General features: G+C 41.6%; 1 protein-coding gene and 1 pseudogene across 20 annotated transcripts; one reads left to right on the forward strand and one right to left on the reverse strand.

Moving 5' to 3' along the window:
* The first annotated feature begins 12,621 nt into the window (after positions 1-12,621).
* On the forward strand, positions 12,622-242,653 carry MLLT10 (MLLT10 histone lysine methyltransferase DOT1L cofactor). 20 transcript variants are annotated; one of them, XM_062210551.1, is made up of 25 exons: positions 12,622-12,752; positions 13,015-13,174; positions 18,652-18,731; positions 77,619-77,673; positions 89,602-89,711; positions 104,602-104,705; positions 107,244-107,337; positions 109,559-109,654; positions 143,853-143,948; positions 169,722-169,977; positions 173,125-173,694; positions 181,199-181,243; positions 182,097-182,129; positions 189,188-189,235; positions 206,776-206,898; positions 209,854-210,032; positions 222,445-222,562; positions 223,845-223,917; positions 226,679-226,833; positions 228,805-228,993; positions 229,777-229,865; positions 230,009-230,370; positions 231,349-231,445; positions 239,014-239,220; positions 240,981-242,653. In XM_062210551.1, the coding sequence occupies exons 2-25, from the start codon at positions 13,015-13,017 to the stop codon at positions 241,023-241,025; spliced, it is 3,384 nt and encodes a 1,127-aa protein (XP_062066535.1). In that variant the 5' UTR covers positions 12,622-12,752; the 3' UTR covers positions 241,026-242,653. The 20 variants fall into 20 exon arrangements, with proteins under 20 accessions (XP_062066535.1, XP_062066533.1, XP_062066546.1 ...); XM_062210549.1 differs by lacking the exon at positions 12,622-12,752 and adding an exon at positions 12,777-12,868; XM_062210562.1 differs by lacking the exon at positions 12,622-12,752 and adding an exon at positions 12,777-12,868 and having other exon boundaries at positions 239,138-239,220.
* LOC133773775 (protein N-terminal asparagine amidohydrolase-like) lies at positions 116,185-117,319 on the reverse strand (annotated as a pseudogene).
* Positions 242,654-244,634: the final 1,981 nt, after the last annotated feature.

A 244,634-nucleotide genomic window follows, 5' to 3' on the forward strand; every position in this document is an offset into this window, starting at 1 on the left:
TCTTTGATAAATTTGTTGACCATGTCAGCTGCCTCTACAATCAAAGATGAACCAAATTCAGATGATGGACTATATTCAAATTCTTTTTTAAGAAAGGATATATCAGCTTCTGTGTTTCTTAAATACATGTGTATATGTGAATGGATACACCCAGATTAACATTTGTGCATATATCCATCTCTGGGGGGTCTAGAGAATTTAGGCATATATATGTTATGCACTCAGTTAATTAAACATGATTATTTACTCAGTGAAGAATAGATAATGTACATGCTATGGTAAAAGTATATTTTGCTTTGAAAATAAAGCTGCTGGCTAAAGGAAAATCCTCTGCAGCAAATACAGATTGAAATACATTCTTAATGTCCACTGCATTGTAAAAAACCAGCACTTTCAGTTTTTAAAGTGATGGGCTGTACAAATATGAACATATTTGTCTTTACTTATCCCATATGAATTGCTAAATTTACCTTCAGATGCTCTATTTTGATTTATTTTCACTGTATTTTATGTTTAAATACCATTGCAATTCAGTCTGACCTCTTTCCTCTGGAGCGAAGTAATGCACATGGCATTTACAGTCTTTTAAATGGTTAGCTGGGAAATGCAATAGCAATTTGCAGGAGTAGTTTACTAATGGGGAAAGTTCTTTTGAAAACCTGAAGGAAAACCGAAGAGTACTTTTGCATGTCTACACTACAACTGTCATATAATTAAAGTATTGAAGAGCATTAAAATAATCCTTTTCCTTCCAGGCTCTCACCCATACATACATAATTTAAATGAGGATCACACACCCCACCACCACAACCTAACTCTTCACCATATACATTTGGTTTAGTGATTGCTGGGCACATTTTGTTCAAAGTGAATTCAGAGAGAAAAGGGTAAGGAACATCACAAAGGACTCAACAATGTAAGTATACCGCAGAATAAAGCAGAATAAAGGGAGCCCCTTATACTATTCACCAAAAGTCACTATAATACTTACAATATAAAGTCTATAACAATAACTTAAAGTCTCATGTGGTTGAATCAGTTGAAGGTACAAGATAATAAAAACTCAACAACAGTTTCTTAGCTAAATTTATCTAATATCACACTTTCTCTGCTTTGTGGGAGGGGAAAATGAGAATGTAGGAGGGAGAAATGGCTAAATTGAAGAGCTAATTAAATTATAACTTAGTATATTTTCCTTAATTTTTTTTTTCTTTTAGTCTCATCCAAACAAATCAGGGCAAGTCTCCAAAAGGGACCATCCTTCTGTTCTCGGGCCTTTAAAAACCCTGTCTTTAACAGAAGTTTGGGACACAGAGTATATGCCATGTTGTCTACTGACCCATAATCAAAATGCAGTGACCTTCTACCCTTTTTTTGCCCCCTGACCCATCTTGAATTCAATGCAGCCTTTATAAATTTGCAAATCCTTGGAGGTAAAGGGGTTTTTGTGAGGCTTTGTTCTGAGAAAGCCCTAAGAGTGTGCTTTCTAAATTAGACAAAGGTAAAGCAAGAAACATTAGTGAATGAAATTTTATACAGGTGAGCAATGGGCAACTCTTCACTAACACATATTGCAAGCTAAAAAGCAGTTATAAACATAGGAGACAAGGAGGTTATGGGTTGCATCAAATTAGGTTGCCGTACAAATCACTTTTGTGATGTAAGAAATGGTTAGGCCACAATCTTCCTGTTCTTCTCATTTTAAGGGCTGTGGGGGACCCTAGTGACCAAGGGAGGAATGGGGGTGGGAGGGAGGGGGAAAGGAGAGGAGAGAGGAAGGGGAAGAAAGAAAAGAGTGAGACTGATGTGACTCTGCAGGCACATTCCCTTATCTTTCCTACTATCCACCAGTTTAAAGGACACTATAATTATGATGGTGATAAAACAATGCCTGCTCATGTGTGCTGAATAAATAAAGAATGTTTACTGCTCAAGAATCTTTTTATTCCAATTAAATGTTATTTAAAAAAAGGCCACTTTTCCTGCTGCAACCCCCTTTCCCCCTCAATTATCTTGTTTTGTTGCAATATTTTCCTATGCAAGGCAGGGCCTTTCACAATTGATAGTGGATGTAGAAAAAAAGTCAGAGAAAGTAGAGTTCGACCGTCATATATTAAATAATACATAAATATCAAGAACCGCCATTTGTGTAGGTTGCCCAAATTTTTGTTCATTTTATACCAGGGCCAAATGTGTTGAGAGAGAAGTGATGACACTAAATGTTGAGGCCTACCTATGGCTGCAGCCGCCATCCTGAAGCACCCAGGAGGGGAGAAGCCAAGATAGCACAGGAGGAGCCTGAGGGCCCCTGAAAAGGGAATCCTCTGGTTCTGTTCTCCTGGCTTAAGCCCAAATCCTTCCAGGAGCACTGGAGCCAATCATTGCCTCCCACTGCTGCAGCTACTGGGAGCACACAAAAAAGCGGGAGCTCAAAGAAAAAAAAAATTCACAAGTTCACATTTCTGGAAACACAAGTATCATTTTATATTCATGACATCAGCAAATCACATCATAATCAGATTCAAACAAGGTGTGGGCAGTAATGCCCATAAGGCTGGGCACTGAACACTGGCGGTATCACATCCTAACCAGAAAATTTGCTTTTATTAATCTTGGAATCCTGAGTGAAAATTAAGTCTTTTAACTTTGGAAAGCTCACTTTTCACTTAAGAGGCCAGTTTTTACATTAATAAATTTCAAATAAACATGTCATTTTGAGTTATCCCATAACATTTAAATGTAGACTTTGATTTCCTGACTTTCTCAGATGCAGTAGTGTTTTGTTTGTTTTTTAAAAATCAAGGACACAACAAACATGATAGAAAATGCACCTATTCCGTTAAATGCCATTACAAACCTGTCTTTTTACTCCTTCTAAGTAGCGTATTGTTAAGTATAACTTTTTTAAAAAACCACTTTCGTCAAAGAAGCATCTGATTTTTTTGGCACATAGCATTTGGTGATGTGGTGCAAAAACACAACAGTAAAAAATTTCAAGGTATTTGTAAGTTTTCTGGAGAGTCTTAGGCCCCTTTTCTATTGAAAGTTTAGAGCTCCAATACCCTCAATTCTACTGGCAGAATTAGGATGGACTTAGAGGGTCCTAAACGTGACCGATTCACTAAGGCGGGGGGCTACAGCTTGCAGCAACGTGCTCGGCAACTTAATCCTACGCTAAAAGAGGGCAGAGAGCGAAAAAGAATGGAATACAAACTCTCCTGACATCCGTAGTTACTCTCAAGGTGGATTGTGTATTTTAAGGCTGATGGGAACGTCTGGTTTTTGGAGCAAAAAGAAGAGAAGGTAAGTGTTTATCCTTGTAGCCACCAGTTCGTAGAGAAACAATGAAAGAACAAAGGGAACCACTTCTCCAGCTGAACATTTTCTGTGTCCCCCTCCATCTCAAGCTAAAAAGCTTGCGAGGGGATTCGCTTTACGTTAAGTAGTGGTGACTGGGCTTGCTGAACTAAGGAACGGGGGAGAAACGTTGAAAGGTAGTGTAAATATAGACCCACTAATAATAATAAAGGCTGAGGCGGCGAATCTCCATAGCGCCAGTCACAGCCAACTTGCAGCAGAAGTTGCTAACTGCTGCAAGGTAAAGCCCAAGAAATAACCTTTGCATACCAGATTTCGAACCCAGACATTGAAATAGCTTTTCTTGCCGTTTGGAGGGGTTTCTGAGCCCCAAAGGCGTAGGTGCTGTTCTCTGTGGGAAGACAGCAATGTACTATCTGGGTCGAAAAATGATCTCTATCGCTATCTGGAAGAGCAATTTTTTAAGGAGGAAAGGGGATTCAAGTATTGACGCTTCTGTTTGCTGGTATTAGACATGGCAGCGTTGGTTGGGAGGGGAGGGTTTCGCATTTACATGTCGTGGCTCTGGGGTACGCTGGTTACCGGCAAGTCTGCCTTTGTGGGTCCATGTGGCTGAGGAGGTGACCGAGTGCCGCGGGCATTATATAAATGGATCGGGGTGTGTGTGTGTGTGTGTGCGTGTGTGTGGTGGGGGGAGCCCCCGAAGCCGTCAAGCACACGAAACACGGCTTTTTACTGCCCCCCAAGCGGCGCCCGAGCCCCCACGCCCCACCTCAGAATCCGTATATTACCTGCCCTGTTACAGTGACACATGTTTATGTTTATAGTCCTGGTTTGTAGTAGTGTCAAGAGCCGCAGCGAGAGCAGGGGGAGGAGGCAGGAGAGGGAGGAGTAAAGGCAACCACCCCCACTTGTTGTTAAAGCAAATTTACTGCGTTATTGCAAGGCTGCACTGGGGGCTGGGATGAGAGTTGAGAGGAAGGGTAGAGTTGGGCTGTGTGTGGGTGATGGAAGGGGGTGGGGTGGGGTTAAGGGATCCGCGATGGAGCCCTTCTCTGCGGCAGCCCGAGAAGCAGCTCAGTCCACGGGGGAGCATTGCCAGCGCGGTCGAAAACAAAAAGGTTCCTCCAGCTCGCTGCGTTCACGTGGGGGGCTCCGCACCCGGGTCGCCAGGGCCCTGACCTCTGACCCCGGCTCCTCTCCGCGCTCTCCCGGTGCCGCGCGGCCACTTTTTACCCAGGATGCCTCGCGCGGGCCGCGCTCGTGCCGCGCTCGAGTCCTTCCTAATCCTCCATTCCCCGATTTCCATCCCCCGCCCCCCGCCCCCCCGCCGCCGCCAGCCCCGGGGGAGGATTCTCCAGCAGGGAACCCCCGCCCCACCCCCACTGCCAGCGCCTCGGCGGAGGCGGCCGGGCGGGGCGGGGAGTGCGGGCCCGGGCCCGGCGGGGGAGGGAGGGGAGGGAAGGGGAGCCGAGGGGAGGGGGCCGGCCCCGCGGCCCTGCCAGGGCCCGGACCTGTTGCCTGCGATTGGTCCGCCTCGTCCCGCGCCCTCACCCTGCCCGCTGCGGCCCCAGCCCCTCCGCGGAATCGTGGGGGAGGAAATGGGGATGGCTCTTCCCCTCGCCACCTCCCTCCAACTTTCTTTTTTTTTTTTTTCCGTGGTGGCGGCGGGGGGGGGGGTGAGAAAGCTGAGAGCGCGCGGCCGCTGCCCCATCCTTTCTCAGGAAGTACTGTCATGCGCGGGCCCGCCACCCTCCCGGCCTCGCTACTTAAACTCTGCTTCCCCGCCGCGGAGCAGCTCCCCGGCCCGCAGCCCCCGCGCGGTCGGCGGCGGCCCCAGCGGGCCGGGCTGCCTTCTGCCCTGGAAGCTCCCTCGTCCACCTTCCACTTTCCCCCCCGTCCCAGGAGGCGTAAGATAAAACCCCTTCTTTGCTGCTCGCTGCCGGACAGCCTTTCCCTTCCGTCAGAAGGCACTGGCTGGAGAGTTTAAAATAACACTATTTAAAGCAGGAAATAAAGAGAGAGGGGGATCGTTCTTTGGCCGGGTTTAGACGCCATTCATACATTTTTCAATGACTTTTTCTGATATACGAAATGTATCTCAGGTGAAAGGTTTTCTTGGATTTGCCTGATTCCCTTCTAGCTGTGGGGTTTCCTGAGGAACATTTTCCGGAGGGAAATGGCAAATCAACCTTGAGATGGAAGGGAGACTTCCCGACCGCCTTCTGAAAACGAAGGGGGAAACTGTGAAAACAGGCTCGGAAAGTAGCGGCGAGGCGGCCCACAGCGAAAGCTGGCGTCGCGGACGGACGCGCCTCCGGGTCGGAGATGGGAAAGCAGGCGCGCGGGCGGCGGGCGAGCGCGGGCCCGGCCCGGCGCTGGGGGGAAGGCGCGCCCGGCTCTGGGAGCGCGGAACCGCGGCCGGGCAGGGCTCGGCGGGCGGGGGCTCCACCACGCGGCCGGAGGCGCGGAGGAAGCGGGACCTGCTCCCGGCGCCCGGCCGCCCCCATTGTTCAGCCCTGTCTCCGCCGCTCGGCGGGCGCTTCCTTCCCGAGGGAGGGGTCCCGCAGCCCGGCCGGACCCCCGCCTGCGCCTCTCCGCACTCCAGAGCTCGGACCGGGCCGGGTCGGGCCGGGTCGGGTCGGGTCGGCGCGGCAAGTTTTACGACCTGACTCGGCCAGCGAGGGGTTCCCGACCGAAGCCCTCGTAGAAAGCAGGCTTTAACAACGTGCCGCTAGGTTGGGAAGCTGGGCGAGCCTGCAACTCGCACGGTTAAAGAAAAGGGAAAGGAGCATAGATAGCTTTATAAAGTGATAACCAGCCAAGACACTAAAATGGACATTTTTTTTTTCTGGATGCAGAGAGTTAGAGCAGATTATATGATATTTGAGATAACTTTAAGCGTATGGATTCGGAAAATGAATGTCAGGGCTCAGAGGAGTTCGGAAAAGCACGTTTCGATGTTCCTATTAGTTATTGCCTAGCTCTTTGTTGTAAGCAAGAAGTCTAATTTAAAAAGAAAGGGCTGAGGTGGCCCTAACAAAAACGAACTTGATTTCTTAACCTGAAATGTATTTTCAGAATAACGGTGAATTTCAAAAGGGAAAAACATTTAATTTGCTTTTAAAGCACGTTTTGGGAACAAATAATTGCAACCCACCTAGGAAACCCTGCTTATTTTCCTTTGTGCGGCATGTGGAAAAAATATTTCTGGCAAACGTCATAGTTTTTTAAAAATGAAGATTTCCAACAAGTGCTGGCGAGTTGGTAGACAAGACCAAAGTCAACGTGCTAGAACGCTTGTGAAGAAATAATTTCAATACTATGGGCCAAACCTTATTAGGGCAAATGAGTGATTTCAACTTACATTTATAATAGACTTTGAGGAAATTCCTTTCAAAATACTCATTACTGCTCTGTGTGTTATGTAGCAGTGTTTCCCAAGGTGGGTTTTTAAAAACCAATTATAATTGATCTCTAATGGAATATTATATTTACACGTCATCATGAAAACATCATTTGATAAGAGTTTTGAATTACAAGAAAGAAGTTAACAGATGATCTTCATAAATAGCATCTGTTTGAAAGGACCCTTTAAGAGTCTATTGAAGGTAGCTAAGGTTGTGATTTTGCATTTGAAATGGTATAGAAGTTGTCTGCATTTTAACACTTTCATTTTGTGGGTCTTTTTTCTGAACTTGCATTTCCTCGTAGAAATCTTTAAGTTATTTTGAGGTATAGGAAGAAATTCTTATGTAAGAAATCATTTGAGGAGTGATTATGGAAAGGTTTTGATAGAAAAAAAGAATCGTTGAAAAATAAATAATCTCAAGTCTGTTCATTCTGTTCCACACTCATCCTCCCTTGGTTCCCCCCACTCTTTGGATTCAATTTACATTTTTTATTTGTTAGTCTTTGAGATTTTTGAATAGCTTTAGAAGTTCACCTGTGCTGTTGTTGACAGCAGAAGGTGAATCTTTTTACATTTTTTATTGTTTCGGGTATTTTTTGTTTCATTTAAAGTAAAAAAAAATTTGTTGCAAGTCATCATAAACTTGTGAGAAAAACAACAAATGGGCGGAAAAGAGGGCATGAATGGGGGTGGGGGTGGAGAGGGACGTGCAGCATTCCTGACTAGTCTTTGTGATACCTTTCCTTACTTGTATGTCATATTTTCTTCTTCTGTTTTCACCAAAGAGCTTTGCTTTTTTAGTTAGGGTAAAATGCCACCATATAGAAATTACCTACATTCCAGTTCTTAAGGGCCACAGTAAAATAATACTGACAAAAACTGATCTGCAGCTTGTGTGTTTAATTCACCAGGAATGTTAAGCTTCATAAGATTCACCCTATGGGGTCATGTTGGTCCTTGGCACTGTTACTGTACAACTTCAAGAGGTAAATATACACATTACAGATTTTAAAAATCTAAGATGTACTAGACAAACAGTTAATTAATTGAAGGAATAAAAATGAATTTGTCAACCTCTTTCTTTCTGGGACACAATGCACTTAATTAACATATTCTTGGGCTTGTTTCTGGATTTGGTAAGCAGTGGCCCCAGAGAGGAAAACATTTAAATCTTAAAAAGTGACCTTCTTTGGTCTTAATAGTATTTAGCAATTCAGTTGAATTACCCCCCCACCCCCACCCTGCAGTCCTAGAGATGTTTCATTTTTCTCAAGATTCTCATTTCAAAAACTGATTTTCCTCTTTTCTATGTCCAGAATCTTTTCATTTAATCTTACTGTACCTTAAAAATAGATACCTAAATATGTCACTTTAATCACATTTTAATTATAACGGATGCAAATCTTCAGTGTCTGGGAAAAATGGACCTTACACTCCTATTCTTACATTGTACTGATGATGCCCTGAAAAGTCAAAGTCTAACATCTTTAAGTGTTATTGCATCAGGGAAAAAAAGTCCAACCCTTAAATGTTAACAAGTTTACTTAAACCTAGAAGATCTAAGGAAATATTGGAGATTCTATTTTCCTATTGGTAATTAGATGGTGTTTTGCCCCCCAAAAGGAAATACAGCCCATTAATACAAATTTTATTGCAAAAGGAATAGCTCTGATGCCATACACAAGATTAACCAAACCAAACCTTTTCAAGTACTAGACCTTCATCCTTAAAAGGATTTTAAACTTTAAATCCCATACAATATAAATTTCAGTTATTTAAACTTCCAAAAATTAAGTGTATCTAACAATATTAATTATTATTGGTTCCAAATTAGAGTTGGTTTTGTAATAAAATGATGACCTTTGCATGAAAAGGTGGTTAACATTTGAGGGCTATTTAAATGTAGACAATCTAAACTAATTTTCTAAACTACTAATTTCAGCTATTGAAAAATCTTTAAAGCCATGGACATCTGAGAATTTCTGTTAATCATTACTTAGAAATTTTAGTTCAATTACACATGCAAAATAAAATCTTGCTTTTCCCTGAAGCAGGCTGCAATTAGCTTTTAAACACCAGTATTGTAGATTATAAAAACATGTATCATGGGCCTACTATGTGCAAGATTTTGCTAGGCCTTGTGGTGAGTTAAAAAAAAAAGGATTAACAATGGAATTTTGTAAAAGCCATGAACAGAATCTCAACTCGAAACATAATTGAAATGAATACCTTTATATGAAAATTTGGCTACTACTCCATGATGTTGGTTGCCGTCTCTGTTTGCATCTACAATACACACAGAGATAAATAACAAAAGTAGTTCAGGAATACTTTTGTATTTAATCATACTTCTTATCATAAACTTCTCACACAAAAGGTTAAAAATTATCTGATACCAAATAAGACAGAATTTTATTCAAATGTTATATAAAACGCTATGTAAAGGAAGACGTATCTGTATAGATAATAAGAAATTGCCTTTTTGAGTTTTTCAACCAATTTATTTAGAAACAAGATTATACCTTTCAATCAGGTTTAGTACATACATGAATTCTAATTGGTATTTGTTTGTTTGTTTGTTTAAAAAACTTAGCATGCAGGCCAATATAGAAATTTAAACACTTTGTGGAAGTCAGATATCTAAGTGAGGGAAAGTGTACTTAATCTTAGCAATATAGAAATACACTTTAGGTATACAGAAATATACCTCAGTTCTATGCCTCATTATAGAAATATACTCAACAATGGATATGACACTAATATCAATTGTACATACTCAAGGCAAAGAAAACTGTAAGAGGTAAATATGAGCAATAATAACCTATGAACCAAATGAGGTTTTAATATTTGTCATAATATCTACTTAAATAAATGATTATAGAAAAGCAAATACAAAAATTTGGTGCCCAAGTTACGGCCTAAAGAAAATTACAAGAAGATATATTACCCGTAAAGCAAAAATACATTTTCCCATTATAGTAGGGTTAGAGGTTACATTATAAAATACTTTACTTGAGTTTTTTGTGGTTTGCCTCAGATGATTAGTTTCGAGAAATATATGAACCAATACTGAGTTGGCTGCTGCTATGTGAAGAGGGATATTAGAGACAACAGGCTTTTGTTTTATTCTACAGGTATTAGAGATACTTTCCTAAAGGATATTTTGAGAATATAGAATCAGATGTAAAGATGGATATTTTAAGACTGAAATTGTCCTTTTCCTATGGAGTTATTCTATAAATCTTATCATAATTTTTTTTTCTTAACATTACCATGTGTTGTTTAAAAGATTACTTGAAGTTTAACAATTCTGGCAATCCAATTATAAGTTTTATCCATTCTGGGTTATGAGAATTAGCATTTTCAGCCAATTGGCAAAGTGCTTTCTTTCTAGACCTGTATCTGTATATCTATATATACATCATAAAGGACAAGTACAACCTCCTCATTGCTATTTTCTCTATATCCAAAACAGTCCCTGGCACACAGTAAATGTTCAAAAAATATTTACTCAATGAATAAGTAATCAACTGTGTATTTGAACTGTTTTATTTTGCCTGCTATTTTTCCTTTTCCTTTAATATTTTATAGAAACAAACTAAATATTATACTTGATATAAAACAAAAATTCCATATTTTAAAATGAAATATATGCATTGTTTTTTCATATAATTTTCATAACTGAGCATACATATATTAAAAATCAGTTTTAAGCAATTTGAATTACAACTTGTCAACATTTATACATGTCTTTTAACAAAATTTCTGCTTCAGATACTATCATTTATATACAGACCTGTTATGTAATGTATATTTTCCTTTTTTTAAATTCTAAAATCTCTTACAAATATATATTTTGGTTTTATTTGGAAATAGCAAATGTTTTCATGCATTTTTTTATTAAGTGTTACAGAATAGGGTAAGGTATGCTTCCTCTTTTACATATAAATTAATTCCATCATAAGAGCTAAGCTTCAATGCATTCAAAATAAAATGAACAAATTTTTAAAATAATTTAGTACATTAAGGTTTGACTGCAGTGTTTGATAAGTTTCACACTGATTTTTAACTCAAAATTACTGTACATTAGACATTTGAGCAGGAATTGGACATTGAACTGGTATCCTTTGTATAAGGGTAAGGACAAAATAACACAGTTAAGATACATAAAACACTACAGTTTTATTTAAAGGGCGTTTTTAGTTGTATAAAATGCAGACATTTTAAGAACATTATATAGTCAGAAATGTATTGTTGTCATATCCCCTCCACACATTTGCATTTTTGTAAGTATGTAATCTTGCAGTTAATTTTCCTAAGTGAAGTGATATAGTTTAAAAAAAGAGCATTCCCATCTTTTTGGGTCTCTTTACTATACATTTCTCCCTGTTTTATGCTTTGGTAGATTTGCATTGCTGTGCTTAGCTTTTAAATATGTGAATGTATTTGCTAATATATGCTTATTAATTCTTAGATTTCTAGCAATAATTTGAAAGAAAACCCTGCCATGCTGCCAGTTGTTTTCCTTTATGAGGACATTTGGAGTGCTTTTTAAAGCTTATCCCGTTTCATTTTTTGGTAGTAGACTAGGACTTTTGGTTCCTGCATCCTTTAACATTGTGTAAGGACATTTTCCAGGTTATCACATTTATTGGTAACTCCTGATAAACAGCCATTTTGTACCTGCAAGGTATTAAGCAAAAGCCATGAATTTGCTTTGTAACTATGCTTATCATTTAAACCATCTACCCTTAATTCCTATTTCATGCTAAACTTTTATAATTAGACACATTTTGCTTAAAATCAATGCTGGACTTCTATGAATACATGAAGTCTCGGGCGACAGAAGATTTTACAGCTCAAAACTGTTCTGTATCCAGCTAATTAATCTATTCAGATAGGCCTAATCCATTTTCTATTTGTATGTAAGGAGGTAGTTCCCATTTTTCTGCCAGTTAAATAACGTCACATTTCGAAGAGCAAATTTGGAGGAAAGAGCCAGATCAGAAGAATCCTTAATCAAAACTGGATTCCACTGCCTCAAGGTGTTAATTGTCTCTTGGAGGCTGACTGGGAGAACCTGGGTTCCTTGCATTTTTGCAAATCATCACATCATAGCGCTAATTCCTGACAAACAACCATTTGTGCTCTTGCCCGTCCAGCTGAGGGTAGCCTTGGTGCTCCTAAAGTACAACCCTAACACCACAGGCTTTTGACCTTCAGTGTGTGATGCACTTTTCATTTGTCACTGGGACCAACGTGGTGCGTGATGAACGCCGATCTGGTAGCACTTCCACCGGGTGAACTTTGGGGAGAGTCCAGGATGGGAATTTAATGGGTGGAGAGGCTGCGGCAGCATGGTGAAGTTCGCGCGGGCGACTGCAGGAAGCCATGCTTCATTACACCCTTCAGGGAGCTGGCAAAGGCAGCTCGTCCGATTCTGGATACCCCGGGGCCAGTTCCTGAGAAAAAAAGCCGTCAGGTAGGTTTTTCAGCGCCGGGAGACGCCCACGAGGGGGTCCCCTCTCGACCCTCCGCCAAAACCCCCGCCCAGCCCTCGGCCGCCGCCACCACCCCCACCCGCCGCGGCCTCTCGCTGACGCGCACACTCAGCCCGCGCTGCGGAGGACGGCCCCAACGTCCCCGCCCCCGCGTGCGCGCCCCCGCGGCCTCCCGTTGGTTCCTCTGGCCTCCCCGGGTCGGCAGCCCCGTTCGCCCCCGCCCTCGGCATACCGCGGCGGCGGCGCGCGGCGCGGGGGAGGGGAAGGGGCCCCGGAGGCAGGCTGGGGCAGCCAGCCGGGCGCGGCGGCGCGCACGCAGGCCCCGCCGCTCCCAGGCCTCCTCCCTGACGCTGGCCGCAGGGCGGGCGCGCACGCCGAGTGACGCTCGGAGGAGGAAGCGCTGCCCCCGTCCCCTCCCTCGCCGCCCCTGGCCCAGCGGGAGCCCCCCCAGTGCGCCTGTGCGGAGGCCTACTTGATTATGTGTGCCCTCTCGGGGCGCCAGCGTTAGCGGCCGGGTGGAGGTGGGGAGGGACGACGCCGAGGAGGAGGAGGAGGCGGAGGGGAGGTGGGGGGAGTCAGCAAGGACATGGCTCCTGACTCCTGTGCGGAACGTGAGTGACTGAGCGGCAAAGCCTGAGTGAGCGAGCGGCCGAGCGGCGGGCGGGAGCCGGGGGCGCCAGGGAGGGCGAGGGGCGCGGGGGGCTGTGCGGGGGGGTGGGAAATCGCTGATGGGCTTGCATGTGTTTTTTAATGGTTCCCCCCCCCCCCCCAACTCCCTCTTAGATGGTCTCTAGCGACCGGCCCGTGTCACTGGAGGACGAGGTCTCCCATAGTATGAAGGAGATGATTGGAGGCTGTTGCGTTTGCTCAGACGAGAGAGGCTGGGCCGAGAACCCGCTGGTTTATTGCGACGGGCACGGCTGCAGCGTCGCGGTGCATCAAGGTAAACACCCAACCGCCCGCCGGGCCGGACCGGCCTGTCCCCAACCGTCACCGCCTCCCCCGCCCCGGCCGCAACCGCCAGCCCCCGCCCCTCCTCCGCCCCGTGCCGCGGCCGCGGCCGGCACTCGCGGGGTCGGTCGCGGGCCGGAGGGCGTGTGGGCCGTGCCTGTGGGAGAAAGTGCGTGTGGCCTGGCCTGTCATGTGATTTCGCTCTCACTCTCTCAAGTGTCATTGGGCCGCCGCCTGCGCCTGGGGCCGGTGGTCTGGCGGCTCCAGGCCCGGGGGTGGGGGTGGGGGTAGGGGTGGGGGTGGGGGCGAGAGCGTGCGCCCCGCGTGGCGCTCGCGGTGGCTGTGGGCTTGCGAGCGTGGAGACCCCTCCCCCTCTGCAGGGCCTGCTTCAGGCTGCCGCAGTGTGTCTGGAGACTTCCTGTGGTCCGGGGACGGGCTTGCGAGGCCGGGGCGGGCAGGCAGGCAGGCAGGCAGGCAGGCGTGTTACCTTGGCGCTGTGGTGGAGAGGAGACCAGGCTGCAGCTGAACGCTGGTCTGGGCGAAGCTGCCTGGGCTGGGTATTGGCAGAACTAGGCCACTCGCTCAGCGGAGAGGAGGTGGTGGGTGCTGCCAAGAGACTTGGGGAAGCCTCAGCTTATTACTGGATGTTTCCATCCGGTGTGTTGGGTCTACGAGCAGGCGGAAGACGCTAGTAAGGTTTTTTTTTTTTTCCTCTGACCATTGGGGTCTATTTTTTCCATTTCTTGAGGTGAAGGGGATGTGGCCCAAGCAGTCTAGGTACGTTTTTGGTGGCTCCCTGCTTCGCTGCTCTGTCCGCTTCTGATTCCTTGGGCTGGCGTTGAGTGATGCAGAAGTTGTTTAGTCGAGTACTGGACTCTGCCAAAGGAGAGAGTGAAAATGTCAGCGTACAAGGTTCAAGTGCATGGACTATCGCAGCTGCGAAGGGAGACTAAGCTGCACTGGTGATGGTCTGAGACCATGAGTTAACCTGAGAGTGGTTACAGTCCCGGTTGTTCCTGAGGAACAGTGCAGTTGCATACCCTCTCTTTTTAAAGAGTGAAAACATGCATTAAAATTACATGCTGATTTTAAGGTGTCAGGATTTGTATGTTGTGTTTATTGGCATTTGTGCAGGTATTTCTTATTAATTGGTTGATAAATTACCAAACATTGATAAGTAATGGCTGTCTTCCAGTATGGGAAATGTTAATTTAAAGTTTACTCTCTAGCAGTGCTCCCAAATAAAAATAAAAGTTTATGGATACCGATGCTGTGTTTCTTGGTTGATCAATATTTTATTCTGATGTTTACAAATGTTTAAAAGATATTAGAGGGGCTTGTGTGGTGGCACACTGGGTTATGCTATTACCTGTGCCTCTGGAACCCATATGGGTGCCAATTCTAGTCCCAGCTGTACCACTTCCAATCCAGCTCCTTGCTAATGCATCTGGGAAAGCAACAGAAAATGGTCCAAGTGCTTTGGACCCTGCCATCCACATGGGAAATGTGTGTGAAGTTTTAGGCTTCTGGCTTCAGCCTGGCCCAACTGTGGCGGCTGTGGCCATTTGGGCAGTTACCTAGCAGATGGAAGAACTCTGTCTTTCCCTCTTTCTCTGTCGCTCTGCCTTTCAAATACATAAAAAGTTAGTTTTTGAAGTATTAAAAAGTTGATTTTACATAATTAAAAAATTTTTTTGAGGCACAGAGTGAACTCTGATCTGATGGTTTGCTTCCCAAATGACCAGAATGGCTGGAGACTGTGACTGGTCTGGGGCCTGAAGCCCGGAGCTAAGAACACAATCCAGTTCTCCCAGGTTGGTCACTGGGATGAAATTACTGGAACTTGCTGACTCCTGTTGTCGACATTGGCAGGTAGCTAGAGTCAGGAGACAGCACCAGGAATTGAACCCAGGCACTCTGATTTGGATTGTGGGTTTGTTAACCACTAGGTTAAATACTTGTTCCTGATTTTACATTATTTAAGTGCTTCTGATATTTAAGATGTTAGCAAGATTCTACTGAACAAGCTCATTTGAGATTATCAGTTGGATATTGTTTTTAATATTCAACACCAATTTTTAAGCAGTGGATATGTAAACTAGATATGATATATATTTGAATTGATTGTTGGAGAATTCACGTGCTACATTTTTGAATAAACATGTGCTTAAAAATATTTTTGTCTTTGAAAGATAGAGTGACAGGGTGAGCAGGAGAAACGGAAAGATCTTTCATCTTCTGGTTTAACCCTAGATGCCCAAAATAGCCAGAGCTGGGCCAGACCAAAGTCAGAAGCTAAGGATTCCATTTTGATCTCCCATGTAGGTAGCAGGAACCCAATCCACTCTCTCCAGGCCTGTCAGCAGGAAGCTGGATCAGAAGAGGAGTAGTGGGTACCCAAATATGTGGGTGTCCCAAGTAGCAGCAGCTTAACCTTCTGTGCCACAACACACCTCCCATGTACTTTCTGTGTATTTGCATATTCTTGAAGAGCAGCAGAGAGAGAAACATTCTGTCTTCTGGTTCATTCCTCCTTGGTCTGCAACAGGTCTCCCTGAGAGTGGTAGGGGCCAGCACTTGAAACATCTTTTATTGCTTTTTTTTTTTTTTTGACAGGCAGAGTGGACAGTGAGAGAGAGAGAGAAAGGTCTTCCTTTTGCCATTGGTTCACCCTCCAATGGCCGCCGCGGTAGCACGCTGCGGCCGGCGCACTGCGCTGATCCGATGGCAGGAGCCAGGTGTTTATCCTGGTCTCCCATGGGGTGCAGGGCCCAAAGACTTGGGCCATCCTCCACTGCACTCCCTGGCCACAGCAGAGAGCTGGCCTGGAAGAGGGGCAACTGGGACAGGATCGGTGCCCCAACCGGGACTAGAACCCGGTGTTCCGGCGCCGCAAGGCGGAGGATTAGCCTAGTGAGCCGCGGCACCGGCCTACATCTTTTATTGCTTCTCACCATACATTAGCAGGAATCTGAATTAGAAGTGGAATAGTGGAACTGATAAGGGATGCAGGCACTGGGCACCACAGGTAGTGACTTATCCACTGTACCACAACGTCTACCCCCATGTAACATTTTCTAAAAAGGATTTATTTATTTGATTGGGGCCGGCGCTGTGGTGTAGCAGGTAAAGCCGCTGCCTACAGTGCTGGCATCTCATATGGGTGCCGGTTCGAGTCTCGGTGGCTCCACTTTGAATCCAGCTCTCTGCTATGGCCTGGGAAAGCAGTAGAAGATATTCCAAGTCCTTGGGCCCCTGCATCCATGTGGGAGACCTGGAAGAAGCTCCTGGCTCCTGGCTTCGGATCAGCACAGCTCCGGCCTTGGAGGCCAATTGGGAGTGAACCAGTGTACCAGCGAACAGAAAACCTCTCTCTGCCTCTCCTTCTTTGTGTAACTTCGACTTTCTTTTTACTTTAAAAGACAAAAAAAAAGATTTATTTATATGAAAGGCGTAGTTAACACACACAGAGACAGATCTTCCATCTTCCATCTGCTGCTTCACCTCTCTCTTTTTTTTTTTTTGACAGAGTTAGAGAGAAAGGTCTTCCTTCCGTTGGTTCACCCCCCAGTGGCAGCTACGGCCGGAGCTGCGCCGATCCGAAGTCAGGAGCCAGGTGCTTCCCCCTGGTCTCCTATGTGGGTACAGGGACCCTAGCACTTGGGCCATCCTCCACTGCCTTTCCGGGTCACAGCAGAGAGCTGGACTGGAAGAGGAGCAACTGGGACTAGAACCCGGTGCGCATATGGAATGCCGGCGCCACAGGCGGAGGATTAACCAAGTGAGCCACGGTGCTGGCCCCTGGCTCACCTCTCAAATAGCTACAATGGCTGAAGCTAGGAGCCAGGAGCTTTTTCTAAGTTTCCCATGTGGCATCAGGGACCCTGAAGCACTTGGGCCATCTGCTGCTGCTTTCCCAGGCCACTTGTAGGGAGGTGGATCGAAACTGGAGCAGCTGGATTTCCAACCAGCGTCCATATGGGACGCTGCTGCCCAGTGCCTTGTGTACATTTTTTAAGTAACGGCTTTACTGAGATGTCATTGTGAGAGAATACAATTTGTCCATTTAAAGTGTACAATTCAGTGGTTTTTAGTGTATTCAGAGTGTGCAGCCATTACCGCGATTAATTTTAGATCCTTTTCTGCACACTTATGAACCTTGGTCCCACCCCTCCTTTCTTTTTTGAAGATTTGTTTTTTTATTTGAAAGAGTTGCAGAGAGAAGGAGAATCAGAGAGAGATTTTCCATCTGCTGGTTCACTCCCCAAATGGCTGTAAAACCAGGGCTGAAACAAGAGGTTTACACTGGGTCTCCCACAAGGGTGGTAGGGACCCAAGCACTTGAGCCTTCTGCTGCTGCTTTTCCCAGGATGCCAGTGTTGCAAGCAGTGGCTTTACCCACTGCACTATAACATTGGTCCCAGTTTTTCCCTATTTCTAACTCCCCCAGCAATACCCTACCCCTAGTCTTTATATCTCTGAATTTGCCTGTTCTGGACATTTAATGTAAATAGAAGGATTTCACTTTTTTCTGTAATTCCTGTGTTCATTTTGAAAGATGATTTGGGAATGTTTTCATTAGACTTAACTAAAATGCTTGCTATTTAAACAGTAGTGTAAAAAAAAATAAACTGTAGTATGTACAAGTTAAAAATTTGAGTTACTCAAGCAAAAAAAAAACCTAATAATACTACACAATGTTCTTCCTATTAAAAGAAAAAATTACGAAATTTAGACTTATTTAGACAAAATAACAAGTTACATTTAAAAATTTTAGCTGAAGTACCATTTTTATTATTTTTAAAAGCTTTATTTGAAAGAGTGACGAATGGGGGGTAGGGGGAGAGAGACAGATCGAGAGATCTCCTGGTGATTCATCTCCAGATACCTGCATCAGGGTTTGACAAGGCCAAAACTAAGAGCCTAGAACTCCATTCTGGTTTCCCACATGGGTGGTAGTGACCTAAGCCATTATCTGCTGCCTTCCCAGGTGCATTGGCAGGAAACTGGATTGGAAGTGGAGGAGGCAGGACTCAAAGCAGCACTTCAGTCTGGGATTAAGGTGGCTCAAGTAACCCCTGCACGATGACACCTGTACCCCATATAATTTTAAATTGAAAGCAAGTTTTTTTTTTTTTTTTTTTTGAGAAGTAGAGACATGTTTTGCTCCAGTGTGCTGGTTTATTCCCCAAACACTTGAAAATACTGGAGTCAGGAACTGGTGCCAGGTATGAAACCCAGGTACTCTGATATGGGATGCAAATGCCTTAGCTGGTAGACTAAATGCACAGCCCAAAGTGTCATATATTTTTAATTAACTGTAATTGACTATATATGTGGTAAGTAGGGGATAAAGTGTTATTCTGTAAAGCAAATAATTGACTTGAGAACAGTTTGAGAGGTAAATAAGATTTTGAAAAAGGGCATTTGATTTTTCCATAATCTTCAAATCTTAACACTTTTTAACAGCTTGCTATGGCATTGTTCAAGTACCCACTGGACCATGGTTTTGCAGAAAATGTGAATCCCAGGAGAGAGCAGCGAGAGTGGTAAGGAATGTTTATCAAAAACATTAAAATACTTAAGATGTTACACTTATGTTGCTGTTTGAAGGGCTGTCAGTGTTTTGTTCCTAATATTATAACTGAGAGAATTTGCAGAATATTGACTTGGAGTTTTAAACAGACTTTGTAAAATTTAAGAAAGAAATCAAACCAAATAAGTAAGTGTTAATGGATACTTAAAAGACAAAAATATAAAGTCATATTTTGGGTTTTATTAATAGGTGCAGAATCAAGAAAGTTTAAGTAGTTTGAAGGTTTCTTTGGGGTAATCATAGAATATAATAGTAGTAGAAACATAAGGAAGTGGAATTGATAATTCTGCTAGGTTTTGTTAAATGAGGCAAAAGGAAAAAGACTTTCATTAACTCTCATTCTTTTCACCACATCTGCATGTATATGGTTTAACCTTGAACACATCATTTTCAGACATTTAGACCCTTTGGCAAAGCAACATAAAATTTTTCCTTTTTTATGTGCCTGGCTACCTTTGTTTTAAACACTTTTGTAAATCTTTTGTAAGAATGAGAGAAGTATATTTGTTCTTTGTAGCCAAAGACATTTTTCCAGTTGAACTTCTGGAAATATGGAGAGACATATTTAATCTTCATTAGTCATACAGAACTATTAGTATTTGCAACATAATAGTTTGCAATGTGGTGTTGACTAGGGAAAGTAGAAAACAGTTTAACTTGTCTTCGTAGGCATAAAGTGAAAGAAGCAGCTTTAATTATTGCCTGGGCAATTTATTTTTATTTTTATAAAGATTTATTTATTTATTTAAAAGGCAGAGTTACAGAGAGGCAGAGAGAGAAACAGAGAGAGGTCTTCCATCTGCTATCTCATGCCCCAGATGGCTGCAATGGCCAGAGCTGGACCAGTCCAAAGCCAGGAGCCAAGAGCTTCTTCTGAGTCTTCCACACAGGTGCAGGGGATCAAGGACTTGGGCCATCTTCTACTGCTTTCCCAGTCCATGGCAGAGAGCTGGATTCGAAGTAGAGCAGCCAGGACTGACACCCATAACCCTCTAGCCACAGCACCGGCCCCCTGGGCAGTTTTTTGATCAGAAATAATGTGTGTGAGAATGTGCTATAGCAGAATTACAGCTGTTGTCCTTATGTTGGAATAGTGGAACTTAGCAAAGGGAATATTGTGAAAATTTTAGGGCTTGATAAAGTTGTGTATAATTTTAAAAAATATTTATTTGAAAGAGTTACAGAGAGAGGAAGAGACATCTTCCATCAGCTGTTCACTCCCCAAGTGTCTGCAACGACCAGGGCTGGGCCAGACTGAAGCTAGGAGCCAGAAGCTTCTTGTGGGTCTTCCATGTGGGTGCAGGGGCCCAAGCAGTGAGCTGGATTGAAAATGGAGCAGCTTGGACTTGAATCTGTGCCCATGTGGGATGCCAGTGCTGCAGATGGCGGCCAAACCCACTAGAGCACAGCACTGGCCCCTGCTCCACTTTGATCCAGTTACCTGCTAATGCTTCTGGGAAAGTAGTTGAAGATGACCCCAGTGATTGTGCCCCTGCATCCACGTGGGAGACCCAGATAAAGCTCCTGGCTTCTGCCTGGCTCATCTTTGGCTGTTGCAGCTGTTTAGGGAGTGAACCAGTGACGGAAGATCTCTCTTTTTTCAAATAAATAATCCTTAAAAAAATAAAAGTACAGCTAGAGGACAGCAAATTAAGATTAAGGACAGATCTACTTCAGCCATGTTGATTTTTTTTTTTTTTTTAAGATTTATTTGTTTGAAAGGCAGAGTTATAGGGAAGGGAAAGGAGTGATAGAAATCTTCCATCAGCTGATTTACTCCCCAAATGACTGCAATAGCCAGGACTGGGACAGGCCGGAGCCATGAGCCACAAGCTTCATCTGTCACGGGGGTTCAGGGCCTCAACCGATTGAGCATCTTCTGCCTTCACAGGTGCATTAGCAGGGAGCTGCATGAGAAGTGGAGCAGCTGGATTTTGAACTTGTGCTCATATGGAATGCCAGTGTCACAGGTGGCAGCTTTACCTGCTGCGCCACAATACTGGCCCCAATTTTTTTTTTTTTAAGAGAATTTAATTTTTTTTAAGATTTATTTATTTGAAAGAGTTACAGAGAGAGGTAGAGGCAGAGAGAGAGTTCTTCTGTCCTCTGGTTCACTCCCTAGATGGCCGCAACGGCTGGAGCTGCGCCGATCCGAAGGCAGGAGCCAGGAGCTTCTTCTGGGTCTCCCATGTGGGTGCAGGGTCCCAAGGACTTGGGCCATCTTCTACTCTTTCCCCGGGGCTATAGCAGAGAGCTGGATCTAAAGAGGAGTAGCTGGGACTAGAATTGGCGTCCACATGGGATGCCAGTGCTGGTGGCGGAGGATTAATCTACTATGCCATGGCGCCGGCCCCCATTTTGAACTCCTTGATTAGAACAATCTATTTGTAAACCTGCCCTGTCTCAGCAGATTCATTGAAACCCTTACAGAGCATAATGTCACCCTGGTTCTGGACATAGTCCCAAAACAGTTTTATCTCAAGACGCAGGGGCCCAAACTCCTGCTGTACTGGCTGGGCTCCCTGAGGTGAGTAATGTTGGGCCTTGAGGGCTCAGCATGACTTCCTCCACTGAAGCCTTCAGTGATGGCATGATCCATTGTGTGCCCAATGGCAGAGCCACAGCCATGCCAGCTGCAGTAGCTGCCATTTGGACCATCAGGCATAGCAGGTGAGCCAACTGCAGTTGGTGGGACTGCTGCTGGTGGCTGAGCTGCTGGTCCTGGCTTTGGTGCAACTCTCATCTTGGTGCCTGGCGTGCTCTAGAAGGGCTGTGCAGGAGATGTGGCTTTGGCTTCCATGAGGCATGGTAACTACAACCACTCAGCACCGAGAAGTGTGAAACTGAAGAGCTCAGCCGCTTCTCTGGGCATTTGGGTTTTGATACCTCTTTTATTATTGGAAGTTTAGAATAAAGTCATGAAGTGAAGAGTTGGAGCTGCACAAAGGGAAGACTGGAGATCACAGGCCATTTTTTGTTTTAGAAAAGTGAAGATGGAACTATTAGGGTAAATATTCACATTTAGGAGAAGAAAATAATACATTTACAAGGATGAATAATGAACTGTCAGGAAAAGAGAACCTAAAGAGTACAGCAGCAGCACAGACAACTGAGTTTTCAGGAAAGGATACTTGATAGCAACAATAAATCTTTAAAATTTTTAACATTTATTTAAAAGGCCGAATGACAGAGACAGAGAGAAACCTACCATCTGCTGGTTTACTCCCCAAATGGCTGTAGTGGTCTTGGCTGGGCCAAGCTGAGGCCTGGAGCCAGGAACTCCTTCCGAGTCTCCCATGTGTGTGGCAGGGGTCCAGCTACCTGGACAGTTTTCCACTGCTATCCTAAGTGCATTAATAGGGAGCTCTGTCGGAAGCAGAGAAGCTGGGAACCGGAACCAGCGCTCCAATGTGGGATATTGGTGTTGTAGCTTGTGGCTTAACTTGCTGTGCCACAGTACCAGCCCTGAAAAGGTTTGTTTTTTTTTTTTTTTTTTTTAAATTAATTGAGGTTTTTTTTTGTATGTTTGTGTGTGTGTGTTTAAAAGATTTATTTGAGAGACAGAATTACAGAGAGAGGGAGAGACAGAGAAATATTTCTTCCATCAGCTATTTGACTTTCAAATGGCTGTGATGGCCAGAGCTGGGCTGATCCAAAGCCAAGAGCTTCTTCCAGGACTTCCATGTTGGTGCTGGGGCCTAAGCACTTGGGCCGTCTTCCACTGCTTTCTAAGGTCATTAGCAGCGAGATGGATCAGAAGTGGAACAACTGGGACTCAAAGGGGCACCCAAATGGGATGCTGGTGCCACAGATGGAGACTTAACTTACTACACCACAGCTCCGACTCTGTTTTTTTTTTTTCAAGAATAGACAGCAATCTTAGTTTCCTGAGTAGTTCCCCGTAGGATTAGTTCAAAATTCCAGGAAAATTAAAGTAGTTAGATTGGGTTGAGGGAAAGTTTACTGTGTTTTTGGAGGAAAGTCTTTGCAGATAGGCAGTTATTATTCAATAAAAGTAACTTGAAGGGGCTGGGCTGGCATTGTGGTGTAGCGGGTAAAGCCACAGCCTGCAGTGCTGGCATCCCATGTCGGCACTGGTTTGAGTTCTGGCTGCTCTACTTCTTATCCAGCTCTCTGCTGTGGCCTGGGAAAGCAGTAGAAGATGGTCCAAGTCTTTGGGCCCCTACACCCACATAGACCTGGAAGAAGCTCCTGGCTTCTGATCAGCCCAGCCACGGCCTTTGCAGCCATTTGAGGAGTGAAACAGTGGATGGAAGACTTCTCTCCCTCTCTCTGCCTCTGCTACTCTGTAACTCTGCCTTTCAAATAAATGAATAAATCTTAAAAAAAAAAAAAAAGTAACTTGAATTGTTTATTCAATTCCAGTGAATATTTTTCCTGCAGTTTTCAAATTAGACATACTAAATACTAACCACCATCATAGTGGTTAAGGATCCAAACATTTACTGATGACTCTTTTTGTGTTTATTTGCATTTGTTCTGTATTGCTACAGGCTGAAGTGAAATTTTACTAAGTTATATAATTTCAATGAGATTAAGAGGGGATTTTTTTTTTTTTTTTTTGACAGGCAGAATGGATAGTGAGAGAGAGAGAGAGAAAGGTCTTCCTTTTTGCCGTTGGTTCACCCTCCAATGGCCACTGCGGCCGGCACATCGTGCTGATCTGTAGCCAGGAGCCAGGTGCTTCTCCTGGTCTCCCATGCAGGTGCAGGGCCCAAGCACTTGGGCCATCCTCCACTGCCTTCCCAGGCAATAGCAGAGAGCTGGCCTGGAAGAGGGGCAACCGGGATAGAATCCTGCGCCCCAACCGGGACTAGAACCCAGGGTGCCGGCACCGCAAGGCGGAGGGGATATTTTACATTCTGAATATACTACGTTAGAAACCTGTTGATAAGTAGATTGTACATAAAATAAAATGGTTAAACATAAGAATTTGTGTTATTTATTTGAAAGACAGACAGAAAGAAGGGGAAGAAAGAGTTCCTATCTGCTGGTTCATTCCCCAAACGATTTCCTGGGCCACGCTGAAACCAGGAGTCTGGAACTCAATTTGAGTCTTTTATATGGATGGCAGGGACCCAAAGCTTAAGCTGTCTTGTGCTGCTTCTCTGGGTGCACATCAGCAGGAAGTTAGAATTGGAAGCATAGCTAAAACTCAAATGCAGGCCCTCTGATGTGGGACATGGGCATCCCCAGTGGCATCTTAACTGCTGTGCCAACCACTTGTCCTTAATTTATTCTTTTTATCTGATGTTAGGATTCTGTCACACAATGTGCCGTAGTATTTAGTTTTTATTTATTTATTTATTTGACAGGCGGAGTTAGAGCGAGAGAAAGGTTTTCCTCTTTTCGTTGGTTCACCCCCCAGGTAGTTGCTGCGGCTGGCGTACTACGCTGATCCGAAGCCAGGAGCCAGGTACTTCCTCCTGGTCTCCCATGTGGGTGCAGGGCCCAAGGACCTGGGCCATCCTCCACTGCACTCCCGGGCCACAACAGAGAGCTGGACTGGAAGAGGAGCAACTGGGACTAGAACCCAGGGTGCCAGTGCTGCAGGTGGAGGATTAGCCTAGTGAGCCGCGGCACCGGCCAGTATTTATTTTTTTAAGATTTACTTTATTTGAAAGGCAGAGGAGGTCAGTGTTGGTGTAACAGGTTAGACCATTGCCTGTGATGCCTACATCCCATATGGGCATGGGTTTGAGCCCCTGCTGCTCTGCTTCTGATCTGGCTCCCTGCTGATGACCTGGAAAAGGCAGTGGAGGATGGCCGAAGTATCTGGGCTTCTGCCACCTACATGGGAGACCCAGATGAAGTTTCTGGCTTCTGGCTCTGGCCTGGCTGTTGCTACCATCTTGGTAATGAACCAGTGGATGGAAGATTCTCTCTCTCTCTCTCTCTCCCTTCCTCCCTTCCTCCCTCCCTCTCCCTCTCCCTCTCCCTCTCCCTCTCCCTCTCCCTCTCATTCTGTAGCTCTTTCAAATACATTTTTAAAAAAAATACTATATTAGCCTTTTTGTGTCTTAAAAACGTCCATATTTTCCTAGGGAAAAATAGAACTATTTTCCTTTCCTCTGCTAGTTTGAGTGCTAGGATAATAACTATTATAATTAATGATTTTGTTAGGGTTATCCTCTGGCATCTGTGTTAATCATTTTGGTGGCAGTCTCTCTTTTTTTAAATTTGTTGATTTATTTATTTGAAAGAGTGACAGGGAGGGAGGGAAGGATTGAGATCTTTTTTGAATTTCTTTGATTTGTTAATTCTACTGGTAGATATCATATGGTTTGTAATTTTTAAAGCAGATTTATTTATTTATCTATTTATTTGAAGGGCAGAGTTGGAGAGAGAGTCAGAGAGAGATTGATCTTGCATTCATTGTTCACTCCTCAAATGGTCTCCGTGGCCAGGGCCAGGCCAGATTGAGCCTTCATCCACTGCTTTCTCAGATGTGTTATTTGGGAGCTAGATCTGAAGAGGAGCAGCCAGGACTTGAACCAGGACTCAGAAGGGATGCCAGCCTTGCAGGTGGCAGGTTAACCTGACTGAAAGCCAGTCTTCAGGAGGAGTTGTCCTTCTTGGAATTTTTGTTATTCTATTGTAGATTGTGAATGTGTTACTGTGGGGTAATCTTTACATTTGTTTTCTGTTAACAGTTGTTTGGGGAGGCCAGCATTGTGGCATAGCAGGTAAAGCTGCTGCCTGCAGTGCTGGCATCCCTTATGGGTGCCAGATCCTGTCTCAGCTGCTTCCCCCTTTTTTTTTTTTTTTTTGATAGGCAGAGTTACACAGAGAGAGACAGAGAAAGAGTTATAGACAGTAAGTTCACTCCCCTAATGGCCGCTACGGCTGGCGCTGTGCTGATCTGAAGCCAGGAGCCGGGCGCTTCCTCCCAGTCTCCCATGTGGGTGCAGGGACCCAAGCACTTGGGCCATCCTCCGCTGCCCCCCTGGGCCACAGCAGAGAGCTGGACTGGAAGAGGAGCAACCGGGACTAGCACCTGGCGCCCCAACCGGGACTAGAACCCGGGGTGCTGGTGCCGCAGGCAGAGAATTAGCCAAGTGAACCATGACGCTGGCCTTAGCTGCTTCACTTCTGATCCAGCTCTCTGCTGGTTGCCTGGGAACAGCAGTGGAAGATAGCCCAAGTGTTTGGGTCCCTGTTACCTAAATGGGAAACAGGGAAAAAGCTCCTGGCTCCTGGCTTTGGCCTGGCCCAGCCCTGGCCATTGTGGCCATCAGGGTATCAGGGGAGTGAATCAGTGGATGGAAGATCTCTCTCTGTCTCTCTCTTTCTCTCTGTAACTCTGACTTTCAAATAAATAAATAAATAATTCTTTTTAAAAAAGAATTGTTTGGCTATTAGTAACAAAGACTGATAGAGTTAGTGAGGGAGACAGAGAGAAAGGTCTTCCTTCCGTTGGTCCACCCCCCAAATAGCCGCTATGGCTGGAGCTACGCCAATCTGAAGCCAGGAGCCAGGTGCTTCTTCCTGGTCTCCCATGCGGCCGCAGGGGCCCAAGCACTTGGGCCATCCTCCACTGCCTTCCCGGGCCACAGCAGAGAGCTGGACTGGAAGAGGAGCAACTGTGACTAGAACTTGGTGCCCATATGGGATGCCGGCGCCGCAGGCAGAGGATTAGCCAAGTGAACCGCAGTGCTGGCCCTGATTATTCTTTTCTTTAAAAAAGTTCAGGGGGCTGGCATTGTGGCACAGAGGATTAAGCTGCTGCCTTTGATGCTGGCATAATATATCGATACTTGTGGCCATTTGGAGAGAGAACTAGTGACATTTCAAATAAATAAATAAATCTTACAAGGCTTTTAGGAAGGCTTTTTTTTTTTTCCCTTTTAAATTTTCATCTAGTTGAAAAGCAGAGTGACAGAGAATGAGAGAGGGAGAGCTATTTCTTCCATGGATTGTTGTATGTCTGCAACAACCAGGGCTGGGCCAGACCAAAACCAGGAGCCTGGAACTCCATGTGCATCTCTCAAAAGGGTGGTAGGGCCCCACATATTTGAACCATCATTTGCTGCCTTCAAGGATGTGTTAGCGGCCGGCACCGCGGCTCAATAGGCTAATCCTCCACCTGTGGCGCCGGCACCCCGGGTTCTGGTCCCGGTCGGGGTGCTGGATTCTGTCCCGGTTGCTCCTCTTCCAGTCCAGCTCTCTGCTGTGGCCCGGGAGTGCAGTGGAGGATGCATGAGAGACCAGGAGGAAGCACCTGGTTCCTGGCTTCGGATCAGCGCGGTGCTCCGGCCGCGGCGGCCATTGGGGGCTGAACCAACGGAAAAGGAAGACCTTTCTCTCTGTCTCTCTCTCTGTCACTGTCCACTCTGCCTGTCAAAAAAAAAAAAAAAAAAAAAAAAGAAAAAGGATGCGTTCTCAGGAAGCTAGATTGGAAATGGGGTAGCTGGAACTTGAACCACCACTCTAATATGGGATATTTACATAGACCCTGCCCCAGAAAGGCATTTTAAGCTTTTTGTGACAACTCTATGAAGTCATTACGGATTAGGCTTTTTCTGTCTTCCTATCATATTATACTTAGCATATTGTTTTTTGGAGATGTCCTGTGGTCACAGCATGGCAGATGGATCTGCAGCCATTGCAGGCAGAAAAAAGGGGGAGGCTAAGATGCAATGTGTAACTCTCTCTCTCTCTTTCTCTCTCTCTCTCTCTTTTTTTTTTTTTTTTTTTGGGTTAAGGAGTCATTTACTTCAAAGGCCAGATTATATACAGAGAGAGTGAGACAGATTCTCTATCTGCTGGTTCACCCCCAAAATGGCCGGCCGCAATGGCCAGGGCTGGACCAAGCTGAAGCCAGGAGCCAGGATCCTATTCCAGATCTCCTACGTGGGTGCAGGGGCCCAAGGACTTGGGCCACCTTCTGCTGCCTTCCCAGATACATTAGCAGGGAACTGGATTGGAAGTAGAGCATCTGGGACTTGAATTGGTGCCCACATGGGATGCCAGCATCATAGTTGGTAGATTTACCACCATGCCACGATGCCAGTCACGAGTTGAACTCTTAAGCAAGTTCCTCAGTGAAGAATTTAGGTTTAATTTTCTTAATACTGGTCTATATTGTAGGAACTCTGCAAAATGTGTTCTTAAGGTTGGACTGGTTGATGAACTGAATAATGAATATCAGAATTTATTTAGCATAGAAGAAGGGAGAAATGAGCTTGGGGTTGGATCCAGCAGACAGTTTCCTAATGGGATTTTTTTGCTCCTGAAGCATTTTTAGATTTGTTTCTTGGCTTGGATTCCTTGGATTATCTTTAGATAATGGGTTTTGAGCCTCTTCCCCTCTCTCAAGATAGGCTTGAATTTTCTACTTACAACAAGAGTAGGCTCCTGGCTTTGGCTTGGCCCAGCCCTGGCTGTTGCAGCCATTTGGGGAGTGAACCAGTGGATTGACAGTGTCTTTGTCTCTCTTTAACTCTGCCTTTTAAATAAATAAATCTTAAAAAAAATTGACTTATATAACTTTCTGCAACACCCAGGTCTGTACTCATGCAAGTCAAAGCTGGGAGCCTGGAACTGCACCCAGGTCTCCTAGTAGGTGGCAAGAACCCAAATACTTGAGCCATCCTTCTGCTTCCTTCCAGGGTACATGTTAGCAGGAAGCAGGAATTGGAAATGAAGCAGAGCCATGAACCCAGTAGCTCAGATACAGGATACAGGTGTCCAAAAGCTTATCCCTAGTTTTTTTTTTTTTTTTTTTAAGATTTATTTATTTAGGGACCCACCCTGTGGCACAGCGGGTTAAGCTGCTGACTGTAGTGCTGGTATCCCATATGGGCACTGGTTCAGGTCCCACTGCTCTACTTCTGATCCAGCTCCCTGCTAATGTGCCTAGGAAAGCAGTAGAAGATGGCTCAAGTGCTTGGGTCCCTGTGCCCACATAGGAGACCCAGATGAAGCTCCTGGCTCCTGGCTTCAGTCTGGCCCAGCCCTGGCCATTGGGGCCATTTGGGGTGTGAACCAGCCGATGGAAGATCTCTCTCTCTCTGCTTCTGCCTCACTCTTTCTCTGTAACTCTGCCTTTCAAATAAATAAATAAATCTTTTAAAAAGTAAAAAGATTTGTTTATTTTTTTGTAAGAGTTATAGTGAGAGAGGGAGAGACAAGAGAGAGATCTTCCTTCTACTGGTTTATTCCCCAAATGGCCAAGGCTGGGCTAGGCCAAGCCAGGAGCTTCATTGGGGGAGGGGGGGTCTCCATGTGGGTGCAGGGGCCCAAGTACTTAGGCTATCCTCAGTTGCTTTCCCCGGCACATTAGCAAGGAGCTGGATCAGAAGTGGTGTAGCTGGGACTTGAACTGGTACCCATATGGGAAGCTGGCACTGCAGGCTGAGGCTTAACCTCATAGCAGTGACCTCAAGATTTGTTTATCTTTTTGAGAAGAAGAGTGACAGGTCTTCTGTAAGTTTTATTCTAAATGACTGCCACAGTGAGATCTGGGCCAGGTTGAAGCCAGGAGTCAGGAAAATCCATCCTGGTCTCCTACGTGGGTGGCAGGGACATCTTCCTCCACCTTCCCAGGTGCATTAACAGGAAACTGGCTCTCTGATATGGAATGCCAGTGTTGCAAGCTGTGACTTAACCTACTGTGCCATGGTGCTTGCTCCCCACTCTTGCAATTTTTAATTTTACTAATATTTTTGATTTTTTTTTTTTTTTGACAGGCAGAGTGGACAGTGAGAGAGAGACAGAGAGAAAGGTCTTCCTTTTGCCGTTGGTTCACCCTCCAATGGCCGCCGCGGTTGGCGCGCTGCGGCCGGTGCACCGCGCTGATCCGATGGCAGGAGCCAGGGGCTTATCCTGGTCTCCCATGGGGTGCAGGACCCAAGGACTTGGGCCATCTTCCACTACACTCCCTGGCCACAGCAGAGAGCTGGCCTGGAAGAGGGGCAACCGGGATAGAATCCGGCGCCCTGACCGGGACTAGAACCTGGTGTGCCGGCGCCGCAAGGCGGAGGATTAGCCTAGTGAGCCGCGGCGCCGGCCTGATTTATTTTTTTAGAGGAGGATTTATTTATTTATTTGTAAGAGTTCCAGAGTTCCAGAGTTCCAGAGTCAGAGAGAGAGAGAGAGATCTTCCGTTTGCTGGTTTGCTCCCCAAATGGCTGCCATGGCTGGAGCTGGGCTGATCCAAAGCCAGGAGCCAGGAGCTGCTTCCAGGTCCCCCGTGTGGGTGCAGGGGCCCAAGGACTTGGGCCATTTTCTGTGGAACAGACGGGACTTGAACTGGCACCCATATGGGATGCTGGCACTGCAGGCGGTGACTTTACCTGCTCTACGCTATAGTGCCAGCCCCAACACTTTTGATTTCTAAGGGTTCTTTTGTGGTCACTGGGTGTTCCGTATCTTTATTTTTTATTTTCTGTTCTTGTTTCCTATATTTCTGATCATATCAATCAGATTTTTGTTTTGTTTCAATTTTCTGCTGCTTCTGGGACTTTTTTGTTGTTATTGTCCTTTTTTTTTTTATTATTATTATTTGAAAAGCAGAATTACAGGTGAGATCATCTTATCTACTGGTTCATTCCCCACGTGGTTGTAATGACTGAGCTTGAGCTGGGCAGACGCCAGGAGCTTCTTCCAGGTCTTTCACATGTTTGCAGGGACCCAAGCATTTGGGCCATCCTCTGCTGCTTTCCCAAGCATATCAGCAGGGAACTGGATGGAAATAGAGCTGCTGGAACTCAACCCACTATGCTTCAGCACTGGCCCCTTGGGACTCTTTGTTTATACTGTTTGTTTGTTCCTGTTTTTTTGAATGGAGAATTTGCTTAAATCTGGAGAGTTTTGGCCATAGATTTCAATTCAAGATAAGCTCCTAATGTTTATTGGAAGTTTTGTGTAGAGGGACAGGGATTGTTGCCTTATTGACTTCCTCATAGGTGATATAGCTTAGGTTCTCAGTTTATTCATAGAGAAATTCTCCAATCATATCTTTGAGGTTGACAGCCTCAGTTACCAGTATTCTTTGAACCAGGTTGGTGCTGAAATTGCATATAAAGTATATAGAATTAGATTAATTCTTCTGTTTCAGTATGATGCCCCTTTACTACACTGTTCTTGCTTTTTCTGTCTTGATTTCCTTGGAGTTATCTTTTCTAGAAAATTAACTTTTACAGTTTTCTTTTTTTTTTATTTTTTTATTTTTGACAGGCAGAGTGGACAGTGAGAGAGAGAGAGAAAGGTCTTCCTTTTGCCGTTGGTTCACCCTCCAATGGCCGCCGCGGCTGGTGCGCTGCGGCCGGCGCACTGCGCTGATCCGAAGGCAGGAGCCAGGTGCTTCTCCTGGTCTCCCATGGGGTGCAGGGCCCAAGCACTTGGGCCATCCTCCACTGCACTCCCGGGCCATAGCAGAGAGCTGGCCTAGAAGAGGGGCAACCGGGACAGAATCCGGTGCCCTGACCGGGACTAGAACCCGGTGTTCCGGCGCCGCAAGGCGGAGGATTAGCCTATTGAGCCACGGCGCTGGCTAAACTTTCACAGTTTTCTAGGACAGGGGAGAGACTGTCAACCTGGTAGTCATATGGTGGTAGAAATTTAAAAATTAAAAAAAAAATAGATTTATTTAGTTGAAAGGCAGAGTGAGAGGGAGAAATACCTACACATGCACAGACAGAGATCTTCCATCAGCTAATTCACTACCCTTCAAAATGGCAGCAGCAGTGGGAGCTGGGCTAGACCAAAGCCAGGAGCTGGGAATTTCATCCATGTCTTCCCCATGTGGGTAGCAGGGCAGGGATGCAAGTACTTGGGCCATCTTCTGCCTTTCTAGGTGCATTAGCTAGCAGCCTGGATCCTATGTGGGGCAACTGGAATTTGAACTGGCACTCTAGTGCAGGGATGCTGTTGTTGCAAGTGGTCGCTTAACCCACTGCGCCACATGCCAGCCTCTGAAGGTGATTGTTTTGAATGCTTTTCAGATTAGATCTGATCCTTTGTGGTTTTAGCTTCACCAAAAAACACCCTTCCTGGATACTACGGGTCATCACTGTGAATGTGTATCACCCTCCCACCTAATGCCTTGGATTTAACATTCCTGTAGTTTCCGGTACTATGTTGCATGAGATGCATTGCTTTTGGGCTTATTGCAGCAACTTTTCCTGGTGTGTTAAGTCATTTACTAATTAACTCCATTCTAACTACCAAAAATTTACAGCTGTTGTTGTCTTATGTTCTTTTTTGTATTTATGGCTTTATTCCCTTTTATCTCATTATTATCATTTGGTGTTTTAGGAAAGAGGAAATTTATAACACTTTTATTTGTATTACTTGAGAGACAGGGACAGAGAACTTCTATCCACTGGTTCATTCTCCAGTTACCCACAACAGCAGGGGCTGAGCTGCAGCTGAATTCAGGAGCTGGTAACAGAGTCTGGGTCTTCCATATGGTTACTTGAGCCATGGCTCTACCTCCCAGGGTCTGCATTAGTAGAAAGATGGAGTCAGGAATAGAACCCAGGCATTCTGATGTGAGACATGGATTTCTTTTTAAAGATTTATTTATTTAAAAAGGGGAGTTACAGAGAGGCAGAGGCAGAGATATCTTCCATCTGCTGTTTCACTTACCAAATGGCCACAACAGCCGGACCTGGGCCAATCTGAAGCCAGGAGCCTGGAGCTTCTTCTGGGTCTCCCACATTGTTGTAGGTCCCCAAGGATTTGAACCATCTTCTGCTGCTTTCCCAGGCATATTAGCAGGGAGCTGGATCAGCAGTTGAGCAGCCAGGACTTGAACTGGCGCCCATATGGGATGCCAGCGCTGCAGGCAGTAGCTTTACCCACTATGCCACAGTGCTGGCCCTGGGACATGGATTTCTTAACCATTTACGCTAAATACCTGCTAAATATAGTTTTTAAGTGGGATTAACTAACTGTGCTTCTGATGAGGTCTTTTCTTGTTTCTTCCTATTTCTTTTTCTTTTAAAGATTTATTTATTTATTTGAAAGGCAGTGACACAGAGATCTTCATCTGCTGTTTCACTCCTAAATTGGTCACAATAGCTGGGGCTTGGCCAGGAGTTCCATTCTAGTCTACCAGATGGGAAGCAGGGGCTCAAGCACTTGGACTATTATCTGTTGCCTCCCAGGCACATTAACAGGGAGCTGGATCAGAAGCAGAGTAGCCAGAAACTGGTACTGTGATATGAGGTCCAGACTTCCCAAGTAGTGTCTTAACCTGCTGCATTGCGGTGCCTGCCCATCTTCCAGGGTCTAATTTTGTCTATCACTAGTGATATCTTCTATCTTCCCATTCTGTTCACATTTTTGAATCTGTGGATTCTACTGTCCCTGTGTGTTTTCACCATTTTGTCTTTTCCCCTTCACTGGCAAACATCCTAGAAGAATACAACCATAGTTAATATCTCTACTTCTTCAATAGCCTTCTTATATTCTAGTCCCTCAGTTGTGTTTCATGATTGAGGTATAACTTATCATTATAACAACAGCATGTGAAATATATATTTGCTATAATACTTTCATCGTGGACATTGTCCATCATGTCTTTCAGTGAGCCTTAAATACATATCTATGTTCAAGAAGTTTGTAAAATGTTTTTGCATCAGGAAAACTACCTCCCTTGAAAATCCTGATGTATTTTCTCCTTTTTTATATAATTATGAAATACATTCTGGTTTTCTTTTTTCTTGGCTACCAGGTAGCCCAGAAATAAATCTAGTCTTAAGTAACATCACCTATATTAATCTTATAAATAGGGTATTTGTTTCCAGCTTCTTCCTTCTATTGGGTTAAGGACTTCACTTCTTATCTCTTGTTTCTCTGCGTGTTGATTTCATTCTCTCATACTACAGACTCTCTACTCCATGAGGCTGGAACCATGACTACGGGCAGCTCTTGGCTCTCATCTTCCCAGACCCTTCTACCAGAAGAAGGGGCTCTCTTGAAGAATCCTGGGAAGGAATCTATTGGCCTGTCTTGGATCATGTACCCATCATCCCTGTGGCTGGATTGGGGAGGGTGCTATGAATGGCAACCTTCACTAGAACTACATAGTTGGAGTCAGGGGTAAGAGCAGTTTCCCTAATGCAGGGGGGTGGGTGCTGTTCACAATGGAGGGGCCTGCTTATGAAGCAGGTGAACAATAAAAGTCTATCATACCAGATTTTAATGTTTATTTTCTATTTTTCATTTTTATAATACAGGTCCTTTATTATAAGTTGCCTCAAATCCTTTTAGAAAAATTTTAGGGGGGTGGGTATTGTGTGGTACAGTGGGTTAAGCTGCTGCTTGGAATGCCTGTGTCCCATATTGGAGTGCCTAGGTTTGAGTTTGCTTCCACTTCTGATTCAGCTTCCTGCTAATGTGCACCTGGACCCTGGGAGGCCACGGATGATGACCTAGGTGCTTAAGTCACTGCTACCTACACGGGAGCCCCGGATAGAGTTCCTGGCTGCCGGCTTCAGCATGGTCCTGACTGTTGGAGTTATTTGGGGATAGAACTAGCTGGTAGAACACCTCTTCCCTTTCTTCCTTTCCTCACATCCTCCCTCCCCCTTCTGCCATCTCTTCCCTATTTATTTATTGATTTGAATGGCAGAGTTGGAGAGAGAGAGAGAGAGAGAGAGAGAACAAGAGCGAGTGAGCACGTATGCCAGCTTCCATCTGCTAGTAGTATACTCCCCAAATGGCTGCAACAGCAAGGCTGAGCCAGGCTAAAGCCAGGAGCCTGAGACTTTATCCCTGGTTCCCATGAGCAGGGGCCCTAGCACTCGGGCCGTCTTCTGCTGCTTTTCCAGTCACCTTAGCAGGGAACTGGATCAGAAGTGGAGTGACCAGGACTTGAATTTTGCTCACCTGGGATGCCAGCATTGTAGGTGATAACTTAATCACAATGCTGGCTCCTGGAACATTTCTTTTTGTATGTCTCATGATCTTTCCCTGCCTTTTAAATAAAATGGAAATAAATCAATAAAAATTAATACATTTTAGGTATATATGGATAACATGTATTCCTATTTATTCATCCTTCAAACTGTTACATTTGCCTCTTAAGTCCACCATTCCATTAATTTTACTGTTACTTTCTGGTGGCCAAAATAAAAATTTTTTCCCCTGATTTTGGGTCTATTTGACCTATTGTCAGTATTTAAAACCATCTTGCTAAAGACATGCTCTCTATCTTGCAGCTTTCTGTTCTTATGACTTCTGAGAATTTGGTTTCTTTCAGGTCTTTATGTGTCACTTTTTTGATTCTTTTTTGGCATTACTTTCTTGTCTAAAAAAATTTTTTTTTTTAAAGATTTATTTATTTATCTTCTTTTTTTTTTTTGACAGGCAGAGTGGATAGTGAGAGAGAGAGAGACAGAGAGAAAGGTTTCCTTTTTGCCGTTGGTTCACCCTCCAATGGCCGCTGTGGCCGGCGCATCACGCTGATCCGAAGCCAGGAGCCAGGTACTTCTCCTGGTCTCCCATGGGGTGCAGGGCCCAAGCACTTGGGCCATCCTCCACTGCACTCCCGGGCCACAGCAGAGAGCTGGCCTGGAAGAGGGGCAACCGGGACAGAATCCGGCGCCCCAACCGGGACTAGAACCCAATGTGCCAGCGCTGCAAGGTGGAGGATTAGCCTGTTAAACCACGGCGCCAGCCTCTCTTGTCTAAAATTTAAATGATTGCTTTTCTGGGCTGTTTATGAATATCTCACCTAAGGTGAATTTTAGGCAAACTTAGGTCATCGGTATCACCTGATTAAAATTTCCCAGCCTTCAAATCAATATTTATTTATTTTTTTAAAGATTTATTTATTTATTTGAAAGGCAGAGTTAGAGTGCGTGAGCGCGTGTGCAGAAGAGAGCACACGAGATCTTCCGTCTGCTGGTTCACTCCCTAGATGTCTGCAATGGCTGGAGGTGCGCTGACCTGAAGCCAGGAGCCAGGAGCCCACACTGATGCAGGGATCCAAGAACTTAGGCCATCTTCCACTGCTTTCCCAGGCCCTAGCAGAGAGCTGGATCGGAAGTGGAGCAGCCGGGTCTCGAACCAGCACCCATATGGGAAGCCAGACCTGCAGGCAGTGGCTTTATCTGCTATGCCGTAGCACCGGCCCCCAGATCAATATTGTTAAAAATGTATAATATTTTTCATTTACTTGAGTCTGTCTCTCTTATTCTCTCTCTCTCTCTCTCTCACACACACACACACACACACACACAAGTCTGTCTGTCTGTCTCTCTCTCTCTCATACACAGACACCCAGAGATTGAGGAAGAGAGACATCAAGATCTTCCATCCTCTGGTTCACTTTTTTTTTTTGGTATCCCCCCCCTTTTTAAAAAATATTTTATTTATTTGAAAGATAGAGGTAGACAGAGTGAGGTCTTCCATCCGATGGTTCACTCCCCAGATGGCCGCAACAGCTGGAGCTGTGCCGATCCAAAGCCAGGAGCCAGGAGCTTCTTCCGGGTCTCCCACACGGGTGCAGGGGCCCAAGCACTTGGGCCATCTTCTACTGCTTTCCCAGGCCATAGCAGAGAGTTGGATCGGAAGAGGAGCAGCCGGGACTAGAACCAGCGCCCAAATGGGATGCCAGAGCTTTAGGCCAGGACTTTAACCCATTGGGCCACAACACTGGACCCCTCTGGTTCACTTTCCAAATGCTTACAATAGCCACGGCTGGGCCAGGCTGAAGCTGGAAGCCCAGAACTTCATCTGACACTCAATATGGAATGTGAGTGTCTCAAGTGGTGACAGCCCTCTGTACTAGATAGCCTGCCTGAGATCCATATTTTTAATTGCCTTCTGCATGTGTCTACTTAGGTATCCTGGCATCTTAAATTTTTTTTTAAAAGATTTTATTTATTTAGATGAGAGGTAGAGTTACAGACAGTGATAGGGAGAGACAGACAGAAAGGTCTTCCTTCTGTAGGTTCACTCCTCAAATGGCTGCAATGGCTGGAGCTGCACTGATCCAAAGCCAGTAGCTAGGTGCTTCTTCCTGGTCTCCCACGTGGGTGCAGGGGCCCAAGGACTTGGGCCATCTTCTGCTGCTTTCCCAGGCCATAGCAGAGAGCTGGATTGGAAGAGGAGCAGCCGGGACTCGAACTGGCACCCATATGGGCTGCAGGAGCCGTATGTGGAGGATTAACCTACTGTGCCAGGGCATCAGCCCTGCATCTTAAATTTAATTTCTCGGCCGGCGCCGCGGCTCACTAGGCTAATCCTCCGCCTTGCGGCGCCAGTACACCGGGTTCTAGTCCTGGTCAGGGCGCCGGATTCTGTCCCGGTTGCCCCTCTTCCAGGCCAGCTCTCTGCTGTGGCCAGGGAGTGCAGTGGAGGATGGCCCAAGTGCTTGGGCCCTGCACCCCATGGGAGACCAGGAGAAGCACCTGGCTCCTGCCTTCGGATCAGCGCGGTGCGGCAGCCATTGGAGGGTGAACCAACGGCAAAAAGGAAGACCTTTCTCTCTGTCTCTCTCTCTTACTTTCCACTCTGCCTGTCAAAAAAAAAAAAAAAAAATTAATTTCTCTACTTCTCTATTCACCATTACAAGCTAAGCTTTAAAGTTTTCTAGATTATTTCAGTACCTTATATTATTTGCTTAATAGTTTTTATGAGGTGATTTATTAATAATGATTAAAAAATGAAAAAGGATAACAGTGAAAATTCTCCCTCTTAAAAGTGTTTCTTGGAGCCGGTGCCGTGGCTCAACAGGCTAATCCTCAGCCTTGCGGCGCCGGCACACCGGGTTCTAGTCCCGGTCAGGGCACCGATCCTGTCCCGGTTGCCCCTCTTCCAGGCCAGCTCTCTGCTGTGGCCAGGGAGTGCAGTGGAGGATGGCCCAAGTGTTTGGGCTCTGCACCCCATGGGAGACCAGGATAAGCACCTGGCTCCTGCCATCGGAACAGCGCGGTGCGCCGGTCGCAGCGTGCTACCGCGGCGGCCATTGGAGGGTGAACCAACGGCAAAGGAAAACCTTTCTCTCTGTCTCTCTCTCACTGTCCACTCTGCCTGTCAAAAAAAAAAAAAAAAAAAGTGTTTCTTGGGGCTGGTGCTACAGTGGATAAACTGCCACTTGCAGTGCTTGAATACCATATGAGCGCTCATGAGTCTTGACTGCTCATCTGATTCAGCTCCCTGCCAATGTACCTGGGAAAGCAGGGGAAGATGGCCCACATCCTTGGGCCCCTGCCATCATTTGGGAAGTGCAGAAACTTCTGACTCCTGGTCCATAGCCCTGGCCCTTGAAGCCTTTGAGAAGTATACCAGTGGATGGAAGATTCCATTTGTTGATTCATTCCCCGTTATGCCTGCAGCAGCCAGGGCTTGGCTAGACTGAAGTTGGGAGCCCAGAACTCAATCTGGACTGCCCATGTAGATGGCAGAGACTCAAGTACCTGGGCCATCACCTGATGCCGTCTCATTGTGCATTAGTTGGAAGCTGATGCTGGACTAGGGGCTGGGATTGCACCCCAGGCACTGGTATGGGATGGGGACATCCTAAGTTATGCCTTAACCATTGAACCAAACCATTCACCACTCAACTTATTTTTCAGTTGTAACAAATGATATTAAAAGAAAAGTGAGTATACACATTGGAAGGACAATTAAAATAGTAATGTGTAGGGTAGGTATTTGGCCAGTGGTTAAGACACTGAGATGCTCTTGTCCCAGTTTGCAGTGCTTGGGTTTGGATCCCAGTTCCACTTTTTTTTTTTTTTTTTCTTCTTCTAAGATTTACTTATTTATTTGAAAGGCTTACAGAGAGGCAGAGGCAGAGAGAGAGAGAGGTCTTGCATCTTCTGTTTCACTCTCCAAATGGCTGCAACAGTTGAAGCTGAGCCAGTTTGAAGCCAGGAGCTTCTCCCAGGTCTCCCACACGTGTGCAAGGGCCCAAGCATTTGGGCCATTTTCTGCTGTCTTCCAAGGCCATAGCAGAGAGCTGTATCAGAAGTGGAGCAGCCGGTACTTGAATCGGCACCCATATGGGATGCTGGCAGTGCATGTGGTGGCTTTACCCACTGTGGTGCAGTGCTGGCCCCAGTTCCACTTCTTCTATCTATCTATCTATCTATCTATCTATTTATTTATTTATTTTCTGACAGGCAGAGTGGACAGTGAGAGAGAGACAGAGAGAAAGGTCTTCCTTTGCTGTTGGTTCACCCTCCAATGGCCACTGCGGCTGGTGCGCTGCGGCCGGCGCACTGCGCTGATCCGAAGGCAGGAGCCAGGTGCTTCTCCTGGTCTCCCATGGGGTGCAGGGCCCAAGGACTTGGGCCATCCTCCGCTGCACTCCCGGGCCACAGCAGAGAGCTGGCCTGGAAGAGGGGCAACCGGGATAGAATCCGGCGCCCTGACCGGGACTAGAACCCGGTGTGCCGGTGCCGCAAGGCGGAGGATTAGCCTAGTGAGCTGCGGTGCCGGCCCCAGTTCCACTTCTGATTGTAGTTTCTTGCTGATAAGCCCCCTAGGAGGCAGCAGGTGATGGTTTACGTAGTTGATTCCCTATCACCCATGGGGAATACCCAGATTGAGTTCCCATCTTCTATATTTATTTATTTGAAAGTCAGAATCACAGAGAGAGAGAGAGAGCTTGAATCCCCTGGCTCATTCTTCAAGTGGCGGCAACAACCAGGACTGAGCCAGGACTTAGCCAGGCCGAAGCCAGGAGCTTCATCCAGGTCTCCCACGTGGGTTCAGGGTTCCATCTTGGGCCATCTTCTGCTGTTTCTCCAGCATCCATATGGATACCAGTGCTGCAAAATGGCTGCTTAACTTATTGCTCCGCAGCACTTGCCCTGAGTTCCTGTTTTCTGACTTTGTCCTAGCCCACTGTGGCTGTTGTGGGCATTTGGAGAGTGAACCAGCAGATAAAAGATCTGTCACTGTGTTTCTGCCTTTCAAATAAAAATAAATTTTAAGAAATAAATTTTGGTAGTGTTATGCAATTATAAACTATTACTTCTGTGAATATTTTTGTATACATGCAAAAATTTTTCTAGGTTATTTATTACTCTTCACATATTTTGAATATGCTGTGAAAAGGGTCACAAAATCAATTTAGTGGTGAGCAACTAGTCTTTTTTTTTTTTTTTTTAAAGGATTTGTGTGTTTATTTGAAAGAGTTACATAGAGAAGGAGAGAGAGAGGTCTTCTATCTGCTGGTTCACTCCCCAACTGGCTGCGACAGCCAGAACTGCGCTAATCCGAAGCCAGGAGCCTCTTCTGGGTCTCCCATGCAGGTGCAGAGGCCCAAGGACTTGGGCCATCTTCTCCTGCTTTCCCAGGCCACAGTGCTGGCCATCAGATCAATATTTTTAAAAATGTATAGTATTTTTCATCTACTTGAAAGAGGTCCCCCCTCCCCCCCCACGAGTCTCTGTTTCTCTCTCTGACTTGAACCCAGTGCCCATATGGAATGCTGGCACCGCTGGCAGTGGCTTTACCTGCTATGCCACAGCACCAACCCTGAGCAACTAAAACATTGAGATAAAACAGAGAGAGACACAGGGTGCTTTTTTCATATCTTGTGGTATGTGTGGAGTTGCAGTATAAAACATTTCTTACTGTGTTTTGTGGTCAACTTAGTTTGAGAAACAGTAATCTAGGATATATATTTCTTTCTTTCTTTCTTTTTTTTTTTTTGACAGGCAGAGTGGATAGAGAGAGAGACAGAGAGAAAGGTCTTCCTTTGCCGTTGGTTCACCCTCCAATGGCCGCCACGGCCAGCGCGCTGCGGCCGGCGCACTGCACTGATCCGATGGCAGGAGCCAGGTGCTTTTCCTGGTCTCCCATGGGGTGCAGGGCCCAAGCATTTGTCCATTCTCCACTGCACTTCCTGGCCACAGCAGAGAGCTTGCCTGGAAGAGGGGCAACCGGGACAGAATCTGGCGCCCCGACCGGGACTAGAACCCGGTGTGCCGGCACCGCAAGGTAGAGGATTAGCTTAGTGAGCCGCGGCGCTGGCCTAGGATATATATTTCTTTAAAAAAAAAACTTTTAATTTTTGTTTCCTCTAAGAGAGAGAGAGACTGAGACAGAAATAATCTGAATCTGCTGGTTTACCTCCCAAATATTGAGGTTGTGCCAGTTTGAGGCCAGTAACCCTAACTCCATCTGATTCTCTGATGTGGGTGGCGGGAACCCAAGTACTGAGCTATCACCTGTTCCCTCTCTGGTTGTTCATTAGTGGGAAGGCAGGACCCGAACTCAGATCCTACATGTAATGTTTGGCATCTCAAGCATAGTCTTACCCACTGTGCTAGACATCTGTCTCAGTATGTCAGGTTTTTAATCTTTAGATGTGGTGAATATATTGTAGTATCTTGTTGTGATTTTTTTCTTTTTTCTTTTTGACAGGCAGAGTGGACAGTGAGAGAGAGACAGAGAGAAAGGTCTTCCTTTGCCGTTGGTTCACCCTCCAATGGCCGCCGCGGTAGCGCGCTGCGGCCGGCGCACCGCGCTGTTCCGATGGCAGGAGCCAGGTGCTTCTCCTGGTCTCCCATGGGGTGCAGGGCCCAAGGACTTGGGCCATCCTCCACTGCACTCCCTGGCCACAGGCAGAGAGCTGGCCTGGAAGAGGGGCAACCGGGACAGGATCGGTGCCCCGACCGGGACTAGAACCCGGTGTGCCGGCGCCGCAAGGCGGAGGATTAGCCTGTTGAGCCACGGCGCCGGCCTCTTGTTGTGATTTTACTTTGCAGTTCCCTAACTATTAATGATGGTGATGTATTTATATAGTTGATTAGAATTTTTTCACAGGTGACATGTAGATGGCTTTTGCTTGTTAGTGCTTTATCTTTTCATTCCTTTAATGATTTTGATGGAAATTGGTTTAAATGTAGGCAGATTTTTCAGTTATTTTTTTTCTAGCGTTTTGTGTGAATTGATAAAACTTTTTCTTTTAAAAAAGATTTTATTTATTTATTTGAGAAGTAGAGTTACAGACAGTGAGAGGGAGAGACAGAGAGAAAGGTATTCCTTCCGTTGGTTCACTTCCCAAATGGTTGCAACGGCCAGAGCTGCACTGATCTGAAGCCAGGAGCCAGGTGCTTCTTCCTGGTTTCCCATGTGGGTTCAGGCCCACATGGGATGTCAGCACCGTAGGCGGAGGATTAACCTAATGCGCTATGTCGCTGGCCCCGAATTGATAAAAGTTGAATTTGTTCCTGGAATGATCCATGTCTTCTGAATATTCTAAAATGCTGTTTTTTTTCTTTTTATGTGTAGATGTGTAACTCACCTGGATTTATTTTGTATATGGAGTGGAATAGGGATATATATATGTGTGTGTGAGTGTGTGTGTGTGTGTGTGTATGTATTAGTAGAGACATCTTGTTATAAACATTCTTGTCAGTTCAGCAGTAGCACTGTGTCATAAATCTGTTTGTATTATAGATTTGTTTATGGATTTTCTGTTCTTTTGATGTATTTGCCTTATATTTTTGTCAGTATGATAATTTTAAAATTACCAAGGCTATAAATGTGGATGTGAGATAACAAGTAGAATTAGCCCTTACATATTTTAATTTTGTTTATAAGTATCTTGTCTGCCTTAGCTTTTTACATTTGAGAGACACTTAGAATCATTTTCTATAGAAAATGCATTGATTCTGTATGTTTGAGAGGAATGGATGTCAAGTTTTAAGTCTTCAAATCCATGAACATGGTGGTAATTTCTATAATTATTTAGGTTTTTTTCTTCATTGTTATAAAATATAAACAATGTGAAATTTACCATTTAACCATTTTTATATTACAATTCAGTGGCATAGGTTAATTCACAATGTTGTGTGATCATCACTAGTTTATTGCCAGAATTTTTTCATTATTCCATATAGAAATTCTGTACCCATCAAGCAGTAATTCCTCATTTTATCCTCTTCTCAGCTCCTGGTAACTTCTGATTTCCATCTATGAATTTGCCTACTTTCACGGACTCATAAGTGGAATTAATCCATTATTTGTGGCTTATTTCACGTAACAGTGTTTTCAAGGTTCATCCAGTGTTGGGCCTGTGACATAGCGGCAAGCATGCTACTTTGGATGCCCATAACCTGTATGCAAGTATCTGAGTTTTGTCTTGGCTCTGTTTCTGATTGCAGCTTCCTGTTAATGTACATTTGGGCCATCTGCTTTTCTATTAGCAGGGAGCTGGATGGGAAGTGGAGCAGCTAGGACACAAACTAGCATCCATGTGGGATGCTGGTGTCACAGATGGTGGCTTTATCTGCCACATACAACAGTGGCCCCTGCTAAAATATTTTTAGGAGTTTGGAAAGAGAATGCGCTTAGTCTGTAGATCACTTTGAGTAGTATCAGTATCTTAACAGTAAGTCTTCTAATTCATGATCATGCAATGTCTTTTATATATGTCTTCCTTAATTTATTTCAGTTTCTGTTGTTCAGACAGGGTTTAATTTGTTACTGTTTTTCTGTGTTTTCAAGATGTACCATTGGATCTTTAATTTGAGACATTTTTCTTTTTTTTAATGTAAGCTAGTGCTATAAACTTTCCTCTTTTTTTTTTTTTTTTGGACAGACAGAGTGGACAGTGAGAGAGACAGAGAGAAAGGTTTTCCTTTTCCGTTGGTTCACCCCTCAATGGCGCTGCGCTGATCCGTAGCCAGGAGCCTGATGCTTCTCCTGGTCTCCTATGCGGGTGCAGGGCCCAAGGACTTGGGCCATCCTCCACTGCACTCCCGGGCCACAGCAGAGAGCTGGCCTGGAAGAGGGGCAACTGGGACAGAATCTGGCGCCCCGACCAGGACTAGAACCCGGTGTTCCGGCGTCGCAGGCGGATGATTAGCCTATTGAGCCGTAGCGCCGGCCATACTTCCCTCTTAATATTGCTTTTGCTGTATCCCACAGGTTTTGATATGTTGTGTTTTCATTTTTATTTACTTCAAGATTTTAGTTTCCTTTTTACTTTCTTCAGTGACCCATTTATCATTCAATAGCATGTTGTTTAATTTCTAAGTATTTATGAGTGTCTATTCTTGTTGATTTCTAGTTTTATACCTTTATGGTCTGAGAAGATACCGAGTATAATTTCAGTCTTTTTAAATTTCCTGAGACTTGATTTGATTTGTGGCTCAATATGTGGTCTTTCATAGAAAATTTCCTCTGTTCTGATGAGAAGAATGTGTATTATTCTGGGTTTTGTTTTTGGTTTTGGTTTTTTTTGTGGCATAACCAATGCCCCCCCCTCCAAAGAAACCTTTTATTTAATGAATACGAATTTCATAAGTACAGCTTTAGGAATATAGTGATTTTTTACACCATACCTTCCCTCCCACTGCACTGCCTACCCTACTTCCTCCTCCTTCTCCCATGCCCAGTCTCATTCTCCATTAAGATTCATTTTTCAATTAACTTTAAACACAGAAGACCAACTCTATATGAAGTAATGATTTCAGCAGTTTGTGCACACACAAACACACACAACAAGTTTTATAGCTTTTTAAAAAATTATTTACTTATTTATTTAGGCCGGCGCCGTGGCTCAACAGGCTAATCCTCTGCCTAGTGGTGTCGGCACACCGGGTTCTAGTCCCGGTCAGGGCGCCGGATTCTGTCCCGGTTGCCCCTCTTCCAGGCCAGCGCTCTGCTATGGCCCGGGAGTGCAGCGGAGGATGGCCCAAGTCCTTGGGCCCTGCACCCCATGGGAGACCAGGAAAAGCACCTGGCTCCTGCCATCGGATCAGTGCAGTGCTCCGGCCGCAGCACGCTGGCCGTGGCGGCCATTGGAGGGTGAACCAACGGCAAAGGAAGACCTTTCTCTCTGTCTGTCTCTCTCACTATCCACTCTGCCTGTAAGAAAGAAAAAAAAAAAAGAAAAAAATTATTTACTTATTTATTTGAGAGGCAGAGTTACAGAGAGTGAGAGGCAGAGACAGAAAGGTCTTCCTTCCACTGGTTCACTCCCCAAGAGGAGCAGCTGGAACTAGAACAGTCGCCCACATGGGATGCTAGTGCTGTATAGGCAGAGGATTAACCTACTGCGCCATGGCGCTGGCCCCAATTTTTACAGTTAATCTTCTTCCTTTTTTTTTTTTTTAAAGATTTATTTTATTTATTTGAAAGACAGAGTTACAGGGAGAGGTAGAGACAGAGAGAGAGGTCTTCCATCTGCTGATTCCCTCCCCAGATGGCCACAACAACCAGAGCTACGCCGATCTGAAGCCAGGAGCCAGGAGCTCCCTCAGGGTTTCCTACGTGGGTGCAGGGGTCCAAAAACTTGGGCCATCTTCTGCTGCTTTCCCAGGCCACAGCAGAAAGCTGGATTAGAAAAAGAGCAGCCGGGACTAGAACTGGCGCCCATATGGGATGCTGGCGCTTCAGGCCAGGGCTTTAACCTGCTGTGCCAAAGCACTGGCCCTTACAGTTAATTTTAATAGTATAACTCATTGAGTACAGAAGTTCTAAAGGGGATGTAAGTGCACAGAGACTCCTGTTGTTAATTTAATTATGTGTGACGTCAGTGATCACCCGAGGCTCTTAGAGATGAGCTGCCAAGGCTATGGAAGCCTTTGAATGCACAGTCTCCCTCAGTATTTAGACAAGGCCATAAGCAAAATGGAAGCTCTCTCCTCCCTTCATAGAGAAGTACATCCTTCTTTGATGACTATTTCTTTCCACTGTGGTCTCACAGGGATCTTTCATGTAGGGTTTTTTTTTTTTTTTTTTTTTTTTTCCTTGTCACAGTTTCTTGGTTTTTTGTCCCTGAAATGTTCTTATGGGCTTTTCAGACCAGAATGCTTTAAGGGCTCATTCTGAGGTCAGAATGCTATTTAAATTGATTGTCATTTATGTGTCTGCTGTGTGGACTGCTTCCCATGTTGGAACGTTCTTTCCTTTTTAATTCTATTATTATTATTATTACCAGGCATTTGATCTTATTTATATGATCCTTTTAACACTTAATCCTATTTATACAATAACTCTAACACTTAATATGGTCTCTTTAACACTTAAAATGGCATTTTTACCACCCAGCTTAATGGAATTTGGGGTTCCATGGCAAGTTTTTAAACTATACTCTTAGAATTAAGTCCATAGGAATGTATGCAGAACTATACAGCTTTACAGTTACAAAATTCCTTTTCCCTCTTTTTTTTTTTTTTTTTTGACAGGCAGAGTGGATAGTGAGAGAGAGAGAGAGAGACAGAGAGAAAGGTCTTCCTTTTTGCCGTTGGTTCACCCTCCAGTGGCCGCTGCGGCCTGCGCACCGCGCTGATCCGAAGCCAGGAGCCAGGTGCTTCTCCTGGTCTCCCATGTGATGCAGGGCCCAAGGACTTGGTCCATCCTCCACTGCACTCCCGGGCCACAGCAGAGAGCTGGCCTGGAAGAGGGGCAACCGGGATAGAATCCGGCGCCCTGACCGGGACTAGAACCCGGTGTGCCGGTGCCGCCAAGTGGAGGATTAGCCTGTTGAGCCATGGCGCCGGCCTCCTCTTCCCTCTCTTATTCCCACTCTTATTTTTTACATAGATCTATTTGTAATTGACTTTATATACATATGATTAACTCTATGCTAAGTAAAGAGTTCAACAAATAGTATGAAGAAGAGAAAGGAAAAAAAAAGCAAACTGTTCCTTGACAGTCAAGACAAGGGCTGTTCAAGTCATTGCTTCTCAAAGTGTCAATTTCACTTCTACAGATTTCCTTTTAGGTGCTCTATTAGTTATCACAGAACAAGGAGAACATATGGTATTTGTCCCTTTGGGACTGGCTTATTTCTCAAAGTATGATGTTTTCCAGAGTCATCAATTTTCTTGCAAATGACTGGATTTCATTTTTTTCGCCACTGTGTAGTATTCCATAGAGTACATATCCCATAATTTCTCCATCCAGTCTTCAGTTGATGGGCATTTAGGTTGATTCCATGTCTTAGCTATTGTGAATTGAGCTGTAATAAACATGGGGGTGCAGATTTCATTTCACTTGGGTAAATTTCCAGGAGTGAGATGGCTGGGTCATGTGGTAGGACTATATTCAGATTTCTGAGGTATCTTCAAACCGTCTTTGAAAGTGGTTTTGCCAGTTTACATTCCCGCTAACAGTGGATTAGGGTACCTTCCCCCACACATCCTCGCCAACATTTGTTGTTTGATGATTCTGTGTGAAAGCTATTCTAATGGGGGTGAAGTAGAACCTCATTGTGGTTTTGATTTGCATTTCACCAATGGCTAGTGATCCTGAACATATTTTCATGTGTCTGGTGGCCATTTGGATTTTCTCTTTTGAAAAATGCCTGCTTAAGTCCTTTGCCCATTTCTTACCTTGGTTGTTTGTTTTGTTGTTGTACAGTTTCTTGCTCTCTTTATATATTCTGGTTATTAATCCTTTATCAGTTGCATAGTTTGCAAATAATTTCTCCCATTCTGTAGGTTGCCTCATCACTTTCCTGTTTCTTTTGCAGTACAGAAGCTTCTCAATTTGATGTAATCCCATTTGCTAATTTTGGCATTCATTGCCTGTGCCTTGGGAGTCTTGTGCAATAACTCTTTGCCTTTGCCAATATCTTGCATGATTTCCCCAATATTCTCTAATAATTTGATGATATCAACTCATAGCTTTAGGTCTTTAATCCATTTTGAATGAATTTTTGTGTAAGGTGTAAGATAGGGGTCTTGCTTCATACTTCTGCATGTGGAAATCCAGTTTTCCCAACACCATTTGTTGAAGAGATTGTCCTTGCTTCAGGGATTGTTTTAGCTCCTTGAACAAATATAAGTTGGTTGTAGATGCTTGGATTGGTTTCTGGCATTTCTATTCTGTTCCATTGGTTTATCCATCTGTTTTTGTACCAGTACCAGGCTGTTTTGATTATAATTGCCTTGTAGGATGTCTTGAAATCTGGTATTTTGATGCCTACGGCATTATTTTTGTTGTACAAGATTGCTTTGGCTATATGAGGTCTCCTGTATTTCCATATTAATTTTAGCATCATTTTTTCCTATATCTGAGAAGAATGTCTTTGGTATTCTGGTTGGGTATTGCATTGAATCTGTAAATAGCTTTCAGAAGAATGGACATTTTGACACTTTTGATTCTCCCAATCCATGAACATGGAAGAGTTTTCCTTTTTTTTTTTTTGGGGGGGGGGTAATCTTCTGTTTCTTTTGTTAATGTTTTGTAATTCTTATTGTAGAGGTCTTTGACATCCTTGATTAAATTTATTCCAAGGTATTTGATTTTTAGTAGCTATTTTGAATGGGTTGATCTTAGAAGTTCTTTCTTAGCCATAACATTGCCTGTGTATTCAAAAGCTGTTGATTTTCTTGTGTATTGATTTTATATCCTGCTACTTTACCAAACTTTTCTATGAAGTCCAACAGTGGAGTCTTTTGGATCCTATATATAGAATATATATATATATTCTATATATATGTATATATAGAATATATATATATAGAATATATATATATATATAGAATCATATTATCTGCAAATAGGAATAATTTGACTTCCTCTTCCCCATTTTGTATCCCTTTGATTTCTTTTTCTTTGATTAGTGGCTCTGGCTAAAGTTTCCAGGACTATATTGAATAATGAAGGCGATAATGGGCATCCTTGTCTAGTTCTGAATATCAATGGGATTGCTTCCAACTTTTCCCCATTCAATGGGATGCTGGCTGTGGGTTTGTCATAAATTGCCTTGATTATATTGAGAAATGTTCCGTCTGTACCCAATTTGCTTAAGAGTTTTCATCATGAAAGGCTGTTGTATTTTATCAGTGCTTTCTCTGCATCTATTGAAATAATCATATGGTTTTTGTTCTTCAGTTTGTTAATGTGATGTGTCACATTGATTGATTTGCAAATGTTGAGCCATCCCTGCATACCAGGGATAAATCACACTTGGTCTGATGTGTTCTTGGGTTTGATTGGCCAGAATTTTGTTGAGGATTTTTGTGTTGATGTTCATAAGGGAAACTGGTCTGTAGTTCTCTTTCTCTGTTGTGTCTTTCCTGGGTTCAGGAATTAAGGTGATGCTGACTTCATAGAAAGAATTTGGGAGGATTCCTTCTTTCTCTCTCTTTTTTTTTAAAGATTTATTTATTTGAAAGAGTTACACAGAAGAGAGGCAGAGAGAGAGAGAGGGAGGGGGGTCTTTCATACGTTGGTTCACTCTCCAATTGGTCACAATGGCTGGAGCTGCACAGATCTGCTTCTTTGGTTCTCCCACGTGGGTGCAGGGGCCCAAAGACTTAGGCCACCTTCTACTGCTTTCCCAGGCCAAAGCAGAGAGCTGGATTGGAAGAGGAGCAGCCAGGATGAGAACCGGTGCCTATATGGGATGCCAGTGCTTTAGGCCAGGGCTTTAACCTGATGCGCCACCAACCCCCCTCCCCCCCCACCCCGCGCCCTTCAGTTGTTTTTAATGGCTTGAGAAGAATTGGAATTAAGAGAAAATGTGTGCCCCCCCTCCCCGCCCCCTGTTTTTTTTTCTCTAGTTTGGCAAGTACACTCTCCTCCACAGGGCTCCAAGCCAGATTCCCTCTATACTCTCTCTGCAGCTCTTTTGCCATTGGCTTGGGCTGCTGCATTCTGGTCTCTCCTCACTCTCCAGCACTGGTGCAGAGGCTCTCAACTGCTTGCTTCCTGAGTTTTGCCCTTCGCGTTGTTCCACCGTGTTCCTCCAATTTGCATAGTTTCCTCTGCTGTTTTCTCCCTAACTCTTCCCTGAGACTGCACTCTTTCTATTTTTTTAATAACTGTCTTCTTGGAGCTGGCGCTCCTGGCTCCAGATCGGCTCAGCTCCTTCCGTTGTGGCCATCTGGGGAGTGAACGAGGGGATGGAAGACCTCTCTCTCTGTCTCTACCTCTCTCTGTAACTCTGTCTTTCAAATAAATAAAATACATCTAAAAAAAACAAAACAAAACAAAACAAAACAACTGTCTTCTCCAACTAGAACAGCAAACTCCCGCCTTACTCCGCCATCTTAATCCAATGAATTTGTATGCTGTTAACTGTTGGGTGAAATGTCTTGTAATTATCTTTTAGGTCCATTTGTTCCATAGTGTGTTTCAACTCTGATATACCTTTAGTGATTTCCTGTCTGGATGTCCTGTCCTTTGATGAGAGTGGAGTTTTGAAGTCACCCACTATTGTATTGGAGTCTGTCTCTCTCTAGATCTAATAGTATTTGTTGTATATATCTGGATGGTCTTGTGTTGGGTGCATATATACTTATGAATATCTTGTTGAATTGAACCTTTTATCAAAATATGTCCTGCTCTATCTTTTTCTTACAGTTTTTGATTTAAAGGCTGTTTTATCTGAAATCTGGATAGGTATTCCACTCGCTTTTGTTTTCTGTTTGCTTAGTGTATCTTTTCCCAACCCTTCATGTTCAGTCTTGTGTGTATGTTTTTTTTTTTTCCCCCCGTTTAAGATTTATTTTACTTATTTGAAAGGCAGAAAGAGACAGGCTTTCCATCTGCTGGTTTACTCCCCAATGGCTGCAACGGCTGAAGCTGGGCTGATCCAGAGCCAGGAGCCAGAGCTTCTTCTTGGTCTCCCCTGCAGGTGAATGAATGAGCCCAAGGACTTGGGTCACCTTCCATTGCATTCCCAGGTCACAGCAGAGAAATCGGAAGTGGGGCAGCCAGGACTTGAACCAGCACACACATGGGATGCTGGCACTGCAGGTTGGGGCTTTAGCTGCTGCTACACAGCACTGACCCCTTGTGTGTATCTTTGTGAGGTGTGGTTTTTTTTTTTTTTTTTTTAAGTTTTTTTTTTTTTAATTTATTTATTTGAGAGGTAGAGTTACAGACAGTGAGAGGAAGAGACAGAGAGAAAGGTCTTCCTTCCGTTGGTTCCCTCCCGAGTTGGCCGCAATGGCTGGAGCTGTGCCAGGTGCTTCTTCCTGGTCTCCCATGAGGGTGCAGGTGCCCAAGCACTTGGGCCATCCTCCACTGCCTTCTCAGGCCACTGCAGAGAACTGGATTGGAAAAAGAGCAACTGGGACTGGAACCTGGTGCCCATATGGGAAGCTGGTGCTGCAGGTGGAAGATTAACCAAGTGAGCCACAGCGCTGGCCCCGAAGTGTGTTTCTTGTATGCAGCATATTGTATGGCTGTGACTTTTTTTCTGTTTAGCCAACCTAATTATTTTGGTTGGTGAATTTAACTTATTATCATTCAAGGTTAGTATTGATAAATATGAACTAAGATCTTTCGTTTTGATTGGGTAATGATTCTGCCTGCTCTAGCAGTGAATTTGGTGGTGACATTTGTTTCATGTTTGCCTCTAATGTAGGATGCCTTTCAGAATTTCATGTTGGGCTGGTCTGGTGGTGGTAAATTCTCTGTTTTTGCTTATCTGGAAAACACTTTATTTCACTTTCACTTTTAAAAGATTGCTTTGCTGGATATAAAATTATAGGTTGGAAGTTTTTTCTTTTTCTTTTTTTTTCAAGATTTATTATTTGAGAGGCATAGTTATAGACAGAGAGGTCTTCCCATCCGCTAGTTCAACCCCAAATGGTGGCAATGGCTGAAGCTGGGCTCCTCCTCTGAAGCCAGGATCCAGGAGATTCTGGGTCTCGGCCCATCTTCTACTGCTTTCTGAGGCCATTAGCTGAGAGCTGGAACAAAAGAGGAGTAGTGGGGACTTGAACCAGTATCCATATGGGATGCCGGCACCGCATGTGGAGGCTTAACCTTCTATGCCACAGCACCATCCCCAGAAGTTTTTTTCTTTTAAAACCTTGAATATATCATCCCACCCTCTGCTGACCCATAGGTTTCCATTGAGAATTCTAATGTTAGTCTAATTGGTTTTCTTTTATATGTAATGATGCCTTTGTCTTACTGTCTTTAGGATCCTCTTCTTGTCTTTTTTTTTTTTTTTTAAACAGGCAGAGTGGACAGTGAGAGAGAGAGAGACAGAGAGAAAGGTCTTCCTTTGCCGTTGGTTCACCCTCCAGTGGCCACTGCGGCCAGTGTGCTGCGACCAGCGCACTGCACTGATCTGAAGCCAGGAGCTTCTGGTCTCCCAGGGGGTGCAGGGCCCAAGGACTTGGGCCATCCTCCTCTGCACTCTCGGGCCACAGCAGAGAGCTGGCCTGGTAGAGGGGAAACCAGGACAGAATCCGGTGCCCCAACCAGGACTAGGCACCGCAAGGCGGAGGATTAGCCTATTGAGCCACAACGCCGGCCGTCTTTTATTTTCTTTATTTGAGAGATTGAGTTGCAGACAGAGCGAGAGACAGAGAGAAAAGTCTTCCATCTGCTGGTTTACTCCCCAAATAGCTGCAATGGCCAAACTGAAGCCAGGAGCCTGGAGCTTCCTCCTGTGTATGTGCAGGGGCCCAAGCACTTGGTCCATCTTCCAATGCTTTCCCAGGTTGTTAGCAGAGAGCTGGATTGGAAGAGGAGCAGCTGGAACATGAACCAGCGCCCACATGAGATGCTGGCACTGCAGGCAGAGGTTTAGCCCAGTACAGCACAGCGTTGGCCCCATCTTTCCTTTTCTTTAACTTTTCACAATTTGACAACAGTATGCCTTTGAGAAGACCTTTCTTTGTTGAGTCTGCTTGGGTTCTTTGAGCTTCTTGTTTCTGGATGCCCATGTCTCTTCAAGATCTGAGAAATTTTCAACTATTATTTCATTTAGCAGGTTCTTCCAGAGTGAGAGTGTAGTTTTTTATGAGCTGCTTCTCGTGTTAACTCCCAGAAGTTTACCTGAGTCCCCCAGCTCATTAGAGTGCTTGAGTGTAGTTCTGAGGCTAAAGCCCCAATACTCACACTGTTGCAAGGTGCAGGGGATCTGCCTTTTGTCCCACATATGACCTTATCTCTCTTATGCTGATAGGGGAAAACAGAGGCACACTGCACGGCTTTTTGCTGCTAATTATGGCCCTCTGTGTGGGTTGGGGAGGGGGGAGATAGCAAGGTGGCTTGCCTGCTCCAAACCCAGCAGTTGCTTAGATTCTAGTCAGCTCTCCAGGTTGAAATAAAATTCAGTGGGTAACTATGGAATTCCCTCTGAGCTAAAACTGAGTGGCTGGGCAAGCAGCTCAGCCAGCAGCTGGCTATGCGATGTGGCTGGCGGCAGTGGTGTTTCTGACTTCTGTCCTCTTGTCCAATGGAGTCTTCACCTTTTTTTTTTTTTTTTTTTTTTCTTAATTTGTCCACTGATAATTTCCATTAGACCCCTGGAAACATAGTCCTTCCTTTGTTGTTATTTTCATGTCTCAGAGCAGCTTTACTTAGTGTGGCTATAACCCTGTTTAGCCATCTTGGACTCCCACAGCCTCTTCATTGATACTTTTCCTCATACAAGTTCACTTACCATCTACAGTATTCTCATTACCATCTGGGGGACTTCCTTGACCAATTTCTTTTAGGGCAGGCTTAGTTGTTACAAACATACTCAACTTTTCTTTGGCAGTATTTTAATTTCTTCTTTACTTTTGAAGGATGGTTTTGCTAGGTATAGATTCTCAGTTGATTGTTAGTATTTAGAATATGAATATATTAACCCATGGCTTCTGGCCTACAAAGCTTCTTTCTTTCCAGTATTATCTTATTGTATGCTTTGCCAGTGTGTGTAATATAATTACCCTTGTGAAAAAGAAATTCATGAAAATTCAGAAGGTAGATGTTTCTTTTTTTTTCCTTTTTTTTTTTTTTTGACAGGCAGAGTGGACAGTGAGAGAGACAGAGAGAAAGGTCTTCCTTTGCCGTTGGTTCACCCTCCAATGGCCGCCACGGCCGGCGCGCTGCGGCTGGCGCACCACGCTGATCCGAAGCCAGGAGCCAGGTGCTTTTCCTGGTCTCCCATGGGGTGCAGGGCCCAAGCACCTGGGCCATCCTCCACTGCACTCTCTGGCCACAGCAGAGAGCTGGCCTGGAAGAGGGGCAACCGGGACAGAATCTGGCGCCCTAACTGAGACTAGAAACTGGTGAGCCCGCGCCGCAGGCGGAGGATTAGCCTATTGAGCCGCAGCGCTGGCCCCAGAAGGTAGATGTTAAGGGCTGACAAAAGTATAAGTTGGAATATTATGTGTGAAAGAGAAGCTTCAATTTTAGTACAGGCTTCAAATTTAGCTCTCTTGAATATTCACTGGTTCATGCGAAGTTATTTTGGAAATCTTTGAAAGATTTATTTGACTACAAAATGACTACAGATTCAGATTTGAAGATACTCCAGTTGAATTCATGTACCTTATTCTAGTTTTGCTTTCTGTGTGATAAATGTCCAGTTGTGTCCTTCCTGAATTACATGTCTAGTTTTTAAGCAGTTGTCAGAGTGATTGTACCATTGTACATTTCCACCTGTGAGTGATTTGGTTTTCTACATCCTTACCAGGCTGTGTCATTGTCACTATTTTTTCTATTGGTGATTTTGATAAGGATGTGGTAATACCTCTTTGTAGTTTTAATTTGTTTACCTAATGACCAGATGACATTGGCGCATTTTATATCTATATATTCTCTATTCATGACATTTACTTATTTTCTGCTTGTACTTGTTTTAGCTGTAGAGCTTGATTTTATTTTTCATTTTCATTTTATTTGAAAGGCAGAGAGAGAAAAAAAGATCATTCATCTGCTGGTTCACTGTCAAAATGTGCACAAGAGCCAGGACTGGACAGGCTGAAACCAGGAGCCCAGAGCTCCATTGGGGTTTCCTATGTGGATGGCAGGGACCAAAGTGCTTGAACCATCATCTTCTGCCTCCCAGGCTGGATTAGAAACAGAGTAGTTGATGATGTCACTGCTGTGCCAAATGCTTATAACTCGGCAATTCTTGCACATTGGCAGGGAGCTGGATCTGAAGTGGGGGAGCTGGGACTTGAACTTGTGCTCTGATACTGGGTTATGGTGTTGTAAGAGGCAGCTTAACCTATTGTGCTACAATATGAGCCCCCTTGTTTGTTTAACTTTAGTGTTTACATATCTTGTTGGTAGCATGTGGAAATATGTACAGTTTATTTTTTTATTGTGCATCCCTGCAGTCTTGTTGGATTTACTTACTAGCTTTTTTTTTTTTTTTTAAGGTTTATTTATTTGAAAGACAGAGTTAACAGACAGGAAAAGGCAGAAAGTGAGAGAGAGAGAGAGATTCCATCCGTTGGTTTGCTCCCCAAATGGCCAGCACTGTGGCATAGAGGGTAAAGCTGCTACCTACAGTGCCTACCTCCCATATGTGCGCCATCTGGGGAATGAACTAGCGGATGGAAGACTCTCTCTCTGCCTCTGCCTCTCACATTAAAAAAACTTTGCCTTTCACATTAAAAAAAAAAAAAAAAAAAGGAGCAGACAGGATTCAAACTGGCACCCATGTGGGATGTAGGTGCTGCAGGGTGTGGATTAACCTGGTATACCACAACACCAGCCCACAGCTATTGTTTGAGTATTTTTTCAGTCTCACCCTTTTTGTTTTCTACTCTCTATAAATCTGATGACGTGAAAGTTACATTTCCATCTTTGTTAAAGACCCAAGGGTCCTTGAGATTCATCCCCCCCTCTACTCCCATTTTTCTCTCTGTTTTCATTGGGCAGTTCCTAATTTTTTTTTTTTTTTTAATTACTTGAAAGGCAGAGTATACAGGGAGAGAGGGACAGAGAGAGATACTCTATTTGTTGTTTCACTCCCTAACTGGTCATAACCCTCTGGGGATGGACCAGGCCAAAGGCCAGGAACAGAAACTGCATCCAGGACTCCCATGTGGGTGGCAGGGGCCCAATCACTTGGACCATCTTTTGCTGCTTTCCCAGGCCCATGAGCAGGAAGCTGAATCAGAAGCAGAACAGTCAGAACTTGAACAGGCACTCTCATATGGGATGCCAGAATATTCTATGGTGGCTTGTTACATTTTCTAGTTCACTGGTATATTCTTGTCTTTCTTTCATTCTGCTTTTGTCCTGTCCATTGAAGTCTTTGTTCATTGGACTTTTTTTTTTTTTTTTTTTTTGGACGGGCAGAGTGGATAGTGAGAGAGAGAGAGACAGAGAGAAAGGTCTTCCTTTACCGTTGGTTCACCCTTCAATGGCTGCTGCTGCCGGCGCGCTGTGGCCGGCGCGCTGTGGCCGGCGCACTGTGCTGATCCGAAGGCAGGAGCCAGGTGCTTCTCCTGGTCTCCCATGTGGGTGCAGGGCCCAAGCACTTGGGCCACAGCAGAGAGCTGGACTGGAAGAGGGGCAACCGGGACAGAATCCGGCGTCCCGACCGGGACTAGAACCTGGTATGCCGGCGCTGCAGGCGGAGGATTAGCCTATTGAACCGTGGCGCCGGCCTCATTGGACTTTTGACTAATAAAATTTCCATTCAGTTCTTCTTCATAGTATCCTACCCCCCCCCTTTTTTTTTTTTTTGCTGAGTCTTTGAAAATTTTTTATTTATTTATTTGAAAGGCAGAGTTAGAGAAAGAAGAAGAGACACAGAGAGACAGATCTTGCATATGGTGGTTAACTCTCCAAATGCTTGTAACAGCCTGGATTGGGCCAGTCCAAAGTCAGATGCCTGGGACTCCATCAGGTCTCCAATGTGGTTGGTAGGAGCCCAGTTTACTTGGGCATCTCCCTTTGCTCTCCCAAGCACATTACTACTAGAAAGCTGGATTGGAAGTGGAGCAGATAGGACTTGAACTTGCACCCATACAGGATGCTGGCATTGCAGATGACAGCCTGTGCTGAAGTGCCAGCCATTTTTCTGAGTCTATTTTTTATTTGCATTTATAACTGCTTGTTGAATAATTTTTATTGTGCCTTTTTAAAATGGCAGCCCTTGGAACTGGCTCTGTGGCATAGTGGGTAAAGCTGCCACCTGCAGTGCTGACCTCCCATATGGGCGCCAGTTCGAGTCCCGGCTGCTCCTCTTTCAATCCAGCTCTCTGCTATGGCCTAGGAAAGCAGTGGAAGATGGCTCAAGTCCTTGGGCCCCTGCACCTGCGTGGGAGACCTGGAAGAAGCTCTTGGCTCCAGATCGGCGCAGGTCCGGCCGTTGTGGCCAATTGGGGAGTGAACCAGTGGATGGAAGACCTCTCTCTTTCTCTCCCTCTCCCTCTCCCTCTCCCTCTCCCTCTCCCTCTCCCTCTCCCTCTCCCTCTCCCTCTCTCTCTCTCTCTCTCTCTTTCTGTGTAACCCTTTCAAATAACTAAATAATTCTTTAAAAAAAAAATGGCAGACCTAAAATCTATCAGTTAATTATATCATCTCTGTTATATATTAGTATCATAGTATCTTGATGTTTGTATCTGTTGATTGTCTTTTCATTCATTTTTGAGACTTTCTTGATATCTTGAATAGCTTTCTAAAAAAAAAATTTACTTGAGCAGCAGATAGAGATCTCCCATCATTGGATTGCTCTCCAGTTGCTGGCAACAGCCAGGGCTGGAACAGAAAGAAGCTAGGAGATGGGAGCTCAGTTTGAATCTCTCACATTGTAGACAAGGACCCAGCTGCTTGAGAGTTGTCTGCTACTTCCTGGGACACATAATACAACGCAGTTGGAATCAGGAGTGTAGCTGATGCTTGAATCCAGGCACTCCAATATGGGTTGTGGGCACCCCAAAAGGCATCTTACCATTTATGCCAAATGTTCACCTCTATTTTTTATTTTTAGATTTACTTTTGGGGATATATTTTTAAGCATTTCCATTTCTTTTTGATTTTACAGTATGCAGCATGTTCTTTTCCCTTGGCTGCTTTGAAGATTTTTTAAAAAGATTATTTATTTGGGCCGGCGCCAAGGCTCAATAGGCTAATCCTCCACCTGCGGCGCCGGCACCCTGGGTTCTAGTCCCGGTCGGGGCGCCGGATTCTGTCCCGGTTGCCCCTCTTCCAGGCCAGCTCTCTGCTATGGCCCGGGAAGGCAGTGGAGGATGGCCCAAGTCCTTGGGCCCTGTACCCGCATGGGAGACCAGGAGGAAGCACCTGGCTCCTGGGTTTAGATCTGTGCAGTGCGCCGCTGGAGCGGCCATTGGAGGGTGAACCAATGGAAAAAGGAAGACTTTTCTCTGTCTCTCTCTCTCTTACTATCCACTCTGCCTGTCAAAAAAAAATATTTATTTGAAATACAGATTTGAAATGCAGAGTTACAGATAGAGATGGGGTGAGAGGGGGAATGGGAGAGGGAGAGAGGAACGAGGAAGGAAGGAAGGAGTGCAGGAGAGAAAGAGAGATTTCTATCTGCTGATTAACTTCCCCAAATGGCTACAGCAGCCAGGGCTGGGCCAGGCAGAAGCCAGGAACCTGGAACACCGTCTGTGTCTCCCGTATGTTTGGCTGTGCCCCAGCAGTTGGGTGTCCTCTGCTTTCCCAGGCATATTAGCAGGGAGTTGGCTCAGAAGTGGAGCAGCCAGGACTCCCACTGGCACTCTTATGGGATGCTAGTGTTGCAGGTGACATCTTTTTTTTTTTTTTTTTTTTTTAAACAGGCAGAGTGGATAGAGAGAGAGACAGAGAGAAAGGTCTTCCTTTTTGCCGTTGGTTCACCCTCCAATGGCCGCTGCAGCTGGCGCACCACGCCAATCCGAAGCCAGGAGCCAGGTGCTTCTCCTGGTCTCCCATGCGGGTGCAGGGCCCAAGCACTTGGGCCATCCTCCACTGCCTTCCTGGGCCATAGCAGAGAGCTGGCCTGGAAGAGGGGCAACCGGGATAGAATCCTGCGCCCCAACTGGGACTAGAACCGGGTGTGCCAGCGCCGCAAGGCGGAGGATTAGCCTGTTAAGCCACGGCGCCGGCCTGCAGGTGACATCTTAAGCCACTGTGCCACAACACCAGCCCTGCTTTGAAGATTTTTTTACTTGTAGTTGTAGTCAGTTTGGTCATGATGTATACTGGCTTACTTTTGTTCATATTTCTAGTGACTCATGTTTGCTAAGAGAGCATGTTGTTATGCATGAAGTTACCTGAAATAAAAATTGCTATTACTTCTTCAGGGTTTTTTTTTTTTTTTTTTTTTTTTTTTTGATGTATTATCTTCTTTGTGGTTCTGATGACAAGTATATTTGACCTCTTTCAAAAGTAATATTTATTTCTATTTGAAAAGCTGAGAGACAGAGATCTTCCATCCTCTTATTCACTTCCCAGGTGCCCGTAATAGCCAGAGCTGGGCTCTGTTGAAGTCAGGAATTTGGAGCTTATTCTGGGTCTCCTTTGTGGGTGGCAGAGACCCAAGTACTTGAGCCATCTTGTGCTGCTTCCTAGGGTGCATTAGTAGGAAGCTAGAATCACAAGTGGAGCTGGGACTTGAACCCAGGCTCTCTGTGGTACAGGATGTAGGTGTCCAAAGTGGCATCTTAACCTTTGCAGTTAATGTCCACCCCATATTTGGTCTCTTGAAATTATCTGAAAGCTAACCCTTGTTCATTTGTTTCAGATGTTTTTTGTCCCCGCCCGATCTCCTTTAGGGTAGTGAGTAATACTTGGTTTCATGTGCCATAAAGTTCATAGTGTTTTTTTTTTTTTTAACTTTTATTTAATGAATATAAATTTCCAAAGTACAGCTTATGGATTACAATGCCGCGCCCCCCCCCCCCCCCCCCAGTTCATAGTGTTTTTTAACTTAAACTTTACAGTTTTCAATTTTAGAAGTTTAAGTTTTCAAAACTTCTTATGTTTTTATTTACCATTTTTGTTTATTATAACTTTCTGATCACATGAGATGTCACAGTAAATTATGACTTTAATTAATTTATTTGTGATTCAGAGAGCGAGAGCTACCATCTGGTGATTCACTCCCCAAATGCCTGCAGCAGCCAGGGATAGGCTGGTCAAATCTGGGAGCCAGGGATTCCATCTGGGTTTCTCTTTTGAGTGGCAGGAATTCAAGTACTTGAGTTGTTGTCTGCTTCCCAGGGTGCGCATTAACAGGAAGCTGGATTGGAAGGGCACATGTGACAGGCACTTCCAGGCACTTCCGTATGGGATATGTGCATCCCAAATAGCAGCTTTAACCTGCTGAGCTATACCACCTACCCCAATTTTGATTGACTTTTAGTTATTGTGAATTTTACTCACTATTTTTTATGCCTCAAAATATTAGTGGACTTCGTTTTGTGTTATGGTTAAGTTGATTGGAAATACTTTGCTCCTTTTGATCTTGCTTTTCTTTGGATGGAACAGAGCCATGTTTAGTTTTTTTTTTCATTTTCTTCTTTTGAAGCAGTTTTCTTTTGTTCTGATGTGATGTGAATTACTAGGTTTTCCCCTTTTATCTTTTTAGGAGTAGGTAGTATTTATATCCTCCTGTAAGGCCTGGGCTCCGTTATTGCTAATTCTTTTGGTGCTTCTCTGACCCTGACCTTGGGTAGGTCCCTCACATGCAAGTGCTGTTTTGTTATCAACCAAAAATTCCAGGGTGAGCCTTTGTAGATTTCTTCATTTCTTTCTCTCTCTCCAGCTCTCTACTCAATGCTGGTCTCACTTGTGAGCTCTAGCCACCTTGGCTTCCTTGGACTCCCAGCTCCGTTTCCTCAACTTTGGGAGATCACAGGCTCTCCTGGGTTCCTCCCCTGTTCCACGGCCTGGAAACTCTCTCAAGGCAGTAAGCTGGACACATGTGTGGCTTGTGTCATTTGTTTCTTGTCTCCCAGCGATCACTGTCTTGTTAACTTTTTGACTTGTTCAGTTTCTTCAGTGCTGTTGTTTCATTCATTTTGTTAGGTTTTTATTATTTCATGCAAGAGAGCTAAATATCTCTTTACTCAGTCCATCTTGATTGGAAGTGGTATCATTGTGGTTTTAATTTGCATTTTCATAATGTCCAGTAATACTGAGCATGTCTAAATTTGTGTATTGACTGTTTAAATTTGTGTTTTTTCTTGTGAAGAGTTTGTTCAGACTTTTAGCCTTTTCCTTTTTTCTCTTTTTCTGTTTCATCTATTTATTTTGCGTTGTAGGTCTTTATATATCTTGTATACTGATCCTTTGTTAGATAAATGTTTTGTAATACTTTTCCACAAATCTGTGCTGTCTACCAATTTATTTTCTGTGTCTTTTGAAGAGAGAAATATTTACTCTAATTTATCAGTGTTTTCTTTTATAGTTATTGCTTACTGTGAGCTAAGACACTTTTGCCTAACCCTGAAGTCATGAAGGTAATTTCCTTTATTTTCTTTCAAGTTTTTTATTTTTACTAGTTTATATTTAGGTCTATGATGCATCTTAAATTATGTCTCATAGACTTCATTTTTTTTTTTTTTTCATACGGATATCCAGTTGTTTTGCACCATTTATTGAAAAGAGTCTCCTCACTGGATTGCTTTGTTCAGACATCACATGGCTGCATCAGTGTGCTCTCTTTAAGGAATCTTTTCTTTTTCTTTTGATTGATCTGTTTGATCCACTTCTTTTTTTTTTAGTCTTATATTATTATCACATTGTTTTAACTGCAAATACTACAACCTTTTTCTTCTTTTTCAAGATTGTTAGTATAGTCTCTCCCACAAATTTCTGTTTAAATTTTAGTTTTAGCTTTTCTCTGCTCTTAAAACAGGCAGATGGAATTATAGTTACAATTGTTTTGAATCTGTAGGTCACCTTGAGGATAATTAACATACTAATGACTTCAGATCCTCTTATCAGATATCATAGTATATCCCCATTTTATAGAGAAGTATTTTCTAGTTTTCTGTGTTTAATGTCTGTTGCTTTTGTTTTTGTTGTTAAAGGGTTTATTACAGGGGGCTGGTGTTGTAGCACAGTGGGATAAGCTGCTACCTGTGATGCTGGCAGCCCATATTAGCACTGGTTTGAGTCCTGGGTGCTTCACTTCTGATCCAGCTCCCTACTAATATTCCTGGGAAAGCAGTAGAAGGTGGTCCAAGTACTTGGGCCCTTGCCACTCACATAGGAGATCTGGATGGAGTTCCAGGCTCCTAGCTTTAACTCTGGCTCAGCTCTAGCCATTGTAGCCATTTGGGGAGTGAACCAGCAATAAAAGATCTCTCTCTCTCTCTCTCTCTCTCTCTCTCACTCTCACTCTCACTTTCACGCACTCTGCCTTTCACTTAAATAAATCTTTTTTTTTTTTTTAAAGGATTTATTTCATTTATTTGAAAGAGTTATAGAGAGGTAGAGACAGAGAAGTCTTCCATCCGCTGGTTCACTCCCCAGATGGCCTCAATGGTCGGAGCTGCGCCTATCTGAAGCCAGGAGCCAGGAGCTTCTTCCAGGTCTACCACATGGATGCAGGGGTGCAAGGACTTGGGCCATCTTCTGCTGCTTTCCCAGGCCAAAGCAGAGAGCTGGATCAGAAGAGGAGCAGCTGGGACTAGAACTGGCGCCCATATGGGATGCTGGCGCTCAGGCCAGGGCTTTAACCTGCTGCACCACAGCGCTGGCTCCAATAAAATAAATATTTTTTTATTTTTATTTATTTATTTTTTAAATATTTATTTATTTGAAAGAGTTACATAGAGAAAGGAGAGGCAGAGAGAGAGGGAGGGAGGGAGGGAGGGAGGGGAGGGATGGAGGGATGTGTCTTCCATGTGCTGGTTCACTCTGCAATTGGCTGTATGGCTGGAGCTGCGCTGATCCAAAGCCAGTACCTAGGAGCTTCTTCCCGGTCTGCACGTGGGTGCAGGGGCCCAAGGACTTGGGCCATCTTCTACTGCTTTCCCAGGCCATAGCAGAGAGCTGGATCAGAAGTGGAGCAGCTGGGTCTGGAACCAGCACCCATTTGGAATGCCGGCACTGCAGGCCAGGGCATTAACCTGCTGCGCTACAGCACAGCCCCTAAAATAAATCTTTTTAAAAGGCAAAGTGAGAGAGAATGGAAGGGAGAGAGAGAGGAAGAGAAATTTTATCTCCTGGTTCACTCATCAAATGGTCATAACACCCAGGGCTGGGCCAGATCGAAGCCAGGATCCTAAAACTCCATCAGGGTCTTCCAGATGGGTGACAGGGTGCCTAAGAACTCAGGTCATCTTCTGTCCTTTCAGGAACATTAGCATTGTGGTGGGTCAGAACTGGAGCAGTTGGGGCTTGAAGCACTGCTTATATGGGATGACAGCATCGAAGGCAATGGTGAACTAAGCTGATGTGTCAGGATGTGGGCCCTGTCTTTTGATTTTGAAATTATTTCTGTTTTCAGCATTTTAGTTTTTGATACCTTTTATTTTAAGGTATATTGCTTTATCATGTTACTGTAACTTTATTTTCTAAGGATTAAAAAATATTTAATTGTTTAATTATTTGCAAGGCGGAATGACGGGGAGAGAAGGGGGGAGAGAGAGAGAAGAGAGAGAGAGAGAGAGAAAGAAAGGATCTCTCACCTTATGGTTCACTCTAAATGTCTGCAATAGTTGGGGCTAGGCCAGGTGAAGCCAGGAATTCCGTCTATCCTTTCCCACGTGGGTGGCAACTACTTCAGTTCTGGGTTGATCATCATCTGCTGCCTCTTAGGCACATTAGCAGGAAGCTGGATCAGAGGCAGAGGTCTCCCAGCCGGTTACTCAACCTTAGTTTTGATAAGTTGTATTTTTCAAGAAATTTTTCCATCTTATTTAAGCTGTTCAATTAGTTAACATTAAGATAATAATAATGTTTTGCCCTTTTAATATCTTTGAGCTCTGTGTGATGATGTATGTCTCTTTTTATTCATCAGGCATTGTTGATAGTTTATAGTTTTTTAAAAAGATCAATTTATCTCACAGTTTATCAAGTTGTTGACTTTTCAAAGGACTAGCTTTTTTTTTTTTTAAGATTTATTTATTTATTTGAAAGGCAGAGTTACAGAGAGGCAGAGGAAGAGGCAAAGAGGGAGGGAGGGAGGGAGAAAGAGCGAAGCACGCGCGAGCTTTTTCATCTGCTAGTTCACTCCCCAAATGACTGCAACACACTCAAAACAGCGTCCATATGGAATACAAGCACTGCAGATGGTGGCTTTATCTGCTGTGCCAGAGCACTGATTCATACTTAGTTTTTAAAAGTTCCTGAGCTATCTCCTGCTGCTTTCCCAGGCACATTATCGGGGTGGAAGCTCGATCAGAAGTGGAATAGCTGAGACTTAAACTGGCATGCAGCACAACGCTGGGCCCTTTTCTGGTTCTTTAGTAGGTCATCTATACATTGTAAATAGTATATATGGCTAGTTTGTATTCCGTTATAGTCTGTTGAAGAAATGGAGTTTTTTTTTAAAGTTTAAGACAAAAAGAGACAGGTACAGAGAGAAAGAGCACCCTTCAGATGCCATACCAGCTGAGGCTGGATGGGGCTGCAGCTGGTAGCATGGGAATGGCAGGAACCTAACCACCTGAGCCATCACTTCTGCCTTCCATGGTCTGCACTAGGAGGTAGTTGGAGACATTAGCTGGAACCCGGCTTTAAACCCAAGCACTCTGATAAGAGATGTGGGCAGGTTGACTGGTGCCTTTACCAATAGGCTAAATGTCCAACACTGATACATATATATATATATTTTTTTTTTTTCTTTTTTTTTGAAAGGCAGAATGTTAGGGAAGGAGAGAGAGAGAAAGAAATCTTTCATCCATTGGTTCACTCCTAAAATGTCCTCAATACCCAGGGCTGGGCTTGACTGAAGCTAGGAACTGGGAACTTCATCAAGGTCTCTTATGTATAGATGGCAAGGGACCAAGCACTTGGGCAATCCTCTGCTGCTTTCCCAGGAGATTATCAAGAAACTGGATCAGAAGTTGAACAGCTGGAACTTGAACCAGCACTCCAGTGTGGGATGTTGGTGTCTGGTGTAAGCAGCGGCTTAACCCACTGCACTACAGTGCCCTCCCCCTGATGTATTTGTTTAATCAGGCAGTTGATCTGGTTGTATTATCCCAGCCTAATAGTTGAATAGCTGTTTCAGTTTTAATTTCCCCCTCCTCCCTTAGTTGGGCTGCTGGCCTACCCTTATTATGCATGTAGGTCAAAGGTCAGCCAAAGATAGGGTTGATTCTGTATATCAAATTTCAAGTTCCTGCTCTTGTTCTCTCTAGGCCTAGACCTCTCTTTCCAGTAGCTGAATTTACTTTGAACTTCTTCTTTTCATTTGTAAATATTAAGAGTATAAGGAACCACTGTGGGTTAACTTTGGCTTATCATGCTGTAAGTCCTGAAAATAGTCAACAATTTGTGGACTCATTCTTCCAAGAGACTTCCCACAGGAATCTGGGTGTTTTTGTTCAATCTCCATGACCTTTAAGTAGCTGGCATTTGTATTTTGTTCAGAATTTATAGTTGTTATCTGTGTTAACAGTTTGTCTCATGGTTATCATTTTAGAAGTTCAGGGCTGCCATTGTGGTGTGGCAGGAAAGCTGCTGCCTGCAATGCTGGCATCTCATATGGGCGCCAGCCAGTTCATGTCCTGACTTCTTTCTTTCTCTCTTTCTCTCTCTCTCTCTCTCTCTCTCTTTCTTTTTCTTCTTTCTTTCTCTTTCTCTCTTCCTTTCTTTCTTTCTCTCTTCCTTTCTTTCTCTCTTTCTCTCTTTCTTTCTTTCTTTCTTTCTTTCTTTCTTTCTTTCTTTCTTTCTTTCTTTCTTTCTTTCATTTGACAGAGAGAGAGAGAGAGAGAGAGAAAGATCTTCCTTCTGTTGGCTCACCCCCCAAATGGCTGCTACGGTCCAAGCTACGCTGATCTGAAGCCAGGAGCCAGATGCTTCCTCCCAGTCTCCCATGTGGGTGCAGGGGCCCAAGGACTTGGGCCATCCTCCACTGCCTTCCCGGGCCACAGCAGAGAGCTGGACTGGAAGAGGAACAACCAGGACTAGAACCTGGCGCTACGCCGGCGCTGTGGCTTAACAGGCTAATCCTCCGCCTTGCGGCGCTGGCACACTGGGTACTAGTCCCGGTTGGGGCGCCGGATTCTGTCCCGGTTGCCCCTCTTCCAGGCCAGCTCTCTGCTATGGCCCGGGAAGGCAGTGGAGGATGGCCCAAGTGCTTGGGCCCTGTACCCACATGGGAGACCAGGAGAAGCACCTGGCTCCTGGCTTCGGATCAGTATGATGCGCCGGCCGCAGCGGCCATTGGAGGGTGAACCAACGGCAAAAAGGAAGACCTTTCTCTCTGTCTCTCTCTCTCTCACTATCCACTCTGCCTGTCAAAAAAAAAAAAGCCTGGCACCCATATGGGATGCCGGCGCTGCAGGCGGAGGATTAACCAAGTGAGCCACGGAGCTGGCCCTGTTTGACTTCTGATCCAACTCCCTGCTCATGGCCTAGGAAAGCAGCAGCAGATGGCCCAAGTACTTGGGCCTATGGTCCCATGTGGGAGACCCAGAAGAGCTCCTGGCTCCTGGCTTCATCTTGGACCAACCCTAGCTGTTGTGGCCATATGGGAGTGAACAAGTGGAAGGAAACGCTTGCTCTCTCTCACTCTTTCTCCATCTTTTTCTCCTTCTCTCTTGATAACTCTGACTTTCAAATAAAAAAAACTTAAAAAAAAAAAAGTTCATTTTATGTACAAATTAGAAATGGTATGTTTCTGTTTATTGCTGTTATCTTTTTTGGCCCCAGATGATTTCCCCTTTGGTCGCATAAAGCTTCTTTAGACATACCCATGTCTTTTCACATGATTCTGTTAGTCTTTTGTCTTTCTTTGGTAGCTTCTTTGCTGTCTGATAGAACAAGATGTTCAAAGCTTTCCTTAGAATTACTCATTTATCAAGAATACTCCTTCCTTTGGGAAATGCTATTTGGAGATGCTCATTTCTGGTGTGGTAGTGTTGAATCTTTTTTTCCTTTTCTTTCAAAAGATTGATTTATTTGGAAGGCAGAATTAAATAGAAGGAGAGGGAGAGACGGAGACGGAGTGGGGGAGAGAGCACTTTTATCCACTGGTTTACTCCCAGGTAGCTGCAATGGCCAAGGCTGGGCCAGTCCAAACCCAGGAGCCAGGAGCTTCATATTGATCTCCCACATGGGTATAATGGCCCAAGTACTTAGGGCCATCTTGTACCACTTTCCCAGGACATGACAAGGAGCTGGATGGGAAGTGGAGTATCCTGGACTCAAACTGATGCTCATATGGAATGCTGGTACTGCAGGTGCCTGTCCAACCCACTGTACGACAGTGCTGGCCCGTCATGGGTCTTTTTAAAACACAAGAAGAGAGTTGGGCATTTGACAGAACTGTTAGGATGCTGCTTGGAAAACCCAGATCATGCATCAATAGTGCTTGGATTTGGGGCCAGTATTGTGGCATAGCAGGTACAGCCACCACCTGCTGGAATGGCATCCAATATTGGTGCTGGTTTGTGTCCCGGCTGCTCCAGTTCCAATTACAGCTCACTGCTAATGGCAAGGAAAAAGCAGTGGAAGATGGTCCAAGTGTTAGGGCCCTTGAAACCCATGTGGAAGACCTGGAAGAAGCTCTTGGCTCTAGCCTGGCTCAGCGTTGGCCATTGTAGCCATTTGGGGGAGTGAACCAGAAAATGGAATATCTTTCTGTCTCTGTGTCTGTGTCTCCTCTCTCCTCTAGTCAAAACAAATAAATATTTTTTAAAAGAGTGCTGGAATTCAAATCCCAGATCTACTTCCAGTTCCATCTTCTTGCTGTTGTATACCCTGGGAGGTAGTAGGGTTGGCTCAGGTAGTTGGGTGACAGACCAGGAGTTCCTGGCTCCTGGTTTCAGCCTAGTCCAGTATTGGCTGTTGTAGCCATTTGTGGAGTGAACCTGTGTATCAAAGATTTCCCTCTCCTTCTCTCTGCCTTTTCTCCATCCCTTCCCCCTCTCCTTCTTCCTGTTGCTTTTGCTTGTCAAATAAGTAAATAGATAATACAATCTTAAAAAACAATTTTTCTTAGGCTGAAAGTTTGTTTATATACCAAAAACCTTTTTCTTCCACATTGGCCATTTCGTGGACATTAGCTGTGAGTCTTTTATTTCAATTCCATTCTGACAAGTTACTTGGAGTTTGTATCATTGTGTAAGTTAAAGGGCTCAACATCTCAAAACCTCTCCCTACCCCCCCCCCCACCTCCCCTTTTTTTAGATTAGATTTTATTTATCTATTTGAGAGGTAGAGTTACAGACAGTGATAGGGAGAGACAGACAGAAAGGTCTTCTTCCGTTGGTTCACTCCCCAAATAACCACAATGGCCAGAGCTACGCCGATCCAAAGCCAATAACCAGGTCCTTCTTCCTGGTCTCCCATGTGGGTGCAGGGGCCCAAGGAATTAGGCCATTTTCTACTGCTTTCCCAGGTCATAGCAGAGAGCTGGATTGGAAGAGGAGCAGCTGGGACATGAACTGGCGCCCATATGGGATGCTGGCACTGCAGGTGGAGGATTAACTTACTGCCTTATAGCGCCGGCCCCATCCCTTTCAGATGCCATTCACAAGTGCAGGTTTCCTGTGCTTCTTGGTGGTTCCCCTTCTTTCGTTTTGATAATTTGCTAGAATGGCACACAGAGCTCGTGAAACACTTTACTTACTACATTTATTGGTTTATTATTGAGAAAATTATAGAGAATGTAGGTGAATAGCCTGATGAAGAGGTATATAGGGCTAAATTCAAAAGTGTTGGGAACATAGGAGCTCCTGTCTTTCTGGAGTTGGGGTTCAATATCCTCCCTGCATGTGGATGCATTTACCATCCCAAAAACTGTTCATATAACACTGTTCCAAGAATGTGTGTAGTGTTTAATTTCCTAATCAGTAGGAGTGGTGGGAGCAAGTCAGTGGGTGATCCCTGTAGTCTAATCATTTGCTCTGTTTGGTGACTAGCCTTGTACTGACATTATCTAGGCACCCTTCCTTAAGTCACCTCACTAGCAGTTAATAGCAGAGACAATAAGCAATACCATAGACATCTCATTGGCTTCAGTTTATGCAACTCTGAATGGCAAATTAAAGGGGAACATACTTTCTGCTGAATAGGTACCATTATTCTTGTGCCCAGATCAGCTGTGCACAAGATCAGACCTTTAAGAGGAAATTTCAAACAAGTGGGACCAAGTTCTTCTAAGGCATTTCGTTGATGAGTTAAAGGGAGAATGAAACATGGCTTTACAGTATGATCCTGAAGACAAAGCACTATCAAAAGCAAGGGCTACCAAATGGAAGCGTTTCTGTCAAATCAAAAGTTGAGATCAAGATCAAAGGTCATGCCAGCAATTTTTTGTGTACGTTCAAGGTGTTTGCTTGTTGACTTCCTAGAGGATCAGAAAACCAATCTATGCTTATTAGGAAGAGTGTTTAGAGACTGTTGGCTGAAGCTTTAGCAGAATGTTCAGAAAAACTTTACCATGATGATGATGTATTTGTTCATTCCTTTCACTAAACAAGGGTAATTTTGGGGAAGTTTCATTGGGAAATCATTACGTATCCACTTTGAGATTTGATTTGTTTCCTTCTGACTTTTTGTTTTCATAATCTTAAAAATCTTTAAAAAACACATTTTTCTTCAGCTAATAATTTTATTTTTTTAAAGATTTATTTATTGGGGCTGGCCCCGGCTCACTTGGTTAATCCTCTGCCTGCAGCGCTGGCATCCCATATGGGCGCCGGATTCTGTCCTGGTTCTTCCTCTTCCAGTCCAGCTCTCTGCTGTGGCCCGGGAAGGCAGTGGAGGATGGCCCGAGTGCTTGAGCCCCTGCACCAGCTTCGGAGACCAGGAAGAAGGACCTGGTTACTGGCTTTGGATCGGCGTAGCTCCAGCCGTTGTGGTTATTTGGGGGGTGAACCAACGGAAGGACGATCTTTGTCTCTGTCTCTCTCACTGTCCTTAACTCTATCTGTCAAATAAATTAAAAAAAAAAAAGAAAAAAAAAGATTTATTTATTAGAGAGGTAAAAGGGGAGAGAGAGAGAGAGAGAGAGAGAGAGAGAGAGAGAGAGAGAGATCTTCCATCCGTTGGTTAACTCCCCCAATGACTGCAATGGCTAGAGCTTGGCTGATCTGAAGCCAGGAGTCAGGAGCTTCTTCTAGGTCTCCTATATGAGTGCAGGGGCCCAAGTATTTGGGCCATCGGCTGCTGCTTTCCCAGGCACATTAGCAGGGAGCTGGATTGGATGTGGAGCATCTGGGATGCCGGCACTGCAGGTGGTAGCTTTATTAGCTAAGCTGCAGCACTGGCCTCTGTTTTATATTTTAATTCCATTTTTCCAAGAATTTTTTGAAGTCCCCCTCATATACAAAATATCAGTGTTATTCTTTGTGTTCTCTAATATATTTTCAATTATTATTATCTTTTTGCTTTTTTGCAATATAATGGTATTCACAGCTTGAATTAACTAGTCTAGCTGACTGGATTCTTATATCATATAGCTTCCTAAGGTTCAGTACTTTAGTAAACTTGATTATAGAAATATGCAGCTTATAGTGAGTTTTATACCTTGACTAAAGAATCTAACAAAGTAGAATAAGCACTTCGAAGCTGATTTTGACATTATGAAGACAAAAAATACTTGCAAGCATTCTTCCTATATACATGATTTAGAAATGAGAATATTAGGGGTTGGGTGCTGTGGTATTGCAGGTTGGGCTGCTGGTTGGGATGTCACATCTTACCAATATTGAAGTGATTGGGATTGAGTCCTGCCTTTTTTTTTTTTTTTTTGAAAGGCATAGTGACACAAAGGAAGGGACACAGAAAGAGATCATTCATCTACTGATTTACTCTCCAAGTGACCACAACAGCTCGAGTTGGGCTAGGCTGAAACCCAGGACTCCATCCAAGTCTCCCACTTTGGTAGTAGGAACACAAGCACTTCAACCATCTTTTTCTGTTTTCCCAGGCACATTAGCAGGTGGCTGCATTGGAAGTGGAGCAGCTGGGATTCGAACTGGTGCTCATATGGAATTCTGGTATTTCAGGCAGTGGTTTAACCCAGTGTGCCACAGTGTGGGCCCCAACCCCTTCTGCTTTTAATCCAACTTCCTGCTAACGATCATTGGCACTTTAAGTGACAGAAAATGCTGCTGAAGTCCTTGGTTTTCTGCCATTCATATGGCAGGCTCCTTGTGTTAGCCTGGCACAACTGTGACGTTTTTGGTTATTTGGGGACTGAACTAGCAGATGATACATCTCCCTCTGTCTTTTCTTCTTTCTCTGTCCCATCAATCAGTCAATCTTGAAAAAAAGACAAAAGTAAAACATAAAATTTTTGTTTTTTTTTTTTGCTATTCCAATTGGCAGACTCTTACTTTTTGATAAAATGTGAGGTTTAGTTAGATACTTGTTTGGTGTCCTTGTAATCTGCATATCTTTGCACGGTATCTACCTGTACCTTCAAATGCTACTTCTCACTTGGGTCTAGTAAATTTTAGTAGTTAACAAGTATATTTACTGCCTGTTCTATGAAACTTTCAAGTTTGGATTGCTTAACTGTAGGATCTGGGGCCTCACACCAGATTCTTTATTTTAACTATAACTTCTTTGCTCTTTCCCATTTTTCTCATTTTTATCCCTAAGCTTTCTATGTATAATATTTATAGCACTTTCTTTGGCATTTCCTGATGTATCTCTGTACAAATCCAATTTAGAAAAGTATATTTTGAATAGAGGAAAGAAATATAATTAATCTTATTGTAGTCCTATTAACTATATTTTGTGTATTTTCTTTTATTCTTACATGTAATTCTTATAAACTTGGTTATAATAATTGTGAATACAGCATTAGTTACCTCATTGTTACATAGTTAGTTTTATAACATTGTTATTGTTCTGAACATTCATAGAATATATTTTTATGTATATATTTTTGATGTCTTGAAGCTAAAGTGTATAACTGATAGAAAAATGACATAGATATTTAATCAACACCTATATTTTTGTATTGTTTCCTTTGCTTCTTTAGAAGTGGAGTAATTGAGTCCAGAATACTGTTCAGGTCTTTCATATAGGTGACAGGGATACAATCACTTGAATCACTACCTGCTACCTCTTTGTGTCTGCCCTACCAGCTTCGTGTCAGGAAGCTGATACTAGGAGCTGGGTCAGGGACTGGAACTTAGGCACTCTGGTGAGGGATGTGGGTGTCTTAACTGATAGGCCAAATGCCTGCTCCTGTTCTTTTTTTTTTTTTTATTTACATAGGTTTTCTTATTCCTTTAACTGCTTTTTTTTTTTTTTTTAAATTAAAGATTTATTTATTTATTTGAGAGGGAGAGACAGAGAGAAAGGTCTTCCCTCTGCTGGTTCACTCCCCAAATAGATGCAATGACAAGAGCTGGGCTGATCTGAAGCCAGGAGCTGGGAGACCCATGCAGATGCAGGCGCCATGCACTTGGGCCATCTTCCATTGCTTTTCCAGGCCATAAGGAGAGAGCTGTATTGGAAGGGGGCAGCCAGGATTTGAGCTTGCATTCATATGGGATGCCCGCATTGCAGGTGGAGGCTTAGCCTACTATGCCATAGTTATGTCCCTGCTGTTTTGGTTTTTTAAGGGAAAGTTTTAATTTCTTAAGTTGATTACTGATTGCTTTTGCTTCTAATACTTACTGTTTTGCAAATATTTTGTGTAAATTAATGATCAATAAGATTTAAGATTCTGTTCTAACTTTTTTCTTCCTCAGTTGCTAAATAATTATTTTTATACTTAATCATTACATACATTAATCTGTCTTTGGCCATATAATTACTTCATCAATTGTTTGTTTATTACTGGTAAGTCGACGAATACTATTTCCCTCCTGTGAGGGAGGTTGCTGTATAGAACCAAATAATTGCTTTTTAACAAGTGTGCTTGTGTTTCTTTTCCTCCATTATGTGTTTTATTTTTCCTAAAGGACCTTCACATTTACTCTGGTGATACCAGAGAATAGCACAACTCTTTTGGATGGGACAGCATATCACTTTTTTTTTTTTTTTTTAAAGGTGTATATTTATTTATTTGAAAGAGTTACACAGAGAGAGAAGGAGAGGCAGAGAGACAGAGGTGTCTTCCATCCACTGGCCCACTCCCCAACTGGCTGCAATAGCCAGAGCTGTGCCAATCTGAAGCCAGGAGCCAGGAGCTTCTTCTGGGTCTCCCATGTGGGAACAGGGGCACAAGGACTTGGGTCATCTTCTACTGCTTTCCCAGGCCATAGCAGAGAGCTGGATTGGAAGTGGAGCAGCCAGGACTCCACCCGGTGCCCACATGGGATGCTGGCACTGCAGGCGGCGGCTTTACCCGCTATGCCACAGTGCTGGACCCATCATGTCACTTTTAAATTTATTTTTAAAATTTTTGTTTGAGAGAGAGAGTAAACATTTTTATCTGCTGGTTCATTCCCAGATAGCTGCAGTTGTGGCTGGGGCTGAAGCTAGGAGCCAGAAACTCAATCTAGGTCTCCCATGTGGTTGCCAGGAATCCAGTCACTTGAGTCATCAGTGCTGTCATCTATAGTCTGCATTAGAAGGAAGCTGGTGTCAAAGCCAGAGCTGGGTATCAAACCTAAGCACTGCAGTATGGGGTTAAGGTGTCTTAATAAGCATCTTAACCACTAGTCAAAGTGTCTGTCCCCATTGTACTTTTTTTTAAGTTACTATATCCAGTGACTGTGCTGGATCCTTTGGCTGCACCATGAAATGGACTTTATGATTCAGCAGAGGTGATATACTTATTTGGATAAATAATTGTATCTTCTAACAAGCAAAGTATATGTAATTCATGATATGGCAACTAGCTTAATCTGTAGATTGAGAGGTGTCTCTGATGAAGTGATTTTAAATAAGGACTTGATGGCAAGTAGAAGTTACCCAGCTGTGAAAGAGGGTTCCAGGGCTGGTACTGTGGCGCAGTGGGTAAATGCTGTGGCCTGAAGTGCCGGCATCCCACATGGGCACTGGTTCAAGACCCGGCTGTTCCATTTCCAATCCAGCTCTCTGCTATGGCCTTGGAAAGCAGTGGAAGATGGCCCAAGTCCTTGGGCCCCTGCACCCGCATGGGAGACCTGGAAGAAGCTCCTGGCTCCAGATCAGCGCAGCTCCGACCATAGAGTGAGGTGGTCAAAGGAGAAAAGATTATAAATAGGGGATAGATCATGTAGCGAAACTGTTGATGGGTTTAAAGTGGAGTAGTCGACTATTTGTATTTGTCTTTTATAGATTGATTCTGTTGTAGAAAGCTTACTGTGTAGATTGATGTGGTGGGGTTGATTAAGAGTAAATATTGGAGGGCTGGCGCTGTGGCATATCGGGTAAAGATGCTGCCTGCAGTGCTGGCGTCCATATGGGTACTGGTTCGAGTCCTGGCTACTCCATTTCCAGTCCATCTCTGACCTATGGCCTGGGAAAGCAGTAGAAGATGGCCCAAGTCCTTGGGCTCCTGCACCCGCATGGAGACCTGGAAAAATCTCCTGGCTTCAGATTGTGGCAGCTCTAGCCTTTGTAGCTATCTGGGGAGTGAACTATGGGATGGAAGACCCCCCACCCCCACCCCACTCCCACCTCTGCCTCTGCCTCTGCTTCTGCCTCTGCCTCTGCTTCTGTCTCTAACTCTGGCTTTCAAATAAATAAATAAATCGTGGAAAAAAAACAAATATTGGGGGACTATCAAGTTGTCGAAGTCTTTCTCATGGAAGATGATGATGTTGGCTTACATAGGGGAGTAGTAATAGAAGAATAGACAGGTAGTCAGATCTCTACAGTATTTAAGAGAAAGAAAGGAAAAATGGATGACTGATTAAATGTGAGGTTACTGAAGAGCCCATGAGAGTATTTTAGGCATGGAAAGCCAAGACGCTCTATCAAAAAAAAAAAAAAAAAAAAAAAAGAAGACTTAAATGAAAGATCTCTTCGAGTGAGATCCCAGTGGAAAGAACGGGGCCATCAAAGAAGGAGGTAACTTTCTCTGAAGGGAGGAGAGAACTTCCACTTTGACTATGACCCTGTTGGAATAAGATCGAAGTCGGTGAACTCAGAAGGCTTCCATAGCCTTGGCAACTCATGACTAGAGCCTAGGGAGATTATTGACGCCATAAACAAGAGTGTCAAATTGTTAAGTCAACAATAGGAGTCACTGTGTACTTACGTCTCATGTGGGATCTGTCCTTAATGTGTTGTCCAATGTGAAGTAATGCTATAACTAGAACTGAAACAGTATTTTACACTTTGTGTTTCTGTGTGGGTGCAAACTGATGAAATCTTTACTTAATATATACTAAATTGATCTTCTGTATATAAAGAGAATTGAAAATGAATCTTGATGTGAATGGAATGGGAGAGGGAGCGGGAGATGGGGGGGGTATGAGTGGGAGGGAAATTATAGGGCGGAAAAAGCCATTGTAAACCATAAACTGTACTTTGGAAATTTATATTTACTAAATAAAAAAAAAAAGAAAAAAAATAATGACTTTCAGGAAAAAAAATTTTTAAAAAATTTGAGGTTAGAGAGTAGGATGTGAAGCTGTGAAAAGATGAGTAGAGTCTGGTGCTGTGGCGCAGGAAGTTAATCCTTCACCTGCAGCACTGGCATCCCTTAGGGCACTGATTCTAGTCCTGGCTGCTCCTCTTCCAATCTAGCTCTCTGCTGTGGCCTGGGAAAGCAGTAGAAGATGGCCCAAGTGCTTGGGCCCCTGCACCTGTATGGGAGACTAGGAACGAGCACCTGGTAACTGGTTTTGGATCCGCGTAACTCCAGCCATTACTGCCATTTGGGGAGTGAACCAGCGGAAGGAAGACCTTTCTGTCTGTCTCTCCTTCTCACTGTGTGTAGGTCTGACTCTCAAATAAATAATAAAATCTTAAAAAAAAAAAAAAATTATGTGTAGGTGTTTTGGAAGAGTACAGGGTGGTTCAAAGTATCATTACAACAGTAGTAAGAACTACAGGGAGAACAGGCTTTTGTCATCAATTTTGGCCACAGCTGAAAATGTCGATATATCTTAGGAAGTTTTTTTTTTTTTTTTTTTTTTTTTTTTGGACAGGCAGAGTGGACAGTGAGAGAGAGAGAGAGAGAGAGAAAGGTCTTCCTTTGCCGTTGGTTCACCCTCCAATGGCCGCCGCGGTAGGCGCGCTGCTGCCGGCGCACCGTGCTGATCCGATGGCAGGAGCCAGGTGCTTCTCCTGGTCTCCCATGGGGTGCAGGGCCCAAGCACTTGGGCCATCCTCCACTGCCTTCCCAGGCCACAGCAGAGAGCTGGCCTGGAAGAGGGGCAACCGGAACAGGATCGGTGCCCCAACCGGGACTAGAACCTGGTGTGCCGGCGCCGCAAGGCGGAGGATTAGCCTATTGAGCCACCGCGCCGGCCGGAAGTTTTTTAATATGTGGACCCAAGTACATATCTGAATGGACTGGAGATAAAATTTGCGAGTTAATGGCATAGGTTTTGTACTTTAGTTGCTGATGGAAGTTTTGGACAATGAATGTGTTTGCATATAACATTTAAAGCTTACATAAAGTGATCAGAGATGTTCTCCCAAACAGGTAAGAGAAATATTAGGTGAGAAATAAGTCAAGAAATATTGAGGCTCTCATGGTTTGTTTTCTGTACTTATTCTACACATTCTTTTTTTTTTTTGACAGGCAGAGTGGACAGTGAGAGAGAGAGACAGAGAGAAAGGTCTTCCTTTTGCCGTTGGTTCACCCTCCAATGGCCGCCACGGCCGGTGCGCTGCGGCCGGCACACTGCGCTGATCCGAAGGCAGGAGCCAGGTGCTTCTCCTGGTCTCCCATGGGGTGCAGGGCCCAAGCACTTGGGCCATCCTCCACTGCCTTCCCTGGCCACAGCAGAGAGCTGGCCTGGAAGAGGGGCAACCGGGGCAGAATCCGGTGCCCCAACCGGGACTAGAACCCAGTGTGCTGGCGCCACAAGGTGGAGGATTAGCCTGTTGAGCCATGGCGCCGGCTTACACATTCTTTAATCTTCATTTCTTACTATTATGTTTGTAATTTGTTTATCTTTAATTGTGTGTACCTAAGCTTTTTGGGAACAAGGTTAGGTAGAAATAACATTCAAGTTTGACCTCTGGGACATTTTCTCCATAGTAAGATAGTGTCAGAATCTTAATCTGTTCGTTATTTTTCCATTATATCTGTCCTCTTGACAAAAGTAAAAAAAATTAGTAGTATTAGCTCTATATTTATTTTTGGTATTAAACTCTGGGGATAATAGGGAGAATCTACAATAACTTATGAGTATTATTGTCTGTGAATGAAAATAGTAACTAGAATAATTAGTTTCTTCTTTCCACAAAGGACATCAGCTCATATGAGCTCTTGCTTTGCCACCTAAATAAAAATTCTGAATTTTTAAAAAGATTTATTTATTTGCTAAGTGTGTGTGTGTGTGTGTGTGTGTGTGTGAGAGATACATATATCTATTTTCCATCTGTTGACTCCCCATGGCCTCAAGAGCCAGGGCTGGGCCAACACGAATCCAGGAGCCTGGAACTCTGACCTGTGTCTCATGTGGGTGGCAGGGGCCTAAGCACTTGGACCATCTTCTGCTACTTTCCCAGGCACATTAGGGAGCTAGATCGGAAGTAGAGCAGCTGGGACTTGAATTGGCACTCATATGGGATGCTGGCATTGCAGGTGGCTTAACCTGCTGTGCCACAATACTGGCTCCAAAATTTTAAATTCTCTTTATTTTAGGAGAAACTAGATATACTTGACTCTGATAATCTTAGCTTATCTTAGGTACAGAGTAGAGCTGGAGGCAAAGAAATGTTAAAACCTTGCCCAGTCCTGTTTTGAGAGGATCATTTTGCTTTTATTAATGTAAGATGCTTTAAAAAGTTGTGGCAGGAATTTAATTTAAAAATGTGCTGTTAAAAAAACTTTTATTCTGGTGCTCTGAAGAAGATAACACGTTGTTGAGAACAGCTGTTTTGTGAGGAATGTTCTGAAATATTCTTGATGGCAACTAGTACAAACCATGCTCTCACATTTTCATAGTTTTGAAGTTTTTTTTTGCAGGGAGATGTTATACTTTTAACAATCCAAAAATCTCATTTCCCTTGTATTTTTTTTTTTTTTTTTTTGTAGAGATGTGAACTGTGTCCTCATAAGGATGGAGCTTTAAAAAGAACAGATAATGGGGGTAAGTGCAGAGATATCTGAGAAAAAATTTATTGAAAAGCGGGAGTGGTACAGTATTTTAAAGTTTTGGTAGTTCATAATATATCAAATGAAATAGTGTTTGATAAAAAATTTTAACAAAAGTTGGATGTAACTTATGAACCTTTTTTACTGACACACAGTTTTTTCTACTCTGGAAAAACATTGGCTATTTTATGCAGAAATTACATATTTCTAATTAAATCTTGATTTTTATGGATATAATTTATTTTAGAAATTACTTTTGAAAGATAATTCGTGTTTATTTTTTGTTATTGTCAGAGGTGACATTTGTTGTTTTAGATGTTTTTACTCTTTCTAGACAGACAGTGTTTCTGGTAAATGTTAATTTTAGCAACCTGAAGATCTTTATTGCTTTAATATGAAGAAATGTTGCCCCTTTAGTTTTTTTTTTTTTTTTTTTTAAGATTTATTTTATTTATTTGAAAGGCAGAGTCACAGAGAAAGAGGTCTTCCATCTACTGGTTCATTTTCCCAATGGCGGGGGCTGGGCTGGTCTGAATCCTGGAGCTTCCTCTGAGTCTCCCTATGTGAGTGTAGGAGCCCAAGCACTTGAGCCATCCTCTATTCTCAGGTGCATTAGCAGGGAGCTGAATTTTTGGTGGAGCAGCTGCGACTTGAACTAGCTCTCTGATATGTGATGCCGACATCATAAGTGGCACTGTATTCCACTGTGCCACATTACCAGCTCTGCTACAGATTTCTTTTTTAGAAGATTTATTTATTTCAAAGGCAAATTTAGAGAGAGAGGGAGAGATGGAGAGGGATCTTCCATCTACTGGTTTATTCCCCAAATGGTCTCAGTGGCCAGGGCTGGGCAGGCTGAACTCAGGAACCAGGAGCTTCATCCGGGTCTCCCACGTGGGTGTAGGGGTCTAAGGACTTTGGCTTTCCTAGGTGCATTAGCAAGGAGCTAGATTGGAAATGGAGCAGCTGGGACTCAACAGGTGCCCATATGGGGTGCTGGCTTCACAGGCAGCAGCTTAATCTGTTATGCCACGGTGTCCCATTTAATGTTTAGACTACTATTTACAGTCATATTGCCCTCCCCCAAGAAAGAATTAAAAACTCTTTTCTATACTACTATTCCCCTTCTTCCAAGTTTTTCAACAACTTCTCTGCTACTAATGTAGCTGTTATTATTGCTTTCTTAAATATCATGTTTATTTTGCGTGTACAGATATGAATAGACAAGTTTTCTTCCCATTTTAAAAAAAGATTTATTTATTTATTTGATTAAGTTACAGCGAGAGGGAGAGACAGAGGTCTTTCATCCTCTGATTCACTCCCTAAATGGTAGCAACAGCCAGGACTGGGCTGATCCAAAGCCAGGAGCCAGTAATTTCTTCCGGGTCTCCTGCACAGGCATCAGGACTTAAGCACTTGGGCATCTTCTATTGCTTTTCCAGGCCATCAGCAGTGACCTGGATCAGAAGTCAAGCAGCCAGGACTCAAACCAGCAGCCATTTGGGATGCTGGCTGCTGGTGCCTCAGGCAGAGGTTTCACCTACTATGCCACATTGCCAGTTGTCTCCCCCCCCCCCTTTTTTTTTCTTTAAAGATTTATTTACTTATTTGAAAGAATTGCAGAGAGAGAGATATATATCTTCCATCTCCTGTTTTATTCTGGGGTTGGACCAAGCTCAATCCTGGAACCTAGAATCTATCCCTCCATGGGTGGCAGGGGCCCAGTCTCTTGGGCCGTCTTCTACAGCTTTCTCAGGCCCATTAGCAGGAAGCTGGATTGGAAGTAGAGTAGCCAGGATTCAAAGTGGCACTCATATGGGATGCTAGTGCCACAGGCACTTAATTTGCTCTGTCACAATGCTGCCCTCCATCTCCTATTTAAAATAATGAAAGATTTGTTTATTTGAAAGATAGAGTGACATAAACAAAGAGAGATAGATATCTATATCACTGGTACACATCCCAAATGACTGCAACAGCTAGGGCTGGGCCAGGCTGAAGCCAGGAACCTGGAACTCCCATATAGGTGCTGCCCAAGTACTTGGGCCATCTATGACTGCTTTCTGAAAAGCCATACTAGCTGGGAGCTGAATGGGAAGTGGAGCAGCCAGAACTGGAACTGGTACTTCATATGGAATGCTGACATTGCAAGCAGCAGCTTAACTCAGTTGTGCCACCATATCAGCTCCTCTCTCCCCATTTTTATACAAATGGGTGAGTAGTTTATCTTTCTGTTATCTGTTTAGAACTTTTGTTTCTGAAACCATGTTTGTTTTATCGTTTGCTTGTTGATGGATTTTCTAAACTCTTTTTTTAAGTGATGCTTCTCTGTATGCTTACTTGCAAGTGTATGTAAAATTATTGATTCCCAGAAGTGGAATTTTTGGATCAAAGAGATTTTGCAGTTAGTTTTGATAGCTATTCCCAAATTACTATTCGCCCCTGTAGCTGCTCTAATAGCAAAGAAGAAGGTATTCTTTTTTTTTTTTTTTTTTTTTTTTTTTTTTTTTTACAGGCAGAGTTAGACAGTGAGAGAAACAGAGACAGAGAGGAAGGTCTTCCTTTTTCTGTTTGTTCAACGCTGAAATGCCTGCTACGGCTGGTGCTGCGCTGATCCGAAGCCAGGAGCCAGGTGCTTCCTTCTGGTCTCCCATGCGGGTACAGGGTCCAAGTACTAGGGCCATCCTCCACTGCCTTCTCTCTCAGCAGAGAGCTGGACTGGAAGAGGAGCAACTTGGACAGAATCCGGTGCCCCAACAGGGACTAGAACCTGGGGTGCCGGCGCCACAGGTGGAGGATTAGCCAAGTGAGCTGTGGCGCCGGCCAAGAGGAAGGTATTCTTTTTTTTTTTTTTTTTAACAGGCAGAGTGGATAGTGAGAGAGAGAGACAGAGAGAGAGGTCTTCCTTTTTGCCGTTGGTTCATCCTCCAATGGCCGCTGCGGCCAGCCCATCGTGCTGATCCGAAGCCAGGAGCCAGGTGCCTCTCCTGGTCTCCCATGTGGGTGCAGGGCCCAAGGACTTGGGCCATCCTCCACTGCACTCCCGGGCCACAGCAGAGAGCTGGCCTGGAAGAGGGGCAACCGGGATAGAATCCGGCGCCCTGACTGGGACTAGAACCCAGTGTGCCGGCGCCGCAAGGCGGAGGATTAGCCTGTTAAGCCACGGCACCGGCCAAAAAAGGTATTCTTTATAACATTTGTAGTCTAATAGGTAAAAGTTGTTATGTTAGAACAGTAAGAGTACATTTCTCTTAGTATGTGTGAAGTTGAGCATCTTTTCATAATTTAAAGAACATTTTTTTCTTCATCAGTTTGTCTCTTGGTCTTTTGCTTTTTAATTTTGTTAGAGCTTTCTTAGGAGCCTGCTGTGGTTTGGGAATAGTTTGTTCCTCAAATACTCATGTATTGGAAGATTAGTTTCCCACTATGATGATGATGGGTGGTCTTGGAACCTTTAAGAGGGTGGACCCTAGGTGGAAGGTGATTGTCTCCTGGTAGGGTACTGCCAGGAGCCAGGAGTTTCTTCTGGGTCTCCCACGCAGGTTTAGGGACCCAAGGCCTTGGGCCATCTTCTACTGCTTTTCCTGGCCATAGCAGAGAGCTGGATCAGAAGTGGAGCAGCTGGGACTCGAACCGGTGCCCATATGAGATTCTGGCACTGCAGGTGGCAGCATTACCCACTATGCCACTCTGTCAGCCCTAGTGCTTTTTTATCATTTGAAGTCCTTGATTTTTATATATTGAATTTATTAATCCTGTCTTTCATGACTTCTATATTTCGAATCATTAGTTAGAAAGGCCTTTCCTATTTCAAAGTTAAAGCAATTCATTGACAGTTTCCTATGCTATATATATGTATTTTTTAAAGATTGACTTATTTATTTGAAAGGCAGAAAGAGAAATATTGATCTGTCTTCTATCTGCTAGTTCAGTCCCAAGTTGCTGCAAAGGCCAGGGTTGGACCAAACCAAAACCAGGAATCTGAAACTCTATCCAGGTCTCCAACATGGGAGTACTGGCCAAGGACTTGGACCATTTTCTGCTGGTTCTGCAGGCACATTAGCAGGGAACTGGGTTGGAAGTGGAGTACCTAGAGTGGAATGGCACCTATGGGGTTGCTGTTATAGGTGGCTTAACTTGCTGTAGCACAATGCTGACTCCATCCAATGTCATATTTTTTTTATTTTTATAACTCCTGTTTTTTAACAATTCTTTTTATTTGCGAGAGTTAGAGAGGAGGATAGAGAGAGAGAGTGAGGGAGAGAGGGAGACAGGGAGGGAGGTCTTCCCTCTTCTGGTTCACTCCCCAAATACTGAAATGGCTGGAGCTAAGCCTATCCAAAACCAGACGCCAAGGAGCTTCTTCTGGGTCTCCCACCTGGATACAGGGGCCCAGTGACTTGAGCCATCTTCCACTTCTTTCCTAGGACATCAGGTGGGAGCTGGATTGGAAGTGGAGCAGCCAAGACTCTAATCAGTGCTCAATGGGGATGCCGGCGCTGTAGGCTGGGACTTTAACCTGCTGTGCCGCAGCTCCAGCCCCCACAGTGTCATATTTTTGAGAGGTGTTTTGGTTTGTTGAATTCTGCAGAAATTATTCAATGTCTGTTGTGAGCTAGCTGCTTTTCTAAGCAACTTGAGGCACATTTCTATCCTCATGCAGCTTATATAGTCTGCCATTTATTATCACTTAACCTGAGTACTGTGTGTGACCCTGAGCAAATTACCTCATTTCTCTGCACTTTCATCCTCATCTGTCCACTGTGGAGATAAGTGGGCACAGTTCAGTTGTGGGTCATGTACCTGGTGTATCGTCTATGTCACGCAGGACTCCCGCTTCCATCCCATGTCTCAAAGATTAGGAATGGAAGTTGATTTTAATATTAAAGTACAGTGGGATGAATGAAATGTAGTGTAGTTTCTCTTTTAGAATGTAGAGAATTTTTAAGGTTACTTTCAATTATGTGGTATGCACACACAATAGACTTATTATTTTTTTTAAAGATTTATTTATTTTTTTGAAAGAGTTACACAGAGAGAACAGGAGAGGCAGAGCGAGAGAGAAAGAAAGAGGTTTTCCACCCACTGGTTCACTCCCCAGTTGGCCACAATGGCTGGAGGTGCGCCGATCCAAAATTTGAAGCCAGGAGCTTCTTCTGGGTCTCCCATGTGGGTGCAGGGGCCCAAGGACTTGGACCATCCCCTACTGCTCTCACAGGCTACAGCAGAGAGCTAGATCGGAAGTGGAGCAGCCAGCACTGGAACTAGTGCCCATATAGGATGCTGGCACTGCAGGCAGTGGCCCTACCTGCTTTGCTACAGCGCTGGCTCCCACAATAGATTATTATTCAGCCTTAATAGAAAGGGAATCCTGGCCGGCGCCATGGCTTAACAGGCTAATCCTCCGCCTTGCGGCGCCAGCACACTGGGTTCTGGTCCCGGTTGGGGCGCTGGATTCTATCCCGGTTGCCCCTCTTCCAGGCCAGCTCTCTGCTATGGCCCGGGAAGGCAGTGGAGGATGGCCCAAGTCCTTGGGCCCTGTACCCGCATGGGAGACCAGGAGAAGCACCTGGCTCCTGGCTTCAGATCAGCGAGATGCGCCGGCCGCAGTGGCCATTGGAGGGTGAACCAACGGCAAAAAGGAAGACCTTTCTCTCTGTCTCTGTCTCTGTCTCTGTCTCACTCTCACTCTCACTCTCACTCTCCTCTCTGCCTGTTTAAAAAAAAAAAAAAGGGAATCCTGTTACATACTGTGGTGTGGATGGATCTCAAGGATGTTAAGCTAAGTGAAGTAAACCAGTCACAAAAAGGCAAATACTGTATGATTTCACTCATATGAGGTACTTGACTTAGTCAGATTCATAGATGTAGAAAGTTAAATGGTAGGTTTCAGAGGTTGTGAGAACAGGAAAATAATTGTTTACTGAATATATAATTTCAGATTTATAAGATGAAAATTTTTGGAAACCTTTTTTTTTTTACAACAGTGCAAATATATTTAACAATATTAATCTGTACACCTTAAAATGGTTAAGATTGTGAGTTTCTATTGTGTCTTTTAATCAGAATAAAATAATTAAAAACTTAAATATCCTTACTTTTCATGCATTATTGTTTGGCCTGGATCTCCAGTATAATCCTTTAGTACAAAGTGGAAGTGTATTTTTGTTACAGTTATACATTTCAGCTTCAGAATTTTTGTTTGGTTTCTTTTTTTTTTTTTTTTTTATAACATTGATTTATTTATTTGAAAGGCAGTGTCACAGAGAGGCTGAGAGAGAAAGCGAGGTGTTTCATTTGCTGTTCATTCCCCCATATGGTCACAACAGCCAGAGCTGGGCTGATCTGAAGCCAAGAGCTTCTTCTGGATCTCCCATACGGGTGCAGGGGCCCAAGGACATGGGCCATCTTCCATTGTTTTCCCAGGCCATAGCACAGAGCTGGATCGGAAGTGGAGTAGCTGGGATACGAACTGGCGCCCATATGGGATGCTGACACTATCTGTACTACATTGCAGGCTCCTGTTTGATTTCTTTTTATAACTTTTTTTTTAAATGATAATTATCTGGAGATAGTTGATTTAAAGTTTATGTTGGGGCTAACGCCATGGCTCACTTGGACAATCCTCTGCCTGCGGCACTGGCATCCCATATGGGCGCCGGGTACTAGTCCCAGTTGCTCCTCTTCCAGTCCAGCTCTCTGCTGTGGCCCAGGAGAGCAGTGGAGGATGGCCCAAGTGCTTGGGCCCCTGCACCGGCAAGGGAGACCGGGAGGAAGCACCTGGCTCCTGGCTTTGGGTCAGTGCAACGCCGGCTATAGCGGCCATTTGGGGAGTGAACCAACGGAAGGAAGACCTTTCTCTCTCTCTCTCTCTCTCTCTCTCTCTCTCTTTCACTGTCTGTAACTCTACCTGTCAGATTAAAAAATAAAATAAAATTTATGCTTAAGAAATCCAGGATCCTTACTTTTGCAGGCAAAGTTTCTGTTAATTTCCTTTATGAATAGACCATGCTCTGTAGCTTTTTGTAAACATTGGATGTGTTGAATATTATCAAATCAAGTTCTTCTCTTTCTTCTGTCAGGATTCAATTTGCTTGCTTGCTGTTTGGGAAACCTTTTTTTTTTTTTTTGACAGGCAGAGTGGACAGTGAGAGAGAGACAGAGAGAAAGGTCTTCCTTTTGCCGTTGGTTCACCCTCCAATGGCCGCCGCGGTAGTGCACTGCGGCCGGCGCACCGCGCTGATCCAATGGCAGGAGCCAGGTGCTTCTCCTGGTCTCCCATGGGGTGCAGGGCCCAAGCACTTGGGCCATCCTCCACTGCACTCCCTGGCCACAGCAGAGAGCTGGCCTGGAAGAGGGGCAACCGGGACAGGATCGGTGCCCCGACCGGGACTAGAACCTGGTGTGCCGGCGCCGCAAGGCGGAGGATTAGCCTAGTGAGCCGCGGCGCCGGCTAACCTTTTTTTTTTTTTGCTGATTCCTAAGAGTTGTTTGTAAAGTATGTAGTCTTTGATGTATGTAGTATCTGAAGTTTCTGTGTCTTTGTTTTGTCTTCAATTACTGTTTTGAGAAAGATTTTTAACACCAGTTGCCTGAGACAGAGAACCAAAAAAGAAAATGAAAGAAAAAGAATCACCTCTCCCATTGTTTGCACATAGTCTGTGCGCTAGACCTTCCTTCAGTGACTAGTCATTTACAACTTGCTTGTACCTAGATCTCAGCAAGTGATGAGAGTTTAGGATTTTCTCAGGTCTTTTCTGAGGGTTAGTCCTGCCTTGGGTGTGTTTTGTCCCATATTTCCAAGTGAAAGTTGTGCTTCTGAATGCCACAATTTACTCTAGGAGCTTTTCTTTTAAGTTTTAGTTGCCCTGTTTTTGGCTTTCTAGTGTATACACCCACCATAGTCTTTTTTTTTTTTTTAAGATTTTATTTATTTGAGAGGTAGAGTTAGACAGTGAGAGGGAGAAATGGAGAGTAAGGTCTTCCTTCCTTGGGTTCACTCCCCAATGCTCACAATGGTCGCAGCTGCGCTGATCCGGAGCCAGGAGCTTTTTCCTGGTTTCCTACATGGGTGCAGGGTCCCAAAGACTTGGGCCATCTTCCACTGCTTTCCCAGGCCACAGCAGAGAGCTGGATTGGAAGAGGAGCAGCCAAGACTAGAACCAGTGCCCCTATATTATGACGACACCTTAGGTGGAGGATTAACCTACTGTGCCACAGTGCTGGCCCCCCACCAGTCTTTTGCCCCAGGTCTGTATGGTATGTTTGCCCTAATATTATGCTGAGGCCTGCCATTCTGTATTGAGTGAGTTTTGAGATAGAAGACAAGTTGCATCAGTCCTTCCATAGCCTTCAGACACCTTACAACTGAAAAGCACAGTTCCATGGAAGTTAAGTCTGCCATGCTCATTTTGACCTCAGGTAGCTTCTGTCTTTAAGACCTGCGTCATGCATGAGTTAAAGAAGATTAAAAATGTCAGTGTCCCTACCATTTTTATTTTTTAAAAAAGATTTATTTATTTAATTATTTGGAAACTTGAGTTACAGAATGACAGAGGGAAAAATAGATCTTCAGTCTGCTGGTTTACTCCGCAAATAGCTGCAACAGCCAGGGCTGGGCTCGGCTTATGCCAGGAACCAGGAGATACTTTTGGGACTCTCACGTGGATGCAGGGGCCAACAACTCGGGGCCATCTTCTGCTGCTTTCCCAGGCCAGGGAGTTGGATCAGAAGTAGAGCAGCTGGAACACCTAATTGGAGCCCTATGGGTTGTTGGCACCACAGTGGGCAGCTTAACCTCCTGTGCCACAATGCCTGCACACAGGAAATACTTTTTAATGCAATCAGTTATGTATTTTAAATGAAAGAAGACTTTTTGTATAGTCAACATTCATTAAAATTAACTAAATATTTGTCAGTCTTCATTGTTTAACACATAGCATACTTCTGGGATCATTTTTCTGATACCTGATAAATTTTTTGGTGTTTCTTCAAGAGAAGTGTGTTTTGATTCTGTAAAAATATTTGGTTTCATTGAAAGATTTATTTATTTATTTGAAAAGCAGAGTTACAGAGGATGAGGCAGAGAGAGAGAGAGAGCAGTCCTAAATCAGCTGGTTGACTCCCCAGGTGGCTGCAACGGCTGGAGCTGTGCCGATCCGAAGCCAGGATCCAGGAGGTTCCTCTGCGTCTTCTCATGGAAGGTGCAGGGGCCCAAGGACTTGACTATCTTCTGTTTTCCCAGGCCATAGCAGATAGCTGGATCGAAGTGGAGCAGCCAGGACTTGAACCAGCGCCTGTGTGTGGTGCTGGCAGTGCAGGTGGCGACTTAGCCGATACACTGCAGCGTCGGCCCCTAAATCAGTTTTTACACATATAAAATATGTGGCTAGTGCTGTGTTGTAATAGGTTAAGCCTCCACCTGCAGTACTGGCATCCCAAATGGGTGCCAGTTTGAGTCTTAGCTGTTCCACTTCCAGTCCTGCTCCCTGCTAATAGCCTGGGAAAGCAGTGGAAGATGGCCCAAATCCTTGGGCCTCTGTACCCATATAGGAGACCCAGAAGAAGCTCCTATCTCCTGGCTTTGAATCGGCCCAGCTCTGGCCATTGCTGCCATTGGGGAGTGAACCACAGTTTGGAAGACCTCTCTCTGTGTGTCTGTCCTCCTCTCTCTGACTTTCAAATAAATAAAATAAATCTTTAAAAAAGAGAGATATCAGGCTTCTATTTGCTGATTGACTTCTTAAATGTCTGCAACAGCCAGGGGTGGTCCACGCTGAATCCAAATCTCCCATGTGAGTGGCAAAGCCCAGAACTTGAGCTATCATCTGCCTCCTCTTAGGATGCATTAACAGGAAATTAGAGTGGAAGTGTACGGGGGACACTCTATTATGGGATGTGGGATTGTGAAGTGCCATCTTAACGTGGTATGCAACAATGCCCGCATCCACTATTTTTTTATTTTTTGACAGGCAGAGTGGACAGTGAGAGAGAGACAGAGAGAAAGGTCTTCCTTTTGCTGCCGCTGCGGCTGGCGCACTGCGGCCGGCGCACCGCACTGATCCGATGGCAGGAGCCAGGTGCTTCTCCTGGTCTCCCATGGGGTGCAGAGCCCAAACACTTGGGCCATCCTCCACTGCACTCCCTGGCCACAGCAGAGAGCTGGCCTGGAAGAGGGGCAACCGGGACAGGATCGGTGCCCCGACCGGGACTAGAACTCCGTGTGCCGGCGTCGCAAGGCGGAGGATTAGCCTAGTGAGCCGCGGCGCCGGCCTCACTATTTTCTTTTTATCCAAGTTGAAGCAGTTGCCAGTCTAGGCCATTGATGTCTGAATTTCTGCTCCTAGTTATAAATAGTTACAAAGAAATTAGTTACAAAGGAATAAGTTAATAGTAAGAATGGTTAATTTTGTCATGTGTTTAATCATAACATACTTAATACTTTAAAATTATTCATTTCTTTATTTGAAAGGGTTTAGAGAGGAGAGTGAGAGCTAGCTTCAGTCTATTGATTCACTCCATGAATGGGTACAACAACCAGGGTTGGCCAGGCTAGGAGGCAGGAACTCCATTCTGGTCTCCCACATGGATGTCAAGGGCCCAAGTACTTGAATCATCTTCTGCCGCCTTTCCAGAATTAGCAGGAAGCTGGACTGAAAGCAAAAAACAGCCATGGCTCAAGCCAGTCCTCTAGTGTGGGATGCCTACATTGCAAGCAGTGCACTCCAACACCAGACCCATACTTAATTTAGTATTTATATTTGATAATTCCCAAATTCATTTTGTTTCAGGATCGATTGATTGATTGGAGAGGCGGAGTTACAGATAGAGGTTGAGACAGAAAGGTTTTCTATTGGCTGATTCACTCCCCAAATGGCTGCAATGGCTAGAGCTTAGCCAATCCAACGCCAACAGGAGCTGCTTCCAGGTTTCCCATGTGGATGCAGGGACCCAAACACTTGGGCCATCTTCTGCTTTGCCAGGCCATTGCAGAGAGGTGAATTGGAAGAGTTGATGGAACATGAACTGGCGCGCATATGGAATGCCAGCGCCACAGGCAGGAGCTTAGCCTACAACACTAAAATAGCCCCTTAATATAAATTTTTAAAATATTTCAAATGGAAGTTTAAAATAGTAAAGCAGTGACTTTTACACATTATCAAAATATTGACATTTAAAATGATTAACATTAAAGTATTAGAAATATTTCTCAAGTTCCAAACTATTTAAAACTTTTTATATAGTGATTCTCAGAAGTAGTGTTGATCTGAAGAATTTATTCTGTTTTTTTTTTTTTTTTAACATATATTTATTTGTTTGAGAGGCAGAGTTACAGAGATGGAGAGGCAGAGAGAGGGAGAGAGAGAGAGAGAGAGAGAAATCTTCCATCCCCTGGTTCACTCCCCAAATGGCTACCATGGCTGGTGCCGAACCAATCTGAAGGCAGGAGCCAGGAGCTTCTTCTGAGTCTCCTACATGGGCGCAGGGTCTAAGGACTTGGACTGTCTTCCACTGCTTTCCCAGGCTCTTTAGCAGGGAGTTGTTTAGGAAGTGGAGGAGCCATTGGAACCAATGCCCTTATGGGATGTTGGTACTTTACTGCAGGTGGTGGCTTTACACCCTATGCCACAGCACTGGTCCCCAAATTTTTTCTTATAAGAAGTGCAGTGCTAGCATCTGAATTTGTAGATATTTCTTTTTGTTTACGTTACAGTGCAAAGTAACTGTATATATGATTAAGAAGGCTTTGTCATTTTTGGTTGACAGTTCTCAGACCTGCAACTGACTCTGTAATGAGAATTTATTTTAATGTTCTTTGTTGTACATTTGCTTAAATAGGCATTTTTAAGGTTTTTCCTTAGAAAAAGGTAGTGATTTTGTTAAACTGAAAAAAAAAATGATGTTTTAATTTATTTATTTTTAGGTTGGGCTCATGTGGTTTGTGCCCTGTATATTCCAGAGGTACAGTTTGCCAATGTGTCCACAATGGAACCAATCGTTTTGCAGTCTGTTCCTCATGATCGTTACAATAAGGTACAGTAGATATTATTTTATTACTAATTCAACATAATTTCATTTTACAACTAGGAGATGGATAGGAATTTTTGTTATTTGAAAGTTAAAGGCCTTTTAAATTTTAAACTAACGGCTTTCATCAAATTCCAGAGAGATCTCAAAAGAATAGAATTATGCTAGATAAGAACAGTTATTCAGATATGTTTCTGAGGTTACAGGAGTACAAATAAAGTTGTGATTCCTTTTATATTAATTTGGGTATTTAATATTAGAGTATTTACCAGTCATTTTAATCCTTATAAACATGTCTTCTAAGAGTTACTGACTATTATCACTTTTTCTGTTTTTTTGTTTGTTTGTTTGTTTTTTTTGACAGGCAGAGTTAGAGAGAGAGAGTTATAGACAGAGAGGGAGACAGAAAGGTCTGCCTTCCGTTGGTTCACTCCCCTAATGGCCGCCACGGCCGGCGCCGTGTGCCGATCCTAAGCCAGGAGCCAGGTACTTCCTCCCTGTCTCCTATGCGGGTGCAGGGACCCAAGCACTGGGGCCATCCTCCACTGTCCTCCTGCCCCAGCAGGGAGCTGGACTGGAAGAGCAGCAACTGGGACTAGTACCCGACGCCCCAACCGGGACTAGAACGCGGGTCCTGCCCTTTCTCACTTTTTCAACTATCAAGTTCTTTTAAATTGAATTGATTATTATTTAGGATAATATTCATTGTAATGTCATGCACTTTTTTTTTAAACCCTTGTATCAGAATGGTACATTATGTATTAGAATGGTACATATGTACCATGAGACTAATTTTTTATTGTTGGCCTTTGGAAGAAAAACATTAGTTAACTGCTTTATCCCTGTAAATTCACATGATGGTTCTTCACAAAGTTCATGGAATAGTGAAGTTAAAAGATAAATTTATTTTAGTATAGAAAAATTTAAAATCCTTGCCTAGTTTTTTCGTAATGCACGTTTCTGATGAACTTTTTGAAGTGCTTCTGTATATATTGTTTTATTGTCTTCTGCATTTTAGAAGGCTTTTGTATTTTCCAGTTTGCCATTTAATGAATTAATTGTCAATGTGAACATTTAATTGAAGGTATGTTTTCCATCTGTGAAAGAAATTATCATGGCAGCCAAGATTTCAAATGTTTGTATATTGAAAAGCTTTTTTATTATATAGTGCTTAAATGTGGAATATAGATAAAGGTAAAAATCTTCCCTTTTGGATACTTTTAGATTTTCTCCTTTTGCATTTTGCTTATAATGTATAACTGTGAAGAATTTAGATTTTATTGTTTCTATTGTTTGCTTTTGAAAATCCTGAATATCTTTTTGAGTTATTAAATGAAATTTATGCCATATTTGTAGTGAATAGTTTGTAATACAAAATATTAGTAGAATTAATAAACTTTAACTTAATTGAAGAACCTTATTTTCTTTGGTTGTTGTTATTGTTTTTGTTTGTTTTTTTTTGTTTTAAATAGGTAGAGACAGAGACTGCTGGTTCACTCCCCAGATGCCTGTAATGGCTGGGGCTAGAGCCAGGAGTCTGGAACTTAGTCCAGGTCTTTTTTTTTTTTTTTTTTTTTTTTGACAGGCAGAGTGGACAGTGAGAGAGACAGAGAGAAAGGTCTTCCTTTTTGCCGTTGGTTCACCCTCCAATGGCCGAGGCCGGCGCGCGCTGATCTGAAGGCAGGAGCCAGGTGCTTCTCCTGGTCTCCCATGGGGTGCAGGGCCCAAGCACTTGGACCATCCTCCACTGCACTCCCGGGCCACAGCAGAGAGCTGGCCTGGAAGAGGGGCAACCGGGACAGAACCGGCGCCCCGACCAGGACTAGAACCCGGTGTGCCGGCGCCGCAAGGCGGAGGATTAGCCTAGTGAGCCGCGGCGCCGGTGGCAGTCCATGTCTTCTTTATAGGAAGCATACCTGAGCTTTACTGTTGCCTGCAATGCTGTGAGAAGTTAGAGTTAGGAACCAGAGTGAGGAATGGAACCCAGGTACTCTAGTGAGGAACATGTTTATCATAATCATTAGAATAAACAGCCTACTACGACCTCTCATCTTTGAAGGTCCTAGTTTGGTGTCTGGCATATAGTATACACTAGTAGAATGTCTGTGAATATGAATATTTTTTGGAGCTTCAGCAAACATATTAGATGAAATCCTCTACAATGCAGTTGGCAATTTATACTGCAGAAGCACTATGTGAGATTGCCATGTATCATGTTACATGCAGTGTGTTTACCATTCAAGACAAATCTTTGCTTTGATGTTCTTGTTTTTTCCCTCTTCTTTTTTTTAAAGACTTTTTTATTTGAAAGGCAGAGTGATGGAGAGGGAGGTAGAGATAGAGATCTTCCACTTGCTGGTTCAGTTCCCAAATACCCACAAGAGCTTGGACTGGGCCAAGCTGAAACCAGGAGTGAGGAACTCCATCTGGTTCTCCTATGTGGCTGGCAGGTGCTGAAGTACTTGTGCCATTATCTGTTGCCTTCTCAGGTGCATTAGCAGGAAGAGTGATGTGGAGTAGCTGAGACTTGGACTAGTACTCTGATATGGGTTTCAAGCATCCTAAACAGTGTCTTACCCTCTTGGCCACAGTACTTACCCAGTCTTTGCTGTTCTTTTTTTATTTTTAAATGATTTATGGTGCAATTTTGGAAGTGTCACATTGAGTTAAGATTGAAATGGATTGAAATGCATATATTATAACATTGTGACTGCTTAGCTTCTTTGGACACCTCTTTCACCTCCTAAATCTGAAATAAATTAGATAGTAGCATTTCTTTTGTTGCTCTCTCACTGCTTAATCTATATCAAAACAATACATGCCAATCTGAAGCCAGGAGCCAGGAGCTTCTTCCGGGTCTCCCACATGGGTGCAGGAGACCAAGGACTTGGGCCATCTTCCACTGCTTTCCCAGGCCACAGCAGAGAGCTGGATGGGAAGAGGAGCAGCCGGGACTAGAACCGGCACCCATATGGGATGCCTGCACTTCAGGCCAGGGTGTTAACCCGCTGAGCCACAGCGCCAGCCCCTCCCTCCCTCCCTCCCTCCCTCCCTCCCTCATTTGGCTTGAAAGTTACACAGAGAGGAGAGGCAGAGAGAGAGAGAGAGAGAGGAAGGTCTTCCATCCGTTGGCTCACTCCCCAGATGGCCACAACGGCCGGAGCTGTGCCGACCCGGAGCCAGGAGCTTCTTTCGGGTCTCCCACATGGGTGCAGGGGCCCAAGGACTTGAGCCATTTTCTTCTGCTTTCCCATGCCATACCAGAGAGCTGGGTCAGAAGTGGAGCAGCCGGGTCTCGAACTGGCGCACATATGGGATGCTGGCACCGCAGGCGGCGGCTTTACCTGCTACGCCAATCTCCCCCCAAATTTTCTTAATGCTCATATTATTATACCATCCATTGTAATGAACAATGAAATTACCTTGCTTTGCTCCTAGATATTCACATTAGTCTGTTATGAAAGAAACAAATACATGAACAGCTCAAAAATGAACATTTTTTCTTCTGAGGTAGAAATATGAAAAATATGATTTAGCATGTTTCCAGTTCTGTGTATAATGAGCTCAGAATTTGCCATTCCGTTGTAAAAAATAAAAGCCAAACACACTGAAAAACTAACAACTGTACTTAGATCTGGAGGGCCAAACTACCCCCAAAACTGGGTGGATACAGAGTATGACAACATACCTGCACAAAACTTCAGGAACCAGTGCTGGAGCAGGAAAATCAGAACTGCACTTGACGATTTACTGGTGACTCCATGTGAGCAGTGCAGCCAATCAAAGCCTTCATGGGAAGCTAGTCATAGCAGGTTCCCCAACACTGTTCTCAGTGTTACTTCTAAGAGCTCTACAAAGGCTCTACAATGAAATATATGATAACCAGGCCTTCTGTGTTTTTACCTTTGGAGAAAGGGAACCATGTTTATGTTCTTTCTAATGAAAGATAGTAGTGTTTGATTTTATTTGTGTGTGATTATTAGTAAGGTCATGTATTTTAAAGCTCTTTTAAGTTTATGTTTGCTAATTGACATTGAGTATCTTCATTTGCATATTATATCTTTCTAAAAAAGCATTAAAAAAAGGATTTTATTTATTTTAAAGGCAGAGTTGCAGACAGAAAGAGGGGCCAGTGCTGTGGCATAGTGAATAGAGCTGTCACCTGCAGTGCCGGCATTCCATATGGGCGAGTCCCAGCTCCACTTCTGATCCAACTCTGCTTTGGCCTGGGAAAGCAGTAGAAGATGGCCCAAGTCTTTGGGTCCCTAAACCTGCGTGGGAGACCCAGAAGAAGCTCCTAGCTCCTGACTTCGAATCAGCTGAACTCTGGCCATTGAGGCCATTTGGGGAGTAAACTAGTGGATAGAAGACACCCCCCCCCCCCATAACTCTGTCTTTGAAATAAATATTTTTTTTTCTAAAGATTTATTATTATTTGAGAGGCATATCCAGAGAGGAAGAGAGGTTGGTCTTCCATACAGTGGTTCACTCCTGTAATGGTTGCAATAGCTGGAGCTGGGCCAATCTGAAACCAGGAGCCAGGAGCTTCTTTCAGGTCTCCCGCGTGGGTGCAGGGGCCCAAGGACTTGAGCCATCTTCTACTGTTATACCAGGCCATAGTAGAGAGCTGGATTGGAAGAGGAGCAGTCGAGACTAGAACTGGTGCCCTTATGGGATGCTGACACTTCAGGCCAGGGCTTTAAACCACTGTGCCACAGTTCTGGCCCCAGTAGAATATTTTAAGTAAGAAAAGTTGAAGCTTTATTTCAAAGAGTCCTTTTTTTTTTTTGACAGGCAGAGTGGATAGAGAGAGAGAGAGAGAGAGAGACAGAGAGAAAGGTCTTCCTTTTTGCCGTTGGTTCACCCTCCAATGGCCACCGCGGCTGGCGCATCATGCTGATCCGAAGCCAGGAGCCAGGTGCTTCTCCTGGTCTCCCATGCAGGTGCAGGGCCCAAGGACTTGGGCCATCCTCCACTGCCTTCCCAGGCCATAGCAGGGAGCTGGCCTGGAAGAGGGGCAACCGGGATAGAATCCGGCGCCCCAACCGGGACTAGAACCTGGTGTGCCGGCGCCGCAAGGCGGGGGATTAGCCTGTTAAGCCACGGCGCCCGCCTTATTTCAAAGAGTCTTATAAATATCATGTCTTATTTTTGTAATTACAGGGCAGTAGTGTGATCTGAGATGCCAGATGGAAAATGAGACCTCTAAAAACAAATGAAAAGAATACATTTGGGCCTAAAATTGACATGATGAGATTTCATCTTCTAACAGTATGACTGTTAGGGCAGATAGTAGAAAACCATGAAATAGTGTCAAATAGAAATGAGTAACTTAATATATATAGCAACAGATTCTAAAAGTGATCAGGCTATTATTGCCAGTGATTATGGTTTATTTCCAGCCACAATATTACAGGATATGCAGTCTGTCTCTTTCTGTCTCCCCTTTCTTTTGGTTATAGATCAAATTTATTTTTCAAAGTGTTGACCTACCCTAGAACTGTTACTACCCAAATTCCCAGATAACATACCATCTAATTGCTTCATAAAAAAGTAAATAAAAAAAAGGTTTTTGTTTATTTAAGAGGCCTCTGATAAAGAGAAAGAGTTAGTTTTCATTTGTGAGTCTATTCCTCAAATCCTTGCAAAGGTTGCGACAAGGCTGGACCAAAGTCCCAAGAGGAACTCAGTCAGGGCTTCCTATATGTATGTCAGGGCCCAACTACTTCAGCCATCAGGCTGCCTCCCAAGGAAGTTGGAATCAGGAGCTAGAGCCAGGAATGGAACCCTGGCATTCTTCTTCTTCTTCTTCTTCTTCTTCTTCTTCTTTTTTTTTTTTTTTGATTTATTTATTTCTTTGAAAGGCAGAGTTACAGAGAGGTAGAGGCAGAGAGAGAGAGAGAGAGAGAGAGAGAGAGAGAGGTCTTCCATCTGCTGGTTCACTCCCCAGATGGCCACATTGGCTGGAGTTGTGCTGATCCAAAGCCAGGAGCTTCTTTTTGGTCTCCCATGCGGGTGCGAAGGCCCAAGGAAAGTCCCAAGGACCTGTGCCATCTTCTACATCTTTCCCAGGCCAAAGCAGAGAGCTAGATTGGAAGTGGAGCAGCTGGGACTAGAACCGGCACCCATATGGGGTGCCGGCACTGCAGGCAGCGGCTTTACTCATTATGCCACAGCGCCGGCCCCTCATGGTGTTTTTAATTGTTTTTCTTGGGTTATTTTCTTAGTGGTTTTACTGGGGTTTTTGATATTCAGTGTAACTTACTATAATTTACTTTATTTCCAGCAAGATACTGAAAATTTATTCCTAAATAGCTCCATTCCTGTTCCTCTTTTTGTACTATTATTATTTTAAAAAATTATGGCTATGTATACTACAAACCATATAATGCATTGAATTTTTAAAAAATGGTTTATTGACTCATTTGAAAGGGTTACAGAGAGAGTGGGAGATACAGGAAAGAAATCTTCTATCTGCTGGTTCATTCCTCCAATGTCCACAATGGCCAGGGCTGGGTGGGGCTGAAACCATAAACCAAGAGCTTCTTCTGATTTCTCATGTGGGTGCTGGTTCCTAAGGATCTGAATTCCTTGGGCACATTTTCAGGAAACTGGATTGCAAATGGAGCTGCCAGGTGCTAGGACATGAACTGGCACCCACATGGGATGCCAGTATCGTAGGTGGTGTCTTAACCTGCTATGCCACAATGCTGCCTGTCCCTCAACAATGCGCTGTTAAAATTGTTGTTTTACATAATCTTGTGTCTTGAGTTTGTGAGTGGTATACATGTGTCTGTTTTTTTGTTTACTTACCTTCCTGTGACTTTGAGTTACTATTTGGTGTTATTTCCTTCTCTAGTGTAGTTTTTTTTTTTTTTTTTGACAGGCAGAGTGGACAGTGAGAGAGAGACAGAGAGAAAGGTCTTCCTTTTGCCGTTGGTTCACCCTCCAATGGCCACCGTGGCTGGCGCACTGTGGCCGGCGCACCACACTTATCCGAAGGCAGGAGCCAGGTGCTTCTCCTGGTCTCCCTTGGGATGCAGGGCCCAAGCACTTGGGCCATCCTCCACTGCACTCCCTGGCCATAGCAGAGAGCTGGCCTGGAAGAGGGGCAACCGGGACAGAATCCGGAGCCCCGACTGGGACTAGAACCTGGTGTGCCGGCGCCGCAAGGCGGAGGATTAGTCTAGTGAGCCGTGGCGCCGGCCACTCTAGTGTAGTTTTATTTGTACCTCTTTTCACTGTGCTGTCGTTATCACATAGATTGCATTTCTGCATGTTGTAATTCAAAGAACACTCAGTATTATTTTATTTTATTTTTTTAATTTATTTATTTACTTTTTGACAGGCAGAGTTAAAGAGAGAGAGAGAGAGAGAAAGATCTTCCTTCCATTGGTTCACCCCCCAAATGGCCGCTAAGGCGGGCACGCTGCGCCGATCCAAAGCCAGGAGCCAGGTGCTTCCTCCTGGTCTCCCATGCGAGTGCAGGGCCCAAGCACTTGGGCCATCCTCCACTGCCTTCCCGGGCCACAGCAGAGAGCTGGACTGGGAGAGCAACTGGGACTGGTACCCGGCACCCCAGCTGGGACTAGAACTCAGAATACAGGCGGAGGATTAGCCTAGTGAGCCATGGCTCTGGCCATCAGTATTTTTTTTTGCAGAAAGGTTTATTTACTTGAAAGGCAGAGTTCTAGAGAGGTCGAAACAAAGGGGGGGGGGAAGGAAAGAGAGAGGGAGAGATAGTGATCTTCCATCTGGTTTACTCCCCAGATACCCTCAGTGGCTGGGGCTGGGACAGCTGGAAGCCAAGAACCAGGATCTTCATCCAGATTTCCCATGTGGATGGCAGGGCCCATGTATTTTGGCCATCTTCTGCTGCTTTCCCAGGTGCTTTAGCAGGGTTCTGGATGGGAATTGGAACAGCTGAGACTTGAACTGGTACAATATGGGATGCTGATTGTACAGACAGTGGCTTAACCTGTTGTACTGCACTGCCAGCCCTTCTATATTGTTTTAAGCAATTATGTTTTCAGTGAACAGAATGACAAAGTATCTAATCAATATTGTCATTTCCCGCATTGTTACCTCTATCAGAGACTTTTTAAAAAAATATGGATTATAGTTGTGATTGATGTCATTTGAGTTCAGCCTAACATACTTGCTGTTTGTCATATCTAGAGCAAGAAAATCTCTGAGTTTTTGTTTGAGAATGTCTTACTTTTGCTTTTATGTTTGAAAAATAGCTTTGCTGGACATGGGATTCTTGGTTGACAGTTCTCTACTCCCTTCTCCCTGCCCCCACATTTTTGAGTGTATTATTTCACTGCGTTTTGGCCTCAATTTTTTGTGATGAGTACTCTGCTGTTAGTCTTATTGGGTTTCTTTTCTATGTGACAAGTCATTTTCTCTTGCTGTTTTGAAGATTTTATTTTTAATGTTACCATACTGAGTGTGGATCACTTTGTGCTTATTTTGATTTTATTGAATTTTTTGGATGTATATATTGTATTTAGCCAAGCTTTGGAAAATTTCAGTCATTGTTTTTCAGATACTTTTTTTTTTTTTTTTAAAGATTTATTTACTTGCAAGTAAGAGTTACGCAGAGAAAGAGTCAGAGAGAGTGGGATGACTTCCATCCAATGGTTCATTCGCCCATTGGCTGCAACGACCAGAGCTGCTCCAATCCGAAGCCAGGAGCCAGGAGCTTCTTCTGGGTCTCTCATGCTTCTTCTGGGTCTCTCATGCGGGTGCAGGGGCCCAAGGACTTGGCCATCTTCTACTGCTTTCCCATGCCAAATCAGAGAGCTGGATTGGAAGTGGAGCAGCTGGGTCTCGAACTGGCGCCCATATGGGACTCCGGCACTGCAGGCCAGGCCTTTAACCTGTGCTACAGTGCTGGCCCCCTTCAGATATACTTTTATCTCCCTTTCTTACTGGGTTATATGTATGTTAGTGCACTTTACTGGCATTCTCACAGTTCTCTGAAGTTGTATAATATTTAAAAAGTTCTTTATATAATCTCTATTGCTCTGTCTTTAAGTTTACTAATTTTTTTTCTTCTACCAGTTCAATTGTGCTGTTGAGCCTCTTTAATAAAATTTAAACTTTAAATTTCCAGTTTGTTGATAACTTTGTGATGTAGGTAGGCAGCCGGGAATGTAGCTAGCAGGGAGCAGCTGATGTTACCAGGACCTCCTTGGAGCCCCACATGTGCTGCCCCAGATCACCACCCCCCCCCTCCTTTTGTGCACTGCCTCAGATCTGCCAGCCCCCTCTCCCTCTGTCCTCTGCAATGGAAAACCATAGCTTCTGTAGTTTTGTGCCTTGGCATTGGTGCTATCTTTAAATATCCACTTGCTGGTTATATGTCCATGATGACCTTTAGCTCGATATAAGGTCATTTTAATCAAATTACCATGGCCCGTGCTCCCACTTCTTCCCATTATGCACCTGATGGCATGACATTTCCAAGATTTCAAAAAAAAGGGCAAGGAAATGGGTGGCACTTGTAACCCTGTCCCAAATTCTAACCTTTTTGAATATTCAATGAAGTCTCATCCCAGACTCTGCTACACCTCCAAATCATATAATGGACAGTTCTAAACCCTGTTGGAATTCTCTTGAGCCTGCTGGCATTCTTTGTGAGTATGTTCTTTCGTTTTGCATGTAAATAAATCTTGCTTTTCTGTTGACCTTTACCTGTATCTCATCTGATAATTCCTTCCTGTGTTGAAGAACCTGGATACAGCTATTCAACTTTTGTCTTTTTTTTTTTTTTTTTTCTTTTTTGACAGGTAGACTTAGACAGTGAGAGAGAGAGACAGAGAGAAAGGTCTTCCTTCCATTGGTTCACCGCCAAAATGGCTGTTACTACCAGCGCTATGCGCTGATCCAAAGCCAGGAGGCAGGTGCTTCCTCCTGGTCTCCCATGCGGGCGCAGGGTCCAAGCACTTGGGCCATCCTCCACTGCACTCCCGGGCCATAGCAGAGAGCTGGCCTGGAAGAGGGGCAACCGGGACAGAATCCGGCGCCCCATCTGGGACTAGAACCCCGGGGTGCCAGCGCTGCAGGTGAAGGATTAGCCAAGTGAACTGTGGCGCTGGCCTCAACTTTTGTCTTCTGATTCCAATATCCAGGAGCCTTAAATGCAGTTTGTATTGCCTGCTTTATTTCCTGTATATGGGCCACACTTTATTTATTTGCATATTTTCTAAATTTATTTTTAAACTTAAAACCGATTTTAGGTAATATTTTGCATCCACTTTGGATGATAATTTTGCATTTTCCTGCGGGTCTTCTTATAAATATTTTTGGCGTTTTTTTAAAAAGTAAATTTTCATTTACTTATTTTTATTTATTTGAAAGAGGGAAAGACAACAAGCAAGATTTTCCTTCTGCAAGTTTACTTCCTAAATTCCCACATCAGTTAGGACAGGACCAGTCTGAAGCAGAGACTTGGGAATCAATCTGGGTGGCAGGTACCCAACAAATTGAACTATCATCTGGTGTCATCAGCTCAGTCTGTGTCTCCCACATAGGTAGAAAGGATCCAACTACTGAACATATCACTTGCTGCCTCACAGAATGCGTATTAGTAGGAAGCTGGAATCAGAAGTGGAGGTGGAACTTGAACGCAGGAACTCTAATCTGGGATATAGGTAACCTAAGTGGCTTCTTAATTGCTGTGCCAAATGTGCACCCTCGTTTATTTTTAATTTTTATTTTTAATACTTGAAAGACAGAGTTCTTCCGTCCTCTGGTTCACTTTCCAGCTGAGGCTGGGCCAGGCAGAAGCCAGGAGCCAAGAACTACTTCAACGTCTTCCATGTGGGTGGCAGGAACTCAGACTTGATCATCATTTATTACTTCTCAGGCACATTAGCAGGGAGCTGGATTGAAAGTGGAGGTGGCACTCAAACTTATGTATTCATTAGGGAATGTGAGCATCCCAAATGGTGGCTAAATTCACTATACCATAATACCTGCCTCCTATTTATTTTATTTATTTTATTTGAAAGAGTTATAGAGGGAAGGAGAGGTGTAGAGCTTCCATCCACTACTTCACTCCCCAATTGGCTGCAACAGCTGGAGCTGCACCGATCTGAAGCCAGGAGCCAGGAGTTTCTTCCGGATCTCCCATGTGGATGCAGGGGCCCAAGGACTTGGGGCATCTTCTACTGCTCTCCCAGGCCATAGCAGAGAATAGTTGGAAGTGAGGCCACTGGGACTTGAACTGGACTCCATATGGGATGCTGGCACTGCAGGCAGTGGCTTTACCTGCTATGCTACAGCGCTGGCCCCTATTAATTTTTTTAATGACTTTACTAACTGTGAATTCCTAACAGCTTCGGAAGGCCATGTTCAAACATATTTCCTTCTCCTAGCTTAAATACCACATCTTGGATTCATATAAAACACTAGCTGGATTATACTTAAGTTGTGTTAGCTTGTTAGAAATTTCACTTTTATTTATTTATTTACTGATTTATTTTTGACAGGCAAAGTTAGACAGTGAAAGAGAGAGAGACAGAGAGAAACGTCTTCCTTTGCATTCGTTTACCCCCCAAATGGCCACTACGGCTGGCGCACTGCGCCAATCCAAAGCCAGGAGCCAGGTGCTTCCTCCTGGTCTCCCATGCGGGTGCAGGGTCCAAGTACTTAGGCCATCCTCCACTGCCTTCCCGGGCTACATCAGAGCTGGACTGGAAGAGGAGCAACCGGGACAGAATCCAGTGCCCTGACCGGGACTAGAACTCGAGGTGCCGGCTCCACAGGCGGAGGATTAGCCAAGTGAGCCATGTCGCCAGCTTCATTTTTTATTTTGCGATGTATCCTTGACTTTGAGATTCCTCACCAAGGAGATCCAAGGTTCTCTTCTAGTTTTCTCTTTAGAGGGGGCAGTTTTCTTTTCTTTTTGTTTTTACTTTCTTTCTTTCTCTCTTTTTTTTTTTAAAGATTTATTTATTTGAAAGCAGAGTTACAGAGAAATATCTTTTATCTGCTGGTTCATTCTCTAAAAATGACCTCAACAACTGGGAATGGGCCAAGTTGAAGACAGGAGCCTGAAACTCCACCAGGGTCTCCAAAGTGGGTGGCAGGGGCACTAGCAAGCATCTTTTGCTGCTTTTTCAGGTACATTAGCAGTGAGCTGGATTGGAAGTGGAACAGCCAAGATTTGAACTGGTACCCATATTGGATGCTGGCATTACAGATGGCAGCCTAACAAGCCGCATCACAATGCCAGCTCCAGCATTGAGTCTTAGATCATTGGGTATGAATTGGATTTCATTTTAAATTTTAGTTTGTTAGAAGTTGCCACTGGGTCAGAGTAGCTTCTGTTTTAGTGAGCTTTTGATCAGAGGTTGTACTAAAGCTTGTTGAGTGTTGTTAGTCGATGAAGTTGTAGGTGGCTTGGGGAATGCTTTTTAGTCTACTATAAATCCTGTTTTGATATCTTTTTTTAAAAGGTTTATTCATTTGCTTGAAAGAAGGAGTTACAGGGTGGTAGAGGCAGAGAGAGGTATCTTTTGATTAATACAAAGCAATTTATGTGCACAACCCTCTGAAATGTCAGAAATGAATGTGATCCCAGGAGGGCTCTTTTTTGCTGGCTTTCTTTACTCTTTCTGAAAGTTATAGCTGATTAAATTGTTTCTTCTAGTATCTTGGAGCTGTCAGTTCTACCTTACTGCTCACCACCAAACTCTCTGTTGTGCTTTTATTGAGTAATTACACTGGAGATGAAATTCAGGTATCTAGTGCTTTCTTATTAATTTTGATCAACAAAACATAATTATATACATTTATGGAGTGCAGTGTAGTGTGTGTGTGTGTGTGTGAGACTTATTTATTGGGGCCGGTACTGTGGCATAGCGGGTAGAGTTGCTGCCTGCAGTGCCAGCATTCTATATGGGCGCTGGTTCAAGTCTCGGCTGCTCCACTTCCTATCCAGCTCTCTGCTATGGCCTCGGAAAGTAGTAGAAGATGACCCAAGTCCTTGAGCCCCTGCACCTGAGTGGGAGACCTGGAGGAAGCTACAGGCTTTGGATCAGCCCAGCTCAAGCTGTTATGGCCATTTGGGGAGTGAACTAGCGGATAAAAGGCCTCTCTCTCTCTCTCTCTTTCTCTCTCTCTCTGTCTCAACTCAGCCTTCCAAATAAGTAATCCTTTAAAGAAATTTAAATATTTATTTATTTGAAAGGCGGAGTTACAGAGAAGGAGAGGCAGAGAGAAAGAAGCCTTTCATCTGCTGTTTTACTCCCCAGGTGGTCACAGCTGTCATTGTGGCTGGGCCAGGCTGAAGCCAGGAGCTTCTTCTGGTTTTCCTATATGTGTGCAGGGGCCCAAGCAATTGGGCCATCTTCTACTGCTTTCCCAAGTGTATTAACAGGGAGCTGTATTGGAAGTGGAGCAGCTGGAACTCAAAACTGTGCCCATATGAGATGCTGGTATCACAGGTGGGGGCTTAACTTGCTGTACCACAGCACTGGCCCCCTTGTTTTGATATATTTGTATATGAACAGTGTGAAATTTTTTTTTATGGTTCCCTTAGGCATAAACTTCAAGCCCTGTTTCAAATAATGTCCCTTTGGCAGAACTGGTGAATTTGTGATAGGGCCCCCAAATTCTTGACTTGTGAGGATGTTGGAGTCTATGAATGGGAGACATCAGGGCTGAATAGGATGAGACTGCAGTCTGATAGATACCTCATTCCCCTAGGGAAAAATTATAGTCCTAAATTAAGAACTGGGATTGAGGGAACACTCACCTTCATGGCCACACTCACCGAAAGTGGAACTTCTGTTACTGGGATCTGAGGGGAGAAGGCGAAGGGACGATAGAGTCAGATTATGGCTCAAATGCCACAAACTCTTACTGTCTTCAGTGAGATTTAATAAAGTTTGAATCGACTTTTTTTTTTTTTATTTGCTATATGTTCTTAGTGTAGTTCCAGAGGCTTTAAATAGTTGTTTTTCACTTTTCAAATAGTTTACTCTTTTGATAAGAGGTTCCACAGAACTCTTCATTCTGCCATTCTGGTTTTCCTACTTTCCATCTTTTAAAAAATATGTGAATATACATTATATTTTAAGTGTGGATGAATTACTGGTTAGAAATTGGTTTCTTTTTAAATGTGTCATATGATTTGTTTATAGTTTGATGTTAATTTTTGTATATTTGACCTCTGATACTGTACCCATTATACACTGATACCCATTATACACTGTTAGTCCTAGATCCTTTTATGTAATTCAATATTTTATCATATGACCACCCATGATTTTGAGATTGGACTAGGTAGTATTGTCTATTAGTTACTTTTACATGGGAAATGAACCAGCTGTCAGCCAAAGTTGCTGGGAGTGTTCATTGACTTAAACCTCTTGTGGCATCTCTGATTCCTTAACTAAAGTGTCTTCCTCCCTTCGCAGCTTGTCAGGACTGTAAAGTTGGAATGACCTAAGTAAACACTTGCTCAATCACTTAGCACTGTCCTTTGTTTCTCAACTCCCAGTATCAGTTCCTCTTATATATGCTTATTTCCTGCAGAAAAAAAGATAAACCTGTTTTTTATACCTTCCTCACAGGAATCAGTTGAATATTGAGGAAGTTTTAGAAAAAGAGGTGTGGTATACTGTGCCCTGGTCTCATTGCCTGTGTAGAGGATTTTTGAAACAATGGCTTTGTGAATTTGTAGAAGTTATTTATATGTTATTGTTTATGTTTTCCTGTTGCATTGTTTGTAAAAATTAGATTACTACCCCCCAAAAGAATTCATGCTTTGAAAGTAGGTTAGACAGTAAACCAGGTCTTCATTTCTGAAGATAATTATGAAATTCATATTCATGTTATAGACTTGTATGGTTTTTGTTTCATTTTTTTCCTCTGTCCTTAGACTTGCTATATTTGTGATGAACAAGGAAGAGAAAGCAAAGCAGCCACTGGTGCTTGCATGACATGTAATAAACATGGATGTAGACAGGCTTTCCACGTAACATGGTAAGTATATCTGTCATCGTACAGAACTGAAATTTGGGAATAACTTGTGTACAAGGTTAAAGACTTTTAGCTAGGTTCCCAAGCATTAATTATAGTAAATTTTAATGGGAGAGTTTTAAATTGTAATAAAGGTAATTCTTCTAACTGGGTGTATCCACTACAGAGAATATGCAATAAATGGACCCTGTTTCCAATATAACTGCTGCAAGTTTCAGTTTCATCTTATTTAAAGTATTGTTATTATTACCTACCCTTTGTATTTGACTTAGGATTAAATGAATTGATATAAGTAAATCAATTGCAGTGTCTTAGGCATTATGAGAATTCAGTAGGGGCTGATCGTGTGGTAGAGTGGGTTAAGCCCACCTCCCATGATGCCAGCATCCCATATAGGTACTGATTCGAGCTTCTGATCCAGCTCCTGCTAATGTGCTTGGGAAAGCAGCAGAAGATGGTCCAAGTGCTTGGGCTCCTGTCACCCATGTGGAAGACCTGGCTACTGGCTGTAGCCTGCCCAGCCCTGGCCATTGCAACCAATTGGGGAAATACGGAACCACTTGAAGATCTCTTTCTCTGTGTCACTTTTTTTTCCTTCTTTCCTCCCTCCCTCCTTCCCTCCCTCCAACTATGCCACAGCGCAGGCCCCTGTGTCACTGTTTTTCTTAACTCTGCCTTTAATAAATCCTAAAAAAAATTTTTTTTTAATGAATGATAGTGTTTCACCTATGTGTCACAAGGAGAGAATTATGGATTCCTCATAATTCTTAAAGTTACAGTGCTACTTCTCAGTTTACTCAGTTTTTTTTCAGCATAAAATTTCATGAACAAATTTGTTCAAAGTTTGATATCCGATGTGTAATTCATAACAATTTGAAATAACAGTTTGGGAATAATCCAGACATTAATTTTAATGTATGCTGCCAGTGTAGGCATATGTTTATTTCCTGAGCATTTAGTGTTTGGATAGATGAAGTCCATTTTGGAATCCCTTTGGGGAATGAAAAGTGGTTTTTGATTTTTATAAATTCTCTTAACTCTACCTTATTTTCCAAAGATGAAAGTCAAAGGGTATGATATCTATACTAAAACTGTAATTTTAGAATGTTTAAAGATCAAATTGACAAGATGATGGTTTTAAACTAGCCTTTTATTTATTTATTTATTTGAAAGTCAGAGTTTATATATAGACAGAGGTCTTTCATCTGCTATTTTACTCTGCAAAGAGCCACGACTGGGCTAGGTTGAAGCCTCGAACTCCATCCAGATCTCTTTTGTGGGTGGCTGGGACTCAACTACTTGGGCTGTCTTCTTCTGCCTTCCCAGGTGTATTAGCTGAAGTTGGATCGAAGAAGAGCCAGTACTTAAACTAACACTCACTATGGATAGCAGGTGTCCCAATGCCTGCCACCTCATTTTATGTTTTTGTTTTTTAAAAAGTAAATGCCATAACTTTAGGTTCCAATTCTCTTTTGTTTTTTACTGCAAAGTACAATTCATGTTATCTTGTTTACTGAGCTGTGACTTGAAACAATTAGACTAAGTTTGCAAAATTAGTTCCGGGTGAATGAATTTTTTTGTTTATTAAGATTTATTTTTTATTTACTTGAAAGAGTTACAGAGGGAGGGAGGGAGGGAGGGAGAGAGAGAGAGAGAGAGAGAGAGAGAGGTCTTCATTTGCTGATCCACTCCCCAGATGACTGCAACGGCCGGAGCTGAGACAATCTGAAGTCAGGAGCCAGGAGCTTCCTCTGGGACTGCCACGTGGGTGCAGGTACCCATGCACTTGGGCCATCTTCCACTGCTTTCACAAGCCACAGCGGAGAGCTGAGCAGAAAAGGAGCAGCTGGGACTCAAACTGGCACCCATATGGGATGTTGGTGCTTCAGGTCCTGGCCTTTAACCTGCTATACCACATTGCAGGCCACATTTTTTTCTTTTTAAGAGTAGGTAATCTGTGGCTGAGCTGTGGCATTGTGGGTAAAGCTGCTGCTTGCAGTGCCAGCATCCCATATGAGTGCAGGTTCGAGTCTCGGCTCCCCCTCTTCCGATCCAGCTCTCTACTTTGGTGTGGAATAGCAGTAGAAGATGGCCCAAGTCCTTGGGCTCCCGCACCCACATGGGAGACCTGGAAGAAACTCTTGTCTCCTGGCTTCGGATTGGCGCAGCTCCAGCCTTGTGGCCAATTGGGGAATGAATCAGCAGATGGAAGACCTTTCTCTCTCTGCCTCTTCTTCTCTCTCTGTGTAACTCTGACTTTCAAATAAATAAATCTTAAAAAAAAAAAAAAAAAAAAAGTAGGTAATCTTTCTCCTTAGGATAAATATCATTATAGGGTAAATGTCATTTCAACCCTTTAAGAGGCACTGCTTTCCATTTGTACCTGTGATATGATTTGAAAAGTAAAATAAAATTTTAATTTTGGGTGAGGTGGGAAGAATTTATCTTAAACACAAACATTTCATGGTTGGAAGTAAATTTTGTTTGTTTTTATATACTGTGGTTTGAGTTTGTGTTGATATCCTGGACTTTAATTTTCAGTGCACAGTTTGCTGGATTGCTTTGTGAAGAAGAAGGTAATGGTGCAGATAATGTCCAATACTGTGGCTACTGTAAATACCATTTTAGTAAGCTGGTAAGAATTTGTCTTTAAATTTAATATTACAATAATATTTTTGAGAACTGAGTTATACTTTTCATTCAAAAAGGCATTAGTAGCCATTTCTTTTCCTTTGATGGTTGCTTAAAATTATTTCTTTTGATGTTCTTTCTTGGAAATGAAAAAATCAGTAATTTGAAAAGATTTTGTTTTGCTTGTTTTTATTTATAAAGGTTGATATTCTTAAATTCTGATTTAGAATGTATTAATAGTTGATAGTAAATGCAGATATACTTTTATTGGAACAATTAATTCGTAAAGAACTGTATTTTAACATTTTTGTTAAGTTGATTTTTCATGTGATTATCATTTTGTGATTCTTTATCACTTCTTCATCACCATTACACATTTTATTTTTTTGATTAATTATTTTCTTTTTAATTGACCAGGAAAACAGAAAAAATGAAATAAGAATGTATTGTAACTTGGCTCAAGTTTTTGAGACAGATATGTCTAAAGATAACTTTGGGAAATTTTTTAGATTTTTGTCAGTCTTTGCTGTTGTACAGTAGCATGGATGATTAAGTTAGTAGTAGTTGATTAGCCATGTGTATTTTTACAAGTGTTCCTTTGAAGGATCAGTATTTCTTTAATAAACCAGAAGTGTCCATTTTTTTGGTCTTCTCCATTTCTCATTCTTTAATTATGCAGATTCATAACACTGAAGTTTAAGGCTTTGTTTTTCTTTTAATGTTCTTTTTTTTTTTAGTATTACCTTTCTTTGTGAATGAGGTGTGCACACATTTGTTCTCTCTCTCTCTCTCTCTCTGTCTCTGTCTCTCTCTCAATATTTTTAAATAAAATAATATCATTAGGGACCCCATCTTAGGAAATGGGCATCGATGCCTCTGGTATTCTTGTTCATTCATATGAAACGCATTCATGCAATGCATAATATTTTGGTTAATAGTGGACGATGTGTTTATAAACAATCTCATTAGATTATCATGGAACTTAAAAATCCCTATTATCAAGTATTTTTACTGTGCTTTTCCCCTCCTATATTTAGACATACTTACCATTGTGTTACAGCTACCTATAGTATTAGTAGAATTACCATGCTGTACAGGCTTGTAGCCTGGGAGCAGTAGGCAAAGACATAGAGCCTAGGTGTGTTGTAGGGATCTATACATTTAGGTTTCTGTAAGTACACTCTGTAACGTTTGCACAATGACAGAAATTACTTGAGACATTTTTCATAATGTGTCTGTCATTAAGTAACATGTGTCTGTACTTAAAGAGTGTAGATGTGTATTGTTTAATGGTAAAGGCTTTGTTTTATTATAATTACTGGTAAAGATTATTGAAATGTTTTATGGAAAATCTCGAGATTGTAAAATTGAAAATTTTTCTTCTTGGGTGATAAAAACATTTCTTTGAAATGAAAGATGATAAAGGTAAAATATATAATTTGAAATTCATGCAAATAGTATTTTCTCATTGCTAATTATTAATTATTGGCATGATACCTCATTTGTTAGTTGTAGGAAAAGTCTATTCAGTATAGAATTTGAATATGTATATAGTCATTTTATGTGGTTTAAATCAAGTAGTTATGGTAACCATCTATTTTCAAACACTCCAAATAGCTATCATGTTCATACTTGATTGGGCAATGGTATAAGTATTTTAAACAGAAATGTGTGGTGCTTTTAGTAATGCTTTGAAAAATGCATGAGTCTAATACTGACTGCTTTATTAATTTTAATTTTTAAAATGAACTGCACATATCTTTTTAGTTCATTGTTAACCTTAGTGATGAAAGTATAAGATTAAGAAATCTCTTGCTTTCTTAGTGGCATAAATTCTTAAAATATTTACTTTTCTATTCTTTCATTCTTGGCATACTTCTTTAATAAAGCATTGTCTCCTTCGGTTGAAACTTTTTTTTAAAGCAGATAATGAAAATATATTGTAGCCTATTTGAAAATAGATAGTCTATTTCATATACTTTAATAAATATGCAAAAATATGGCATACATGTCAAATTTAGAGTAACTTTTCCTTTATAACACAATGGATAATATATGGATGGTGTCTAAACTGGATTATATGGATTGAAATAGTGAGTCTTTTTTAAAACTTCAGAAGAAATATAAATATAATTTAGATTTGAGTTGATTTAAACCTAAGAAAAATTCTTTTAAAAAATTTAATATACATATACATATATGTATATATATATTTTCTTTTTTAGAAAAAGAGCAAACGGGGATCTAATAGGTCATATGATCAAAGTTTAAGTGATTCTTCCTCTCACTCTCAGGATAAACATCATGAGAAAGAGAAAAAAGTAAGTGGATTTGTTGTTGCTAAGTACGTAGCACATCAACTTAACAGAGCATTTTTTTTTACCTTTTTAGTTAAAATTAAGTTTTTGATAGCTAAATGGAGACATCAAAGTATAGAAAATTTTTGAATGTTAAGTCAAAGAATAGATGTAAAATAATGCCATATTTGTAAGTTTGGTTTTATCCATTGCAACCCATAATTTAAAATGCAGCTTGTCTGAAAGCATGAGAGAGATTTCTTGCATGTGTGGACTGTGGTCATCTTGGGACATCTTCACATGACTTTAGCAATAATTACTGCTACATATTATTAGTTAATGACGTCCCATGCAAGTAATTATCTCATTGCATTTTTTTTTTTCCTTTCAAATAGAACAGTTTTGAAGTTCTATATATTCTTGGCTGTATTTTCTTTTTCAATGATGCTAATGATTTATTTTTTTCTAATGGCTAAATGTATTATTTATTTGAGAATATTTTATCTTTTATTTAAAACACTAAAATCTTGCTTAAATACTAATCTGTCTTCTCTAACTTACCTGTTTTCTGCTTAACCTTTTTCTTTAAAGAATATGACTAATTTTTAATGAACTAAAAATAAATATTGCAAGACCATTCATAGTTTGTTTGTAATTCTTTTAAAGGCATATTGCCAAGGTAGTAGAAGGATACCACTATGAATTGTTTTTAAGAAAGTGAGGATACAATGGACACACTCAAATGGAACACAGTATTACTCTTACATAAGTGGTATAGTTTTGACACTGTTTCTGAATATTGTACTCAAAAAAAAGAGATCATACAACATTTTCACATTGTAAAACTTAGGATTTGGTAAGTGCTAATGTATAAACATTTTGGTTTGAATTTGTGTTTTCCTTTTTTCAAGGTAAACATTTAGAAAACCTAAGTATTCAGTTTTGAGATTAAATTTTCTATTATAAGTGAAATAGAGCTTTATGGCACTTGTTAGGTTTATTATATGTATTTTAGATCTTAGCAAGTATATATATTTATCTTGATTTCTTTATGAGGTGGTTTTGTGATAATAGCAGGAGTCAATCTTTCCTACTGTTTGGAATACTGATTTAAAAAAAAATGGCAGAGTTGGTTTAATTAATGGTTTCACTGATATCATGAAATTTTATTTAAGGTTTTCAAACTTAAAACTTAGGATCTTTAGGTAGGACTCATTAATTTATACCTCACCATTCATGGTCTTCTGTTGAGCCATTTCATGAGCATTGCCATGTTTGAAGCAGTGTTCACTCTATCATCATATGTATTTAGAGGTATGCCCTGCCATGATGTTTGAAGGACAACTATTAAAAGCAGTGGCATGTTGAATAAACAGTGCTGATGACTACACTTATTTATTCATCTTTTTTTGCTTTGGGAATGAATAAAATTTTTGCGTTATAGTGAGTTTTTTTAATAGTTGTTGAATGCTAGAGTAAAAACCATTATATTTAGAAAAAGTTCAGCTTTAAATATTTAGAATTTTTAAAGTGTGTAATACCATTTGGATTTTATTTTTAGCATTTAGCAGTTTAGTAAAACTTGTTTTTCTTGTCAAGCTTAAAATCCATTTTTGGCATTTTGAATAACTGAGGTTTACTGATAATCAATAAAGTAAACAAATGTGGTAAAAATACCAGAAGTTTATTGTTTAGACATACTTGCTATGACTACAGTCCACCATTTGTTTCTCCAAGATCCATATCCACAGATCTAACCAATTATGACTTGAAAATACTTGGGAAAAAAGTTGCCTCTAGTGCTGAACATGTATAGACTTTTTTTCTTGTCATTATGCTCTGAAGAATGCAGTATAAATAACAATCATTAATTAACATAATATTTACATAATATTAGGTATTATAAATTACTAAGAGATGATTTAAGTGTATAGGAAAATTATGTGGGTTATATGTAAATACTCTGCTCCTTTATATGAGGGACTTAGCAGCTGTGGATTTTAGTATCTGTGAAGGGGCCTACAGCCAATTCTCCAGGGATAGTGAGGGTTGACCATATTGCATTGAAAAGTAACATTCAGGGGCTGGTATTGTAGTGGTGTGGTTAAGCTGCAACCTAGAACACCATCGTCCCCTTTGAGTGGCTGCTGTACTTCTGATCCAGCTCCCTGCTAATGAAAATGGGCAGGGGCAGGGGCAAGGGAAGATGGTCCAGCCCTAGCCATTGCAGCTATTTGTGGAGTGAACCAGCAGATGAAGATCTCTGTCTCTGTCACTGACTTTCAAATAAATTTTAAAACAAAAAAATAACAATCGTTAGTATTCTAATATAATGTATAGTTTGAGACAAGTTTTGGTGACATTGTTTATAAATATAGTTTGAACTACTTTTATCGAGTTCAATTTTTTTTAAAGATTTATTTTATTTATTTGAAAGAGTTACAGAGAGGTAGGAGACAGAGAGAGAGATCTTCAATCTGCTGGTTCACTCCTCAAATTGCTGCAATGGCCAGAGCTGAGCTGATCCAAAGCCAGGAGCCAGGAGTTTCTTCCAGGTCTCCCATGTGGGTGCCGGGACCCAATGACTTGGGCCATCCTCCACTGCTTTCCCATGTGCGTTAGAAGGGAGCTGGATCCGAAATGTAGCAGCCGAGACTCAAACTTGCACCCATATGGGGTGCCAGCATGGCTAGGCCAGGACTTTAACCCACTGTGCCATAGCCCTGGCTCTGGCCCTGGCCCCTCTACTTTGGTTTTGGCATATATTTTTCTTTGTTTGAAAATATCACATTGTAAATAAGTGATGTTGATAAATTATATTTAATACTAAATATTGTGCTATCCAAATTATTTAAAGCAATTTATAACTTAACCTTTCTCATATGGGTGCTGGTGTTGTGGCATAGCAGGTTAAGTAGACATTGCTGTCTGTGATGCTGGTATCACATATGGGCACTGGTTTACATCCTTGATGCTCTGTTTCTGATCCAGCTCCTTGTGAATGTCTATCAGGAAATGGCACAGTTGCTAGGGTCCCTGAACCCACGTGAGATAACTGGAAGAAGCTCCTGGCTTTGCACTGGCCCATCTCCTGCGGTTGGGTCATTCAGGTTGTGAACCGATGAATGGATCCCTCTCTGTCCTCTCTTTCTGTAACTCTGCCTTTCAAATAAATAAATAAATCTTTAATAAAAAATGAGTACATATGTAGCCTTTACTTTTCAGAGAAGTTCTGTGATTTAGGATACACAAAAATACTTCAGAGTTAATGGAAAAAATAGAATTAAAAGATAATTTTACTTTGAAAAATTCCTGAAATCTTTGTGGGTTTTTTCATAATGCATTTCCACGAATTAATTAATTAATTAATTAAAAGATATACTTATTTATTTGAAAGAGTTATGCAGGAAGAGATGGAGAGGCAGAGAGAGAGAGAGAGAGGTCTTCCATCTGCTGTTTCACTCCCCAGTTGGCCGTAATGGCTGGTGCTGCGCTGATCTGAAGCCAGGAGCCAGGAGCTTCTTTTGTGTCTCGCATGCGGGTGCAGGGCCCCAAGGACTTGGGCTGTCTTCTACAGCTTTCCCAGGCCATAGCAGAGAGATGGATCGGAAGTGCAGCAGCCACGATTTGAACCAGTGGCCATATGGGATGCTGGCACTTCAGGCAGTGGCTTAACCTACTACACCATAGCATCCCCACCCCCCCCCATGAATTTTTTTTTTTTTTTGAAATTCCTCCTGTTCATTGTGATTATTCTTATTTAAACTTTTATTTAATAAATATAAATTTCAAAAGTACACCTTTTGGATTATAGCGTCCCCCCCCCCCGCCCATAACCACCCTCCCACCCGCAAACCATCCCATTTTCTACTCCCTCTCCCATCCCATTTTTCATTAAGATTCATTTTTAATTATATACAGAAGATGTGATTAGTTATTAACTATAGAGTGCACTTAAAGAATGAAAAAAAGTTCATAGTCTGAAATGACTGAGGGTGTTTGTAAAAAATCTGAAGTTTGGATCAAATTATGTATTTGAAATTAATTAAAACTAGGTTTAATTTATGCACTTCTTGTTTGGCTTGTAGCTTGCTGTTCAAGGAGAATGTCTTCTGATAATGTTTGTTCATTACTAAAAGGATATCAAACTGTTTTGACAACTGTTAGAACCTGTTGGGCCCTTGGGGCCTGAACCCTCAGACCTGATGTAACTGAGTGCAGATAATCTAAAAGCAAATGGAATGTTTATTGCCTGGGAAAGCCCTGCACATGGGCATTCCAAATTGCTGAGAAGGCATTGTAAAAAGGAGACTAACAACTAGCCCTTTTGCAAACAGGAGCCTTCCAAAAAAGAACATAAACAGGCTGCTGCCCATTGCCCATGAAGCTGAGCATTCAGTGTCAGCCTCCCCACTTACTCTGGTGGCCTACAATCCTCTCCCCAATCTTTCCCCTCCCTCTATGCTGTCCCTTCTGCAGTAAAAGTCTGTACTTTAATATGTCGTCTCTAAGCTTCTTTGAATCCTAAATCCTAAACCCTAAAAGCTAGCAGCAGCAATTGTGTAGATATCTCTCCAGACCAAAAGTTCTCTGCTTCTCTGTGGACAACAACTGGGTGTCCTACAAATCAATTAAAAATATATTAATTTTCATCTATTTGAAAGGCAGAGTTGGAGGTTGTGGTGGAGGGAGAAAGTTATCTTCTATTTACTGATTCATTCTTCAACTTCCCCAAATGCTACAACAGCCAGGGATGGACCAGGAAGAAGGCAAGAGGCTAGATCTTAATCTGGGTCTCCTTCATGCCTCCCAGAATGTATTAGCTGGAAGCTGGATCAGATATGGAGTAGGTGGGGTTTAAACTGGCATTACAGTGTGGGATGTGAACACAAGTGGTTGATAAACCTGCTGTACCGCAACTCCTCCCTGTAATTCAACTCTGACACCCAGAGTTAGCACAGACCCCATAGGATTGGGACTGTCTCACAAAATCTGCCTTCACTTTCTTCATCAATTTAAAGTCCAAGGTTATCACCTGTATTTCTGATCAACTGTTCTAAATTGGTGTTTATCATTATCCTTTCCTCAGGTTTGATAATTTGCTGTAATGTTTGACAGAATTCCAGGACACTTTAATACCTTCCTAAAGAATACAAGTGAAGAACATTCAGATGGAATAGATACATAAGATGAATTATGGGCATGTGTGGATTGGGAGAATATAGAGCTCCCATGCCCTCTCTTGGTACCTTATCATTGCAGCACTTCCTACCAACCCAGCTCATTAGATTTTTTTTTTTTTATGGAGACCCTATTATGTGGTTGATTAAATCACATGATGTTGATGGCTAAGGTTGATCTCTAGCTCCTCTCCTTCTTTAAAGGTCCAGGGATAAGTATGAAAGTGCCAACCCTTAAATCCCATGAAGAGTTCCTCTGGTGACCAATCACCTTCCTCCAAGAGTCACTCTATTCACATAAATTCAAGTATGATTGAAAGGTACATATTATGGATAATACCTATTCCTCTAATGCCCATTATTCAGTTAATTCTAAGTTTTAAAAGTTAATTCAGTTATTCAGTTAATTAGTTATATATGCCAGGAACTGGGGGCTGAGATTAAATATATGTATTTCAGTATATGTGCTGCTGAAGCGAGCACAGAGATTAAATATATATATTTACTATTATCACAATCATAAGAATTTTCCTTAAGTAACAGTGATATTTAAAATTGGATTGATGGGCTGGCGCTCTACTTCCTATCCAGCTCCCTGCTAAAGGCCTGGTAAAAGCAGCGGAAAATGGCCCAAGTATTTGGGTCCTTGCTGCCTACGTGGGAGACCAGGACAAAGCTCTTTGGCCTGGCCCAGCTTCAGCTGTTGCAGCTATCTGGGGAGTGAACCAGCAGATGGACGATCTTTATCTCTCTAACTCTTTCAAATAAATTAAAAAAAAAAAATCTTTAGTAAAAACCACATTATAGTTTATCAAAGAAAAAAATAAGATCATTGACCTGCAGTCAAAATCACACACCAAAGAAACCTTTTGTTTAAGGAACACAAACTTCATGCATTTCACAAGAACAACTTTTGGAATACAGTGATTCTGCCCACTATAACTTGCCCTCCCAACCCACTCTCCCACCCCTCATCCTCCTCTCTCTCCCATTCTCCACTAAGATCCATTTTCGATTAACTTTATACACAGATCAACTCTATACTAAGTAGAGTTCAACAATTTTTACAAGAAAAAACAAAAACAAAAACAAAACCCTGTTCCGCAATGGTGGAGACAAGGGCTGCTCAAAGTCATTGCATTTTGAAGTCAATTTCATGGCCCCCCCCCCCCCCCCTTTAGAAAAACTTAAGGAAGCACACAAGAATGATACATCTTTTGCAACTCTTTTGCCTTTGCCAAAATAAGATGTTATTTTGAAAGTAAGGAAGGCGACCTAGGACTCAATGGCTGTAGAACCCAAGTGCATGGTCTTCCAGCCCCCACCACTGGTCTTCGTCCTGCTAGCAAGTTGCTTTCTTTGTAATTCCTGTTTTCAGTTTCCTGGAGAAGAGATCTTTTCTCATAAGCCATCTTCATTTTTTTCTGTAAGTAGAGATTTATTTCCAGGAAACAGTGTGTTAGTTGGAGATGGGTATTTTAAAAAAAACATGAAGGTAGATCTAATATTTTCAAATTTGGGGGCCTCTGGCAAGGGTGAAGTGGAAAGGTTGTTTAGTATTTGCTTATCATCTGGCTACAACCAAAAATCCACATATGGAAATGGCATCCAAGAATATGGTCCTATTCGAAGTTGTTCTGTCTTTGCATCATAAATGCTAATCATTGGTCCCTTGGCCAACACACATGCAGCTCGCAGCTCCTCCTCTGGACCTCGGTCTCAGAAGGAGGCTTGGTAAATCTCTGCAGTTTTAATGTTGACAACAATGCCATAAATGATTCATTTTATTCCCAGTCATTTAATTCTGTCACACATAATATCACTAAATGAATATCATCTTCCTGTTTGTCAAATTCACTAAGGACTTAGTCAATGTGTAAGTTTTTGTGACAGCTGCCTGTCATTATTAAAGCCTCCCATGAGGTGCACCTCCAGCCTGACAGAGAAATGGGACAGTGTTCAGAGCCAGGCGACATGTGGACAACGGGCTTGTGTTTTCAGTCCTTAGCTTCCATGAACTCTTGCACCACAGGAGCGCTTGTAGGTCTGCCACATTCTGAGTGGTGGGGAAAGGACTTTATGTACGGAGTTCTTGATCAAGGGGAACTTGGCTTTGGTGTCAGTTCCATCACAATGTGTCAGGCAGGTGGCTCTGTTACCTCTAAAGGCAGGTGGGCTCTGACGAGGTCCCCAGTGACTTGCACATCCGCACTCACCTTCTCTAAACCAGCAGCAGCATCACGGAGGCAGAGGCGGCCTCCCCAGCTGCCAGTGCTATGGAACCCTTATGAATCCACAAACTCCTTCAGTATTTAGACAAGGCCATAAGCAAAATGGAAGTTCTCTCCTCCCTTCAGAGAAAACCTTCTTCTTTGATGACCATTTCTTTCCTTTGGGGTATTACCCACTGAGGTCCTGCATGTAGGACATTTTTTTGCCACAGTGTCTTGGCTTTCCATGCCTGAAATGCTGTCCTGGGCTTTTCAGTCAGACCAGAATGCCTTAACATCTGATTCTGAGGTCAGAGTGTGATTTAAATTGATTGTCATTCTATGAGTCTGCTGTGTGGACTGCTTCTCATATTGGAGCATTCACTCCTTTTATTTATTTATTTATTTATTTATGACAGGCAGAGTGGATAGAGAGAGAGAGACAGAGAGAAAGGTCTTCCTTTTTGCCGTTAGTTCACCCTCCAATGGCCGCTGTGGCCGGCGCATCGCGCTGATCCGAAGCCAGGAGCCAGGTGCCTCCCCTGGTCTCCCATGCCGGTGCAGGGCCCAAGGATTTGGGCCATCCTCCACTGCAGTCCCGGGCCATAGCAGAGAGCTGGCCTGGAAGGGGGGCAACCAGGACTAGAACCTGGTGTGCCGGCGCCGCAGGCGGAGGATTAGCCTATTGAGCCGCGGCGCCGGCCACATTCACTCCTTTTTAATTCTATTATTATTACCAGATTCAGTGTTATTTTTAATAAGCAGATCATCCTTTGTCTTTAGAGTTGTGTATATTCTAAAAATTTCCTTTCCTGCTTGTTGGAAAGTTTTTTTTTTGAAATTATTTATTTATTTATTTGAGAGGCAGAGTTACAGAGAGGGTGAGACAGAGAGAAAGAAATCTTCCATCTGTGTTGGTTCACTCCCCAGATGGCTGCAATGGCTGGAGCCAGGCCAATCCAAAGCCAAGAGCCATGAGCTTTTTTTGGGTTTCTCTCTCGGGTGCAGGGGCCCAAGCATTTGAGCCATCTTCTACTGCTTTCTCAGGTCATCAGCAGTTAGCTGGATTGGAAGTGAAGCAGCTGATACATGAACTGGTACCCATATGGGATATGGGTACTCATGCAGAGGCTTAACCTACTATACTGAAAAAGCATCAACTTTACTTCTTTCATACTCCAAATTTAAGAATTTTACAGACACTCTAAGAATTGTGAAGCTGTAGTAGGTATTTGCTCTAGCAGTTAAAGGTGTTTGTATCATATATTTGAGTGCTAGGGTTTAGGCCCTGGCTGTGGCTCTTGACTCCACCTCCTGCTGATGCAGACAGTGGGAAGCAGCAGTGATGGTTCAAGTAACTGGTTCCTGTCACCCATATGGGATGCCTGTGTTTCATTCCTAGCTTGAACTCCAGCCATTATGGGTGTTTACGTAAATCAGTGGATGGGAAGGATTGTGACTTTGTCTTTTTGCAAGTTAAATAATTTATCCAAGATCAATAACTTATGTTGACTGTGGGTAGTTAGATGAAAATGGAGCTATTTTGACTTTTAAATGTGGTATTCTTGTGTTTATAGAAACACTTGTCACAGAATGAGATGTGGGAAGTGTTAGGAAATGTAGTAAAATGTCAGACATGGCAACATGTGCTGTACTGGGAGGTTTCCAGCTTCAGAAAGAATTTATTTCTGAAAGCTATTTGTAAGTCATTATTTGGAAATCATTGATTTTTTTTATTGTCTTGAAAATATTTCCCAGTGGTGTGCCAAAAATCTATATGTCTTCTACTACAGTGAGATGGTCTTTCTACTCCGCTGTTACTTGCCATTGATTCCAGTCTGTTATTATTTTTAAAAGATTTTATTTATTGATTTGAGAGGTAGAGTTACAGACAGTGAGAGGGAGAGACGGAGAGTAAAGTCTTCCATCTGCTGGTTCACTCCCCAAATGGCCCCAACGTCCGGAGCTGGGCTGATCCAAAGCCAGGAGCCAGGGGCTTCCTCTGGGTTTCCCACACTGCTGCAGGGGCTCAAGTGCCTGAGCCATCTTCTACTGCTTTCTCAGGCCATAGCAGAGAGCTGGATCGGAAGAGGAGCAGCTGGGAATATAACTAGTTTCCATTTGAGATGCGGGTGCTACAGGTGGAGGATTAACCTACTGCACCAATTAGCTGGCCACCTGTTACTAATTTTTTTATTATTATTATTATTTATTTAAAAGAGGGAGGCAGAGACAGGCAGACAGATGGCTCCCATCAGCTGGCTTACTTTCCATTTGCCTACAATGACCAAGGCTGGGCCAGGGCCATCAGTAGGAGTTGGGGACTCAAACCAGGTCTCCCATGTGTTGGCTGGAACTCAACTACTTGATCCATTGCCCAGTATCTTCCAGGGTCTGCACTATAAGGAAGTTGGAATGGGAAGTGGAGCCAGGACTTGTACTTAGTAGGCATCTTAACCCTATGCCAAATACCCAACCCAAGTCTAGTCTATATTAATAACTAACAACAGATAACAGGACCTGTTGCCAGTATAAACCCTATTAGGATATGATGAAGCTTTATGTGAGACAGGATTTTCGATGTGTGTTTTGTGATCCTGAGAGATTGACTAGATTTTCCTTTTGTTGAGGGTTACCCATTCTTTTGAAGAGAACTTCACCACTTTCTTATATGTCTCTCAAAGGAATGAAACTCTCAGTTGAACACTGTCATTACTTGTACTTTTTGTTTTTTAAAGTTAGAGCATTGAGCTACCTAGCACCTTTGTTATTTTTGTGTACTTTCCTTTTCGAGTCTTCCACTAAAGTTCAAACTCTCAGCTTCTACATGTGTAAAGAACCAAGAGAGAGCAGGGTGTTATTTTTTATTTATTTTTTTGACAGGCAGAGTGAATAGTGAGAGAGAGAGACAGAGAGAAAGGTCTTCCTTTGCCGTTGGTTCACCCTCCAATGGCTGCCGTGGCCAGCGCGCTACGGCCGGCGCACCGGGCTGATCCGAAGGCAGGTCTCCCATGGGGTGCAGGGCCCAAGCACTTGGGCCATCCTCCACTGCACTCTGGCCACAGCAGAGAGCTGGCCTGGAAGAGGGGCAACCGGGATAGAATCCGACGCCCTGACCGGGACTAGAACCAGGTGTGCCGGCGCCGCAAGGCGGAGGATTAGCCTGTTGAGCCGTGGTGCCGGCTTTTTTTTTTTTTTTTTTTTTTTTTAAAGATTTACTGGGGCCGGTGCTGTGGCGTAGAAGGTAGAGCCTCTGCTGGTAGTGCCAGCATCCCGTAGTGGGTGCCAGTTCAGGTCCCCGCTGCTCCACTTTTGATCTAGCTTTCTGTCAGTGGCCTGGGAAAGCAGTAGAAGATGGCCCAAGATTTTGGGCCCCTGCACCCACGTGGGAGCCCCAGTCTCTGAGCTTCCATTATAGCTCCATGCTATTGTACCTGGAAATGTAGAAGATGATGGCTCAAATGCCTGGGCTCTTACCATTCACATGGAAGACCTAGGTGTAGTACCAGGCTTGTGGCTTTTGTCTGGCCCAGCACTGCCAGTGGCAGTCACCTGGAAGTGAACCAATAGACTGAAAATCTCTCTCTCTCTCTCTTTTTTTTTTTTTTTTTTTGACAGGCAGAGTGGATAGTGAGAGAGAGAGAGAGAAAGGTCTTCCTTTTTGCCGTTGGTTCACCCTCCAATGGCCGCTGAGGCCGGCGCATCTCGCTAATCCGAAGCCAGGAGCCAGGTGCCTCCCCTGGTCTCCCATGCAGGTGCAGGGCCCAAGGACTTGGGCCATCCTCCACTGCAGTCCCAGAGAGCTGGCCTGGAAGAGGGGCAACTGGGATAGAATCCGGCGCCTCAACCAGGACTAGAACCCGGTGTGCCGGCGCCGCAAGGCGGAGGATTAGCCTGTTAAGCCACGGCGCTGGCCTGAAAATCTCTTGATATCTCTCTCTCTCTTCTTCTCTGTCTCCCTGCCTTTCAAATAAATAAATAATAATAATAAATAATAATGATAAGAAGCTGAAACCACTGTCAGAAGACCATGAAGATTGACCTTTATTTATCTGACAGGGCTCCTCTTTGGCCCCCGGCATAGCGGCCATTTAGGAAGTGAACCAGTGGGTGGAAGATACTTCCCCCACCCCCTTCTCTCTCTCTGTCTCTCTCTCTGCCTTTCAAATAAATGTTTATTATTATTATTACTACTACTACTACTATTTTTCCTGTCAGATGAATACATATCCCATAATTTCTTTATCCAGTCTTCTGATGATGGGCGTTTAGGTTGATTCCATGTCTTAGCTATTGTGAATTGAGCTGCAATAAACATTGAGATGCAGACAGCTCTTTTATTTGCCAATTTAATTTCATTTGGGTAAATTCCAAGGAGTGGAGTGGCTGGGTCATGTATTAGGGCTATATTCAGGTTTCTGAGGAATCTCCAAACTGTCTTCCATAATGGCTTTACCAGTTTGCATTCCCACCAACAGTGGATTAGTGTGCCTTTTCCCCACATCCTCACCAACATCTGCTGTTAGTTGATTTCTGTATTTAAGCCATTCTAACTGGGATGAGGTGAAACCTCATTGTGTTTTTGATTTGCATTCCCTGATGACACTCTAGTTTGGAATGCAGGCATCCCAGTCTGTGATTTACCTTACTACTCCACAATGCCTGCCATTATTTCCAGTTTTAGACTTCTTTGTTGGACAGTAAGCATTAATCAGAAGTATTAAATGTTTTTAACTTTTAATTTTTCAGTACAACAAATATATTACAAATAATCCCTCTGTGCTACTCATTCTTAGCCCTAAAAAGGGAACTTTGTTATATTAATTTCATCATGTCCTTCTATTCCCTGTCTTACTGTTTCTTTCAGAACCACTAGAGAATAAAATGCAAATATATAGTCCCCCCCCTTTTTTTTTCTCTCTTTTTAAATTTTATTTAATGAACATAAATTTCCAAAGTACAGCTTATGGATTACAATAGCTTCTCCCCCCCATAACTTCCCTCCCACCCACAACACTCCCCTCTCCCACCCCCTCTCCTTTTCCATTCACATCAAGATTAATTTTCAATTATCTTTAAATACAGAAGATCAATTTAGCATATATTAAGTAAAGATTTCAACAGCTTGCACCCACACAGAAAAACAAAGTGTAAAATACTCTATTTGAGTACATTAATTAATGAGCATTAATTAAACACCTACGAATAATTGTGTATTAATTACAGAGTTCATCCAATAGTTTTAAGTAGAACATAAAAAATACTAAAAGGGTAAAGTATTAAGTTCTTTTTTTTGTTTGTTATATAGTTATTATTTTTTTATTTAATAAATGTGAATTTACAAAGTGCAACTTTTGTATTGTTGTGGCTCCCCCCCCCAACCTCCCTCCCTCCTGTGGCCCTCCCCTCTCCCTCTCCCATCCCGCCCTTCATCGAGTTTCATTTTCAATTACCTTCATATACTGAAGATCAACTTAGTATATGCTAAGCAAGGATTTCAACAGGCTGCACTCACAACCGCACAAGGTATAGGGTATTGTTCGACTAGTAGTGTTTTTAAGTTTCATGGTAAAACACATTAAGGACAGAGATCCTACATGGGGAGCATGTACCCAGTGACTCCTGTTGTTGATTTAACAATTGGCACTCTTATTTATGACGTCAGCAATCACCCGAGACTCTTGTTATGAGCTGTCTAGGCTATGGAAGTCCCTTGAGTTCACCGACTCTGAACTTGTTTAGTCAAGGCCGTGTCACAGTGGAGGTTCCTTCCTCCCTTCAGAGAAAGGCGCCTCTCTCCTTGATGGCCTGTTCCTTCTGCTGGGGTCTTGTTCACCAGGATCTTTCATTTAGATTGTTTTTTGCCACCATGTCATGGCTTTCCATGCCTGTGAGACTCTCATGGACCTTTTAGCCAGATCCAAATGTCCCAAGGGTTGATTCTGAGGCAAGAGTGCTGTTTTGGGCATTTACCATTCTATGAGTCCGATGTGTGTCCTGCTTCCCCCACAGGATCATTCTCTCCCTTTTAATTCTATCCTTCATTATTTGCTTACACTGGTCTATTTGTGAAATCTCTTCGACACATACCCTATCTTTTTGATCGGTTGTGTATTTATACTTATCACTTTACTAAGTGCGCTGGCATTGGTACCTGCCTCCTTGGTAAGATTGATTTGAAATCCCCTGGCACATTTCTAGTTCCACCATTGGAGGTAAGTCCGAGTGAGCATGTGCCAACCTATATATCTCCTCCCTCTCTTATTCCCACTCATATGTTTAACAGAGATCACTTTTCTGTTAATTTTAAACGCCTAAGAATGATTGTGCATTGATTACAGAGTTCAACCAGTGGTCTTCTGTAGAACAAACAGAGCAGCAACCACAACAACAAAAATACTAAAAGGAATAAAATAGTAAGTTGTTCCTCAACAGTCTAGACAAGGGCTGATCCTGTCATTGTCTCCCATAGTGTCCATTTCACTTCAATGGGTATCATTTTAGATGCTCTTTTAGTTGCCATCGATCAGAGAGAACATATGATATTTGTCCCTTTTGGACTGGCTTATTTCACTCAGCATGATGTTTTCCAGCTTCCTCCATTTTGTTGTAAATGCCCGGATTTCATTGTTTTTAAGGGAAATTTTCTACACAATTACATTACAGCCATCAAAATAAATAATACTATTACAGACTATTATCTAACCTGATCATATTAAATTTTATTCATTCCTTTTTTTTTCCATAGAAAATGGGGAAACATTTTTTGTGGTTTAGGGTCTAATTGAAGATCTGATTATATCTAGTTGTTCTACTTAGTATTTCCATCTTGATGCTTTTTCATTCTTTGTCTTCTACGATGTTGACTTCTCTGAAAATCTTACTGTTTTAGGTTCTCTGAGGCAGCACCTTGTGTCTTTTTGAAGTCTTACTAATGAATTTTATACCCATGTGCTTGTTTAAATCTTAATATAAGGTCTGGCATTATGGCATAATGGATTAAAGTGCTGCTCGCAATGCTGCCATCCCATATTGGAGAGCTAGTTCAAGTTCTGACTGTTCCAATTCCAATTCTAATTTGCTTCCAAAATAGCAGTAAATGGTGTAAGTAGTTGGTTTCTTGGCATCCACATGTGAGACCTAGATAGAGTTATTGGCTCCTGGCTTTAGCCTGGCTCAGTCCAGGCTGTTGCTGTCATTTGGGGAGTGAACCAGTAGAAAGAAGATTGAATTATCTCTTTCCCCCACCCCCTGTCACTCTGCCTGTCAGATAAATAAAAGTCAATCTTCATGGTCTTCTGACGTGGTGTTTTGGTTTTTTCCTCTTAGGGAACAATTCTGTTATTTATTTTTTTTGAAAGAGTGACAGAAAGTGAGTCAGTGAGAGAGAGAGGGAGATAGAGTGAACTTCTATCTGCAGGTTCACTTCCCAAGTGCCTACATCAGCTACAAATGGGCCTTGCTGAGGGCAGGAGCCAGGAACTCTGTCTGGGTTTTCTTCATGGATGGCAGGAACCCAAGTACTTGGGGACATCACTGCTGCCTCCAGAGACACATTAGCAAGAAACTGGATCAGAAGAAGAGTGAGACATTTTTTTTTTTTAAGATTTATTTATTTATTTGAAAGTTAGAGTTACACAGAGAGAGGAGAGGCACAGAGAGAGAGGTGTCTTTCATCCGTTGATTCACTCCGCAATTGGCCGCAATGGCCGGAGCTGCGCTGATCCAAAGTCAGGAGCCAGGAGCTTCTTCCTGATCTCCCGTGCGGGTGCAGGGGCCTAAGCACTTGGGCCATCTTCTACTGGTTTCCTAGGCCATAGCAGAGAGCTGGATGGGAAGTGGAGCAGCTGGGACTTGAACCGGCTTCAGGCTAGGGTGTTAACCCACTGTGCCACAGGTGCCAGCCCCAGTAAGTGAGACCTATTTTTGAAAGATTTATTTATTTGAAAGTTAGAGAAAGAGAAAGAGAGAAGTTTTCCATCCGATGGTTCACTCCCTATTTGGCTGCAACAGCCAGAGCTGTGCTGATCTGAAGCCAGGAGCCAGGAGCTTCTTCTGGGTCTTCCACATGGGTGCAGGTGCCCACCTCTACTGCTTTCCCAGGCCACAGCAGAGAGCTGGCTCGGAAGTGGCACAACCAGGTCTAGAACTGGTGCCCATATAGGGTGCTGGTGCTTCAGGCCAGGGGGTTAACTCGCTGTGCCACAGCGCCAGCCCCCCAGTAAGTGAGACTTAAGCCAAGCACTCCAGTGTGGCATACAGGTATCCCAAGTAGCCGCTTAAGCTGCTGTGCCACAATGCCCACCCTGGGAGCTCTTTAGTTTCAGGATTGCTTGCTGTCTAGGGAGACTTGGAATTTTATTTGTTTAATTATTTACTCACTTATTAAAAGAGGAATGGATCACCCCCCCCCCCCTTTTAAAAGATATATTTATTTGGGGCCGGTGCTGTGGCGTAGCAGGTAAAGCCACTGCCTGCAGTGCCAGCACTCCATGTGGGTGCTGGTTCCAGTCTTGGTTGTTCCACTTCCAATCCAGCTCTCTGCTATGGCCTGGTAAAGCAGTGGAGGATGGTGCACATCCTTGGGCCCCTGCACTTTAACAAGGAGCTGGATTGGAAGTGGTGCAACTGGGTGGGATGCCATGTGGGATGCCAGCATCATAGGTGGCAGCTTTACCTGCTATTCGCCGCCAATCTTATGAATTGGAATTTTTGGTTGATTTTTGGTAGTAGTCTTTTCTTGTGGAATGAAGGTCCACTAGCTGTTTTATTCTGGGTTCTTACCTCCATCTGAGGTAAGAATTCATAGCCAAGCCAAATTTAAAGTGCAAAAGTAGGAGGAGCAGGAATTATTTATTTATTTAGAGAGTACATGTTCAGTTGTATGCTATGAAGGAGAATCTGTATCATGAGGTGAGAAATGCCCATGATGGGAGAGAAATGCCCTCCAGTTTGGTCATTCCCTTTACTCTTAATTTTGTAAGGAGTGGAACCTTTATTGAATATACAGAAAGTGGAGTTTGGGCTGGGTTCAATGCTCTTGATGTCCTCTGGAAATGTTTTTCATAGCATATATGTGCTTGTCAGGGCACCTTCTTCATGATGAAGGAGACTTGAGTGTATAATGGGAAAGTGGATGTGCTGCATTGGCATGCAAGGGAGTGGAGTTCAGGATACAAGTCTGTGGGATAGAAACTGTGAGGAATTCCCCAGCTTCTTTGCTGACTGACTCCTGTCTATCCCACAGCATTGTCTTTATTTTATCTCTCAACTCCTACGTACGATTCTAAAGAATAGGAAGAATTTGTACCAAATCTTCATCAACTTATCTGGAATCTCTTTGGAAAAATTATACAATGCATTAAGTATATCTTTTCAGGTGATCAAAGGTAGTAATCTTTTAAAACCTTCAGTCACTCTACTGGTTAATTGTATTTTTTTCTCACTTCCTTTTAAGTCCTCAATAACATCTTTATTAAAGGCAGTAATGTTTCTAATAACCATTTCTTCAGTGCTCATAAAGCTTAAATTAATCATCTACAAGTCCTGTCAGCTTCTCCCCACTGCCTGATTCCAAGCAATTCCTGCATTTTTCAGTTTTGTTGTAGGATCACTCCATTCCTGGTAACAAATTGCCAGCAGTTATCTGAAAAAGTATATTGCTTATTATAGCATAACAAATTATTCTAAACTTCAGTGGTTTAAAACTTTGATAGACAACTTACTGTCTCATAGTTTCTATAAGTCAGTAATTTGGTTTTAGTGAGTATTTCTAGCTCAGAAGTTTCTAACCAGGTTGTGTTCAAAATGTTGGCTCAGCTCTACTAAAGCATCTCCAAGGTGACATACTCATGTGGTTAGTTGGTGCTTGGTGAGTTTCTTATTGTATAAGCCTTTCTATTCCTAGTGTTGCTTGAGTGCTTGACATGGCACCTAACTTTTTCCAAAGGAAATAACTTCAGAGAGAGCAAGGCAAAGTCTGCAATATTTTTAAAAAGCTACATGGTATCAATTTTTTGATTGAGTGCTTTTTTATGAATATTTTTATTTTGTGGTAAAAGATATGTAGCATTTGGCATTTTAACCACTTTTATGGCATGCTGTCTTTTTTTGTGAAGTTTTATTGGTTGTATAGGTCAGCCTCGACTCCCCCTTCCATCTCCTCCCCTCCCATCTTCTTCTCGATTTTCCTACACAGGTCTTGGCAACTGTTGATGAATCTAACCTAAAATAGTGGTTAACGAAAGGTAAATTTCTATCATTCTTTCTACATCTATTAGTTGGCATTTTCTAAGTAAAAGATTCCTTCCTTACGTCCTCAACAATGGGGAAGGGAAAAGAGTCTACAGTGGAAGTAATAGATGGGTATATATCCTTTGAATTTAATGCTAATGATTTTATTTAGGAGAAGGAGTTTCAGTTTAGTGATAGAGACAGAAGGCATTTAATATTGGTAAATAAATAAGGTGGATATGAGGCGGGTAGATAATGAGAGTACTTAACTCTTCATAATTTGATATATGAAGAATAGAATACTGTGTCTTCCTTTATTTTGGTGTAGGAAGAAAAAAAGAAGCATGTAGACTGAGAACGTGCATTTAACCTAGCAGTTACAATCCTTGTATTCCACAGCAGAGTGCCCAGTTTGAGTCTCAGCTCTGGCTCCCCTGATTCCAGACCCTGGAAGGCAGCGTCAATTTGATAACTCGAGTCTTTTGGTTTCTGCCACCTAAATGGGAGATCTGGACTGTGATATTGGCCCTTATCTCTGGTCCCAGCTGTTTTGGGCATTTAGGGAGTAAATCAGCAGATGGGCGCTCTGTGTATCTCTGGGTCATTGCCTAACAACTAAAAAAAAATAATGTTTTTAAAGCATTTAGACGAATAACTATGTCACCTACATAATGGAGGAGAGAAGTAGGTGTGGGTAAACAAATTGGTTATAAGGATAGGGAGGCAAATAAGTTGTTTTCAAAAGTGTATAAAATAGTGAGATTGCACTTGAATAATAGATGTAGTGAAGTATGGAGAAAGTACATATAGATCAGGGTAAAAATTGGAGTGAAAGCCTAAAGAACTTGGTGAGGTCTTAAAAAAACAAGTACAGTAAGATTATGAATCAACTGCAAGATTACAGAAAAAAATAGATTGTTGTGATTTAGTATTTCATTGGGAATATTTCAGGCTTTGGGAGCATCCAGATAGGGAGATAGTTCCCCATGGCTGTTTTGTATTTACCCATATCTTCTAAGTAGAGGTCCTGAATGCCTTCGTTCTAGATTATCTTTTCAACGTTGTTTGTATAGCATACAGCCCAGGAAAATGGAAGTGATATCATTCAGAGCAAAGGGCATCTTTACTCACAGCCATGGAAGACACAGAGATGATACCTCCTGTAATAATTAGGCATGCTTGTTGTACAGAGTTGGGTTCCTTGAGTTCAAGGTTCCTTCCCTGTTAATGCAGCCCATTTTGTATTTAAGTGTCTTTTGGCCCTCCTCAGGTCACCCTGACAGTATTGGGGATTGGGGAGCCAGTGCAAATGCCAACATTCTGGCTACTGCTGTTAATGGTGAGTAGTAAAATCTTTTGTATCCAACGGAGGAGTCTGTGTCTACTTTTTAGTATCAATGAATCGCGATACTAGCTTGTAAGGGCCATATGATCTTAGGCATTTCATAATCTTTGACAACAAAGTTGTAGTCATAGGCATACTGAAGGAGCATCTAAGTGAAAACCATTGGAATTTAAGATGTTTAGGGACTGTGAACATTGTCTATTGGATCATAATTATGCAACCAGCTCACCTACTCTTTTGGTACAGGGGTGTAGGGATACTAAAGTTGAAGATCTTACCAAGATGACATGGAGTAGAATCACCTACAGAAAAATACAAGACAGATAAACACTGGACACAAAGAGGTATCTCTTAGTAAATGACAGAGCCAGGATTGGCAACTTTTCCTGACTCCAAAGTCTATGCATCTTTCTCATATGTGTTTCTGCCTTTTACTTGGAGGTTATATTTTGAAAGTTAAACTGGATGTATTAGAAATTAATTTTTTCCTTTTTTGATGTTATTACTAATAATGTCATTTCCACATATTCTAAAAAAAAAGTTAATAAAAAATTATCACTGCTCTATTCCAGTAAGTTCTTATTTAGACTGAGTCGTATTTCAGAGGAAAAACTTTATTCATTTATTTATTTGAGAGACAATAACAGGTGGAGAGAGCTCCCCTTCCACTGATTCAATCCTAAGGTGTCCACAGTGGCTAGGGCTTGGGAGCTGAGAACTCAAACGAGGTCTCCTACATGGATGGCCTGGACCAAACTACTTGAGCCATCCCTGCTACCTCTTTGGTTCTTCATTGGGAGGAAGCTTGAGTCAAGAGCTCAGAGCCAGATTTTGAACCCAGATACTCTGATATGGGACATAGGCTTCTTAACTAATGTCTTAACCATTAGGCCTAGTGTTATTGGAAATGCAAATGGGAGAAGAAATTTTTAAGAGCTCAGATTTTAGAAGGGTAGATACCTTATTAAAAGAAACAAAAAGTAATAATTACAAGATGATGTGACTTACCTTTTTGAAATTTTACTTGCATTCAGATATTGAAGGCAAACATTAATATATGAATCAAATGGTGTGTTGAAATGAAATTTTATGACACTTTGAATTGGCTGAAGATTTAACTTCTGTCTTTAATAGAGGTATCTTCCACAACTTTTTTTTAATATTGAGATTAGTCATAATATAAATACTCACATATCTAAATTCAGTTGGGTATTCCAGCTATCTAATTATAGTATTGTGGAGATTAGCTGAACATAATAATCAGTTGTTTTCTATTAATAAATTCAGTACTTAGTTATCTATGATGATAAAGTGTTTTTTTTTTTTTTTTTTTTTTTTTGGACAAAGACAGTGAGAGAGACAGAGAGAAAGGTCTTCCTTCCATTGGTTCACTCCCCAAATGGCCGCTATGGCCAGAACTGTGCCGATCTGAAGCCAGGAACCAGGTGTTTCTTCCTGATCTCCCATGCGGATGCAGGGACCCAAGCACTTGGGCCATCCTCCACTGCCCTCCTGGGCCACAGCAGAGAGCTGGACTGGAAGAGGAGCAGCCATGACTAGAACCCGATGCCCATATGGGATGCCGGCACTGCAGGCGGAGGATTAACCAAGGAAGCCATGGCACCCTTTCTAGTCCTGACTGCTCCTCTTCCAATCCAGCTCTCTGCTGTGCCCTGGGTCAGCAGGAGAAGATGGCCCAAGTCCTTGGGCCCCTGCACTCACGTAGGAGACCAGGAGGAAGCATCTGGCTCCTGGCTTTGGATTGGCACAGCTCTGGCTGTTGCAGCTATTTGGGGAAATGAACCAATGGACGAAGGATCTTTCTGTCTCTTTCTCTTACTGTCTATAACTCAACCTCTCAAGTAAATAAAAAAATAGCCATAATGTAATTATCTTAGGAAATTTAATATGAATATGATATTACTGTCCAATATATGGTGCATATTCATGTAATCCTCAATTGTCCCAACAATGTCGTAATTTATAATTGGTTTTAAAAGTTATTTATCAGGATTCAAACAATATCAAATGTTGCAGCTATTGTTTATGTCTCCTTTAAAGTCCTCAGGCTATTTTACCTTTCCTGACATTGACATTTTTTGAATAGACCAGACAAGCTGTTTTGCAGGATGTCATTGAACTGAGATTTCTCTGATTTATTTCATGTTAAGCTTAGCTGTTAAAAATACTACATAGGTGATATTCTGATCTTAGTGCGTCATGTCAAAGGGTACATGATAGTATTTTAAAAACATTTTATTCATTTTCATTTTATTTGACATGCAGAGGGAGAGAAAAAATTGCTGACTCCTGGTTCTCTTCCCAAATGCAACATCCAGGTCTGGACCAGGCCAAAACCAGGAGCTTGGAACTACACGTGGGTGACAGGAACCCAGGCCCTTGAACTGCTGTCTCCTGGGATATGCATTAGCAGGAAGCTAGAATCAGAAACAGAGCCAGGAGTTAAATCCACATACTTTGATATGTGTGGATTCAGGCTTCTCAAGTAACTTCTTTACTGCTAGGCCAACCACTGGTCCCTGGGGGAACATCAGTTGCTTTTATGACAGTTATTAACATTTTGTTTGTTGGGGTGGACATTTACTGTAGCAGTGATGACACGACTTTAGATTCCTGTGTGCCATATCAGAGTGCCTGGTTCAAGTCCTGGCTTCTTCACTTCTGATCTTTTTGCTGATGTGCACCTTATGATGTAGCGCTCGATGGATTAAACATTTGGATTCCTGCCACTCATATGGGAGGCCTGGATTGGATTCCAGGCTCCTACCTTGGCCCTGGCCCAGCCCTGGTTGTTACAGATGTTTGGGAGTGAACCAGCAAATGAAAGATCTCTCTCCTTCTTTCCCTCTTGCATTTCAAATATAATGGAAATAAATAAGTAAAAGAGTCAGTGAAAACTTTTAAAACTGTACTTCAGACTCAAATTATTATTTGAGTTTATATTCTTCCTTTAAACTTTCAAGTGAATCAGTTATGAACTCATTCAGTAATAACCTCAAACAATAAAAGGTTGATATAAAATGAACATATATAATCAGAATTCTTTATGTACACAACAACAAAAATATAATAGATGAGTAAAACCACATTTAAAATAGTAAGAAAACATGATGGCAATAATGTAGTTTCTCAGTATCTCTGATTCCTCATGTAAAAACAAAGCCACTAGATAACAAAACCAAAGATCATGGAATAACACAACAAAACCAGATGTCTCAAAGTTTAGCTGTGAACTCCAAATACAAGCAGATGAGAAAGAAAGAGATTCAAGACCTCTTAAAATTTGTGAGAGAAGGACCAATCAGAAAACCCACCAAACCAATATCCACTGGAAAGCACTAAGGGGCAATTTGAGAAAAATCTGAAAAATGGAGTTGTATTCTTGTCCAAGACCTGATTAAATGCAAGTGGCTCATCTAAGGATTGATAGGACCCCTCAAAGGAGCTGTCCAGTAACCCATTCTAGGATAGGAATCCATTCCATTTAGGAATAATTTCTGAATGCCACCCCCCACTAAAAGAAACCGATGTTCGTTGAAGAATTTATAACTTCCAACACGATAGCAGGTAAAGAGAATATATATAATATATATAATATAGCAGGAAATCTAGAATATTTTGTTTCACCTGATATTTAAGAGATTCTTACGAACTTGGAAAAATTTCCAAAGAACCTAGGAGTCAACTTGACAGGCTCCCATTGGCCAGATTTGCAACAATGTTAATATGAAAATGAATGATAGGCACTAATTTCATATCACAGTGACTTAAACAAACACTCTTGTTTAGTTGATAATTGATAAACTGGTCAATAAGTGGAAGTGTGGATACATAGATGGAGCTCTTGAAAACTCTGCGTGCCAAGAGATAAATATGGATGCATGGATAGAAAGATCACATTAGTACTACTATATATATATATATAGATATATAGACTACATATATATATCTATATATAAACAGAGTTAGAGAGACAGAGAGAAAGGTCTTCCTTCCGTTGGTTCACCCCCAAATGGCTGCTGCGCCGATCCGAAGCCAGGAGCCAGGTGCTTCCTCCTGGTCTCCCATGCGGGTGCAGGGGCCCAAGCACTCGGGCCATCCTCCACTGCCCTTCTGGGCCACAGCAGAGAGCTGGACTGAAAGAAGAACAACCAGGACTAGAACCTGGCGCCCATATGGGATGCCGGCGCTGCAGGCAGAGGATTAACCAAGTGAGCCACGGCACTGGCCCCTAGTACTACTATATTGATAAGTGACTCAGGCAAAGATCCTGAATTCAAACACTGGATCAAGGGTGGGCATTTGGCATAGCAATTACGATGCTGCTTGGGATGCCTACATCCTTTACTGGAGTGCCCAAGTTCATGTTCCAGCTCTGCTTTTTTTTTGTTTGTTTGTTTTTAAGATTTATTTTATTTATTTGAAAGAGTTACAGAGAGAGGTAGAGACAGAGAGAGAGGACTTCGATTCTCTGATTCACTCCCCAGATGGCAGCAATGGCTGGAGCTGCGCCGATCTGAAACCAGGAGCCAGGAGCTTCTTCCAGATCTCCCACGTGGGTGCAGGGGCCCAAAGACTTAGCCCATCTTCCACTGTTTCCCGGGCCATAGCAGAGACCAACTCTGCTTCTAATTCCAGCTCTCTGCTAATGCAGACAGACCCTGGAAGCAGCAGAGATATCTTATGTACTGGGTCCCTGCCATATATGTGGGAAACCTAGAATGATTTCCAGCCTCCTGGCTTTATCTTGGCTCAGTCTTGGCTCTTGTGAGTATTTGGGGAGTAAACCAGCAGATTAAAGATTTCTGTCTCTCTGCCTTTCAAATAAAAATACATAAATAAAAATTTTAAAAAAAGGACTCTGGCAGAAACAAGCCTAACTTAGATGTTTATTTATGGTTACTGAAGGGATGAATGAAGAAAAAGCATATGGTATTGAGACAGAATAAAATACAAGAAAGTTAAGCTAGCTCTCCAACCTCTTCCGTATAGTTTGTTCGTTTCATTTCTCTTTTGATAATAATAATGACATGGGCCCTAAGGTTTTCTGTCTAGTGTGTTTTTTTCCCTTTACCTTTTTTTACTGTAATAAAATTCATGAAATTTGCTATCTTAACCATTTTAAGCATACACTTCAGTGACATTCAGTATATTCACCACTGTCCATCCTTCCATCTCTGTTATTCGTTTAGCCATGCAAAACTGAAACTGTATCTTCATTAAAGAGTTAACTCCCCATTTTTCTCTTCCTAAAACTCTTTGAAACTACTATCTACTTTTTGTCTCTATATTTGGTTACTCTTATACCTCATATTAGTGGAATCATACAATATTTGTCTTTTTGTTCATAATTGTTTCAGTTGCTCCACATTCTTCCAACACTTATTTTGTTATTTTTTCTGTAGTGGTTTGTACCTTTATTATGATAAGTTATTTGGTTTTTAGCCTTTTCTTTCTCTACTTGGGAATATGATTATTGTCAATTTTTTTTTAAAGATTTTATTTATTTATTTGAGAGGTAGAGTTAAAGAGAGGGTGAGACAGAGACAAAGGTCTTCCATCCATTTGTTCACTCCCTAAAGGCCACAAGAGTTGGAGCTAGGCTGGTCTGAAGTCAGGAGCTAGGAGCTTCTTCTGGGTCTCCCATGCGGGTGCAGGGGTCCAAGCACTTGGACAATCTTCTACGGCTTTCCCAGGCCATAGCAGAGAGCAGGATTAGAAAAGGAGCAGCCAAAACTAGAATCGGTGCCTATATGGGATGCTGGCACCAAAGGTAGAGGCTTTAGCCCACTACCCCACAGCCTGGGCCCCTATTGTCAGATTTTGTGTACTGTTTATTGTCTGATAGATGAGAGGAAATGGTGAGAGTAGTATATTCAAATGCATATTGTAAAAGTATGAGTTGTAGACAGTGCTACTGAATAAAATGTTTTTGCCCTTATGTTCTATGTGTTGTGCAATATAGAAGCCATTAGCCATATGTGCCTATTGAACACTTGAAATGTGTCTAGTATAAACCCAAGTAGTGAATTTTTCATTAAGTTAAAAGTTAATCACACATGACAAATAGCTAACGAGCTTGACAGTACGGGTATTGAAAAGGAAGTCCTCATTGTTCATATTTAAAGATATTTTTAATAAATACTAGAGATAATTTATGGTTAATTATAAAATATTTTATTCCACTTTTAATTTTCTTTAACCATCTATTTCATTAAGTACATTTCTCTTAAATATGGAAAGTGAATGAAGACTGCTAAGTTTTGGATCAACTGTTAGATGTTAGATTTTATAGCAAAGACTTTCTACTAAGTCTTTTAGTTAACAGCCTGGAAAGCTTCTGTGATGAAAAATTATGAATATAATAGTTCATTCTTAATTGATCAATTCTTGGTGGAATTTACTCAGAAAGAGGATAGTCCCCTTAAATGATTATGTGATAAAATCACTCAGTTGATGTTTTTGCTGACTAAATTCTTCTTAGAACTATTTTTTTAGCCTTTGCTATCACATATAGCTATAGTTAATTTTAAAAAATCGATGTAATAAAGTTAGGTGTAGTTTATAAAATTGAGAACTGGTAGTTTAGGTTAGGGTAAATGGATTAAACAAACATGTAGGTACATCTGAGGGAGAAGAGGCCAAGAAGAGGAAAATAAAGTGCTTATGGAAATCTGACACACGTTTTCCGTAAGATAGTCAGAATTGCTAGTAGTTAATGTGGTATTTGAGAAAGATCTTGAATCTTGTCAGTGATTTTTCTTGAGATAGGAAGTACATTCTGAATAACATGAACAGTGTTTTTACAGTTCAGAAGCTAGAAAGTTCAGACTGTTTTGTGTTGGGATAGGAGACCCAGAATAGGCATGAAAATATGAATTTGGGTGATTTATAGCATTTCCTATATGAGGAGATGTTTGTGTCTAATAGTGATATGATTATAGCCACACTTGGAGATTATTCAAGCAGAATGCTGTGTCGTTACAGAATTTGGACACCACTGTGATGAGTGATAGTCTGTTTAAAGCATATATTCATGTTTTATATATTTGTTTTTCCCTTTAAAGCAATAAATTTTCTCTATAAGACTTATTCATCTTTATAAGGCTGACACACGTTTTTATTGTTGGTGCTTATATGCCTAATAAATAAAAACATTTTCTTTGTTACTTAGTTATCAATTGAAATAAAGGAGAACAGTTGTAGAATGATGATCACTGTGATACCCGTGATGACCACCATCACAAACAATAACTACAGTGAACGTAGTAGTTCCTGTATTGGTAGACACTGTTCTAAGTGCTGTATATGTATTAACTCATGTAATCCTAAATCACAAACTTGTGAAGTGGATAAAATTATTTTCATTCCATAGGTGTAAAAAATATGGCACAGAAATGGAATGGCTTGTACAAACAACTGTAGATTGTTAAGTAGAGCTGAATTTGAGCATAGATAGATTGATGCCTGAGTTTGCTCTTTTTTTTTGTTTGTTTTTTAAGAGATAGAGTTACAGACAGAGGGAGAGAGAGAGAGAGAGGTCTTCCTTCCGTTGGTTCACTCCCCAGATGGCCGCAACAGCCAGCACTGTGCCAATCCAAAGCCAAGAAACAGGAGCTTCCTCCTGGTCTCCCACATGGGTGCAGGGATCCAAGGACTTGGGCCATCTTCCACTGCTCTCCCAGGCCATAGCAGAAAGCTGGATAGGAAGAAGGGCAGCCGGGGACTTTAGTTTGGCCCAGCCTCAGCTATTACAGCCATTTAAGGAGTGACCCAGTAAATGGAAGATCTCCCCCTGACCCCACTGTGTAATTCTGCCTTTAAAATAAATTTTTTAAAAGAAGCATTTATTTATTTGAGAGGTAGAGTTACATACAGTGAGAGACAGAGAGAAAGGTCTCCCATTTGCTAGTTTACTTGCCAAATGGTCACTAGGGCCAGAGCTGGGCCGATCCGATGCCAGTAGCCAGGTCTTCCATGTAGGTGCAGGGGCCCAAGTGGTTATACCATCTTTTACTGCTTTCCAAGGCCATAGCAGAGAGCTGGATTCTAAGGGGAACAGCTAGGATTGGAACCAGCACCCATATATAGGGTTCCAGCACTGCAGGCAGAGGATTAACCTACTGTGGCACAGCACCAGCCCCTCAGTTAAATCTTGAAAGAAAAAAAACTAAAATGTCAGAGTAAAGGTTGTCACATAACTGAAATGATGAGATTTTGCTTGGAGTACTTTTGGATATACCAAAAGGAAAAGGCAACTTTTTGAATGTATATTTTAAGTTATATTTTACACGTTACCTCTGAGCTACCTTTGGGATTTTATTCTATTTTTCAATGTGTTGGCTTGTTTCTCTTCTGTCAAATAATAGTTCTCTCCAGTCTTCATTTTATTCTTTTTTTTTTTTTTTTTTTTTTTTTGACAGGCAGAGTGGACAGTAGAGGAAGACAGAGAGAAAGGTCTTCCTTTTTGCCATTGGTTCACCCTCCAATGGCTGCCGCGGTAGGCGCGCTGCGGCCGGCGCACCGTGCTGTTCCGATGGCAGGAGCCAGGTGCTTCTCCTGGTCTCCCATGGGGTGCAGGGTCCAAGCACTTGGGCCATCCTCCACTGCACTCCCTGGCCACAGCAGAGAGCTGGCCTGGAAGAGGGGCAACCGGGACAGGATCGGTGCCCCGACCGGGACTAGAACCTGGTGTGCCGGCGCCGCAAGGCGGAGGATTAGCCTACTGAGTCGCGGTTCATTTTATTCTTATCTCCATTTCAACTCAAATCTAGCACTTACCTAGTTTTGCTTTTCTAATGAAGCTAGATTTCATTAGACTTGTAAGACTCAGACTGTGTCTCTAGTTTTGGATACGTTTTACCCTTTTTTTTTCTTTATGCTTTCATTTCACAATTATTAGTTATCTTTATGTATGTATCATACTGCCAGGCTATGTTATATCCCAAAGGTGATCCCTGTCTTTCATGTTTCACTGTTCTTTAACAATGCCTAATGTGATTTCTTTTCTTTTCTTTTTTTTTTTTTTTGGTAAAAATTTATTTTATTTCATTGAAAGGGTAAAGGAGAGACACAGAGAGAGAGAGGTCTTCCATCTGCTTGTTCACTCCCCAGGTGGCTGCAAAAGCTGGGGCTGGGCCATAGCCAGGCTGATTCCAGGAGCCCCGAGCTTCTTTCTGGTCTCCCACACGAGTGTAGGCACCCAAGCATGTGGGCCATATTCCACTGCTTTCCTAGGTGTAGCAGCAGGAAGCTGGAACCTGAAGTGGAGCAGCTGGGGCTTGAACCGAAAGCCGTACATGATTCCAGCATCACAGGTGGTATCTTTACCTGCTATGCCAACAGCGTTGGTCCCTAATGTGATTTCTTCTGTCTTCCCTTCCTTCCTCCCTCCCTCCCTCTTTCCTTCCCTCCCTTTTTTATTTGAGAGGCAGAGTTACAGAGGGAGAGAGAGACAGAAACAGAGTTCTTATGGGGCTGGGTCTGTGGCGTAATTGGTAAAGCCTCTGCCTGCAGTGCCGGCATCTCATATGATCTGTTGAAGTCCTGGCTGCTCCACTTCCAGTCCAGCTCTCAGCTGCGGCCTGGGAAAGTAGCTCAAGTCCTTGGGCCCCTGCACCCACGTGGGAAACCCAGAAGAAGCTCCTGGCTTCAGATAGTTGCAGCTCCGGCCATTGTGGCCATCTGGGGAGCGAACTAGCGGATGGAAGATCTCTCTCTCTCTCTGCCTCTTCTCTTTCTGTGTAACCCTGACTTTCAAATAAATAAATAAATCTTTTAAAAAAGTGAAAGAGATAAAGGTCTTATATCTACTGGTTTACTCCCCAAATGTCTGCATCGGCTAGAGCCAGACCAATCCAAAGCCAGGAGCCAGGAGCTTCTTCTGGGTCTCTTGTGTGGCTGCAGCGGCCCAAGTACTTAGACCATCTTCCACTGCTTTCTGTTAGCAGAGAGCTGGATCAGAAGAGGAGCAGCCAGGACACACCCCTATGGGACGCCAGCTCCATAGGCCGAGGCTTAACCTAATCTGTTACAGTGCCAGCCCCTAATGTGATTTCTTGAACACAGTGATGCCATGTGAAATACTTGCTTTTTAAATTTTGGAACATATCCTGGGTTTCAGTTATAGGGTAGTAGAATAAAGATAGCATTCTTGATAGTTTTTGAGTAATTAAGAGCTGGTTTGGGGAAACATTCTGATTTTAGCTGCATTGAATATAATGGTAGTTGTATATATGTTTATAGGCAAATACAAGTATGAAGCTGGAGGAGCAGATAATACTAGAGGAGAAGTATTTGCTGAAGTTATAAAAAGTAATAATATTTGATGAGGCATTGATGTAATGTAAAGACTTTTATCCTTGGAGTAGGAAGATACTTTATCATTAAATGTTTAGCTGAGTGTGCTGGTTAAGCGAAAGAAGTTAAAGTAGCACTAAATCAATTGTTACTAATTCCTTCGTGTGTTTGTTTCTTTGCTTTTTCTAGCCTTTACAGGTTACTGTGTACTGTAATCCCTATTTTTTCATTCCTACTTGCTTCATCTTTTAAATAAACAATTAAGTTTTCATTGTATTTCTAAGTCAGTGAGGTCTTCCACCCACTGGTTTATTCCACAAATGCCTGCAACAGCCTGACTGAGCCTCATGAGAGCCAAGAGCCTGGAACTTATCTGGGTGTCTTATTGGGTGGCAGGGACTCATGTACTTGACTCATTGCCTGCTATCCTCCAGAATTTGCATTAGCAGGAACCTGTATCAGAAGTGGAGTAGCTGGGACTTTTTTTTTTTTTTTTTTTTGACAGGCAGAGTGGACAGTGAGAGAGAGAGACAGAGAGAAAGGTCTTCCTTTTGCCGTTGGTTCACCCTCCAATGGCCGCCGCGGTTGGCGCGCTGCGGCCGGCGCACCGCGCTGATCCGATGGCAGGAGCCAGGTGCTTCTCCTGGTCTCCCATGGGGTGCAGGGCCCAAGGACGTGGGCCATCCTCCACTGCACTCCCTGGCCACAGCAGAGAGCTGGCCTGGAAGAGGGGCAACCGGGACAGGATCGGTGCCCTGACCGGGACTAGAACCCGGTGTGCCGGCGCCGCAAGGCGGAGGATTAGCCTATTGAGCCGCGGCGCCGGCCAAGTAGCTGGGACTTTAATCAGGAACTCTGCTATGGGATGCAGGTGTCCTAAGCGGCAACTTAAGGTGGTGCACGAAATGCCTGCCCCCTTTGTCCCATCTTTGAAGCAAGCTCCGTTACTTCTCTCCAACCATTTGTCCTCTGACGCTCTTCTGTTCTCCTCTTTTACTCGTAAGGACCTTTGTAATTACCTTGGGACCACCTAAGTAATCTAGGAGTATCTCTCCATTTTGAAGTCCTTAATTAAGTTTGCATACTGCTTCTTGCCACGGAAATATATTTACAGATTCAAGGGATTAAAATGTTGACATCTTTGAGTGCCAACATTGTGCCTAATGTAGAAGTACTGGTGCTGTGAGAGTATCCTCAGTTCTGCTGTTACAAAGTGATTACATGTAACTTTGCGTCCACATCACATGTACTAAGGTTTAATAGCTGCACCAATCTAGAGGACACCAATGCATTTCAGCTTACTTGGACCATTACTCCCCATGTAGGGGGAGCTCTGAATCAGGATCTGCATTTAGAAAGCAACTTTACATCATGTAGTGAAGTAGATACCTGTCATTTGTGAATTAAAGCTGAGATGCTTCAGGAGCCACACCAGTTGGGTCCCTGAATATACCATTTCCATTTGACAAGTGAGGATTTTGGGGTCCCTATCACATCGTTAAGTCTGACTAGCATTATGTCTTGGCCTGGAGAGTCAAAAGGCCTCCATGGGTCTGGAATTCTGTTTCAACAAGAGTCCAGTAGCAAGGTAATAGTTGATTTTTAAAAAAGAGTATGTGGGATATCCTGTGCTGGACACAGTAAGTCCAAAACCCCAATGAGTTCCTGTAGGTGTAAACTTTTTGCCAAACGATTCATTGACAAAATCTTTTTTCATAGAAACTTGTAGCTTTTAAAGGTAAAATGTATTGCATACAACTTGTTGCATGGTATGAAGCACAGCCAATTGTCTTGATCTTCTCAAAGGATTCATATTTGCAGGATAGGTAAAAGTACTCAGTAGAATGTTGAAGTCAGCCACATGTAGCCCCTGCTAATTGAAGAATTGAATAATGTGCTAAGTTTCTTCTTTGAATGTGAGAGCCTGAAGTGACTATGGTTTTTTCTTCCCTGGGAGAGGAATCTGGCTTTGTGAATCTATTCCTGTAGTTTCCAGGAACTTGTGATTCAGGTATTTGAATTCCATCTGCACTTTCTTTTGTTTGTTTTTTGTTTTCTTCTTCTTCTTCTTCTTCTTCTTCTTCTTTTTTTTTTTTCTTGGCCAACTCTTGGCAGAAGTGTGATAATATCACATATTTTGAGACTAAGGCTTGTGACTTACCAACCAGTTGTGAAAAGTTTGGAAAATTGGAGGCAGTAGCCCTCCATCCTGAAATACTTACCAATTTGTGGCAAATGGCAGGGGAGTTTAGGTCTTTCTGGGGAAGCACTTCGAACATGTGAACTGATCTTGATCTTTGGGTGTTGTTAGTGGTATAGCAAGCAGGTGCTGGAAATGTCAGTGACAACCTAAAAAGTATCAGCAGTCTATGTAATGGATTTAGTCTGTAACTAAACTCGGTTGTAATTCACTGTAGGTCTGCAGCTCCTGCTAGCTGGCCTGGCATGGATTTTCTTGTGAGGTACTACATCTTCTCACTGTCCGTGCCACCTTTAAGCTTTTTTAAAAAAATTATTTATTTATTTTAAAGAGTTACACGGAGAGAGAAGGAAAGGCAGAGGTCTTCATCTGCTGGTTCACTCCCAAATTGGCTATAATGGCTGGAGCTGTGCCGATCCAAAGCTGGGAGCCAGAAGCTTCTTCTGGGTCTCCCTCATGGGTATATTGGTCTGAGGACTTGATACCTGGTTGACTGTACAATTTCTCACCTGTTTGCTACTCCTTTCTATAGACTTTCCTCTAAACCCATTGTTTGCTCTAGGAGGCCCCCTTTTTTTTTTCCCCAGAAAAATATGTCTAATAGAATCACAACCTCATTGTGAAAGACGTGTGAAAGAGATTTGTAATTTTATCCTATTTGTAGAATACCTAGTTTAGGAGACAGAACTTAAGAAGATAAATAGTGAGACTAGAATATTGCTGTTTACATGGAGATTACTAATGACACCTCCTCTCCCACTCTCCTTTCCCTTTTCCTTGTACTAGTCTCAACCCCCAAAACTTTTGGTGTTACACATTCTATAATAGAATTTTTGAGGATTTTTTTTTCCAGTTTCATTTTGTGGACTTAGATATTTAAGTATACCTTCTGTTTCTCATTTATTAGATGATATAATTCAGAAACACAAGTTATCTTTATATATGATTTTTTTTTTTTTAATTTATTTGAAAGGTAGAGTTGCTGAGACAGAGATCTTCCATCTGCTGGTTTACTCCCCAAATGGCCACAACAGCCAGGGTTAGGCCAGGCTGAAGTCAGGAGTATGGAACTATATCTGAGTCTCCCATGTGGGTAGCAGGGGCCCAAGCAGTTGGGCCATCATCCGCTACTTTCCCAGGCACTTTAACTGGGCTGTGGAGCAGAAGTAGAGCAGCTGGGCCTCAAACCAGTGCCGTTATGGGATGCCAGCATTGTAGGAGATGGCTTTGCCTGCTAAATCAATGCCTGCCCCCATTTTGAATTTTTGAGGTTACATTTGTCTTCTTACTATCTCTTAACATTTTAATGTTGCGTATCTCTTAACACTTTAATGTATCAGTTGTAACTTTTTTAGTCTTAACATTAAAGATATAGTTCTTTACACCATGTTTCCAATATTAGAATATTCTGAAATTTTTAGTCTATAGCTATTCTTACAGTAAATTTTCTGGATTCTGCTATTTTCTTATTAGCATTTTTCTCTCATTTTTTAAAAGATGTACTTAATTAATTAATTAATTTATTTATTTTGACAGGCAGAGTTAGACAGTGAGAGAGACAAAGAGAAAGGCCTTCCTTCCGTTGGTTCACCCCCCCAAATGGCCGCTATGGCCGGCGCGCTGCGCTGATCCGAAGCCAGGAGCCAGTTGCTTCCTCCTGGTCTCCCATGTGGGTGTAGGGCCCAAGCACTTGGGCCATCCTCCACTGCACTCCCTGGCCACAGCAGAGAGCTGGACTGTGTGATTCATTCACTCTGATTCTCTAATGTTGGAGGCCTGCATGTTCTTTGAAGCCAGGGCAGGAATGCTACAGACCCTGTATTCTTTGAGACTTTTCTTATGATCAAAACAAAATGACGTGCTGAATCTCTCATCTGGCTTCTTTTTCCTCCCCCCACCCTGAAACCTTTTATTTAAGCTATCAAAACTTAATGAATTTCATAAATACAACTTTAGGAACAAAGTGATTATTGCCACCCTACCTGCTTTCCCACCCATGCTGCTTCCCTTCTTCCCTCCTCCCTCTCCTATTCCCATTCTTATTTTTTACTAAGATCTATTTTCAATTAACTTCATACACATAAGATTAACTCTATACTAAGTAAAGAGTTCAACAAATAGTATGAAAAAAAACTGCTTATCAACAGTTGAGACAAGGACTGGTTGTTTTTGTTTTTTTTTTTTTTTTTTTTTTTTAACCACTGTACAGTATTACATGTTGTATGTATCCCATAATTTCTTTATCCAATCTTCAGTTGATGGACATTTGGGTTGATTCCGTACCTTAGCTGTTGTGAATTGAGCTGCATCAACTAGCTTCTTTAGCCAGTGGGTGGGAGATATCTCCTTTCCCCAACTCTGCCTTTCAAATAAATAAAAATTTAATTAAGAAAATCCAGGATAAACTTTGCTTTTAAAAAAGTATCTATGACATGGACAAGAAAATGTGTATATTTTGCCAAATATAAATTTCAAAAATAACTGTGGACTTTAGTTGTTTATTGTTACTCTTTTAGAATGATCATGAATAAGGGAGCGGAAGTCATTTAACAATGACTTACATGACTGTTACTTGTTTATATATAAAATGACTCCATGATCAGAGCGATAATTATAAATATTTTGAGATGAGTATTTGTAAATGTTTAAAATTACTAAATACTTGCAAAAGAATATCTTTTTGGATATTTATGGATTATGATTTAAATTTAATTTTGCTTCTATTTATTTTTAGAAATATAAAGAAAAGGACAAACACAAACAGAAACATAAGAAGCAGCCAGAACCATCACCTGCACTAGTTCCATCCTTGACTGTTACTACAGAAAAAGTAAGTTTTAAATGTAATGTTTTGCTTATATAAGAGCTATTTATGTTTTGTTTTGTTTTTTTTTTTAATTTTTATTTTTATTAAACTTTTATTTAATGAATATAAATTTCCAAAGTATAGCTTATGGGTTACAATGGCTTCCCCCCTCCCATAACTTCCCTCCCGCCCGCAACCCTCCCCTTTCCCGCTCCCTTTCCCCTTCCATTCATGTAAAGATTCATTTTCAATTCTCTTTGTATACAGAAGATCAGTTTAGTATATATTAGGTAAAGATTTCAACATTTTGCCCATATAGCAACATAAAGTGAAAAAACAACCATTGGATTACTAATTATAGCATTAAATAGCAATGTACAGCACATTAAAGACAGAGATCCTACATAATTTTTTTTTCAAATTAATTAATTTTCTATGCCATTTCCATTTTAACACCAGGTTTTTTTTTTTTTTTTTTTCATTTCCAATTCTCTTTATATACAGAAGATCACTTCAGTATATAATTAGCAAAGACCTCATCAGTCTGCGCCCACACAGAAACGCAAAGTATAAAAATACTGTTTCAGTACCAGTCATAGCATCACTTGGCTTTAGACGACACATTAGGGACAGATCCCACATGGGGTGTAAGTACACAGTGACTCCTGTTGCTGACTTAACAATTTGACACTTCTGTTCATGGCGTCAGTAATCTCCCTAGGCTCTAGTCATGAGTTGCCAGGGCTATGGAAGCCTTTAGAGTTCGCTGACTTTGATCTTATTCCGATAGGGTCATAGTCAAAGTGGAAGTTCTCTCCTCCCTTCGGAGAAGGGTACCTCCTTCTTTGATGGCCCCATTCTTTCCACTGGGATCTCACTCACAGAGATCATTCATTTAGGTCTTTTTTTTTTTTTTTTCCATGATATCTTGGCTTTCCATGCCTGCTATACTCTCATGGGCTCTTCAGCGAGATCTGAATGCCTTGAGGGCTGATTCTGAGGCCAGAGTGTTGTTTAGGACATCTGCCATCCTATGAGTCTGCTGTGTATCCCACTTCCCATGTTGGATCTTTCTCTCCCTTTTTGATTCTATCAGTTAGTATTAGCAGATACTTGTCTTGTTTGTGTGATCTCTTTGACTCTTAGACCTATCAGAGCTATCAATTGTGAGCTGAAATTGATCACTTGGACTAGTGCGATGGCATTGGTACATGCCATCTTGATGGGATTGTGTTGGAATCCCCTGGCACATTTCTAACTCCACCATTTGCGGCCAATCCGATTGAGCATGTTCCAAATTGTTCATCTCCTCCCTCTCTTTTTCCACTCTTAGATTTAACAGGGATCACTTTTCAGTTAAAATTTAAACACCTAAGAATAATTGTGTGTTAATTACTGAGTTCAACCAATAGTACTAGAACAACAACAACAACAACAAATACTAAAAAGGATAAAGTATTACATTGTACATCTAAAGTCAGGACAGGAGCTGATCAGTTCATTGTTGCTTATAGTGTCCATTTCACTTAACAGGTTTCCCCTTTGGCGCTCAGTTGTCACCGATCAGGGAAAACAAATGATATTTTTCTCTTTGGGACTGGCTTAATTCACTCAGCATGATGTTTTCCAGATTGCTCCATCTTGTTGCAAATGACTGGGTTTCGTTGTTTCTTACTGCTGTATAGTATTCTATGGAGTACATGTCCCATAATTTCTTTATCCAGTCTACTGTTGATGGGCATTTGGGTTGGTTCCAGGTCTTAGCTATTGTGAATTGAGCTGCAATAAACATTAATGTGCAGATGGCTTTTTTATTTGCCAAATTAATTTCCTTTGGGTAAATTCCAAGGAGTGGGATGGCTGGGTTGTATGGTAGGGTTATGTTCAGGTTTCTGAGGAATCTCAGACAGACTTCCATAGTGGCTTAACCAGTTTGCATTCCCACCAACAGTGGGTTAGTGTCCCTTTTTCCCCACATCCTCTCCAGCATCTGTTGTTGGTAGATTTCTGAATGTGAGCCATTCTCACCGGGGTGAGATGGAACCTCATTGTGGTTTTGATTTGCATTTCTCTGATTGCTAGTGATCTTGAACATTTTTTCATGTGTCTGTTGGCCATTTGGATTTCCTCTTTCGAAAAATGTCTATTGAGGTCCTTGGCCCATCTCTTAAGTGGGTTGTTTGTTTTGTTGTTGTGGATTTTCTTGATTTCTTTGTAGATTCTGGTTATCAATCCTTTATCTGTAGTATAGTTTGCGAATATTTTTTCCCATTCTGTTGGTTGCCTCTTCACTTTCCTGACTGTTTCTTTTGAAGTACAGAAACTTCTCAATTTGATGCAATCCCAAATGTTAATTTTGGTTTTGACTGCCTGTGCTGTTGGAGTATTTTCCAGGAAGTCTTTGCCTGTGCCTATATCTTGCAGGGTTTCTCCAATGCTCTCTAATAATTTGATGGTTTCGGGTCGTAGATTTAAGTCTTTAATCCATGTTGAGTGAATTTTTGTGTAAGGTGATAGGTATGGGTCTTGCTTCAAGCTTCTGCATGTGGAAATCCAATTTTCCCAGCACCATTTATTGAATAGACTGTCCTTATTCCAGGGATTAGATTTGGATCTTTGGTCAAATATAAGTTGGCTGTAGATGTTTGGATTGATTTCTGGTGTTTCTATTCTGTTCCATTGGTCTATCCATCTGTTTCTGTACCAGTACCATGCTGTTTTGATAACAACTGCCCTGTAGTATGTCCTAAAATCAGGTATTGTGATGCCTCCGGCTTTGTTTTTGTTGTACAGGATTGCTTTGGCTATTCGAGGTCTTCTGTGTCTCCATATGAATTTCAGCATCATTTTTTCCAGATCTGAGAAGAAGGTCTTCGGGATCTTAATGGGTATTGCATTGAATGTATAAATTGCTTTTGGGAGAATAGACATTTTGATGATATTGATTCTTCCAATCCATGAGCATGGAAGATTTCTCCATTTTTTGGTATCCTCTTCTATTTCTTTCTGTAAGGTTTTGTAGTTTTCATCGTAGAGATCTTTAACGTCTTTGGTTAAGTTTATTCCAAGGTATTTGATTGTTTTTGTAGCTATTGTGAATGGGATTGATTTTAGAAGTTCTTCCTCAGCCGTGGCATTGCCTGTGTATACAAAGGCTGTTGATTTTTGTGCATTGATTTTATATCCTGCTACTTTGCCAAACTCTTCGATGAGTTCCAGCAGTCTCTTAGTAGAGTTCTTTGGGTCCCCTAAATAAAGAATCATATCATCTGCAAAGAGGGATAGTTTGAGTTCGTCCTTCCCGATTTGTATCCCTTTAATTTCTTTTTCTTGCCTAATAGCTCTGGCCAAAACTTCCAGAACTATATTGAATAGCAGTGGTGAGAGAGGGCATCCCTGTCTGGTACCAGATTTCAGTGGAAATGCTTCCAACTTTTCCCCATTCAATAGGATGTTGGCCGTGGGTTTTTCATATATTGCTTTGATTGTATTAAGGAATGTTCCTTCCATACCCAGTTTGCTTAGAGTTTTCATCATGAAAGGGTGTTGTATTTTATCAAATGCTTTCTCTGCGTCTATTGAGAGAATCATATGGTTTTTCTTCTGCAGCCTGTTAATGTAGTGTATTACGTTGATTGTTTTGCGAATGTTGAACCATCCCTGCATACCGGGGATGAATCCCACTTGGTCTGGGTGGATGATCTTTCTGATGTGTTGTTGCATTCTATTGGCCAGAATTTTATTGAGTATTTTTGCATCTATGTTCATCAGGGATATTGGTCTGTAATTCTCTTTCAATGTTGCGTCTCTTTCTGGCTTAGGAATTAAGGTGATGGTGGCTTCATAGAAAGAATTTGGGAGGATTCCCTCTTTTTCGATTGCTCTGAATAGTTTGAGAAGAATTGGAGTTAGTTCTTCTCTAAATGTCTGGTAGAACTCAGCAGTGAATCCATCTGGCCCTGGGCTTTTCTTTGTTGGGAGGGCCTTTATTACTGTTTCAATTTCTGTGTCAGTTATGGGTCTGTTTAGGTTTTCTATGTCTTCCTGGCTCAATTTAGGTAGGTTGTATGTGTCCAAGAATCTGTCCATTTCTGATAGATTTCCCTGTTTGCTGGCATACAAGTCCTTGTAGTAATTTCTGATGATTCTTTTTATTTCTGTGGCGTCTGTTGTTACGTTTCCCATTTCATCTCTGATCCTATTGATTTGGGTCTTTTCTCTTCTTTTTTTAGTTAGTTGGGCCAATGGGGTGTCAATTTTGTTTATTTTTTCAAAAAACCAGCTCCTCGTTTGGCTGATTTTTTGTAATTTTTTTTGGATTCAATCCTGTTGATTTCTTCTCTGATTTTAATTATTTCTCTTCTCCTACTGGGTTTGGGTTTGGTTTGCTGCAGATTTTCTAGATCCTTGAGATGACTTGAAAGCTCATCTATTTGGTGCCTTTCCAATTTCTTGATGTAGGCACCTATTGATATAAACTTTCCTCTTAACACTGCTTTTGTTGTATCCCATAGGTTTTGGTATGTTGTGCTGTTATCCTCATTTACTTCCAGAAAATTTTTGATTTCTCTTTTAATTTCTTCTATGACCCATTGTTCATTCAGGAGCATGTTGTTCAATCTCCATGTGTTTGCACGTGCTCTAGGGATTCCTGAGTTGCCAATTTCCAATTTCATTCCTTTGTGGTCTGAGAAGCTGCATGGTATGATTCTAATTCTTTTGAATTTGCTGAGACTTGCTTTATGGCCTAGTATGTGGTCAATCCTAGAGAAGGTTCCATGTACTGCTGAGAAGAATGTAAAGTCCTTAGATGTAGGATGAAATGTTCTGTAGATATCTGTTAGATCCATTTGGGCTATAGTGTCATTTAAATCTACTGTCTCCTTGTTGATCTTCTGTCCTGTTGATCTGTCTATCTCTGAGAGTGGAGTATTGAAGTCCCCCAGTACTATTGTATTGGGGTCTAAGTCTCCCTTTAAGTCCCTTAACAAGTCTTTTAAATAAGCTGGTGCCCTGTAATTAGGTGCATATACGTTGATAATCGTTATATCTTCCTGTTGAATGGATCCCTTAATCATTATATAGTGCCCCTCTTTGTCTCTCCTAACAGTTTTTGTGGTAAAGTTTATGTTGTCCGATATTAAGATGGCTACGCCCGCTCTCTTTTCATTTCTGTTGGCATGGTATATCTTTTTCCAGCCTTTCACTCTCAGCTTGTATGGATCATTGTTGGATAGATGGGTTTCTTGTAAGCAGCAAAAGGATGGGTTTTGTTCCTTAACCCAATCAGCCAATCGGTGTCTTTTAACTGGACAGTTCAAGCCATTAACATTCAATGTGACTATTGAGAAGGAGTAACTTTGCCCTGCCATTAGCCAAAGATACTTTCTAATATATGGTTTGAGATTCCTGTGATCTTTTGGTGTGAGGTTTCCTACCTTTACCTTCTTTCATATTGGTGACCGTGTTTCTGTGTTTCTGTATGTAACACATCTTTAAGCATCTTTTGCAGGGCTGGACGAGTGGCGACAAATTCTTTCAATGTCTGTTTGCTGTGAAAGGTCTTTATTTCACCTTCATTCATAAATGAGAGCTTTGCAGGATATAATATTCTGGGCTGGCAGTTTTTCTCTCTTAGCACCTGGGCTATGTCTCGCCATTCTCTCCTAGCTTGTAGGGTTTCTGAAGAGAAGTCAGCTGTGAGTCTAATTGGAGATCCTCTGAGAGTAATCTGGCGTTTCTCTCTTGCACATTTTAGGATCTTTTTTTTGTGTTTCACTGTGGTGAGTTTGATTACGACGTGTGTGGTGAGGATCTCTTTTGGTCATGTTTATTAGGGGTTCTATGAGCTTCCTGTATTATGATGTCTCTGTCTTTCTCCAAACCTGGGAAATTTTCTGCTAGTATCTCACTAAAAAGGCCTTCTAATCCTTTCTCTCTCTCCATGCCTTCAGGTACTCCTAGAACCCGAATGTTGGGTTTTTTAAGAGTATCCTGTAGATTCCTGACAGTATTTTTTAGATTTCTGATTTCTTCTTCTTTTTTAACCCTAAGGTGTGAGATGTGTTGTCATTTCCAGTGTCCAGATTCTAATTTTTCTTGCCTCTTTAACTGTTCATGAAACACTTAGGATTCTTCTTCTTCTTCTTCTTCTTCTTCTTCTTTTTAAGATTTATTTATGTATTTGAAAGTCAGAGTAACACATAGAGAGAAGGAGAGGCAGAGAGAGAGAGAGAAAGGTCTTCCATCTGATGGATCACTCCCCAATTGTCCACAACGGCTGGAGCTGCACTGATCTGAAGCCAGGAGCCAGGAGTTTCTTCAGGTTCTCCCATGTGGGTGCAGAGGCCCAAGGGCTTGGGCCATCTTCTATTGCTTTCCCAGGCCATAGCAGAGAGCTGGATTCGAAGTGGAGGAGCGGGGACACAATCCGGTGCCCATATGGGATGCTGGCACTGCAGGTGGTGGCTTTACCTGCTACACAACAACGCCAGCCTGTTATTCTTCTTTTTAGTCCTTTATCATACCTTATGTTTCCTCTATACTTGTCTCCAAAGACTGTTTAGTTAGATTAGTAAGTGGACAGCATCATTGAGTTTAAGAATTTGGGCTGTGGGGTGGACTTTATCCACCTGGATTTTCAGATCTGGCTTTACCATTTATTGATTCAGTGGGTAGGTTAACAATTAACTTATTAAAATGGGGAACATAAGTAGTGAAATTGAATGAGATAATACATGCAAAGCAATTAGAATGGTTTTCATTCATAATAGGTCTTACTTGGTTTTGTTAGTTATTGCTAAGATTTCATCATGTGGTTAATATGAAAATGAATGGAGGAATAGAAAAGTGGCTGTGACAGAGTAAGCAAGTAGAGAAATGGCAATAGTAAATGAGGCCATGGTTAGCAGTTAGTGATGCTGGCTTCCATACAGTCACTCTAAAGGTTTTTTTTTTTTTTTTTTCTTTGAAAATGTGTTAATTTAGGGACTGAGCATTATGGTGCAGTAGGTTAAGCTGCCACCAGCGATGTACTTCCTATATCTGAGTGCTGTTTGAAGTAACACCTGCTCTTTCTGATCTAGCTCCTTGCTCTTGTGCCTGGGAAAGCAATGGAAAGTGACAGGTTATGTATCTGAGCCCCTGCCATCCTGATGCTTGACTCAGATGGAGATCCAGGCTCCTGGCTTTATCCTGGTCCAACCCTGGCCATTATGACCATGTGGGGAATAAACCAGCAGATGGATGATCTCTCTCTCTGTCTCTCTGTCTCTCTCTCTCTCACTTTACCTTTCAAATAAATATTTGAGAGGCAGAGATGCAAAGAGAGGGTGACTACAAGACAGAGAGTGTGCTTTCATATGTTGATTCACCCCATGTGCTTGGAGTGGCTGTGAGTAGGCCAGGCCCAATTATTTGAAATATCACTGCTACGTTCTAGGATCTGCATTAGCAGGAAGCTGAAGACGGGAGCCAGTACTTGATAAGCAACCCAGGCAGTACCATGGGGGATATCTTAAATAGTGCCTTTTTTAAAAAAAATTTTTATTTGACAGAGTTAGACAGTGAGAAAGAGAAAGGTCTTCCTTCCGTTGGTTCACCCTCCCAAATGGCAGCTACGGCTGGAGCTGCCCCGATCCGAAGCCAGGAGCCACGTGCTTCTTCCCAGTCTCCCATTCGGGTGTGGGGGTCCAAGCACTTGGGCCATCTTCCACTGCCTTCCCGGGCCACAGCAGAGAGCTGGACTAGAAGAGGAGCAACCGGGACAGGAACCCAGCGCCCATATGGGATGCCTGCGCCGCAGGCAGAGGATTAACCATGGTGCTGGCCCCCTTAAATAGTGTCTTAATGGTTATGTCAAATTCCTACTCTAAAATTTCATCTTTTTGAGTAAAAAATGAGCTGTTATAGGGTTCTGAACTGAAATGCAACATGGTCTAAATTGAATATTGAAAGCAACTCTAGCTGCTTCATTGTGTATAGACTGTAGGCAGGCAGTAGGGGAAGTATAGAAATCATTAGGAGGTTATTGCAATAATCCAGAGACAGATGGTGGTAATAGTGCAGGCAGTTCACAGCTGAGAAGGTGCTGAATACATTTAAAGGTAGAACGCATGTGACCTTCTTATAGATTAGAGCTGTAAGAGAAAGAGAAGATCTCAAGTTGATTCTACAAGTTTTGGTCAAGATCAGGAGAAGCAATGGAGTGACTGTTAACAAAGATTGGGAAGACTTTGGATATAATAGGTTGTTCTCTTCTTTTTAGGTCTCATGTGATAAGATTGGGCCTACCAGAAAAAATCCAGGATCATTGCTCTGCTTAACATTTACAAGCTTTCTTACATCTGTAAATCCATGTAACCAGGGATTAGGATATGTACAATTTTTTTTTTAACTTTTTTTTTTTTTTTCCTTGTTGACAGGCAGAGTGGATAGTGAGAGAGAGAGACAGAGAGAAATGTCTTCCTTTTTGCCGTTGGTTCACTCTCCAATGGCCACTGCGGCCAGCGCATCTCGCTGATCCGAAGCCAGGAGCCAGGTGCTTCTCCTGGTCTCCCATGCGGGTGCAGGACCCAAGGATTTGGGCCATCCTCCACTGCCTTCCCGGGCCATAGCAGAGAGCTGGCCTGGAAGAGGGGCAACCGGGATAGAATCCGGCGCCCCAACCGGGACTAGAACACGGTGTGCTGGCGCCGCAAGGCGGAGGATTAGCCTGTTAAGCCATGGCGCCGGCCAGGATATGTACATTTTGAGAGGCTAGTATGCTTACTACAGATACATTAGGATTAAGGTTTCTGGTAAACATCCAGTTAAAGATGTTGATTAGCAGATACATCCTCTGGTATTGTGAAAAGAGATCCAACTTCAATATAAATTCAAGTGTTGTATATATAGGAAATTATTTAAAAGCCACAACACTGGGGCAAGAGAGGAAATAGTCCAGGAAGAGAAAAGAGGAGGCCTTCAAGGCCCAGGCCTCCTACATTGAAAAATCTGGGAGAAGAAGGGTAAACAGAGGCTGGCATTGTGGCATAGTGGGTTAAACTGCTACCCGTGATGCCAGCAGCCTATTTGTGCCGGTTTGAATCCTGCGTGCTCCACTTCTGATCTCGCTCCCTGCCAGTGCACTTGGAATAGTGGCAGAGGATGGCCTAAGTCCTTGGGCCCCTGAACCCACGTGGGAGGCACTGGGAGAAGCTGGTCCAGCCCTGGCTGTTAGTGGTCATTTGGTTAGTAAACCAGTGAATGGAAGAGCTCTCCATGCCTCTCCTTCTCTCTCTCTTTGTAACTGTCTTTCAAAAAAAAAAAAAATAATAATAATAATGTGTAACTATCTGAGAAGAAGCCAGAGTTTGGTATAAAAAACCAAGAGGATATGTTACATTGGAAATCAAGTTAAAGAAATGAAATAAGTGAATAATGTCATATAATAACATGGGAACAAGTATTGGGATAAATCATGTGTAGATCACTAGGTACCTTGATGAGCAGTTCTATTGTACTGTTGGATGCAAAATCCTGATTCAAGTGGGTTTAAGAGAGAATGGGAGGACTCGGTGCTGTGTCCTAGCACGTACAGCTGTGCAGTGTCCGCATCCCATATTGCACCAGGTCGAGTTGCAGCTGCTCCACTTCTGATCTGGTTCTCTGTTATTGGCCTGGGAAAGCAGTAGAAGATGGCCCAAGTCCTTATGCTCCTGTAACTGTGTGGGAGACCTGTAAGAAGCTCCTGGCTCCTGACTTTGGATCGGCCCACATCTGGCCATTCTGGCCACTGGGGAATGAACCTGCAAATGGAAGACCCCTCTCTCTGCCTCTGCCTCTCTGTAACTCTGCCTTTCAAATAAATAAGTTAATTTAAAAAAAAAAAAATGGGGTAGGTCAGAATGTAAATGATTGCTTTGAGGAGCTTTGCTATAAGGAGGAGCAGAAAAATAGGTGATGACTTGTTGGAGAAATCATCTTGTTGGAGATGATAAACGGCACTTTTTTTTTTTTTTTTAAATAGGTAGAGTGGACAGTGAGAGAGAGAGAAAGGTCTTCCTTTGCCGTTGGTTCACCCTCCAATGGCTGCCGCGGCTGGCGCACTGCGCTGATCCAAAGCCAGGAGCCAGGTGCTTCTCCTGGTCTCCCATGCAGGTGCAGGGCCCAAGCACTTGGGCCATCCTCCACTGCCTTCCCAGGCCATAGAAGAGAGCTGGCCTGGAAGAGGGGCAACCGGGACAGAATCCGGCGCCCTGACCAGGACTAGAACTTGGTTTGCCGGCGCTGCAGGTGGAGGATTAGCCTATTGAGCTTGGGTGCCGGCCAAAGGGCACTGTTTTTTTTCCCTGCCTTCTGGTTTCTGCTTGGCCCAGCCATGGTCATCATGGCCAATTGGGAGTGAACCAGTAGATGTGAGCCCTCTCTCTGTCTCTCTTTCTCTTTATTGTTTTTTTGTTTTTTACTTTTTTTTTCTTTCTCTTTATTGTTAATAGACTGAATAAACATAAAGGTTTGAAATAATTAGCCATAGAAATGGGAAAGAGGAGCCAGTGTTGTGTTCGCATTCAACAGAATACAGGTTTGAGTGCCAGCTGCCACGCTTCCAATTCAGCTTCCTGCTAATGGCCTTGGGAAGGCAGCGGAAGATGTGGTGAGTATTTGGGCCCCTGCCACACATGTGGGAGAGCAGGATGGAGTTCCTGGTTCCTGGCTTTGGCTTGGTGCAGCCCCAGCTGTTGTAGCCCTTTGGGGAGTGAACCAGCAGATGGAAGATCTGTCTCTCTTTCCCTCCTTCCTTCCATCCTGTCCTTCCTGCACCCTCCTCTCTATTTGCCTTCCAAAAAATAAATAAAACCTTTAACAGTGGGAAAGAAGATTTACTGAGGAAATGTGTTGTTATTGCTGAGAAGCCATAGGTTCCATGACCATTCTTGTCTGCCTTTGTGGTTGTGGGGACAGAATAGGATTTGGAAAAATTATTATTTTGTTATATGAATACAGTGAGTGATTTGAGGGTGAATACATGGTAAGTTGTAATCATGGATCATGATAATGAGGGCAATGGAGAATGAGGGATAATCAATAATGGTTAATGGTTCCTGTTGAATTTAGAGGTTTGTTTGAGGAATGGAGAGTGTATTGGAAATAAGATGTGATAGGGATTAGGATATGAGTTGAAGATTATAGAGCAGCTGCAGTTAGTAACAGTGTCTTTTAAGATATAATCTAGAGTGTTACAGGGCTGATGTGGAGCAGATGACAAGCTTATGAAATGGAGAGATCAGAGGCTATTAAAGCTAGATGCATATTGAAATGTCTAAATAAGGTGGGCATAGTATTGGAGGTTTACGGTTGTGTAGGTCTTAAGATGTCAAGAGCTGGATACTAAATACAAGATGTATGATATTTTAAGACATTTATATAGCATTCAGTGATCAAGTCATTGTAGTTAGTATTTTTCTTTTTAAAAAAGATTTATTTATTTATTTATTTGAGAGGTAGGTAGAGTTACAAAGAGAAGGAGAGACAAGGGTGTTCCATCCATTAGTTCATTCCCCTAATTGCATCCGTGGCTGAACTGGGCTGATTCAAAGCCAGGGGCCAGGAACTTCTAATGAGTCTCCTTCTTAGGTGCAGAGGCCCAAGCACTTGGACCATCCTCCAATGCTTTTCTAGGCCATTAACAAGGAGCTGGATTGCAAGAGGAGTAGCTGAGACTCGAACCAGCATCCACATGGGATGTCAGTGCCACAGATGGAGGCTTAGTCTTCTATCCCACAGTTCCAGCCCCTGTAATTCGTATTTTGTCTTTTCATTTCTTCATATTTGGAGCTTTCTAGTTCCTCTGTCTCAGTTCTTCATAAAATATATTAGGTTCTTGTAAACTATAGCTATCCTGTGTACAATAGAAACTAAAACACATTCTATTTTTTGGTTCCTACTCCTCCAACCCCACATTGGTTTTCCTGTGTTGATCTTGTACCCTGTAACCTTAGGAGGAATCTGGAATTAGGAACAGAAGCCCAGATTATTCAGCCTAGGTATACCATGTACTCCCATGTGGGTTGTAGGCATCTTACTTGGCATCTTTTTAAAAAAAATTTTTTTTTTAAAGATTTTATTTATTTATTTGAGAGGTAGATTTAAAGACAGTGAGAGGAAGAGACAGAGAGAAAGGTCTTCGTCTGCTGGTTCACTCCCCAATGGCCGCAATGGCTGGAGCTGCAGTGATCTGAAGCCAGGAGCCAGGTGCTTCTTCTGGGTCTCCCATGTGGGTGCAGGGGCCCAAGGACTTGGGCCATCTTCTACTGCTTTCCCAGGCCATAGCAGAGAGCTGGATTGGAAGAGGAGAAGCCAGGGCTAGAACCAGCGCCCATATGGGATGCCAGTGCCTTAGGCAGAGGATTAACCTACTGTGCCACAGCGCTGGCCGTTTACTTGGCATCTTAACTGCTAGGCTGAATACTCACTCCTTACTTACTATTGAAGGAACTCTTTGGTCTGTGTTCATGATGGATATTGTCCTTTGATTTTCTTTTTGTATCATGTGTTTGTGTGATTTTGATGTAATGCTGACCACCTAGAATGAGTTGTTAGTAGGCATTCATTCACTTCTCTAGGAAACTGTACAGATTTGTTATTACTGCTGAGTATTTGGGGAATTATATTATAAAACTATCTGGGCCTGGAGTTTTCTTTATGAGAATGTTTTAAAATCCATTTCTAATACTTTAGTAGATATAAAGCCATTCAGGTTGTCTTGTTACTATTGAATGAGTTCTGGTTATTTGTGCCTTTTCTTTTTTTCTGATCACTGTGACTAGAGGTTTATGAATTTTGTTCACCTTTCAGAATTATTACTATTAGGAATTACTGATTTTTCACTATTATGTTTGTTCCTGATTTATTTCCTTTTTTAAAATTTCTTTTGCTTTTTTTTTTTTTTTATTTCTTCATTGGAAGCTGATGAACTTTTAAAAAATATAAACATTTTTGAAAAACTAACTTTATGTTTTATTTTTAACTTGACTCCGGAATTGAGTACAAAGTTCCCATCTACCCTTTGTCCCCCATTTGTGTACATTATCAACAATTCCCCCACCAGATTGTTAATATTTGTTAGAATTGATGAATATGCTTGACACATAAGGTTCAGTTTTAGTATTTTATATAATCCATGGGTTTTGATAAATATATAAAGACATGTATTCACCATTTTTTTTAAAATTTGCATACATTTTAGTTGTACAAATTTCATGTGTTTCATATATACAGATTTAAGAACATAGTGGGGGCTGGCGCTGTGGCTCACTTGGTTAATCCTCCGCCTGCGGCATGGGCATCCTATATGGGCGCCAGGTTCTAGTTTTGGTTGTTCCTCTTCCAGTCCAGTTCTCTGCTGTGGCTGGGGAGGGCAGTGGAAGATGGCCCAAGTGCTTGGGCCCCTGCAACTGCATGGGAGACCAGGAGGAAGCACCTGGCTCCTGGCTTCCGATCTGCCCATAGTGGCCGTTTGGAGATGAACCAACGGAAGGAAGACCTTTCTCTCTGTCTCTCACTGTCTATATGTCAATTTAAAAAAAAAAAAAAAAGAACATAGTGATATATTCCACCTATGTTCCCACCCTTCCTCTCTTATTTCCTCTCAATTTTTAAAAAATGATTTATTTATTAATTGAGAAGCACTGTTACAGAGAAAGAGGGAGAGACAGAGAGAAAGGTCTTCCATCTGCTGGTTGATTCCCTATATGTCCGCTGCTGTCATAGTTGGGCCGATCCAAAGCTGGGAGCCAGAAGCTGCTTCTGAGTCTCTCATGTGAGTGCAGGGGCCGAAGCACTTGGGCAATCTTCCACTGCTTTCCCAGGCCTTTAGCAACGAGGTGGATTGGAAGTGGAGCAGCTGGGACTCACACTGGTGCCCATAGGTCATGCTGGTGCAGCAGGTGGAGGCTTAACCTACCACACCAGAGCACTTGCCCACCCCCTCAATTTTTACAATGATCTACTTTGTTTACCTTATATTCATAAGGTATACTAAGTAAAGAGTTCAACACCAAGTTTACTACACTAAGAGTTCAACAAATAGTAAGAAGAACAGAACACTGTTTCTTAATTATATAGACAAGGGCTGTAGTCTTAAATCTCAAAATGTCACTCCTGTATATTAAATTTTTGGTACTCCTTACCACAGAACCGGGAAAATATATGGTATTTGTCTTTTTTGGGACTGGCTTATTTCACTAACCATAATGGTTTACAGTTGGATCCATTTAATTGCAAAAGGCATGATTTCATTGTTTGTTTATGGCTGAGTAGTATTCCATAGTGTATATATACTACAATTTCTTTATCCAGGCATCAGCTGATGGACATCTTGGTTTATTCTATACCTTAGCTATTGTGAATTCATTTGTAGTAAACATGGTGGTATAGAAACTCTTTCATACGCTAATTTCATTTTCTTTGGGTAAATTCCCAGGATTTTGATTGCTGGGTCATATAGTATAAATATTTTCAGCTTTCTCATGTATCGCCATACTGTCTTCACAATGGCTGTAATGCTTTACATTCCCACCATTAGTGGATCAGGGTAACTTTTGCCCTAACATCCTTGCCAGCATTTATTGTTTGTTGATTTCTGTATGAGAGACATTTTAACTGCATTGAGGTGAAACGTCATTGTGATTTTGATTTGCATTTCCTTGATGGCTAGTTGTCCTGAGCATTTTTTTGTGTGTCTTTGGGAAAATGCCTGTTTGTCCAATTTTTGTGGTGGCTAGCTTTGTGAACTCATGTCTGTCAAATCTGATACTTACTTTCCACCTTGTTCAACTTGTACTTATTTTTGGGCAGAGGGAATGCTTTTAAGCTCCTTAGATGCCAGATGGAAATCAGAACTGTTAATGTTAGCATTTAATGATTCTAAATTCCTTCCAGTACTGTTTTATAAATTTTGGTAAGTTGGAAATTCATTTTTATTTTGTTTGAAGAATACTTCCTGGTTTACTGTTTGATTTCTTCTTTGGTCCATAGGTTACTTAGAAGTGTATTATTTGTGAAATATTTGGGGATTTTCAGCATATCTTCATGTTATTGGCTTCTAATTTAATGTTTTTGTGTTAAATCATTTGTTTTAAACTTATTGGCATAGCACTTAAGATGCTATTTGGGATACTTACATCTCAGATCAGAGAGCCTGGGTTCAAGTTTTGGTTTTACTTCCAATTCCTGCTTCCCACTAATCCAGACCCTGGGAAGCAGCAGAGTGATGGCTCAAATTGTTGAGTTTCTGCCACCCATGTGAGAAACACAGATGCAACGCCTGGCTTCTGCCCAGCCCAGCCTGGTCATTGTAGGTATTTGCAGAATTAATCGCTGGTAAAAGATTTCTCTGTTTCTCATTTTCAAATTAAAAAAAATATTGTTACTCTTGTTTTATGATACATGAATTACCTTGTTAAATGTTCTGTGTGCTTTTCCAAAAGAATGTTGTATTCAGTTGTGATTGTGTGCCTTTTTATTGTTTTTGCAAATATTTAGTAGGTCTTATTTTTTTATCTGTTACTTTGTTCTGCAAGTTATGAGGAGTAGTTATGGATGCTTGATCCAGGTAGAGTTTTTGCTTCTTTCATTTTGAAGGTCTCTTATTAGGTACAGAAATACATAGAGTTGTTCTATCTTCTTGATGAATGAACCACTTTTCATTATTATTCTTCACTCTGAAATATACTTGACATATTTTTTTTTTTTATTTTTGACAGGCAGAGTGGACAGTAGAGGGAGACAGAGAGAAAGGTCTTCCTTTTTGCCGTTGGTTCACCCTCCACTGGCCGCCACGGTAGGTGCGCTGCAGCCGGCGCACCGCGCTGTTCCGATGGCAGGAGCCAGGTGCTTCTCCTGGTCTCCCGTGGGGTGCAGGGCCCAAGCACTTGGGCCATCCTCCACTGCACTCCCTGGCCACAGCAGAGAGCTGGACTGGAAAAGGAGCAACTGGGACAGAATCCAGTTCCCCAACTGGGACTAGAACCACGGCGCCAGCCTGACATATTTTTTTTTAAAAAAATTTTTATTTACTTGAAAGAAAGACTGAGGAAAGACTACATGCAACAGCTGGGGCTGGGCTAGTCTTAATCCAGGAGCTTGGAACTCAATCCTGGTCTCACATATGGTTCTCAAAGACCCAAGTACCTGGACCATGATCTGCTGCCTACGAGGGAGTCATTAGTACAGCTGGGTCTTGAAACTAAGCACTTGAACATAGGACGTGGGTGTTCAAGTGTGTGCGTGTGTGTATGTGTGTGGAAGGGCTTTATTTATTAGTTTGAAAGTCAGAGTTAAACAGATATAGAAGGAGAGACAGATAGAGATGGAGAGAGGACTTCCATCTGCTGGTTCACTCCCCAGTTGGCTGCAGAGGTTGAAGCTGCGCTGATCAGGAGCCAGGAGCTAGGAGCTTCTTCCTGATCTCCATCGTGGGTGCAGGGGCTCAAGGACTTGGGTCTTCTACTGCTTTCCTAGGCCATAGCAGAGAGTTGGATCAGAAGTGGAGCAGCCAGACTGCTGCCTGTATGGGATGCCAGCACTGCAGGCAGCGGCTTTACCCGCTACGCCACAGTGCCAACTTTAAAAAGTTGAGGGGGATGGACAACCATCAGAATAACCAGGGCCAGTTAAATACATTACGGCCCATCCTGCAGTGGTCAAGACCCAGGGAGCAAAAGAGCTAGGTATAAAATTCTACACCGTGGGATCTACTTTATATATATATTTATATATATATATTTATATATATATATTTATATTTATATATATTTATATAAAGTATGCATGTATTTATTTATTTGAAAAGCAGAGCTGGAGAGAGAGAGAGAGAGAGAGAGAGAGAGAGAGAGAGGTCTTCATCTGCTGGTTCACTCCCCAAATGGCTGCATCCGCTGGAACTGAGCTGATTTGAAGCCAGGAGCCAGGTCGTCTTCTGGGTCTCCCACACGGGTGCAGTGGCCAAAGGACTTGGGCCATCTTCTACCTCTTTTCCAGGCCATAGCAGAGAGCTGTATCAGAAATGGAGCCACTGGGTCTCAAACCAGTGCCCATATAGGATGCCGGCATTGCAGGTGGTAGTTTTATCTGCTATGCCATAACGCTGATCCCCCGAGTGGTGTGGTGTTTTTTTTTTTTTGGACAGGCAGAGTTAGAGAGAGAGAGAGAGAGAGAAAGAAAGGTCTTCCTTCTGTTGGTCACCCCCCACATGGCCACTGTGGCCGCTGCGATGTGCCGATCCAAAGCCAGGAGCCAGGTACTTCCTCCTGATCTCGCATGTGGGTGCAGGGCCCAAGCACTTGGGCAATCCTCCACTGCCCTCCTGGGCCACAGCAGAGAGCTGGACTGGAAGAGGAGCAACTGGGACAGAATCCAGCGCCCCAACTGGAACTAGAACCAGGGTGCCGGCACTGTGGCAGAGGATTAGCCAAGTGAATCGCAGCGCCGGCCATGTGTTTTAACCACTATACCAAATGCCCCCCATTGTTGATATAAATACATTGAATTTAGTTTTCTTTTGATTCAGCTCAGTCCTATTTTTAATCTCTTCATATTTTTGTATTTAGAATGGATTTCTTTGGAGTAGCATATAGTCAGGTTTTGAGTACATTGTTGCAATCTTTGCCATTACATTTTTTTTTTTTTTTAAAACAGGCAGAGTGGACAGTGAGAGAGAGAGACAGAAAGGTCTATCTTTTTCCATTGGTTCACCCCTCAATGGCTGCTGTGGCCGGCGCACCGCGCTGATTCAAAGGCAGGAGCCAGGTGCTTCTCCTGGTCTCCCGTGCAGGTGCAGGGCCCAACGACTTGGGCCATCCTCTGCTGCCTTCCCGGGCCACAGCAGAGAGCTGGACTGGAAGAGGAGCAACCGGGACAGAATCCAGTTCCCCAACTGGGACTAGAACCCGGTGTGCCGGCGCCGCAGGCGGAGGATTAGCCTAGTGAGCTGTGGCACCGGTCCGCCATTAAATTTTGATGTTTAGAGAATTTTCATGTACTGTGTGATTATATACTTTTATTCTTTCAAAATTTATTTTTACTTGATATACAGAGACAGAAACAGGGTGGGGAGAGAGACAGATACTAATCCTACCTTTTGATTCATTCCCCACATGGCACAACAATCTGCAGGCCTGTGCAAGGAGCAGAGTCAGGAGTCAGGAATGGTGGTTTTTTTTTGTTTGTTTTTTTTCTTCTTATTTTTTTCAGGTAGAGTGGATAGTGAGAGAGAGACAGAAAGGTCTTCCGTTGATTCACCCTCCAATGGCCGCTGCGGCTGGTGCATTGCACTGATCTGAATGCAGGAGCCAGGTGCTTCTCCTGGTCTCCCATGGGGTGCAGGGCCCAAGCACTTGGGCCATCCTTCACTGCACTCCCGGGGCACAGCAGAGAGCTGGTCTGGAAGAGGGGCAACCAGGACAGAATCCGGCGCCCCGACCAGGACTAGAACCTGGGATGCTGGAGCCACTAGGCGGAGGATTAGCCTGTTGAGCCACGGCGCTGGCCCAGGAATGTTTTAATCCCATTATCCAATGTGAATCTCAGGGAACCACCTACTGTAACCATCACCTGCTTCCTTCCAGGGTCTGCACTGGTAGGAAAGTGGAATCAGGATTCAGAGCCTGGACTCTAACCTGAGTGCTCTAGTATGTGTCTTCTTTATCAGATTAGCAATAACTCTTTGTTGTACCATTGGTTATATTAGAGTTTATTTGCATTGCAACACCTTTAATTTATCTGAACCCACATCTTAGTACTTCACATATAGGATAAGAATCATACAGCTCTGTACTTCATTCCTACAGTTTTGGCTTTTGTGCCCTTTTTTTTAAAGGCACATTATAAAGGCATGTTATAAACCTCAAAATTCACTGTTACAGTTTTTGGTCTAAATCATCAGTTACCTTTTAAGGAAATTAAAATGATTAACACTTCTTTAACATTGCTTCTTTTCTTCTTCTACTTATTTATTTATTTTTTGCAATGATTTATTAATTTGAAAGTCTGAGTTTCACAGAGAGAAGGAGAGGCAGAGAGAGAGAGAGAGACAGAGAGATGTCTTCGATACACTGGTTCACTCCCCAATTGGCTGCAATGGCCGGAGCTGCGCCGATCTGAAGCCAGTAGCCAGGAGCTTCTTCTGGGTCTCCCATGTGCGTGCAGGGGTCCAAGGGCTTGAGCCATCCTCCACTGCTTGCCCAGGCCATTGCAGAGAGCTGGATAGGAAGTGGAGCAAACCTGCGCCCATATGGGTTGCCAGCACTGCAGTTGATGGCTTTACCCGCTATGCCACAGCACCGGCCCCTGCTTTTGCTACATTTTTACTGTTGTTACCACTCATAATTGGTTTGTAGTGCTCCTCTTGTATATCTACCTTTCATTTTTTGTCTTCCTTTTGCTTAAAAAATACCTTGCAGCATTATATTAGTCTTGGTCTGCTAATGAATTGTTCTTTTAACTTTTTTATCCAAAATCATCTGTACTTTAATTTATTTTCAAAATATTTTTTTTTTGAGTTGTGGAATTTTAGGTTGAAGATTTGTTGTCCTCTCTGGTTTCTATATTGTATTTTTCCAGAGAGCGCTTCACTTTCATCCTTTGATTTTTTTGGTATGAAGGATAAGGTTTTTAATTTTTTATTATTTATTTATTTGAAAGAGAGAGAGAGAGAGAGAGAGAGAGAGAGAGAGAGAGAGAGAGAGATTGAGAGATCATTTCTTCTATCGCTGGTTCACTCTCTAAATGGCCACAATGGTTGGAACTAGGCCAGGAGCTAGGAGCTTTTTCCAGGTCTCCCAGGTGGTTGCAGGAGCCCAAGCGCTTGGTTCATGCTCTGCTGCTTTCCCAGGCTATTAGCAGGGAGCTGGATTGGAAGTGGAGCAGTTGGGACTTGACCTGGCACCTACATGCTGGTGTTGCAGGTGGCAGTTTTATTTGCTACGCCGCAGTGCTGGCTCCCATGAGATATCCTCTTACTAACTTCTTTTAATATTTTCTTTTAATCATTGATATTAATAAATAACCATAATTCATGTAGTTTTCTTCACATTCTTATGCTTGGGGTTACTTGAACTTCTTACATAATGTTACTTACTGTTTTCATTAATTTTATAATTTTTTTATTAGTTCTCTCCCATTCTCTTTTGGATACTTACTGTTTTCATTAATTTTATAATTTTTTTTATTAGTTCTCTGCCATTCTCTTTTGGATACTCTAGTAACTTGTGACTTACATTGCTTAAAGTTTCCATATAGCTTACTGATACTTTTTTATTTATTCGTAAGGCAGAGATACACAGAGACACATCTCTCATCAACTATTTTACTCCTCATGCTTATAACAGCTATGGCTAAGCCAGGCCAAAGCTGGGGACATGGGATTCAATCTGAGTCTCTCATGTGGGTAGCAGGTACCTAAATACTTAAACTATGAACTGCTACTTCCCAGGAGGCACATTAACAGGAAGTTGGACTTGGAAGCAGAGCCAGGACTTGAACTAGTTTTTTTTTTTTAATTGAAGATTTATGTATTTATTTGAGAGGTAGAGTTATAGAGAGAGAAGGAGAGATAGAACGGTCTTCCATCTGCTGGTTCACTCCTCTAATGGCTGTAATGACTGGAATTGAGCTGATCTGAAGCCAGGATTCAGGAGCTTCTGGATCTCCCATGTGGGTGGCAGGGGCCTAGTTAATTGGGTCATCTTCCACTGCTTTTCCACGCCAAAAGCCAAGAGCTGGTTTGGAAAAGGAGCAGCCGGGATTTGAACTGGTGCCCACATGGGATTCCAGTGGCATATTCAGAGGATTAGCTTCCATGCCACTGCGCGGGTCTCCCAACCAGTTGTTAGTTTCTGTGCCAAATGCCTCCGTGACCTCCGCCCTTTTTTTTAAGTATAGAAGATCTTTAGTTTTGTGTGGTTCATGTTAGTTCTGTGCTGTATTTGCAGCACTGGTCTAATGAAAAGTATGTGGCTTTTATGACACAATTAAATATGGTTATAATGGGACTGCCATTATGCTGTACTGGGTTAAGCTGCCGCTTGCGGTGCCTGCATCCCACATAGGCACCAGGTGGAGTCCTGGCTTCCAGTCTGTCTCCCTAATAATGTACTAGGGAATGCAACGGAAGATAGCTCTAGTTCTTGGGCCCCTGCACCCACGTGTGGAGACCTGGAAGAGGCTCCTGGCTCCCGGCTTTGGCCTGGCCTAACTCCAGCTATTGCAGCAATTCGGTGAGTTAACTAGGCTCCTAGGATTTTCCTTGGCAGGAAGCAGGAGTAGGGACCTGGAGCCATCAGTAGCATCTCTAGACTGGAAACCAGTCCCTTTTTTATTTTTTGCATTAAAAAGACTCTGCTATCTTTTTAAAAATTTTTTATTTACTTGAAAATCAGAGTTACACACGCAGAGAGAAGGAGAGGGAGCGGGAGACAGGGTATGGTCTTTCATCTGCTGGTTCACTCCCCAGTTTGCCTCATCGGCTGGAGCTCTGCCGATATGAAGTCAGTAGGCAGGAGCTTCCTCCGGGTCTTTCCATGTGGGTTCATGGGCCCAAGGACTTGGGCCATCTTGTACTGCTTTCCCAGGCCACAGCAGAGAGCTGGAACGGAAGTGGAGCAGCCAGGTCTGGAACCGGTGCCCATATTGGATGCTGGCATTGCAGGTGGCGGCTTTACCCACTACGCCATAGTGCCCGCCCCAGCTCTGCTATCTTTTGAAACTTGCACGGTGCTGGAAGTTTTTTAAAATGAAATGTTCGGGTATGGTTTTCTTTAATGTGATTTTTATCACATATTTGGCTTTCTTTCTTTTTAAAAAGATTTATTTTATTTGAGAGAAAGAGAGTTCTTCCATCTGCTGGTTGACCCCTCAAATGCTGGATCAGCCTGGGCTGGGCTAGATTGAAGCCAGGGGCATGGAGCTTCTTCTTGGTCTCCCATGTGGATACAGGAGCCCAAGCACTTGTTTCATCTTCCACTGCTTTCCCAGGCCATTAGCAGGGAGCTGGATCAGAAGTGGAACAGCTGGGACTTGAGCCAGTGTCCAGATGGGGCCAGTGCTGAAGGCAGCAGCTTAACCTGCTTTGCTACAGCACTAGCCTCTGGTTTCTTTATAGTATCTTTTCTTTCACATCATATTTTTATTGGTCTTATGGACAAGTTTATACTTTAAGGTAAAAGCAGGGGCTGGCACTGTGGCATAGCACAGTGTTTGACAAATGTGGTGGTGTGGCTTCTAAGTTGATCTGCTCAGCATGGAAAAGGTTCATGTTTCATCAGTTTAAATGTTACTGGTTTGTTAAATTGAACTTTTTCTCACTACTAATTTATTTTTAGTTTTCTTTTTCTTTTTTGTTGACTGTAGTTTGTTAAACTAGTGACTTTTTTAAAAAATGAAATATTGTTTCTTTTATTTGATGAGAGTGTTGACAGTGAGATGATGGTGGCTGGTAAGTAGCAGAAAAGTAGCAATAAGAAATATTTGATTATTGATATAGTTGATGTCTTCTCTTAATGCCCCTTTGGAACATTTATTTTGTTTAAAATGCCTACATTTTTGAAATTTGATTTTATTATCATTTTCTCAAAATTAAATAGTTGTTCTTATTGAGTAGTGACTTTATGTAGGACATTTCAGTTTCTTGTATTTTCAGATTTTTTTCCATTTTACATCATTAGAAATATATTCATTTATTTATTTTTAAAAAATTTATTGTCGTTATGTTCCATGGGGCCCAAGTACTTGATCCCTCTTCTGCTGTTTTTTCCTGCCCATTAGCATGGAGCTAGATCATTTTTATGTGGAGAATCTTGTACTTATACAAGTACTCTTACTAGATGGCTACGTGGCAGGGGGCTGACTTAATCCCCTGGGCCACAATGCCATAGCCTCACTTCAGATTGCTTAAATAAATTAAAAGTCAGAATTACATAGAGAGAGGGAGAGAGAGCGGGAGAGAGAGAGGTCTTCCATCCGCTGGTTCACTCCCTAATTGGCCGCAATGGCCAGAGCTATGCCGATCTGGAGCCACAATCAGGAGCTAGTGCTGGGGCGCAAGGACTTGGACCATCTTCCACTGCTTTCCCAGGCCACAGCAGAGAGCTGGAATCAGAAATGGAGCAGCCAGGACTCGAACTGACATCCATGTAAGATGCTGGCACTGTAGCTGGTGGCTTTAACTGCTACGCCACAGCATTGGCTCCAACTTTAGTAAATTTAAGAGCAGCATAAAAAGTCCTTGCCCTTGTGGATCTTATAATATTCATTTTAGAACATATTGATTGTACATCTGATGTAAAACGTTTCCACCGTCTTTTAATTTGTCAATTTTTTTTTTGACAGGCAGAGTGGATAGTGAGAGAGAGAGACAGAGAGAAAGGTCTTCCTTTTTGCCGTTGGTTCACCCTCCAATGGCCGCTGCGGCCGGCGCATCTCACTGATCCGAAGTCAGGAGCCAGGTGCTTCTCCTGGTCTCCCATGCGGGTGCAGGGCCCAAGCACTTGGGCCATCCTCCACTGCCTTCCCCGGGCCATAGCAGCGAGCTGGCCTGGAAGAGGGGGCAACCGGGATAGAATCCGGCGCCCCGACTGGGACTAGAACCCGGTGTGCCAGCTCCTCAAGGCAGAGGATTAGCCTTTTAAGCCACGGCGCCGGCCTAATTTGTCAGTATTTTGAGATATATTGTTTTTAAAATGATTACTATAAATTGGAAACTATTTGTGAAGCAAATTTTAATTTTGCTTCTTTATCATATCTAGATCAAGAGAGTGATTAGGAATAGTAATAAACATCTTAACTCTATTGTATATACCTGTTACCTCAACTTAACACCTGAAATAAATTACTTTTGTTCAGGCTTTAATCTTTTTGTTGATTGAAAAGGCATCATCATCCAGATTTTTAAAACTTGCATTATTCTATGTTAGAACATTATATTCTCATGGATATTCTCTCATGGATATATAGTACTCCAGTGGATTTGTAATTTCTTAGTTCCTTTTTTTTTTCCCAAAGATGTGGAAAGATTCACTTTTTTAAAAAAATTTTATTTATTTATGTGAAAAACAGAGTTACAGAGTGGCAGAGCCAGAGAGAGAGAGAGAGAGAGAGAGAGGGGTCTTCCATCCACTGGTTTTCTCCCCAGATGGCCACAGCAGCCGGAGCTATGCCAATCTGAAACCAGGAGCCAGGAGCTTCTGCTGGGTCTCCCACTTATGTGCAGGGCCCAAGGATTTGGGCCATCTTCTCCTGCTTTCCCAGGCCATAGCAGAGAGCTGGATCAGAAGTGGAGCAGCCAGGACCCAAACTGGTACCCATATGGGATGCCGGCACTGCAGGTGGCGACTTTACCCGCTTTACCCCAGGACTGGCCCTGAAAGGTTCATTTTTTTTTTTTTTTTTTATTTTTTTTTAATTTTTTTTTTTTTTTTTTTTTTTTTTTTTTTTTTGACAGGCAGAGTGGACAGTGAGAGAGAGAGAGACAGAGAGAAAGGTCTTCCTTTTGCCGTTGGTTCACCCTCCAATGGCCGCCGCGGTAGCGCGCTGCGGCCGGCGCACCGCGCTGATCCGATGGCAGGAGCCAGGTGCTTCTCCTGGTCTCCCATGGGGTGCAGAGCCCAAACACTTGGGCTATCCTCCACTGCACTCCCTGGCCACAGCAGAGAGCTGGCCTGGAAGAGGGGCAACCGGGACAGGATCGGTGCCCCGACCGGGACTAGAACCCGGTGTGCCGGCGCCGCAAGGCGGAGGATTAGCCTGTTGAGCCACGGCGCCGGCCTTTTTTTTTTTTTATTTTTGACAGGCAGAGTGGACAGTGAGAGAGAGACAGAGAGAAAGGTCTTCCTTTTGCCGTTGGTTCACCCTCCAATGGCCGCCGCGGTAGCGTGCTGCGGCCGGCGCACCGCGCTGATCCGATGGCAGGAGCCAGGTGCTTCTCCTGGTCTCCCATGGGGTGCAGGGCCCAAGGACTTGGGCCATTCTCCACTGCACTCCCTGGCCACAGCAGAGAGCTGGCCTGGAAGAGGGGCAACCGGGACAGGATCGGTGCCCTGACCGGGACTAGAACCCGGTGTGCCGGCGCCGCAAGGCGGAGGATTAGCCTAGTGAGCCGCGGCGCCGGCGAAAGGTTCATTTTTTAAAAAATGAATTACTTTCATTTTATTTGAAAGAGAGGGATACAGAGCCAGAGATCAGATATCCTCCATTTACTGGTTAACTTCCCCAGATGTGCATAACAGCTAGGACTGGGCCAGGGCAAAACCAGGTCTGTAACAACATTTGGGTCTCTCTTGTGGGTGACAGGACCCAAGTACTTTTATCACTTGTTGCGTCAAACCCAGACTTTCTGGTATGGGATGTGAGCATCCTAAGGAATGTGATAACTATTGTTTCAAATGTCCACCTATGGCATGTTAGTTCTAATCGTCACCTTCCTGTATTGCACATTAAAGCTTATTTATATAATTTCATATCTAGGTATTAGCATGTTCTTTGTTGCCAGAGAAATTAGTTCCTTTTGTATATGTACTTTTCCTGATTTTCGAATTTGGTGGTCTTGAAACTGCAAATTGTTCATACTCTTTAAAAAAAGAAATGGCTTTAAAATTATTGCTTTTTTGTGATTTTTTTTTTTTTCAAAAGGTGGATTGGCATTCTTAGGAAGGAATCTTTCATGTTTACCTTACAAGGTATTATTACTAATTAATTATTTTCTGTAGCCAAAATATAACCAGTTACTTTTCCTTTACCCCTTCTTTTGAATCAAAATATTAGACTTATACAAGTACTAGCAACAACTCTATATCTGGATCCTTGAAGCGGTTGGAAGATACCACAGCTCGATTTACAAATGCAAATTTTCAGGAAGTATCTGCACACACTTCTAGTGGAAAAGATGTTACAGAGACAAGAGGGTCAGAGAGCAAAGGAAAGAAATCTTCAGCTCACAGCTCAGGTCAAAGGGGAAGAAAGCCTGGTGGTGGACGAAATCCTGGAACAACTGTGTCAGCAGCTAGCCCCTTTCCGCAAGGTATTAATTATATTTTATTTAAAGTACTTGTGCTTCCTAAAATAATTTAATTTTTATTTTTAACTAATGGATAGTTCTAGATCATTTATATGGTTAGTGGTTGTAATAAGATTACTTCAGAGATTAGTTTTTCCCATTAAAATGTATTGGGAACCTCTATCATGATTTGTGCTTCTAAAATAACATAGGGAATAAAGCTTAAATTTGGGGGAAAATGATAAAAGGGGATTTTTTTCTTTCTGCTGAATAGAATGGTCATTCTTTTCTATAAATTGTTGATTTTTCTAATTAAATAGTCAAACATGATTTATGTTTTTTTAGTTGGTAAACCAATAATGAGGGGTGTTTAGATCTAAACAAATAAATAATAATTGGGATTGATAAAACATTTATGATAAAGCTTAAATTTTTTTTTGACAGGCAGAGCAAGAAAGTGAAAGAGAGACAGAGACAGACAGAGACAGAAAGAAAGGTCTTCCATTTGGTTCACACCCCCCCCCCCCCCCCCGCCCAAAATGGCTGCCACAGCTGGTGCGCTGCACTGATCTGAAGCCAGGAGCCAGGTGCTTCCTCCTGGTCTCCCATGTGGGTGCAGGGCCCAAACACTTGGGCCATGCTCCACTGCCTTCCTGGGCCACAGGAGAGAGCTAGACTGGAAGAGGAGCAACTGAGACAGAATCCGGCCCCAAAACCGGGACTAGAACCCGGGGTGCCGGTGCCGCAGGTGGAGGATTAGCCAAGTGAGCCGCGTTGCCGGCCTATAAAGCTTAAAATTTAAAGTAAAATTTTGCTCAGCCTACATTTTCATTGATGGTCTGCCTGCTATATTTATAGACCACCCAGTTAAATTTTAATTTCATATAAACAATAATATTTTAGTGGGTAATAATATTTTATGGGATATACTTACACTGAAAAATAATTTGGGTATTTCAAATTCAGAATTAACTGGGCATGGTATATGAGGATACTTTAGAAAGTTCTGGAATAATAGAATTAAGGTTATTTTGGTGCAAAATATTTTGAAATCCATGGATAGGTTTTTCATAATAGGTAGTTTCTATGACTGTCTGAAAATTCCTTTGTTTTTTATATGGCAACCCTGTTTCATAAAGAATGGAGCAATTCAGATATATTTTGGAATACATTATCTGTTGTCATAGGTTTTTACTTGGTGCAGTTTTTAATATGAACATATATATATTGAGAAATAGAAATGGGTAAAATTGTTGGAGGAAAGTAGATAAGTGAGTGTACTTATTTATAAAGATTAAACAAGTATAAAAAATGCTGAATTTATTATTTTACTCAAGTTTGCAGTTCTTATTTTTATATTTGTAAATAGTAAATTAAGTAACCTTTGAATATATTAGCAGAATTCGGTTAATGTTTATAAAATTGCCTCTTTGAGTTTTTAATCTATCTATGAAGTACTAATCCAGGAAGAAAAGAAATCTACCATTTTCTTGAACTTCAGAACATTTAAGAACCCTTTTTAGCCTCTGTTATGACATGGTAAAAAAAAGTGTTTTGATTTTCTGAAATAATATTCTGTAAAAATTTTTAGAAGTTGACATTTTTGTTTTATTTTTTCCTTAGATAGTATGTGAGTTTTAGGAAATATGCATTGAAAATTTACATATACTCAGTATCTTAACAGTGTAGTAGTCAGTGAATTTCATAAAATATACATCAAATTTTATAAAATATTTTCAAGTGTTTGCCGCTGTGCAGTGGTCTTATAACACTAGCTATAAAAAGCAAAAAGTATAGATGAAAAACAGATGACAAATTAGAATGGGTAATAAATAATTTTTCATAGCTGTTAATTGCATGGCAAATTGCAATTATCCTTAATTGGTTCTGAATATGTGTTTTTCTTTGTAAACAAATCCTAACATCTTCACATGAGTACAAATAGTTTATAAATTAATAAAATGTACTCTTGGGTTAATATTTTTATAATTTTTTTATAATTTTTTTATAATGGGTTGTTTAAGAAGAGGTTAAAATTTAAATTCAAAACCTTTAGATTTTAGAAGAAATCATCTGTGTATAAGGGAAAAAAAATTTTAAGGTGGATTTATATGTGATTACTTGTGTATGCTCTGCAGTAAAATTTAATGCTTAGCTTGAAATTTCCTTTCCATTCCAATAATACACTTTATTTGTCGCTTTTGTATTCAAACACATTAATTAAAATATGATACAGTTTAGTGTTTTGATGCATTATAGATGTGTGGTTACAGCTGAGTCCAGACAAGTGCTACTTCATTTGTCAAGCGTGAAGAGATTTTGGTGAAATGAAGTAGTGGACAAAACTTTTACTTCTTCCCAGGCCATATCAATCTTCTACCAGACAAATAAGAACTTTGAAATTCTTAATGTTTCATAATGATATGTTGGGTTACGATTATTCTTTTACTAAAGAATTGGGAGAGATTAAGTAATCGTGAACGAAATTAATGAAGTCTGCCTTCCCTTTGATTTTACTTTACTAAAATGGTAACAGAATATTAGTGGCTAGTTTGTTTTCTTCATGCAGCTCCATGGAACATGGATTGGGAGAATATAAAGTATATATTAGGTTACATGCGATGATTATTTTATCAAGTCCATGTTTTGTGGGAGTAGATTCAATGATAGTTATACAGAATGATAGTTAAATAATAGCTATTACTAATCCTATCTTCAATATTTGAAAAAGAAGTTTTCATAGACATTCAGACTAAAATTTTAGTCTTGTCAGATCTCCTTGTGTGACTGTCAATAGAATACTTTGTTATTCTTCAGTCCTTTTTGAAGCATATACAGAGTGTTTAGGGGAGAAATGAGGAATAGTACTATAGCAAAAGGTAGGTTAAATAAAATATGTCTTATATCTTAGTAATTGTATAAATGATAGCTTGAAATTCAAGAGTAAATATTTAATATTGCCTTTAAAATGAAAAGTGTTTTTAAAGATAATTTTAGAGAGAGGCTTGATTTTAGTAATAATGTTTTTTAAATCTAGGTTTGTTATATAGTGATGTCCTATGTTTTATAGTTAATTTTTCGTACCCCCTTTTTGATTCATTACTCATGGAACTTTTGCATCCAATTTTTTCTTTTCATGCCCCCTCCCCCCTTTTTGTTTTTAAACTACAGGCAGTTTTTCAGGAACTCCAGGCAGTGTAAAATCATCTTCTGGAAGTTCAGTGCAGTCTCCCCAGGATTTCTTGAGCTTTACAGACTCAGATCTGCGTAACGACAGTTACACTCACTCCCAACAGTCATCGTCAACCAAAGATGTACATAAAGGAGAGTCTGGAAGCCAGGAAGGGGGGGTAAATAGTTATAACTCCTTAATTGGTCTCCCTTCGACCTCAGCTGTTATTTCACAGCCTAAAAGCTTTGAAAATTCACCTGGAGACTTGGGTAGTTCCAGCCTTCCTGCAGCAGGATATAAACGGTCTCAAACTTCTGGCATAGAAGAAGAAACTGTCAAGGAAAAGAAAAGAAAAGGAAATAAACAAAGTAAGCATGGGCCTGGTAGACCCAAAGGAAACAAAAATCAAGAGAATGTTTCTCATCTCTCAGTTTCTTCTGCTTCACCAACATCATCTGTAGCATCAGCTGCAGGAAGTGTAACAAGCTCTAGTCTTCAGAAATCTCCTACATTGCTCAGGAACGGAAGTTTACAAAGTCTTAGTGTTGGCTCATCTCCAGTTGGTTCAGGTAGGGATTTGCCTGTTATTTTTCTCCTTCAACTCCTACCCTTTTCCTCTTCTCCAAAAGGTTTTACACTGTTGTGGTAATACTTTGAATTATTATATGGCATTTAATTTTTCTTAGTGAAAACATTGAAAATGTCTTAGATAATTTGGTGTTTTTTAAAAAGACATCTTGCACTAAACTTATGTTACTTGATAAAATGTAGGCCAGACAGTTTACTAATCATATGTAACCTACAAAACACCTAAAATGCAATTCTTATTTTTGTTTTCGCTTTACCTGCACAGTATTGTAAAACCAACCTAGAATTCACATTTGAGGTATGAGGGATTTTGTGTTCTTTTGGCTAGTGTTGGTTTGTTATTCCCTTTCTCTTACCTTCAGTTTCAGTCTTCATATTCTAAACAGTTCCTCATACAGATAGTCTTTGAGTTTCTCATCTAGAATATTTTTCATTCAGTGGTAAATGATTTATTTATGGAATTTGGCAGTCACATTTAATTTCAGGACCTTCTTGAAATGGTCTGATTTTTTTTTCAGTTGTGTTCAATGAATTTACCATTATTTTTATTATATGTGAGTTTACCCACACATGCATACACACACACCCACAGACACAACTGTTTATTCACACCATTGGGATGCTGTGTAACCTGCAGTTTAGATTGTGAATATTTTCAGGTTTTAGACTTATTTTAATGTACCTATTTTACAGCACATAAAACCAAGGCCTTGAGAGGTAAAGTAAGTTACCCAGTAATACAAAGCCAGGGGTTTCTGTTTTTAATAGGCAGTTTCAGTGTCCACAGTAGATATGTTTAACTTATTTTTTAAAGAAATAAGTGGAATCTGTAGAAAATTTGTTTTATTAGTATGGCTTCTTCACTGGTGATTCCAGAGCCAGTCCTGGCATCATTTACATCTTGGATGAGATAACTCTATGTACAGTGTTGCTCTGAGTGTAGGAGGTTACCAGAACCTAGCCCCTTCCCACTAAATACCAATAACTCTCTTTCATCAGCCTGTGAGAATCAGCAATGTCTCTGTCGCCTAGAACTGCCTCTGTTTGTGCATCACTTTCTTTAAAAATTAATTTATTTATTTGAAAGAGTTACAGAGAGAAGGAAAGAGAGTGTATGATATTCCATCTGCTGGTTCACTCCCCAGATGCCCACAATGACCAGTGCTGGGCTAGGCTGAACCCAAATGAGTGTAGAGTCTGAAATATGGCATCTTCTGTTGCCTTCTCCAGGCCATTAGAAGGAGCTGGATCAAAAGTGGAGTAGCTGGGACACGAACTGCTGCTTAAATGGGATGCTGGCATCACAGGCATCAGCTTTACCTCCTACCTCACAAAACTGGCCCCATCGTTGTCTTTTTTGAAATTATTTTGAACACTGAATTTTAACTCAAAGGCAGGGAGAGAGGGACAGCTAGATGTATATGCTGATCCACTACTTAAATGTCTGCAACAGCCAGGGTTGTACCAGACTGAATCTAGGAGTCAAGAACTCTACCCCAGGTCTCCCATGTGGGTGGTAAGGACTCAAACATTTGAGTTGTCACCTTGTTGTCTCCCAGGATGTATATCGCCAAGAAGTGGAACTAGGACTGGAACACAGGTATTCATTGCAGGAGATAGTGGTTCTAGTGGGCTTCTTAACCGCTATGACAAATTCTCACCTCTCGAGAACGACTTTAAAAGGGGGACTACGATATAAATTACAGTGAAAAGGAGTTCACTGAAGAGATTTAAATATATTATTCATTTGAATATATATTTTAATTTATGTAATATGTTTTGAGACCAGAAGGGCCTAGCAATTAGGCCTAGTCCTCATTTAAAAAGGTCAGTTTTGATAAATTTATGCAAAAATATTTTCATATTCATTTTTAGTGATAGGCACAGCAGTCATATAAGTACCTTACTGAGAAAATTAAAACTAAATTTTCTTTTGTGGAGAGAGATTTTCAGTGATTTCCTAGTGTTTTGAAGTGTAGTGTGAAAATTCCTGAATTTCAGAAGTTTCATTTGAAACATATATCTTCATAATAGGAGAATTAAAATACTGATTTATGTCTCTCGAAAGATTTTCCTACCTTTGACAGATCTAGGAAGATTTTAGGTGTGTGAAGTAGTGTTCGTTACTTTCAGAGGGCAGTGATTGTGGTACATCTGTGTTGGAAAACTATTGATGTATCTTTCTTGCCATACCATTAGGAAAACATAGTCATTTAGGAGGAATTCCCCTAAATATTTCACAAAGATGAGGAACTTAACAGTTTTTACCTGCTAATAATTTCTCGTCAGTGTTGTGTTTAAAAATAACTTTTAAGATTATATATTTTGTTAATGTTTTGATTATGGAATAAGATTACTCATTAAAAGTAGTTGAGATTATATGTTCTTGAATTTTGTACATTTTAATAAAAATCGTATGGCTAGATCAAAGCATTTTCTTTCTTGGTGGTTAAAATGTCTATTCTTATACAGAAGAAGCTTGACTAAATGCCGTGAATATTGAAGTATTATTATTATTTACCATAAGAATTGCTAGCTGCTGATGAATGCTTAGCATGTACTACACGTTTATGTTTAGCACTTAAGAAGCATTAAACATTATTGTTCATTATATAGAACCAAAACCAGACAGGGAGATATTGTAGCTTTAAGTTGTTGAGATATGCATTTTCCTTGACTCCAAAACCATTTAGGCTTAAAAAAAAATAAGCAACAGGTATTCCTTGATGAGGATCTAATACCACACTGGTATTATGTCAGTCATACTAAGTGAGGGGATCCATAGGCAAACGTGAACCAATAGTTTAATCAACAATAGTATTCCTTCTGGTATGAGAAAATGAGTTTTTCCTTTGTACTAATTTTTTTTTTTTTTTTTGACAGGCAGAGTGGACAGTGAGAGAGAGACAGAGAGAAAGGTCTTCCTTTTGCCCTTGGTTCACCCTCCAATGGCCGCCGCAGTAGGCGCGCTGTGGCCGGTGCACTGCGCTGATCCGATGGCAGGAGCCAGGTGCTTCTCCTGGTCTCCCATGGGGTGCAGGGCCCAAGCACTTGGGCCATCCTCCACTGCACTCCCTGGCCACAGCAGAGAGCTGGCCTGGAAGAGGGGCAACCGGGACAGGATCGGTGCCCCGACCGGGACTAGAACCTGGTGTGCCGGCGCCGCAAGGCGGAGGATTAGCCTAGTGAGCCGCGGTGCCGGCCTCCTTTGTACTAATTTTAAAGTGGGAAATCATGTAGTTATTGTGAAACTAGAAATTCATCCCCCCCCCCCCCCATAAAAAATAGGAAGGAGAAAATGTATTCTGTGTATCATCAGGAATCATTATGATTATTTTAAGGATTGATTTGCTATAATGACAGGTCAATAATTTAATAACAGTGAGTGTGACCTTTGTAAGCACTTGTTGGCCATGATGTTAGACTATCACATCCACTGATTTATAAGAGATTGGGGCTTTGTTTATGTTTACCACTATATTCTCATTGCTAGTACAGAATACTTTGAACTTAACAAATGCTAAAGTCTCTTTAGAAATGAATGTCTGCTATAAGTAATCACTGTGATTAATAGTATCTTGTGTAATTTTGTTCTTGCCTTTTAAGTGTTTATAAATGGGCTGCAAGTTGAATTATTTTTATTTATTTGTAAAGCTTCTCATGTAGTATTTCAGGCTAGTTTAGGATAAGAAGTATTAAATTGGAAAAGATCTATTCGGTGAAAAAGCTTAGGAGAAACAAGAAGCTGTGTTTATGCTGTAGTTGGAGATACTAATGATGAAACAGGATAGGATAGAGAATAGAATTCAAGGCCAAAGAAATCAAAGAGGCTAATAGTCTATTAGGATAAGCACTCTGGACTTAATTATGGTAGTTAGCATTATTAAATAATTTCATTGATGGGGTAGCAAAATATTGCCACATTCAGCTTATAATAAGAGTAGTATCTTATATTTGCAATCACTTAACAGTTCCTAAAGTAATAATTACTATCTCATTTGGTTCTGGAACAACTTTTGAATTAGATAGGATAGCAGCAGCCGCTATTATTGTTACGTTGTTAAGTATTTTTCTTTTGTTTCACCTCACCTAGTACATAAAGCAGAATCATGTCTTAATGATGTGATTCTTTATTGAAGTTATTTGTCAAAAACATGAGTTTTAGCAATAATTAAAATTCTCTCATGACCTACTCAACTTTTGTAGTGAGTGTGAATATTTATTCTAGCAATCCTAGGTAAAATCTGAATAGAAACCCAGAAAGCACATGTAAACTCCTTGACAGTTTGAGTTGTAAGATTTTTCTTTTGACTTGTTTTTTACTGTCTTATGTTTAAAGGACTGCTGAGAGTTTTAAGTTAAGTTTTTGGCTTACAGATATGTTAAGCTTTTGGTTAGATTTCCTTTCTTATGGATTTTTTGGAGAGATCTGAACAATTAGTTATCTAGTCTTTTGAAACATTGAAGTTGGTACTGCAGTATTTGGAAGTGTTGATGTGCTGTTCTTGTCCTATAAGAATTTATGATGTATTAAGCGAAAATTTATTATTTTTTTTCCACAAAAATCAACATTGTGTTATTTTCTCTGAGAATATAGTCCCTTTGAAAGTATATTGTGCCAAACCCCTGTTGTAGTCTCTGTCATACCATCCTAAGACAAGATACTTGAAACTGATTTCAGTGCTAAAATTCTTTAGTGGTGGTAAATGCTACAAAATGAGATTTTGGGAAGCTCTTTTTGTTGTGATTGATTTCTTAGGAACAAATTGGTTGTTAATGTGAATGGATCACTTCAACTGATTTTTTTTTCTTCTCTAATGTGAAGGTTATGAAAATTTTTAAAAATATTTATTTATTTGAAAGGCAGAGTCAGGCAAAATTTCATCCAAATAAATTTCATCAAAATAAATAAGTAGATGCATACTTTTTAAAGGATTTATTTATTTATTTGAAAGGCAGAGTTTATAAAAAGAGAGGCAGAGGCAAAGAGAGCAAAGATTCACTCCCTAAATGGCCGCAACTGCTGGAGCCAGCCAGGCTGATCCAAAGTCAGGAGCCAGGAGCTTCTCTGGTTCTCCCACATTGGTGCTGAGGCCTAAGGACTTGGGCCATCTTCCACTGCTTTCCCAGGCCATACCAAGAGCTGGATTGGAAGTGTAGCAGCCTGTACTGCAGGCATGGCTCTACCTGCTAAGCCTTCATAACTATCAGAATTCATATGAAACATGTCTCATAAAAATATATCTTTGTTTATATAAGATGAAACTGAGAAGTCTTTCACTGGTAAAATATTTTTATTAGTGACAGTGATCTGTAAACAACTAAAGACTTTATGAAGATACAAATATTTGCCACATAGACTCTCAAGAGTAGAGTAAATAATAAGGTGTTATAGAATAAAGAGATGATTTAGCCTGTCTTGACTCAGGCTTATGGTTTTACATATCTTGATGATACTGGGTCATAAATGAAGAATGTATAGAACAATACATACAGCTGAGACCAGGATATGCTTTGGAACTTGTTTTCTTAGAAAATCACCTGATTTTGTTTTGGTCTTTAAGGATTTGAATAATCAATATGCTTATTTACTTACTTTTAAAAAGGTATTTTTTTTTGGACAGGCAGAGTTAGAGAGAGAGAGAGAGAGAAAGAGGAAGGTCTTCCTTCCGTTGGTTCACCTCCCAAATGGTTGCTACGGCCTTCGTGCTGCGCCGATCCGAAGCCAGGAGCCAGGTGCTTCCTCCTGGTCTTCCATGCAGGTGCAGGGCCCAAGGACTTGGGCCATCCTCCACTGCCTTCCCGGACCACAGCAGAGAGCTGGACTGGAAGAGGAGCAACCGGGATAGAATCCGGTGCCCCAACTGGGACTAGAACCCGGGTTGCTGTCGCCTCAGGCGGAGGATTAGCCAAGTGAGCCGCGGCGCTGGCCAAAAAATTTTTATTTATTGAGAGGTAGAGTTATAGACAGATAAAGGGAGAAATAGAGAGAAAGGTAGAGAGAAAGGTCTTTCTTCCACTGGTTCACTCCCTAAATGGCCAGAACTCTGGAGCTGGGCCAGCCTGAAGCCAGGAGCCAGCAGCCTCTTCTAGGTCTCCCATGTGGGTGCAGGGGCCTAAACACTTGGGTCATCTTCCACTGCTTTCTGAGGCCATCAGCAGAGAGTTGGATTAGAAGTGGAGGAGCTGGGACGTAAGCTGGAGGCCCATATGAAATGTTGGGACTGCAGCCAGAGTTTCGAATGCCTTTTGATTATATTTTAGCACCATTCCAAACAACTATCATTTCTTTATACTGTACCATGTAAGTCTCTTCAGCAGCCCCTACCTCCCTTTTTAAATGAAACTTTAATGTAGAGTATTCCCCACCATGTCTCATTTTCATATGTTATCTTAAAAGGATTTAACACCAAAGCCTACATCATTTCTAGATGACTTCTATAAACTGGGCAACAGTTTTATATTTTTAACACTATCTAATGTAAAGTTCTTTTAACATTGCATTGATTGCAAGTTAGTGCTGGCTCACTTTATCTTGCTTTTGTCTTTTTCTTAGCTTAAGTTATTCCTGTTAGGCCTATGGTTAAACTTTACTTTTGAGGAACATATGTGGTCAGATGTGTAGGTGGTGGTGTCCTGGGAGATTCTGCTATACATATGGTGCCTGGGGACATATTTTTTCTTACATAATATCTAGAGAATTTCCAACTATCCCTCTTAAAGAGTTTTTTTTTTTTTTTTTTGGACACCAACATTGTCATTGACAAAGGTAATATAGTTGTTTCCAGGGCTAAGAAGCCAGGTCCTTTGAATTACAGCATTATCAATTATTTTTCTCTTGGAATGCCATATAGAAATTTATTCCCTGTATTCTGAGGGCTTTTGCCTTATAGCACTGTTTCATTTTCTCAAGTCATCCTCTACTGCTTCCCCTTTTGGGTGGGATAAAAAAGGAAGAATCTTTTTTATTATCATCTTTTAAAATGAAAGGTATAAGAATGTGAACTAAGTTTCATGAGTTTTACACTGTTAATATAAGTGATGGATTTCTGCCCATATGCAAATGAAATAATTAACATAACTAAGTTATAAATTCTATTTTGACTACATGTTCAAGTGTTTTAAATAAACAGTTCCCATCTGATGAATTTATCTAAAACACATTGGCATGTTCACAATGGTTGCTAGACTTCCTCAAATGATTCCATTTATTTTTAGACACTGGTGTAGAATGGTTTTTCTGTAGCATTTTGCCCACAGTCATACATTCCCGCACTACACTGTTGTGAGAATTCCAATACATTTTGTTTTCCTACCTCTCATATCCGACTATTAGCTTATACTTTTTTCCTCTTGCAATTTTGTTTGGCGTACTCAGCCAGACTTTCAGGGTGAATTTCTCCCTATTTTTCTGGCCTATTTCTTTTTCTAACCTTTAAATCACTGGCAACTTTTGCTGATTTCCTTTCTCCTCCCTCCCAACAGAAATTTCCATGCAGTATCGGCATGATGGAGCTTGTCCAACAACTAGTAAGTTGTCGAACTGGGTTGGTAACCCAGACTTTTTGACTCTTACTCTGGTACCTTAGGTCACCTTTGAACCTCTACATTTATTTTCCAAAATGCAATTGGTTCTTAATTGAAGAAACTTCATTCTCCTACAGAGATATCTTAATATACTGCTTTGTGTTATGTTCTAGATCTGTTTTACAGTTGAATTGTATGCAGTTGAATTTTGATTGTTGGCTGCTTAATATTTTGCTTCCATTGCAGTATTATGACTTCTGCTCCTTGATGAAATAATATTTTCAGTATTTTGGTTTCCAATAGCCTTAATGTTAATATAGTTTTTCAGTATTTGTGTATTGGCATGTTAGGCAAGGCAGCTTTCTTAAAACTCTGAATATATTGAGAGTTGATTATACTGACGTCTGGGAAGAGAATGTTTGATAGGATTAGATGGTATAATGAGGTTTTTCTTTATAATGAATACTGTTGAATGTGCCCTAATACAGTAGATACACCTTTATAGAATTGCATACTATAGAAACTCACTTTACCAACACATTATGATGGTTAGATTGTTAAATGTCTTTTTAAAGGTGATTTAAAAATATTTATCACTGAAGAAATTATTGTCATCACTTACAACAGTATAGCTAACATTTTCTCATTGAATAATATATTGGTAAATGGAATACAATATTTAGAAATTTATACTGTGTTAAAAACTGAGCCATGCTTGCAGTTTTAATAATTCAAGCCAAGATACGTGATTAACTTACTGAAATTTCATTAATACTGATGCAGTCTATGCCTGTGTGTTTCTTTTGTGTGTTTGTGACTGGTCTTAACCTGAAGTCCTTTTTTCCTTACTTGAAAGCTTTCTCAGAGTTGCTGAATGCAATACACAATGGTAAGTTTTATTAGAATCTTCTCTGGTGGTTTATTTATTACAAAGGTTGCCTTTTGTTGAGAATCCCAATGGATAGTTAGCATGTTCTGTTGACTAGATGAAATCCAGCACTTCAGTTGTTGAGCTTAGTGAAAACTGTTTGTAGATTGCTTTACAAGGATGATGATAGGTCAGTAGAGATCTTCAGTATGGCTTATAATGTCTTTTTGTGAGGGAAATTGATAAAAGTATTGTTCTGGTTCTGAATGTCATATTTTTGCAAATAGTTCTTCTGACTCTGTTGCACTATTTCTTGCCATTGCAGTTAGTAATTGGTACCTTCATCAGGAATTTGCTGCAAAATCACAATTTGTTATGTAAATTTTGTTCTTTAGGATTTTGGTTTATTAATATGTAGAGTACTTTGATTACTTTACCCCATATAGTGAGTGAATAAACAGGAGATAACCTTTTAAATTGTATCTTGTTTGGGATGAGTTTTTTTTTCCCAGTGGAGTTGTGTCTTCTTCTGGGTTGCATTCTGAAATTAGCATGTAAAGCAAATAGTATCATCTTTTACCTTCACAGTGTAATTATAATGAAGTCCATTTTACAAAATAAAAAAAAAAGTCTTAGCATTTCTTCAGTTTCCTCAAGAACCTTGCTTAATCCCTTGATATTTGAAATTTTTCCTTTGAATCTAGTATCATCTATTGATTTTCATTTATTAAACTAATCTTACTTGGTGAAGACTGTATAATTTAAAGTAGTTTTTCAATATATTTCTATTAACTGTATGAAATCTTGCATATTTTGATGATATAGTTGAATTTGTAGTTGGTTTACATTGTTTTTGGAGTATATTGCCAGAGTTGGGCCAGGCTGAAGTGAGTGGTACTAGAGAGCTGGACCAGGAGCCAGAATTCAGGCCAAGTCTCCTGGCCTGGCAGGAACTGGGTCACTTGAGCTATCGCTGTGCCTTCTAGGATCTGTAGTGGCAGAAAGCTGAAATCAGGACAGCTGGAATCAAAAGGCACTCTAATGCAGGACATGGGCATCTTGACCGTGAGGCTAAGCATCTAGACCTTGGATCTAGGTTTTTCTTGTTTAATTTTTTTAAGATTTTATTTATTTTAAAGAATTTGATTGTGTGTGTGTGCACATGCGTGTGTGCACGCATGTGCATGTTCTCTCCCCATTATTTGAAAGGGAGAGAAAGAAAGATCGATCGATCTTCCATCAACTGGTTCACTGCATAGATGCCTACGATTGCCATGATTGGGCCAAGCTGAAGCTAGGAGTCTGTAACTCCCATCCAGATCTCCCATATGGGTGGCAGGGATTCAAATACTTCAGTCATCTGCTGTCTCTGAGCGTGCACATTAGCAGTAATCTGGATGGCAAGCATAGAAGCCAAGTCTTGAACCAGGCTTTCTGATATGGGATGTTTTTGTGCCAGCTGGCAACTTACCAACTGCCATAAAAACCTATCCTTCGACTTAAACTTTGAATTACAAAGACAAGTCTAGGGTTGACACAGTGAATGATACTTAGCCTGTGAGTGATTTTTCTTTTTTCTGAGTGTTAGGTTTTTAAAAAATTGTGGCATAATATACAAAACCTAATTTTTTCATCTTGTAAAATTGAATTATATAGCCATTAAAAACAATTCCCGATTTTTCTGCTGTTTCAGTTCCAATACAGTGCAGAATTTGACTTGATGAGAGCATACATCCTTATCTTCCTTCTCTTACAGATGAAGCCATCATTCTTCCACTATTAAGTATCATATTAGCTGTGGTTTTATTAAAATGAGCAGAATGAGGAAATTAGATTCCTGATCAATGTATATTTGTTTTAGGTCCTTCCTTCCTTCTTTTGAATCTTTGATTCATTTATCTGGTTGGAAGGCAGAGTGATAGAGTGAGAGAGAGATACTCTGTCCGCTGGTTCACTCCACAAATGACTGCAGCAGCCTGGTCTGGGCCAGGCCAAAGCCTGGAATTCCATCCTTGTCTCCAAAATGGGTTGCAGGGCCCATCTTCTTCTGCCTTCCTCCCCACATTAACAGGAAGCTGGATCTGAAGCAGACCAGCTGGGTCTGGAATACAGGCTATGATATGGGTTGCCAGCATCAAAGGTGGCAGCCTAACTTGTTGTGTCACAATGCTGGCTCCTCTGACTCCTTTTGGTAGAATTAACTCACCCTCCCTCTCTCTTGTTTAATAGTTTTGCATTCTCATATATGATGTTATCATACTTTTCTCTAGTCTTATCTTTGTTATTCCTCCATACAATTGTTTTTATTTCTGTGTTCTTTATCTTATTCATGTTTATCTCAGATTTGTGAAACGTTAATCTCTTTCATTAGGCAATTGAGATTCTGGATAATTTTAATTAGGAACCTTTTATCTGCCAAGTGCCATTTGGATATGTGTAATATCATTCCTGGTCTATACAAAATTATCAAATTAAAAATGAGCCTGCTATAGATACATTAAATTTTGAGTCCTGCACACAGTTTCATTGGCAGAGTCAGACCCAGTAATTTTGCAGGCTTTACATGGCCTACAGGCTGAACATTCCTCACTCCTGCTGTAGTATGATGCATGTAGGAAGATCTTACATAGAACTTTATAAAATTAAATTTTGGCCGGCGCCATGGCTTAACAGGCTAATCCTCTGCCTTGCGGCGCCGGCACACCAGGTTCTAGTCCCGGTTGGGGTGCCGGATTCTATCCCGGTTGCCCCTCTTCCAGGCCAGCTCTCTGCTATGTCCCGGGAGTGCAGTGGAGGATGGCCCAAGTGCTTGGGCCCTGCACCCGCACGGGAGACCAGGAGAAGCGCCTGGCTCCTGGCTTCGGATCAGCACAGTGCGCCGGCCGCAGTGGCCATTGGAGGGTGAACCAGCGGCGAAAAGGAAGACCTTTCTCTCTGTCTCTCTCTCTCGCTCTCTCTCACTATCCACTCTGCCTGTCAAAAAAAAAAAAAAAAAAAAAAAAAAAAGAAAGAAAGAAATTAAATTTTGCTATTTTGCTGAAACTTATTCTGAAAAAATTAAAGACCAAGGAACTATATATTAGTAATGCTGGGCATTGAGTTTTAAGTATACATTTTGTAAAAAAGATTTATTTATTTGAAAGGTACAGTTACAGTGTGGGAGGAAAAGAAGATGGGAAGGAAGAAGGGAGAGAAGGAGAGAGAATCTCTTCTCTTCACTGGTTCACTCCCCAAATGGCTACAGCAGTCAGAGCTGGGGTGATAAGGAGCCAGGAGTTTCATCCAGGTCACCATGTGAGTGGCAGAGGCCCAAAGACTTGGACCATCTTCCACTGCTTTCCCAGGTGCATTAGCAGGGATCTGTATCTGAAGTGGAGCAGCTGGGACTTGAACCTATACCCACAGGGGATGTGAGTGCTGCAGGTGGTAGATTTACCTGCAATCATACCTTAAACATGCATCTTGATTTGATGTTTCTCAGTATCTTAGACATTTTTGGATTTGTATGAAGTATGCCATAAACTTTACAAATTAGTATTTTCAGGTAAGGAATGAAGAATATCACTAATATACAGAAAACTGCTTCTTAGAAAGTACCTCATCATTCAGAAAAATAAAATTAAGCAACATAAAATGAGTTTTATATGATCAGAGTAATTTAAAAACTTAAAAAATGAAGAAATAATGTTAAATTATTTTTCCAAATAAGGAAAAGTAAACAGAATAGTTAAGAGGAATATATAATATAAAAGTCTCTGGAAATTTTGGGAACTTTGGAAGGCAGTTGGGAAAGGCAAGATATAGATTCCCATGAAGCAAAAGTGCTTTGCATTTTATAATATTTGATCGTGACTTGGAACAAGGCAGCTGGACTAACAATTCAGATTTCATGATCTTAATCTAGAAATGTAACTTCTCTGTTTCACATAGGCGATGTATTTAAATTGTTAATAATGTTGAAGCAAGTAATATGTATAGAAAGCATTAGTTTTATAGCCTTTTCAAAAGTAGCATATCATTATTCTGGTTTTCCTCTTTCTTTCTCAGTTATAGTTTTAATCTAGTGCTTTCCCCACCTTTTGTTTTTAAGGGAAAACTTTTATTGGGGGAAATGATCTAGTGCTTTCTACGTTGTTTGTTTATACATTTTTCTTCCTTGTTAGACCTTGTTAGGGTAACTGTTAGGCTTTATTCCTCTTTATCAATATTTAGCTTATCATTTGATAAGCTCTTCATGAGAGTTGAATGCATGATTTGTTAGTTGCTAAACAATCCTTGAATAAGTTTCATGTATTCTTGGTAATTTGTTTTTCTTTGATAAATAAGTTTTTTTATTAGCAGTTTAGTTTCTTTCAGTGTAGTATCTTGGTTCTTTGATGCAGCAGTAAAATTGTTTCATTTGTTCGACTTGGGGTTTTTCACTTTTAATTTTATTTTTAAATAATAAAGTAGTTGAAGGCTTAGGCTTGTTTGCAGTTGGTCGCTAATTGATCTTTCTAAAAAATACTTTTGGAAAAGCTCAGGAAATGCTTTTTAATGTTTAATTTTTTTTATGATAGGGCATTTAACGATAGGGAAGGGAGCATGACCAGTCTCCCATCTGCTGGTTTACTCCATAAATGCTGCTAAAAGTCAGTGTAGTCTGATAGATGCTGGGCAACTCCATCCAGGTCTCCCACATGGGTGGCAGGAACTGAATTGCTTAAGCCATCACCGTTGCTTCCACAAAGATAGAGTATGGAGGCCAGGAAATCTGATTACAGGAGACAGGCAACTTAATATATGTCTTTTTGTTTTGTTTTCAAGCTGATTTTTAAAGTATAATTTTTATTTTATTTGAAAGGCAGAGGGAAAGATTTTGCTTGTTCAATCCCTAGATGCCTACAACAGCCAGGCCAGGACAGAACCAGGAAACTAGAACCCAGTCCAGGTATCCCACATCGGTGGCAGGGTTCTAAGTACTTGAGTCATTACCTGCTGCCTTCTAAGGTATCTATTAGAAGGAAACTAGAAGTGAATGGAGCCACGTCTTGAACATAGGCACTCATAAGGGAATGCACATGCCTCAAGTGGTGTTTAAATCACTGTGCTGAATGTCTGCTCCTTAGCCTATGTCATTAATACCAGAGTAAATGTACACTTCACTAGTTGATATTTGTATCCCATTTATTATACATTTAAATTCCCTTTAATTAAGGTACTTATTGTTTATCATGCATAGACTTATTAAACAAATCTCATTTGACAGAAAAGATTAAGTATTGTTAACTGATTATTCTCATGTATCTACTATAGGGTAAGTTTGAGTATGAATATCAAAGATTTTACAGGTGGACATTTTCCCTGAGGAACAGATTCCGACTTGTATTTGTCGGATTAGCTTTTAGGATACTGGTTTTTGTTCTTCATCTGTGTCCATGTCTCCTTTGCATTACAAGGAAGTCTAAATAGGAATCTAAGAACAAAGATGAATAATCCTCAAGTGCGTGCATGATGAAATATTACTGATGGGACAGGTTGTCACTGTGAGAAGCACTGATCTAGGTCATTTGAGATCTAATTTATTTATTTTTTAATTATTTACTTATTTATTTGAGTGAGTGAGAGAGAGAGCGAGAGAGAGAGAGAGAGATATATCGATCTTCCATCCACTGGTTCACTCCTCAGATGGCTGCAACAGCTGGAGCTGGACCGATCCAAAGCCAGGAGCCAAGTGGATCAGAACTGGAGCATCCGAGACACAAACTGGCAGACTGGTGCCCACATGGGATACAGGCATCACAGCGGGTGACTACCTGCTATGCCACAATTCTGGCCCCGAGATCTAATTTTTTTTTTAAATACAATAGGCTTACTTTTCCTTCTTACTGAAAGGAAAGATAAGAAATATACTTATGGGGCAAGTGTTGAGGTACAGTGGGTTGCAACATCTGCATCCCATATTGAAGTGCCTAGGATTGAGTTCCATTTTTGTCTCTGCTTCTAATCCAACTTTCTTCTAATATGCATGGGAGGCAGCAGATGATGGCTTACGTGCTGAGTCCCTGTCACTCACATGGGAGACCAGGATAGAGTTCCTATCCTGACCCCAGCTGTTGTGGGCTTTTGGAGAGTGAACTCTAGTGAGTGGAAGATCTCTTTCTCTGTTGCTCTACTTTTTCAATAGATAAAAATCAATAAAAATAGAAATATGCCTGCATAGCGTGTTTTATATGTTTATATGGCATATTTCAGCACACTTATACAGTAAGTTGTCAAATCTCAGAATATACCAAGTTAGAACTACACTTATTCCAATACAGATGAATGCTGAATATGTTGATGAGGGATAAATAGGGCGAAATATCAATGTAGATCTTGAGCTTCATAGTAAAAGGTTGCAAAGTACACTTGTAAAGGATTGAATTCAAACCATGGAGAGAGGTAGCTGAAGGAAAGTAACCAATCCTTCTAATTGCTCTCTTAAATCAGAAAAATGGTAAGAAAATAAGATGAGTTTGAGGATGAAAGAATACATAAGAAACAATATGAAGTATTGGGCATGGCTATGATTATACCAGTATAGTGAAGAATTTGATTAGTACTGTATGACTTTATAATAAGTAGCAAAAGATTTATTCTTCATATAAGACAAATAAGACTACATTTTAAAACATCCAAGCTATTTTGTCACTATTGGTTCCTGGAAAATAGGCTTCAAAGACTCCTAAGTGATGAACGCAGTAATATATTACCATTTAGTTGGTGAGTCAGCTGCATAATTTTTGATGTACATGTTAACCACTGTAAAGTGAAATGAATTTATTAATGTCTCACTGAAACTTCAAGAGTCTTGATCGGAGAGTTCATATGGCATTAGGAAATTTAGTGTAATAGTTAACTTATTCAATTAATTTTGTGGAAATGCCATTAATCTCTTTAGACAGCTGTTAATGACTTTGTAAATTTACAGAAACTTTTTTTTTTTTTACATTAATCCTATTGATTTTTTTCCCTCTAAATTCCTCATCTGATCTATCATGGTAGTTTTTAAAAACTGGTAATTAAAAGTCTGAAATTAAAGTGTGTCTTTTCTTTAGACAGAGATGACAATTCTACACTAACAAAGCAGGAACTTAAATTCATAGGTATGTACCAGTCTTAAGCACATGGTTATAAAGGTAATAATGTTAATACTAAAGTAGCTTATAAACCTTCTGTTAAACAGTATTCAGGATTTAAAATGATAAAAAATGATGTCCTGAAAGGAATTATTCATATTCTTGCATGGTTGGTGGGAGGAGCTCTGTTATGATGTTTTTATTGTTGTGCTTGTCTGGATTTGTCATATATAGTTGATAGATTTTAGAATTCCTAAACCTGTTTTCCTGTAAGCATCTAGGTGCTCAAGTGTTTGATTTATAAGAATACTTTCTACATCTTTGACCCCTTTTTTTTTTCCACTGAGAGGAGACAGAATCTGAGCCATTTTCTATGATTTATATCCTCTACCTTTTTAAGGAGTCACTTAAATATTTCTGGATCAGTTAGCAGTAAGTATGTGCATTCTGAAATAGAGATGGATTTCACACTGTTACCTAATTAGGTATGCATTTCTTACCCCTTTTCCATGCAAAAACTCTTGAGTTTTCACATGCTAATAACAGTCAGTTTGTAGCCTCTGAGTGCTTACAATGAAACTTTTCTTGTCAAGACTATTGGCTTTCTTTTTCTAAGATTTATTTACTTACTTGAGAGACAGAGACATATAGTCATTTTTTTTTCTTTTCTTTTCTTTCTTTCTTTTTTTTTTTTTTTTTAAGATTTATTTATTTACTTGAAAGTTAGAGGGGCCAGTGCTGTGGCTCAGTGGGTTAACGCCCTGGCCTGAATCACTGGCATCCCATATGGGTGTGGGTTCTAGTCCCGGCTGCTCCTCTTCCCATCCAGCTCTCTGCTGTGGCCTGGGAAAGCAGTGGAAGATGGCCCAAGTCCTTGGGCCCCTGTACCTGCATGGGAGACCTTGAGGAGGCTCCTGGCTCCTGGCGCAGCTCTGGCCGTTGCGGCCAATTGGGGAGTGAACCATCAGATGGTAGACCTCTCTCTCTGCCTCTCCTCTCTCTGTGTATCTCTGACTTGCAAATAAATAAATCTTAAAAAACCAGTTACACAGAGGGAAAGAAGCCTTGTATTCACTGGTTCACTTCCCAGTTGGCCTCAATGTCCGGAGCTGTGCTGATCCAAAGCCAGGAGCCAGGAGCTTCTTCCGGGTCTCCCTTGTGGGTGCAGGTCTCAAGGACTTGGCCATCCTCCACCGATTTCCCTGGCCATAGTAGAGAGCTGGATCAGAAGCAGCTGGAACTAGAACCGGCGCCCATATGGGATGCCAGCACTGCAGGCAGTGGCTTTACCCACTATTCCACAGTGCTGGCCCCAGATAGGCATAACTTTCATCTGCTAGTTCACTCCACAAATGCCCACAATCATCAGGTCTTGGGCAGGGTAATGCAAGAGCCAGAAACTCCATCATGTCTTTCACAAAGAAAAGAAGAGACCGGCCCAAGTGTTTGGGCCATCATCACTGACTGCAAAGGAGTGTGGATCAGCCAGGAATCAAACTTGTCCTCTGATATGGCTGGCTTAACCTGGTTCGCCACAAATCCAGCCACATTATTTTTTCAAAAACTTATTTCTTTATTTGAAAGGCAGAGGGAGAGAGAGGGAGAAAGAGTGAGCGAGAGAGAGGGAGGGAGGGAAGGAGAGAGAGAGTACCACCCAACTGCTGGTCTATTCCCCAGATGCCCACAACTGCCAGGAACTGTTAACTCAATCCAGTAGGATTGGAAGGGTACTTAAGTATTCAGCTATCACCTGAGTGATATCACCCAGCGTGCATATCAATGTGAAGCTTGAATCAGGAGCAGAGCTGAGACTTGATCTCAGGCTTTTCAACATGTGATGCAGGTGTTTCACAAATGCCTCTCCCAGGTGCTTTGTTTTTTTTTTTTTCATTTGACAAGTATATTTAGCATATAGTTAATGTTTTTCTATATGTGAGATACTTGTTTGTTTTGGAAAGATAAGTATGTGCTACAAATGGATCATACTATTGGGGGACCACAGAATCTAAAGGAATAGGAGTATGTATATTAACAATAGTTAAAAGAGTTAGTTATTACTTATGCAATATATTACATTATATTATATTATACAATATAATAGGAGTTCAAGGTTTGGGAAAACTACTTTGAACTGATGGAATGAGATGTCCAGAAAATGTAACATTTGATCTGGTGCTTAAAGATTGTATAAAATTTAGGTATTTGGAGATATCAATTAGAGCTGAATTCCCAGTCTCAACTATACGGTTAGCAAAAGCAGTGTCACAAAAGTGAAAACACATTGGCTGTATAATGTGGTAGTGATGTTGATATTTGATATGAGATTTCTGAAAAATTAATAAACTTGGCTGTTAGGCCAAGGAGTTGAAAGTGAAAATTGTTGATATTTGAGTTGCAAACAGCCATGATAAAATCTGTTCATTAGGAAGGTTCATCTAGAACTAGCATATAAAATTTAAAAGTTCTGATGCTGAATGGAGAAACCAAATAAAGTTATTCTTGTCAATACAGATTTACTAAGGGCCTTAATGAGGATGAATGTCAGACTGATGAGATACTTTATTCAAGAAGAACTGGTAGTTGTGTTCAGTTAATTTAGCATGCAGATATATTGAGCATGAAATAAAATTGGAACAAATTCATATATGGATAATAACTGAAACTCTGAGGTGGTCACTGCTGATAAATGTTTCTTGAGAAGACAAAAGAGGTTGGATCAGGTTTATTTTAAAATATGGAAGTCTTGACAGGTGTAAAGAAAGACACTAGAGAGATAAAGTGTTAAGTTTCGGCCGGCGCCGCGGCTCACTAGGCTAATCCTCTGCCTTGCGGCGCCAGCACACCGGGTTCTAGTCCTGGTCCGGGCACCGGTCCTGTCCCGGTTGCCCCTCTTCCAGGCCAGCTCTCTGCTGTGGCCAGGGAGTGCAGTGGAGGATGGCCCAAGTACTTGGGCCCTGCACCCCATGGGAGACCAGGATAAGCCCCTGGCTCCTGCCATTGGATCAGCGCGGTGCGCCGGCCCCAGCGCGCCAACCACGGCGGCCATTGGAGGGTGAACCAACGACAAAAGGAAGACCTTTCTCTCTGTCTCTCTCTCTCACTGTCCACTCTGCCTCTCAAAAAAAAAAAAAAAAAAAGTGCTAAGCTTCAAAAGAGTAATATTGATGGACTAAAATCTGGAACAGATGGGAAGAGAAAAGTTGAACACGTAGAAAAATTATGTTTGAGGGAATATACAGAGGCTAGCAATGAAGCATTCGGTATTTTGTATTAATGTATGTTTAAATTACTAGAAATTTTAAAAAGATCAATTATTTCTTTCAGATATTTGTGGTAACTTGAATGTGTTTGCAAAAGTATTTTCTTTTCAGTATATTTCAGTATATTTTGTATTAATGTATGTTTAAATTACCAGAAATTTTAAAAAGATCAATTATTTCTTTCAGATATTTGTGGTAACTTGAATGTGTTTGCAAAAGTATTTTCTTTTCAGTATATTTCAGAATAGTGCTTCAGTGATTAAAAGCATCCTTATTTATTACTCTTATATTTGAGGATTAAACTTATGAGCTACAGTTATTTCCTTTTGTAATTCTCTCTTCTTTCTTATATTCTTTATCTGAAATACCTCTTTGAGTTAGAATATATTTTTTTTTTTGCTTTCATCCTGTGCTCTGCCTACCTCTTACTGAATTAGTCACAACCACTCCCATTTCCATATATATATATATATATATAGAGAGAGAGAGAGAGAGAGAGAGATAAGATTTTATTTATTTGAAAGGTAGAGCTACAGAAGAGGGAGGGAGAGAGAGAGAGAGAAAGGTCTTCCATCCTCTGGTTCACTCTCCAAATGGCCACAATGGCCAGAGCTGAGCTGATCCAAAGCCAGGAGCCAGGAGTTTCTTCCAGGTTTCCTATGTGGGTGCAGGGACCCAAGGACTTGGGCCTTCTTCTGCTTTCCCAGGCCATAGCAGAGAGTTGGATTGCAAGAGGAGCGACGGGACACAAACTGGCCCCCATATGGGATGCCTGGGCTGCACTGTCCCCCATTTCTAATTAATGAATGTGAAACTTTCTAGTAATGACTTTTATATTTCTTCTGCCTCATGGCTACTATGTTGATTTAGATCTTTATCTTTTACCTAGTGCATTATAGTAACCTTTGTTTTTGTCACTATACCTAACATTATCTGGTACATTGACTTAAACTGGTATCTTAGAAGTTAAGGTAAAGAAGAATGTCACAGGCCGGTGCCACGGCTCACTTGGCTAATCCTCTGCCTGTGGCGCCGGCACCCTGGGTTCTAGTCCTGGTTGGGGCACCGTTTCTGTCCTGGTTGCTCCTCTTCCAGTCAGCTCTCTGCTGTGGCCCGGGAGTGCAGTGGAGGATGGCCCAAGTCCTTGGGCCCTGCACTCGCATGGGAGACCAGGAGGAGGCTCCTGGCTTCGGATCGGCGCAGTGTGCCTTCCGCAGCATGCTGGCTTTAGCGGCCATTTGAGGGGGTGAACCAATAGAAAAGGAAGACTTTTCTCTCTGTCTGTCTCTCTCTCTCTTTCTCTCTCTCACTGTCTAACTCTGTCAAAAAAATAAAAAAAGAATGTCATATAAGCATTTATGATAAGTTTTTTTTTTTTTTTTTTTTGACAGAGTGGATAGTGAGAGAGAGAGAGAGAGACAGAGAGAAAGGTCTTCCTTTTTGCCGTTGGTTCACCCTCCAATGGCCACTGCGGCTGGCGCACTGTGCTGATCCGAAGCCAGGAGCCAGGCGCTTCTCCTGGTCTCCCATGCGGGTGCAGGGCCCAAGCACTTGGGCCATCCTCCACTGCCTTCCCGGGCCATAGCAGAGAGCTGGCCTGGAAGAGGGGCAACCAGGATAGAATCCGGCGCCCTTACCGGGACTAGAACCTGGTGTGCTGGCGCCGCAAGGCGGAGGATTAGCCTGTTAAGCCACAGCGCCAGCCTTATGATAAAAATTTAACTGTCAAGAATGTCAGATGTTGTTTGTCTTACTCTTCCTTAAGATAATCTTTTTTGGGAAAACAAATCATAATTGGAAAGTGCTTCATCAGTGAATTTGACATCAGAATGATTGTAGATTATATTTAAAGGTGACTTCCATCCTGATAACTTTTTTTTTAACAATATGCTTATTTGTAGTTATTTTTAAGGTTGAGAGAGAGGGAGAGAGAAAGAACAAGAACCTCTCCAAATACATACAATAGCCAGGCTGGGCAGTCTAAAACCAGGAGCCCCATTGGTCTCCCTTGTGAGCAAAAGACCAAAGCACCTGATCCATCACCCTCTGCTTCTGAGGGTGTGCATCAGCAGAGAGCTGGAATTGGAAATAGAGCCAAGGCTTGAACCAAGGCACTGCTAACTGCTGTCTGTTCCAGGCGCCCTTTCATGTTAACGTGTAGTCTGGTTTGTAGAAAACTATTTCCCAATCATGTTAATTAAATCTGGAGATACACATCATGTCTTATTGGTGGGCTGTTTTGCTGTGTTTCTCTTTTAAGGATCTGTGTGTTTGTATATCTCCATTTCTGACAGAATAGTATATTTATGTAATACCAGGTAGTTATTTGGAATTCTGTTACTTGGAGTTTGTTTTCTGTCATGCATATTATATTAGGAGCAACAAATATTTTTCATTCACAATGTGTAACAGAGTGGCATGGTGGCACAGTGTTTATGCTGCCACTTGGTATGCCTGTATCCTACATTGTAGTGCCAGTTTTAAGTCCAGGTTCTTCTTTTTCTGATCCAGCTTCCTGCTAATGTAATCAGGAAGACAGTGAATGAGAACTCAAGTACTTGAGAGACCTGGATGCAATTTTGGGCTTCTGACTTCGGCGTAGCATAGCTCTGGCTGTTGTTGGCACTTTCTCTCCCTCCCTGGCTTCATTCCTCCGTCCTATTCTCTCTCTGCTCTTCCCACATCCTTCCCCCAACTCTTTTTCTTTCTCCTTTTCTTCTTTCTGCCACTCTGCCTTTCAGTAAATAAACAAATAATAAATAATTTGAAAATAGTTCAGCAGGAATGGTTATACAGAAAGGAATTTCTGTCTTAAACAAAAAAACTAATTTATTTTAGAAATAACAGAAAATCTGATTTTCCTCTCAGATGAATCCCAAAAAAGTTATAGAGAGAAAACAAATCAACATAATAGACATAATACAGTATATGAGGACAGATAACAGTAATATGAAATAGAATATTAAAAAGAAGTGAAATTTTAGATACAAAGAAATGTATTAATTAAAATACATAACAGGGGCCGGTGCTGTGGTACAGTGGGTTAATGTCCTGGCCCGAATTACCAGCATCCCATAAGGGCACCAGTTCAAGACCCAGCTGTTGCACTTCCCATCCAGCTCTCTGCTATGGCTTGGGAAAGCAGTGGAAGATGGCTCAAGTCCTTGGGCCCCAGCACCACGTGGGAATAAGCTCCTGGCTCCTGGCTTTGGATCAGCGCAACTCCGGCTGTTGCAGCCAATTAGGGAATGAACCATCTGATAGAAAACTTTCTCTCTCTCTCTCTCTTTCTCCCTCTCCTTTTATCTCTGTAACTCTGACTTTAGAATAAATAAATATTAAAAAGAGCACAATAAATAGAATAAATACAGTGGATACACCCAAATAATAAAATAATGGGTAAATCAAATGAAGGAAATTCTACAAAGAAGGAAATGAACCAAGATTGTGTGCATGAATACTTGCATGTGTGTATATGTATACACATATAAAGTAAAACTTGGAATATGGAGAATAAATGTAGAATCCATATAACAGGAGCCCCAGAAGGCAATGAGTAAAAATGGAGAGGAGGAAGTAATTCAAAGAAATAGAGATAAGATTCATTTTAAAAATAGAGATCTTGGTTGAAACATCCAATAGAATGCCAAAGGTAAGACTGAAAGAAAATTCCTCATCTAGGCACAATATAGGAAAATTTTAAAATGTTACAGAAAAAGGAGAAAATTCTAAAGTATGAGCGGTTAATATTGAATTGTCTTTTAAGGAGAGAAATCCAAAATGACTTAACAGGAAAAGTGACTTCTGTCATAAGGAAGTACACAAAACCTGACAAGGCCAGACTTAAAGAGCTATTATTAAAACAGAAAAAAGAAGTACTCAGAATGTGAAAATTGTATTTCTTGGTTTAAGAAAAACTTTTTTAGAGATTATATATTTACTTGAAAATTAGAGTTATGGAGCGGGGGGGGGGGGGGGTGCAGGGTGAGATCTATCTTCCATTCAGTGGTTCACTCCCCAGATGGCTGCACTGGCCAGAATCTGGCTAAGCCAAAGCCAGGAGCCAAGGGCTTCAAACAAGTCTCCCACATGGGTGACAGGGCTTAAGTACTTGGGCCATCTTCTGCTGCTTTTCTCAGGCCATTAGTAGGGAGTGGGATCCCAAGTGGGGTAACTGAAACTCAAAGTGGAGGACCATATGGAATGTCACGTCGCAGGCAGTGGCTTTATTCACTATTCCACAATACCGACCCCAAGAAAGAATTTTACGTATTTATTTGAAAAACAGAGACAGATTTGCCATCTGCTAGTTTACTTCCCATTGCCTGCAATAGCTGGAGCCCATCCAGGCCAAAGAACTCAATTAATTTCATGATTGGGAGGGACTTAAGTACTTGAACCATCACCTGCTGCCTCCCAGGATTTGTACACATTAGCTGGAAACTTTGAGAATGGAGCCATGCACTGAACTATAGAACTTCAATATGGAGGTGTGACTATCCCGAGCTGTTTCAACCTCTGTGTCAAACAACCTGCCCCATGCATTCATATTTCTTTACGGCATCTTCTGCCTTTAATCAGCAGTGATATTTTAGAAGTTTATATAGCTAAATTTGGAAATCTGTGTTATATTTCTAGGACACAAAAACCAGAACATGAAATCGTCTGTACATTAGGCATAAGATATATATACATGGTAAAGGATTGTCACCTTCTTATTGCATGTTTCTTGTTTTCATTATGCTCATATTTTTTTGAGTCAGAAATATAAAAATGAATACTTATCAAATAAAATGTTAAAATTCTCATGATAGTTATATTAAAGTTTCAAGAAGAGTATTTTCATTGTCTCCATTTTCTAAAATTGAATGTTTCATTATTTTATGTTTTTATTTAAAACAGAAAAATATTAAGAATTCCAGATTGTTTAATAATTACCACATCTAATAATATTATGTTTTCATTTTAGTTGCCCCACCTCCCCCAGTGTTCCTTTTAATTCCTTAAGAAATAAATCACTGTGTAATGTATTTCATGATGTTAATCATTTGGGCTTATGATTGGTATTAATTTAGGTTTGTCTCATCTCTTCTTAGTTGAAGTACTCTACTTAATTAACCTGACTACCCATACTTTTGCATTGCATCTGAGCTAAGTGTTTCTAAAGAGAAAGTCACACCAAATATGTAGAATTCATATCATTGTAGATGCATGATAACAACCTCATCTGACATTTAAATTACTTTACAAGACCAGTATACTTTTCTGGGTAACTTTTACTTTCTGCCATGTTGAAGAAATTTTTTTTCCTATTTCTCCATAATCTTTTCTCCCCTTTATTCCATATACAGAGTATAGGCCAAATGGGACAAGCATCCTCATTTTCTCCCTATACTGTTGTGCTTGGTTTTTGTCATTAGTGCATGTGATTTCCTTGGGGGTGGGGGAGAGCATTTGCATGTATTTGTAGCTGGGGGTGGTGTGTGGTGTTAATGGTCTACTTGTTTTTGGTAGAAGAGTAAACCCTTTGAATGCCTCAGCTATATTAGCAAAATCTCATCCGTTTTCAGCCTTTCCCACATTAAAGGCCCTAGGTCTCATCTTATTTCCTTGTGGACGTTAAAAACCAAAGTTCATGCATTAATGAGTGGGCTGATTCCTTATGTTCAAGCTTAAGTTTTCAAGGTTCCTCTTCATTTTTGACCCTTAGGGATTTCTCTGAGATTCTTTGAATCATAAGTATTTTTCATTTTTAGGTAACTATAATTTTTTTAAAGATTTATTTATTTGAGAGAATAACAGGAAGACTTGGACAGTGAGAGAGTGTGTGTGTGAGCATGCTTGCTTTTTGTTCACTGATTCACTCACGGAATGGCTGTAGTGGCCAGAGTTGGGCCTAGCTGAAGCCAGGAACCAGGAACTCCATCCAGGTCTTCCACATAGGTATTAGGGGCCCAGGTAGGTGGGCCATTATCTGCTTGTTTCCCTGTGCATCAGTAGGAAGCTGGATCAGAAACATAGTATCTGGCACTGGATCTTGCACTCTGATCTGGGATGCCAGTGTTGCAAGTACCTGCCGAACTTGCTGTGCCACAGCTAGCCCCTTTTAAGTAACTTTAATTAAAAGGTTTTACATAATCTAGTCTGCTTTATTGCTAGAAACAGAAATTCCTCCAGTGATTTATTTTTCAAACCACATGGTACTGGGTTGTGTAATTGCCATTTCACTCAGGCCAGAAATGGCTTTTATGTTGCCAAATCAGTCAATATTTTCCCATCCTCATGTTAGGTGACCTTTTAGTAGATCTGCTTATGTTCAGCAATTCTTATTAGAAGTGACTTCTTTTTAAATTTTTCTTCTGTTTTCTTGCTTTTGTAATATTAATACTTAACTTGATTGTCCTTGTGTTTTAACTGTTTTTTTTTATTGTTCCTGTGACTTATCTTTGTCCTAATTTAGTGTTGAAATTCCTTGAATCTTTGCTTTTCTTCATAATTCTCACCAAGTTTTAGTCAATAAGAATCTTTTTATTTAAGTATTGTGATAGCTATATAAGTTATCTGATTACATTCTTCTATTGTCTTTCAAGGCATTGTCCATACTGCAGCCAAGTGATCTTATAAAAACATAATTCCAGCCTAGTGGTTAAGATGCCTGCATCCCATAGCAGAGTGCCTGCATTCATGTCCTGGCTCTGTTCATGATTCTAGCTTTCTGCTAATGTGCCCCTTGAGAGGCAGCAAGTGATGGCTTAAGTAGTTGTGTCCCTGCCACCTGCATGAGAGACTTGGATTGCGCTGTAGGCTCCCAGCTTCAGCTTTGGCCAAGCTCTAACTGTGGTCATTTGAAGGATGAACCAGTGAATGGGAACTGGCAGCCCATCCATCCGTTTCTGTGTTTCTGCCTCTCAAATGAATACAAGTAAATAATTTTTAAAATAGATATAATTCTAGTCATGTCAATTTCCCATTTTATTCATTTTTTAGTTATTTTTTTTCCCATTTAATTTAAAGGGGAGAAAAAGATCTTCATCTGCTAGTTCACTCCCCAAAGTTCGTAACAGTTGGGACTGGGCCAGGCCAGGCCAAAGCCAGAAGCCCAGAACTCAATCCACATGGGTGGCAGGGACCCAAGTACTTGAGCCATCATCTTCTGCCTTCTGTGTACACATTGTAGGTAGCTGGAATTGGAAGTGGAGATGGGACCCAAACCCAGGTATTTCCCCCCCACCCCTTGAGATTTATTTATTTGAGAGGCAGAATTACAGAGAGGGATGGAGGATTGGGGAGAGAGAGAGAACAAGCCTGGAAATCCATTTAGTTCTTCCATGTGAGTGGTAGGGTCCCAGTATTTGGGTCATCATCTGTTGTTTTCCCAGGCACATAAGCAGGGAGCTGGATTGAAAGCAGAGCAGCCAGGATTCAAACTGTCACTCCCTTTTGGGATGCCAGCATTGCAAGTGGTGGCTAAACCTACTGTATCTGGCCCCAAACCAGGTATTCTGACATGGTATCTTGCATCTCATTGGTATCTTAACCACTGTGCTGAATGCTCACCCTATGATTTAAACTCTTTAATGTCTTTCCATTAGGATGAAATTAAAATATTGTTTATTGGTCTGTAAGACTCTGCATGAGCTGGCCGTTTGCTTTATCCAAAGTCTTTCTTTCTTTATAAATTTATTTATTTCAAAAGTAGAGCCACAGAGGCTGGTTTACTTCCCAAATGGCTGTAATAGTCAGGTCTGTGTCAGTTCAAAGCCAGGAGCCAGAAACTGTCTTTTTTAAAGATTGATTGATTGATTTAAAAGGGAGAAAGAGATCGATTTTCCCTCATGTGTTTTTTTTTTTCCCCAAATGGCAGCAATAGCCAGGACAAAGCTGGGAGCCTGGAACTCCATTCTGGTTTTCCACTTGGCTGATAGGGTCCTGTGTGTTTGGGCCATCTTATGCTTTCCCAGATGCATTAGGAAGCTGGAATGGAAGTAGAGTATCCAAGACTTGACCTGGCACTCCAAAATGGATGGCCAGCAACAGTGTACTAGCATTGGCTTAACTCACAACACTGCACTATAATGGTGGGTTTATTGTATATAAGCCCGACAAGTCAGTTCTGTAAAATTTAAATCCCCCTCCCCTGAATTTGGAGATGAGCTGTCATTTCGAGAATTAATGGTAAAAATCCTGTCTGAATCCTGTGGAATAATACAAATAGGAATAGTTTGAATGGTTAGATAAGCAAGAACTAAATTAGCAGGTTCCTAATACTACAACCATTAGACGAATTCAGGTCTGACAGTTTTCAAGCATTTTGAGTGCATATTCAATGTTTAAATTCTTAGGAGGAACAGTTAGATTTTCTTTGTTAAGATCACATGTTCACTCCATGAGCACAGTATATGAAATGTTTGAGGGTTACTTCCCTAATAGAAAATAGGGTGCTATTTGGAAAAGAAGTGGAAAAGGGCAGGTAAAGACACACAAATTATCTCTCTGACTTGCTTCAATTTAGTTTAGTTTAGGCCTTCCTTGCAAAAAGCCTATTTTATACTGAAAATCTCATATTCTTTTTTTTTTTTTTTTTTGACAGGCAGAGTGGATAGTGAGAGAGAGACAGAGAGAAAGGTCTTCCTTTGCCGTTGGTTCACCCTCCAATGGCCGCTGCGGCCGGCGCATTGTGCTGATTTGAAGCCAGGAGCCAGGTGCTTCTCCTGGTCTCCCATGCAGGTGCAGGGCCCAAGGACTTGGGCCATCCTCCACTGCCTTCCTGGGCCATAGCAGAGAGCTGGCCTGGAAGAGGAACAACCGGGATAGAATCCGGCACCCCAACCGGGACTAGAACCCGGTGTGCCGGCGCCGTAAGGCGGAGGATTAGCCTGTTAAGCCACGGCGCCGGCCGGAAAATCTCATATTCTGTCATAGCACATTCTGTTTTTTTCATCATAGCATGAATTATTTGTATGATTAATGTTTGTCTCCTTCATCTTTGAGCTTCATGAAAGAGGGAGTGGTCTGTTTTCTTTGTAGTATCTTTGGCATCTGGTATTTTGTACCGGTATAGATTGCACATGAGTTTTATAGAATATTACAAAATGAAACCAAGCATGCAACTCTACGTAATCAATAAAATGATATTACAGCATCTTATAAGATTTTTTAGTGAAATACAAAAAATATATACCATAGTTCTCTCTTATCCATGTTTCTGCTTTTTTCTGTTTTTAAAATTTATTTCATTTTTAAACTTTATTTATTTCTAAGACTTACAGACAAAGAGGTCTTCCACCTTCTGGTTCTCTCCCCAAAAGGCCACAACTTCCTGGGCTAATTCAGACTGAAGCCAGGAGCCCAGAACTCCATCTGGGTCTCCTGTGTGGGTGACAGGGATCCAGGCACTCAGACTATCTTCGGCTGCTGTCCCAGGCATATTAGCAGGGAACTGGATCCTGAGATAGAGCAGCCAGGTCTGAATTTTGCAATAATATGGGATGCTGGCATTGTAGGCAGCTTAATCTGCTATGCCAACACTGCTGCCTCCATGGTTTCAGTTTGTGTCACCAACATTGTCAGCTGTGATCTGAAAATATTAAATGCAAAATTAATGAAACAATACATAAATTTTAAGTTGCTTGCTTCTTTATATAGCATGATTAAGTTGTGCATTGTCTTGTTCTATCCTTACTGGGTATCTTTTTGTCCCATATAGCCATGCTGTCCACACTGCCTGCTTGTGTGTTATTTAGTAGCAATCTTGGTTATCTGATCAATCATTGCAGTATCACAGTGACATTCATTTTGCTTGATAAAGACTCCAAAGCACAAGAGCAATGATGGGAAGGAGGCACCAGGGCGTAGAATATAGAAGTACAGCATAGGAGCTATATTATGGCACGGTGGGTTTGGCCACTGCCTGTGACACCAGTTATGAGTGCCAGTTCTAATCCCATCTGCTCTGCTTGTAGTTTGGCTCCCTGCTGATGCACCTTGGAAGGTAGCAGAGGATGGTGCAAGTATTGGGCTGCTGCCACCCAAGTGGGAGACCTGGATGGAGTTCCAGCCTCCAGGCTTCTGCCTGGCCCAGAACTGTTAATCTGTTCAGTTAACATGTATAACTTCCACCGTTTTGGAATCTATAATGTATTTCTTCAGATATGTCTTTATTGGTTCCTAATTTATCATGGTATCTTTCGGTTTTCTAGCATAGTACATGATTAGAGTTTACATTCATGTATTTGGTTTATTGTTTGCCTTCCTAATTACATTTTAAATTCCAGGACAGCAGCAATCTTACCTGTCTTTTCCCTACTTTATTCCCTGCTCCTACTACAGTGCCTGATTCTTAGTAGTTACTCACAGTATATTTGTTTGGTAGATATGGATGGATGAATGAAGGAGTGAGTGAATCCATATGTCATTGCCACTTCCATATCATTCTGTATCTTTATTTCTGTTCTCTTTCCCTCTGTTTTAAAGATTTGTTTATTTATTTGAAAGGCAGAATTACAGAAAGAGGCGGAGAGGCAGACAGAGAGAGAGAGATCATCTATCCGCTGATTCACCCCCTAAAAGGTCACAACAGCCAGGGCTGGGCCAGGAGGAAGCCAGGAGCCAGGAGCTTCATCTGGTCTCTTGTGAGGGTGCAGGGGCCCAAGGATTTGGGTCATCTTTCACTGCTTTTCCTAGGCTTATTAGCAGGGAGCTAGATTGGAAGTAGAGCAGCTGGGACTCTTAACTGGCACCTGCATGGGATTCCGACATTGCAGGTTTTGGCTTATCCCTTTAGGCCATAGCGCCAGCCCCTGTTCTCTCTCTCTCTCTTTTTTTTTTAAAGATTTATTGGCTGGCACCGTGGCTCACTTGGCTAATCCTCCGCCGGCACCACTCACTTGGCTAATCCTCTGCCTGTGGTGCCGGCACCCCGGGTTCTAGTCCCGGTTGGGGCACCAGGTTCTAGTCCCAGTTGCTCCTCTTCCAGTCCAGCTCTCTGTTGTGGCCCGGGAGGGTAGCAGAGGATGGCCCCAGTGCTTGGGCCTTGCACCCTCATGGGAGACCAGGAGGAAGCACCCGGCTCCTGGCTTCCGATCAGCACAGCACTGGCCGTGCGGCCATTAGGGGAGTGAACCAACGGAAGGAAGACCTTTCTCTCTGTCTCTCTCTCTCTCACTGTCTATAACTCTTTCTCTGTCTCTCTCTCACTGTGTAACTCTGCCTGTCAAAAAAAAAAAAGATTTATTAATTTATTTGAAAGGCAGAATTACAGAAAGGGAGAGGCAGAGGTAGAGAGAGGTCTTCCATCTGCTGGTTCTCTCCTCACATGGCTGCAATGGCCAGGCCGAAGCCAGGAGCCAAGAGCTTCATCTGGTTCTACCATATGGGTGCAGTGACCCCAGCACTTGGGCCATCTTCTGCTGCTTTCCCAGGTGCATTAGCATGGAGCTGGATTGGAAGTGGAGCAGCCAGGACTTGAACCGGCACCTGTATGGGATGCCAGTACTGTAGTTAGTGGCTTAACTTCTTGCGCCACAGCATCAGCCCTGTTATATTTCTACTCTGTATCCTCAACGATTAAGTTTATTTTCTTCAAACTTGTGTGTTACCAGATTTAGTTCTATATATTCCAGTGAATGTCACTTTACTTTGGATTATAATAGTATATGATTTGAAAAAGATGTAAAAAGAGTGAAGTTGAATAAAAGCATATACAGATACATTAAGGAGCATTATTTGCCTTGTTAAGAAATATATAGGGGTCTAAGTAAACTGTTCATGCTCTGTAAATTATACCTGAGGTTCAAGGTAGTTATGGGAAATCAGTTGTCTTCATTTCCAAAAATAGATTCCCACGGTTAAGTCCTTCTGCCTTAAAATGAGAGGAAAGGGCTGGCTTTGTGACGTAGTAGTTTAAGCCTCTGCCTATAGTGCCTGCATTCCCTGTGGGCACCTGTTCTAGTCCTGGCTGTTTCACGTCCCATCCAGCTCCCTTCTCATGGCCTGGGAAAGTAGTAGAAGATGGTCCAAGTGCCTGGGCCCCTGCATGCATTTGGGAGACCTGGAAGAAGCTCCTGGCTCCTGTCTTTGGATCAACCCAGCTCTGGTTGTTGTGGCCACTTGGGTCTCTTTTCCTCTCTGTAACCAACCCTACCTTTGAAATAAATAAATAAGCCTTTAAAAAAAAAAAAAGAATGTTTATAAAAAAAGGCAGATTTACAGAGAGAGAGAGAGAGAAAGAAAGAGAGGAAGAGAAAGAAAGAAGTCTTTCATCTGCTGTTTGACTTCCCAAATTACTGCAAATGCCAGTGCTGGGCCAGACTGAGACCAGGAGTCCTGAATTCCTTCCTGGTCTGCTATGTGTTTAGCAGGGGCTCAGATATTTGGGTGATGTGCTGCTGCTTTCCCAAGTGCATTTGTAGAGAGCTGAATTGGTTGTGGAGCAGCCTGGATTCTAATCAGCTTCACTATGTGGGGTGACATCATTATAAGAAGTGGCTTTACCCACTGTCCCACAACACTAGCCCCCAGTTTCTTGTTTCTCTAGCTCTTCACCTGAATCTTCCTTTGATTAGTCCTTTATTTTATATAATGTACTTGTTAGGGTACCTTGTATTTCTCTCCTGTATCTTCATAGCTAAACTCGCTTTAGCTGTGAGACCCTAAGTTCTTTAAAGGTAGAATTCTTTTCTGTTGTTTTGTTATCTGCAGTGCTGTTTTAATAATAGAAAAATTACTAAATATTTGTTGAATGAGCTATATTGTAAGCAGACTTTATGTGTTTTTATTCAGCTATATGCCTTTCCTTTGGAATGTTCAATTTATAAATATTTACTTCATTAATATGCTGTCTCTTTTCTGTCCTTCACAGTGAAACTTCTTAAAAGAGTTGTCTTGCCAAGATTTATTGCCACATTTGGTGACTCTTTTTTTTTTTTTTTTTTTTGTGGCCTTATCTTAAATGACCAGTAGAGTTGTTTGACCTTTTCCTTTGAAATTCTTGTAGTTGTTTCTAGGATTTCTGTTACTTAGTTTACTATGTTACCCTTTGTAGCCTGTTTTTCTTCGTCTGTGCTTTAAATGGTAGTATTTTCTAGGGTCCTGTCTTTAGTCCTCTTCTCTTGATCATGCTGAGAACTTTCCCTGGGTGATCTCATTTTTGTTCCTGGCTTTGCCCAATGTCCATATCAGAAGTTGTAAATTAAATGCTTATAGGGGCCCAGTAGGTAACATAAATCAATAAAGAGGTGAGTGTCACAGTGAGGAGCAGTGGGAACTGTGGCCGATTATAGCATCTATGTCCTGTCCAAAGCTCCAGACAGAATATTGCTATTTCAGAATATAGTATCCAATGTTGGCAGATTTTCAGTTTTTCAAGGAAATTAGGAATCTAGATTTTTAAATCTGAAATTTCCAAATTTATAAATAGGAGCAGCCTGTTAAAATTTGGAGCCACCGTATAGGCAACAGCAATTCATTTTAGTCTTCTTAGTTTACTTAGTGTGCTTCTAACTCCGAGAGTATTTCAACGTCTGATTTTTGTGCTGAGCTTCCAGCTTATTCTATTGACTGTAGGAATTCGATGTCTTTCAGATGTCTCAAAGCCCCTGATGATCATCTAGAACCTCATACTCGTATTAGGAAGTGGTTTCAGTTATAAAATAAAACAGCTATAGGTTTGAATCCCAAATTTCTTTAAACTTCTGCTTGTTCATGCATTCGAATGGGAGCAATATTAACCTCACTGAATTAATTTGGTAGCACAGTTACCTGTGCACAGCAACAAATAACTGACTGCTCTTAGATGCTACTGCTGATTCATTGAAGGGTATTACCACTCTCATTTACTGGTGATAAAGAGTACTTTTTTACTCTTCTCCTCATTTTTATTTTTCAGGTCTAATTAGTCAGTGAAGTGCTATGAATTTTTCCTTTATTATGTCTCATTACTACTGTTTTTTAGTTTAATCCTTTTTTGTGCTGATCAATATGATCACAGCAGCACCTTAATATCTTTTCAACCTACTGTTTGTGATTGACGTCTTTCTTAAACACAGCGTCATGCCAGATTTCTTGTAATTTTTCAGTGACTCCCCCATTTTCTCTAGGCTTTTTAAAGATTTATTTATTTGAGAGGCAGAATTACAGACAGAGAAAGGGAGAGAGAGGGAGAGAGAGAATCTTCCATCTACTGTATCACTCAAATGGCTGTAGTAGCTGGAGCTGGGCCAATCCGAAGCCAGTAACCAGGAGCTTCCTCTGGGTCTCCCAGGTGGGTACAGAGGCCCAAGATTTGGGTATCTTTCACTGCTTTCCCAGGCCATCAGCAGGGAGCCGGATGGGAAGTGGAGCAGCCGGGACTTGAACCAGTACCTATATGGGATGCTGGTGCCACAGGCGGAGGCTTAACCTACTACGCCACAGCACCGGCCGCTTCTCTAGGTTTGTAACATTTTAAATTTTAATGTTCTTCTTGATTCTGGTCCTTGCTTGCTTATCTTCTCTCTCATTTATGGATGGAAGACCTTAGAATTTGTAAGCTCTGATACTCATTATATGATGCGTTCCCAAACTAACTTTTACTTCTGTGTTTCCTTTAGAAGTTAGATTTTGGGACCAGCACTGTGGTACAGTGGGTTAAACCTTGGCCTGCAATGCCTGCATCCCACAAAGACTCTGGTTCAAGTCCCAGCTGTTCCACTTCTGATCCAGCTCCCTGCTAATGCTTTCCTAAGTGAAAGCAGGTGAGGATGGCCCATGTCCTTGTGTCCCTGCAACCACATGGGAGACATGGAAGAAATGGGGCTCCTAGCTTCGATCTGGCCCATCCCTAGTCATTGCTGCCATTTGGGGATTGAACCGGCTGATGGAAGATCTCTCTGCTCGTTTTCTCTCTCTCTCTCTTCTCTTTCTCTCTCTCTCTCTCACTCTGCCTTTCAAATAAATAAACCTTAAAAAAAGAAAGAAGTTAACTTTCCAGGCACCAACTCTTTTAGTAAGTTTCTTTGACTTCCACTCTGCCTCACTTGAAGTCTGGGTCAGATACCCCCTTTTCTGCACTTAACAGCCCCAAAGGCTATCTCACCAATAGTATTCATCACAGATTTTTCTAATTATCTGATTTCCACTAAGCTTCTTAAAGGCAGAGACCTCACAGGGGCTTAGAATAATGTCTGGAAAACAATGAGTTCTCACATGTGTGTAGAATGACTGTACTTGCTGTATGAGAAATCATCTTTTTATCTGGAGAAATTATAGTTATAGAAAAGTTATAGAAGCCTCAGTTATAGTTGTAAGGCCTTTAAAAATGTCTCATTTCTTCTGTTTCCTTCCAGAAGATTGTAGGTACTTTTATTAATTATGATTCAATCATGTTTTTAGAATAAATTGAACTGTTGATATAAACTACTAATTTTTGTTGCCTTTTGGTGCTATTGTTCTCTAAACTTTTTAAAAAAATTTTTATCATAGCTCACTTAGGTTCACTTTTTTTGCTTTTCGCCTGTTAAAATACCAAGTTCTGGCCGGTGCCGTGGCTCAATAGGCTAATCCTCTGCCTTGCGGCGCCAGCACACTGGGTTCTACTCCCGGTCGGGGCGCTGGATTCTGTCCCGGTTGCCCCTCTTCCAGGCCAGCTCTCTGCTGTGGCCAGGGAGTGCAGTGGAGGATGGCCCAAGTGCTTGGGCCCTGCACCCCATGGGAGACCAGGATAAGCGCCTGGCTCCTGGCTTCGGATCAGCGTGGTGCGCCGGCCGCAGCGTGCCAGCCGCGGCGGTCATTGGAGGGTGAACCAATGGCAAAAAGGAAGACCTTTCTCTCTGTCTCTCTCTCTCACTGTCCACTCTACCTGTCCCAAAAAAAAAACAACAACAACAACAAAAAAAAACCAAGTTCTCATGATCTTCCTTCTCACTCTCCCCAGAGCCTGATAATAATTCTTTTTTGTAGAGACTATTCCGTGCATATTAAGACGTGCGACAGCATCCCTCTCTCTACCCACTGGATGCCAGTGGCACTCCCAGTTTTGTCAAGTGAAAACACAGCTAGGCATTGTCAAATTTACCATGTGGGGCAAAATCACTCCTGGTTGCAAAATGTTGGTTTTTAAATACTCTCATCTCTTTTCCTTTTCCCTCAAAGAGTCTCTCCTTCTCCATGTGTTTTTGTTATTGTTGTTGTTTGTTATTAGTGTATGGTCATGGTTTCCCAATTTTTGGAAAACTAAGATAACTTTATTTTCTTCCTAGTAACTCTAAGTTTCCTCATGCTCATTTTTCTTCCTTCTTCTCTTCCTGTTCTCTTTTCTTGAATGAAGAGTTTCTACTTCCTTATTTTTCCCTTCTGGCTTTGCCATAGTGCTACTGAAAACCTTTTCATTAAGTGTTCTTTTTTTTATGATCTATTATTTGTTGCAAGGCAGAATTGAAGAGAGCATGAGACAGAGAGAGCTTCCATCCGCTGATTTGCTCCCCAGATGGCTGCATCAGCCAGAGCTGGGCCAGACTGAATCCAGGAGCCAGGAGCTTCTTCCCATGTGGGAAGCACTTGCGTTCCTAGGCTCAATAGCAGTGAGCTGGATTGAAAGTAGAGTAGCTAGGATTAGCACTGAACACCCATATGGGATGCAGGCACTGTAGGCAGAGGTTTAATGGACTGTGACACAGCTCCAGCCTCAGAGTGTTCCATTTTCTGTGTTCCTGGAAGTGCATGATACCACCATCTAGTCGTCCAAATCATTGTCGTGATTTAGTTCTCCCTCTTCCCTTCAGCTTCACCCCTTCTGATATGCACAGTACAGTCAATTTCAAAGTCTGGTTTATTCTCTTTCCCAAATCTCTCTAGAATCCAATTGCATGTATTCCTACAGCTGGGTCCCACCAATTTCTTGAGCCTCTTTCTTACCTCTGAATTTGAAGTCTAGTCCTATTCCACTTTTATTTCCTTTTCTGTGTTGTGCTCTGTATAGAATAAGATCTCTTTGCATTTCAGACATCCTTAATCATGTGTTTGAATTTGCATATTCAAACACTTACAGATGATTTTTATGCAGCTCTAATTGCTTCATTCTCCTATTTAGGAAACCTTTCATTACTCTTAGGAACTCCTAAAACCGTTGATATATTTTTTTACAAAGCCCTTCCTGATGCGGTCCCTACTAACAAAAGCATTTTTGCCAAATAAAAAATGATTTAGGTTCTTTTGGACAGTGTTTTATGAAAAGTTAGTGTTTATTCATTCAGTTACTCTGGTACTTTTTTTCCCACCTTTCAAAGCAAAATAATTTGTAATTGGAGGAAGGATCAGTAAGAAGTGTATATATTCTGTTATTGCTTAATATTGTGTATTTGACAAATTTAACTGTCAAGTTATATTTAAATACAATTTCTTTTCTTGCAGGTATTTACAACAGCAATGATGTAGCAGTATCGTTTCCAAATGCAGTGTCTGGCTCAGGATCTAGTACTCCTGTTTCCAGTTCTCACGTACCTCAGCAGTCTGCTGGGCATCTGCAGCAAGTGGGAGCTCTGTCTCCCTCAGCTGCCTCCACTGCAACCCCTGCTGTTGCCACAACTCAGGTAAATTACTGTGATGCTACAAAGTGACATCTAGAGGAGTTGATAATATTGAAGAACCATTGTGACTGGACTAAAGACACATAAAAAGGGACTTTCTGTAGGAATATTTTAAATACTTCAATGTATGTTAACTTGTTAGTAGAAACAATAGTCATTTTGTATTATAATCATAAGAGAGGACAATTGGGACTACGTGTACCAGCTGATTGTTTGCAATACCTGGGTTGCTAATTTTATCCTTATGAGGTAAAATAGTGTTTTCAGGGGAACTGTTATTCTTTTATTGAAAAAGAAGTTGGACTCAGTATGAATCAATTTTGGATGTTTGTGGTTTATTAAAATGCCTTTTATAACTTTTAGTATCACACAGTATTCATAAAATATTTTCAGTAGTGGTGAAAATGTTATTTCTCTTATTTGTTCACCCCTTTTGTCTCAACTTCAGATCAAAATAGTCTGTAGGATTTTTTTTTTTTTAAAGATTTTGCTTCTTGGGACTGTCGCTGTGGCATAGCGTGTAAAGCCGCTGCCTGCAGTGCTGGCATCCCGTATGGGCACCGGTTCACGTTGCAGCTGCTCCACTTCTAATCTAGCTCTCTTCTGTGGCCTGGGAAAACAGCAGAAGATGGCCCAAGTGTTTGGGCCCCTGCATCCATGTAGGAGACCCCGTTGAGGCTCCTGGTTCCTGGCTTCGGATAGGCACAGTTCCAGCCATTGCAGCCATCTGGGGAGTGAACCAGCGGATGGAAGACCTGTCTGTCTCTCTGTTTGCCTCTGTCTCTCTGTAACTTTGGCTTTCAAATAAATAAATAAGTAAATATGTATTTTTTTTAAAGATTTACTTTTTTATTTGAAAGGGGGGGGAGGGAGAAATGGAGAGAGAGAAAGACATAGAGAGGAAGAGATCTTCCATCCATCCGCTGGTTCACTCTCTGTATGGCAACAATAGTCAGGTCTGGGTCAGGCTGAAGCCAGGACCCAGGACTCCATCCTGGTCTCCTACATGGGTGGCAGGGACTCAAGTACTTGGGCCATCTTCTCTTGCTTTTCCAGTTGCATTAAGGAAGCTGGATCAGAAGTGGAGTAATTGGAACTCAAACCAGCACTCACAAGTGGGATGGTTATGAAAAGCAGTGGCTTAACTGCCACAGCACAGTTTTGGTCTCAACAAAAGTAATTTTATTAACAAGAATCAAGTATGAAAAATCATAATTTTAAATTTTCCAAGCAGGACAGTAATGGGCAATGCTGCATGCACATATACTCACTTCATTCCACCCACTTCCCTAAAGGCAATAATTTAAGTTTCCTCAAGTATGTAGTTTTTAAATTATTTGAAATTCTATGTAATTTTACTTCCACTTCTCCTAAGCTCTACATAATAAGTCTTTTAATGTTTCCAGGAAATTGTGACAAGTGTCCAATTATAAACAACTAATTAAGTAGTTCTGTTAGTTGTTGTAAACTCGAGTTTTATGTATATGTGTGAAATTTTCACTGTACAGACCTTTAGAATACACCCATACATACAGTTTTTCAGTATTTTTTGTAAGCTGTGTACATCAAAGCACAGCATTAGATTATTTCTAATGCATGTATGAATGGTGCAGTATAAGCAATCACCATTCTAATTAAGACAGGTATTCAAATAAATAACAGACACTTCACCACAGAAAATCAATGGCATGATTAGTAGTATCGTCTTTGGAGGTGAAAGTTAACTATTTGGTGAACCTCTCAACCTGAATAAGGAGAGTTTGATTACTTTAGAAGAGTTTTTCTTTGGCTCCTTTTGCTAGAAAAGTAAAGTAGCCATAATAACAGAGGCTCAGGGTGGTTAGAGTAACAGGATATATGAAAGAATGGCCATTAGAAGTAGTTTTATCTCTTTTAATTAAGTATAGTTGTTGATAACTTTATAACCTTGGAAAAAATTTCGTGTGAACATGTTTCAATATGCGTTTTTCTTTTCTGTCTTTAGAAAAAATCTGTTTTAATTATTCTGCTTAATTCCAGGCTGATTTAAGCCAAAATCTCATTTCTTCTCATTCATTATGTTTGTGGGTTTGGGGGTTGCATTAAGGAGGTGGATGGGGGAAGTGGTGTTGAAGAAAAATTTATAGCTAGAGGGAGAATTCCACTTAACATGTGACTCAACTGAAGAACAAAGAAATCATAGTTGCAAGTAATCCAGGATTCAGACCAATTAAAACCTTCACTGTTTATCCCTTTCCATGTTTCAGTAAGATGGGTCTCTTACAAATATGATCATCCAGTTAGATTCAAATGCTGCATGCTGAGACAACCACATCTACATTTCTGTCTAGCAGTAAATGCTTTCTGCCTTCAAGCTGAAGCTTATTTAGCCTGGCTTATCTGGTGCTGCTGTAGCAACCATCAGTCTCCAGGCAACTGAGGCACATTGACCTCTCAGTTGAACTGAGTGCGGAACTACTTCAATTTAGCTGCCTGAGACAATAGTAATGGTACTGAATGTGAAAAATGTGAAATTTTCTAGGCAGTGTACAAGGGAAAGGATAAAAAATATTTAGATGGAATTGATAGGATTCGTAAAATTGGGATGTACTTGGCAATTGAATCTTTGTTTCAAAATGACAAAGTTTATATAAAATAAGATAAATGGTAACTGAAAATTATCTGTGTTAATTCTAGAATTATTGTCCTAATTATTAAGAAAACATCACAGTAGTTAGCAAATACCTTAAAAATATTAATAGAGAACATAAATATTAAACTTGAATAATATCACATAGTCCCCCCAAAATAAACTTAAAGAAAGTAGTAATTTATAATGATTATATTGATGTTAGCAGGATAAAAAATTTTATTCCTGTTCTTTCTGCTCTTGATTTTAAATAAGGTAGACTTCTTGTGTGGCTTATTTGCTGTGTTAAGCGTTGTTTCCTGGAAAGTAAGAACAAGAACAGAAAGAGCTGAAAGAAATTACAAACTGAGAACAGCTTGATCTTTGTGCTTTTAATGGAGGAGAAAAGTGGAGTCTGATGCTTAGCAGCCAAATTTAAAAAAGAAAACTTAACGCTGATAACCTTGTTTCATATTCTTAAATATGCAATCCTTTCATTTTATATGATATGTGACAAGTCTGTATAAAATTCTGTTGAATAATGGCATTATTTTTTGGTTAGTATCATGGACATTTTCCATGAACTTTTAGAAGTCTCCTTAACTGTAAATGTTTTTAGTGTAATTGTTCTTTCACCAGTAATTACTTTATAGAAACCTCACTTTACTATATGCTAGTATTTCAGTAATATAATCATAGTTTGTTAGCAGTATTGATAGCTAAAACTCCTGTCTGTGTGATTGTGGTTTGTAAGATCATGAATAGGAATATAAATCAGTTTCTCTAGAAATGTCATACTTTTTTATTTTTGCTTTTCTTTTTTTTTTTTAATCTTTATTTTATTTTTATTTATTTTTTGACAGGCAGAGTGATAGAGAGAGAGAAAGAGAGAGAGAAAGGTCTTCCTTTTTGCCATTGGTTCACCCTCCAATGGCCGCTGTGGCCGGTGCATCTCGCTGATCTGAAGCCAGGAGCCAGGTGCTTCTCCTGGTCTCCCATGCGGGTGCAGGGCCCAAGGACTTGGGCCATCCTCCACTGCCTTCCCGGGTCAACTGGGATAGAATCCGGCGCCCCAACCGGGACTAGAACCCGGTGTGCCGGCGCCGCAAGGTGGAGGATTAGCCTGTTAAGCCATGGCGCCGGCCTTATTTTTGCCTTTGAAATCTCACTATTCGGCGCCGGCCTTATTTTTGCCTTTGAAATCTCACTATTCCTCCAGTTCTGTACTCATTCTGTTCTGTCTTTGGGAATATAGAAATGTTTTTGTTTTAAGGATGATTTCTTTCATACAGTAATCTAAGATTGAATGTAATGAAAAAGAATTGTGTTCTATAATTTTTCATTTGAGTTTTAGTTTTGGATGCAGTTTTCATGTCAGTAATTGTGGTTTCTTCTTTCTACCCCAAGTTACTATTTTAAGAAATGATATTGGTTTAAAATTAACATAAACTTACAAGATTGATATACAGTATTTAGTAAATGCAGAATTCAGCATGTTAAGATATAGTTTAGTGACTGAGATCTTACAGGTTTCTGTTATATATTAATTCTATCACCTTTGAAAATTGTGTGTGCATGTGCATATTTGTGGCAATGAGTCTTTGATTTCTTTTCAGGTGATGACTAATAATGACCACTTTCATACTATTTGAGAAAATGATTCAGTTTTCCAGACAGATCCAACCAAGTTTGGGGGGATTTGTATTTGCATTTGATTAGTCAGGTGAAACTTTCATCTGTTTTAAGTAATTTCATAATGGATTACATTTGTAACAAAATTACTTTTCTGGGCAAAATACTCTTAAGTTTTTATAAGTATTTTGTAATACTGCTATAAGATGATGAAAAGATTAAGTATTGGTGCAAAGTGATATATCTGGTAAGTGTTAGAACAGAGTTTGGAATCAGGGCAGCCCAATTTCTTAATCTGCCCTCTAATCACTAATAAATTACTCTAAAAATGATCTTCCCACTGTGTGCCTCTCCTGGTAAGAGGCATTACTTTGAAAACCACTGTTAAGAGTTCTGTGTTTATTTTGATGACGCAATACACAATAGACATTTTGTGTCAGAGTTCCTGAGTTACAGAAGCTTTGGCTACTCAATACTGTTACCTTGAATTGGGTTTTGTTGTTGTTGTTAGCCTCATATCTCAAGTAGGAATGCCTTTAAGTACCTGCCCTACCTGCATTACAGTTATGTGATGAATGCATAAAGTTAATGAATTAATCTCAACTCTTACCAAAACAGCTTGATTACCAGTGAGAGAATAAATTGTATAGAAACATTTTCTTTATTAAAAATATTACTATTTTCTGTTGAAACTCATAATAATATGCTAATGTAAATATATTAATTTTAGCCAGCTAATTTTAGGTTCACCTGTGGATTAAGTTTCTTCTCTAGATCTAAAATTATCTTCATAGTTCCAACAAAAGATATATTGATTAGATATTAACCAATTAAGAAACCTACTTAGAATTGGTTTGTTGTTCTGTATAGTCCTGTTGTCCAATCATGAATGTTCAGTAGCTGTTTAACTACACTTTAATCCCTCCTTACTTTATGAAAACTCAGTTGTGGGGCATTTCAGCATTAGCCTAAACAATGGTTTTGAATATGTTAAGCTCTTAACAATTAGGGAGCAGTTTGGGGCATTGAGTAATGTGGAATGATGCAATTGAACCTGACAGCTTCAACAGTCAGGCTACTCATGGGACCTGAATGTTGTTCACACTTGGTTTCATCTCTTATCACAAGCTGAGTATTAAAGCCTTACTCTGGTGGTAGCTGACACAGAAATGGGGTCTGTTATCAGAATATGTTTCATAGTGTAAAGTTTGAGTGGAGCAGGAGACTATATGAAACTTTCCTTTGTTCTCCAGTCCCTGTCTAATGTTCATTTATACTTTTCCTGGAAAATTCTGGTCAAACATACCATGTTTGCAAGTCCAAAAAATACATAAATTATGTTTAATACCATTTAATTCATTACATTATATTTATATTCAAATATTATTTTATAATGAAGCATTTATATACTGTGTTTTATTTCTTCGTTTTTTTTTTTTTTAAGATTTTATTTATTTGAAAGAGTTACAGCGAGAGATTGAGACAGAAAGAGAGAGAGAGAGAGAGAGATCCTCCATCCACTGGTTCACTCTCCAGATGGCCGCAATGGCCGGAGTTGCGCCGATCCGAACCCAGGAACCAGGAGCTTCTGGGTCTCCCCCGTGGGTGCAAGGGCCCAACGACTTAGGCCATGCTCCACTGCTTTCCCAGGCCATAGCAGAAAGCTGGATCGGCAGTGAAGCAGCCAGGACTAGAACTGGCGCCCATATGGGATGCTGGGCGCTTCAGGCCAGGGCTTTAACCTGCTATACCACAGTGCCAGCCCCACAATCTATTTTCTTAAGGAAATAGATTTTAATCTCTGAAATATATCCACAGTTAATATCAGAGTATAATTGGTAAAATTCTGTAATGAATATAATAAAAAAATAGGGGCCAGTGTCATGGCATAGTGGGTAAAGCTGCCACTTGTGATGCCAGTATCCCATATAGGCACTGATTTGTGTCTTGGCTGCTCAACTTCTTTTACTTTTTTAATTTTTTAACTTTTTTAAAAAAGATTTATTTATTTATTTGAAAGGAAGAGTTAGAGGCAGAAGCAGAGAGAGAAGTCTTCTGTCTGCTCATTTCACTCCCCAAATGGCTGCAATGGCCAGAGCTGTTCCAATCTGAAGCCAAGAGCCAGGAGTTTCCTCCAGGTCTCCCATGTGGGAGCAGGGGCCCAACGACTTGGGCCGTCTTCTACTGCTTTCCTAGGCTATCGTACAGAGCTGGGTGGAAAGTGGAGCAGCCCTGCTCTTGAACTGGCCCCCATTTGGGATGCTGGCACTGCAGGTGGTGGCTTTACCCACTATGCCAGAAAGCCAGCTCCTTTTTTGGTTTTTAAAGGTAAACTTAATTTTTCATTTGGCTTGTCTGCCCAAATGATGGCAGGATTTTTTTTTTTCCAATTTATTCGAAAAGCGCAGTTAAAGAGGAGGAGAGAACAGAGGAAGAAAGAGATATATCTTCCATCAGTTGATTTCCTCCCCATTTAAATAGCCACAAAGACTGGGGCTGAGTCCACCTGAAGCCAGGAACCTGGAGTTTCTTCTGGGGAGTCCCTGGAGTTGTTTTCGGTTTCCCAAGTGGTTGCAGGGGCCCAGTCACCAAGCTCATTAGGAAAGAGCCAAATCGGAAGTCGAGCAGCTGGGTCTTGAACCCAGGCAGAGGCTTAACCTGCTATGCCACATCATTGGCCCCTGCTACACTTCTTATCCAGCTCCCTTCTAATGGCCTGGGGAAAGCAGTGGAAGATAGCTCAAATATCTGGGCTCCTGCCACCCTAGTGGGAAGCATGGCTGAAGCTCCTGGCTCCTGGCTTCTGCCTGGCCCACTCCTGGCTGTTGCAGTCATCTGAAGAGTAAACCATCTGATAGAAGAGCTCTCCCTGCCTCCCCTCCTCTCTTTGTCACTCATACTTTCAAATAAATAAATACATCTTTAAAAAAGAGAAGTGTTTAAATGTTAGTACTGGAGAGCCTAAAGAAGAAGCTGCTATATTTTAGGCTTGTTTAATCATCTGACTTTAATGTTTATTGATAGGTTAACTGTGCATTTTAAAAAATGCTTGCTACAACTTGCCCTGTATGATTGAAGTATGAAGTTTAAAATTTACCTCTAGATGATTTATTGCTATAATACTTTGCAAATGTGAAATTTTCATAGGTATAATTCTTTCAAGCCTAATTCTTCTTGTTTTTCTTTATAATTATATTTTTGTCAACATTAGGGAGAGGGAAAATCTACCCAAAACATACCCACTTTTAAGTCTTATATTCAGATAATTAAATAGTCTTAGCTTGACTGCTTTCTATATATAACTAACTCCCTTGGAAGGAGCCAGATGCCTAGGAATTTGGTAGAAATGCTGCTTTACAACTAGAGCTCTTTTAAAATATCTCTGTGGTCCTAAGTAGAAATTTAAAATATAAGAGGTGAACATTAGTAGGTGAAATTTCAGGCTTGTTCATATTTCTATGTGGTATGTCAGACTACTTAAAAAATACTGTATTTATTTGTTTGAGTCTTATAAGAGACTTGCAGTTTTTCTAGATTTCAGTACCTTGTTACTCTAAGTTTTTAAATAACGTATTCTTCAGTGTGGACACCTAAACATACTTTTAGATTTACTTCAGTGATCATTCAACTCATTTTTGATCTTCTGTTCTTGGGTCCTTATATAAAGTAATATTACTCTTAGTGAAGTTTTTACTAGAATGTTAGATTAAATATTAAAAACGATCTTGAGGGGAAGTGGTTTCTTTTTCAATATTAATGTTATGGAGGCTTTTTAAGAGATCATATATTGCTGGTTAAAATAGAAGTTTGGAGGCCAGCGCTGTGGCTTAGTAGGCTAAGCTTCTGCCTGTGGTGCTGGCATCCTATATGGGCACTGGTTCGAGTCCCAGCTGTTCCGCTTCAGATCCAGCTCTCTGCTGAAGATGGCTCAAGTCCTTGGGTCCCTGCACCCATGTGAGACACCTAGAAGAAGCTCCTGGCTCCTGGCTCCTGGCTTCGGATAGGCCCAGCCTGGGGAATGAAGCCGTGGTGGAAGACTTCTCTGTGTCTCCCTCTATCTCTGCCTCTCTGTAACTCTGCCTTTAAAAACAACAGCAACAACAACAACAAAAAACCCAGAAGTTTATTATGGCAGTAGTTACTTACTATCTTGAAATAATTTTAGATGTATAGAAAGGTTGCAATCACAGTACAAGAGTTCACGTATATCATGAATATCCTTCATCCAGTTTCTGCTGTCAACAACTCTATTCTTTAAAAAATATATTTTTATTTATTTGATAGAGTTACAGAGAGGTAGAGACAGAGAGCAATCGAGGTCTTCCATCCACTGGTTCACTCCCCAAATGGTCACAATGGTGGGAGCTGGGCTGATTTGAAATCAGGAGCCAGGAGCTTTTTCCTGGTCTCCTACATGGATGCAGGGGCCCAAGGACTTGGGCCATCCTTTGGTTCTTTGCCAGCAGCATTAGCAGGGAGCTGGACCTGAAGTGGAGCTAAGAACTGGCGCCCATTGGGATGCTGGTGTGCGGGCCAGGGCTTTAACCCACTGTATCACAGCATCGGCCCCAACAATTCTATTCTTACACTGTCAGTATAGATCCAAGAAGAATACCTATCCATAATAGCCATTTTTCTTACCTGAGCATAATGAAATTGAAATGTCATAAAATATAGGTAGTTTCCTCCAAAAAGAATTTCTAGGCTTTATATTTTATTTTCTGAAGCAGACTTACGGTACATTAGTAATTCACTTTCAATGCACTTTGTAAATCCATATCCTATGTATAGTATGCTGTAGAGAAGTGCATGTGTAGTAAGGTTTCCTTTGTTCTTTGTTCCAGATTTCTTTTCTGTAAACCCTCTCAGAGCACTTTATGCTTCGTAACTGTTTTCTCCTTATTAACATGGACTTCTTTGCATCTCTCTGAATCTTAGTACTTTCACTTGTTAATGACAATGATTTTTGAGCTTTAAAAAATACTAGACTTCTTGCCTATACTTTTTAAAGTAATCTTTCTTTTCTCAGTTCTCTCACTTATCCATCTTTTCTGCTATTAAGTTGTGAGAACTTTAAAAATGTGGACTTTTTTTTTTTTCCCCTGGTCTGGAGGCATCAACAGAAAGGATCATCAAGGGTACCCAGCATTAACCAATTCCAAATATTATTTCATGCCTTGGTGAGTCATGATAGATATTTATGGAGTCATTGGTAACGATGTTACCCGCTCCTTTCATTCATTCATTCATTCATTCATTCATTTGAAAGGCAGAGTTGCACAGAGAGGGAGACAGACAGATATCATCCATTCTCTGGCTGACACCCTAAATGGGCACAGTGGAAGCCAGGAATCTGGAACAACATCTGAGTCTCCCATGCATATGGCAGGTGTATCTGGCAGGCATCCAAGTACTTGGGCTATCTTCTGCTTTTTCCAGGTACATTATCAGGAAGCTGAATTGGAAATGATGCAACTAGTACTTGAACAGGTGCCTATATGAGATGCAGGCATTGTAGGTGACAGCTTAACCCACTGTACCACAATGCTAGCCCCTGGCTACTCACTTTAAAATGATATTCATAACTTGAGTTTTCCAGCAGGATTAATGTAGAATGACTAGATGTTTTAGTATTCCAAAACAATTCTGTTCAGTAAAACTAATAACTTGTTTTGATTTCTCTTTTGAAAGTGTCTTACTGGGGAAACGTAGTAATTTTTTAAAGTGCAAAATTTAAAAATTTTTTAAATATCAGCTTTTTTGTTGTTAACCATTTCAATAGCTTGGGAAATAGATCATTTAAGATAATATTCTCATTTTATTTTATTTTAATTCTGCCTAGTCATCTTTTAAAAGTAGAGTTTTCTGATTTGTGATGTGCTAAAATTTTAACTTTTATTTTCAGTCTGTTTATAGTCATATGCTTTATTGCTTTTTATTTTGATTTTAGTATAGTGGTTGCAATGATAGAGAAAATAAGATAATTGGAAGACTTGATCCAGAAAATTTCTGCCTTCTGAAATTTTAAGCTAATAAATATAAATACGAAGTCCTTAGCAGAAGGGACCCTTCCTACAAGAAGTATACTTCTAAGGATTTGGATAGTTTGAGTCTTACCTATTGACTTGTATTTGGAGCTAAAGAAACATTCTAAGTGGTGTAGTATTAGTTAAAATTGAGCTATTTTACCACAGAGATGACTGCACAAATATGGAAGGACAGAAGGCTAAGCATGTTGGCTTGCTTTGCAGGTGCTAGGGCATCTAGAGGTACCAGTTCTTTGAGGACTAGCTCCTCCCCACCTCCTCCACATATACTCTGTAGCATCCTCACTCTTACTCATTTTTTATTCTCTCCTCTCTTGCTGTTAGCTGTTACTTCTTGCTGCCAACAAGCTTTCTCAAGATGTTAGTTTTTCTTCCTCCTTCTAATTAATTTTCTGCCTCTATTCTATTGTATGCTTAGTTGATTCTAGAATTGTGTCTATAGTAGGAGTCAATTGGCTCTGCAAAAGGAATTTTTCAGTTTGTGGTATCTGAGACTTATTTAACACATGGTCTGGTGACATCTGGTTCATCTGAGTCAGGTTTATTTTTTATTTTTCTTGTTCTAAGTTATTTTGTGAGTAGCTAAGACTAGAGAGTAAACCTTTTACCTTTTACTGAAGGGTGATTGATTGCTAAACAGGACTTTGTAAGAAAAAGTGCATTGACTTTGTATGTAGCTTTAATTGAAAAAAATGAAACACAGAAATTGACACATTGGATTTCCATAATTATAATGTGAAGTATGAAACACACTATCTGAAACAATGATAAGCAAGGAGAGGATTCTATATTTTGCCACTATTTTTATGAATTGTAAAAGTACAGTTTTCATGGTTAATAAGTTGGCTAAAGGCCAAGATATAATGTCAGGATATGAGTCTATCCAAAAACATAGTTAATTCTCTGTAATATTTGCTTGTTATAAGTACTATATCATCTTTGTCTCTGTGTGCAGTTATACATGTCACAGTGTCCCACATCTTTTGTTCTGCTGTTATTCAGCTTCTTTATGTTAGAAGTGTTTTGGTTCTTTGTAATTGTTTCCTAGATTTTTGTTCTAAAAATAATTATGCAGTGATTCCATTTGATAAAGCTTATGCTCAATTTCATTCATGAACAAGAAATCTACTTTAAAATTTGTGTTTCTGTTAAATCTGAAAATTATTTCAGCCCAGTGAGTAATAGTATTTTGAGTATAGGAGATTTGCTCCAAAATGCCACATTTTAAGGTTGTAATATTCTTGGAAAGTGGGAGAGAGCATGCACATCAAAGGAGGCATTTTTATTACATTGGATTATGCAATACTTTGGCCAGCCTCTTTAGCTTCATCTGTTTAAGGGTTCATTTTCGCTTGTTTGGCACAGGTCCCAGGAGAGGCCTTCAGAATTGTGGTTAGCAACATGAATGAATTACAAACTTTGGACGAGCTCTTCAGTTAGTTGAGCTGGCTTTCTGCCAAGAAGACAGTGCCTTATATGGGGTCAGGGCAGAGCTGTGATTCGTTGAGCCCTGCATTGTATAGAAAACATACTTGTGATGCCTGTTTGCTTTCTTTTAAAATAAAAACAAAACAAAACAGAAAAAGCAGCAGGCTTTCAAGTCTATCAAAATAGGAAGTAACAAAATAGTGTGCAGGTTTTACTAATGACAGAGTTAAGCAATGGCAGTATGGCTCCATGTACTTAAAATACTAGTAATAGTAGTTGGAAGTTTTTACTTCCTTAACCAGCTTGTGATATAAGAGATTATGGTATTTTGTTAGACAATCTGTTGTCTACCTGCCTTATTTATAAATGGTTTAACAAGATTAAATAAGTAGTTGTATGTCCACGTCCATATGGCTCCTGTGCCACTGGGCTTCACTATGAACTACTTTGAAAATTAAAAGCAAGAATAGTTTTTTGAGTGTGCCAGTGTTTCATTTTTTTCTTTAGCTTGTAGTGATGTAATTTTTCAAAAATTCACATGTTCAATTGGCAAACCAAGTAAGAATAAAAATCTGCTTTTTAAAAAGTTAGGGATTCTTACCTATACTATCCTTGTTGAGAGAATAATTACTAGATATATTAGAAGGAAAAACATTAAGATATTTTCAAATAGAGTTAACTTATAATTCTTTTCATTTAGGCAAATACTCTATCTGGATCCTCTCTTAGTCAGGCACCATCTCATATGTATGGCAATAGATTAAATACAAATCCATCAATGGCAGCTCTTATAGCTCAGACTGAAAACAGTCAAACAGGTAAGTTTTCAAGAATTATTAAACTCTAAAATTCTACTCTACCCAATATGATTGCCTCTTCTACCCCTTTCTGAACTCATTTGAAAAATGTCTAAGGGTGTGGTTAATAGAGAATTGTGTCTTTTTTCTTAACCAAAAGAATCAGAGTTGGAAGTGAGTAGTATGCTGTGCTGTTTTACTGTCTGAAATGTAAATGTTTAAGCAGAGCCATCAGCAGCAGGAATGCAACCATGTCTCCTGTGACTTCTGTGATTGATGTGTTCAGTTCTCAGTTCTATGCAAGGAAAGTAACATAACACTGGGCTTTTCTGTGACTAGCCTAAATCTTTATTTGCATAATTCATGAAATTGCATTACACAAACTTGGTTTAAAAAAAAAACCCTGTTAGAGAATTTCTACAGTGTTTAGTAATCCTGTGCATTTTTACCAGTTGACATTTTGTAGCAGTTGCCTCTTGCATGGTTTTAATGAGCCACTGGATTTGCTTTGTTTCATTCCACCCTTAAGGATTTGTTGACATGTCCAAGTAGTCATGCCTGTTTGGGGGAAGGGAATGGGTTTAGCAGTTCCCCAAGAATGGATCAGTCATGTCTTTACCCTTTAAGGGTCAGAGGTTACTTGACTCCGAATAAGCGGACCAGAGCATTGTAAGAGACCAGATAGGGTGAATGAGGGAGATACAAGTTACTTTTCAAGCAGAGATATTTGATGTTTAATAAGGAAGATTTTGGAGGCTTAAAATTTTTTTTTACATACAGAATTCTTTATTTTCGTCTTTTTTTGTTGATTTAGAAATTCTTGGTGTGAGGATCCATGTACCAAATAATTTCTCATGTGCAGCTTTGTGTAAATACACTTTATAACTTGGTTTGGGATGTAAAGTGTTAAAAAATACAAAGCATACGGATTTGCTGTGATAAGCATACAGATTAGCTGTCCACAGCTGTGATTCATTACTTTAACCGTAGAAATTAAAAGTGGCTGAGGGGAGGGTACTGCAAATGCAAACCACGCTTCTGTGCTGTAAAATTGAAAGGAATGAAAGAGCAGAACATAATCCATGGCCTTCTACACCCACAAAAACGTGTAGGGACAACGCCTTACATGCCACAGTTCAGCAGTTCTAAACCAGCAACATGCCCCATCTTCTACTTTCATAGTAGCTGCGAAGATAGTGGTAAAGGTTTAATGTATGTTTTCGGAGAAATCAGGGCAAAGAGCTTAAAACCGCTTATCTAGTAAGAGAGTCACTTTATCAGTTCTGAAATATTTACACTGCAGATCAAGATCTTGGAGACAATAGCCGCAGCCTGGTTGGCAGAGGAAGCTCACCCCGAGGAAGTCTCTCTCCACGGTAAGCGCTATTTACACTGCTGAGAGTAGGCAAAGGAAAGGTTTTGAGATTTGGAAACTTTGTTATCTCATATCAGTGAGTGTACATTTTTGAGGCTGTAAAAGCATTCTGGAGATAAGGAGACAGTCAAGAAAAATGATTCTAAGTTAATTTGGGTATTAATTTAAACACATGATTAGGTTTTTAAGCTAAAAGGATATCTTTTATGTTTCCAATCAATTTGAACCCTGATTTTTATCATTTGTATATTTAGTTGCTGGTACTATTAGTGCATTGATTTGGGGAATTAGTTTTGCTCATAAACAGTCTTTAAAATCTCTTAAAGCTGCAAACTCAAGACTTTGAACTTGGGGTTCCAGTTTTAGCTGTGTTGTGAGCAGTGCACTTAACATCGCATTGTGCAGTTTCTATTTCAGTAAACAAAGCTCTTCTGGTAGAACTCTAAAATTCTTCTGATTCTTAAAATGTTTGTATCAGAGTATGGCAAAGGTATTACATGTTTTATAAAATTGTGTTAGATACTATTGGACCGCATTCAGGTACCATTTATTATAATTAGGAAATATGAAATTATGAAACTGAATAGTGGTATGTAACATTGTGTCAGTTATAGAAGATGGTGGAACTCTGGTGGTAGCTATCATTTTACTTTATTCCATTTTTTTCAACTTACTGCGCCTACTGGTTTGTTTTCTCTTTATTCTCTAATTTTGTAAACTCAGCATCAAGTCAGACTGGTTGACAGAACGCAAGACAGAAGAGCCCTTTTTAGAGTCTTCTTTTCAAGTACAGAAGAGATTCTGTTAAAAAGTAAACATTTTTATATGATGACAAACAAACCATAAGTAATAGTATCGCTGTATTACATTTGGTGGAATGTCAGTTAAGGAAAATCCTCTTTCTCATGATAGACATTAGTCCACTAACCTCTAAATTTAGTAGTACTGCTTATTCCCTGATAATTCCTGAGTGAATTAAGAGTAGTATTGTTTTTACTGCTTGAACTCTATGAAAATTAAATATCCCTTTTTGGAAACCATGGATCTGAAGTATACAATTATAAAATTATCTGACTGTTCTATGGTTATAAGTTGTGATTATTTCTATTATATCTTTATATCTGTTACGTTTTTCTTTTCAAAGAAGAAAGTTAATAGAATTTTGCTCATGTGTTTTGTGCCCCCTTTGCACTAAAAATATCACTTAAGTCTTCCAGAAATTACTCAAAATCCCTAAGTTCTCTTTTGTTCAGTGTGTTTTCTTTTTTGTTTGAACAGGTGTTACCATAATAATTGGTACAAGATTATTTTTAGAGTGTATTTCCAACTTTGTGTTGCTTTCAAAATAAGCCTAAAATGTAATAACCTAAATTGTAATGGCATAGTGTACTATTTCAAGAGGGATGGTCAGCTATTTGTAGTGTATGATGTTTACACTCCATTTGTTTACCTTCTTATTTAAAGACATTTTTGTAGAGAAGCATATTAATTAGGGTTATGTGGAAACATTTTGGAAACTCTCAAGCTCCTTAACTAATGTGTTATGTTAGAATGGAGGCTGGAGACCTGAAATGGCCACATTTAGTAATTTAAGATAATATAAATACTATTTGTTTTAGAAGGGTTGATTAAATGGTTACTACTAGAAATAAGTACTTGAAAATAAGTAATTTTGAAATTATAACAATAGATTGTTTTAAAATTGTTAGTTTATCTGATTTGATTGAACTTTTAAACAGAATTGACAAGTTTTTTTTTTTTTTTTTTAAGATCTATTTATTTTTTATTTGAAAGGCAGGGTTAGGGAGAGAGAGAGGTCTTTGGTCTGCTAGTTCACTCCCCAAATGGCCTCAACAGCTGGAGCTGGGCCTATCCAAAGCCAGGAGCTTCTTCTGGGTCTCCCACATGGGTGCAGGCACCCAAGGACTTGGGCCATCCTCTGCTGCTTTCCTAGGCATATTAGCTGGGAGCTGGATCTAAATTGGAGCAACCAGGACTTGAGCCAACACCCATTTGGGATGCTGGTGTCACATGTTATTCTGATATGCTGTATTTTAAATCAGAATAGTGGAACTTTTTTTTTCCCTTCTAGTTATTGTGAAATCATTCTAATTTTATTTTATAAAGCTGTATCAGGCCGGCACAGTGGCTCACTAGGCTAATCCTCCGCCTGTGGTGCCGGCACACAGGGTTCTAGTCCCAGTTGCTCCTCTTCCAATCCAGCTCTCTGCTGTGGCCTGGGAGTGCAGTGGAGGATGGCCCAAGTCCTTGGGCCCTGCACCCGCATGGGAGACCAGGAGGAAGCACCTGGCCCCTAGCTCCTGATTGGCACAGCGCTGGCCGTAGTGGCCATTTTGGGGGGTGAACCAATGGAAGGAAGACCTTTCTCTCTGTCTCTCACTGACTAACTCTGCCTGTGGTGGGGGGAAAAAACTTTTTTTTTTTTTTAATAAAAATAAAGCCGTATCAAGTTCAAGTTCTTTTTCAGCTTATTTCTGAGATTACTGGTGGTATGTTTATATTTTCTAGTGGTTTCTAATTATCTATTACGGTCACCATTCCTTTGATTTCATAATTTGGAGAAAAAGAATGATAATTACTCAATTTTAGGGTAGATTGTGGTTTTATAAATCCAGGATCTTGATACTTCTGGCATTGGCAGCTTGGTGTTGGAAAACTTGTACAGGAAAAAAAGGTCAGCATAAGGTAAGAAACTTTAATGCACTCTTCTTAAAAGCATTCTCCATCTTTATTTTCAACAGATCCCCTGTAAGCAGCTTACAGATTCGCTATGATCAACCAGGCAACAACAGTTTAGAAAATCTGCCTCCAGTAGCAGCGAGCATAGAACAGCTTTTGGAGAGGCAGTGGAGTGAAGGACAACAATTTTTATTAGAACAGGGTACTCCTAGTGACAGTAAGTATTTGTTTTCTTGCCTTTAAATAAAGACGGATGGATGAAGATGAACATGAGCTCAATCTTCTTTTAGCTTAATTGAAGAAAACCTCTGTAGAATTTTTTGAAATTGTATGTAATCAAGTATAGCCACTTAATTTCTAAATTTTACAATTTGGAGGAGAAAAGTAATTACTGAATTATATATTAAATTAATGTGTTTATCATGTATTTATTAAATTGTATATTATATAGTATACACATAGTTAATATCTTTCCAGTTTTAACTATTAGAGCCTTGGGTGATTAATGCCAAAAAGAGTTACAACAGGTGGTGGTTAGCTAGAGAATTGTTCTGAAGTTTGGTTAAGGAGATATGTTTTGAGAAGAAAAATAGATGGTCTTCATTGATTTAAAATTAAACTTTGTTGCTTTATTAAAACAAACCATTTTACTCTATTGTTTGTGAGCTAAGTGCTATAAATTGATATATTTATTAATGATTCTCTGACAAAAAATGCTAATTTTAAGGTAATTCATGCCAGGATAATCCTTTAAACATGATAGCTTGAGGACAGGTTTAGCTTAGTCTTATTTCATCTCATTTGGGCACACTAAGGACTTCTTTGTAGGATCCTGAGGAGGGATATAACTTAAATCCTTGGGAAATGACCATATGTGGCTGTACCAGTAGGGTTTCGTCTTTTGAAGGCCTTGAGGTTGGGTTAAACAAATACTTCTTAATACATAGAATTTTTAACGTGTCTGTCACCATGGCCTAACAGCAGCACTCTGTATTGTCAGTTGGGAGATCCTAACGGAAGGAGTTGAAACAGTATTTGAGGAGATGGAATAGGACAGAAAGCCTGTTTACAGGCAAGCACCTTTCTCTGGAAACAGAGGTGGCAGGGGTGCACACACAGCGCTCCCTGCTGGGCGGCCTGCAGACCAACATTCTGAGCCACAACTGAAATGGAAGTCTTTTCCTGCCAGGGATCTGAGGACAGGCTTAGTGCAAACTGAGCAGTAAGCAAAAATATGTGCTCTTTATTATGGAAAAGGATATTAGTGAGATCTTTTCTCATTTTAAATATGACTTTAATGAACAAATCATGGCAAGCACTTTTTTTTTTTTTTTGACAGGCAGAGTGGACAGTGCGAGACAGAGAGAGAGAGAAAGGTCTTCCTTTGCCGTTGGTTCACCCTCCAATGGCCGCCGCGGCCAGCACGCTGCGGCCGGCGCACCGCACTGATCTGATGGCAGGAGCCAGGTGCTTCTCCTGGTCTCCCATGGGGTGCAGGGCCCAAATACTTGGGCCATCCTCCACTGCACTCCCTGGCCACAGCAGAGAGCTGGCCTGGAAGAGGGGCAACCGGGACAGAATCCGGCACCCCGACCGGGACTAGAACCTGGTGTGCCGGCGCCGCTCGGTGGAGGATTAGCCTATTGAGCCGCGGCGCCGGCCAAGCACTTCAATTTTTAATAAAACTTTTATTTTGAGGAAAGTAAATGGTTATCATTAATAATCTCCCTTTATGTTTTTTTCTTAAAATATTTATTTATTTATTTATTTGAAAGGCAGAGTTACAGAGAGGCAGAGGCGGAGAGAGAGAGGGAGAGAGAGAGAGATCTTCTATCCACTGGTTCTCTCCCCAGCTGGCCACAACAGCTGGAGGTGGGTCGATTCGAAGCCAGGAAGCCAGGAGCTTCCTCCAGGTCTCCCATGTGGGTGAAGAGGCCCAAGCACTTGGGCCATCTTCTACTGCTTTCCCAGGCACATTAACAGGGAGCTGGATTGGCCGTGGAACAGCAGAGACTCGAACTGGTGGTGCACATATGGGATGCTTATGTCTTAGGTGGCAGCTTTACCTGCTAAGCCTTTAATGCCAGTCCCATATATTACCATTTCTATACTTACTTCTAAGGTTGTGGACACTGGGTTCATAAAATACTTTTTGTATAGACTTATCATCCAAATAAATGTTTGCTAGTTTTAGGAATGTTGAAGTCTTTACACCAACTTCAAGTTGAAAATCGAAGATTAGAAGAACAAATTAAAAACTTGACTGCCAAAAAGGAGCGTCTTCAGCTATTAAATGCACAGCTTTCAGTGCCTTTTCCAACAATAACTACAAATCCTAGTCCATCTCATCAAATACATGCATTTTCAGCACAGACTGGTAAGTATGAAAATATTTAATTTGTACTTAAAATATCATTTGCATAATAAGTAACTGATAACTGGTCAGCTGTTACATGAACATGTAGAAAATAAATGATAGGTTATTTTCAAAGGGTCTAAAGGGTCCTATTAAGTGGTCAGCTTGAATTTGCTTTAACTTCTTAGTACCTAACTTAATGGTAAAATTTATTTTATGGCCGGCGCCGTGGCTCAACAGGCTAATCCTCCGCCTAGCGGTGCCAGCACACCAGGTTCTAGTCCTGGTCGGGGCACCGGATTCTGTCCCGGTTGCCCTTCTTCCAGGCCAGCTCTCTGCTATGGCCAGGGAGTGCAGTGGAGGATGGCCCAAGTGCTTGGGCCCTGCACCCCATGGGAGACCAGGAGAAGCACCTGGCTCCTGCCTTTGGATCAGCGCGGTGTGCCGGCCGCAGCACGCCAGCCGTGGCGGCCATTGGAGGGTGAACCAACGGCAAAAGGAAAACCTTTCTCTCTGTCTCTCTCTTTCTCACTGTCCACTCTGCCTGTCAAAAAATAAAAATAAATAAAAATTTAAAAAAATTTATTTTACTACATAATGATCTTATTAAAGATACAATATTCAATAGAGATACAGCTTTTATTCTCTTTAAGCTGGTTTTGGTAAAACTTAATATTGAAGTGTTTTTAATATTTAATATGAGCTTTTAATAAGCTTTTACATAAGCCTTTAACCTTACATATATTATAATTTAATATGATAAATGAATGATAAATGAATTTTTTTTGTCTTTTACTATTGTAGCTCCTAATACTGATTCCTTGAACAGCAGTAAGAGCCCTCATATAGGAAACAGCTTTTTACCTGATAATTCTCTTCCTGTGTTAAATCAGGTAATTTTTGTGTGGTTATTTTCACTTGTTTTATTTGAGAACAATAGTATATAATAATAGTATATCATTGCAAATCGTTGAAATTATTTTAAACTATTTTGTTATGTTGTTTACAGTTTACATTTATAATTTTTCTTGCATAGGACTTAACCTCCAGTGGACAAAGCACCAGCAGTTCATCAGCTCTTTCGACTCCACCTCCTGCTGGGCAGAGTCCAGCTCAACCAGGCTCAGGAGTTAGTGGAGTCCAGCAGGTCAATGGTGTGACAGTGGGAGCACTAGCTAGTGGAATGCAGACTGTAACATCCAACATTCCTGCTGTGTCTGCAGTGGGTGGAATAATTGGAGCTTTGCCAGGTAACCAACTGGCAATTAATGGCATTGTAGGAGCTTTAAATGGGGTTATTCCAACCCCTGTCACAATATCCCAGAACCCTGCCCCCCTCACTCACACAACTGTACCACCTAATGCAACACATCCAATGCCAGCTACACTGACTAACAGGTAAGAAATTTACTCTAATGTTTCACTTTTTTTTTTTTTTTTTGTACAACATAGTACCAGTGTTAGTCTTGTTAGATTGGGATTTTTAATGTGTTACTTACAGATGTACTCTAAGAAAATACAAATCACCAAAACTTTTGAAATGAGTATATACAGAGTATATTTATTTTCGAAAGTCAACTTGAATTCAAACAAAACTAAATCACTTTAAGTAATAAAGCATTAAATATATTCTTTGCTAAAAATCTTGGTTTTGATCTATGAAGCCAGTGTTAATTTTTCTCATTCCCTTGTATATTGTGTTCGTGTTAGCATAAACTCTGAAAAAAGATAATACTACAGTGTAGATTCATAGGAATATTGGTTTAAAATTCAACTATGTAGTTTTGTTCATTTTCTAATCACATATTGGGTTCTATATCTTGAATTTCTAGGAAGTGAAACTTACTGGTTTCATTGTCTTGGAATTTCATTTGGGTATTTGTTCAAAATAAGAGAGCTGTAGCCATGTTATCAAATATACTTTTGGGGAACAAATTTTAAATGGATTTGCATGGGTATTATTTAGCTATTTCTTCAGGCTCTCTTTTCCTTGGTGCTTAATTTTACTCGCCATTAAAAAGATTAGGTCAAATCAGTTAGCATGTATTCTGTGTTATAATTATGTGTTACTTTGTATGGGCTGAAATATTCTTGAATAATTAAAAATAAACATACATGGTTTTTTAATAAACATACATCACTATTCTATCAAAAGCAGTGTATAGTTTGTATACAATAAAATAACTTGACAGTATGACTGTTATTTAGCTGTTAACATGCATATAGGGGAGAGAAAGAAGAAATAATTTGTATGTAATTGTATTTAAAAAGTTATGATTAAAAATTTGTTAATTTATTAAACGTCAAATTGGAAAGTTGTCTTTCATTTACTTGAGAGGTGTTTAGTAGAAAGTAAGAATTCTGATCATTTTTCAGTGCCTCAGGACTAGGATTACTTTCTGACCAGCAAAGACAAATACTTATTCATCAACAGCAGTTTCAGCAGTTATTAAATACTCAACAGCTTACACCAGTAAGTTCTTCCTTTTGATAATATTTGATTTTTATTAAGACCAAGTATTCTAAGCTAGAAAATATACTCACTATATAGGTATAGACTCCTTTTTTGTGAAAGAACATTACTGAATGCAATATCCAAGAAGTTTTTCTTGCCTTTGTTATATAGTCTGTGATGTCTTGTGATATCATATTCACTCATTAATTATAAAATATCAGAACATGTTCATGGCACTGTTGTAGTAGGCTCAGGTGATACAGTGGTGAATAAGACATAAATCCGTACACTTCACCGAGCTTCATTCTGATAGGGAAGATGGACAACAAATACATGTTTTTTGGCAGTATAAAATGAAAACAGGATGAGGGGATGAAAGAATGGTGCAGCACATGCCATTTTAGATAGGATGGTCAAGCTTCTTTGAGGGGTTGTCTTTAGAGCACAGACTTGAATAAAACTTGGAGTGTGCTTCTTGGGTTAGGGGAAAAAGGAGAGAAAGTGCATTCAAGGTAGAGAGCACAGACGTTGTGAAGACCTGGCCATGGTCTAGAACCTTGCATATGGCCTTACGTGACTTTGGCAAGAAATTTGGATTTTCAACATGATGTAAAGCCATTGTTTATTCTTATCATTATTTATTACTCTTCCTGTTATGGAAATTTTCAAGTGTATCTAAAGTAGAGAGTAGAGTATACTGTAGCCCCTTTTATTGACCATTCTGTTACTTCTGTTTAATAATTACCTCAGTGACAGTCTTTTTTCATCCATCTCCAGTTCCTGTTTTAGAATTATTTTATCAGTTTGGTGTGGAGGGTTTTGGACAGAATATTTAATTATTTTAAATTTTAAATTATTAGCTTAGCTGCTGCTTAGGTCAGAATGATCTGTGTATACTGGGGAGGAGTTAGGGACAAAAGTAGAAAGAAACAGGTGTTATCCAATGGTTAGAGCAGTCCACTCAGCAGATGGTGGTGCTGCAAAATAATGTGTGTGGTGAGAATCTTAAGCGAATTGTGGTATATTTTGAAGATGGAACCAATAAGACTTGCTTGTTGGATATACAAGCAGCAGCAGCCAGATGCTGGAAGTTGACTTCTATTGAGATTTAGGACAGGAAGGAACTGGCTTTGGAGAGAAAAGAGTACCTACTGTTCTGGACATTACAGTACAGTTGGCTCTCTCTGGCTGCAGGTTCGGCATCTGTGAATTCAGCTAACTGCAGACTTAAAATATTCAGGAAAAAAATTGTGTCCGCACTGAAAATCTACAGTATAATCTATAGTTATAACAGCATTTACATTGTTTTAGGTATTAATAAATCATCTAGAGATGATGTAAAGTATGCAGCAGGAGGGGCATAGGTTCTGTGTTAAAGACTGCACCATTGTAGATGAGGGAGTTGAGCATCTGTGGAGTTTGGTCTCTTGGGTTTGGGGCAGGAGGTGTCTTGGAACCATTCCACTGTGAAGGTGAGAGATGACTGTACTAAGGTTGGACAGTTCTATTTAGATGTTGAAGTGAAATGTCACGTGGTCAGGTGGTGTGAGTCTGGGGTCCCCGGAAAGGGTGCAGTTAGGAATAAGAATTTGAGGTCATTGCTTTATAGATGATGCTGTGAGCTGTAAGAGTTGATGTGATCTCCTGTGACACAAAGACTGGGCTCTCGGCACCCTGGAAGAGGAGAATGAGTTCATAAGCGATAATGAGGAAAAGTGTTCAGTGAGTAAAGAGGGAGAAACAAGAGTGCTAGCGCAGTGGCCAGGTGGAGAGTGTGTCTAAGCCAGGCAGGGGAAGCCTATGAAATGCTTCTAGTGGAAAAAGTGGGAACTGATCATTGTTTTTGGTTGCTTAGAGGTTTTTGACAAAGGCAGTTTTTGTGTATTTGTAGTAAAAATCCTGATTAAGTGGCTCAAAGAAAATTGGGAAGGACGTGAAAATGAAGTATAGTGAACTTAAGACATTAAGTATAGAAAGCAGAGAAATGGGCAGCTACAGGAAATATAAGGGCGTTGTAGAAACAAATGTATTTTGAAGTTGCCAGCTTACATGTGTTGAAGGGAGGCGATAGACAGGAAGCAGAGGTGATACCTACATCTCAGTTACAGATCAGGAAGAGCACCTATAGCTGGTTTGGTGACAAATGGCGTTGTGGAAATAGCACTTTTAATGTCTATGATTTTCTTAATTAGAAATATCAGCAGAGTGAGTGACAGAGACAGGGGTGTTGATGGTTGGTGGGGAGAGAATCTGTGAAATAGCTATCTTGGAGAAGGGGAGAAAAAATTAAGACATGTGAATGTGTGGCTCAGGCTAAGGGCAGTAGTCTCCCTCTGTCGTAAATAAAACAAGACCACACTGACAAACTGAGCAGCTTCTCTCCTGTTCCGTTTCCATGGCACACTTCACTTAGTTGGGGTACCTGGAGAATGATTATTAAATAAACATTGGGGTCATCCTTTGTTTTTCATTTCTTCATAAAGTTAATTTACGTGCTTTCTTGCTTTAGTAAAAAACATTGAAAATACTTGTTTTGATTCTGGATCATTGTTTTCACATGTGTGGCAGGGGTCCAAGCACTCCAGCCATCTTTCCCCTACTTTCTTAATCACATTACCAGGGAGCTGGTTTGGAAGTCTGGAAGTAGAAGAGCTGAACTCAACCTGACACTCCAATATGGCTAGCATTGCAAGTGGCAGCTTGATGTGCTGTGCCATAATGCTTGCCCCACTTGCCTGATCATAATATGAAATACTGAAATTCCAACCAGGTAGTGGGTTAAGCCGCTGCCTGCAGCACCAGTGTTCAATATGGATGCCGGCCAGTTTGAGACCCAGCTGCTCCACTTCCAATCCAGCTCACTGCTAATGGCCTGGGAAAGCAGGAGAAAATGTCCCAAGTGCTAGGGCCCCTGCACCCATGTGGGATACCCAGAAGAAGCTCCTGGCTTCAGCCTGGTCCAGCCATTGTGGTCATTTGTGGAATGAAGCTGCGTATAGAAGCTCTCTCTCTATCTCTGTCTCCTCAATCCCTTCTCTCTGTGACTCTGGCTTTCAAACATTTAAAAAATAAAAAATAAAATTATAAAAAATTTAAAAAAATACTCAAACTCAGTTTGAGTTTCTTCCTATTAAAATTTTGCTCTATTAATGATAGCACATATGGATGTTTCATTTTTAGAACATGGTTGATAAAGGAATTTTCAGCACAAATTATTTTTCAGAGACCATGAGAGCTAAATGGATTTCAACTCTGCTTTTTCCTTCTTTTTCTTTTTTATTTATTTATTTATTTTGACAGGCAGAGTTAGACAGTGAGAGACAGAGAGGCAGAAAGTCTTCCTTCCGTTGGTTCATCCCCCAAATGGCCGCTATGCCGATCCAAAGCCAGGAGCCAGGTGCTTCCTTCTGGTCTCCCATGCGAGTGCAGGGGCCCAAGCACTTGGGCCATCCTCCACTGCCCTCCTGGGCCACAGCAGAGAGCTGGACTGGATGGAAGAGGAGCAACCAAGACAGAATCCGGTGCCAGCGCCGCAGGCGGAGGATTAGGCTAGTGAGCCGTAGCACGGACCTGCTTTTTCCTTCTTAGGAAAAGGTTGTGTAGTTTGTTCATTTACAGGCTTCAGATTTTAAGTTGGCAAATTTTTATTATAGAACACTCGTATATCTTCTAGTTTTTAAATTTTTTTTTCATTTTATGTGAAAAGTAGACCCAGAGCCAGAAGAACTTAACGTCTGGTTCATTCCACAGATGCCCACCAGAGCCAGGGTGGGCTCTTTTAGGAGCCAGGAACTATATTAGGGCCTCCTACATGGTTGGCAACCCCAGTACTTGAGCTGCCTCCCAAGATATACATTAGCAGGAATTCAGATTGGAATTGGAACTTGGCACTCCAATATGGATGTGGCTTTTCTAAGAAGTATCTCAACTGCTGTGGCAGACTCCTACCCCCTACCTCATCCATCTTAAAAATAACTTAGACTGAACTTCCCATCGGTTATCACCCTTGGGGATGGCGCTGTGGCATAATGGGTAAAGCCTTTGAAATAAGTAAATTATTTACTATTTATTATTTAATTAATTATATTTATTACTTAATAAGTAAATCTTTTTTTAAAAGATTTATTTATTTATTTAAAAGAGTTACACAGGGCCGGCGCCGCGACTCACTAGGCTAATCCTCCACTTGCGGCGCCGGCACACCCGGGTTCTAGTCCCGGTTGCCCCTCTTCCAGGCCAGCTCTCTGCTGTGGCCAGGGAGTGCAGTGGAGGATGGCCCAAGTGCTTGGGCCCTGCACCCCATGGGAGACCAGGAGAAGCACCTGGCTCCTGCCTTCGGATCAGCGCGGTGCGCCCACTGCAGCGCGCTGGCTGCAGCGGCCATTAGAGGGTGAATCAACAGTAAAAGGAAGACCTTTCTCTCTGTGTCTCTCTCTCTCACTGTCCACTCTGCCTGTCCAAAAAAAAAAAAAAATTATAGAAAATGAAAGAGTTACACAGAGGAGAGGCACGCTGGTTCACTCCCCAGTTGGCCGCAATGGCCGGAGCTGTGCCGATGCAAAGCCAGGAGCCAGGAGCTTCCTCCAGGTCTCCCACACAGGTGCAGGGGCCCTAGGACTTGGGCCATCTTCTACTGCTTTCCCAAGTCACAGCAGAAAGCTGGATTGGAATTGGAATAGCCAGTACTTGAACCAGCGCCCATATGGGATGCTGTCACTGGAGGCAGTGGCTTTACCCGCTACGCCACAGTGCCGGCCCCAGTAAATAAATGTAAAAAAAAATTTTCCCCACCCTCTTTCTCTGCTTTTTATTGCCTCCCAGCTGACCTTCCTATTGTGGAATCCTGTGGTCACTCTCATTTTTCTTTTTACCTGACCTGGCAACAGCATTTGACAGTTAATCATTTTTCATCCCATTAGCTTTTTTTTTTGACAGGCAGAGTTAGAGAGGGAAAGGTCTTCCTTCTGTTGGTTCACCCCTCAAATGGCTGCTAGGGACAGTGCTGCACCAATCCGAAGCCAGGAGCCACGTGCTTCCTCCTGGTCTCACATGTGGGTGCGGGGCCCAAGCACTTGGGCCATCCTCCACTGCCTTCCTGGGCCACAGCAGAGAGCTGGACTGGAAGAGGAGCAACCGGGACAGAATCCGGCACCCAGACCAGGACTAGGACCCAGGGTGCCGGTGCTGCAGGCAGAAGATTAGCCAAGTGAGGCGCGGGGCTGGCCTAGCTTATTATTTTTTAAAATTATTTATTTTGGGGCTGGTGCTGTGGCGTGGCAGGTTAAAGCCCCAGCCTGCAGTGCTGGCATCCCATATGGGCACCGCTTTGAGTCTCAGCAGCTCCACTTCCAATCCAGCTCTCTGCTATGGCCTGGGAAAGCAGTGGAAGATGGCCCAAGTGCTAGGGCCCCTGCACCCACGTGGGAGACCTGGAAGAAGCTCCTGGCTTGTGGCTTCGGATCAGCTCAGCTCTGACCATTGCGGTCATTTGGGAATTGAATGAGCGGAATGGAAGAAAGACCTCTCTCTCTCTCTCTCTCTCTCTCTCTGCCTCTACTTCTTTCTGTAACTCTTTCAAATAAATTAAATAAATCTTTTTTATTTAAGATTTATTTTATTTATTTGAAAGATAGAGTTACAGAGAAAGGGAGGAGAGACAGAGGGAGAGATCTTCTATCCGCTGGTTCAGTCCTGAAGTAATCACAATGGTGGGGGATGGGTCAAGCTGAAGTCTGGAGCCAGGAGCTTCTTCTAGTTCTCCCACATGGGTGCAGGGGCCCAAGCACTTGAGCCATTTTCTACTTCTTTCTCAGGTGCATTAGCAGGGAGGTGGATTGGAAGTGGAGCAGCTGGGATTTAAACTGGTGCCCAGTACACAGATGGAGGCTTAACGTGCTATTCTACTACTTCAGTGCCCCCCATCAGCTTTCAGGATGCCACATTGTCTTGGCTTTCTTCTGACCTCACTGTTTTGTCTTTTTTCTTTTAAACCTCCTTTCCTGGGCCCCTGTCTTCTTCAGCCTTTTTTTTTTTTAAATTTTTTATTTTTGACAGGCAGAGTGGACAGTGAGAGAGAGAGAGACAGAGAGAAAGGTCTTCCTTTGCCGTTGGTTCACCCTCTAATGGCCGCTGCGGTAGCACGCTGCGGCCGGCGCACCGCGCTGATCCGAAGCCAGGAGCCAGGTGCTTCTCCTGGTCTCCCATGGGGTGCAGAGCCCAAACACTTGGGCCATCCTCCACTGCACTCCCTGGCCACAGCAGAGAGCTGGCCTGGAAGAGGGGCAACCGGGACAGGATCGGTGCCCCGACCGGGACTAGAACCCGGTGTGCCGGCGCCTCAAGGCGGAGGATTAGCCTAGTGAGCCGCGGCGCCGGCCTTCTTCAGCCTCTTAACTTGAAAGTGCCCTAGAATTGAATGACCTTCAGTTTCATCTCTTTCAATACCTTCTATTTGGTGATATTTATGCCAGGCCTCTATCTGAAACTTCAAGTAGTATCCTGCACCTGTGTATCTGAAAAGACATATCAGATATACTGTGTACAAAAGAGAATTTCTGGTCTTCCTGTAGAAACCATTTTCCTCCATCTCAGCTGATGGCAGCCCCATCTTCCCAGTGGCCCAAGCTGAAAACCTTGGTCTTCTCTTTGCATCACATGTTGATAACATCAAGAACCCCTGAAGTCAAAGTGTGTCATCTTTCCACTGGAGGCAGGCGTTTAGCCTCGTGGTCTAGAGAACAGTTAAGACACTAGTGTCTGATACCTGACTGGGGCTCCTGACTCCAAGCTTCATGTTAATGCAGACCCTGGGGAGCAGCGGTAATGGCTCAAATAACTGGGTTCTTGCTACCCATATGGGAGACCTGGACATTGTTCCCAGGTCTAGCTTTTGTGGGCATCTGTCAGGTGCACTAGTGGACAGATCTGTTTTCCTCTCTGTGCCTGCCTTTGGAAATTAAATAGTTAGAACCTAACCACCCCACCCCCAATCCCCGCCACACTTTGCCACACACACCCTAGTTGCCCACTGCCTTTAAGCAAAATATTGTCACATTGTCACATTTTTGTTTGTGTCTCCTTAGTCACCCTGTGTACCCCCCTTCCCACCTACAAAATTTGAGGCACCTAGAATAGTGGCTGGTCCATCATAAACATTCAGGAAGTGTATGTATAATGAAATACAATGTGATTGCCGTGAATAGTAACTGCACCCTTCCTGTTAAACAAGGCTGGGAACTTTAACGTTCTAACGCTAAACAGAATAATGGGAAGGGTTTGCCCCATTTGGTACGTTCTGAAGTCAAACGCAGCTAACTTGTCTCCTAAGTTGCTTTTCTCCTGATCATCGCCGAAAACCTCATTAGAATAAAGGTCTTGTTGGAAAATAAGTTGCTTACTGATACATGTTATAGTAGACAGGTATCCAGTGCAGCCCATTTTTCTGGATGAGATACTTCTTTCTTAATAGTAACACTGTAGCTTACATTGACATGTGTAATATTATAGAAACTAAAAAGCAGAAAACTGGCTTTTCTGACTGCCTAATTCTGATTGGGAAACTTAACTTTATCCCATTTTTGCTTAAGGAACAGCATCAAGCCTTTATATATCAATTAATGCAACATCACCACCAGCAGCACCACCAGCCTGAAATACAGCAGCTACAGATCCCTGGGCCAACACAAATACCCATAAACAACCTTCTTGCAGGTACTCAGGCGCCCCCACTTCACACAGCTACCACCAACCCATTTCTGACCATCCATGGAGATAATGCAAGCCAGAAAGTCGGAGTAAGTATATTTTTGTTAATATGTATATTAAGAATTTCATTGATTAATCAAAGATCATTTTCCAGCTTTTTTTTTTAATAACACCTGTTATTCTCCTGGCAATGTCTCAGTACTAGTTTTTTCAGCAGCTGGGTATTGTAAACACAAAGGACTTAAGTCACTTTCTATATCTCTTAAGCATATCAGTCTGCATTTGCATTTAAGATTTGCAGGCCTTCTTGTAATTCACTTTTCACATTGAAACTGCTTAGTTAGCAAGTATTATGTAGGTATTAAGAAGGATGAGCCAATTAGAAGATAATAGTTATAGTTTGAGAAGCTTTGTTCAAGCAATTTGTTTATAGAACCAGTATATATAACTGCAGAATATTTCTGTTATTTTGCTCCAAGTACATTTTAAAGTTGAATTATATTTATAATAAAATTTTAAGTCAAGGAGTTCAATTATTCTACCAGATTACTTTTTAAATCAGTCACATTTATAATGGAATTTGTTTTAAATTATTTTTATCCATTAGCATTTTACCCTTTCAATGTAAAAGTTAACAATGGGTACAGGAACAGTATACTACACATACAGTAGCGTACACTTTAAGGCTGTTTCTTTTTATTAATTCTCCCCTCTTCAATTAGGTCTACTTTACTGGAGTATAAATGTTTCCCCTAAATTCCAGTTCAGGGCAGAACCCTGTTAGAGGAAGGATATTGGGATATAGAATGGAGACTGGACATCAGTAAAAGGAAGAAGGGAAAGAATGAGGTGGGAGACTTGGCAAATCAAAGTGTTAAAGAAAAGTCACAGTGTTTGCTATTTCCCATTACTTTGAACGTTTTCTGTTTGCTGTGCTTTTAAGTCTTCAGAAACTAGTTTTTATGTAGTGATGAGAGTTGGTTTCAAGCAGAGGATTATTTTGCATTAACCCCCAGTACTATTCTGTTTGCCCTCCTGTGTCACCAGCTTCCTGATTGTGAGATGGTGTCATTACCACAAACCTTGTTATGGCTCCAGAGTCTTGCTGATGTGGGAGATTTCACTGATTAATGATCTAGAAACGTTTTGTGTTTTTATGCCTTTAGGTCACTAATTTCTTTATTGTGTTAAAAACGTAAATTTAAAGCTAATTTTTCCTCAGCTTTACAATATGAAATGTATTTTTTCATGGAAAAGATAATATAAAAAGAAGTGGTATACTTTGGAGCTGACAGAGGAGAGTGCGGCTGGGCAGTCATGTTTACTGAGCACCATTTATGTGCTAGGAATCCTTCCTTGTTAGAGCCAATGGGAACTGTGATTTCAGTCTTGAAATAATATGATGTAGCCATGGTTTAAAGACGGGACTCAACAAAGAGTTTAAAGCTCAAAGAACAAATAGTTTAGGTCAGATCAGAGCCCATGATTTTTTTAGTCTGTAAAAAATTCACTATCCGTGATAACTGTGTTACTGCATCTGAGGCAAAGTTTATTTTGGAGAATGAATTCTACATTCATTCCTTAGGAGTTCCATCCCTCAAATGGGCTCACTGCCTCTTGTGTCGCTCATTGTCTTTCTGTATTGCTGAATTGAATGTTATAAAGCTTTAATAGTAAATTTATGTCTTTATATTATGCTGAAAAGTGGCCATGCCAACTTGCTAAGAAAAGGAATCATCAAAAAACCCACATTTTATCCATCAGTTACAGTTTCACTTAAAAGACATTATCTTAAATGTTGGCCCCAAATTGATTGAACTAACGCATCTGATTTTTTGTTTAACTGCAGAGACTTAGTGATAAAACTGGGCCTGTAGCTCAAGAGAAAAGTTGACACTTGAAAAACATTCAGAAATTGCCTACCCTGCTGTTCTGGCACACGTCATTGGCTGCTGTTGCAGTCTGTTTACTACAACTATGAAGAAACGCAACAAGAGACTAACCGCACAACACAGGATTAGCTGCCGCAAGCACGTTCTTGTAAGGCTTTGATTAATTTTCTTGTTGCATTGTTGCACTGACATGGAATTCCCATATTCCCTTACCCACATGTTTTTGAACTTTGAAAGAAAATTTAATAGCTAACTTTTGTCAATGAAATAATTTACATGCAATGAGTTTATCAACCCAAGAAAAATTTAATATAGTTGGTGCACATCTAGTTTTGCTATAAATTGGAGATATGAATAGCAAAGCTAGACTTGTTCCATTTAAAAGCTCCTTGTTTTCACTCTACAAGTTGCTTATGAAATAGGATCTTCTCTTTGCATTACAGTATGCTTGCTCCGTGAGTTAGATCTTACAACAAATTTCAAGGAACTGTCCAATTTCTTCCAGAGTTTTATTGAGTAAATATTGCAAATATATATATAGGTCATCAACTGGCACTTGGCAATCTTTGTTTAAAAAAATTTCCTTCCAATGGGATTTGGCCAATTTTGTTAATCACGTTAGGACGGTATTGTCTGCTTCTGCTAATGGTAATTTTCTTTTACTACGTGGTTTTTCTTTAGTGTTAAGATTCATAACTTTTAAAAATCCCTGAGTTAAGCAAGTTCTAAGGCTGCTGGGGGAACCAGATCAATCAAAGCAAAAGACTTCTTTCAGAAAGAGAGGCCACTCTGGAAATTGCTGGTAGGGTTTGGCCTTAATCAAGTGCCTGTTAGTACCTCCATTGTGTTGTGATGGCTCTAGAGAGCAGAGCTGAGCTACAGTCAGTCCTTGTAAAGTAGCAGGAATCGTTTGCCTTGTCCCAGCAGCCTTCCCCGTGCTTCCGCCTTCATTGAAAACTTTCTATGCCACTGTAGATAGCTCAGGCAAAACCATTACCTGGGTATTTATCCACTAATGAATCACAAGAAAATGAGTGGACTTGGTAAGAATATGTATTTGTTTTATTTAAACTACTTCCTATTACCATTAAAACAAACCAAAAAGAAAAATAACACATAAACACACATACACAAAACCCACCATTATATTCCTGGAATAGGTGAGACCTATATTATAGCCCTTCTCCTTCGGGAGCCATGCTCTTGATGTGAGATACGGCAGAGGAATTGATTAAAGAATTGGGCATGTAACCATTGAACTGTTCTTATATGTGTGACTTATTAGTGGAAAAGACCCAGCTGTAATTAGACCTCCACTGTGTACTTAGCTGGAAGAACATGTTAATTCTGCAATATGTCTCTTGGTTAAACATTGCACAGTTCTTACCTCATTTCTGTAAATAAGGTTTTGTGAATCTGTTTTGTATTGTGAAAAATTCATAAGATAACATTGATATTTTGATTTGTAATATTTCTAATTGGTAGATTTAATTGAAAGTAAAATTAATTTATTTTTATATGTTCTGGGGAATTTTAAAGAAAGATCTTTTGTAGATAATTTAAAAAAAAATCAGTGTGGTTTATTTTACTTATTTAACCCACTGGTTGTTATTCTGTAACAATTTGTATAAATGGTAAATTTTGAATGTGTTGTTATTTTACCTAGATGTAAAATTCCACATGTATTAAAAGAATGTACAAAGTTTTTGTTAATAAAATTTAATAATGTTTATAACCATGTTCCATTCTTGTTTGGAGAGGCTGAGGGTCCTGATGCCCCTAGGGCCACACCTGTGTAGCTCAGCTTGCAGTCTTGGGCTGTTCTGAGTGTTTGGAACAGCCGGTGACATCACCCAGCAGTAAGTAAGTTGCTCTCACGAATGGACGCCAGGCAGTGTGCAGAGCAGGCCAACCTTGCACACCTTCATAGGTGCTGAAGGGTCAGGCGGTGGGAGGAAGAACACATTCTGGAAAATGCTGTGATCTGTAGTCACAGCAGAGATAAAAGGAAAATTCCAGATGACATTAGTAATCGTAGCACATTCATAAAGTAGTAAGGACGCACGGCAGAGATTTAGTTCCTCTTGCTTATAATTCCTATTTATAACGAGGCATTCCCTGAATGTTTGTGGGTGTTGGGTCTTGGTAAGCAGCAGGATTGCCTGTGGTGCCCTCAAAAATATAAATGCTGAAATGTTAGCCGAGGCTTAATTGTATCAGAATATGCTGAAAATCTCCTCTCTCCATTCCTCTGACATGACAGATGATTCATCAGTAACTCCTTCGTGAATATTCAAACTCCAAGTAATCTACTGTAAGCAAAATATTACTTGGCTGTGCCGCTTTTCATTTCTTACAACTCTGTCCTTTATCTTGACCGCCTGTGTTGGCATCTTGGTGTGGCTGCTCAGGCTTCTGTGGCTTTCCTGCTGTGGCCCTGGGCTGCTGGCTCCTGTGTGTGCCTTGTGCTCCAGGAAGCACCTGAGAAGCTGCTGCTCAGTGGCCACTGCCTTGGGGAAGAGGTTTATGTTGACCGATTCCTGTCTGGACGGTGCTGTAGTCCTGTGAATGTGTGATTCAGCTTGTGGGTCAAGATCAAGCACCAAGAATGAAGGCCAAGAGAAACAGGAGTTGCCAAAGTGCAGCTCTCTGAAAACCAAGTGGGAGGGAGGGGCAATCCCTGTGACTGTGGACACTTGCTCTGCCCCCCACAGGTAGGAGGTGCCCTGGGAAGTATAGGGGAAAGGTGCCTTAATAGTCAACTAAAATTTTGCTTTTATATGTTTTAAAAGTTTTTTTGTATACTTTATTTGATAAGCAGAGACACCACATCTCCTAGCTGTTAATTCATTTCCCACATGCCCATAATAGCTGGGGCTTGGCCTGAAACCAGGAACCAAGAACTGCATCTGGGTCTCCCTTGTGGGTGTCAGGAACGCAAATACTTGGAGCATCATCTGCCATATCTCAGGGTGTGCATTAGCAGACAGTGGATCAGAAATAGAGGAGCTGGCACTTAACCATGCACTCTGATAGGAGATGTGGGCCTCCCAAGCAGTTTCGTAACCAGTATGCCAAATGCCTGGTCCTAGTTCTGCTTTTCATCAGTGGGCCATGTACTTTTTTTTTTTTTTTTTTGACAGGCAGAGTGGACAGTGAGAGAGACAGAGAGAAAGGTCTTCCTTTTTGCCGTTGGTTCACCCTCCAATGCCCGTGGCCGGCGCACCACGCTGATCCGAAGGCAGGAGCCAGGTGCTTCTTCTGGTCTCCCATGGGGTGCGGGGCCCAAGCCCTTGGGCCATCCTCCACTGCACTCCCAGGTCAGAGCAGAGAGCTGGCCTGGAAGAGGGGCAACCGGGACAGAATCCGGTGCCCCAACCGGGAGTAGAACCCAGTGTGCCGGTGCCGCAGGTGGAAGATTAGCCTAGTGAGCCGCGGCGCCGCCCGCCATGTACTCTTGAATAGAACTCTTAAGGAGCCAAATACCATGAATCTTAGTTTTACTTACTGAAAATTAAACACACTAAGGGTACTTTGAGAAGTTCATTACAAACAGAATTAAAAGATAAAATTTTGAAATCAGTGCAAATATGAGGTCTTCAAAATGTGGC

Source organism: Lepus europaeus, chromosome 14 (genome assembly GCF_033115175.1).
Source record: "Lepus europaeus isolate LE1 chromosome 14, mLepTim1.pri, whole genome shotgun sequence".
In the NCBI taxonomy this organism is placed as follows: domain Eukaryota; kingdom Metazoa; phylum Chordata; class Mammalia; order Lagomorpha; family Leporidae; genus Lepus; species Lepus europaeus.

Bases quoted from the DNA above. Each gene is read 5' to 3' on its own strand.
- MLLT10 (XM_062210551.1), top strand. From the start codon at position 13,015: ATGGTCTCTAGCGACCGGCCCGTGTCACTGGAGGACGAGGTCTCCCAT. The intron at 13,175-18,651 runs GTAAACACCCAA...ACTTTTTAACAG, and splicing joins CAGCGTCGCGGTGCATCAAG to CTTGCTATGGCATTGTTCAA. The intron at 104,706-107,243 runs GTAAGTATATCT...TTTAATTTTCAG, and splicing joins CAGGCTTTCCACGTAACATG to TGCACAGTTTGCTGGATTGC.